Below are 278,204 nucleotides of genomic sequence, written 5' to 3'. Positions count from 1 at the left end.
GACATTGGAGAGGTCTTTGAGGGATAAAGGATCTGTAACCTTGAATTTGCCCCGACCATAATTACTGTCACCTTTGCTCTTTTAACCTTTCTTTCAGGCATTTAACTCCTTATACTCAGAATAACCTACAACGTGGATGTATGCACACAACAAATACTTAGAAGTTTTCTTTTTTTTTTTTAAATATTAAAAAAAAAATTTTTTAACGTTTATTTATTTTTGAGACAGAGAGAGACAGAGCATGAACAGGGGAGGGGCAGAGAGAGAGGGAGAAACAGAATCCGAAACAGGCTCCAGGCTCTGAGCTGTCAGCACAGAGCCCGACGCGGGGCTCGAACTCACGGACTGCGAGATCATGACCTGAGCTGAAGTCGGACGCTTAACCGACCGAGCCACCCAGGCGCCCCAGAAGTTTTCTTAATTAATATAAAGGGAATAAATCACCTTTCTCTCCTCCTTCTCCATAAGATATTTATACCACCCTGTCCTTTGACATTTTCCCATGAAAGCCTCTCGCTTCCTTGTTCATGTGTCTCATAACACAAATGAGAAAAAAAATCTCATCCTCTTGTGTGTGTGTTTCTCTCTCTTTCTCCCTTTGTGTCTTCTCATTACATTTTCTTCATATTTCTTCGTGTCTTCCTTTCAGCAAGGGTAATGAATTACAACTTCTGTGGTGTGAAATATTTATGAGGACCGAAGAAGGTATTTCCTTCATAGATCCTTAAAATTCTGGCTTCTTCGACTACATGCAAATAGTTTGCACATGCAGGTCAAATTAATTCTCAAACTTCCAGCAGTGGTAAATGGCACTTGTTATTCAATAAGTCCATTAACAACTGTTTACTATCAACCTACTGTGTGGAAGGTATAGTGTGAGCACTGGAAGTTATCAAACAATGCGATCTTCTGGGCATCTTTGGTTCATCCCAATCCAGGCCAGTCTCACTGTCCTGAGAAGCCCATGGGGAGGTCAGTGAAGACACACAAAGACACACTCACTCGTGGGACACTTCATGTGAAATGTATGACAAAAGCTTCTCATAGGAAAACACCCCTGTAATCCTGGACCTTTTCTGCTTAGACCACAAGGCATTTGGCTTTGCTAAATCATGCCCTATGGTGATCCCTGCAGTTTCTTTGACCTCTTAAACGAATCCACCAAATAGTCAAATGAACAGTTATTTCTCAAGAGATAATTTCCAGTCCTTAAGAATTAACATGCTAAGGGCTTTGATACATAATCTAATTTAATCTTCACATTGAAGTCAGTAATTTTATTATCCCCATTTTATAAATATATATTTTTAATTTTTTAAATGTTTATTCATTTTTGAGAGAGAGAGAGAGAGACAGACAAAGCACAAGTGGGGGAGGGGAAAAGAGAGAGGGAGACCCAGAATCCAAAGAAGGCTCCAGGCTCTGAGCTGCGAGCACAGAGCCCAATGTGGGGCTCAAACTCAGGAACCACGAGATCATGACTTGAACCAAAGTTGGATGCTTACCCGACTGAACCACTCAGGCGCCCGTATTATCCCCACTTTATAGGTGAAGACACTCTAGCATAGAGAGTGTGGAAACAAATGAAGGTGACCCAAATGAGGACAAGCACAGGCTATTCATTCAGAACTTGCTGTAGCAAAGGAGTCAGCCTGCATCACTTGCGTGTGGCAGAGACTCAAAGGCAAGTAGAAGGGTGGGAAAACTTTTCAGTGGAGAAAAGGGATGGTTTCAGGTCTGCCTTGCTTCAAGGCTGTTGGCATAGGGAAGCTGTGGACAAGCTAACTAGAAGCAATCATCCTATGTGATTGATTATGGGAGCGTATTTGGCTTTCTCTGGTTTTTCTTTCTAAGTTGGAAGTGGGGGCAATAATTATGGAAGTTGTCAGATATCAACCAAGTCCTGGCCATTTGAAGTCAATTGCTACAGAGGTATTATTTGGTTTTGTGAGCTGCTTGCTAGAGATAATGGTCTGACTTCCTGGACCGGTTACTATAGGCAATAGGTTGGCTTTCTGAGCTGTTTGCTGCGGACTGTTGGTCAGACTTCTATTTTTATATATGGTCTGGTCATTGTTCATCTATATAATGATGAGCCTTTCAAGAGTTTAAGCAGCTTCTCCATCAACATATAGCAAGATTAAGGTTCAAACTCATGATGCAATGAGAGCATGAATTTTACCACCTCAATATAGTCTGTGGAAGGATCCCCAGGGAAAGGGGGCAGAGATAGTCAAGTTGGCAAATATGGTTGCACTTCAGCTGACACCTGCTAATGGATACTGTTGGTTGTTTACCCCTCCAACCCCAATCCTCCTTCCTAAACAAACCCTAATTTGATTTAGATATTAAGTACTTTTGCCATGAAGCCAGATTGCCTCAGGAGAATTGACTGCTTCTCTCACTCCAAGAACCCTAATTTTTCTAAACCGAACAGTGGGTGGCATTGCCCTGGTCACTTTTCACCTCTACCCCCATGTGGAGCTAATTTGGCCCAGAAAGAATGAAGAGGGTGGGTGGATTTGTTTCTATCTGGGTGGCAACAAAGGGGCACATACGCACCTTTTGCTACTGGTTGCCATCCCTGACTATAACAGCAACTAATCTGATGTGAAGTCAACCCTGTGGGGAACAGAATCAGAAGGCAAGAGACATCAATGAACTAGTGGGTTGACCAATTCTGCAGCTGCCCCTCCTCTTGATTTCTATTACATGAAGTAATAAATTTCTTCTTTGTTTAAGCCAGTTCGAGTTGGGCATTCTGATACAGAGAGCCAAAAGTACCCTAGTGAACACAGCAGCCTAGCAACGAATCTTTGCCTTCATACTCTGTCTCAAGTCCAGTGGCAAAGCCTTTGGACATGCTGCAAGATGGCTAAGAGTCATTGCACTGGGCACAGAACATCTGCATTGCAATTCAGCTTCACCTCTTGCTAATAGCTGACTTCAGGCAAGCTACTTAATTTCCCTGTACTTCACCATTTTGTCAGTAAACTAAAGATAATGATAACATCCAACTTACAGGATTGTGCTAATTATAAGAGCTGAAATGTGTCAGGTGCTCAGAACAGTGCCTGGATCATTGTAAGAGCTAGAATGGTGTTCAATGTTGGTATTATGAGAGACTCAGCAAATATTCCCTTACCTTTGTTTCTTCGAGAATTAAAAAAAAAGAAACTTTCTTTTTATCATTCAAAACCTTAAAATCATTTTCATCACTGAAGCCAATGAGTCCAGTTCAATGTTTTCACCTCTGCTTCAAATGTATAGCCAGGCTCCAGCATCCCAGGAGCCAGCACATCAAAAGGGGCCACTCTGCCTCTTTCTTTACGTGCCTCAGGTTCTGACAGCTCATGACTCACCTTTGCTTTCACTCTGCCTCTTCTAATAACTTCTAATAACATCTTAATAACTACCATGTCAATGTCTTTCCTTTAAAAATTGTTGAAAAGCCACCACTTTTAGGCAGTGTGTTCTGAGGGAGCTGACATGTAGTCCATTTGTGATTACATCAATGTTCTGTCTCCTTTTTCAGTGGGGAATGTTCAATAAAGAAATGAGAACCTACTACTCAAGTGCTCACACTGTGCCAGGTACTTTGCTTAGACAATACATTTCTATTAATGACATACACACAAATTGAGTGGTTTTCTCTTTTGAGGGTTTTGTGTCAGTCAGAATAACCTGGGTTATATATGAGTAACAAATAAGCCCCCAATTCTTGTTATTTTAAAATTACAGAGGCCTGTCTCTCCCTTCAACCTACATGTCCTCCTCGAATAAATGTGGGTGGAGGTTCAGTGTTCTGTATCAAGAGTTGGCATAGTTTTGCTTAGAGGGCCATTTGGTAAGCATTCTAGGCTTTCAGGCTATATAGTCTCTGTCCCAACAACTCAATTCTGCCATTGTCACTGGAAAGCATACATAGACAAATGGGTATGGCTGTATTCCAATAAAACTTTATTTATGAAAGCAGGCAGCCAACCTGGGGGCTATAGTTTGCTGATCTGTACTCTACATAACCTCATTCTGGCACCCAGGCTGGTGGAGACTCTGTCACTTGGAGTGCCACCCAGCAAGCTGGTGCAAGGAGAGAAGACCATGGAGAATCATGCACCAGCTCTTACATGCCTTACCCAGGAGTGACCTGTATCCCTTGCATGCACATTTTGTTGATTATAGAAGATCACATGGCCACATGTAAGTTCAGCACAGGGAGATGGTAAGGCAGTCCTCTGTGGGTCTAGAAGAGGAGGACCACGGACACTGACCAGCGGCAGTGATGTCTATTGCATATTACATCATTCTTCCATTCATCTCTTTCTGTGGCTCCATTTTTGCTGCGCTGTTATAAATGAGTTATAAGCAGTGGTTTTGTCTATGTTCTTACAGGTGTATTAGTCAATTTCTAGATAAACTGGTCCTCTTCCTCTTTTTCTTGCTTTTCTTGCTCAGCTTCTAGGCTTGTTATTACTCAGCAACCAGAGCACTAAAGAGCCAGATGGAAAATGATGAATAAAATGCAAATTCATCCACCTCAAAGGTGGTTGGCTTTGTGCTACCACCTAGGAAAGTTTCTTCTGGGGCTCACTGTCAGGTTCAGGATGGGACATGCAGAAATTTGCATATTATTGATAATATGCAAATAAATTAGGTAATTCTAATTTATATAATCTATTCAAAGTAACCATTCTTTGTGGCAATATCTGCCTTGTGTTGGACAGCTGTGTGTATTAGAAGTGTGTGTGTGGGTGTAGGATAAATATTAAAGAACCAATTTGGTCAACTTTTTCCATAGTTTAATTTACATCTCGTTATCATGGTATTTTCCTCTATTTCCTCTTTACATTTTCTCTCTCTTTTCTCTTAATGAGCCCATAATTTTTTGTAGAGTCAAAGTTAGGTTGGAGGGAGTGGGAGTTAAGGATAACTTTTTAGTTAAATTCCCTTTGCCTGTGTGCCTGATCATACCGTTCTCCAAATTTCTTTCTCTCATCCATTCATCTACCCATCCAACATCTGAATGAGTACCTACTATTTGCCAGGCCCTGTGCTAGGCATGTAATGGGGCTATAACTGCGACTAAGAGACACAGTCCTTGCCCTCGTGCAGCTGAAAACTTGAGTGAAAAAAAGATTGTGATAATTGATGAAAGAACCAAGGAATCCTGGAAGTTGGGGATGGTAACAGAGCATGTGGTGGGGACGTCAATCTCCTGGAAGATGAGGCATCGGAGGGGAGAGTTCTGATTACTTTGCATGAGTGGAGGCACTATTAAGGGATTTTATTCGAATATTTTTGTTCTTTAACTTTTTGCTTCCATTGTTTATACCACTGCTGTCTTTTGCTCTGTTTGGAGAACGGCATATAGCCAGCAAGTTCTCAGAAGATTTCCCGTTTGTAATAGGTTTCTCATTTATCTAAGTCTGGCTTAAAGATCAAATTGCCTGTAGGCTTGCTCCTGCTCCTTGCCAGAAGGAGCTGGCTCTTTTCCCACCCATCTGCGTACAGCACTGCTCAGGTAAGAATTCACACAATTTGAATAGGAGCCCTAAAACTTTCCAGGAAATAAAGGGAGCAAGAAAGGTGAGGCTTCTTTATTTTGTTACCTCCAAGGCTCCAGATTGAGATTTTATGTTCTCTATCATTTTATAGCTTTCTTTGGTTTTAATTTTTTTATTTTGTGGGGGAAAATGTATAACTAGTTGGAATGCTGACCAAATAAAATGAATACAACACATAAATGTAAGGGAATTTTAAGAAAATAATTCTTTTTTTTTAGTTTATTTTTATTTTTGATTGAGAGAGAGAGAGAGAGACAGAGTGTGAGGAGGGGAGGGGCAGAGAGAGAGGGAGACAGAGAATCTGAAATAGGCTCCAGGCTTGAGCTGTCCGCACAGAGCCTGACGCAGGGTTTGACCCCGAGATCATGACCTGAGCCAAAGTCAGACACTTGACTGACCAAGCCACCCACGTGCCCCAAGAAAATAATTCTTAATAAAATCAGCACAATGTTCAAACTGACGGAACCCTACACAGTGACAACTCATTTATTTTGCAACCTGGAAAAATCTGCTATTCCATATTGCAGAATTTTCAGAAAACTTACTACCTTTCCTTCCTCTTTTGTGAACAAAATTAAAAAAAAAACACTAAACTATTTAGAATTAAAATATTTCTATGGCATTTCATATTTCTTTTTTTCTTTTTTCTTTTTTTTAGTGTTTATTTGTTTATTTTGAGAGACAGAGAGAGAGAGAGTGCAAGCAGAGGAGAGGCAGAGAGAGAGAGAGAGAGAGAGAGAGAGAGATAGATAGATGCGGGGCTCAAACGCACAAACCATGAGACCAGGACCTGAGTGGAAATCAAGAATTGGAAGCTTAAACAACTGAGCCAGGTGGCCCAAGGTATTTCCTATTTCTTATACCAAATATATTTTATTCTTTTCTTGATGACTCCAGGTATTATTAATTCAGATGATTCTAATTTCCTATAGCATATTGATACCCTTGGAGCCTACCTAAGAGGTCTAGGACAATTTATTTCAATAGGTATGGCTAGAATGCTATTTTTTAAAACTATTTACATGAAAACCCATTATAGAGTTTATTGATTTTTTGTTTGTTTTCTGGTTTGTTTTGTTTTGTTTTTTGGTGTCTCCTTCACTTTTAGGAGACACCAAATGTTCAGATGTTCCTTCTCCCAGGTAAAATGTGTCTGTCTTTAGCAACCACAAAACTAAAAATTTATTATTTTTTATTTATTCTGAGCATAGTTATTAGGATAAACTTGGATGCGTTTAACATTTAGAACAAAACTAACAGTGGCTAAAACAAGATAGGTTCTCACGCATAAGAATTCCAGAGATGGGCCATCCAAGATGAGCATAGCACATCTTGAATTTCTTAGGGATTCAGGCTCCTTCTAGCTCTCCACTGCAACATCCTCAGGGCATAGCTCTCACTGTCACAGCTCCAGATGGCCCCTACAGCCATCATATCAGGGTTCCAGCCAGCAGACTGCAGGCAGGAAGTCAGAGAGCTGGGTCTCACCTTTATGGGATACTTCCTGGATGTCTTACAAAACATTTCCACTTGTATTTCATTGGTCAAAGACTTGGCACACTTATAGTTGTAAGAAGACTGGGAAATATCGTCTTTATCTGGGTGCATGACTTCCCCGAACAAACTTGAGGTTCAACTAAGTTGAAATGGAAGAAAGGATGTTGGGGCCAACCACTGGCAATCTTTGCCATGTTCCAATACGAAATATCCACACCTATTAGAAAATTGTGTAGAGACTTGGAGTAATGTGGGTTTCTCCTAGGAAGTAAAATGAATGGCATTTAATACATGGACCTATCTTAACCATTACAGGCCTTTGATCATTTTCCAGATTCTCAGCTGGGTTCTGAATACTGCATGTGCTACATAAATGGCATTTGCACAACTGAGGAGCCATTGTGGCTGAAGTGATACTTACATATAATTGCAATTCAATTGTAGAATTCAAAAAGTTCTAGTTTGCCCTACCGTCTAGATGCATTCTAAATATAGGAGTTTCTTCTCAAAGTATGTGCTTCAAGTACATGAGAGAATTGTATGCTGCCTGAACAATTTGGATTGGAACCTTTTACATTCTGTTACATCTACTTCCCTTATCACTGTTTCTCAACTTATACAATTTATGCCAGGACTTACTAGAAATAATTTTTTCACATTACATAATTTCTAAAGTATAAACAAAGTCTTATATTTGGCTTATTCCCTGCATTTTATCTCTCTAAATATGTTCCTTGTGATATTTGAAACGTTGGGTGAAGTACATGTGCAAATAGGATGCCAGTTTGTTTGTATAATATATTCGTGTTTGGCACAATACCTGTGGATATTATGTCTTTGGTTTCCTAACATTTGGTTTAAAGCAAAAACAACACTTGGGGCACCTGGATGGCTCAGTCAGTTAAGCGTCTGACTTCAGCTCAGGTCATGATCTCATGGTTCGTGGGTTCAAGCCCTGCATCGGGCCCTGTGCTGACAGCTCAGATCCTGGATTCTGCTTTGGATTCCCTCTCTCTCTGCCCCTCCTCCACCTCTCTCAAAAAGAAATAAAAACATTAAAAAACTAAAGAATAAAATAAAAGCAACACTTGCATGAACTGGACACGTATCTGATTCAGACCTGGCTTCGCGTCCCCAAGTCCCTGAGTGACTAAGTTCTCTGAGTAGCTCTTACGGCAGCACACATACTCTTCTGATGAATTGTGCAGGCTGCTGTGATTTAGCTGTGACCACAAATGTGACTTTTGCCTGTGAAGCAAGTGTGGACAGTGGAATCAGCAGTTAGCTCACTCCAGGGCTGATGAGTAACAGCTCTGCTCTAATACAGTGGCTCTGGTTGTCTACAACTGATCTACCTGGTGTTAGATATTTTGAGTATCTCCCCTATTAAGGGTTAGATAGATCTTCCCAGTCCTATACCAAGGACTCACCAATGCAAGATTTCTAGCCGACCTAGGAGGAAGTTTACCCCCCACACCATCTTCTGTATCTCAGGCTGTCCACCGGGCAGGAGTCTGGCAAGTGCCAGCCAAGCCTGAGGAGACAGGTGCCTGAGCTGGGGCAATGATGCAGAATTCTTGTCTTCCACATTTGACATGGCCATCGTTCACTGTGTTTTCACTCCGGCAGCTCAGCCATTCCTGGCCTCAACACGTTCACATGAAGTTTTAGCAGTGGGAATAAATGCTTTCTTGATCTACCATTAAAAGTAAAAGGTAAAATAACAAGATGGCATAGGCATTTGCCTTCTGCACCCTCTGCAGGCATCTGCCTCCACTGTGTGTTCTGCCTGGCCCTTCACACATTACTGCAGGAGAAGAATCTGCTAAATGCTAAACGCAGACAGCTGCCTTCTTGCTTCTCTTCACATGGCATTTGCTCGGTCTGTGCACCGGGGGGAACAGCCTGGCAAGCTGTCTGGTGTCTCTTACAGGAATACGAATCCTATCAGACCCTAATGAATTGATTTAACCTTCATTACGTTCTTACTCCAAATACAATCACACTTGGGGTTAGGGCTTCAACATAGAAATTTGGGGGAAGACACATTCAGTCTATAACACCCGGAGTTCATCTCAAACACCTGGGAGGGCAATGGTTCTGTCTCCCCAATTTCATTCTTGTTGTCTGGAAGATTTACTTGAAAACCAATGACTTCTTCCCTTGAATTGTTCCCATTTGCATGACCCCCTACCTCCTAGTTTAGACCCTTAGCCTTAGAAGCTACTTTCATTTGGGTGGATGATGGTAGAAGTCCCAGAAGAGACCCAACTAAATGCCTGAGTGGAGTGGAAGTGGTGACATCTTGATGATCTTCTGGGTGGAAGTTAAGAATGACCACATTTCTAGCACTAAAAGCAGGGCAGAGGTCCAGATTCATACAAAAATATTTAAAGTTGGAATTTCTCCAGATAATACAGAGTTTATGGTTGCTCTTGGGTGGGTGCAGGAGACAGCGGAGGAAATACAAGACTATGTAAAGGTAAAGAAGTGAAAGAGAAAGAAACTTAGCTGAGGAGCAAGGTCCAGCTTTTATCCATAGCTCTAAAAAGGACCTGAGGTTTACATGTACATTCTTAGTCCCCGTATGTTCAAGATCTATATCTCACCCAGGATACTTCTTTCTGTGCCTTCCTGGCTTTTAAGACTGCTCTCAGGGTTCCCTCAACTAGATTTCCCATGTCTCAGTCTATGTATGTGAACAAATACTGTGGGAATTTTTTGTTCTTCTCCTCATCTTTTCCCTAGTTTGTTACTAGAAAGCAGGTGTGGTCAGGGAAAACCAGTGGACTGAACTTGGATCTCTGGGATGTGCACTGCAAAGCTTTCTAGGTCCCCGTTCCTGGGGATATTGCTCAGGTTTCTGTAACTCTAGAAAAGGTATAGACCTCTTCTAGTTTTGTGGTGTAGCACAACCCCAGAGGGTACAATTTGCACCAAAGTCTACATGAAAGGTGGCCTAGGGTTGTGCCATGCCCAGGCTGCAAGTTCATCTGAAGTGACCCTGCCTCTACGCAGTGATTCCCTAGTCCCGAAGAAATCAGTTTTTGTACCATCATCTCTGACAATAGCAGGAATGCAAACAGGGCCAATAATGACCAGGCCAAAGTTTATTTGTGTGCTTGTGCAAAAAGTTTGATTTTCCCTACCATTTTTTCCCTAGTACATACCTTGCTGTTGGAAGTGACATGTACTTTCCTGGATCTCCACTTATCAGATCTCTTCTAGCTTTGCAAGGGGCAATTTGCCTAAGAAACCTATTTATTTATTCTGGCTAAATGCTGCTTTCATTCCCTCATATATCTAAATCTCCTGTGGGGAAAAATAGGTTAATAGTTGTATTTACAAGCCTGACTTTGTGGTGGACCTAACGTATGCAAAATTATTTAAATTAGGACAGGAAAGTGCAAGATGTTTCTGAAGCTTTCAAAGCAGCGAAAAAGAGTTTTCCTTAATTATTTAAAATCTAGCAGTGATGCATGCTAATATCCAAGAAACTCTAAACCAGTGGTTCTCAAAACGTGGTCCCTGGAACAGCATCACGAGGGAACTTGTTAGACATGCAAAGTATCAGGTCTTACTCCAAACCTACTTAATCAGAAAAACTCAGTGTGTGGGGGGAGGAGCAGGCAGTAATCCGTGTTTTAACAAGCCCTCCATGTGAGTGTGATGCATGCTCATGTTTGAGACGCCGTGCTCCAGGTCTAGGAACATGGTCCTCAGTCTTGGGTAGATATCAGAATTCCCTGGGGAGCTCTTAAAAAATCTGATGGCCAGGCCCCACCCCAGATGAATCAGACTCTCCAGAGGGGGAACGGAGGCTTAAGTTTTCCAGGCGATTACAATGTCTCTTTGAGGTTAAGAACCACCGCTCTAGGAGCAGCCCTTCTCAAACCTCAGCATGTATAAAAAACGACCTGGGGGACTCATTAAATACGCAGATTCACCCCCAGCGATTTTGAATTAGTGGACCAATGGTGAGGCCCAGGAAGTTATCATTTTAGCCAATAGCCCAGGTGACGTGGTTGCAGAAGGTCCATCAACCACTCCTTAAGGAACGCTACCTTAGGGCGGGATTGCTTACAGAATCGTGAGGAAGGGCTGCGCTTGTGGGCGGGAGTGAAGAAGCCAGAGCTCTGAACACTTAAAGTGCAGGCTAAAAGAATTCCACAGATGACTGCATGGAGGAGATGGGAAATGAAACTGCAGAAAGGTGGTGAGGCTGCTTCATTACGATGTCCCGGTCAACCACTGCTTTTGCTGACCTGGGGCGCTAATGAGCTCTCATTGTGAGCAAAATAATGATACTGGGAGACTGACCCAAATAACCCATTAAGCCGCACAGACCTGTGCCTGGGTGGCTGCTGCATCCTAACAGAGTGAACACCCAAACCAGGAGCTGGGGAGCAGCATGGAAACAACAGGCTTCAGACCTGGATTTGAACGTGGAGGTCACCACTTGCTAGCTCTGTGACCTTGGCAAGTTCCTCATCTCTCTGACTCTGTGTTCTGACCTGTCGAATGAGGATGTGGCTATCTCCTTCACAGGGTCATTATGAAGATTAATACGAAAAGCACTTGGCACCCACCAGCCTCACAACAAAGGGTAGCTATTGTTACTCCGCTGACCGTTTATCTACCAGAGTCTGTTTTCTAATGTATTTGTACCAGATGCCGTCCAGTGGCTTTGACATCTCGAGAAGTTCCTCCAGGACCTCTGCGTAGACTCGTAGAATCCACTACGAGCAGAGACACGAAAAACTGCCATGGTCTTTAAAACCAAATAAAAGCAAGCAAGACTAGATAGTCTGGGGAATATTTTTTTTCCAAGAGTTGCACTTGCTCAAGTCCTCCAGACGATTCGCCTCCAGTCTGTTGAGCAAAGTATACCTTTAGCAATTTAACCGGTAAAAAAACAAACTTGGGGAAAGAATCTTAAATACTTTCCCAGCTGTGTCCTAATTGTACGTTTAGGAAGAGTATATACAGTACACGCGTTTTTTTTTTTTAACTGTGGTAACATCAAGGCTAGCTGCTGCTACAGAGAATCTTACAGTGATTCATTCAGACTGTGTTTCCTTATTCAAGAAAGCTCTTTCGAACTTTCTTCTCATAAGCCCAAAGGAAATGAAAGAGAATATGGTAGAGAAAAGCAAGAAGAATTAAAGTTGGGATAGAATTCAAGGAGTCACCCAGCTTATTTCTTTGTTTCACACAGAAAAGTGTAGCCTGGCCCGCAGCAGACAGAGGCTTCTGTCAGCCTGAAGTAAAAAGTCAAAAGCTCCCTGTTGCTGGGCCGCATTCTTGCTGCCAGTGTAAACGAGGCGGGTGGGGAGGGTAGGGTGCGGTGGCTTTGGGAGGGAGAGCAGCTGGGTATGGTTCCCATCGTAATTACCGCTCAGATCCTTGAAGATGACAATTGAGTCATCCCCTTGTCCTTTCTTTTTCCAGGGAAAAAATCCAGTTCCTTAAAATTTGCCTCATAGGCTCTGTCTTCCAACCCTTTAATCACGCTGGCCTCTGTGAGCCCTGGCCACGCTCCCCGCTTGTCTTCTCCGCCTTGGCTGTCCCAACTGGCCCTGGTCCACGGACCAGCCGCGCTGGCAGGAACAGGAAAGCCCCTCTGTTTCCACAGGCGCTTGGAAGCCAAAAAAGATGCTACCAGGGGTCGCCCGGCACCTCCCAGGCGTTGCTCTGGGTGTAGAAAACTGTCGTCCACGCGGCCGGGCAGGGACGTAATGGGACGGGAGACAACGGTGCCAGGTGCGAGCGGGCGCATTCTGCCAGCCCACGGCGGGCAGCCCAGATGGCTCCGTAGCCTCTGGCCTTGAGGCCCGTTGTTGCCAGGTCTCCCTCTTATTAAAGATGTACCGCATCGTCACTCTTTTCCATTTGAGCTGTAATCGACGTAGAACATCATAGGAGCTTCAGGTGTAGAACATAAATGATTCATTATTTGGTTTTTTTTAAACATTTATTTATTTTTGAGACAGAGAGGGACAGAGCATGAGCAGGGGAGGGGCAGAGAGAGAGAGGGAGACACAGAATGTGAAACAGGTTCCAGGCTCTCAGCTGTCAGCACAGAGCCCAACGTGGGGCTTGAACTCACGGACCGCAAGATCATGACCTGAACCAAAGTCAGACGCCCAACCGACTGAGCCACCCAGGTGCCCCTAAATGATTCATTATTTGTATACCCCGCAAAATGATCGCGATAAGCCTACCGAACATCCCTCACCGTGGGGTTCCTTTTTTTTTTCTTGTAATGAGAACTTTTATGATTTACTTTCTTAGCGACTTTCGAATATACACCACAGTAGTATTAAGTATAGTCATCAAGCTGAACAGTACATCCCTGTGACTTATTTCTTTTATAAGTGGAAGTTTGTACCTTTTGACCCCTTCACCCACTGCCACCCCCTGCCTCTGGCAACCACCAGTCTGTTCTCTGCATCTATGAGCTTGGTTTTGTTTTTGTTTTTCATTCCACACAGGAGTGAAATCGAATGGTGTTTGTCTTTCTCTGTCTGACTTATTTCACTTAGCATAATGCCCTCAAGGTCCATCCACGCTGTTGCAAATGGCAAGATTTCATTCTTTTTATGGCTGAATAATATTCCGTGATATATTTTATGTATTTGTGTTTGTATGTGCGTGGGTTCTCCCCACTACTATCTTTTTCCATGAATGGTAGTATTTTATATTGCTGTTTATTCCTTGTTTTTCTTTTTAACTTAGGAATATAATTTGTTCTTTTATAAATTTTTTAAATGTCTTTTAAGTTTATTTTTGAGAGACAGAGAGATAGAGCACGAGTAGGGGAGGGGCAGAGAGAGAGGGAGTCCCAGAATCCACAGCAGGCTCCAGGCTCTGAGCTGTCAGCACAGAGCCCAATGTGGGGCTCAAACTCGGGAACAGCGAGATCATGATCTAGGCCGAAGTCGGACGCATAACCGACTGAGCCACCCAGGAGCCCCTTAAGAATGTATTTTGAATAACTGTAACATTCTTTTTAACCAGATCCCTACTGATGAATACATAGGTTGTTTCCAGTCTTTTATAAGTAACACTTCAGTGAAAACCCCGTGCATCATTTCACACATGCAGAAGGAAATCTATTGAATAAATATAAGTGGAATTGCTAAATCCAAGGGTGCGCACATTTTTAATTTTTAAAGCTTGCCCAATTGCCCCCTGATAACACCCAATTTATACCCTCACAAACAATGTACAGAATGCTGTCATCCTATTTTGTAAAAATCTACTTTCTAGTTTATTCACCTACCTGCATGGTCACACTCCAGACAATCCAAAACCATTTCATTTCTGAAAGGCAACATTCGAACATGCATCACATCTCCGTTACCCCATAATGGCCGTGTTTTAGAGTACAAAAAGTAACAATAGATTTCAGAGTACAAAAAAGTGCCTCAGAAATTCCATTACGAAACATTTATCATTATTAAAATCAGAGATGTACACAAAGATGTATTTTTATATATATATATATATATATATATATGTCCAACAATCTGTTGTTCTTAATGGCAAAGCATTGAAAATAACCTACAACAGCAGGGTGGATCAGTTAAATAAATTATAGTATAGTAATATACTACAATACTATGCAGCCAATAAAATTTATGTTTTTGAAAATATTTAACAATTTGGAAAAATATCTACACTAGACCATTAAGTGAAGAAGCATGTGACAAAAGTTACACGTAAGCATGCTCCCTGTTTTAAAAATATGTATGCACAAAAAGGGGCGCCTGGGTGGCTCAGTTGGTTAAGTGGCCGACTTCGGCTCAGGTCATGATCTCGAGGTCCGTGAGTTCAAGCCCCACATCGGGCTCTGTGCTGACAGCTCAGGGAGCCTGTTTCAAATTCTGTGTCTCCCTCTCTCTCTGACCCTCCCCTGTTCATGCTGTCTCTCCCTGTCTCAAAAATAAATAAACGTTAAAAAAAATTGTTTAAAAATATGTATGTACAAAGAAAAAGACTAAAAAGCACCCACTAATATTTTAATAGTTGTTATCTGGTTAGATCGTGTGTGATTTTCTTTTTTTTATGTTTTAATAAATTCTCAACAACAAATATGTACTTTAACAAGCTGTTAAAATGAATACTTAGAAAAAAGAAAAGAGAGTGGAAGGGAAGCAGGAAGAAACAGGAGAGAGAAGAGAGGAGAAAGAGAGTAAGAACAGGGCTTCGGGGTCAGGACAGCTCAGTTTGGATTCCAGCTCTATTAAGAGGCCGACCGTTTTAGGCCAACTCATTTCATCTTTGTGTCTCAGCTTCTCTCTCATCAAATGGGAATAACAGGACTTACCTTGCATCATAGAATTGTAAATATAAAGCAGTAGCGAAGGCACTTGGGGAAGGTACCTATATTTTGTAACAGAAGGTGGCATTATTGTTATCCATATGGAATATTGTTTAATCACAACTACCTTTTCTGTAACTTGCGTTTTTGGACAGATTTTTTTTTCATCTAAAGTGGTTAAATCGAATGTACTATTTCCTGTGGGGCTTTCCAGGCATTTGAGAGAGAGACTAAAAGGTTCAGTTGGTCGATAAAGGTATCTGTTTTATTGAAACAAAACATAAAAATTTGTCCCACTTTCCAAACTATCTGAAATCCCCATCTTCTTCATACCTTTGGGATGACGTACTAAAAGCTGCATGCCAAAGTCAAAAGTTATTTGAAAAGGAGAATAGTCTGCGGGAAAAAACATGTGGTCAGTGGCTTGTGAAGAGAACAGGGAAGATGCGTCAAAGAGCTGAATCACAGATCACTGCTCTGGGGAAAGGTATTCCTCACTCCATCGAGAGGGTCTGAGTAGCCAGCAGATCCCCTACAGCCTCAGATACCTGCAATTAAACTACTTAGACTAGCATTTAATACTCTCCATGGGTTAGTTTCTAAGTGCCTTTGTAAGATTATTTGTAGTCCACACTCTACCCTTCAGCCAAACTAGGATATATTGGAGTCTTATTGTTTGAAATTTTAACCTTTTTTTTTTTATATTTTTGCCAATCAAATAAGTATGGTATGTGATTGAGGTCTTTATCTGTACTTCTCTAATCACTAATAATATTGAACATTTCTTCCTATGTTTATTGGATTTCTGTGTTTCTGCTGTACTAATTTCTTTTGTTCTTTTTTCTAATTTTAGGTATTTTTCTTTTTTCTTTTTTTTTTTTTTTCTCAACATTTTTTATTTATTTTTGGGACAGAGAGAGACAGAGCATGAACGGGGGAGGGGCAGAGAGAGAGGGAGACACAGAATCGGAAACAGGCTCCAGGCTCCGAGCCATCAGCCCAGAGCCTGACGCGGGGCTCGAACTCACGGACCGCGAGATCGTGACCTGGCTGAAGTCGGACGCTTAACCGACTGCGCCACCCAGGCGCCCTTTTCTTTTTTTTTTTTTAACGTTTATTTATTTTTGAGACAGAGAGAGAGACAGAGCATGAACGGGGGAGGAGCAGAGAGAGAGGGAGACACAGAATCGGAAGCAGGCTCCAGGCTCTGAGCCGTCAGCCCAGAGCCTGACGCGGGGCTCGAACTCACGGACCGCGAGATCGCGAGATCGCTACCTGAGCTGAAGTCGGACACTTAACCGACTGAGCCACCCAGGCGCCCCATTTTAGGTATTTTTCTTACCTGATGCAAGGGCTCAAACTTGCAAACTGTGAGATCATGACCTGAGCCAAAATCAAGTCAGATGCTTAACTGACTGAGCCACCCAGGTGCCCCAAAATCTTAAGATTCTTAAGAAATCTCATGAAATTGCAAGGTCTTATTTTCTTTTTTAGTGAGGTATTATTAACATGTAGTGTTGTATTTATTAGTTTCTGGTGTTCAATATAGTGATTCAATAATTCTATATGTCACTCAGTGCTCATCAAGTCCTTATTACTTCATAATGGCCATGCCCTTCGTTTTACAAAGATATTTTTGCTAGGTATAGAATTCCATGTTGGGGCTCTTTGTGGGGAGGAGAGGATGGTCTCTCAGATCTGAGAATTCTATATTGGCAGCATTTTTGTTTTCAGCATGCTAAAGCATATTCTGCTTTACAGTGTGCTAGAAATGTTACTACCTGCTAGCTCATGTTAATTTTGACAAGAAATTGACTATTATTTTGTTCCCAATTACTTATTTTTCTCCTGGTTAAAAGTCACATTTCCCTGCCTCTTCTGTTTTTAGTATTGTATTATCTGTTATTATCTATATTATCCAAAATATTATCTGACTTTTTAATATTTTTTATTAGATGCTGGACATTACCCTTTTAACATTGTTGGGTGTCTAGATTTTGTCATTCTTCTGATTTCTGTCTCCCCGCCTCAGTGAGTCCTCTGAACTCTGCTTGGGTTCCCCTGCTTGCTGCACAGTCTATAAAGTGCCTCCATGAAGAAAGCCAAAGTGGTCATAGATCAACTTTATTTGAGCCAATTTCCTCAGGGATCACTTCCCTGCACAACTCGTTTTCCAATATCTGAAATCTTGGTCTTTTCCTACACTTCATCCACTTTTCTAGTTGTTTACAGAGAAAGCATAAGTCCAGTACCAGTTACCCTGTCATTTTTTTCCAAAAGCAGAAATTTTGTTACATTGTAAAAACAACTATCCAACTAATAAGCAAATAAAGGTATCTATGCATTAACCAAGAAAGAGTGTTATCATGAACCATGAACTATGACTAGTTCAGTCCCACAACCTTGAGGCCCTTTGCAAAATAAACTGAAAACACCAACTCCACATCTGTATTGTGTTAATTGCCTTCAATCTGGAAAACCCACTTCTTTTTGCAATATACAACTCTTGCTACAATGCATTACTGTGGTGCTGGCATAGGACTTTTATTTTTCTCTGTTGTAAGCCTAACTCTCCTAAGTATCATAAAGAAGTATGAGATGCTATAGGAGTATTTATTATTTGGGATAGACTCATAGGTTTCTGGATGAATTCTTCCAGAATAAAAAGCATGTACTATGCCCTAGATTTTCTGAATTCACTCCATGCTCACGTTATTCCTTCTCTCTTGCATATCTCATTGCATATGTCTGTAGCTATTAAATTCCGCACCTTCCTCAATACTCAGATGATATATTACCCCCTTTACTTATTCTTTCCTTGTCAATATATTTAAAAGATTTTTTTTACGTTTATTTATTTTTGATAGAGAGACAGAGCACAAGTGGGGGAGGGGTGGAGAGAGAAGGAGACACAGAATCTGAAGCAGGCTCCAGGCTCTGAGCTGTCAGCACAGAACCCGATGTGGGGCTTGAACTCACAGACCGTGAGATCATGACCTGAGCCGAAGTCGGACTCTTAACCGATTGAGCCACCCAGGCGCCCCCCCCCCTTTTTTTTTTTTTAAGATTTTTTATCCTTGTGATATATTTAAATTGAGACTTTGTTTTCTCTCCTCTATGTTTCCACTTCTTTTGATTTATACTTCACGAAGGATAATTATCAATTCTAACCTGTGTCATCTTCGTACAGCTGTCACATTTGCCCACCCACGCCAGTTCATTAAAGGAAGGACCCTGGTGTAATAACCTTTGTGATTTCCTAGCACCTTGGCCCAGGCCTGTCAAATAGTAGTGCCCAGTAAATCATTGTTGAATGCATGATGTGAGTAAATGGAAGGGCCTCTAAGAGAAGCTGCCCTTGATCCACTTTTTTTTTTTTTTTACCAGAATCCAGCTCTGTTCATTGCAGTCTCTGAATGCAGGCACCACTGATCTCTGTGTTGTGGTTATAGCTCATGCCAACTTCTCCTTACCCTGGGTTGCCATGGAGATAGCATGTTCAATGGAACTGGTGGTAAGACTTCATGTTTCTTCTCCTTTTCATCTGTTGTATTCCTCTGCCAATCCCCTGCCCCATTGTCAGTCTCCCTCAATCACTGAAGCTCTGGAAGCTTCTGTGAGCTAAGGATAACAGTGGTTTCTGTATGCGTACTTCCTCACGGAGAGGAGGTATAGATGTGCTTAAATGATAGTTTCTCAGTCCCTCTCTGATGCAGTTTCCAACACTAAGGACACTCTTTGCTCAGGGGCCTTTTGCCTCTGTAACTTCTCCTCTCTTTAGTGTGTTGGCTTATTTGTCCCTGCCCACCGTGTGATTGCAGAATTAGTCTTCAAATTGCTGTATTCTTTGGGAGTCTAAGTGAGCTGGAGGTCACAGTGCTACTCAAACAGAGGAAGGTTTATTCATGTACTTTTGGATATTTGTTGTGAGCAGTCCGTCAGAGATTTCTTCATGCCATGCAATGCCCTCGGTACTGGAGGTGCAAAATTGAGTAAGTTTTGGTTTCAAGAAATTTATCACTCAGATAGAAACGTTGACAAACAAAAAGTAACCATGCAATGCATGACTGCACTGGCAGAGGATGGGTAACAGGGTGTTCTGGAAACGTAAAGAGGAAATAACTCTGCCTAAGGAAAGTAGCATGGTATCTCAGTGTCCTTGGGAAGGGAACATCGAAGCTGGGTTTTCCAGAATGAATAAGAGTTCATTAAGTGGAGACAGTAGGGGACATATTTCAACAGGAGGAAATGACATGTGCAAGGGCACAGAAACATAAAAGATTATGATGTATAGTATGTTTGGGAGGGAGGCAGTGAGAGGAAATTGGTGGGAAAGTAAACACGACTAAGACTGTACTTCATGTTTCCTATATATTAGCCATTTTTTTTACCACCTTCACATTATCACCATGTATACTGTAAAAAACCTGTACCAATGTTTACTTTTTTTTTTTTACAGGAAAATTACTTTATTGATGACTATGGCTTACTATACCTGCTGAGATACAAGCAAAAAGTTCTAACTTTAATTTGGGTTGTAATCAATAATTCTCCTAATGTTTACTTAATACTTTCCTTTGAAACAAACTTCACCCACCTTATTTAAAATCGTGTGTTCTGTAGTATTTGATTACCTTAAGAAGAATATCTATCACATACATAAATTCTGAATCAGAATAGTAGAATGGATACTGGTGAACTCATTACTCAGTATAAGAAGTAAATATTGCTATCCAACTTAAGAACTAAAACATTTCCGGTTCCACTGCTCTAATTATATGCCTCTTCCCTGTGTCATCTCCTTGCCTCCCCTAAGAGATTACCACTCTTCTGTATTTTGTGTTCACTTTCTCTTGCTTTTTGAGGAATCTTATCTCCCATGAATAGATTCATAAACAGTATATTGTGGATGGAGCCGGAGAGTAGTATGCTAAGTGAAATAGAGAACGACAAATACCATATGATTTCACTCATACGTGGAATTTAAGAAACAAAACAGATGAACATATGGGAAGTGGGGGGGAAGGAGAAGAGAGGGAAGAGACTTTTAACAATAGAGAACAAACTATGTGGGTTGTCAGAGGGAGGTAGGTGGGAGATGGGCTAGATGGTTGATGGATACTCAGGAGGGCACTTGTTGTGATGAGCACTGGGTATTGCATGTAAGTGACGAATCACTGAATTTTACTCCTGAAACTAATATTTCACTGTATGTTAACTAAAATTTAAATTAAAACAATTAAAAAGAGGGGTGCCTGGGTGACTCGGTCGGTTGGGCGTCCGACTTCGGCTCAGGTCATGATCTCACGGTCTGTGAGTTCGAGCCCCGCGTCGGGCTCTGTGCTGACAGCTCAGAGCCTGGAGCCTGTTTCGGATTCTGTGTCTCCCTCTCTCTCTGACCTTCCCCCATTCATGCTCTGTCTCTCTCTATCTCAAAAATGAATAAATGTTAAAAAAAATTTAAAAAAAATTAAAAAGAAAATAAACCTAAAGACTTAGTATGGAAAAAAGAATGTAAAATATCTCACCAATATCTATTTTTTATTTATAAAAAAAACCCAACCAGGATGTTGTTTCTCTTTGTTTGGTTTTGAGCTTTAAGTTTTTGCCCTGTGACACCTTGTGGAAGAAAGATCAGCACAGGAGTAAGCTTGGAGGCGGGTAGCCCATTTAGAAGTGATTGTCGTCATCTGGAAAAGAGGGGGAAAGGAGGGGAAAGGGTCAATATGAACCATGTCAAAGACAAGATTGCTGAAACCAAGGAATCATATAAAAAATATCTAGTATTGGCTTCTTTTTTAAAAGTTTATTTATTTATTTTTTGAGAGAGGGAGAGAGAGAATCCCAGGCAGGCTCCACACTGTCAGCACAGAGCCTGATGTGGGGCTCAAACTCACGAACCACGATATCATGACCTGGGCAGAAATCAAGAGTTGGACACTTAACCGACTGAGCCACCCTGGTGCTCCCTACAGTATTAGCTTTGTTAGATATCTGCCCTTTGTAATATTTCTGTTACTAAAAATACAAAATTCTTTGTTTAACTTATTGATAAAAAGAATTTGTATTTAGACCCTTGATGTGCTAGTGGAACAGGCAAAAGCAAACCCATATGCCTCCTTCCTAGAAGGTCTGCTGTGTGACCTTTAAAGACAATTAAAGAAAAGCCATGTCCCTTTGAGTGGTGTTTAAGGTGTGGTACCTTACGATACTATAAGGTAGCTGAACCCCTACTCAGATTATTTTTTAACTCCACAACAAGTCCTTCTCTCTAGGTTATAATTTCTTCAATTTGCTTCGTAATTCACCACACCCAGACTTTCCCATATCTGTTTCTAAACAAAAATCTCACCATCTTTTTGTAATTTGTCGATACAGCATTGCTATTGTTTTCAGAGTAACTTTGGAAAGACCCAACAGTTTGGGCAATAATTGCAAACTGTGGTTAATTTAAGGCTGTCTACACCATGGGAGATTTTTAACTTTAAAATAATAAGTTGAATTAGCCAGTCTTATTGAGACTAGAGCAATTAACTTGTAATTTGTGGTTGGCTCGAAACGACCACACACTGGAAGGGGAGTCTAGGTACTCCCCTAAGTCCTCACCGTGACCTGAATTGGGCGATTTGAGCAAAGCAGAGTGGCCTGGAAGAAGCTCTCTCTGGCCAGGAGGACATTCATGCTATACCAATTAGACTTGGAAACTGGTTCAACTCACTGGAACAACCACACAGCAGGAGCGTAAAAAATACAAAGTGATTACTTGTGAAAATACAGGCAGAATACAGTAATTGTCAGGTTAATTTAAGTCATCTTTGCAGAGTCAGTATCCCCTTCCATATCCACCATCATTTGATCAAGCAGTTTTCTTGGTTTGTGCCAGAATGGTTTTCAGCAAACTATTTGACGGACTAGGAAAGCCAGTTAATGGGAGAAAAACATCTTGGATAAATTAGCCATGTTCATCAGTGGTGGAATTCGGACAGTCTCTAGTGGTTGGGTTCCTCATGCCTCCACATGGCTATGCCCTCTTAGACAACTCAATTCAATTACTCTAACATTTATTTAATGCCTATTATGTAGAAGTTCTGTTCCTGGTGCCCTGCTAATGCCATATTACTTTCCTAACGAACTGGGCAACTTGGAAAGATCTCCAACAGGTTATATAATAGGATCCTCTTCCTCATTCTGAGGAAGTGATATTATTTGTCTCAAAAAACAAAATAATTGGGCAGATTAGGGAAAGGAGGGAGGGTGTGGGCCACTGCGAATGGAGAAGTTGAGGAGAGCAGGTCTGTTGTTTCATCCTGCCCAGTGGAAATTCTGGCAACTTGAAGCATGAAGCCTAGTGCAGAAAGGAATTTGGTGGTTTGGGGCCTTAGGAGGTATGATCTACTGATGCTAGATAAAAAACCTGGGACTTAATTCTACCAGAATATGATACATTCAAGATTTTGTGGCCACCTTGATGGGTTGGCACACATCCCTTTTGAATCCCTGTTCACTCAGCCATTAATTTTATTTAATTATATACCTCTATTCTGGACTTTTCCTCTCTGAATGAGAGTTTAGCTTTGTTTTTATTTTTTATATCCTGGTGATTGATGGTGGGGAGGGGAAAGATGAGACAGGAAGCAGATAGATACGCTGACAAAAAATGACAAAATATGATTTTAATGTTTAAGTCAGAAGAACAAAAAGCTCTTTATGTGTTGTGATATTATTTGGTACTAAAGAGGAACACAAATATAATTAAGTCTTTCAACTCAATGTTTTATCCAGAGAGATCTTTTCAGAGAGTCAGGTAGCATTTATGTCATAAAAGCAGGCCTGTTTTATGGAGCTCATTTATGTGACAGCTGTTATAACCAGCATGTCTGGGCCTAGGAGCCAGAAATATGGTCCCAAATTGAACCTCTCAATATCCATGGCATAAGGGAGTAAGTTATACAGACACAGGGGGAACAATATCTCACATCTGCACAGTGCTTTGTGCTTCTTTCAAAGCGCTTTCACATCCATTAGAACATGAAATTATGTAGTTTGCTAAAATTCATTGTTAATTTTTTTTTCTGATGGTCATTTGGCCACCATTTTCTAGACTGTGTGGCTTAACTGAGTTTAAGTAAGAATCATAAGGTTGGAAAAGACGTTTGGTGACATTTTGGTCTGGGTCTTGGACTGTGAGTAAATCTTCTATAGTTCTTCCCTGAGAAGCGTCTGGGTGGCTCAGGTTGAGCATCTGACTTTGGCTCAGGTCATGATCTCGCGGGCTTGGGAGTTTGAGCCCCACATTGGGCTCTCTGCTGTCAGTGCAGAGCCCGCTTCGGATTCTCTTTCCCCCTCTCTTTGCCCCTCCCCTGCTTGCACTCTCCCCAAAATAAATAAATATAAAAAATTTTTTTCAAGTTCTTCCTTGGAATGCAAATGCCCCTTGGAAGGCTATGTGACTAGGCAACAGCTGAAGATGTGATTGTTCACATCTTAGCTTGGATTACTTGACAATGACCTGAAAAAGAAGAGAGAGAGAGGGAGTCGCAAGGTGGTAAAGAAAGTTGGCTAGAGGAAGAGGATACCTCCGGGAGGGGACAGAACACTCAGCAGGACTACCAGAGACAAAGTCTGTCTCTCCAGGGGCAAACTGCGGCAGGTGCTTCTCTGAACAGAGCGACGTCACACTCGAGTAGGTCGGCCTACTCATTCTGTCCCAAGACTCTAAGTTCTTTGCAGGCAGGGACGCTTGTCCCTCATCATTGCTTTTCTTCTCTCCTCAGCATATGGCGGAAACTCAGGAAATATCTACAGCATGAATGAAAACTTTAGCCCATAACTGCATGCCTAGTTGTAATAGTTAAGCTTCTCTCTTATGCCATCCTTGTTTTCAAAAGGAATGACTCCCAGGGTGCCCGGGTGGCTCTTGAGCATCTGGATCTTGATTTTGGCTCAGGTCATGATCTGGGGGTCGTGAGATCTAGCCCTACGTCAGACTGTGCACTGAGCGTGGAGCCTGCTTGGGATTCTCTCTCTCTGTCCCTTTGCCCCCCCTCCCCGCTCATGTGCTCTCTCTAAATTGGAAAAAAAAAAAAAAGACTCTGGAGCATGCCAGACTTTGAAATGTTTCTTTGTCGTAATCCTCTAGAAAAAAAGTATCCAATTTCCCTGTGGGATGATACAAGTAATGGACAGACGACATTTACTGAGTGTTGATCAAGAGTCTGGCAAGACCCTCTCACTTCATACAGATTAATTTATTTCATTCTCGCCACAGCCCTGGGAGGTAAGTGCTACTATGATCACCATTAAAAAAAAAAAAAAAAAAAAAGACACAAAATTTAAATCTAATTGCAAACAAATGTTGCCTTTCTTATGAAAAAAGAAAAAAGTGCTGAATGACAATGACAAAGGACTTTCTTCTGTTTGTTTTGTCAAACTTTAGTGGAGACTCAACAAAAATTAAATGTGATTAAAAAAAAAAGACAAAAAGAGGTATTCATCCCTGAAGAGCCTAGCATAATGCCCAAGTATATCATTGCATAACAATCTATTAACAAGTTCCTAAAATCCACCTGAATGTGGAATTGCATTAGAGATAACAGTTAAGAAGTGGAGGAGCCTGGGGCAGCTGGGTGGCACAGTGGGTTGAGCATCTGACTCTTGATTTTCATTCAGGTCATGACTTTGTGGTTCGTGAGTTCGAGCCCCACGTCCGGCTCTGTGCTGACCACGTGGAGCCTGTTTGGGATTCTCTCTCTCTCTCTCTCTCTCTCTCTCTCTCTCTCTCTCTCTCTTTCTCTCCCCCCCCCGCCCTCCCCTCCCTCAAAATAAATAAATAAACAAACTTCAACAAACAAAAAAAGTGGAGGATCCAAGCAAGATAGCACAACAACTATATCCACCAGGTGGCGCTAATGTCTCTATATGTGGGGCTTGTGAGAGCACACTTCTGTTGTTCTGTCAACGCCCTGGGCAAAAAGATTCAGGTTTCCCAGACCCTTGGCTTTGTATCCAGGGCTAATCTAGGAGATGCCAGACATCAGCGCACTCTGCCTATTGTGCTGTCAGAGGAGGAAAGTTCTCAGGTGCATAATCACCGTGGTGTAGTGGATAAAGGCAGGTCTGTTTCAAATGCAAATTCAAATGCAGGCTTTTTTTCAAATGCAAGCCCTGCTAGTTGCTATCGTATGACCTTGGGCAAGTTACTTAACCTTTCTGTGACCCAAGATCCTCATCTGTGAAATCGTGGTACGACCCTCATCCCGAATCACCTGTTATAGGAGTGCTCTGCTCACAGAAGACCCAGATGCATGTTCTATGAAATGGAATTGATAATATGACTTTTAGTAGCTGGACACTTAAATGTAATCAACATTCACTGGGCTCAGAATATACCATCAAGAAGAGGAGTTTTAGTCTGAAGTGCTAATGTAAAGCTGTGGCTATTTACCGGATGTAAGATGGTCACTAGAAGCAGAAATAGGGATTTAGCATTTGCAATGAGCTGGTCATTTCTCTGTGTCCTGCTGCAAAGATAAGCAAGGCAGGTATTACCCTCCCCCTCATGAAGCTTCTAACCTAGTACGGAAGATGCGTGTTAAACAAATACCGACACAAAAGTAAACAATTACAAATGTGCAAAGTACCAGGTCTTACAGGAACGTAAGACAGATGAACCTAACCTGGTCTTCAGCTCAGGAAAAGTGTCCAAGAGGAAGTGATAGTACAAGGCGCTCAGGATAATTAGCCAAAAGGAGGGATGTGCACTCCAGGCGAAAGAAATGATATTTGCTTAGGCCCGTAAGCAGGAAGTAGCCTGCTCAAGGCAAACAACTGAGAAGGTTCCAGGATATATAGCTCAAGGGGAGAAAAAGTGGGACAGAGAGGCCAGAAGTTGAAGAGGTTGCCTGCTGGGCAGTAAGTATTAAAGCATTTTAAATAGAAAAAAGACACGATCGTGCGCATTGTTTTTAAAGGATGTTATGACTGAAATGGGGAGGCTGGGTCGAATAGGTAAGACGGGTTGGGAAGGAACCAGTGCAAAAGCTTTTGTTTTACTTTAGCCAAATGATGATGGCAGCCTGAACCAGCATGGCAGGGTGAGAAGAAGGGAGGTGATTCATTCTCAGAAATCCCAAATAAAAGCTGTGCTAACTAACAATAGGTTTACAACCTATTGTTATGTACAAAATATGTACAAGCCCATCCCCCCCAGTGGAGTCCCAAACCCTTAGACACTTCACTTCCTGATTCTTCTTTCCCTCTCCGTTTCACGGGCTTCGTTTCACAGGCCTTGCAATGAGTATGAACCTCAGAACAAAGGGAGGAGAGACTGAAAATCTCCGTGTCACCTCAGGGAATGTACATTTGTTCCAGTTAGACTACTCTTTACCTTGTATGGGCATGGGCGACCTCCCAGTAAGGCTGTAGCTTTTGTAGTACTCAGCCAATGAGAAACCAGGGGCGGGGGGGCGGGGGGGCGGTGGGGGGGATTTGCATGCTAGGAGATAAATTGTCTGCTGTGACTGTCCAGGGTGTGCCTGTCTTTTGGACACCTGCTCTTGCAAGAACATTGATTAAAGCCTCACTTCACTGTGCTCTGGGTCGCCACGTCTCTCCTTTGATCGGGTTGATGGGCTTATTTCTTTTTTTTTTTTTTTTTTTTAAATTTTTTTTTCAACGTTTTTTATTTATTTTGGGGACAGAGAGAGACAGAGCATGAACAGGGGAGGGTCAGAGAGAGAGGGAGTCACAGAATCTGAAACAGGCTCCAGGCTCTGAGCTGTCAGCACAGAGCCCGACGCGGGGCTCGAACTCACAGACGCGAGATCGTGACCTGGCTGAAGTCGGCCGCTCAACCGACTGCGCCACCCAGGCGCCCCATGATGGGCTTATTTCTAACAGCAGGAAGCGAGGGGCTCTGAGAGACACTGACAGCGTGGATTCATTGATGGGATGTGTAAGAGGGAGGAGTCAAGGTTTCTGGCTTGAACAAGAAGATTGATGACATTACCATTGCCAAGGTAGAAAATATTGGAGAGGTAGCAATTTTGGAGGAAAATTCTTGTGTTTATTTCAGGATATTTTGAGTCTGAGGCACTTAACACTCAAGAGGAGTTGTTAAGAAAGCACATATATATGTGTCGAGCTCAAAAGAAAGATTGTAACTGTTCATCCAGATTTAAGTGTTATCAATATACAGATATAATGGAAACTCTGAGGAGACCTTCTAAGGAGCAAGTCAAGTGGGACAAGGGAAGTTGTCCTGGGACAGTTCTTGAGGGAACGTCACCATTTTCCAAATTGGTAGCGATTAGGAATCAATAATCAGTAATGAAAACAGAGGCTGAGCTCAGAGGTATAGAAGGAAAACTGGGAGGTCCAGTTCCCCTCCCACCGAAAAATGATTATCAAAGAGGAAAAAGTCAATGGTATTGACAGCTATGGAGAAGTCAGGGGAGCTAAGAACTAAAATGTGTTCTTCGGATTTGGGGACAAGGAGGTCACCGGTGAGCTCGGTGGGATCAGTTTCTATGACACATTGAAGGCTGGGGCCAGAGTGCAATGAGCTGAGAAGTTAAACGTGAGGTAAAGAAATGGTGATAATACATGCTAAAAACATTTTCTAGAACTTTGGCTAGGAAGGTGACGTAGAGGAGGGAGTATTTTTTCCCCATGGGAGAAACACGAGCAATTTTAATGCTGATACAGCAAAGCTAGTAGTTTGAGAGAGAAAGAGAGAGAGAGAGAGAGAGAGAGAGAGAGACCTTGAAAATGCAGGCAAGAGAAAGATTCATCAGATGGCAGCAGGGGATTGGACCCAGGACCCAGGAAGAAGGACAACTTCCTCCTGAGAAGCACGAGAATGAGGTAAGCTCAAGAACGCCTAGAGCATCGGTAGCCGGAAGTTGGTGTGGTTGTCTATGTGGTGCTGGCGACTGGCTCTTAAACACAAAGGGTGTCATCAGCTGACAGTCAGCAAGGGTGGGGTGGGAGCAGAGGGAAGATCTGAAGCAGTCGACGTGCTAACTAAGCAAGATGAGCACCCAGGTGAAATTGCAGACCCCTGACGTGCAGCCACACGGATAGAAGGTGAGCGACGTCTGTGGCCCAGAGGTTACCCAGAGATGGTGAACTGTTGGGCGTGTTCACTCCCACGTGTGCATCTGCTCCGCGCCAGCCCCTCTGCCGTGTGCCAGGTGCTGCCGGGCAGATGTCACAGGACAGACGACGGCAAGGTAATGCTGGGTGTTAACAAAAGAGTGACTTCAGTCGGGAACCACAGAATCTGAGCCTTGTGGGGGAAGAAAGACTTTTCCTTTGGCCTCGAAGGTTCTGAGCCTGGGCCTGGGAATTAAAGTGACAAAAGACGAGCATTCGGGTCTTACTTGGTGTGCCTGCTTTCCTGTGGCACAGGAGCCTTCAGAGAAAAGACAGCCAGACCCGAAGGAGCTGAGAGTTCAGAGAGCTCACAAACCACTTCAACAATGAACCATATGTTGCAGAGATGTGACAAGACCAAGAAAAAAGGGTTTGGGGCAAGGGGCAGTACATTGTAAGACAGTGACAAATACATATATGGGGGAAACTAATGAAAGATAAGGGTTTTTTTTAGTGGTCTATTTATACAGATTCATCTCGTTTCCAGTGATAAGAATGTTCTCCTTTTCCTAGTACAGAGGGCATCTCTCTCATGGGATATTTATGTCCTGCTTTTAGGTAGAAAGGGGGAGGGCAGAGAGCCCTTTCGGCACATGCTGTTTCTTCTGCTCAAAATAATCAGTATGCCAAAGTGGCGTATTTGGGGGTGGCAGGTTCTGATCCCCTTCTGCTAAACGGGGGGAAAGTGAAGGAAAGAGAGAACCAATGAAAATGTAGACAGCAGAGTGAGAAGGCCACTGGAGGTCTCCATGAAATGAAAGAGAGGGTATCCTGGGGTATTTGTTATCACCACAGAAGAACAGCATTTTGTGGCCAGTGACTGAGGTTTCTGAGTGACTGACGTGAACTGTTAATATGGCTGTAGGAACTGGTGGCTGAGGTGAAGGAGGGATGACGTCCCAGCAAACAGAGTGATCATTAAAAAAAAATTTTTTTTAACATTTATTCATTTTTTGAGAGATAGAGAGAGAGCACAAGCAGGGGAGGGGCAGAGAGAGAGGGAGACACAGAACCGGAAGAAGCAGGCTCCAGGCTCCGAGCCGTCAGCCCAGAGCCCGACTTGGGGCCCGAACTCACAAAACGCGAGATCGTGACCTGAACCGAAGTCGGACGCTTAACCGACGGCGCCACCCAGGCGCCCCAGAGTGATCATTTTAACATACAAATGTGAACATGTCACACATAAAACTCTGGGTTGTTCTTAGGAAAACCAAACGGCAAACAAACAAAATTCTTAACACTTTCTGTAAAGTTATGCTTTCTGCTTCCAGCTTCACCTCGTGACACCTCTTCCCAACCATTCTGGTCTCTAACCTTTGAAAAATGCTGTTTCTTTGACGTGGGCTCCCACTCTCTCCTACCCCTCAAGTCCTGTCAAGTTAACCCCTACTCAACCTTCAATATTTAGGTAACCGCGTAATGTCCCAAAAAGAGCCTCCTTTGCCTTCAGGCTAGTTCCACGAACTTTTCCCTCATAGCAATGATGTATGTTATCACGTATTTGTGGGATCCTTAAAAAGTTATTTTTGAGGGGCGCCTGGGTGGCTCGGTAGGTTAAGCGTCAGATTCTTGATATCGGCTCAGGTCATGATCTCATAGTCATGAGACTGAGCCCCGTATCGAGCCCCACATTGGGCTCCATGTGCACTGTGGAGCCTGCTTGGGATTCTCTCTCCCTCTCTCTCTCCCTTTTTTTAAAAAGATTATTTTTGTGTCTCCCCCACCAAATCACAAGCCCCGTGAGAATAGCAAATATACATGCTTTACTTCTAATTGTATCCCAGTCATGAGTCCTGTGCCTAGTACATACTATGACCTCAATAACTATTTGTTATTCAGTAAGATTTAATTGGATAAAAGGTGAACTTACCCAAAGCCATTGATTGGACTTGCTAAGAATAACAACATTAATGTTTATAAAATGTGCTCATTAAATTTTATACCCTTGTGACGTTTGCATGTATGTCACAACGGATGAATGACACCAACAGGCATGACCGATGGCAAAGAATATGAAAACTAAAGCAAACAAAAAGAATACAAAAACTCAGAGATAGTGATGTAACACGAGAGGTAACACAGCATGGAGGTTTGACACCCAGGAATCTTCCCCAGGATTTTGCCTGTAGAATGAGGGTTGCAACAGAGCAAAATGACCCCTTTTCCATAATCACAGGAGGCTGTATTCTATTCTGATCTTTCTTCCTGCCTGACCGTTGTGGAAATTCTAGCCACCAAATGCCTACCCACCAGGAGCAAGTAGCATGTGTGAGACAGCCAGTGCACATCCTTGAGACTCGACTGCCAGGCTGAGTGAGGAGGTCAGGTTCTCAGGGGTATCCCCCAGCAGGCTCCAGGCCTGTCTGAGGTCTAAACCTGCCCCCCTCCTCCCTTATTGTCTTAAGCATTCATTTAAACAATTGATAGCACGATAACTTTGACCCATTACTCAAGAATTGTGTTCATGTGTTTTCTTGCAACCCTATGGCACTTCTCCCATTTTGCAGCTAGAGCACAGGCCATCCATTGACTCAGAGAAAAAAAGAAATATTTTCCTGACTTGAGTTCAAATGTATAAACCCTACAGAGAACAAGGTGTTCTCAGGTGACATTAATGGATTTGAGAGCATACACAATGATGCAGGAACAAGATTTTGTGCCCCAAAGGATTGTTTAATGAGTTAAGAGTGAGAAGTTTCCCTGAATATCGGAGGGGAAACAAAGAACATGAGCTACCAGCTTATTCCTAGAAAAAAGGCATCTCCCCCACCCTCGGTGTTGGATGAGAGATAACAGAAATCCCAAGTAAATACAGGTAACTGCTGCTAGCTACAGACAGGGTTTGAAGAAGCTTCGAGATGTCAGAATAGAAATGGCTATGCAGTTTGTCAATGAAATGTGTCTCAATTCATCGGCCTGACACTGTCTCACAGAGCGCCTCCCAGCCCAAACTTGATGTGGCTTTGGGGAATGATTCCAGTTTGCTCATAAAGAGCACAGAACTTCTGGAGGACCTTGGACAGTCTTTCAGGCCACACCACCTGACATTCAGGCTTCAGGAAGGGCTCTGATAGCAAGGACAGTCCCCAACCACGAGGGGCCCTTTGGATAGGAGCGAGGTCCAGCCAAGCAGCCATCTGGCTGGCCAATCCCCAATGACCAGATGAGACAACAGACCTCAGTGGATGCCAGCTTGGGCACCTACCTATGCCCCCATTCTTCCCCCATCGTGTCAGCTTCCTCCAACTTACAGGGGTACCATGGACAAGGAGAAAGAAGGTCTTTGAATTGTCTAGGATTATATTTCTGCTCTTGGAAGAATCTGAACCTGATATCAACTGAAGAAATGTACCTTTTTACTATTATTAAGGAATAATAATAGTATTATTCTTCTGTTTCTTGCACAAGTGAGTATGTGAAAAGAGATGGATTTTCTACACACATATTGCCGGTTATCTTTTCTTGCATTGAGGTCTAGTCTCTACAGCTGGACTGCAAGATATCCAAGGCTGGAAAGTAGCCCTTTCCTGCCTTCTTTTTTTTCCTATTCAGCACCCTGTACATGACAGGCCCTGTTTTTGAGAGAACCCCTACGGAATAGGATGTGCATAGCTGTTTCATTTACGCATTATTGGCCAGACCATCAGTTTAAGAGTCTCTTGGCTCTGACTTCATTTGTAAGTTACCGCAGATATTCATTTGTCACATTAAGAGATAGCAAATATTTGTCAAGCCCTTACAACATACATACAAGGCCTTACTTCTACCTCTTCCTGGGGTGCAGTCCTTGTTGCTAAGTAGCTCATTATTGGAGGTGCAGACAAGATGTAGTTGCATAAATTGAACAAGCATTGACTTTAGGAAAACACCTAGGAGGTTTGTTGCTCATTATTTTAAATCCATGTATAATTTGATTACAAAACTAACAAATGTTTATCTGAGAAAATTTGCAAAATTGAGAAGTAAACAAATTGCACCCAATGGCGCAGAACCTATAAAATTAGGAGTAGTCAGTGTTAACATTTTGGTGTATATCACTAGGTATACATTGTAAAAATGTATCATTATCTATTGGAGTGTGTTTAAGAAATCCCCGATACACTAGGGTGTGTGTGTGTGTGCATATGTGTGTGCGTGCGTGTGTGTGCGTGCGTGTGTGTGTGAGTGATTTTTGCTTCCTCCTTTCTAAGAGAATGGTATTTAGGGGATGATGGTATTTGAGAGTTTCAGTGACTAAATGTATTCAGTGACCAAATACAGTAAATCAATAAAAGAAATTTGAAAATGTATTGCTGATTAGAAAAGGTTAAGGGGCACCTGGGTGGCTCAGTCGGTTAAGCATTTGACTCTTGATTTCAGCTCAGGTCATGATCTCATGGTTTGTGAGATCAAGCCCCACTTTGGGTTCCTCACTGACAGTGAGGAGTCTGCTTGGGATTCTCTCACTCCCCCTCTCTCTGTCCCTCCCCTGATCGCTCTCTCTCTCCCTCTCTCTCTCTCTCTCTCAAAATAGATAAATAAACTTTAAAAAATCTTTACAAAAAAAAAAAGAAAAAGTTAAAAATTAGATTTCTGGTGACTGGGTGGTGGAAAACCAGATAAGGCATATATTTGAGTCTAATCTGTGATGTATCCATAAAAATAGCTCTGTGGGTTAACTGAAATGTCACCCCCTCCCTGAGGTTCTCCCATTTTTCCTCTAGCTGGGTTAGCCAACTGACCCCTCTATGCTCCCAAACATTTTCACTCTCTATGTTTTACCATATATTCATTATTTTAACACAAATAATAGATACTGCTATTTCTGTATTATATTTTAGGGAGGACGCATAGTGTTGTGATTAAGAACATAGATTTTGGATTTAAACAGCCCAAGTTCAAAGTCTAGCCCTATCATTTGCTAGCTATTTGGCCTTGAACAAGCTACTTAGCCTCTCTGAACCTGTGTCCCCATCTGTAAAATGGGAATAATAGCACTTACTTCATAGAAGTGTTGTGAGAGACAACTAGGACAATATTTGCAACATTGCTGACCCGCCCCCAAACACAGCCAATAAATAATAGGTATAATTATTTTTATTACAGAACTTGCCATGTTGCATTGCAATAACTGGCTTAGGAATGCTTTTGTCCCTTGACTGTGAGCATCCAGAGAGCAGGCCCTGCGTCCTGACCTCTCTCCTTCCCTGCAGAGTAGCTCATAAACAGCAAGCAAAAAGTAAGTAAATCTATATGTGTTTGCTGGAAGATAAGATAGTCATGGGAAGTGCCAGACCAAATGCTTTATCCTCCAGGGTACTGTACCCATACTGAGATTTTTAGAACAAGTTCTAACTACAAACCCTTGACTCTTAAAATCAATATTATACAGGGCCATTTCCACACTTAACATAAGCTAACACTTAATGAGTGCTTACTGTGTGGCAGTTTTTATCCCAATGGTTTACACTGTATTTAAGCCATTCTGTGAGGTAGATATTGTTTCTTCTTTAACAAATGAGGAAACTGAGGCCCAGAAAGGGTGATGTGAGCTCTGCGATTTCTGAAATTTTGTTAGGGTCCTCAGGAAATGCCTGGCTCTCTATCTTTCCACTTGAGCTCCTAGGAAGGCAGTGAGGAAAAGAAGTGCCCAGATGTTTTTCTTTCTCTTTAGTAAAACATTTTATTTATTTTGCATTCCCTTGTCTCTTCTGGAAAAACAAACAAAAGAAATTCTTGCTTCATTCATGATTTTACCCCTGCTGAGGTCCAGGGCAGAATTTCTTCCCTGCAGAGCCCCATTAGGGCACTAATGAAGGTGACAATACTCCGCTGAGTACCCCAAGCAGTAATTATTTTTTTAAGACCGGTTTGAAATAGACTTTCAATACATTAAAATAATAATAACAATAATTCGTATCCCACCTATGTGTATAAAAACAAATCACCTGTGAAATCGTAAAACTACCAATAAGCTAAATGAAATTGAGGGTGGAGGGTATTAAGAATTTTTCAGAAAGCAACTTACTCTCACAGAGAATTTTTTTCCCCGCGTGGTGGTGCAGTTCCATTAATGAAATTTATCAGTCACTTGTTCGTGTTGCCTACACGAGTGAAAGATGTTTTAGAAATAAGAAAAACCTTGAATTTATTTTACTTCAAGGAAGCTGATTGGAACCTGTCCAGATTCCACATTTGTTCCTATTGACCAGAAGTCTTCTGACTTGGGAAAATATTTTTACTCCTCTCCCCCTTTTCCAAATGTCCGACAAAGACCTGCGTTAGGATGGGAAACATTTTCTGAGTCCCTAAGGAGTCTTCCATTGCCTGAAAGAGACAGTGGAGCTGCGTGCTGTGAGGGGGCCCCTCAAGGACGAAGATGTCTCAGAATAACCTTTTCAAACATTCTATGCATATTTTCTTCATTCATACTAACATCTGCCGTACGACAGACAAAACGTGATTCTGGACAGCATTTACGATTTCCTTCCACATACATATTAAAAGATGGCCCCCCCCCCCCCACCGTTGTCACTTTTAAGACAACTATTGCATGGGGCCTGGCATATTTATTACTTAAAAAGTTGGTTTCAAGTTTACTTCTGGAATCAGAGAAATAGCAGAGGCCACTACATTAGAGAGAGCTCAACTTTTGTTCCTCTCTCAGGAAATAAATTAAGAGGAATGAGGGAAAAGACCGACCAGTTCCCTGAAGTGGGAATTTTGCCTTAGTTTTACTAACATTCCCATAATAGTAATAAGCTAGAACACATTAAGTAGGAAACTGAATTCCATGTACTGAAACCATCTTTTGATGTACTAACAAGAATTCACACGTGAAATATGTAGTGAATTTTTAAGTCAGTTGAATCATAACGGTAGCTGGTGTCATAAAGGTAGCAGTGTTTTCTGTAGTGAAACAGGTAGCCCTTCTTTGGAAAAATACTTCGAGAAATACTATCACTGTAGAATTTTGTCCTGAATTTGAGGATGGGGTTGCTTCTGGCTTTAACTCTTGGAGGGAGATGATGTTCTGAATGAATGAAATAAGAAGCGTTGTGTACTGAGTGGCAGATAATGTCTTCACTGAAGGTACTCATTAAATGTTTGGTAAATGAATGATGGAGAACGCTATTGGTTGTTTGGAGCATAAGGGTTGCCATTTGGGATACTCCAGAAGCAATGTGTCTCATTTACTTCCTTTAGGAATGGGTTCATTCTTCCTTTTTTCCTTCATTCATCTGTTGATGCCTGCTGTATGTCAGGATCTGTCCTTGGAACTGAAAATACAACTATCACTCTTAGAGACATTGCTCTTAGAAAGCTGACATCCTAAAAGGTGGAGAGCAAAACAAACAAACAAAACTTTAGTCAATAACCTCAGGTCGAACAAGCGTTCACGGCTCTGATCCTGTCTGTGTCAAAGTTAGGACGTGCCTGGTATGAGAAGCAGCAAAGATGGCCGGCCTCTCTTGGGAGCTCCTGTCTCTGGACCTTTCCTAGGGGGCTGATTGGCTCAAGCTTTATCATCTGAAGCTTGCAATTAAAACAATGGAATCAGAAGAGGGCACTGCACTGAGAAAAACCCAAAATTGTCAGGATAATAAATGAATCTCTTATGCCTCCTTTTTTGAAAAATGCTCATTTAGGAGTGTTAGGCTTTAGTTTACTTGGTTGTATCCACATCAGAAAAATCGGTCATTTTAAAGTGAATGTATTTCCTTGAGGAGAATGGATATTTGATTGGGTCTATAGAACAGTGGTTATCATACAAGTTTCTTGTCTTCCCTGACTGCCCCTTCTCCCTACCCTTATCATCATCATCCTTCCTTGTTTTGCTTTATATACTATCATCAAGTAAAAAGGAGGGTTTGGAGTCTGCATTCACAATGAGGCTAGCCCACATCATCTTCTGAGACCAGACCATTTTCACTTCATTTGTGGCTCTGTAAAAAGGGTGCTATGTCCCTCTAGCTTTCCATGTTAAAGTAGTCATAATTTGCCTTTTTTAAAAAATAAATGTTTTATTTATTTTTGAGAGAGAGGAGAGAGAGTGGGTGTAAGCCAGGGAGGGGCAGAGAGAGAGGGGGACAGAAGATCCAAAGTGGGCTTTATGCTGACAGCAGCAAGCCTGATGTGGGGCTGGAACTCAGGAACCATAAGATCATGACCTGAGCCAAAGTCAGACACTTAACCAACTGAGCTACCCAGGTGCCCCATAATTTGCCTTTTATGACCAATATTTTTCTACCATGCAGAGAAGGAGGGAGTCAAAGTCTGGTTTCATTTGTTGCCAGTGGTTCTAGTTCAGGCAAGCCTTCAAGTAGCTAGCTACAGATGGGGGAGGTCCCTAACCAAGAGATTGACTCTCAGTCTCAGATTTTAAATGTCTGGGCTGTCGAATTAGAATTCCTATGTATGACTCTAGTGCTTGGATGTTATTGCACAGCGAGTGTTTATTTTCCAAGTGGGTCCACGGTTGTCATGTGTGAGCCATTGTTACCTTTCCTATGAACCGGCGTGACTGGATCCTGAAGAACAAGGGCACGGAATGGAGCCAGTCCAGCAGCACCTGGGGACTGCTTATCCTCTTCTTAGTGCTCTGGGCAGGACCATACAGAGTCAGGGTGGCAGCAGGAAATCCAGGCTGCTGTAGGGGAGCAAGCGCTGGTGGCCCAATTTCAGGCCAAGCAGATGGAAGAAATGCCATCAGTCACCTGACATACAATTCCGGGCCGTGTGGCATAGGTGTGGGAGGACTGGCAACACCAAGATCAGGACACTTCTTAATCAGAAGGGAGGTGGCCTTGGGGCAGTGGGGTGGCTTAGTCGGTTAAGTGTCCAACTTGGGCTCAGGTCATGATCTCGCAGTTTGTGGGTTCGAGCCCACGTCGGGCTGGGCTCTGTGCTGACAGCTCAGAGCCTGGAGCCTGCTTCAGATTCTGTGTCTCCCTCTCTCTCTTCCCCTCCCCCACCTCGTGCTCTATCTCTCTCTGTCCCTCAGAAATAAATAAATGTTAAAAAAAATTTTTTTAAAGAAAAAAATAAATAAAATCAAGAGTTTGAATCCCAGCCCCCCTACTTAATAATTGTGTAACTCTTGGGAAAATTACTTAATATCTGTGAACTTGAACCTCCATTTTTTTAAAAATGGGCATGATTAATTTACCTTCCACTTAGGGTTTCTGTGAGGACCGGATGACGTAATTACAGTGCCTGGCTTGTAGGAGGTACTTGAAAACTTGTGGATATAATGACTACCTTTGTAAGGAGCTCTCCGGGGTGCAGAAGAGAAAAGAACCACTGAACTGATAACTCAGGTTGGTCATTTAGCTGATCCTCATAAACTCGGAATAGTATCTCATGCTCTCTGCTCTATCAACATCTCTTATCCCTAGCACGGACCCATACGTTCATGAGTTTGAAAACTGTGTCCCGCAAATTACAACAGGAATGGCCAAGGTGATGTGTTTCAGAAATGGCATGTCTTCAACATTCGAAATGGTAGAACCAAAGCTACTATTTTAAGAAAGCCCGTGGAAGAAGATCATTGGCCGTTTTAATGCTAGGAACTTATTAGTACCTTAGAAATGGTTGCCATGAACCACTTTCTATTAATAACTCAGTTGATTAGGCTGAATATTGAATGGGAACTTTCCCATAGCAATAGTCTCTTTGAGCGGCTCAAAACACAAAAAGCAAAAACTAAAACTATTCCTGGATGAGGTCTCGATCCTGGCAAAATTATTTTATAAGACACTTTAGAGCTGCAGGCAGGCTTTCTGCTTCCTTTCTCATGCAGTTGAGCGTAGCCGGGTGAAGCGAACAAGGAGACGATGGAGTTTGTACAAACTCCACGCCCACAGTTCCGTTGTGCCCTGCCTGACGCTCCTCCTACCCTGCTTTACAGGTTCTATTTCACACCAGCCAACTGGCCTCCTTCAAAAAACCTGTCACATGTTTCCACATGGCCATCTACTAGGCTCTTAACCAAAGTACATGGTTGGGCCCAGACGTCTTTGCGCATCTGACGGAACTCACATACATCATCCCACATAGTAGGGTCCGTGGAGCCCAGGAATCCAGTACTGGACTTTGAAGTCCTACTCAATGGTGCCCAAAGGAACAGACACAGGTTCCAGGGATGCCTTTCTTGCTTCTCCTAAAAAGATAGTCTCATCAAAGGCCCGAGTAAGGAAAGATAAAGATAGCAGTTATTTATCTGCATGAGCAGATTAACAGGAGACGTTGAGAAAAATAATGCGGGCAGAATTCTTTGCACAGACACATTAGCATCACAAAATAAACAGGCCAGGTGTAAGTGTGAATAGACCTTTTTTCCCCACTTAAGCACAGGCAGTACTCTGCTCTTAGCAAGAGTCTTCTCTTTCTCAAGGAACTTCTTTATTTATTCTCCATTCCAAAATTAGTTCCCTAATTTGAAACAGCAATAAACAAACATTACTGAAGAAATCCCTTGGGCTGCCTTCTCCCACACCCTCTCCCCCCACACACATTTTTTTTCTGCCGCTTTGTTTGTTCTCAGTTCTCTTTGCCTTTGTGCCCAACACAAGGGCCTACAGTGGTTTGACTTTCTGAAATCTCTTTAGAAGAATCTCAAAAGATACTTAAATTCCATTTTGACAGGAGGGAATTAAATTCACATTAATTTCAATCAATTACGTATTAAATCCAAACAAATCTCGGTTCCATCAAAGTAAGGATTTTAGTACTCTACTGGTTTTTAAGGCTCTGTAATTCTTCTGTTGGCCCGTTCTAGATACCGCTGTACAGGGATACAAATGAAGCCTCTGATCTAAGCAGTTACTGGAGCAGACTTGGAGAGAGATCCTTCCCCTCCCTCCTATCTCTTCTTGACTTGTAATCTTTGCTCCCTCCTCTTTCTTTCCTACCTTTCTTCCTTTGACCTCCCCTCCTTCTCTTCTCCCGACCAGCAAAGAATTCCATAGCCGTGTGGCTTTTCTCTTCAGGCTCATCTGAGCACCGTCGTCATTAAAAGAACGCGCTGGTCACTTGCCTGGTTGCTCTGGCATTTCCCCTGCTCTGCTGTGTCACAGGGGACTACATTTTCTGGTTTCTTTGCCTTCTGTCTCCCACATAGGCTGAGCTAAAGGGAGGGATAGGTAGAAGATCAGGGGGTGGAAGGAGGGGAGAGCCAGGGAGTTTCTCCTCTTCTCTTTCTGTTTGGAGCCATTTCTCTGGCAGTGGCTCCTTCTCCTCCATGCTTCCAACTGCTGTAGGACAGCCCCTCCCTTCGTGGTCTCAGCATCTGCCAGGAATCCTCCTCTGCGCTTCCGACTTCTCTCTGATGGTTCCATCTTCCAGTCTCTGATAGCACCACCTTCTCCCTCGGCTCCTCCAGCCGTAGGGGGTTAGCGCTTTCTGATTTTTGTTGAACTTTGGGTTACCCTCACCATCTCTGCTTAACTCTTTGGTTCTGGTTCTTCCATCACGTGTTTAACAAGTTCCTGTAATAAAATCCCTTTGCTTGAAACACCCACAGTAGTTTCCATCTTCTCACCTTGCTCCTGACTGAACAGAGGGCTAACGATGGTAACAGCAGCTAACGGCAGAACCTTCTAGATTGGTGCACACGTGGAAGTGCTGGGAGAGGGGTGTGTTTGAAGAGAGTGTGAAGTTCTGCGCCCTTTTCCACATACTTGATCCTTTGTGTCTCTTCCACCTGGCTGTTCCTGAGTTATATCCTTTTATAATAAGGCAGTAATTGGGGGGCACCTGGGTGGCTCAATCGGTTAAGCATCTGACTCTCGACTTCGGCTCAGGTCATGATCTCACAGTTCGTGGGGTCCAGCCCCGCATCAGGCTCTGTACTGGCAGTGTGGAGCCTGCTTGAGATCCTCTCTCTCCCTCTCTCTCTGCCTGTCCCCTCACCTCTCTAAATAAGTAAATAAATAAAGGTAAAAAAAAAATACAAACCAGTAATCTAAAATCAATTTAAGAGATTATGACCTTCTCTGAACCTCTCAGTTCTCAAGTCTTACACAGTCTTCATGAACTGAATCCAGATGACAAGAAGTCCGAGAACGGCAGAGCCTGTAGATGGAATGAACCCTAAATGACCACATGGAGGAGGGCAGCCTACCGAACTCACTCACCACCTCAAACTGGCCCGTGCACAAGAAAGAAGCTATTACTGCCTTTGTGCAGTTGTGTATTTGGATGGTTATTTGTTATAACTGCTTATCCAGCTCCACTAGAGGAGAAAGTGAGCTGTCTGTGGAGAAAAGATCATTCTGATAATTCTCAGACAACAGCTGAAATCTTGAAAGTATAATTTATAGGCGTGCCTGGGTGGCTCAGTGGGTTAAGCGTCTGACTTTGGCTCAGGTCATGATGTCGTGGTTGGTGAGTTCGAGCCCCATGTCAGGCTCTGTGCTGACAGCTCGGAGCCTGGACCCTACTTGGGATTCTGTGTCTCCCTCTCTCTGCCCCTCCCCTGCTCATGCTCTGTTTTTCTCTTTCTCTCTCAAAGATAAATAACATTTAAAAAGAGTAGTTTATATAAATAATCATAAAATACATATTCAACTGTTTACTGACTTTTGGACTAATGAGCTCATCAAATTTACATGTAGTAATGAAATTTTCCTTGTGTATAACTCAATCAGCTCGGCAAATGTGTTTGGACTAATGTGTTAGTAGGTCTGTCAATGTTGAAAAAGGAATACAAAATTCCCAGACACAAGGGGTTAATCATAATTTTGATGTAGTAAAACAACAAATGTGAAAAGAACAAATAGGGGTGCCTGGGTGGCTCAGTCGGTTGAGCATCCGACTTTGACTCAGGTCATGATCTCATGGTTCATGGGTTCAAGTCCTGCATCGAGCTCTGTGCTGACAGCTGAGAGCCTGGAGCCTGCTTTGGATTCTGTGCCTCCCTCTCTCTCTGCCCCTCTCCTGCTCACACTCTGTCTCTCTCTCTAAAAAACAAATGAACATCAAAAATAAAAATAAAAATAAAAATGAATTAAAAAAAAAAAAGAACGGAACAACAGCAACAACAACAAAATAGCGTCATCTCAGATCAATGGTTCTCCAGGATGGAAAGCTGCTATGGAGGACCTTATTCCATGTCCCTTTGGGGGTTTTATACATGCAACAAACCTTATAAATTTTTTTTGATGTTTATCTATTTTTGAGAGAGAGAGGGAGAGAGAGCACGAGTGGTGGCGGGGCAGACAGCGAGGGATTCACAGAATCTGAAGCAGGCTCCAGGCTCTGAGCTGTCAGCACAGAGCCTGATGCATGGCTTGAACCCACAGACCCTGAGATCCTGACCTGAGCTGAAGTCAGACACTTAGGTGACTGAGCCACCCAGACGCCCCAGGCAGGAAACCTTATAAAACTAACAGCTGTCAAAGGTAGGTTGGGGTGCCTCTGAGGGGTGCCCTAGGGAAACAGGTGAAGCGTCTTTTCCTCTGTGTGCCTGGGGCACCCTGTTGCTTGCACTCTTCTAAACATGGAGAGGAAGATTTTCTGGCCTTACCTCGCTAACATTTGAGTTTCCAGCAAAATGTTATGTGGAGTTCGTGAGTGATTTTCTTTCTCATTCCCATCTGTGAGTGGGCAATCCCAGCTGCTCGGCACCACTGTCTCAAGACCCCAGTGATGTGGTTTTGTTCACCACTGTGTTCCATAATCTTGAATCTCAGCTGACAGTAGCATATCTTTGTTTATGAACCTGGGAAATATTTGCCAAAGAACAGTGGTTGGTAACTCTTTGTGAGTCGAAAGTGTTTTGGGAGAATCTGAAGACTGGTCAGAATCCTCCCCCAGAGAAATATGCATATGTGCCATAATTATAAGCAAGCATGTGCACACACAGGGGCATGCACATGTGCACACACACACACACACACACACACACACACTTTGACATAAATCCCAGTAGGCTTATTGATCCCAGATTAAGAATCTCTCACTCCCCTACCCTGCCACATAGTCTTTGGTCATATATTGTTCTTCTATCTATAATCAAGATCAAGATGCCCTGGTTATGGCCTATGTATGTAGGTGCAGTTTTATAAATAATTTATTTTCTTCCCATTCATCCCCCTTTTTTAAAAAAAATATAAAACCTGTTAGACACTATTTGGAGAGAGTCTTCCTCATTTTGGACTTGTCCTAAGGCAGATAGTTCCATGTCTTACTTATGTTAAAAGATTTCTCTACAGCGATATTAAATGTTTCTGCACACGAAACAGTAATTTCTTCCTGCTGTTTTAAGATATCTGTCTTTCTTATTGGCACCACATGAGATAAAGTTCTGTAACTGGGACAGAGATTTATGGAGTGTTATTGTTGAATGTATGTTTATGTTGCTTTCCTGTGGTGAAAGACCCATAACACAAGACTTCCGTTTGGGGATTGATTTGGGGCCTAGTGTAACATGTAGGCTGTAATAAGTCACAGCAGATGCTGCTTATTCAGTCCCTGCTATCCCATGTGGTTTCCAGGGTGGATAATTTTGCTCATTCTTTTGGCCTTTGCTATGGCTTGTCAGGGACCGGACTCACGTTCATAACTCTGAGAAGTGCTCGGCTGTGAAATAAGTACTGAAAAGATGAAATGCAATTGATCCCGAGCCATTGTGATCTTTCAATCCCATGTAAGCAAGAAATAAGTATTTAAAGCGACCCAATGCATCTTTTTGAGTTTAAAAGTTCATAGATTAAAAATATTTATGAATTGACTTGGGCAAGAAGGCTGGGAAGACATACGTATTGGTCCGGCAAATAGATGGGAAGAAAGCAGTATGGAACATCGGTGATAAGCTGAATGAGGTCAGCCTACTGTATCTGTTTCTATCAAAATAAGACTGCTTTAGCATTAAAGTATTCTTTAATGTACATCAGAAGTATAGGAGATGGCAGTTCCAAGATGGATTAAAAATGAAAAATTGGCTTTACAAAAACATTTAGAGCTATTTGTTGTATTTGAGCTTATTAGAAGAGGATATGACACCAAACATCTTACTATAAGAGGAAAGTGGCAATCTTTCAAATTGAACAATCAAAGCTGTGCAGGAGCCACAAAAGAAGATCCTGGAAAAACTTTGTATTCATTCGCTCATGTCACATCATCCTTTCTCAGAGGAGGTGATGTTTTCCAGAATGAGAAGGCGTTGGCCAGGAGAAGAGGGAGGGGGAGGCATCTTAGGCAGCAGAGACAGCATGTGCAAAAGGTAAGTGGTACTGAGAGGTCCGGAGCTGGGAGGACTTGGTGGGAGAAGCCTGGGCTGGGGGACTGGTGTAGCAGTCACAGGTATGCCAGTGGAATATCCTGAAGTCAAAGGCTTTAGGAGGAGAAGGCAGAGCAATGAGTATGGAGAAAAGAGCATGGATACTTGAGTCAACTAGGAGGTAGAAAAACAACAGAACTCCCAGAGAGGCAGAGTCAGACGATAACTGAGAAAGCAATTTAGGATGATGTTTACTTCTGGCTTGGGTTACTGGATTGATGGAGGTGCCATTCACCATGACTGGGGATAAAGGATGAGGACTGGGGTTGGGATGGGTGGAGATGATGATTTCTCTTTTCATGTAGTTTCTCTTCTGAATATATTGAGCTTGAGGTAGGTGCTCAGTAGATACGCGAATATTTGGAACTTGAGCTGAAGAGATAACAGATTCGGGAGTCATCAGTAGTTGAAGCCTTGGGTGTGGGTGAAATTAGGGAGAAGGAGGGTTGACAATAGAATCTAAGATAACATCATATTCAAAGGAAAAAGGCAGGGAGAAAGGAAAGATAAACAATATTGAGAAAAAGCAGTGAGACCATTAAGAGGACAAGAAAGGGAGGTAGCAAACAGAAGCCGATAAAAAGAGGGTCCAAGAAGGCGGTAGGGAGTCATGTGATACAAGGACCTAAAACTGCCTTTAAGATGTGACAACTGAAAGATTGCTGAGGACGTTGGTGAGATCAGTTTTACTGCAGTCAAAGGAGCAAAGGATTGAGGAATGAAAGGGAGGTGAGTAAGCAGATGAAAACCTACTACACTTTTGTAAAACTTGACTGGTGGGAGAGAGAGCTTTTAAAACCCAGGCTCCTTTTTCAACAAACATAAGAATGCAACCTTATTACCTCAAAATTCTGATCAGGTAGAACTCCCTTCTTGCAGGGGACCATGGCTCAATCTTCTGGATATTTCAGTCAACTAAGCAGATTGTTTCTAACTTTACTTATAATAATTTATACTATAAAATAATATTTTTCCAAAAAGATACTTACAGTATAGAACAAAATATCATCTGCTCCCCAAGACTTTGATATGCCCTGCTACCCATTGAGGTTGCTAATGGAGACCTCACTTGGACAGCTCAGCACCGTGATAGGGGCTTGGGGGGTTGCTTACACTCTTTAAGTTTCAAGGTCAGTTACAAAAGCAAAGAGTCATGGATAAACTATTATTAAATGGAAACCACGTAGAACTACGGTGTCTTCAATAGCAACTAGCCTAGGAAACAGCTAATTGGGAATTTGAAGATTCCATATGTAAGTTCTCCCATGTCTGTAGTGAGCCAGCCACTTTTGAGGTTTCTAAGAGACACATGCCCTGATGCCCCATCTCTATCAGCTCTAGCTAAGATCTTGATTCCATTTTTTTTCCTTTGCATTAAGGCAAGGCCATCACACTGGCCCAGGGATTTTGGATGCATTGCCCTTGGCAGATGTGTCTCCACAGCCGTCATTCTCCTTTGAGGTGACCATCATAGCCAAGCACCAAGACCGTGATGGAGAGACTTCCCCCAGCGCTCCTTCTCACCTCTTATCCCTCCCACACACTGCCCACGATCTGTGGGCACAAGACAGAGAGTGAAGCAGAAAGGACCTCTTCCACTGAAGAGTGTCCAATAAAGAAATCCAAGGACCTTGCATTTAGAGCAAATGCTGTGTGTCCTTAACACAAACCCTCACTCGGCAGGGGTTGGTTATCAGATTTGCCAGTTTCTGACATATCCTGATGGAAGAGATCACCAAGTACGGAAATACTGATGGGAAGGTATTTTTAGAAAGTGTGTGTGCAATATTTATTTGTTTGTTTACCTACTAGGGTCAATTCAGAAAACACCACCACCCCCCCAAATTTATAGGCTACATATTTTGCCCAAGATAAAAATAGCTTTATTATATTTTTCTGATTATAAATTAATACATGCTTAATTACTACAAAAACTTGGACATCATTTGTATGAAGAAGTAAATGTAGTTTGAAATTCCAAAGCCCATAGAAAGCCATAGTTTAAAAGACAATTCAAGTGATTTCTTAAATATTTTACTTTATGACTAGAAAAATGTCAATGAGTGCCTTTTAGCCCCTAAATTTTTGAATATTTGAAAATTTATATTTAAATGTATGAAATGGAGGAACGTAAAGGCAGCTTTCTAATCTTCCATTAAGAATGGAAATCCTGGACTGCACTGTAGCCATCGATCAGTTGCCTATCACTGATCAAAAAAATGCTTGGGGCAGCATATGAAGGGCTAGGTGGATGGTGAGGCCTGAGGGTATGCAGGGGCAGTATCAGGACTCCCATTGCCTATAGGACTTGGAGGGCATTACAAAGGAAAAGGGAGTTATATCCATGGGATGAAGGTGCCAAAAACCTGGAAAGCTAGACCGTCCATTCCTGGAAGTTTCCAGACCCTGACCATCATGTTCACCATCCCATCCTAGTTATGGGCCAGCACAGGACTGAGCAGGCACTCAAATACTTCTTGATGTCGGTCAAGTTCCATCTTCTTCACTATTTGGTCCTGGGGTAATGATGGGAGTCCCCAATGATGGGGCAAGAATGGGAGTCCCCAAGGTTGAGCTTCTTCCATGGCTGATAATCTAGAGCAATTATGTAGCAATCAAAATCACTCAGTGGGACCAGACCATTTAGGCATGGAGAGCCCATGTGCCAAGAAGTAATGAGATTCTTTTTCCTATGCCCAAGCTAAATCTGGATGGTGACAACTGCTTTAGGCTGATAAAGATTCACAAAAAAAATTAAAAAGTTTTAAGCATGCTTTCGGATTCAGTGGAACTGTGGAAGCATGCTGGACCCTGCAGGACCCCTCCCGGAGTAGATGCTAGGGTTTTTATTTTTATTTTTAGCTTTTTTAAAAAAAAGTTTATTTGTCTATTTTGAGAGACAGAGAGAGCATGCGTGCAGGGGAGGGACAGAGAGAGAGAAAACTTCAAGCAGGCTCTGTACTGTCAGCACGAGTCATGGCCGGAACCCACAAACCACGAGATCACGACCTGAGCTGAATTCAAGAGTACTACGCTTGACCAACTGAGCCACCCAGGGGCCCCGATGCTAGTTTTGATACGAGTTGTAAGACGACTTCAGGAGGTTAGGAACTCTTGAAGCAATTTATAGGCCTAATGCACCAGAGAGGAAAAGGCATTTGAGACCCCTGAGCTGTGTCAGGGTCATTTTAGGTGCAGACTCAAGATTTGGGGAGAACTTGTCAAGCACCCACTTGCTGAAATGGGGGCTGGTGCAGGTGAGGCTGAGGCATGGCAAAAAGGCCCCAAGGGGGTGAAAGACATAGGCCTGTGCTCCCTTCCTTTAATCATATTGACACGTATGGATTTGGGGAGAAACATCCGCATTTTGCAATGTCTGATGGGAGAGGAGGGTATGCATCTTTTCAATAGAAGTTACACTTGTTTTAGAAGTTGAGTTACTTTCTAGTGTCCTGGCCCATGTGGTCTCCTTCTTCCTCTGTATAGGGTGGACTATGCCTTGGTGGTATTCTCTTTAAACTTTTTCCAGCTTTATTCAGAATTGAGGTAGATCATCACTGTGAAGCCATCATAGGACTTGTTTTGTTCTACCTTGCTGTGAAAGTCCTTGAAATTGCTCTGAGATCCATCTGGAAATAGTTACTGAGATTATAGACCAGTTCAATTTACTTAAATAAGAGTACACAAAATTCGTTTATCAGTTCAACAATATTTATTGAATATCTTGTATGTTCCCAGGCTCTGGGGCATACAACAGTGAACCAAAGAGACAAAAATTCTGCCTTCATGGAGCCTCTCACACAGATGTCAAGATTGAGAACACTGCGGAAGCAATGAGTGAACGTGCTATGAAGCCTTGGTTTATATTTCCAAGTTACATTTCAGTTGATTAGTCAATAGTACTTCTGCCTGGATTATATCACCTTGGTTGTTAATAAATTAAGTTTTTTTTTGTTAAGCATTTTCATATGCTAACACTAGTGAGGAGTGTCTACACTGGACTCAAATAAATGGGCATCTAGTTTTGGGGACCTACAGCAGAAACAGAATATTTTTTCACGTTTGCTAAATTACTCTTCATTTGGGATAGACAGCTAGTACTCTTTCCCTCTGCCCTAATATTTGCTTTTCCTTACGGTGCTCCTTGAGTCTCCTCAGCAACGAGATGACAGCTCCCCAGTTATCATCGGAAAAATGAAAGTACTTTTTCAAAAAGATTGGACAAAAGTCTGGCTGTTTTTCAGACAGATTTATTGTTTAACAGCAAGGTTTTGCCATAATGCTACAGCTTGAGAGGAATTTAAAAAGACAATTATTTTAGTAGTTAAAATGACAGAATGCCAAATTATAAAAATGTCAGGGGAAAAATGCAGGCAATTTAAATTTCCTGGCAATGGGTCTATAATTTATTTGTAGGATCAGAGTATTCTGAGCTACGGACAAATGCAGTTTGTGGAGAGAAAAATTACACCCAGAGTTTCACTGCCTGATTTTAGTGCTCAATTATACTGTTATATTTTTATAAAGAATAGTTGCTTTTAATCTTCACATAGGCTAATACCTATAAGGAACCCTATCTGTGAGACTTTTGAATTCTTCTTCTTTTTTTTTTTTCATCTTCAAAAAGCTTTAGGGGCGCCTGGGTGTCTCAGTCGGTTAAGTGTCCGACTTCCGCTCAGGTCATGATCTTGCGTTTCATGAGTTCAAGTGCTGCATCGGGCTCTGTGCTGACAGCTCAGAGCCTGGAGCCTGCTTCGGATTCTGTGTCTCCTCCTCTCTCTGCCCTTCCCCTGCTTGTGCTCTCTCTCTCTGTCTCTCAAAAAATGAATAAATGCTAAGAAAAAAAAAAAAATTAAAAAAAAAAAAAAGCTTTAGTGCATGTTCCTGCCCAGGAGAAATTCTATCAGTCATTTTACCCTCTAACATTCTTGTTGTCATTTATCTACAGTTTTTAATTTTTTAAATTAATCTTAGTTTTTATTGATGTATAATTGAAATTGGTATAACATTAAAGTAGTTTGAGGTGTACAATGTAATAGTTTGATATTTGTATATATTGCAAAATGATCACCAGTTGACAGTCCAGTTACTGTTGTATGTTTTTCTTCTGATGAGAATTTTCAAGATCCACTCTCCTAGCCGCTTTCTATATACAGCTTCTTAAATACTTAAAGTAAGAGCAGTGTTTTTTGTCCCGGAGGCTGAAAATGCCAACAGAAATATTTTTTACAATACCTAATGTGAATTTCAAATAATACTTTCAGTATTAAGCATTTATTTTCAAAGCACTCTTTAAATACATAGGAAAGATTTTCTTTTGCAGGAAACTACATAAGAAATACTAATTCAGTGTTTACTGTATTTAGAGCACTATTCTAAACTAAGAGATAAATACTAAAGAAATAAGACAGTACTTGTTTTTTGACATAAAAGAAACAAAGAGCTCACAGATTAAATGCTCACAAATGTGAGAGGAGGTATAGGGTCCTGAGGTGAGAGACTGTGCCCTGAAGCAAGGCTGGCTAGATTGAAATCCTGGCTCTGATGTTACCATTGTGTAACCTCACGCGAGTAACTTAATTTTCCTCTGCCTCAGTTTCATCATCTGTAAAATGGGATTAATAAAAATTAAAGTAATGATCGTATTTGCTGTAATTATTGTGTATAACAGCAATTTATAATTAATAACCCACCTCCTTGGGCTGTCATGAGGGTAAATAATGAATTAACATACATTCAGAGCACTGAGAACACTTTTGAAAACAGAGCAAGCTCTCTGAGATCATGCTTATTGTAATGGGCCTGGTGCTTTCAGACTGCATTGTTCTATTCATTCGTTCATTCGTTCATTCATTCATTTTCATTTTACAAGAGGGAGAGAGTGCCTGAGGGAGGGACAGAGAGAGAGAGAATTCCAAGCAGGCTCTGTGCTGTTGGCCCAGACCCCGATGCAGGGCCTCGAACTCATGGACTGTGAGAGATTCTGACCTGAGCCGAAATCACGAGTCAGATGTTTAACTGACTAAGCCACCCAGGAGCCCCTGAATTATTTCTTTAATCTCGATATCCATCATCTCTAGTTGGAGAGGCCAAACATTTATAAGAGAAGAACTAGAAAGATGTTATAACCTGGAATAAAAGAATAGGTACCGAGAGTCTGTGGCATTAAGATGTTACCCTGGAAGAGAATGCAGGATGCATCTCAAGAAGATGGTGAGGATAGAGGAGAACGGAGTTTGGTCCCAAAGGATAAGAAAAGCGGGTGAAAACGAAGTCTTTGGGTGGGTAGATGAAGAGAGAAAATATGGCAAAAACAAAGATGCTTAGGTTTTTTAGAACTGGAAATCCCTTAACACATTCAGGATGATGTAAAATAACTAAGGACAGAAAGCATGAAGTTTCTGGTTAAAATTCTAAAGCTGGCTGCAGAGAGGGCCAGTGAGAACATGTAAAATCATGACTTCCGGCCCAGTATTTCTTTTGCTACACCAAAATGAGGTAGAAGCAGGTCATATGGTCGTTTTGTTGTTCATTTCCCCACAATTGAATTAAAATAATTTTTTTTAGAGGGCTCCAGTTAAAAACAACTAGGATAAAAGAAGAACAAGAAATCCTGCACATTTCGTGGTAATTCTCTTCCTGGGACACACAAATGTGCTTTGTATATACATTTTCCCACAAGGATGGCAGGATTTCCCTTGTTTTAATTTAAATCACTGCATGTTTTCATTGAGGTGAAGTGCACCTCTTATAGTCACTTTACTCCTATAATTTGACAATTTATGTCTCTCACCCTAAAATCATAGTGAGTCCTTCTGCTTCTTCATACATTCTACTTCCTTTAAATAGACTGATGGGAAAGTAAAAAAAAAATGCTTTTGTAGTTGGTGGATTTATTATCCATGCTTGACAGTTATTATACCTGTAGTCTGCTTCTTTTAAATTCGGAAGTTGTTGATTGATTGACTTTTGAGAAGAATGGCCAGGAAGGTGAAAGTATTTAAAAACCTCATGGTATGTCTTCAGGAGTTGGATTTTGAGATTTATGAAAACTATAGGTTAATGGTGTTTTTAAATTTTTTTTTTTTTTCAACTTTTTTAAATTTTATTTTTGGGACAGAGAGAGACAGAGCATGAACGGGGGAGGGGCAGAGAGAGAGGGAGACACAGAATCGGAAACAGGCTCCAGGCTCCGAGCCATCAGCCCAGAGCCTGACGCGGGGCTCGAACTCACGGACCGCGAGATCGTGACCTGGCTGAAGTCGGACGCTTAACCGACTGCGCCACCCAGGCGCCCCATGGTTAATGGTGTTTTTAAAAGACAGGCAGAACTTTGCTCTAGAAACCCTTTTGGCTTTCTAATAGCTTCTTGGTTGATTTTCTCAATGTTTATTGGGATGAGTTCAACAGTTTCTCATAATTTCTTGTCTCAGGTTGCTGAAAAAGAGGGAGAGAGCCTCAAGTGTCCCCACTATGATAGGTCCTTCCAGAGGCAGAATTGTCCCAACGTAACCAAATTCCCAATCTTTACCTTGGGGCAGGAGCTCCGAAGTCTTCCTAAGAGCCCCTCTCTCAGTAGTCCTATTCAGCACATACTTGTCTCAAACCTACTTTTGAAGAAAACTTGGCCTTTTTCAAAGGTGAAAAGGTTATAGAGTTCCCCTACTCTTTCAAGCCATTTGTTCACGTTTTGTGTTGGCAAACCTGCCACTTGAATTTCTGTTAATGTTTGAAAAGCTGGACTGGATAGAGAGGTCAGGGGCCTCCTCATTGCCAAACTGCTCTAAGCCGTCTGTTTGGAACCTGATATCAAACGCGCAAAATGGAAAAGTGAGTCTCAACGTGTCATCAGATGGCAGGCCCATACACTGTTGTGAACGCTGGTGTTCATCAGGCTGGGTTATCAAGGTCCGAGGCGGTAGGATTGTGGCAGAGACTGTGGAATCAGACTGCCTGGGTTCAAATCCCAGCTCCGCCACTATTTTCAGTTTCAGTTGCTAGGTAACGACCACTCCAAAGACAATCTCTTTTTATCGTCCTCTCTCCTGATTCTGAGCACGGACTAGATTTAGTTAGGTTTTCTAAGTCTCTCATGCAGTGTGGTCAATCAGTGAGTGAGGCTGGAGTCATCTCAAAGGCTCAGTAACTCACATACCTGACTGCAGGCTGGGTTCTCAGCTGGCACCATCAGCTGGAGCACCTGCACATGACCTTCCATGTACACCAGGCTTCCTCTTAGCATGGCAGCTGGGTTCCCAGGGTGAGTGTTCCAATAAAGGTCCAGGTGAAAACTGTAGCTCCCTTTATGATCTAAAATCAGATCACATAGCATCACTTCTGCTGTGTTCTTTTCATTAGAATCAAGTCACTAAGTACAGCCCACATTCAAGAGGAAGGCAATTAGACTCTTCAATGGGAAGGATGCCCAAGAATCTGAGAACGTGTCTTCAGACCATCCTTGCCACTTATTAGTTGGAAGACCTCTCTGGTTTTGGCTTTCCCGGTCAGTGAAAGAACAATGAGAGTAACTTATCTCAGGATTTTGTGAAGATTAAACAAGAACAGAACAGTCCCCGGTATTCAATACGCCTTAACTTAGACCACTGTCATGCAGATCTGAATTGATGCGGATAGGGTCCTCAATGATGATATGGCTCCAAGCAGACAGAGTCTGGGCAATTGCCACCTTTCCAAAATCTACTGGTGACATTTGACAAATCCCAGTGCCTGTGTTCTTATGGCTCTGGGAACAGAGTTACTATATATGGTCTGAATTCTTTGGTTCACCTCATTTTAGTGACAGTTTCCAGATATAGGTCAGTCCATTTAAACCTGGCCCCATTTATGGCAATTTATTTCGTTATAGGATAAAGTAGTTAGAATCATGAGTAATAATTACTGTGCCTATATTGCTTTTCACACCTTAGCCAAGTAATCCTCACCTCACCCAGTGAGTAAGGTTGGAGGAGCACCCTTCCTTCCTCCGGGATGAGGAAACCAGGACCTCGGTTAAGTGGCTTGTTCTACATTCCACAAAGAGGCAAGAGGCGGGCTGGAGTGGGAAGCTGGAGGTCCTGACTCTCTGGCCCCTCCAACATGCCTAAATAATATGTAGACTAATACCCCATCTCTGATCATTACCCAATGGCAGTTAATATGCTATTTTCAGATATACGGGTATTTGAAATTCCTTTTAAACTATCTTTCATTTTTTTGTAGCAGAGAACTGGCCAGTGTCTACTTAGCATAATGTGAGATATTACAAATCCTGTAAGTAAAAGCAGACTTCGCTACTCAATACACCTTTTTTTCCGTTTCGGTCAAATTAATCCTTTCTGATATTCTTGGGTATCCGAACTTTTTTATCTGGGGCAGAAGGAACTGTTGAGAACACTCCCAGTGTTTGCTGGTATGTGCCCCCAGGCTGGCTCCTAGTCGTCATCCCTCCTGCCCCAGTTATTACATTTCTAGTTTGATGTTAGTGAATTCAGGAGTAAAAAAAGGTACAAGGGCCGTGCTCTCCGTGGGCGCTGGGCGGGGACGCCTCCCTTTCCCTCTCCTCTCCTCCCCTCCCCTCCCGGCCCTATCTAGGCTTGCCCTCGGGTGCGGAGGCTGCCGCTTGCGCTCACCGGGGGGCGCTGTGCAGCCGGCACCGGGAGGCCGGAGGTGAGTCGGCTCGGAGGCGGCGGCTCCCGGTCCTGCAGGCGCGCGGAGGGGCGAATCCCAGGCGGCGAGGTCGCCGCCCCCGCCCCTCGGCCAGCCCCTCCGTCTGCCGGGGAGAGGGGAGTGGCCGCACGCCTCCCGCCGCAGCCCTGCTCTCCGCAGCCGCCGAGCTCTCTGCAGTCGGGCGCGCACCGGAGCCCAGCCTCGGCGCGTGGAGGCGGTGCGGGAGCGCGGGGCGCGCCAAGGGTCGGCAGCCGCGGGACAGCGTCCGCCCAGCAGCCTCCGCCGAGCAGCCGCCGCGGGAGCCCCGCAGCCTCGCAGTGGGCCCGCGCTCCGGAGCGCGAAGAGGACCAGGAGGCGGAGTGGCGCCCGGCGAGGTAGCGCGAGGGCTTTCCTCTCTCCCTTGCCCTGCCCGCTCGCTCCAGCCGCGGCCCGCCAGGGGCGGTAGAGGGGGCGCCCCGCGCCTTTGTGCCCGAGGTCCCGGTGGCCCCGCCGCAGCCCGCGGTGCACGGGTCAGAGGGGGCTGCGGCGCTCTCGTCCCGGCGTGGCCGCGCTGCGGCGAGAACTCGCGCGTGCTGGAGGTCGCGCCCGGTGGTCGTGACTCCGCAGTCGTTTCGGGGGCGGGTGGGAGAGCAGGCTTGTGAACTAAGTTGCTCTTACTTTGCCCTATTCTCCTAGCACTGTGGGCAAAGTGGAATCCAGATCTTCCCCGTTCTCACCCACACCCCTCCATTTCCCTGGCCCACAGCTGTTTCCTGGCCCCCTGGTTCTTTGGAAGTGGCCTCCTCCGGGAAGGAAAACGGAGGGAGAACAATGGGGCGTCCTGGGGAGTGGGGTTCAGGTGCGGCGTGCCCCGGCGGCGGCGGCAGGGGAGAAGGGGGTCCAGGACCCGATGGGGCGTCCCGCGCGTGCAGCTGCGCCTCGCTCCTTTGTTCCGCCGCAGCGGAGGGGGCTGCCCTGGGTCTCGTTTCCTGCCCGGGATGGGATTGATTCACGGTCGTTGAGAGGGAAGGGGAGGGAGCGGGGCCGGAATGAAAACCAGATTAGGTACGGGAGCCCTGGAGGGTGCTAGCGGGGGCCGGGAGGAGGGTTGGGGAGGCGTTGATGAGAGTGCCCTGGAGAATGGATTGCAAACACACAACATTTTGTCTAGGGGCCGTGTGGGTTTCTGAAGCTTCTTTGTAATGCTTTGTTCAGGCTGTGGCCCGAGCGTTTATTGCCTCAACAAGTTGTGCACTTCCTTGAGTTCTAGGCGCTCCCGGTGTTAGTTTGCTGAAATCAAATCTTAGTTACGGTGGAGGAAGACTTTTTTTTGTTATGGATCAGGGTGTTTGTGTGTATGTGTGTGCCTCTGGATCTGTGTGTGTGTGTAGCCAGTGGATATTGGCTTGAATGGGTATGAGGCAAACTTTATAGAATTGATTTTGACATAAAATAATTTTCTCTATTGTATATAACAATTTTCCAGGAATGTTTGAGGGGAAACCACTATAAAATTAGACATTGCTAAATAAATGAATCAGATTATGTAACACTTGAGTTGAAAAACCCTTTTGCAGGCTTTCCCAGAAAACACACCCCACACACCAGTGTTTGGATTTTGAGTTGAAAAGCCACTGCTTCTGTGCTTTCACTCTCCCCATGTGGGCCACCTGGAATAAGAAAAAGAACTCTTACCATTATGGTGAATGGGAATTTTTTTTTTTTTTAAAGGGGAGGTAGAATTAAATGTAATATGTTGGCTATTTGTTGAATGACCCTTTTCTAGATTGGAACCAAGAAACCCAGGAGGAAACAAGGTCGACCTGCTGAGGGAGCCAGGGGGCATTGAATGATGAGTGTTGTTTGAATGGGGTATTCCAAGCAAACCTGTTTTGGGAGGAGGCTGACATTTCCAGGCGTTCATGGGTTTGTGTCTATGGGACAGTAGTGGAAGGATCCCAAAGTGGGACTGAAGGTTAGAGTTACCGTGGTGATAATTTAGGAGACATTCAGGTATAGTAGTCTGGCTGTAGGCAGGGCCAGGAATGTAGTCTGGCTGCAGGCAGGGGCGGCAGATGACCCAGTGCTGTGTCTTTGACAGCTCTGAGGACCCACTGTGAAACCACCCCATTGGGCATTCATGTTAGGACAACCAAGTTTGAAAGCCTCTTAACCTTAGCATGGGAATTAGGAGCTTACTCCAGGGGGAAAATATGTTTCCTGCCCACTAAGTGGTAATGGAAAAGAGCTGTGCAAGCTGCTGCTGAGGGTTTGTCTTTTTCGTGGGGGGATGTGGTCACATTTTCAGGCCAGGCTGAGAAGCAGTGGGACTTGTCCTCAGGAGCCATTATGATGTGAAGCTGAAGTGGGATGTAGTCCAACCATCAAGCTGTTTGTTGTTATAACTAACACATTGCCTGGCAAAACATTGTGCCACAGGCAGCAAACAGAGGGAACAGAGGGAGACTCCTTCCTTATTGTTGTGTTGCCATTTTGGACTCTTCATGCGTGCTGTGAATAACTCTGTAAAATGTAGCGCAGTTGGATTCCTCCCAAGTACTCCTTGGGATATACATTAACAACAAGCAAAGCATGAGACTGTGTTAACTGTTGCTGGGACACGGGGTGCGGGTAGGGGGTTTCTCTTCCATAGCTTGTCTCTGGCCAAGGGCTTTCCCCGTGGAGCTCCTGTTGTGCGTTGAGGCTGACTACTGGCTGCACCCCCTTCATGGGATGGGATGAATCATCACTTTGTCAAGCCTGGCGTTAAAGACTGACTCTCCGTGGTGGTTGCCGCACAGTTATGCAAAGCAAGGAGGAGCTGTGGATGTCAGTGGGGAAGGAGTGGGGGTGGGAGTGGTTTGGCTAACAAGGGATCTTCAGAGTGTAAGATCCATGTTTTTCACATTTGTCCTTCTTTTTGGTGAGACTCTCCTCTCCTCCCCTTCCCTTCTGTTTTCAGTAGCTGGATATTTGGATTTTAATTAAATAGCCTAAGAGTAATTGTCACTATCCTTTAGTAAGTGTTTACCATGTGTGACGGGTTTTGCATACGTAACTACGAATCCTTAGAGCTTGATGAAGTGGGTGTTATATCCATTTTACAGTTGAAATGAGGCCTAGGGAATTGAGTAGCTTGGCCTCTTACACCCTACTTGTGTAGGTAACTAGTAAGTGGTGGACGGGGAATTTGAACCCTGATCTCTGATTCCAAGGTCGCTAGTCTTTTGTGTAGACACTGTATGGTATGATATCTGTTAATAATAGGAATAACAACAGTTTGATCATTTGATTCGCCTCTTGCAAAGTTCGTATCACTTTCCCGTATATTATCGTAACTGATCCTTTGAGGAACCTCTGTGAGATAGGTTTGGAAGGCACACAGTTAGTGACATCACAACCCTTAAAACTGTGTTGTTAAAAAGCTTTATGCTGTGTGATGGCCTGTGTGACTAAGCTTTAAGTGAAGGAAACTTTATTTTTAAAAAGTTAGGCTGCCAACACTTAAAAAAACTATTCTTTTTTGGAGACCTTTAAAAGTGGTGGAATAGAATAGATCTTACATAGTGTTTAAGCATTTTATATTTATTGAAATGCATTTTAGCTCCTTTTATCTTACAGCCTTTTCATAGAACAGCACACTTTGGAGACCCAGTGCCAGAGTGTCTTTTTAGGAGAGAAATAAGGAGGGAAGGAATGTGATTATGAAGAGGAAGTGGGGCATCAGAATTGGAAACATACGCAGCAGCAGGCCGTACATTTTCCCAGCACATGCTTTGGGTCCTGGCAGGCGCCTTTTACAGAAGACATCCTTCCTTAGGGAGGTGTCGAGGGCCCTTTTTTTACAATACCTCTGAGATCATCACATCTCTGTGCTCATGGGAACACATATTTCACGGGACTTCTGTGCTCATCCTTCCCCACAGGGGAAGCAAACGAGCTTAGTTGTCCGTGTGAGAAGGGAATGGGAGCTGTCTCCAGTCCTTGGGGTGGAATGGAGAGCGGTCGTGGGCAGGAGGCACCTGTCCTTGACCTGGCAGTGACCACCCAGTGTAGGAGCTGAATGGATTTTAACACTTGGCATCATCGTTTGTTTATGGCTTTCTCAGAATGCTCCTGGGCAAATGGGAAAGTCAATATTGGTTTTGTTTCTAAGACAAGACTGTGAAGACTGTAAGTTCTACTTACGTGTGTAATTGTTTCAAGCTAGGACCTCATTTGGGGTCTTCAGGGAGTATGGTGCAGGTGCGGTAACTTTTGTCTTCTCCTCTTCGCCAGCTATTTGGAGGGAGCCAGACACGAGGTCTGCTGAGCTCTATTGGGGAGCACCTTCCAACTTAGCAGCTGAGCAGGGTGAGGGATGCGTAGCAGCGTCTCGCCCCTGTCACCTTTCCTGGGTTTCTCTTCAGTTGTCAGTGTCCTTCTTCATCCATTCGTATTTTATTAAGCATACGGGTGATGGGAGGCTATGCATTAAAAAGCAATAAAGGAAATCCATTGTGCCTCAAAGGACGCACAGCAGGGCGGGTCACTGTGCCCAGAGTGGATGTTGGTGACACGAAGAAAGTGACTGTGACAGCTGTGGTGACCAGGGCCATGCCAACACTTGCTGCCAAGACAAAAGCTGAAAACAAAAGCAAGAGAGTGAGGGGGACCCCGAGCACAGTGCCCGCTCCTTCTTTGTCGGAGGTTTCATTTCCTCCAGCCTTTGATGGTGCGCAAGGGCCCGGGGTCTCTGAACACCTGCCTCTGAAGGTTGGATTGGCTGCGATGTTAGGAAGCAGCATCCTGGAGGAGAGCGCAGGGGATCCTTTTGTGGATCCTGAGGATGTCTAAAGTGCCCTTCCATGGGGGAAGGTGCCGACCTGCGTGGTTGGCCCTGGCGTATGGTAGGACCTTGGTGCCTCCTGCTTTCTTTCCTTCACACCTGCCAGTGTCCTGTCCTCCTCCTGTGTTCAGCCTGGCTGGCGATTCAGTCCCGTTGAGGCTGTTCACAGACTTCGGCTGTATTTACCTTATGGACAAGAAATGCCAGGTCCCCAAAGAATGAAGCATTCATATTTTATATGACGGTCATTGCTGTTGTCAGTGAAGTGTTGGGTGCTTTCTTTGTGTCAGGCCTCATGCTGGGTGCTCTCTACAGCTGGTTTTGTTGAATCCTCCTTGCTCTCCTCCAGTAGGAGATATTTGTGGATGAGGGAACTGAGTAAGCCCAGGAACTGTGCTTTCCAGAACAACATGCTGCCTCCTGGTGCAGTGTTCTTTGAAGCTTTGGGCCACTTTTTTTTTTCTTTTAAGTTTATTTATTTACTTTGAGAGAGTGTGAGAGAGTGGGGGAGGGGAGAGAGAGAGAGAGAGAGAGAGGGAGAGAGAGAGAGAGAGAGAATCTCAAGCAGGCTCTACACCACCAGTGTGGAGCCGGATGCGGCCCTCAAACTCACGAACCAAGAGACTGTGACCTGAGCTGAAATGTCATCTGACGCTTAACCTCCTGAGCCACCCAGGCGTCCTGCGTTGGGCCACTTGTAAGGAGTATATTTTAAGGAGTTGGAGGGAGGGCCTGCCCTTGGCAGTCCCTCCCCGCTGCCTTCCTTGCTTCCTTTGTCAGCTGGAGTCAGGGTTCCCGTGGGTGTCCTTGGCCAGTCCAGAGCTGGGCCGTTTGGTTGAAATGCTTCTCAGTTTCTCCTTCTTTTCTGGGCCTCATGCTTGCTCTCCCATCGTGCCTCAGTCTCCCCCAGATGAGGGCGACTTGGGGAACAGGATTTAGCCTGCTGGTGAAGACCCGTTCCTTGCCTGTGCTCTTTCTTACTCTCTCCTGGCACTTCTTTATCTGCAGGAATGAGACGGCCATCTGGGGCTTTGCAGGGGCCTTGTCTGGTCTCTGGTCTCTAGTCTGTCCGAAGGCAGACGGTGTGCTGCTGGTCATCCAGTTGGAGGTCAGGGCCCGACGTGGGTGAGTGGAATGGTGTGAGCACCGCTGTGGAGCTGGGGCTGAGGGACCAAGACGTCAGACAAGGCGGGGAAAAAGAGGGTTGGTGTAGAATTTATATTCTTCCAAGATAGGCAGTTTTAGAAGTTGAAGTCTGGAGAAAAGTGAAAATTGACATTCTTTCTTTTCTTATCAGATAAACAACACTGAGCTTCTAAAAATACCAGGTGCCTGGCTTTCCCTGATAGTTTGAGAGGCCAAGAGGAAACCAGGTCTGTGCCTTCCAGGGACTTTCCCACTGATTCTGGGTGGATCCAGGAAGCTTGGAAGTGCACAGGTGTCTTCATTTTGCTGTGTTAAAAATGAAAATACAATTCAAAATTGTACCTTATGTATTTTTAAACTTGTTAAAGAGAAAAGAGAGGAATTCGACATCCTTAAAGAGGTTTTCAAAAATTGCATGGAAAAGACGATGGAACAGGTTGTTAACTACTGAGTTTTGTGAATGGGGTGTTCATGTCATTTCCCTGCTGATTTTCACGGGTTGCACGAAAGTAGTTTTTGTACACTTCAGTCAAAACAAACAGCAACAACAACTCTTGGTTTTTTCAAAAACTTTTCAGCCTTGATGGAAAAATCCCTGCTAGCCTGCTTGCATTTTCCATCGCACCTTACTTCTTTCTTCTCCCTGAATGCTGCTTCCTTTTAAGTTCTTTGTTATTAGACCCTACAGGGCTACTTGCGGTTCTTAGCTGATCTTTTTTTGCCCCTTGAAAGTACTTCAGAAGGATCATCATGATTTTATTCATTTTAGAATCCCAGGCTAAATGCTTTTAGGAAAAGCTTAATTTTTAAAAAAATTTTTAAAGTCTATTTATTTTTGAGAGAGAGAGTGAGTGTGTGGCACCCAAGCAGAGGAGGGGCAGAGAGAGAGGGAGACAGAGAATCCAAAGGAGGCTCCATCCAGACTCTGAGCTGTCAGCACAGATCCCGATGTGAGGCTCGAACCCATGAACCGTGAGATCATGAACTGAGCCGAAGTTGCACGCTTAACAAACTGAGACACCCAGGCACCCCAGGAAAAGCTTAATTTTTATGAACCCTGGGCTTAGGTCTCAGTGTGCATGGCTAGTGTTTTGTAGGCACTCTGCTTAACAGTTGTAATAGGCTGACCACAGTTTTGATCTACCCCTGATGTGGTGAGCCATCTAGGAAGAAGTTCTCATTTGCCTGAAATCTTCAGGGTGTTGAGAGGTATTCATAAAAACATATGAATTGTCACACTGGGTGAGATTCAGGCTTCTGCTTTGTGCAGCAGCAGAATATAAGTTAACAGTATTCTGTGACATCGGGGCAGGGGGCTGGAGTTAGATTTCATAGCTTCGTAGGTTTCATGGATAACTTTAAATATCTCTAATTGCATGATCTCTTAAAAACTTCTCATTCATACATTTAAATTCATATATTCAGATTCTTGAATTATTTTTGTTCTATCTTCTATACATTTCACATCTTCAAAGGAACTTGATAGGAACTTGGTATTTTGACTCTCAAGTGCCCAATTTTTGGAATAGTAGAGTATTAAAGTTGAAAGAGCCTAAAGGTCACTGCTGTAACCCCTTCATTGTATCTGAGACCTGCTTAGGTTCATGAAGTTGACCTGGGACAGATCTGGGAACTTGACCGTAGTCTTCTTTTCTTTTCTCACTGCCCCCCCGCCCCAAGAGTGAGCATGTGGGAGAGGGGCAGAGAGAGAGAGGGAGAATCGCAAGCAGGCTCTGCATTGTCAGTGCAGAGCCCTAGGTAGGGCTCGAACTCATGAACCGTGAGGTCATGACGTGAGCCGAAGTCAGATGCTTAATGACTGAGCCACCCAGGTGCTCCTTGACTGTAGTCTTTTAACTTCTTGCTCAGTTTTCCTTCTAGGGGAATATTTCACTGTCTCCCCAAGTCCATCTAAATTCAAGCTCAGTACCCAGTACCTAATAGTTGATCCTCTTTTGACTGGGCTGTTTGTGCTGATAGGATTCCCATCATCATCTGGACTTGGGATTCCAGAAGCATTCCCTCCTTCTCCACTTTCTGTGACCTATCCATTCAGTTGTTTTATTTGGTTGATTATTGCCTTTAATTTCCAAGTCCTTAAGCCTCTGCTCTGGCTCAGGCCTCTAAAATGCTGGGTTAGTAGAATGTAGCAATTACCAAAGTGGGTTTTCCATAAAAAGTTAGGTTGAAAAAAAAAATCCCATAAAGTGAGTAGATGTGTACTTCAAAAAGGGTTCCTTGGAGAAGTAGGTGTTGGTTCAATAACATTTTAAATAGGTTTCTTTGCAGAAAGACTTGTTATGGCCTTTCATTTGTGGTTGCGGACTATGACTATCCAAGAGAGAGATACAGTATGCACATGTCCCCGTTGTGTGACCACTGAACCCCTTCTGGCAGGGGTCATTATTTGACAACACTGCTATAGTTACTTCATAGTACCATTTCTAGAGCCATTACCAGCTGACTTTGTAGGAGAATGTGTATTCGTTTGATGTGAGCCACCCACACTTGGTTCACTCTCAGATGTGTCTTAAGCTTTTTGACCTCATTATTCTCCTGGAGCTTTCCTTCACCCTGGAAGGCCCTCTCCACCCTGTTACACGTCTTTCACAACCGGGTTTGTTCTCATCTCAACCAGTTTCCCCCAGACTCTTGCTCTTCTGAACTTAGAGCATTTACTGTTTCACCGCTTAAAACAAAGAGAAAATATTTAAAACAGTCAAAATATTAGAAGGAATGTTGCACACCCCTAATAGTTAAATTACTGGAATTCACAAAAATGACACTTTCCCTATTTGTGTCTGTTGATGTGTCACACACACATTACACTCTTGCCTCTTTCTCCATACTGGGGAGCTTGTTCCCATTAGCTAGGCATGTGGCTTTTTAAAAAAAATATTGTGTTATTGTTATTACATTGCATGTATATAGTATGCAGGGGGAATTGAGATCTTTAGGGCTTCATGGCTTACCATCTGTGACCTGATATACCTCTCTATTTATTTATGTCTTTTATGTCCTCTGATGAAATTTTATCATTTTGTGTCTGAAACGCTTACATCTTCTGTTAGATTTGTGCCAACGTGCCTCATGGTTTTTGTGGTCATTGTGAATGGATTTGTGTCTCATATCTCTGATTGGTGTTGCTGGTGTACAACAGTGGCATTGACTTTGTGTTTGTTTGTAGATTGGTCTTGACTGATCAAGTTTCCGCTTAAACTTGGGTTTGTGCTTGGAGCCTGAGGTTGGGTGGCTTACCTAATAGAGCACAAAATACACCCTGCGGTGGAAATGTCACCTTTCCCACTGGTAAGATTACTGCAGTACTTTTCGAAGTAAGGGGAGGTGACTTTTTTCAATTCTTCAGTGTATGCATTTATTCATTCATCAGATGTTTGGGTGCTTACTATGTGCCGGACCGTGGACTGGGCCCTGTACTAGTCTTCAGTGGTGGTAGCACAGGCATGATTTCCGCTCTCATGGCATATGAGGGGAGAGAGATGTTGCAGAAATGAACGCAGATATTTATGATTTAAGAATTGTGATTGGTGCTGTGAAGGAAAAGGACAGGGGACTGTGAGAATAAGAAAGGCTAAGAGAGGTGATGTTAGATTGAGGCTCCAGGGAGGGCCTGAGGACGTGGACATTGGTGCAGTGGTCTTGAGAATGAGTCGGTGCTGGAGGAAGAGAAGCCCGAAGAGCTTTCCAGACCCTCAAAAACAAGCTCAGAAGCCCCAAGATGGGGCTCTGCTGTTAATGGTAGATTGCTGGAAATTTTAGTAATCAGTGACTGAAATCAAGTTACTGCCTCTTAGTAAATTATCATGATAGTGGTATTCAATAGTGTGTAAATTATGATGACATGGGAATATTTATTTTTGGTCAGTAATTTCCTCTTCCGCCCCTTCCTCCTCAAATGAAAATGCTCGAGGGGTGCCTGGGTGGCTCAGTCGGTTGAATGTCCGACTTCGGCTCAGGTCATGATCTCTCAGCTCATGAGTTCGAGCCCCATGTCGGGCTCTGGGATGACAGCTTGGAGCCTGGAGCCTGCTTCGGATTCTGTGTCTCCCTCTCTCTCTGCCCCTCCCCTGCTCATGCTCTGTTTCTTTCTGTCTCAAAAATAAATAAACATTAAAAACGTTTTTTTTTTAAGAAGAAGAGAAAACGCTCGAGTTAAGAGAGTGCCTCCGTGGTGCGGCTTGAACTGGGCTGCTTGCTGCCCATCCTCCACCCCCAGTTCCCCATCTGAGTGCTGCCATTACCCCGTGTACTGGCACCTGCTGGGCACATCAGAATCCTGCTCAGACTGGGTCCTGCTCTGAGTCTGGACAAGCCCTCTTCCCTTCCCGGGAGGGGTTTGGAGCAGGGCCACCCCCCCATTCTCCAAAGATACACTGAAGGCTTTGGGGTAGGTGGAGGGGTCCTGTGTGAGTTACACTTAAGCCCACCTAGACTAACTGCTCTTTGGTCATTGAAGCTGTGCACCGGGGTAAGTGTGACTGAGTCTGGTTCTTTCTTACATGCCTCAGTGGGAGGCAGTGTGGTGCAGTGGTGACAGGCTAGTTCTAGAGAAAGTATTGGTTTGGAGACTTGACTCTTCTGCTTAATAGTCCATGGCGTTGGGCAGGTAGCTTAATTTGTCTATGCCTCTGCTTTCTCATCTGCAAAATGCAGGTCACAATAGAGCCTTCTTTTGGGGCTTGTAGTAAGGATTCAACATGTTAACACGTGTATGTGTCTAAAACAGCATCAGGCACAGGCATCACTCTGTGTAAAGGTTAGTTACTACTCCTTGGTCTTTCCTGAAAATGGATTCCTGGGGTTCTCCCTCCTCCCTGCCAGACACCCAGACCTGTTTGAATCCGAGCAGTGCACATAATTTGTGATTTGATACGGGACTCAAGTTACTCCTAAAAAATAATTAGGAATAAAGATGGCAAAGAAATAAACCAAAATGTTCATGGCGATTGTGTTGGTGTAATTGTGGTGACTTACTTTTACCCCTCTTATTTAAACGTTTCCCATAATCTGGTTATGTTACTTTTGTACAGATGATAATGTAATAACATCTTATGGAAAAAGGCCAGGCTGGCACTTAACCCTAGTGGTTCTTTAAAGTGGGGCAGAAGAGGAGGGACGCCTGGGTCCTGCCTGCTCAGATTGCTTTGACACGTGGTGGAGTACCTTCCGGTTTATGTCTCTCCGGGCAGAAGTACAACGGTATTTAAAAGTCTTTAGTAGAGATGGCCCCAAAAGTTAGAAGGTGGGGGATGTGGTTCCTAGTGAAAGGAAACTCTTCATTCTTTGTTTCTTCTTCTGTTTTTCCCTTTGTGTTCCTTCTTGCGCTCCCTGAGCAGGCCTCCAGCCATCTGTCACTCAGTCTCTTTTGGGCTCCTCATACTCCCCTCCCCCTCGAATATGTTCTTTTTCATCCCCCATCTTTCTCCTTTACTTGTTGTCGTGCAGTAAAGGAGATGCATACGTTCTACAATTTAAAGAGTATTTTTTTCTTTATTTTTAATCATAAACTAAATGTAACTTTTTGCCTTCAAAAATCTAAATTGAGTTGCCTTTTATTTACTCACACCTGTAATTAATTGATTGATTGACTTAGTTTCTAACTAAATCACTAAACTCTGGGGGCGGGGGGACGTGGGTCTGTGCCTCCTGATAGCTCCAGGAATCATGGGGGATTGGGAGCCTGGAAGAAGGGAAGATTGAGGGGATGAGGAAGTTAAATTTCTCCTCTTTCCCTGCTTTTCTTAGGATGATCTGTATTGTTACCATTTCATTATGTGTCAGAATTTTTAAACGTTTCCAAACTGGAAGAACAGAATTCTGGACAATTACCAAGGTGCATTTTTACAAAGAAAACCTTGCCAAATCTGACACATTTCCTCAAAAGTCCGTTGCTTTTAATTACTTTTTAAAAAGTTCGGCAAGCTTTCCAGCTCTCTTTTCATGCTCTCTTGTATAATTGTGAGTGGAGAAATGGTCTTTCCTGCTAAGTTTGTTTTAGCTGCAGGAATTTATGCGTAAGCAGGGGTATTCTATGAGTATCTCAAAATAATACCGACACAGGTTTCAAGGAGGATATGACAGCCGTGGAGAGGAAGAGCTACTTCCTTGAGAAATATTGCTAATTTCAGTGAGATTTCACAGTTGAATGTAAAATCTAGTTGAGGGGATTTGAATGAGGTGATGCCTTCCCATCCCATATTTCACAATTTATAATGTTTTTCATCTCTCACCACAAATGCCCAATTTGAATGTGACATAAATATGAGCATTCTTTCTGTGCTGTGAGGAAGTCTAGTTCAATTACAGTAAAATCTAGACTTATAGAATGGGTATCACCAGGAGTTAGTATTTCTTTTTCAGAAGGATTCATGATTAGGAATCCTTTAAATTAGGAACAATACACATACGACTTTTGAGTAAGGCAGCGGTCGGAGAAGGTATGTATGTACATGTACCCGTGCGGCATGTACCCATTTTTGCACGGACTCACCTAGGTATATGCAGGACTTTGTACATGTTTGTGGCTGTTGCCTGTTTCATTTCATTTGCACCAAAACGTGGAGAAGGAGAAATTTGTTGGGTTTGTTGGTATGAAGTGTACCAGGAATAGGGCATGAGCATTGAAGAAATAATGGTAAAACTGTCAGCCCAGTCTTAATCCTTGCCTTTTGTTGCTTATTTGGAAAACAAAACGGTATGCGTAAAATGTTAAAGGAAACTTGTACCCGGTTATATCCTTGGAAGGGGCCAGTTTTCCGTCTCATGGATTCCAGGATGGAATAGTTGACAACTTGCGGGAGAAATGCCCCTCTTTACCTGGCACACAGGCTGGCGACATTGGCTAGAGAGGTGGCTTCACCTGTGATTTAGCTTCCAGCCCTACGCGTGCTCTCCTGGCCGCAGCTGTGCGTGATGATCTTTTCTTACTGGAACATTTAATTACCGTGGCAGATGTGGGGAGCTCAGTTCCGTAGCTGTACAGCTGTTTGTATGTTCAGTTGGATTTCTTGAGAGAATTAATCACTTTCTCGAGGATCTTATGCTGAGGTCTACAAGTATAATAGGATTTAAGGGGAAAGTTTATTGCATGGGAGTTTGCACTGGATGTTGTAACAGATGCAGCATGGAGGTGGAGTGACAGACAGCTGAGGGGGCTTCTGTAGTAAACTTCCCATTTACCCTGAGGCCAAGCAATTCACAAAGTCCAAGATTGCTAGAACTCTCATATGGACATTCTGTCCTAGAGAGTCATCTTAAGAACCTTACACAAAGTTTGGAAAATGGAGCTAAAAAAGACACTCTTGAGCCAGCTACTCTAAAATGTCAACTGTAGTCACTTTTGAATATTCCTTTCCAAGCTTTTGATGTCTGTGTTTAAGATCTATACTGTTGCCTAGTTTTTCAAATAGACTTTATAATTGTATATTATTCCATTGAGTACCATAATGTCCCCAAGCATTTTTTTTTAAGTTTATATTTTGAGAGAGAGCTTGCAGGGGAGGGTCAGAGAGCGAGGGAGAGAGAGAATCCCAAGCAGGCTCTGCACTGTCAGCGCAGAGCCCGAGGTAGGGCTCAAACTCATGAACCGTGAGATCACGACCTGAGCCAAAGTTGGATGCTTAACTGACTGAGCCACCCAGGCCCCCCACACCAAACATTTCTTACTGTTGGGCATTTGGGTTGCTTCCACATTTTGCCGTGGTAAATAATACTGTGATAAACACTTTTGGACCTCTACCCTTTTCCATAGTTTGGATGCTTTTCTGACAGTAGACGCTGAGAACAAGCTGATTGGATCAAACACTGTTGTGACCATTTCGATAGCTGGAGTGTGGGATGGCTCCCCGGATTCTGGCCTGTGAGAGGTCGGGAATGGCTGGCACACACAGGCCCGAAGGGGGATGGGTTTGTTTGGGCTGCAGGGCCTCAGGGCGGTGTGTGAGGCTGAGCAGACCACTGAAGTCCAGGGCCTGGCGCTCAGGGACAAGCCAGGGCCTGAGGTCCAGATGGAGGCATCACGGGTATCTGGTTGAAGATGTTAAGATTGCTGGAGGGTGGAATGAGAAGAGAAGAAGGCGGATGATAGAACTCCGGTGAACCTTATTTTGTGACAGGCAGAGGAAGGAGAGGCCATTAAGGAGAATAAGGAGTGAGGGGGGTGGGAAGTGGGCCGCCAGGGAGAAATGGCCAGTGGAAGCCAGGGCAGGAGTGAGTTTTGAGGAGAGAGTGAGGTGGGCAACAAACAGGTGGTGACATTTTTTCTGAGGCTGTTTTGGCGGCGTGTGCCAGGTAACGGGTAGCAAGTGTCAAAGGCAGGCCTCGTCAGAAACCTGAGGGGTGGAAGGAGAGACTGGAAGTAGGCAGTTGCCAGAAAGGATTGTAGGACGGCTTATTAGTCCGCTGGGGCTGCTGTAATAAAATACCACAGACTGGGCGGTATAAACAACAGAAATGTATTCTCTCACAGTTCTGGAGGCTGGAAGTCCAAGAACAGGGGGTCGGCGGGTCTGGTTTCTTCTGAGGCCTCTCCTGGGCTTGCCCCCTTCTCTGTGTCCTCATGTGGTTGCCCCTCCATCCGTGTCTTCTGTGTCTGAGTCTTCTCTTCTTATAAGGACACCTGTCATATTGGGTAAGGGCCCACACTAATGGCCTCATTAAAAAAAAATTTTTTTAATGTTTATTTCTGAGAGAGAGAGAGAGAGACTGTGTTTGTGTGTGTGTGTGTGTGTGTGTGTGTGTGTGTGTGAGCGGGGGAGGGGCAGAGAGAGCGAGGGAGACTCAGAATCTGAAGCGGGCTCCAGGCCCCAAGCTGTCAGCACAGATACCGACACGGGGCTTGAACTCGTGAACTGCGAGATTGTGACCTGAGCCGAAGTTGGACGCCCAACCAACTGAGCCACCCAGGTGCCCCCAGTGGCCTCATTTTAACTTAATCGCTTCTTCAGAGACCCTGTTTCTAAATCTAGTCACATTCTGAGGTCCTGGGGGGTTAGGGCTTCAATAGACGAATTTGGGAGACAGACACAATTCGGCCCCTAACACATGGATTCAGGCCTGGTGATCCACATGTCTCCCTCCGTGCTCCCCATCTTCCACACGGTTGATCATCTCCTTCTTGTCACACTCATCTCTTGGCTTTGGTGACCTGTGCTCCTCTGGTCTCACCCCTTAGCTCCTTCTGACCCTTTGCTGTCCAGGTCCCGCAGGGTTTGGGCCTTGGCCCTCTTCTCTTTTCATCCTGTAGCAAAGTATTCATTCTTCCAGGTATCAGATTAACCCTTCTATTATTTTGATGATGTTTTATTTGATGAGAGACTAAATCATTTTTTGATCCTGTCCTTATGGTTGCTTATCTCACAGTTAAAAAAAAAAAATAGCAGGGGATGCCTGGGTGGTTCAGTCGGTCAAGTCAGACTCTTGATTTCGGCTCAGGTCATGATCTCCCAGTGATGAGGTTGAGCCCCATGTTGGCCTCTGCACTAGGTGAGGAACCTGCTTAGGATTCTCTCTGTCCCTCTCTCTCTCTGCCCCTCTCTCCTTCTGAGGCAGAATTATTTTGGCAGCTATGGTATGACTGCCTTTTTTCTCCAGGTGTAGTATTTTTTTTTTTAAATTAAAGCTGTAGAGGTTAAGATTATCATAGCTGATGCTGAGGAGGGAGACTTCACATGCATATTGGTTAAGGGGCCGAGGTTGATTTGTGAGTAGGGTATTTAAACTATGTTTGGTTGTTTTGGGGTTTCTGGTATATGTGTGTTTACACAGTGTTTCTCTCAATAGCCTATTGAAATATATCAATAGGATTTCTACACAAAAGTTCATATTTTTATTGAAGAAGCCGAGTATCAGATTTCTAAAAGTATGTGAATTATGGAGAGATTTACTATTTGGCTACCTAAAATAGAAACACCCAGATTTTGCTGGGCAACCTTGAGAGGAACATTTATCTCTGTGGACAGTTTTAAAGAAGTATATAATTTTAAAGTATGAAACTCAAATTTAGTTTTTAATAGTAACTTACATGTTTATTCTGTCTTTAAGAGCAAGGTTATGGAATGACATGTGACCTTGTACTCTTGACTCTATGTCTGGTTGTGGGTTTCAAGTGTTATTTTTGTGCTTTCTTACATGACTTAAGCACTTCTGACTACATTTGGGACAGAAGAAAATATGGCAGTTGGATATAGTTTTGAAACACCAGCCAAACTTTTAACCTGGTAATATGATAGTACCACTCATTCTTTTAATTTTCTAGGCTCACAGCTCTAGAAAACAGTATAAGGTCTTAGTGACCTCCTGACTTGCTGGATCAGTTGGTGTTCTTTTTCTCTGTAAAATATATCAACTGGTGGCCCATAGCACGCTAAATGCTCAGAGTTAGAGGGCTACCCTGTAGTATGTTCTTGAGTTTCTGTTCCTTGCAGTGGGGGTGTGTGCACATCCAGACTCAGCTGTGTTTTCTTTCCCCCAAACCTTATGCCAGTTGTACTTACTACTCTATAATATAATGGTTTGAAATTGATGTGCAAAAAGAATTGCTGTTTTTGTGAACGTTTATTTGAATTCATTTCAATGTTTTGGAGGCCACCCAATAAAAGTACGTTTCTGAAAAATGATTGCAGCTGATTTGAGAGTGGCTGAGGTAACTATAAAGGATTTGGGGAGACCTGAAAGAACAGTATTCCCGCTGGTATTGTCAGCCATTCAGGATAGGTGGGTTGAGTTGTGATCATGTAAACCCCGAGAATTTCGAGGTGCCTAGGTGGCTCTGTTGGTTAAGTGTCTGATTCTTGATCTCTGCTCAGGTCGTGATCTCACGGTTGGTGAGATCGAGCCCCCCGTTAGGATTCTCTCTTTCTGCCCTTTCTTGCTTGTGCTCTCCTTCTCTCTCTCTCTCAGGATAAATAAATAAACTTTAAAAAAAAATAGGTAAAAAATAAAACCGAAATCTTAGCGGCTCGGAGGAGTAATCCACACTCACAGGGTGCGTCCACTGTAAGTGAGGTTGTGGCTGTGCTCCGTGTCACCCTCACTCGTCCTCTGTCCCCCAGGACAGAGTCTGACGGAGCAGCGCCCTCTGGAGCGTTGCTGATCCCTGGGCTGGAGGGAAAGACAGCTGTGAGGTACGTATGACGGACGTACGCTTACGTTCAGCGAGGTGGGGGTGTAAAATCTTCCCACAGGGAGGAGTGTCGAGCATTTGTCAAGAATAATGTGGTCTGCTCCCTGTTGTTTCTCTCCTGTCTTTACAGCCTCACCATTTCTTTACAGAGATTAGACCTGGAAGGTGGTGCCATGAGATGGCTTATCAAAGAAAGTACTGCTGTGTTACTATAGTCAGTGGACACAGACTCAAAGAAAAGGCCTCCGCTTTACAGCAGAAAGATGGGCAGATAAATGTATGATTATAGGGTTTGATTTAAAATAATATGTTTTGGTTTATCTTTTTTTTTTTTTTTAATGTTTATTTATTTTTGAGACAGAGAGAGACAGAGCCTGAACGGGGGAGGAGCAGAGAGAGAGAGGGAGACACAGAATCCGAAGCAGGCTCCAGGCTCTGAGCTGTCAGCACAGAGCCCGACGCGGGGCTCGAACTCACGGACCGTGAGATTGTGACCTGAGCCGAAGTCGGACGCTTAACCGACTCAGCCACCCGGGCGCCCCAGGTTTATCTTTTTAAATGACTTCCAACTTTGACTGAGTTTTTAAAATTTAAGCCCAGCAGCCAAACTGTCAATCGTTATGCATTTGGATGAGAGAGCCTACTTTAGTCTCAAACCCTCCTGTCCCCCTTGCCCCCTCCATCAGAATTCCACCTTTTGTGATAGATTCATCTGTTATTTCTCTTGCACTTATTCTCTTATTTCATTTCCATTAGTTCTACCCTAGTTCTTATTCCTGAACTGCTAGATTTGTGCCCCCCGCTGGTTTCCCTGCTGCTAGCTCGTAAAGTGCCTTTACACAGTTAGACAAAGGTACCCTTCAGGAGTGCTTGGGTGGCTCATTTGGTTAAGCATCTGACTCTTGATTTCGGCTCAGCAGGTCATGATGTCATGGTTGGAGAGTTTGAGCCCCGGGTCAGGCTCTGTGCTGACAATGTGGAGCCTGCATGGGATTCTCTCTCCCCCTCTCTCTTCCCTTCCTCAACTCATGCTCTCCCTCTCCCTCTTTCTCTCTAAATAAATAAATAAATAAACATTTAGAAAAAAAGAAAAGAAAAAGGTACCCTTCAAAGCAGACACTATCCCACAGGAGCTTGACTTGATGTCAGTGTCCATTTCCCCCCTTGGCCCGGCCCACTTGTATGCAGTGCACAAACTGAACAACTGCACAGAGCAATCTTGCTTCCTGCTTCTAGATCTCTCCCAACTAATTTCGACTATCCACTGATAAAACCTCCTTTAGATTTTTTGTTGTCTGTCGCTGCTCAAGGCATTTTTGATGGCTCTCTATCATCTATAATGGCTGTCTTTGATTTTATTTTCTATTGTACTATCACCAGTGACCCTCAGTCACACTTATTGCCCTCTGGATGTGCTGACTGCCACATGGACACCGTAGATACTCTTCCCTCTCCTCTCTCACCCCTTCCCACATTTCCAACTATAAGCTCCTTAGCTTGGACTCTCAGTCTTGTCTCAGTGTACCTTTCCTCGCAGCGTCATGGCCCGCCAGGGCCTCGCACCTGCTGTCTTCTGCCGTTCCGCCTAGTCACTATCTTCTGAATGTTTTGTACTTCGTGCTTCAAAGTTCTTTTCTGCTTGATCACATACTGCTCATCCTCAGAAAGCCAAGGTCAAGTTTCATGCCTTCAGCCATCCTCCTCTGATTCTCCTACACCATAATAGCCCCACCTCTAAACATAAATCCTCGTCTCTGTATTGCTCCTTTGGAGGCGAATCATCTGCCCTAGGTGAGCGCTTACTTTATTAGTTATATTGCTCTGAAGTATTTTGTTTTCTCAGATTTCCAGTGACTGGGAAGTAGTAGATGCACGTCTCATTCTTTTTTCCCAGAGTCTGTGTATACCAGCTACACAGGTCAGAGCAGTAGCCTGGAGAGAAGAGAGCCCAGTCTGGTTAATCATATAATATAGTCCTGGATGGAAGCTCAGGCTGCTTCTTCCTGGCCACAGGATATTGACCTACTTTTCCCTTCTTATCTCTGTGCAAAATATTTGTTGTACTCAGTGTGTTCTCCCTGTCACAACGAATGTTTGTCTCTTCCTTTCATACGAACCGAATGCTAAAGTGCTAGTTAAATCAGGGGAAAAAACAATGGAGAACAAGAGTTGGTAAGCAGTTTTAATTCCTAAACGAGGGGATCTTATAATTATGTCATTTAAAAAGAACTCTGTAGTTTTCCTTTAATCTGTCTGCCTGCCTATTGAGAGACATGATTAAGGGTGGATTGTGAATTTTAAGTTTTTATGCCTTTTGATTTGATGACTTACAATATAATAATGTGTTATTTTGAAAACCTTTTATTTTGATAAATTACTTGTAGAAGGAAATCAACTTTTCTTAATCAGGCATATACAGTGCAGTTCACTATTGAATATTTTATTTCTTACTAAAATTTCTTTTGCAAAAATTTATTGAAAAATTATTTTGTACATGGCCAAGCCGATTAACTTTAAAAACTGTATTTTGTGTAGCTTTACAGGTTAAGTGTGCCCTTCTGTTCAAGGGGAAAAAAAGTATGTGTATGGCAGCAAGGGGGGAGATTTGCATGTTTGTGTCTGTATATAAATATTTGAAATAATTGCTATATTGTACAGAACTTTTGGAAATTAGAACTATTCAAACTTTGTTAAAATTTATAAATTTAAACAAATTTTAGTAAACAACATTTTAATTTGTGACTTAAAAAGAGTTACGAGTTATGGCATGCCTTATAGGTTGATTTGTTGTATGTTTGTTTTTCATAAATACTTTAGAATGTACTTGAGGCAATCTAACATATTATGTTATGATACATTTGATTTTAAATTTAGTAATGCTTCCAACATGAGAAAAATTAGAAAAACACTGGCCCAGAAAATACTTCCAAATTCTGATTGTTGATTTTAATCTAAACTTAGGTGAAGTAACCCACTGCAATTTAGCTATTTTCTTTAAAAATTCTTTTTTAATGACAAAGTAGTTTTGCCTTCTGAATTTACATCATCAGTGTCTTTTTTGGAAGCATCTTAGCTATTTTTGTTTGATCAATTCTCAACTAATAAACACTCATGAAATCCTAATGTAAATGTATAAACATCTCTTCCTTTGATGACATAGTTTATTTATTAGACTTTGTTTTAGCGGGTAACTGCTTGAGGAAGTTTCTGAGTTTTTATTATTCCAAAAACTTTTTTCTGTTTTTTTTTTAAATCTTTTATTCTTTTTTAATTTTAGAGAGAGAAAGAGCAGCAGCAAGGGAGGGGTAGAGGGAGAGAAAGAGAGAGAGAGAATCTTAAGCAGGCTCCGTGCTCAGCATGGAGCCCCATGTGGGGCTTGATCCCACGACCCTGGGATCTTGACCTGAGCCAAAATCAAGAGTCAAACGCTTAACCGACTGAGCCACTCAGGCGCCCCTACAATTTTTTTCTTAAGCACAAGTACAAAGATACTACCGAAGACATACTATTGAGTAATACATATTTTTTTCTCTCTTTTTTACTAGTATATAGGTTCCTTAGTTTGTAATCTTTAGACCCCTTTTTGCTTTCATGACTGGATTAACTTTTTAAAATAGTCTGTGCCATTCTGTAGCTTGCCATATAGGTGTAAACAGAGAATGCATTCACACCTGCCTTGATGCCTGCAGTTATGAAGATCCTGTTGACTCCATCCATTTCTTTCTGTGCTATGTATGATTAGACCCTTAATACATTTTTTTTTTCGTTTTTTTTTTTTTTTTTTTTTTTTGCTGATGAGGTCAGAATAAAGAGCTAATTTCCTTAACCTCTGAGTCAATGTCATTGAGAAAGATTCTTGTGGACTGGCATTCTTGGTTTTCAACATTCTTTATAACCAGACACAGGATGCATGTTCACCCCAAAATTAAGAAACTCAGTCTTTCCAGATTTGAGCATTTTTTGCTGACTCAGTAATGACGGACTAGGACCGGGCTGGGAGATGATGTGTTCCCCCTTTGTGGGTAAACTGAGGCTCAGCGTTGGCAGTGTGCCCAAGGTCTCGCTCTCAGCTAGCTGCAGAGCTGAGTCTGCGACTTGGATATTCTGGGTGTTTTTTTCCTGGAGCGGCTTTGGTAGTCATGTTAACCTCTGTGGTCTGTTGCAGAATGCAACAGCTGCTGTTTCCCTGCGAGATAACTTGCTTCCTTCCCCCAAAGAACAAGTGCACTAAATTCAGTACATTTCCCTCCATTGTCACTTAAAAGAGCCTGAATGATAGGAAGGTACCTTTTAAAATAAGGTAGGTCTGCTCTGACATACCCTGGGCTGTTTTATTGTGAGTGGCTTTGTTCAGCCAGATGTCTTCAAAATCTGATCCATGTACGGGATCCGACAGGGACGGGAAACCCTGTGTGAGTGCGTACCAGGTGCAACAAACACACTGTACTTCTAATTGTAAGGGAGTAACTTGATGGGATGATGGGATCAGGTATTAAGAGAAGAGAAAGAAAGAATCTACAAGCATCGTAAGCACATGAAGGGGGCAAGGGACAGGATGACTTGGTCAGGATATGAACCTGTGGGATGAGATCTGGACCCTCAGATTAACAAGCCAATTAATTCATTTGGAAGGAAAGTTGGTTTTCCCCTGGGGGCTGTATTCAGTTTAATAACCACTGGTCACACTTGGTGTCTGTGCACCAGCCAGGAACGAATCAGAGCTGTCTAGTGTGCCAATTAAATTTGAGCCGTTTTACGTTTACCTAGGGGTCCTAGGGTCTCAGGTTTGCCAATCTAAACATAGTCAGCTTCTTGGAATTTTTTTTTTTTTTTATCTACCTTGAGGGAACACATCGAGAAGTCTGTGGCTTATAATTAGCACATCCCATGTGCAGCTGAGTTTGTGTTTCTGGCCGTAACAGAGGTTTATGGGTCTTGGCTACCTTGTTCTATAGGAACTCATAGGACTTTTCAGACGTTAGCTCATTAATTCTCCTAATACCCGGTGGGAGTAAGAGAGTGTGACCATCACTTCCCCCTAAAGCCACACGGTTTACTGTCCATTCTAGATCTTCTAGGGTTTTGGCTGGTGAGGGGTGCCAGGGTGGGTGCTGGCTGGAGAGGGAGGGTTTGGGAGGGGCTTTCAGACCCAGTTTTGTGGGGTGGTGGATGGCATTCTCCGATGTTGCCTGCCCTTTGGCAGTTGTCCCTGCCATGACTGTGTAGAGTTTCCTCTGGGAAATGATGGTGGGACAGTGATGTTGGCTGCATTTCATCCTCAGGGCACCGAACCCCATGGAATGCCTAATGCAAATGAGGCAGCTCTCTAGGTTTTTTTTTTTTTTTTCACCTTGGACACACCTGCCAGAAGGCAGCACAAGAAGAGTACGTGAGCTCCTCAGGGCCAGAGGAAGTGGGCATTGGGAAGGGAGGGGTCTAGCATCCAATGAGACCCTGCCCTCTTCGGGGCTTTGCTTCCTCAGCAGCCTGCGTAATCACCCTGTGGAATGGATGTTGTCATCCCTGAGGTTTTAGATCAGAAGTTCAAATTCCAGAGATGAATTCCCTTGGATTTGAGCCCGGGTCTGTGATCCAAAGCCTGTGTTGTTCCGTGTTGGGGCACATCAAAAGGGAATTCTCAGTCATGGCAAACTCTTGCCCCAAAACTTCTGTAGAAAATGACGCTTCCCAGTGTGGAGGTGAAGCTTCTCTGTAAAAAACTGGGTGTGTTGTGAAGAGTTTGCTGATTCGGGAATCAGATTGATGAGTGTATGTAATATAAGATGGGTGAAAGACCACTCAGACCAGTCAGAAAAGCTTCCTCCTTGCCTTGCCTCTTCCAGAAACCAGCTGTGCAACAGCTTCTGGGTCCATTTCTCTCTTCACAGAAGGGTTTGCCTGAGATCTAAAGACGTTTTGCTCAGACATCAGAAGAGATAGTTGGTAGCTTGTAATCCAAAACCTTCAATGTTGTCATAGCAGCCACTGTTATTTTTGACTCAAAAATCCTTCTAATTAGTCTAGGTAATATACTCACCATTTTCACAGTTGGAAAAAACCCTTTCTTTTAACCTGTCACGTTATGAATTGTAAAGTTCTGTGCTGTCGTTTAAATCCTTTAAATCCTTAATAAGCAGCCTGTTCCTGGGATGGAGGGTAGCTGAGCTCCTGGTTGAAGGTGTTTGTTTGTAGGCCAGCCTTTTTATACCCAGACTGAAACAAACCTTAGCATTAAGGCTGGGTGGTTCCTGGCCCCCATCTGCCTGTGGGGAGATACCCCATGGAGTGTTAACTCCTAGACCACCAGAATGTTGACTTAATTGCCCCTCCATTAGAGCTTTTTAGGATTGGAGTCTGGCTTCCTGGCTTATAGGCTTCCGAATGCTTTTAGCTATTTGTTTTAAGTCCCTGTCCAAATCTATTCTACCTTATCATTGATAATTTAATGTTCTCTGTATTATCCAGTGTTTGAACACATGAGAACAACTTACTGTATAGAAGTTGCCCAGTAGCTGGGCCTATTTCTTCCCTAATCCAAGATTCTAACAAAAGCCAACCTATAAGAATCCATTAAATATTAGTAACAAAAAGCTATAGAGAAGGGAGGACCTTCAATACGTAGTGGCTTTAATGATGGAATAAAGAATTGGGAAGTCACATAATGGTATTTTGTGAAGTAAATGCCGTGAATTGACATGCCTTATGTCAGTTTCCCTAAGGAAGTATGTTGATGGGAGTGAGAATCAGTCACCGAGCCCTTTCACAGATGCATGCCGGTGCCCACTTTCTCATGTGCTCTGGGGAGCCCTCCAGAGCACCCTGTGTGGTTCTGTGTGGCCCCCCAACTCTCTTCTCCTTTGAAAACCATGCTGCTGGGGTCAACTGTCCTACCGCTTTGCCTGCCCTTTTGGCTGGTAAATACTGCGAAGCCGTCTTGCCCATTGGTTTCTGTCCCAAGTCTTTCCATTCTTGGGGGTTCTCTGATTGTCCTGTGCCTGTTGTGGCCTGTATGGGAGGGGTAGAGGTGATGGATACAGTCTTGGAAGGAAAAATGGCTTGTGTCTCTCTTACATGCGTTCACTCATTTGCTCTCCACCCTGGAGCTGTGGGCGTCAGCCACTGGGCCGGGCAGTGGGGCGTCAGCACCCGGAGAACTCAAGCCTTCTCCAGGGAGGATGGGATCAGTGGCTGCACCGTTGTGCAGGAGGTCTACTGGCTTGCTTGGAACTTGCTGCCTGTGAGGAGTGGCTACTCACTGTAGCCCAGGTCAGGGGGTTTATGAAGCTTAGCTGAACCTCTTGAGAGCCTTCTACTAGAACTACTACTAGAAGTAGCTACTACAGGAGCTAAAGCATTGCACGAGGTTCCGTGCTGCTTCTCTCTGCAATGAAGCACTCATTCCTCTCCTCAGATGAGCTTCCTCTGCAGGAGTCCGGCAGATGCTCCCCTGAACAACACATCCCATCCCCTGGATCTATGCTGCTTGCCTCATAACCTCCTGACTGTAGTCTCTGTCCTATGTGCCGATCCTTGGAAGCCGGCATTGTTTGGGCTGCTGTCTACCCATCAGCAATGGCCTGGGCCAAGGAACTGTTGAAGGCCTTGGCATCTTTGCGTGTTGTGCGTGTTGCCATGGGTGGTGGGTTCAACAGGGAGAGAAGAGCCTGAGGAGGAGGGCTGGGGTCAGGTTGTGAAGTCTCGATCCCTGAGGAGGAATTTTTTTTTTTTTATTAAAAAAAATTTTTTTTTAACGTTTATTTATTTTTGAGATAGAGAGAGACAGAGCATGAACGGGGGAGGAGCAGAGAGAGAGGGAGACACAGAATCGGAAGCAGGCTCCAGGCTCTGAGCCATCAGCCCAGAGCCCGACGCAGGGCTCGAACTCACGGACCGCGAGATCGCGAGATCGTGACCTGAGCTGAAGTCGGACGCTCAACCGACTGAGCCACTCAGGCGCCCCCCTGAGGAGAAATTTTTATGTGGGCGGTTTTTATGTGGGCGGTGAAAGAGATACAGCAAAAAACTTGCCACGTTCACCTTTTTAAGTGTACAGTTCAGTGGCATTAAGTGCACTCACGTTGTTTTGCAACCCTCACTGCCGTCCGTCTCCAGAACTTTTTCTGAAACGCTGTGCTCATGAGACAACTTCCCATCCTGGCCAGTAACCGAAATTCCACTTTGTTTCTAGGAATTTGACTACTCTAGTTCTTCACGTAAGTGGAATCATGCAGTGTTTGCCCTTTTGGGACTGGCTTATTTCGCTTAGCGCAACGTCCTCAGGTTTGCTCCATTTTGTGGCATGTGTCAGAATTTCCTCAGGTTTTAAGACTGAATACTCTTCCATTGTAGGCACATACCACATTTTGTTTATCCATTCATCCATTGGTGGGCCCTTGGGCTGCTTCCACCTTTTGACCATTGTGAATAGTATTGCTTCGAACGTGGGTGTGCACGTTTCTTTTTTGAGTCCCTGTTTTTATACCCCAAAGAGGAATTGCTGGGTCATATCGAGGTGATTCTGTGTTTCTTTCTTTCTTTTTTTCTTTCTTTCTTTCTTTTCTTTTTTGAGGGTCTGCTAAGGAATTTAAATACTGGCTTAAAGGGACTGGAGAGTTATTGAAGGCTTTAAAGCACGGCTTACCTGATCAGGCTGTTTTCGAAAGGCAACTTGGGAAATGTGACCCATGCATGGGGGAAGCTGAGGGATGGCAGAGGCTGTGGCAGCAAAACAAGGCAGAGAGAGAGAGACCAGTGAGAAGGCTGTTGTCTTCCAGGTGAAAAAGGATGAAGGCTGAGCTAGGGCAGTCACAGTGAGGAAGAACACGGAAGGGATGAGAAGGGAGGGGGAGAGACAGGTTGGGTGGGGGGGGGCGGGGGAGAAGTAAGAGACAGGGAGTGGCCAAGGATGAGAAACTGGGTCTGTTGAGACTTTACGGGATTTGGGGGTGGGAATAGGAAGGTTCTGTTTTTGTTTGGGGGGTATTTTGGTATGGGATGGTAGGAGATAGAAGTTGTGGACATGTGTTGAGATGTTAGACTCAGCCAAGTGAGCTAGATGGTTGATGGGCCGGCTATTGACAATATGGGTTGCTAATTTGCAGGGAGGGGAAAAGGTGAAGAATAAAGGGGCAGATGGCCAGGCAATGTGGCTGAATTGGAAAGCGGCGGGGTCGTTATTGGCGGAGCTTAAGAGTTTCACAGCTCCTATAGATCTGCTTCACATTCCTACCTCGAGGCAAAAATATATCAAAATTTATACATTTATCAAAATTTATGTAAAAATGTATAAAACCAGAAATGATGGCCAATTCATTGGTAATAAAAATCGGGTTTCATAAGGGTTCTAATGAATTCAAAAGGATTCAGACTAAAATGTGAGAGTGTTGACTTTGGCTTGTGTTTTGCTCATCTGTATTTTCTGATTTTTTTTTCCTATAGTGAATATGTTTTGTGTTTAATCATTAAAAAGGTTATCTGCAATTTCAAAAGTGGTTTATTTTCTTTTCTTGCCTCATACTGGACCGTGAGCTTCTGGAGGGGATACCATGGGGAGGAGGAAGTGCCAGATTATTCTCAGTGTGCCCTTCGCACTGAACACAGTGCCGGAGACCAAAGGGGCTCAATCCTGTAAATGGTGGTTGAGCTCAATTGCGTGGAAATTTAATGTAACCGCTCTCAGAGAGGAGATTCGTGCTGTTTTAAAAGATCTAGGAAGGAAATTCCAGTTTTTCTCAGTCACTTAGCTCATCGTATTAGGTACTGAACAACGTCCTATAGACTTGGCCCCTCTTTTGCCTTTGTTTTGCCATCAGGATTTGTTGAGATTTATTTTGTTCATGAAATCTTGCCACACTGGCCCAGTTTTGTTGCTTAAATATATTTCTCATGTTATTCTTAAAAGCTTTAGTAATCTCTTTGGGAGTGAAGTGGCTCAATTCTGTTTCCTGTCCTTTGTTGATGATATTATGTTTTCAGAGGAATGGATCAAAGTGGCTTGAAGCAACAGTCATTTTTTGCCTCTGGTCAGACCAACCATGGCAGCTGCGAGAGACCGTGCATTACTAGACGATGCAGTTGTCAATCGTAAATTTGCATACTTGTTTTCCCTTTGTATTTGTCTGAATGCCTACCATGTGCAAAGGCAGTGCACTATGCCTTTGAGGAAATAAAGATGAATAAGCTGTGACTCCTGACACCAAAGAGTTGATTCTCCAGCAGAGGGGCTATCATGCGTACTTGACCACCCTGCAGGGAGGTCAAGAGTGGCACCAGAGTCAGATGGGAACAATTGTGTTCTTATGCTAAGAAGACTCCCCGAAGGTGTTCCCTCTGACTATACTGCTAATGACATTATAATAGATGTGTTTCAAATGTCCTCATTTACAGTTGCCAGTGCAATAGATGTCTGCTTTCATTAAATTTTCCAGCAAGTGGTTTTTATGGCTTGGTATTAAAAGTTCCCTCAAATTTAGGGGCACCTGGATGGGTCATTCGGTGAAGCATCCCACTCTTGATTTTGGCTCAGAACATGCTCTCAGGAGCCCTGTTTCAGGCTCCACATTGAGCATGGAACCTACTTGGGATTCATTCTCTCTCTGTCTCCTCTCCCTTTGCCCTGCCCCCATGCACACATATTCTCTTTCTCTCTCAAAATAAATAAACATAAAAAATAAAAATTCCCCTCATATTTAAAATTATGCTAATGACTCAATCTTAATCTTTGTTAATTATGGCAACCTCAGCTCAGTTTTGTGAATGTCCTTTCAAATTTTACGATAAAACCAGTTCAACTTAAAAATATATGTTTGTTCTCATCTGTGTTAACTCTGAGAACTCTGGATAACATGGGAGACCACCAGATGTTGTATTTTAGTTTATCCTTCATCTTTTCTTAGTTGTTGTTAAATTGTTAGCAAATTAATTATTAATTTGGAATAACTTTTCGCTGTTGCTGTTTTGCTATCGAATGGAATGACCATGCATTTCACGGGGGAAGTGCCCCCTGGTCTGGCTGTCTCTGTGGGGCTTTTGGCTTGGAGAATGCTGGTCTTGACTCCCAGGCACGGATGACATTAACGTGGTAGGTGGCTTGTAATTTAAGGATGGTGACAAGGGTAGACTACTTATATTTAAATATTAGGCTACAAGTGGCCATTTTAAGATGCTATAGGATGTTTATGCTGTATTCTTTTGGATTTTGAGGAATTTTTGAAATGCTTTCAGTATTTTAAATGGCATTTTTACACTGAGAAAGATGCCAGTAAATGAATTGGTATACATCGAAATATAGGTAGTAATTTTGGAAGTTTATGAGATTATAGTAGGTTGGGAAAATAATGGTTGCAATCATGTATTCTGCTCTTCTTGGATGAATAAACAGGTGGAAAGCTGGGGCAACCATGGAATCATCTGGCATCAGTAGATGGGCTGGTGCCTGGGCTAAATCAACACTTTTAGATAAAGAGACCCTGCCTCCAAGCTCCTCTGTGGTTCCTCCAAAGGCCACCCCAGTGATTGTATTTTGTAGATTGCTTTCACCAATGTAGGGAGAAAAAGGTTAGGTTTTACATAATAATGAAGCTGTAACAGTGGTATCGTACTGTATTTGGGTACTGTACGTAGTGTTCCTGTCAGTTAGGGATCTTGGTTGCTTGCAATGCAGGAAGGATGTAGACACTCACAGAATTGCAGAGAGGTTGGAAGCCCAGGAAGGATACAGGCTTGAAAGATAGGCAGGAACCAAAGAAAGGCTAGAGGGCTGGGCAACAAGATCCATAGCAGAAGCCATGCTGCAGGAACCTTCTGGTCTTCATGCTGCTACTGTTGCTGCTGAGTGAGGAGTATTACCTCCAGCTGTCACCCCCAGCTTTCATCATCACCTAGGACTCAAAGTCCCAGGAGGATGAGATCGACCTGTGCATAAGTCATTTTCCTTGGGGTGGAGAGCAGATCTATCTCCTTTGAATTCTGAGGTGGTGATTGGGCCCTGCTTCTCACTAGGTTACTTGTCAGCACAAGGTAACTGGGGACTTCCTGCAAGGGAGATTAGGAGCAAATAGGAACAGGACTGTGTACTGGATAGTGACCCTTTAAAAAGAAAGACAAAAGTCTACAATGGCTCTCCCCTTTAGCTGCCCAACAATCACATACACCTTTCTTACCATGCTTATGCAAGTAACATGCCCCAGCCAACATGATGCGACTCTCCCCTGTATGGCCGAAAGCTTAGCCACTTCCTCTTCAGAGGTGCTCCTCTTCAAGATCTTCTTTGTCCATGGCCTTCCATGGCCACATTTAAGATGAGCATTGAGGAAGATTGCTTTGGCAGGGACTGCAGTGCTTTAGCGTTTTATTGTTGTTGTTCCTGAGTTGGAGGTCTTGGGGTTGATTGTTTTAAGGATCAAGTAATTGTTAAGCCCTGTCAGCCAGACTTCTTTGGCAGCATGGAACCTTGAACCTGTTTTAGCAGGGACGGCTGGGTGGCTCGGTCAGTTGAGTACCCGACTCTTGATTTTGATTCTGGTCGTGATCCCAAGGTTGTGGGTTTGAGCCCTGTGTTGGGCTCCACACTGAATGTGGAGGCTGCTTGGCATTCTCTCTCTCTCCCTCTGCCCTTCTCCCCCACTTGTGCTCTCTCTTTCTCTCTCTCTCTCTTAAACTTGAAAAAAAGAGTGTTTTGGTTTTTAAGATTTATTGCCTTCCATGGATTAGTAACCAGAATCAGAGATCTGCCAATTGCCAGTGTTTTGAACCTAGGACGTGGTCTGAGAACTTGTCTCCTGGCAGTGGGACCTAGCCATGGATGCTGTGCAGAGTGTCTTAGCTCTTGGTTAATAGAAACCACTTGGGAACAGTTAAGAAGCATAAGAAGCAACAGAACAGGTGACGCCTCTCCTGTGCAACATCTTCAAGGTGGGAGTACTATTCCCTTCCTCAGGCCATAGAGGCAAAACAGTGGGCAGGTCACATCCCCTCATCATCTCCCACCTCCAGCCAAAGTGACTCCTTTAGCAGCACCATATATTCTCCGCTCTGGCTTTCCAACAGGCCACTTTCACAGCAAGCTTGTCTTTTTCTTGAAGATCCTTAAGAAGTAGCCAACACATACTCCAGCATCTGAATTTTCCTTGAATTCGCTAAAGTTGGAGGCACAAGGTCCAAGTCATAAGGTGTGATAAGCCACGGTTTAATCAGTTGTTTGCTATCACATATCAAAGACGATCATCTTTCCGGTCCAAGATGGTAGTTCCTCAGGCCCCGGCCCCCAACCTCGTAGTCTTGGCTCAGCCAGTCCATGCTCTTTGGCGTGTTACTTAGAACACTCCACTTCCTTGTACCAGCTTCTTCTATTAGGTAAGATGCTTACTGTTGCAAATAATAGGAAAATCCAACTCAGACAGCTTAAACAATAAGGAGAATTAATTGGCCTCCGTGTGTGTAAACTTAAGAGCTGTGGAGCAGGTTTCTATTGTAATTCGATCCAGAGGTCTGTGATGTTATCAGGGCTCCTGCATTAATTCTCAGCTATTTATTTAGTTATTTTTGCCTTGCTTCCCTCCACGTGATGCCATTCTCCTCGGACTACACACACTCCCAATGTGAAAGCAGGCGTGACATGGCCATGGCAGTTTCAAGTATCACATCTGTAAATTGTGCCATCCAGAGGTAGATAGAACCCTTGTCCTAATATACCAAGCCAAAGCTTGAGGCTCAGTTAAATGACGAGCCCCGAATCAATGACAGTCGCTGGGAGATGGGAATGTGTTGGTTGCCTTAGTCTAGATCATGTGCTACATTCCTGGCACAAGGGATAAAATTGGCTTCCTTAGAACAACATGGGTTTCTGTGGGGGGTCTTGGGAAGGGTGGGGGTGGGTATGTATGTGTCAAATAAGAAGTATCCTCGGTGCTCTATATATGTGCCCGTTGAATTCTCCCATGTGTCTTTGATAGTTTATTGAAATCTCGAGTTTTAGCAGGTGATTCTGAAGCAAACCAAGGCTGGATATAGTAGTCACAGCAAGGGGACTCAGTCCATGTGTAGGAAACTAGGGAAGTGCCTCTATGCCGTTTCCCCAGTGTCCATTTTTACCATGAGAATGAGGGAGAGGGTGTCACTGTTTCTTCCCCCAAAGTACTTAGATGCTAAAAAAGACAAAACAAAACAAAACGGGAATGGAACAAAACTGTGCTTAAATAACTAAATGAATGTTGGTATCTCCTTATCAGCTGGTTTATTGTTGTATTTTGGTTTGCAAAGGTTGTGTTTTCAGAATTTTTTTTGTCTGCAACTCAGCGTTTGATGTGTCTTCTCCCCCACTTTGGATTTTGAAGTTGAGGTAGAAATGTAAAAATCGGAACCCCTACAAACGTGCTTGAAACTTGTATTTGAAAAGATGGTAAAGCAGGCTTAATTACAGAGAAAGATTACTTAATTATTGTTACCTGCAGTGAAGTCCTTGTCTTTCTGCCTCTGTTTCCATAAATAGACTTTATATACAGCCTGGAGCAAAGAGTTCCCATTCAGCCTCTTTGCTTAATTTAAATTGCTGGTTTGAGGTGGTTATTTTTGAAACCATTCTCAGGTTGACTTCCCCCTTAATCCCTAAACCTTCTTCCCTCATCTGCCAAATTATATGTAATGCATCGCAGCTAGAGTACTTTTGGCATTTCATGAGTCTGAGAACTGGAGATTTGATTTAAATGTTAATTTATTGCGACAAAGGTTGAGCACTCATGTTCCTGTTCCTGTGCAAGTCTTTCTGTGGGCTTGGCATGAGACCAGCTGCTCTCCCTGGCTTCTGCTACATCTCCAGAGACTGGCAGGTGCCCCTCCCCCGCCTCCCACCCATATTGTTTTAAAACAGAATCTGGCCTAGTTCTAAGCACATGAAACCATTCTATTGTTGGGCTTTAGTGATACCTAGGGCCATTTATTCTAGCTGTAGTTGGCATGAAATTAAAAAATACATATATATGTAAACAAAAAAGTTTGATTTTTCTTCTTTTGATTATTAAATACTTCCTTGGTGGGTTGTTTTTGTTTATGAGAGACCTTTCCTCTCTGCTTCTTTTAGTCTCTATATCTTTGGCTTTTCAGTGCACACATAAAAGATTTTTTTTTTCTTAAAAGGGTCAGAAATAAAGGGTTTGTTTGTGGATTCATATAAAGCATTGGTAATTAATAATAAAGAATTATATAATTCTCACCCCTTCCCAGTTCTCTTGAAAATAGCCCAACTAAATATAGTTTCTGTTACCTCTAGGAGATCTGCTAGATGTTCTAGACTAGAGTGGGAAGACATTTGTTTAAATTGTTATCTCAAGGAAGCAGACCAACCTTTGTATAAGATGTAATGTGCCTGAGTGACACCTTAATGAGAAGAATTAAACGTACTTCCCCTCAGTGTTAGGGACATGAAGATATATGAATATTTGTTAGTATCTTGAGGTATTGTTTAGGATTCGTATACTGAAGGTATACAAAATTGACTTCTGCATTGGAAGCATTTAGAGGGAATGTCTCAGATGAATGCACTTGTATATCCTGGTAATATTAGAAAGAGTAACACAAAACACATGTACTCTACTTTCCCGTGTTCATATATTTGAAAGAATTTTAGTACTTTTGACAGCGATCAGATCTGAAGGCATGGGGATTTACCATTCTACTTTTGGGTGCATTCATTCATATTAGTGGTGAGGGTAGAATGCTACCCTTGTATTGTGCCTGTTTCTACTTGGTAGGGTTTCTTACTGAGCTAGATAGAAACTGTAATATTTCTGGTCTGTTCATTGCATGTTCATTTGATTTTGCTTTTGTAGTGGTGTGTCTGTTGGGATGAGAATTAAGAACATTGAGGTCACTCTTGGCAAGTTATCTAAGCAACCTTTGATTTACAACAGGGTTGTGTTCCTTTCTTTATGATGCAGTGTTGATGCCTGGAATGAAATTTCCCCCCATAAGTGCAGTATTATAAGTGGTGATTGAGTTCTTTAACATGAAATGTAATACTCTCTTAAGTAATCATAAGCGAAATTTCTTACCTCTCTGTACTTCCTTATCTTAAAATGGGGATAATGCTAACAGTATCTACCTCATAGAGTTTTTGTGAGGATTAAATGAATTAATGCATGTTAAGTTCTTGGTATAGTGTCTGATAGGTAGCTCAATGGTGGTATCATCTTAAAAACATTATTTCCTACTCTTGAAATCATTGTTGCACTATATGATAACTAACTTGGATGTAAATTTAAAAAATAAATAAAAACAAAAACAAAAACAAAAAAACATTATTTCCTGGTGCCTGGGTGACTCAGTTGGTTGAGCATCCAACTCTTGGTTTCAGCTTGGATCATGATCTCACGGTTCATGGAATAGAGCCCTGCATCAGTCCTGTGCTGTCGGCAGGGAGCCTGCTTGGGATTCTCTCTCCCTCTCTCCCTCTCTTCTTCTTTCCCTCTGTCTCTCCCTCCCTCTCTCTCCCTTTCTCTCCACCCCTCCCCAACTTGCTCTCTCTCTCTCTCTCTCAAAATAAATAAATTAAAAAAACATTTCCTGGGGAAATGCATTCTGAATTTCATCATGGAGTACTGAGGGATGCCATCTTGGGGGAAGCAGGTTCATATGGGTTCAAATCTGACATTGGTATGCAAGGGCTGGTGGAATGGTGTGGGTTGGGTTCTCTTTTAGAGTTTTGCAGCCTCTGGCCAGGGAGAGAGGATGGTCTAAAGAGGTATAAACTTCTGCTTCTAAAAAGTCACAGAGATGAAAAATACAGCATAGGAAATAAAATCAATAATACTATAATAACTTTATAATAATACTGTAATAACACTGTGGTGAGCATTTTGTAATATATATAACTGTTGAATCACTGTGTTGTACACCTGAAACTAATATAACATTGTATGTCAGCTATACTTCAATGAAAATAAAAAAGAAAATGGAGATTCCAGTTTCTTAGTAGCTCCTTCTGTAGATGGAGTGAGCTTGGAATGGTGGACTGGTAGGGAGGTTCAAGCAAATGGGGCTTCTGGCGGCTTGGCAGGGATTGCGGCTAGCTCAGAGGCTCCTGATTGTAGGTTGTAGGGAGGGGACGTTACGGCATTTGAGAGGCAGACGAGGGCCATTTGAAACTACTGATGTTTCATTTCTCCAGTGGTGCTAAGAACCCATCTGAAATAATTTTGCCCATTTAAATTTTCCTTTTCCCCCCTCTTTCCTACAGCAAGAGACAATGGCCAAAATGGAGGTGAAAACGTCACTTCTGGACAATATGATTGGGGTTGGAGATATGGTTCTTTTAGAGCCTCTCAATGAGGAGACCTTCATCAACAACCTCAAGAAGCGCTTTGATCATAATGAAATATATGTGAGTATACACACCAAAGGTCATCTGTGGGGTTTGGACTTTGTATTTTGTGGCACAGAGCTGGCTTCTTTTCTCCAGACTCTTCTTTTTTCTGTTTGTTTATTAGAGTCCAGAGGTATGTGTTTAATCTCTCAGAAAGAGTTTTATGTTTGCTCATTTGGCACATGAGTAATATCGATTAGAGTCAAGTGAGTGTGTTTTCCATGTGGTATTTATAGAGTGCCAACCCTGTGCAGAGGATTGTACCGGCTGTTGGAGGCATCCTAAAGCAAGTAGAATGTTGAGTTCCTATCCTCTGAGGAACATATATTCAGGAGGAGTTTTAAAATCTATAGGTATCTTCTTGGGTGCCTTCATAAAATTAGCATTCTAACCTTTGAGAAGCCACTGATTAATATGCAAGGCAGTGAACTGTCAAAAAAGACATGAACCTTGTTGATATTTGTAGTTAATAGAGACAGGGACAGATTATCAGTTAAGAATATATGTTTGGTTCCTGGAGATTTGGGAATAGTCCTGTCCTGCTACAGAGAAGCGTATCGTCATATAAAAAAATGAAAACATATGAAGATACACGATAAAAGGAGAAAGTTTATGTTGTAAGAATTCTTTATAAAGGATTTTACAATGTTACTTTACCTATCTGTTCCTTAAATGTATTTAAAACATGAGTAAGTGGTGCCTGGGTGGCTCAGTTGGTTAAGTGTTCAACTCTTGATTCTATCTTGGGTCCTGATCTCATGGTTCGTTGGTTCGAGCCCTGCGTCGGGCTTTGTGCTGACAGTGCAGTGCCTGCTTGGGATTCTCTCTCTCCCTCTCTCTCTCTGCCCTTCCCTTGCTTTCACTCTTCTTCTCTCTCAAAAATAAATAAATAAAAATAGTAACAAAAAAATAAAACATGAGTAAAAAATACATTCATATACAGCTTTTCAGGAATTTGCATAAAGCACAAAAGTTTGTATCTCTTCAGGTACGGGTGCGTTGTTAACTAATCCAAGAAAATGGGGCACCGGTTCCTTGTCCCAGCAGTTGAGAAAGAAACAGCACGCTTTGGATGGAAGTGGGTTTTTTTTTTTTTCCAATTTTTAATGTTTATTTTTGAGAGAGAGACAGAGTGTGAGTGGGGGAGGGGTAGAAAGAGAGGGAAACACAGAATTTGAAGCAGGCTCCAGGTTCTGAGCTGTCAGCCCAGAGCCCGATGTGGGGCTCGAACTCATAAACTGTGAGATCATGACCTGAGCTGAAGTAGGGCGCTCAACCGACTGAGCCACCCAGGTGCCCCGAGGTGGAAGTAATTTTGTTAGATTCTGCCTTGCTCCTGAGTTCTTTCCCCCTCTTTTTATATCATAACTGTGTTTGCAGATGAATTGGATTATTGGGTTATGCTGCATATTTTCCTATCACTGTGGGAACAGTAGGAAGAAATATAAATAAATAAGTGGAGAGATCATATAAGTATGATCACTTATTACTTTTGTGGAATGAATATATGAAAAAAATTATCTGCAAAGCTATATAATTTTATGCCACATGTAGCTTTCCTTTCTAGTTAGCCAGTCATGTTTCAAGGATAACTTTGTATAATTAATTTCCTAAGGAAGTGGTGGTTATCTTCTGGGAACTGAACTTTCTTATCTTCCTTGATTGGCGTTGCTGCAAGTAGGGAGGTTGACAGTCACTTGAGATATGTGGATACTTCATTTGGAATATTAATTTGACTGCTATGTATGAAGTTCAGAGAGAGATGCAGTTATGTAAAATGTTGATTCAAATGGAAAAGGTTTAAAACAGCGCTGCAGAGGAGGGAGGGAGGAGGTGTCTTTTGGTTTGGCTGTGAGGCCCAGGGTGTCACCTTCCCTCAGAGCGTAGTGGCTCAGCTTTCAGGTGGGAAAACCTTACGATTCTGCAGCTTTAACTGAAAGTATGGGTTGATATCGAATGAAAGACCGACTTTAAACATCGGTCTTTGAGATGGAGATAGGAGGAATCCATTCTATCGTTAAGTAACGTTGCTGATCATTTTTCTTTTTGGCTCTAAGAAACACAGTTCACTTTTCGAGGACTTGAAAATAGGAGGGAGACTGGAACATTGCATGCATTCAAATACCTGATTGTTTTTGTGCCCACTAAAATAAAGCAGTCCCCTTTTTAACAAAATGCCAAATGTTAATGTTCATGAGTCTTCAGCAGACGAAATGTCTGGGTTTCAGCCCTACGTAATTTTATTTTCTAACCATTTGAGGAATGCCCTTTCTGGTATAACAAAAACAAAAGCAGAAAATTGCTTTCTGCTTCTAGATGGTCATATCAATTAATGTTTTCCATGGTACGTTAGGACTATCGTTTCTGTGAGATGTGTGCCTTCATTTTTTGTAACTAAACATGCATCATATTGGAGGGTTGGGCATTCTCTATTTTAAGCCAAAAAAAAAAAAAAAAAAGGGTGGAGGGGGGTTATAGAGCAATATGTAGAGTATGATCCTGTTTTTTTTAATGGGGGGTTTATGGATGTGCACATAGGTCTGTATACTTGTTTGCACATAGAGAAAGGCAGGCTAACTTTGGGCATCACAGTGGAGTGAGCTGAGATACGGGGACAGGGAAGGGTTACTGTTTTAGACCTCTGTATTATAGAACTCATTAAGTCAAGCATGTATTGTTTTTGTAATTAAAAAAAAAATACTCTACACTAAATTTGATGACCACACCTTTGGAACCCCAAATGTCAGGTATACCACCCTTGAGAACTCTGTTTCTGGCTCTTATTCTAATAATATTCCTCCTCTGCTTTTGTTCATGGGTTGTTGCAGAATTGATTAGCCTGATGCCAAAGGCCGAGTTATTATGACATGTAGAATTTTACTATCTTGTACTTTGCTTGTTTTTAAATTCTTTCCCAGAAAATGAAGGTGCAGTGTTTTTTGTTTTGTTTTGTTTTGTTTTTAGTCTGTTTTGTGGTCTCATAGTTTAATACTATAAAAGTGGGTGGAGGTCTATGATGATCCATCACGTGAGCAAATTGAGCAGTCATTTGTATGTTCAGAAGCCATGGTTGATAAAGGAGCCAATGAGTAGAAAGGCCTTGTCTCAGACTTTTGAACTCTGGCTGTACCCACAGACTTAGTAGCCTCTTTTGTGAACCAGCTCAAGGTCAGAGGACCCTCTTTTTCCATTCTGCCCATCTATCCACTCGCCCTTACACCCCCAATATCTATTTCTTAAAATAGTCTCTGCCTTCACACAGCTCTCACAAGGGACTGGCTTGTCTCTAGATATGAGTTATCAACTCTCAAGAGCATTTATAATACTTAGTGATTTTCAGGATGCCCAGCCAGCTGACTCTGGAAGTAGAGTTCCTTGTGATCCTGTCATAATAAACCAGAATCTCTGGGTAGACCACTTGATTCACACACCTACTGCTTGGACCACTGATTGTGGCCTGCTGACCAGAATGAACTGAGTGGCTTAAGAAAATGATGTCCTCTCCTAAGATTGGGTAGGGCCAACTTTTTCCAAAGGAGGTGGGATGTGTGTAAGTATGTGAATACCCAACCAAATATATTGATTAACATGTTAAGAAGAGGAAAGGGGGAATGAATGCTCATGAGGTCACTGCTGTAAACCCATCACATGTTGGGTTGGGAGTTTGTAATGAAGTAGCTTTGTGGGTGTTGATATGAAAAGGATATGCCCCTTGAGAAGGATTTGTCATTTGCGTTCCAGGCTTCAGGTATACCCAAAGGCATGCTTCTCAGACTTTCTATTGGAGAACTCCTAATGGCAAAGAACAGTAAATAGTTGCCTCCAGGGACCCCGGGGCCATAGTTGAAGTCCATCCACTTCAGAGAAGTTTTGTCGAAATACTTGCTTCCAAACTAATTCAGTTGTATTCTATTCTGTAACGCATATGGGTTTGTTTTTATCTAATATGCTCCTTGCAACCCTTTGAGTAATAAGGTTTTTTTTGGTGCTGATAAGTACATTCAGTTTGTTTTCTGTCTGAATTGTCAGATCGGGGATCATGTAGATACAGAGGTGTGAATTCGTCCATTTTAGGATTTTAAGTTAAACTAATTGTAATTGCGAGTAACTGCTTTGACAATCTAGTAAAAATTGTCTTAATTTTTAGAAGTTAGGACTACAGTTGGGATCCCTGTAGAGATGGAATCAGATACTTTTCCGAAGGATACTTAACATGCACGCTCTAGGAACATCCATCATTTGCTTTGAGGTGGGTTCATGCACTGAAGCACTGGGTTGGTTCATCATCCGGTGTGTGGCCAGGCAGCGTCTCTAAATCTGGGACGGTTCTGGACGTTGATGTGAGCTTTGCAGTAAGAGCTGTTCAGCTGGACATAGTGGAGGATCAGGTGAGAAAAGAGAGAGGCGATGTTGGCCTGATGGGGTAACATGCAGGGTCAGAGACTCTGTTTGCTTTTATTCCTCCCTCTTGGCTGAGTGCAGTTCCGGCTGGGACAAGCTGCAGGATGTGATGTGCCTTTTGGTCTCCCAGTCTGTGTGGGGCCAGTGTTGGGAAATGTCGGTCGTGACATAACTGAGCATTGCTCTTCTGTATTCTTTCTGCTGCCTTGGTCAGACCTTCTTCCGGCCTCCCCACCCCCACCCCCCACCAGACGGAATGGTGGCAGGATTTCATGTGGACTTGTAATGTAGGAGACCCACCCAGACATGATTCTGTTTTTAGGGTGACTGGTCAGGACTGTGGTTCTGTTCAGGAACAGGAAGGCTGCAATTTAGGCAAGAACAAGGCCCAGGGCAAATTTGGAAACTAAAGAACCGAGGTGTCTGTTCTCCGACAAGAAGTATTTTTGGTGCTGACAAGTCGATGTAGTGTGTTTTCTATCTGAATTGTTAGTTTGGGGATCATCCAGATATAGAGGGCTGAATTAGTATAGTTTTAGGATCTTAAGTTAAACTAATTGTGGATGTAAAAATGACTGCTTTGCAAGTCTAGTAAGAATTGTCTTAATTTTTAGAAGTTGGTGCTAGAATTAGGATCCCCATACGGATGGAATCAGATGCTTTTATCAAAGATACACAACTATAAGTGCACAATCTGGTTTAAAAGAGTGCAAAGTAAATGGGGTTAACATTTATATACTTATTTGAAGTTCCAAAAACACTTCTCATTTACACACATGAAAATTCCTACCTACTGGCTGTAGATCTATTCCTGGGAATTTGGCATAATGATGTATTAGTTTTCTATTGCTGCATAACAGATTTCCCCCAAACTTTGCAACTTGTAATAACATACATTCCTTATCTCAGTATTTCTGGGGCCAGGAGTTTGGGCGTGGCTTACCTGGGTTCTCTGCTCTGGGTTTTACCAGGCTGTCATTGAGGTTTTGGCCAGGACTATAGTCTGATGGGAGGCTTGGTCCTTTTCTAAGCTCATGGGATGTTGGTGGAGAGCTAGAGTTTAGACATCCATTTTAGTGTTATTCTTCCTTTACTCGGACATTCTCCAATCTTTTTTTCCTCTTAAAATTTCCTTTAAAAATTCTTTTTTTTGGGGGGGTGGGTAGTGGGGGTGTCTGGGTGGCTCAGTTGGTTAAGCATCCGACTTTGGCTCAGGTCATGATCTTGCAGTTTGTGGGTTCGAGACCCGCACAGGCCTCTGTGCTGACAGCTCAGAAACTGGAGCCTGCTTTGGATTCTGTGTCTCCCTTTCTCTCTTCCTCTACCCCGCTCGTACTCTGTCTGTCTGTCTCTCTCTCAAATAAAAACATTAAAAAATTTTTTCTAATTCTGTTTTTTTCATTATAGAATTAACAACTACTTTTAGAAAAAAAAATCAGATGGTAAAGGGATGCATAACATAAAAATGTCATTTTCTCACCTCAGTGTCCCAGTCTCATTTCTAGAAGTAGAAATTTTCCAGATTATGTTATCAGCTTGATTAAAAATTAAAATTTTTTTGTTCTAGAATTGGAAGTAGGAAGAGGTTCTTTTTCACTGAGATGAATGGCTCTTTACCCAGAGAATCCAGACCCAAAAATATTTGAGTGAAAAAAGAACCATTTTTACTGCCCCCTCCCCTCCCATCTAGACCAAGCAGGGAAAGGAGGAGGGATTCCCTGACCTGGTGAAAGGAAGTGCCTTGATTTGATCATGTATGAACGGTTCACCATGACTAGACTCTGCCTGCGTGGCTCATTGAAAAGGTAGATCTTTCAAGAGACATGAAGAGCAAATTGTGTGTGTTTTCAAGGGTATAGCTTTGGTGTTTGGAATGGAGACAGCGTTAGAAGGCTGGATAAAGCTGGTGAAAAATAGCAAATCACAAGGCTGAAGAGAAATGTTGTGTCTAATTTCTGAGCATAGTCTATCTCTTGGACAGTTTTATGTTTTTCCAGAAAATCATTTTTGGTGATAACTTGCCAGTTTCAACCTGTGTAAGCTCTCTTAGCCTTTGGTGATTGGAAAATTTCTTCCTTCTTAGAACTTGCAAAATGGACACATCTTTATCTGTTACTTACCAAGCTTAAGAGAGTTGTTTCATCATACAGGCCCTATACAGTACTTGAAATGTTTGTGTGATATTTATAGTATATAATTTAAATGTTCTGCTCAAGGCCATATTTGAAGTTTATTTGGAGGAAATTAAGGCCCAACCTCGGGCCTGCAGAAGTGTCGTCTTTTGATGGCAATATGGTGGGTACTAGAAGCAAAGACCTGAGCCCCGGTCCTGGCACGACCACTTATTTGTTCATTTAATTTTCACTGGAGTCCTATGCATTGTAGGTTGTTTTTTTTTTTTTATGTTTTTATTTATTTTTGAGACAGAGAGAGACAGGGCATGAGTAGGGGAGGGGCAGAGAGAGGGAGACACAGAATCCGAAGCAGGCTCCAGGCTCTGAGCTGGCAGCACAGAGCCCGACACGGGGCTCGAACTCACGGACTGTGAGATCATGACCTGAGCTGAAGTTGAATGCTTAACCAGCTGAGCCACCCAGGCACCCCCGTAGGTTTTTAAATTATCTTCATTTTACCATGAGGAAGCCGAGGCTCAGAAAGACTAAATAACTTGTACAAGGTCACATAGCAAGTGACCTTCGCACCCAGGAAATCTGGCTCTAGAGTTCATGCTTTTAATAGTCCTGTTGACCGTATATGGTTGCTATGAGCATTCAGTGATACCATTAATATGCAGGTATTCGCATCCTATAATGTGCTATTCAAAATAATTATGATATGTATAGATTACGTATATGAACATGTATATGTATATGAATGTATAGATTTGAAACAAGGCAGTCTCACCAATCCAGATGAAGAATTCAAATGATAATCAACATTCCTGCCACATGTTGAGTTAGCATTTAACAATGCAGTAACATGAACTGGTGTGACATGGAACGAGTGTGTTCAGTTCTAAAGTTGCAGGTGCCCACTAGTCAAGGAAAAGCGATAGCAACCGTTAGGATGATGTTTTTCCTTCTGGAGGGTGGGACAAGATCTTGAAAGGAAATTGATTTTCATCACGTTCACCGGATGGCAGGAGATTGACAGCTGCACGTGGCCCGTCACTTTTATGAGCAGGAAGTAGAGGAGGAGGAGCAAATCACGGGGGACATGTGGCTCATTCATGTGACCAAGTCAGCTCCCCCCGTGCATCTGTTTCTGCTGTTAGATCTGTAGCACAGGTATATATTAATGGGAATCGTAATTTCTTTTTTTTTTTTAATTTTTTTTAACGTTTATTTATTTTTGAGACAGAGAGAGACAGAGTGTGAACAGGGGAGGGGCAGAGAGAGGGAGAGACACAGAATCTGAAACAGGCTCCAGGCTCTGAGCTGTCAGTACAGAGCCTGACGTGGGGCTCGAACTCACGGACCGTGAGATCATGACCTGGGCCGAAGTCGGACGCTTAACCGACTGAGCCACCCAGGCGCAGTAATTTCTAAAAAGACGCTGTTTTGTTTCTCATACTCTGTTTTGGAGGGTTGGAGGCTGAGATACGAGGTGGCATGTTGGAAAAGGCATATAGAGCTAAGGTTGAATCTCGGCCACTTGCAACCACCGTGAGCGCTGTGAGTAATTGAGAGTCAGTTTTCTCCTCCACACGTTAGGTATCATGATGCTTATGTTGTTGAGATGTGATGGAGATTAGGGAGCATCTTAGCATGGTGCTTGGCACATAGTAGGTGTGGAGTACCTGGTAGGTGCCATGACTATCTGAAAAACTTGGAAACCAGAATGACATTTCTTTAAGGGCTCAGACGCTGCGATTTCCTTGTAATTACAGTCTTTCTCTTTCTCCCCTCCCTCGACTCTCTCTTTCCCTCCCTGTCTCCCACTCTCTTCCTCCCTCTTTTCCCTGCCCCCCCCCCCTTTGGTATTCATTGAACAGATTTCATTTTTGTTGTATTACTATTTCAATTGTCCACAAATATTATTTTCAGATAGTAATAGACTTCTAACACAGGACTGCTCTGTACCTTAGTTAAGAGTTTTATTAGGTCTGGAGAATGGTACATTTTTGGAAAATACTTTTCTCATTACAGAGTTTATCTCAACAAAGATATTATAGTATTGTGTTACTTTGCTCTAAAATAAAGGCTGCCCGCGGTGATATTTTTAGCCAGTATTTCAGCGTGGCATAGAACTCATATATAGTTCTGTAATTCATAGTCTGAAATGACTGGCAGCCCAGGAAGAAAGGGTTGTAATATGATGGTAGTTAAGTCAAGCCTCGGACTGCTCTAACAGTGGCCATGGCTGACAAGCCTGCTTGCCTTCCTTGGCAGCCATGATTTGTACGACCCCCGGACTATGTGTGGGCTCCCGCTCTAAGACCGGTCGTTTGTGGGACAGCAGAGACAAGAAGATGAACAGCGCTTGATTCTTTCCTCCAACTGTGAATTGAGAAATCCTGGAAAAATAAAACTATCAATGAAAGCAGATGCTGGCGGTCATGAGGTTGTAGGGCCATGGTGGGCCATGCTTCAAGCAGGCACTGTGAGTAAGCCTCTTTGAAGTAGACCGGCTATAGAGTAGAAAGTGAGAAAACCAGTTAGGAACAGGCCCAGAGAAAAGCAGAAACAGGAGCAGGGGATGAGCACACCGAGAGTGGAATTGGACGGGAAGTTACCACCAACTTGTGTTGCCTTAGTATGATGCCCTGCACTCATACTCATTCTTGGGTCACAGGTTGCTCAGGGGTTCCTGGGTGTGTTCCTTCGTTCAAGAACTTGGTACTTGAGGTACAGGAACTCAGGGCTTGATGTAACATGACAGCATCACTGTGCTGAGCGGCTGAAACAGTCTGACCGAATCCCACTTCTCTGTTCTAATGTCACAGACTTTGGCGTAGAGCTTTGGCATAAAACTGTCTCTTCCACTCATGGGGAGACCTTGGGCAATTTTTTTTAAAACCTTCGAATGCCTCAGTTTCTTCTTCAGTAAAAATAGGCCGTTATTCATGAGTTCTCTCTATATATTTTGCATACGTATCACAAATATGTTCTTAGACCGGGTATGTGTGACGTACACACTGGATGACATTGTGTTGGATATAAGACCCAGAGAGAAGGCTCCATCAGTATTGACCTTGCGTTTGTAAGTTTTTCACTCAGGCAGCTTTTCACAGTTTTGGACTGTGTCTAAAAAAACCCAAAGTGTTGGCTAGACCAAACTGTGTTTTTCAAAAACCAAATAAGACAAAAGTCCTCTTTGGGGGAATCTGGGAAATCTTAACGGATGTCTAATGAAAAACACTGTGGCACGTAATGTCTTCATGTCTTGTGATCAGATTCCCAGGATCTGGGACTCAAGGAGAGGATAAATTCCTCCTCATGAAGTGAGTCGCGTGTTGTCATTTCTGAAGATCCCATCAGCTTATCCTGTATCATCATTTTCTCAGGATTCTAGGCATTTAACATTAGCTTCATTAAGACATACCTCACGTGCTCATCTGATAACTCTTCAATGCTCTGTATACAAAGACCATTTTGTAAGACTTTGGCATCATAGGATGCCTCGAATTTAGCTGAGTTACTAACGTATGTTATAGGCTTTCAAGTCCTGGCTCTCTACAGTGGCCAGCAGATTCCAATAGAGTGAAACTGTGAGGTTCTGTAATCACAGCAGGTAATATTTATGGGACACTTGATGTATCTCAGGTGCTGTGTTTCATGCTTTAACACAGAATCTCATTTAATCCTCAGATGAGGGAGGAACCAATATTCTCCTCCTTGTTCAGATGAGGAAACTGGGGCTTGGAGAAGTTAAGGAGATTACCCAGGAAACCAGAAAACTGCCAGATAACTTGGAACCATAGTTAAACAATATTTCAAAGGCATTTGAAGCAAATTAAATTCTGTATGACATAGAATCTGAGCAAAGAGCTCAAAAACACTTAAGTCACTCTGATTCAGCATCTGACTCCCCCCCACCCCCAAACACACACACACACACACACACACACACACACACACACTGACTGCTCTCAGACTGGATGGAGCTCAGTCCCCTCACTTTGATGTTTGAGGCTCTCTGCAATTTGATCCCAGTCTTATTGTCTAGGCGATTACTCACAGGAGGTCTTTGCTCTAGGCAAGCTGTCTCATTCCTATCTTTGAAATATGGGTGGGTGGGCCTTTGTACCTCTGTCCATGTTTAATCCATGTTGGAGCATGCGTCAGAATTAACTTCATTTTTAAGGCTGGATATCTTCCACTGTATCTGTATACTTCATGTTATTTATCCATTCCTCCACCAGCAGATGCTTGGGTTGCTTCACCTTTTGGCTGTGGGGAACAGTGCCACAGTGAACCTGGATGTACAGATAACTGTTTTGAGTCTCTGGCAATTCACACTTAAAAAAATTTTTTTTTGAAGGATGCAACTATCTTAGTAAAATTTTAGAAAAAGAGATTGGGGTTCAATCATTACCTAAAACCTGAATTCTCCTATGCCACTCTTTGGGGGAACATTACTTTATGTGAATCACGCCCATCCTTTTAGACCTGCTCAAATCTTCTGACTTCCTGGATCATTCTTGGACCTCTGCAGTTCACAGTGACCATTCCCTCAAGTAGACCCGACCCAAAGCACTCACCTAGGCAGTAAGAAGACTAATGACTCGGGGCGGCTGTTGGGTGGCTCAGTTGGTTAAGCATCTGACTCTTGGTTTCAGCTCAGGTCATGATCTCGTGGGATTCTCTCTTCCCTTCTCGCTTTGCCCCTCCCTTGCTCACTCTCTATCCCTCTCTCTCTCTCAATATAAATAAATGAACATCAAAAAAAAAAAAAAGATGACTAATGACTCATTTAGCCAAGAATCACTTAGATCTTATCTTTTTTTGTGGCCAGACTAGTTAACTCTTAAATTTTATGTTTTATGATGTAAAAGTCTCACCTCCTGAGCTCTATTATAAGCTCCTTGAGAGCACAGACCATAGGAGCGTCTTTTATTTCCCACTCTGCCAAACACGATGTTGTGTGTAAAGAAGGCTCTTAGTAAATGTGTTGCTTGCTTGTTCAGTGGCTGTACCTAAATTCTGTCCAGGCAGTGCAGCCATGTGAAGGTTTATTTTTCCTTGGGTCCAACCCATCCTGGATTTGAACTGTTATCACTGTACAGGTGAAAGTGGCTTGGAGGAACATGGCTTGGAGATGGATTTGGAGGAATCCTACACATGCTTTTAATACTTCCTTGGTGCCATTTTAGGCCAAATCATTAGCATCAAGTAAGATACTTCATTAAATATTACCTGTGGCATTGCCACTCTCCTGGTTTATTTCTCTAAAGTTAAGGAATGATTATTATACATTGTTTTGCATTTCTTCACGATGGAGGCACAACTTTGTGTGCTGGGATAAACATTAAAAAAAAGTTTTTATTGGGGTGCCTGGGTGGCTTCGTCAGTTAAGCATCCAACTTCGGCTCAGGTCATGATCTCACGGCTTGTGGGTTTGAGCCTCACATCTGGCTCTGTGCTGGCAACTCAGAGCCCACCGCCTGCTTGGGAGTCTGTGTGTGTCTCTCTCTCTGCCCCTCCCCTTCTTGCTCTCTCTTTCTCTCTCAAAAGTAAATAAACACTAAAAAAAAAAAAATCTTTTTTTTTTTTTTTTAAGATGAAAAATTTTCTCTGTAACTAGGTCTTTTCCTCCCCCTCCTCTTTTTTTGTTTATCCCTGGTGGCATAAGGATTTCAGCATTCCTCAGGTGATCAAATAAGAAGCTTCTGCCCAACAGATGGTTCTCTGTTACACAAAGGTGAAGATGTTGCCGAAAGGCATTGCACGGCGCAAGTTTTTCTGATTAGGCATTGTTCTTGGCCACTTTCCTCGAAGCTTCGGAGGCCTAACTGATAGCATGGATCGAGTGCTCTGATGAGACGAAAGTGGGCTCCTCGTCCTGACTGCACTTTTGTTAGATAGTGTGCTGATACCGCTTAACTTCTTTGTGCTCCATCGTTATGGACCTTAAGGTGGAGACTTCATATCCATCTCATGGGGCCTGAAGAAGAGTTTAGAAAAAAGGTGTTTAGGGGCGCCTGGGTGGCTCAGTAGGTTGAACGTCCGACTTTGGCTCAGGTCATGATCTCACAGTCTGTGAGTTCGAGCCCTGCATCGGGCTCTGTGCTGATGGCTCAGAGCCTGGAGCCTGCTTCACATTCTGTGTCTCCCTCTCTCTCTGCCCCTTCCCTGCTCATGCTCTGTCTCTCTCTGTCTTAAAAATAAATAAAAACATTAAGAAAAAAAAAATTAAAAAAAAAAAAGAAAAAAGGTGTTTAAGTGCGTATTTTATACCAGCACTTTAAGGTTTGGGGATGAGTTTTTAAGGAGCTGCAGAGATGGTAAACAACTAACTGAAAATCATCCTGAAGAAAATAAGGACACTGGTAGATAGGCAGATGGGATGCCTAGTTAGAGCCTCAGCAAAGCAGGGGCTTTAAAAATATATTTTGGAAAAAACTGGTATTGAAAAGAGGTGCCAAAGTAGTCATCATGGTGAAAACAAGTCATCGTGGGGTTTCCATTACACGTGTTTTATGGTTTAGTTACAATTTTATTTTCAATTTCATGTGGGGAATTGAAATGTAAACTAGGGGCGCCTCGGTGGCTCAGTTGGTTAAGCGTCTGACTTTGGCGCAGGTCATGATCTTGTGGTTCGTGAGTTCAAGCCTTGCGTTGGGCTCTGTGCTGACAGCTTAGAGCCTGGAGCCTGCTTCGGAGTCTGTGTCTCCCTCTCTTCTCTCTCTGTGCCCCTCCCGTCCCCTCCACTCTCTCTCTCAAAAATAAATATTAAAAAATTAAAAAAGAAATGTAAACTTTTAGAATTTTAGGTGTCTAAAGATCTTCATGTTGCCCCAGGAAGAGCTGTGGTACGAAGGACGTGAAACTGTTCTGACTTTCCTGTGTCTGTCTACTAATGTTTCGTTCACCAAGCATTGCGGGCTTCCACGCGATGGAGACTTGGAAAATATTCAAACTATGCTTCAATGTTTAACTTGAAAAAAGTTTTTTTTTGGTCGGATATGTTTCCAAAATGTGTATATCCTTGTCCTCAAAATCATAATACTCTGTCTCATTTCAGCCTTTCGTCATCCTTCTTTGTTCTGACAAGATGCACTCAGGGCCAGCGGATCTGAGATGCAGGCTCTTACTCTAAACAGCTCTTCATTTTTATGCTCTTAAAATTATTTTGATCCCTTCTTACTCCTTTCCTTTTCTTTCTTTCTTTCTTTCTTTCTTTCTTTCTTTCTTTCTTTCTTTCTTTCTTTCTTTCTTTCTTTCCTTCCTTCCTTCCTTCCTTCCTTCCTTCCTTCCTTCCTTCCTTCTCTTTCTCTGTCTCTTTTTCTTTTTTCCATTAGTGGCCATTGTGTCTTCCCTTAGGGTAGGAGTTCTTAACCTGGCATATCAACTGTATGCAAACTTTTTTTTTTAATTGTTAAAGTTTATTTTATTTATTTATTTTGAGAGAGAGAGGAGAGAGGCAGCGTGCATTAGCTGGGGAAGGGCAGAGAGAAGGAGAGGGAGAAACCCAAGCAGGATTCACGCTGTCAGCATAGAGCACCAACACAGGGCTCGAACTCAGGAACCATGAGATCACGACTTGAGCCGAGATCAAGATCCAGCACTTAACCACCTGCACCCTGCAGGCACCCAGCTGTATGCACATTTTTGTTTTTTTTCTGGGGAGAAGTGTCATAGCTTTCATTGACGTTTCAAAGGGACCTACAACTAAAAAAAGGTTAAGAAGTGCTCTGTAGCAGTATTTTTCCAGCTGTAAGTTTCAACCTATTAATGGGTGATAAAAACCATTTAATGGGTTAGGGCCCGCAGTTTTTTAAAAAAAAATTGTAATGAATAGAGTTGAACAAATAATATCAGTGCATGACATGGTAAGAGTATTTAGGGTTTTGTGAGAGTTTGGTTTCATATATGTGTGTACGTGTGTGTAAATATCTACTCAAATACACACACTTTGTCGTGATGAAAATTTATTTCTCACAATGAGTCGTAGTCAATCATTTGAAACACGCTGTGACAGAATGGCCCCAATTTAGAGATGTTGTTGCTGTTTCTCTGTAGTGTGCTGAGAGACCGTATGCCAAGTTCATTAGAAATGTGGCTAAAATATGGGGCGCCTGGGTGGCGCAGTCGGTTGAGCGTCCGACTTCAGCCAGGTCACGATCTCGCGGTCCGTGAGTTCGAGCCCCGCGTCAGGCTCTGGGCCGATGGCTCGGAGCCTGGAGCCTGTTTCCGATTCTGTGTCTCCCTCTCTCTCTGCCCCTCCCCCGTTCATGCTCTGTCTCTCTCTGTCCCAAAAATAAAAAAATAAAAAATGTTGAAAAGAAATTTAAAAAAGAAATGTGGCTAAAATAAAAGGACATGAAGCTAGAAGGACTTTCCTTCCTTTTTGAAATATTTACAGAATTAATTACATAGGAATAAGAGAGGAAAGTAAGATAGAAGATAGGTCAACAGTGTCACTATCCCAGTGCTGCCACTGGGAGTAAAACAGTCGTGTGGGTCCTGAGGGTAAACACCACAAGCAGTGGTTTTCACCTCTGGTTTTCACCTCTGGCCTTCTCTGGGGACACGTTAAAAGATGTGAGAGCCTGTCTGCTCCCAGACCATTGAAATTGAATCTCTGAGGATGGGGTTCTGGAAGAACTCTCTTCTAGAATAAAATGCATGGTCTTTGGGGTGTATATGTATCAGGGGTCTTTCTTCTGGGTTCTGAATTGCTGGATGCACGTCCTCCAGAAAAGACCTCAGTTTTCACTGTGATCACAATAGGAATACACGAGTATTATTTGGTTATTCACAAGGCATCTGTTCTCGAATGCTACAGATATCTGAAGTATGAAGACGGAGATTGTTTTGACCTGGGAATGTTTGAACATTCTTGATTTAATGTCTGCCCTTGAGAAGTGAAAGATAAAAGTTGCTAATTGTGCCCTTTGTAAGAAGGTAGAGCCTTTCCTCTTTCTCTTCCCTTTTCTTTCCAACTTACTCCTTCCCCTCCCCTCCCCTCCCCTCCCTTCCTCTCCTTCTCTTCCCTTTTTCCTCCTGGATGTCAGAGACTGGTCCCATAGGGCGGTGGGAATAAAGGGAACTTTCCAGTGTTGTGGTGGTGGAGTGCACATGCTTGAGTTCTTGGAGGTGCCAAGGGGTGGGAACATGGAGGTGGTGAGCTGGGTAGTGGCTGAGATGGTTAGGTTGGTTATACTGAATAAACAAGTACATACATACGTATATATGAGGCTAATGAGAGCCAGGCTTGTCTCTGTTGGAGGAGGTCGATAGGACGTAATTGGTAGGTGATCTTGGCCATTATGTGAAAGGAATCCCTTTCAGTGTAATTAGCCTAATGGAAGAACATCCTTTGGATTCCAGTAGGAGTTTCTCTGTGCGAGTCCTTTGGGGCACAGGGACAAGGCTGAAGTGTGAGCCCAGCCATAGAAGTGGCCTGCTGGGAAATGAAGTAGGCTGTGAGACACCTTTCTGTGGGCTCCCTTGGTGCTGGCACCATCTGAGCTCTGTAGTAGTAGTTTGTTGATGGACACAGGATCTGTGCACCTCTTATTTCCAGTCAAGTAAGTAAGTGGAGCTCTAGGGGGCAAGGGATGGACCCTTGTTGCTGCTCCCTTTTGTAAAGATTTGTAAGTATTTCTGTGTTTCCTTTTTTTTCCTCCTTGGCATATTCAGAATAAAAAGGACACACCCAGCCCTTTTATGTACTTGTCTTTTTTAAAAATTTTAAGATTAAAATTTTTTTTTTAAATTTATTTTTGAGAGAGCATGAACTGGAGAGGGGCAGAGAGAGAGGGAGACAGAATTGAAGGCAGGCTCATGCTGTCAGCTCAGAGCCCGACATGGGGCTCAAACCCACGAACCCTAAGATCGTGACCTGGGCTGAAGTTGGACGCTCAACCCAGGTGCCCCTTTATGTACTTGACTTTAAGAAACTCTGTGTCTTATCTGCAACCTCTTGATGCCGGTGGTTACTTAATGAGTTCGTTTGTAGTTCTTTCTAGACCATGGTGCAATAAGAAGATACTAACTTTAAATAGTATACAGTTGCTTGTTAAAAAAAAAAAAAAAATGTCTGTCAATTGTAAGTCCAGGTGTTAATTGATGTAAACATGAACTATCTGGTCCCTGTTGTTCTGATCCCCAAAAGGGAGTTTTAATCTGGTATTGCAGTTACCTGAATGGAGAATGGATAGCTGCCTAAAACCAGAGTAGATCTGTAAACTCCACCCAGCCAATCAGCTGCTGCTGGGGATTCTTTCCTGTCTCAGACAAAGGAGGACTGTGACTGAACATTTGAGTTATTCTCTTGGTACGTGTGGGAATATTTAAATCTTCGATTAATGCACAAAGACCCTTCAAGGAAAAAACCCTTATAAACAGTAAGGGCAGGTGTCATGGTAGAGGACAAACCTAGTAGGAATTCACTATTAGAGGATACATATCTGAAACATATACATAAAGTAGAATGGAGAGATAGCAGTTACTTTTACTGTTTCCTTATTGAGATTGATAAAACTTGCCCTTCACTGATTTGTTGAGCTCTGTTGGTCTATCAGTAATTGTTGCTGGGTTAACAAACCAGCTCCCCAAATGAGTGGCCTAAAACAACAACCATTTATTTGTGCACAGTTCTCTGGGATCGCAGTTTGGGCTGATGTCAGCTTGGTGTATTTTCTCCTGGTCTCACCTGGAATCACACATCTGACCTTAGGCATCTGGTGGCCTAACTGGGACTGGATGGCTTAGAATGGCCTCAATCATATGTCTGATGGTTGGTTGTCAGACTGTGCAATTCAGGGCACCTTGGCCATCTACGTGGCTCAAGTTCATTCACATCCTGGCTTCCAGCCATAGCCATAAAAAGGGGGTTCATCCTATACAGGTACTATTCAAGCCTCTGCTTGTGTCTCATCTTATTTTTAAAAATTTTTTTTTAACATTTATTCATTTTTTGATAGAGACACAGTGTGAGTGAGGGAGGGGCAGATAGAGGGAGACACAGAATCTGAAGCAGGCTCCAGGCTCTGAGCTGTCAGCACAGAGCCTGACGCGGGGCTCAAACTCACGAACCGTGAGATCATGACCTGAGCCGGAGTCGGACGCTTAACTGATTGAGCCACCCAGGTGCCCCTTGTGTCTCATCTTATAATGTCCCATTGGACATTTGACAGTCAAGTCACATAGACAAGTCCAAACTGAAAAGCTGGAGGAGTAAACTGTATCTCTTGATAGAAAGAGTGGCAAAGTCACATTTCAAGGGGGTCTGCCTGCAGGGGTGGAAGGAATTGTTCTCGCCATCTTTGCAAACAACATCCCACAGTAGGAGCCTGAGGGAAAAGGGTATACTTTAAAGATTTGTTCAGTGGCAACACGTGGCATATAGGTTTAATAAAATATTAGGCACTGTATACGTACTTGCTATTATATTTCAACAAAAGAACAGTTACACGTGAGTCACTTTCTTAGATGAACTGGCCCTGTCTGCATTGGTCATTCAGTTAACCAGTATTTATGGGACATCATTAAAAGGTCAGGCCCTTTCTAGGTGGTAGGGAAAGAGCTGGGGAAAAAAAGCACACGATTCAGTTACGTATAAAAGTCACAAGTAACAAAGAGAAACATATTAACTCAATAGTGTGGTTTTTGATTTTGAGGTTGAGGTAGCAGAGTTTGCTCTTTCTGTAAGAATGCCATAGAGGCAGATTTTTATCAAGAGGTTAGCCACCGTGAAGTGTGGTTTTAGGGAGCACCTTGATCATTGGTTTCTCTGCCAACAGCAAATACGTATTTCAATTGTTGTGTTCAAGAAATTACCTAAAAAAGGAGAGTCATGTACTTTTCTACTGAAGAAGGCCGATCTTTTAATCAACAGATACTAAAAGAAGAACCAGTCATTATATTTTCATATCTACCAGTGTAGCTAGTGTTAGTTCGAAGCTAGTGAGACAGTATTTCCATCTCTAGCATCCGCTGGCCTAGGTAGGTTGGAGTGTGAAGAAACCTTCTTGAAAAAGTCCTGTCCAAATGGGGTAAGTGAGGAAACTTGGAGTCATCTCTTGTCAGGCCAGATTAATTGGTCCTTGTGATAGAATGTCAGAAATGAATGCCAGAAATAAATGGAGAAGCTTGCGTGGGAACAGAGTTTTCTTTCATAACTGTGGTCTTGTCTGTGCTTGATAGGATGAAAAAGTATGTGTAGAAATGACCTGTTCAGTTTTCCAGGTTGGGGGAGAAGTCTTTTGTAATTAAAATAATTGTGACCCATGTTAGAAAGAAATCATAATGTTAAAGAATGTTAAAATGTTCGTACTGCTTTCTATTCTGTTCAATTTTCTGGAAAGATCTTGACAGTCTTGAATCCAGTAATGGAAATACTGGACAAATTTGTTGCTCTAAAAATGCCACCTTTTGTTGCATGCGCTGGAAAGGTGGGGAAGTTAGAGCTGACTTTTTTTCCCCTTCTTTTTTTTCTTTCACCTTTTTCTTAAAGCAGTTTTTATCACTTAACGTATTTTTGTTAGTGTCCCCTGTAATGTTGAAACTGAAAGGAAAAATGAAGCCACTAAAATGAGTTCCAGTTACGTGACTTTGGCTTGTGGCATTGTGCTAGTCTTTGTACAAAATGAACTGAACCAGACTACTCTTGCTTGCCAGGAATTCCAGATCAAAATGGAAGGGAAGATTAATAGTGTTCCAGTTTGTAGTGTGAGAGGGTTAATGTGTGCTAAAATAAAGTATTGGTCCCTCCAGAAGTACATTTAAATTCTACCTTAAATTTAAATTCGACATTAAATGTACCCTCCTTTACAAAGTACATTTAAATTCTGATATTACAGTACATATAATATGAAATTATGTTGTTTGAAGGCCCAAGGGATAACTGTGGCTCTCAAATGGAGTTGGGCGCTGTCTCAGCCCTTTGGAGAGATTGACAGGCTGGGGTAAGAGCAGTGCCAAAGTAGAGGCCTGTTTGATAGGTGTGGATGTGGTTCAGGAGGAGGGAGGCCCTGGGTTCCAGTGGGCTCAAACAGGAGGCTAAAGATGAGAGAAGGAAACACCAGTTCTAATGAGTAAGAGAGAGCCTAGCTGTTGCTCAAAATTAGCTGTGGCTGGTGATGAAATTTTTGGCAAGCGTCACAGGATTTTGGAGAACTCTTATCCAAGATCATAAATTAATCTGGAGATTTATTTTGAAAGGTATTTTCAATGTCCAAATCTATGCCTTCCACTTATCAACAAAATGAATGAACACTATTGGCCATCTGCCTTCAGAGATATTAAATGTTCTTGAAAAGTGTGAATGGTCAAGGAGTAGAGATAGTTTTGTGTTTCAAGAGGGTGAAACCATGAGATACTGACCTAAGTTGTTAAAATACATCCTGTGTAATCATGGGGGATATTTTCTTCTTGCTTTTGCAGACGTATATTGGAAGTGTGGTTATATCCGTTAACCCATACCGGTCCTTGCCCATTTATTCACCAGAGAAAGTGGAAGATTACAGGAATAGAAATTTTTATGAGCTGAGCCCTCACATGTAAGTACGGTATTAAAGCATTAAGTTTCTCTTTCACTCCAGAGATGTGTAGTTGACAGATGTGTCCAGCTGTTTCCTTTGAGTCTCAGGAAAATGTTTTCGTCATTTTTTAAAATTAGATAAAGGAATGTGGAAGTTAATTGTTATTGCCTTATTTTAAAGAAAAAAAGACAGAATACTTCATTGGGCGTCAGGCCCTTTAAGTTCTGAAATATTTGGGTTCAGTATGTAAAATATGTTCTGTTAAAAATTTTGTGTAAGTAGCAGCTGCTGCTAATTATTTCTGCAAATAAAACAAGAATGTGCATTGTTTATTCTTTTAAAGAGCCCAAGCAGCATTTTCATAAAGTTGGATCCAGAAAGATCCCAAGTGTTGAGTTGTGTAATGGTTTTTGAGCAAGAGGAAGAAATAGTACCTTCAGTTTATAATCTTCACAGACATTTTTCACCAGATGTGTGTATCAGACCAATGATTTCACCTTCCCTGAAGCTAGACACTTGTTTGATTTTTCTGAAGGTCGCTTGTTAGTGTAAAGAATTTTTGTAAATAATAATCTACAATAATCACATAGTGCCAAGGTTGAAAAACCCTGCACTAAAGTGAAAGAGCCTGCAGAGTTTCAGTTGTGTTCTAGCAGAAAAGAATTTTCTCTCTGTGATTGAAGATGAGCTATGGGCTCTGTTGACTTTGATAGAAAGTAAAAGCTAATAATTAAAAGATATACATACCCCTGTCTTAGATGTTTCCCTTGTTGATAGAGCGCATAGTGACGTTTTTGGACTGTTTGGAACTAAAGATTTAAATAATTCCTTAAAATGGTTGTTCAAAGCTAAATGTTATCTATTTTACCAGTCAAGTGGATTCTGATTATTCTGTTTTCTTCCAGAAGTAGATTTTGCAAGTACATCTTGTTTCATTTTGCTTTGAAATTTGTTTTATAAAGTTATCCCTGAGGTTAAGTCCGTGTCGTGAAATATTTTATTTGATGCCTGAATATTTATTTTAAATCCTCGGCCTTGAAGCCATGCTTCCCAAAATAAGATGCTTGGATAAGCTGTGTGAGAATCCCCTAGAAGCTTATGAAATATCTAGCTTCCTAGGTCTTACCTCTAACAAACCAGGAATGTACATTTTTCACAAGCTTTCCAGGTGATTCTTAAGTACATGCACATTTGAGAACATGTTGTCCTAGATGTGTATTTACACATGTTTTCCTTTCCTTAACTGCTTATTGCAAATCGTGATCTTTTTTTTTTTTTTTTAAATTTTTTTTTTTCAACGTTTTTTTATTTATTTTTGGGACAGAGAGAGACAGAGCGTGAACGGGGGAGGGGCAGAGAGAGAGGGAGACACAGAACCGGAAACAGGCTCCAGGCTCCGAGCCATCAGCCCAGAGCCTGACGCGGGGCTCGAACTCACGGACCGCGAGATCGTGACCTGGCTGAAGTCGGACGCTTAACCGACTGCGCCACCCAGGCGCCCCGCAAATCGTGATCTTTACTGCAAATAGTCTTAATGATATAACAATGGCTTGTATTCATTGAGCACTTACCATGTGCAAGTACTGCTCTAAATACTTTACGTGTATGATAACTCATTTTATTCTCAAAATAATTCTGTAAGGCACATACTGTTACAAACGGGGAAGTTTTACCAAAGCCACACAGCTCATGGATGGGGAGCCAGGCTGTGAAAACAGTCATCTGCTGTGCCTCTCAGCCAGAAATGGATTCTGCCCTTTTCATGGTAGGGACTCTTGCTGTGCACTTCTGTCCACACACGAGGCCCTCCAGGGTAACCTTAGCTATGCCTCCGTTTATCTCCAGAGACCATCCTTCTTCCATTTGCAGCTTTAATTTCCAGTTTGGGGATATTTAGATATATAATAGATGTCTATTCTAGAACGAAGAGGTTCACGCCCTGTTATATCCATGTTTATCCCTGCCCTTGAAAGATTTCTAAGAGTCTGCGTGGCACTGCTATCCCTGGTTTACCCCTTTTACTCCCCAAGGAAAACAACTACAATCAGCTATAAAATAAATATCCAATGTGCTTAGAATAAAAACAAAATCATTTTTTTTTTTTTTAACTCAAGAAATGTTTATTAGATTGAGTTAGGTGACAAAAACTTTTTTCCATGGTCTATAAAACACTGCATGGGGTGACTGTGCAAGGTCCAAGTTTACCTAATGAATCTGAAGTTGCCGAGATATCGATCACACCCCTTTCCTATCTCCCTTTGTTCCTTCACTCCTTCCTACCTGTGTCATCTTTGCATATTCTGTGCCTTGGCCTGGAATGCTTTTCCCTCCCTTTTCCCCCAGGCAACTCCTGTTCTTCCTTTAGATCTCAGATTGCATTAGACCTCCTCGGGGAAGAACCTGCCCTCACCCTCTCTGGCCAAGGTCAGATCTATTATTGCCCTTGTCACAGTTACAATTTAACTGTGCTTTATGAGATTATTTGATTCCTGTCAGCCTCACCTGCCATGCCAGCTCAGCATAATATTCTCAGCATCCGAAAGTAAGTTCGGTGCTGAGAACACGCTGAACACTTCCTTCCTCCACTTACTTGCGAACTATGTAATCTTGAGCAAATGGAAAAAAAACTTCAACTCAGAAATTAAGCAGTTTGATCTGTTGAATGGGAAAATAATTATTAACTCCTAGGCTTTTTGTGAGGGATAACTGTTTGGTAGATATTTAGGTAATTATCTGGCATACGGAGAGTGCTTAGTATGGAATGGGTCACTGTAGTGAATTGTATGGAATGGGCCCTGTAGTGAATTGATAGTGGCTGCTATTCACAGTGATTACAATTGTGTGTGGGACCCATTTCAAACCTCTAACACGCTCTTTCTTCCCAGTTTCTTCTCCATGGTGGGACATTTTCCTCTCCTTTAAGGCATTTTCCTGCATTATTCTTTGTGAATGTCCATCTCTGACAGTGTCTGAAATAGGGTCAGTGATACCTAGATTACCTACTAAAACCTAATCTGACATTCTCAGGTAGTAGTTGTTACAGTAATACGAGACAAAACGAGAGGCCTCTGGGTGGCTCAGTGGGTTAAGTGTCTGACTTCAGCTCAGGTCAATGACCTCATGGTTTGTGGGTTCGAGCCCTGCATTGGGCTGACAGTGCAGAGCCTGCCTGGGAGTCTCTCTCTCCCTCTCTCTGTCCCCCCTCCCCCACTTGTGGGCATGCTTTCTCTCTCACTCTTTCAAAAGTAAATAGAAATACACTTTAAAAAAAAAAGATAAGATTAGTTTAGGCTTTTGATGCATTCTAGCCATAACTATTTCAAGAATTTGGTCCCAGTTTGAAGAAAAATCTTAAATAGCTGCTCAGACCACATATACTTTGAGAATTTTGCCAATTAATTTACCTCAGATTACATTTGGAAATTAACTTGACCTGTTGTTTGCTGTGAGCCATCAGAAACTCCAGATATTTCCTTTACAACTCACGTTTTTAAAGGTGTCCAGAAATTATCTTTCTTTATTTTTTTTAACAAAATTTTTTAATGTTTATTTATTTTTGAGAGAAGAATGTGTGTGTGGGCAGGAGAGGGGCAGAGAGAGAGGGGGTGGAGAGATAGAATCCTAAGCAGGCTCCACACTGTCAGCACAGAGCCCAAGCGAGGCTCGAACCCATGAACCAAGAGATCGTGACCTGAACCAAAACCAAGTGTTGGATGCTTAACTGACTGAGCCACCCAGGCGCCTCTTATCTTTCTTTAAATGCCAGACAACTGAACAATATTTACATTTCATGTAAGTATGGGACTTTGAGATAGCGGACATGTATAAATGAGTAAAATGAAACTAAATAGTGGCTTCTTACCTACACTCCTTTTCAAAGGTAGTTTTATGTTGTCATACCCCTTCTCCTCTCTTCTCTGAACTCCTATCCCCTTTATGTTTGGAGTCACCCCTTGAGCAGGCTATCCTTGGGGGGCATGCCCAGAGAAATGAGGGCTCCACGGGGCAGCATAGATGACACCGTGCCTTTCTCTTTGTGTAAGGAGTGTCTTTCCCACGTGATTTTCAAATTCTTTGCACATAAGGAATTTTTTTACCACGTCCCAGTGAGGACTTAGTACGTTCCAGGTAACTCACGAACTGCATTCATGGAGAACTGCCTCAGACCACAGAACCTCATAAATGGGAAAGAATGGCAGGAGCGATGAGGAGACTAATCGACCTACTTAATCTCTTCCCATTCAGAACAGCACCAGGACAATACACCTTCTGAGATTTTATTTACCAAATCCACTTCCTTTTGGTGGATGATTGCTTTGTGATCTTGCAGCCCTAGATACCACTTTATTACCATTCTGTGGATCCTCCTAAAATCAGCACATGCTACTTCCCTTCCCAGAAGCCTTCCTGGGCTCCCTATTACTAGTTGAGTGAACTCCCAAGTTCCGTGGCTTAGTATTCAAGCTCCGCACCGTCTGGCCTCAGTTAGCGCTCTTCTCCAGGCCCCCACACACCAGCAACCTCCTTCATGCAACCTCCTTCTGAGTCCCAGCCTTTTATGTCTCCTCCTTTCCTCTCCTCCTGCTGCATACCCATCTCTGTTGTTAAAACCTCGCCAGTCTCCTCGGGTCTGTCTGAAAGCCCAAACCACAAGTGACTTCTCCTGCCTCTGAGTTACCGGAACCACCTGTGATCCCACACCCCACTTTTCTTACTGCGGTTTGTTGTGTCTCTGTGTCATCCTCTTTAATGAGATGGAAGTTACTGTAGATCAGGAACCTTGTCCTGCATATCTCTGTGGCTCTCTCAGTGCTTTTTCTCTTAAGAGTTCAGTGACAATAGAGCAAAAGAGCTTTTATAATTTTTCATTACATTTTACTTGTGTTATCTCATCTCTGGCAATTCAATGAAATAAAACTATTCTTAGTAGGATATTTACAGTGTTCAAAATTTCATGGAGTATAATGGGAACTTCTTCACATTCTTATAAAAGAAGTAAGCTAAAATAGTATTTTTATGGTGCCCTTCAACCCTGGGTGTTCAGATCCAATTTATTCATGATACAGAGCACTTTCCTGACGTGTCTAGCCAAGGGACATGGTGACATAGAAGGAAGAGTGTGTTGTAGCCCCAGCCAGCAACCCCTTCAGGTGGTCACAACCCAAGAGAAAGCTGAAATGTGTCCGTAGCTTAGGATATAATGTGGTAGCCATATTACTCGGGGCATTACAAGCACTGTTTGAAGCAAGCAGTCTTTCCCTTTTAGTAAATGAAAAAAACCCCTGCAACAAGTTTTAAAAATGGAGAAAACTGGCTTAAGGCTTTGAAAAATTTTGTTATTCTCACCTAAAAATGAGAAAGTAATGGAGGATTTGGACAGTGCTCATGTCAGTGGTCCAGACATGAGCCCTCTGTCACTAGGGAGCTTTTGACCCCTAATTCAGTGCCAGATTGATTTTATAGGAGCACATGCCATCACCCGTAGAATGACATTGCTGGAAGGCTTGTGTGTTTTGAGTCTTTGTTTCTTCTGTTATCCTTTTACTCAAGGTAAACCAGATAAATGTTATAAAGAACATTTCTGGCTGTATTTCAAAATATACTAGTGCTGTGAGTGTCCAAAGCTTAGGATAAAGGTCCAGGACAGAAGATCCAGATGTTGTCCCTTTTAGGATATCAGTATTTTTTCTCTGCAGCCGACTTGACATTCTGTGAATAAAATTGTATTTATTTTGAGAACTCTTATGACAGTTCGATCCTGAATTCTCATAGAGGTTGCTTGTGTATCAGAGTGTGAAAGTGCTTTCTTAAGGAGAGACAGAGAGAGAAAGTTAGTTGATGCGATACCATGTTGCTGAGGCTTTTGTATTATTTCTCTCATCTTACTTTTGGAGTAACTGAGCCTCTGATTGGTTCTGTACCTCTCCAAAAACCACTTGCAGAAACAGATGTGGGGCTTTCCCATTTAGCATTCTTTCCACTTACTGCTTTAGGAAAGTTACTCATTTACTGAGCAAATATTTATCGAGCACTCCCCCTGTGCCAGGCTCTCTGTCCGGCCCTGGATGCAGTTGTGAGCAAAGCAGATAAAATTCCTGTCTCCTTGATGGGGAGACAGTCTTCTGACTTAAGTATATAGAAACCCAGATTGTTGCAGCCATCAGTTAGGAGGGAAACCGACAGAGCAAAGGCAAGGAAGCTTTTGTGGAAGACAAAGTGAATGTAGATAGTTTTCTTAGAAAGCACGGTTGGTTCCCGTTCTCTCGGGTAGTTTGCGTCAGGAGCCGATAGGTTGTCATCTGGAAGATTTTGCATCTGTGCGGACCTGTGACCAGCGTGAGTGGCTTGACAGAGTCCGCACTCCATCTGGAGTTCTGGTGTAGGCTCCTTAAGCTGACATTTCTGTGGAAGGACAACGCCATGAAAAGAGTTGGAATTGCCTTGTACCTTTCTGCACGACTCTCATGGCTCACGATGAGCAGAAGGCAGTCACCGTGCTTGCTTTTAGTCTTGCCAGACATTTGTTTGATTCTGGACAACCATGGATTTGAAAACTTCTTGATTTGGAGAGACTGTGGAGTTTCATATTAGCCGTACAGCTGTGCCGTGGAGGTGGGTGAAGGACAGCTGTTCAGCTGAAGGCTTCCTGAGTTCGTGGTGAGAAGGACCATTTCTGGGCCTAGCCCAAACTCAGTTTTTACAAAGCTCCGTGTACTGACTTCCAACCTTTGATGCCCAAGCCTTTATTCTCAGTTTATCTTATTTTTAAGTTTATTTATTTGAGAGAGAGAACACGCCTACAAGTGAGAGGGAGAGGGGCAGAGAGAGAGGAGAGAGAGAATCCCCAACAGGCTCCATGCTGTCAGTGCAGAGCCCGACGCAGGGTTCAAACTCACAGACTGTGAGATCTTGGCCCGAGCGGAAATCAGGAGTCCAGTCAGACACGTAACCGACTGAGCCACCCAGGTGCCCCTCAGTTTATTGTTTTATTGGGTATATATTCCTGGCAGAAAGACACCTCAACTAATTTCTCTTTCAGATTAAGAACCTTTCTAAACTAAAGTTGGAAGGTTGGATCTATGCCACCAGAATGAGTTTATCATGAAAATCATTGTTTCTGTATGTCTGAGAAGTCTCAGAGTCCTAATTTCTAGATCCCTAATGAAAATTTATATCACTTCTCACAAAGTGCACATCTGAGACTTGGAAGTTTATTTTGAGAAGTCTGTTGGCAATGCCTAGCACACATGCTACCCAGCATGCATGGTTATGTCACTGATACCCTCTTAAAGGGAAAAGTTTGGTTCTTTTTTTTTTTTTTTAATTAAAAAAATTTTTTTTAATGTTTTTTTTTTTTTTAATGTTTTTTTTTTTAACGTTTATTTATTTTTGAGACAGAGAGAGACAGAGCATGAATGGGGGAGGGGCAGAGAGAGAGGGAGACACAGAATCTGAAACAGGCTCCAGGCTCTGAGCCATCAGCCCAGAGCCCGACGCGGGGCTCGAACTCACGGACCGTGAGATCATGACCTGAGCTGAAGTCGGACGCTTAACCGACTGAGCCACCCAGGCACCCCTTAATGTTTATTTTTGAGACAGAGGGAGACAGAGCATGAATGGGGGAGGGTCAGAGAGAGGGAGACACAGAATCTGAAACAGGCTCCAGGCTCTGAGCTGGCAGCACAGACCCCGACGCAGGGCTCGAACTCATGGAATGCAAGATCATGACCTGAGCCGAAGTCGGACACTTAACCGACTGAGCCACCCAGGCACCCCGGAAAAGCTTGGTTCTTAGCAAAATAGGTTTCTTCCTGCTGGAGTGTTACAGGTCTTTGACAGGCCCTGAGAAATTCTCCAACATTATAGAAAAGATCTATTTCATCCAAAGGAGTGGCACTGAGGCCTCAGCCCTGAAAATGATTAATCTAACATTTTACTCCCAAAAGAGAACTATAGTTGGAGCCCGTGTGGGGAGCCCTGTCTAGAGAGAGTGTGTTTAGGGTAGGTGGCTGGGGGCACCCCCTTTGTTGTCGAAATGAGAAGCATGGCCATGTCTGTTGCTGGGGCTTGTGTGGCAGCAGGACAGGGTAGGTAGGGCAAAGGGAGCTGTGTCGAGTTTGTCTAAACAGGGGTCAGCCAATACTAGTCCTGATCCAGTCTGGGGCAGTTAGCAAAGCCAGAGATAATGGAAACAGAGTTTAGTGAAGCGTGTCGGGTCCCACACTTTGGAGACTGGAGAGGCAGGGGTGCGTCCTGGGGCTGTCCTGGGATAGACAGCCCTAGTGTACCAGCCCCAGCAGGGGTCTTCTTGCCGCTACACTGTCCAAAATGTGCTTCCTTCCCAGCCCCAGCCCGTCTCAGGGATCCCACGTCCCCACGTGGAAGTGGGGACACCAACCGGGTGTCTAACCATCCACTTCAATTCTGACACGACTCAGATTTGGGGCGGGTTTCCCAGGCCAGGGCCTCACATCCCTGCTTTGGATGCCTGCTGCGAGTGGAGTGCCCCGGCCACCCACACTTCTGCTCAGCTGATCACAAATTTGGGGGTTTCCACAACCTTCCTTAGGTTCAGTAATTTGCTAGGGTGACGCCTAGAACTCGGAAAACACTTTACATCTGTTGGTTTATTACAAAGGAGAGAACTCAGGGACAACCAAAAGGAAGAGATGCATAGGACCAAGTGTGGTGGAGGAGGGGTGCACCGTTTCCATGCCCTCTCTGGACATGCCAGCTTGCCAACACATCACTGCTTCCACCAGCCCGGAAGCTCCCTGAATCTCCTTGTTCGGAAGTCTTTATAACCCAGCCTGCTGCTCCTTCTTCCCTTCCCCGAGGTGGGGAGATGGGACTGTAAGTTCCCACTGTTTCATCATGCATTTGGTCTTTCTGGTTAGCAGCCTTCATCCCGGAGCCACGGGGGGTCCACCTTGAGTCACCTCAGTAGCATAAACTCAGGTGTGGGTGAAAGGCACTTGTTGTGAATAACAAAGAACATTCCTATCGCTCAGGAAATTCCAAGGGTTTTAAGAGCTCTGTGCTAGGAGACCAAATACGTTTCTTACACCACAGATGTGGACATGTGCATGCATCATTCTTGAGGGTTAGCTTCCTGAAACCAAGTTGCTGCTGGAGTTTCTGTATGATGCCCTGGAAACCGGAATCAGTGCGCCTCCTTTTTCCAAGAAATATCTTAAGGGTAGTTCACCAGTTCAACTCAATAAACACTGAATGTCATAAAGACCCAACTGTCAGCTCCCCGCTTAGGCGCCCCCCTCCACATGGGCCCTGGATCCCATCCAGCCCTTCTTGTAGTCCTGAAGGACATCACTCGAGGATTTTCTCTCCACTGTATCCTCAACTCTTCCTTCTCCCTGTTCCCTTCCTACTGACCCACATGCTCTAATGGTTCTTGTGATTCTACGACTCTTAGCTATAGCAGTTTCCTTCTGTCATAAAACTCTTTGAAGAAGTTGCACATACTTGTTGGGTTGGACTTTTATCTCCCCACTCAGCTATGGCTATTCTTTTCAAGATCACTTGGGACCTCCGTGTTGCCAAATCCAGCTGTCAATTTTGAACCCTTATCTCCCTTTAAATATCAGTAACATTTGACAATATGACCAATTCCTTCCTGAAATCCTCTTTTAAAAATTTGGCTTTCTGGCCTCCACACTTTCCTGTTTTCCCCGAGCCCACTGGCTGCTCCATGTCTGGCCTCCCCTGGATGTGCCTCTTCCTCGTGCTCTGAAAGTGAGCACGTCTGAGGGCCTGATTTTGGATCTTTACTTTTCTCTTCTGTAGGCATTGGTTACATAAGCCTCTGTGGGCTTTAAATACCCTCTGTGTGCTGATGCACCCAGAATTAGGTGTCTAGTTTGGACTTCTCCCCTGAGCTCCTGGCGATTCAACATATTCAACTCTTCAGTATCTCCTTGGGTGTCCAAGAGGCATCTCCTTAGAGTATTTTACTTTTCTTCATTAATCATTATCTGACATTTCACTAGGTGTTCATTCATTGATGTCTGTATTGTTTGGTGGGTTTTTTTAGTGCTTATTTATTTTTGAGAGCGAGAGACCTAGCATGAGTGGGGGAGGGGCAGAGAGAGAGGGAGACACAGAATCCGAAGCAGGCTCCAGGCTCTGAGCTGGCAGCACAGAGCCTGACGTGGGGCTCAAACTCATGGACTGTGAGATCATGACCTGAGCTGAAGTCGGACGCTTAACCGACTGAGCCACCCAGGTGCCATGATGTCTTTATTGTTTGTCTCCTGGGCTGGAATGCCCTCTCCACGAGAGCAGGGGCTTTGTTTACTTCTCACATCCACGTATCCACAGCAGTTGGAATAACACCTGACAAAGAGCGGGCACTCCATAAAATATTCGTTGGGTGAGCGGATGAATGAATGAATCTGGGGGTCTACTATTTGTTAGAAACTGTGTGTAAAAGGCACACGTGGTCGTTGTCTTCAAGAAATTTCCAGTCTAGTTGGAGGGAGTGGGGAATGGCTACGTAAATGGGTCATTTTATTATAATAGCATACTTGCAATGACAAGGAACAAGTGGGAAGTACAGAAAAATTAGTGGCTTCAGGGATTCTGAAGACACCATCTGTGTTGAGTCTTGCAGAAGGAATTCTAGAAATAGGTGGCCACTATAGTGTAGTAACTAGCTATGTAGAAGATAAAGCAATAGGCCAGTTTGGGCTACAGCACAGTGAACCAGGAATCTTAGGAAGGCAAAAGGTGTTTGAGTTGAGATGATAGCTACATATAGAACTTTTTTTTTTTAAATAAAACATTCAGATACCAGTCTACTTGAATCCTTGGGAGTATTGAAGGGTTACGAAGGTCACTCCTAAGTAATAGGAGGAGAATTTGAGATGAGGGCAGTACTTAAAATTACAGGCTTATATGTCTGGAAAAATTGTCATCTTGCATTTTCAGTCACCAACTGGAAAAAATGTTCAGACTTGTTAAATATGCCTAAATATGTATTTGTACAAATGCAGTGTTTTAATGAATGAGTGGTGAGTGGCTGAATGTTGAAATGACTTATAAGTGGAAACAAATGTTAATTCATTATGTTTTATGTCAGAACCTCTAGTTGCTATTGGTGATCAATCATATTATTCAGGAGGAGGAACATGTGATACAGACCATCAAAATCAATATACTGAATTTCAGCCATTATTGACTTCCATAAAGGGTGCACACTCCTTTGGCTATGAAGCCATTCCCTTGAGGTAGTGTTTGCTGTCTAGCTGTGTGGGTGTTCAGCTGGTGGTCTGAAAATCATATTCTCAGTTACATTAGGAACATTCTAAGCCTTATAGATGGCTCGGCCTAATGTAAAAAGATTAGCAATAGAGGAGTAAATTAGAACGCATACACTTTCTATTAATCTTGTTCCTTCAGTCCACCTCAACAGCAAAAAATTAGAAAACACCTGGAGGGAGGGAGGATTTGGCTGGTTTGCACCATGGATCTCTCTACCTTTGGGAAATGCATGCAGGCATATGCTTAGGTTGCCTCCTTTTTAAGACTTTAGATTGCCATTAGAGGGATTCATTCCCACTTTCGTATTCTATAGTTTCATAAAGTATGGATCTCTAAGAGCTCTTGGATATTTCTTTAGAATTGCTAATTTTTAAGCTATTGCTTTGATTGCTTTCAAAAGATGTACTCTCCTGTTCATAGGCCCTACCTCACATTCAGTCCTTTAGTGTTGCTGTTGCTTCTGTGTTTATAACTGTCTTGTCCATTATTAAGAATGGAGGCTTATATAAAACTTGCCCATGTGAATAACATTATGGATAAAAACAAGGACATTGAAAATGGCAGAATCCCATTGAGGTCACAGAAAAACTCATTAAAAATGTTACTGAAGTATAAAGATGTTAAGTCATAGATTTATCAAATGAACACATGTGGCTGTTTAAGATAACATGATATGGATGAGTCATTGCCATCTGATTACTCATTACCTGGAATGTGGGTATAAGAAAGGAGGAAGTGTCGACATGTGTATGGGTGTTTGTTGGGCGTTGTTCCTAAAACAAATAGAAATGGTATATAATGCTTTGCATATTTGCTTCCTTTTCATAATGTAACATAATTTTCACTATAATAATATTGTGTCTATGATTGGGAATCAGTCTTTGTCTTGCAGGCACAGTTAAGGTAGCATAACTGTTATCTTAAAACTTGAGAATCTGTCATTTTTTTATATTTAGGGACTTCAACTCTTCTTTGGTGTTCATATCTGGCATTGATTGTGACCAGAACTTTGACGATGAAAATCAGTCTTAAGTGAAGATTTTGTCTGTGGAACTAGAGAAGTTGAGTTTGCATGAAGTTGTGGCTGGTGATCAGTTGGTTGTGAGCCCTCCTTTACTTGGCCTCTTCCCGCCTGCCCCACTGTTGCTTTCGTTTCTCCTCCTTTCCCGTCCTGTCCCACTGGCCTTGTATTTTGTTACTCTCGCTCCACACTTCTCTATATCCTCACATGCTCCTCCTCTTTCAACATGTATCAGGAACACACCTGCATTTTCTTAGGGGTACACCTGCATTTTGCAGCTTCTTTCTAAAAGGCCACTTCATGGCCCTAACACCTATTTTCCACAGCATGCGTCATATCACGATTATATGGCACATTATTGTGTGCTGTCTTATATATTTCATTAATTGTTTCCTATTTGTGTATTGGACTTGAGCAAGAGGAAGCATCTTTTGAGCAGGGACTATGCACTATGCTTATTTTGTTGCCTTAAGATCGTGTCTTAAGATCCATTTAGTGTGGATATTTATATACGGTTGAGCACATAATTAACTATTCAAGTAAATACCATGGAAATGTGCTGTGTGCATTATAAAATATACACATGTATAGGGGGAAAAAGATGAATAAAGACATTAAAATAGAAGTTCTAATATTTTATATCCATACTCCAGTGGCTCATCTTGGTCAGGTCCTGGACCCAAACCTCACTTTGGAGGCCTAGTGTTACGTACACGTTAGGGTCTCAGCACCTATTTATTTTTAACCTTTAGCGATTCTGTGCGGTTGCTAACAAAATTTTTGACTGTCCTAGTGAAAATCAGGGTTATAGGCTAAATAAGGCAGGTTATGCTTCGGTAACAAACCTTCACATCTCAAGATGGAACACGTGAAAGTTTGTGTCTCACTAATAGCCCCCGTCTGATGAGGGGATTTCCTCAGAGGCTCTCCTGCAAGTGGTCACACATATCCAAGCTGCTTTTAGCTTAGAGTTGTTAACAGCCACAACACATGACTCTTAACTTTGCTGTGGAAGATGAAGAGAGAGCACAGTCAGGCCTCGTTCTCTGGCCCGGGGCACTCGGTGTGAGGTCACATGGCTCAGCCTAACTGCAAAGGTAGCTGGGAGGTACTTTCTCCCACGTACCCAGGAAGGGGAATAAGTGATGGGATTTGGTAAATGTGTTGCAGGACCCCCTGTTTGCTAGGATCATCTGTTCATTTCAGTAGGGTTATTACTATTTCATAACTGAACTCACAGGTATTGTGTAAAGCAAACTTCTGTGTGAATTTAAATAGGAGTTTGGTAATAGAATTTAGAAAGAAAACAGATCCTCTTTCATGTAATTTTTCCTTGTAAGGACTGTAATTAGGGTGCATTTTCACGTTTCCACTTTAATCTTATTTGGATGCAGTTTATCTTATTTTTAGGATTTTATCTTTTTTTTACAGTTGTTAGTTTTTATTTATTTTGTAAGTAATCTCTATACCCAACCTGGGGTGAATGCATTTAAACTACAGAAGTAAAACCATTCACTCATTTTTCATGTTTCTGTTGTTATTCCTTTTCTTTCACATTGCTGTTCAGCATAGAGGCTAGTGGCATATTGGTTTATTATGAACAAGGGTTTTTAATAGTGTCACATTTCATTGTTCTTGTTTACAGGAGTAGTTAATATGCGAATATTTGAAGATGTGTTTACATGCTTTGATAGTTTATGGCAATATATCTGTCTTTGGTGCAACTCCCATATTTTTTATTTTCTTAGAACCAACATGTTTACCGGGAGTCTTAGAAAATTTGATGCTGACCTTGTCTGTATTAATTACATATTCATCTATTGGGAATTGTGGCAGAATAGTTCTAACAAGCTTTGAAATTTAAGCCAGTGCAGTGTTAATTTTTTTGGATTCAAGTCTTTTTCAGATGGGTGGTGAATAAATAAAACTCAGTTTCCCCTGTACTGGGGAGTTTAAGCTGTGCTTACAGGATAACTTTAGTTAAATTCTCTTTTGCAAATACGGATGTAGCCAAAGATGGAAGGTGAAGAAGTATTAACATTTTAGAAATGATTACAGAACTATAATTCTTATTTTTAAGGCAATTATCTTGATTTTCATGGTAGGCAAACCAAAACCCATCTCTTCAACCCCCAATATAATGTCCCTTTGTATTTTCATATTATACAATGTAGATAATATGTTACTTCTGAATTTTACTTACAAATTTGTATGATTCTCTTGTTAATTTTGGTCATGATCCAAGTACTTGCAAAAATACTTGAAGTATATCCTTTATATACTTTTCTTGTATCCTCTTAATCTGGACAAGTATACTTTTTTTTTTTTTTTTTACAGTTTTATTGAATATAAAAAGCAAGTTCCAGTTTATGTATCTCTAAGCATTTATTAAAAAGCAAATCAATGTTCTTATGTCTATATATCTTGTTTTACCTACAACACAGGATCGCCTTTTGGGAACAGGGTAAACTTTCTGTTTTCTTTGAATGATTCAAGGGTACCAAATTCAGTATCTTGCTCATTGTCAATATTTGTAAGTCAGTGTATCCAAAGATATGGTTAAAATTCAATGTCAACCAACTCTTTGAAGGCATTAAATAGGGTATTAAAGCAGGATGGATAATTAGAATAAGATTCCAATTAACTGTTAACACACTTGGGTGTTGGGAGCTTTGTACTTGCTGTTCTTCCTGCTTAGAATGCCCTAGCCCCTCAACCTGTGTGTGTGTCTGTGTATGTGTCTGCCTATCTGTCTATCATCTACCTACCTACATACCTATGTATGCCTGTGTATCTCTGTATGCCTCTGTCTATCTATCCATCCATCATCCATCCATCCATCCGTCTTCTTCACATGTCCTTCTCCCTCATCTCTTTCAAGTCTTTGCTCAACTGCCACCTTAGTGGGTCCTTCCATTGTATCCTCTCTAACAGTCGCAGCCTGCTCCCCTTTTCTGCTCTGTCAACACTCAGTATTCCTCTTGCCTGCTTTATTTCTCTTCTCACCACCTTCCAGCAAACTGTACTTTGCTTCCTTTATTATTGCCTACCTTCCGTCTCCATCTCATCCCATAGAATGTGTAGTGTATCCCCAGTGCCCAGAACAGTGGCTGGTACAGGTTAGACAGTCTGTAATATCATTTCAGTAGATTCAATAAGCCTTAATCACATCATTCAAAAATGTCCCATGTTCCAGGAATTCCAGGATACATTGTAAAGACTTTATCTTAGCTTGATATTTAGCAACTGCCACAAAAGGAAAGAAAGAAAGAAAGGAAGAAAGAAAGAAAGAAAGAAAGGAATTTCAAATGATATAATTTTCAGTTATATAGGAAACAACTCTAAATATTCATAATAGAGAACAGAAAATAATAAAGTTACTCAAGTATGAGTTTTGAATGAATCTTGAGGTTACAGCTAAATATTTACAGATTAACTTGCACCATTCGTACAATCATTTGTGGTGTTTAAGAATTAATGATTTTTGAATGGGAAATATTCAACAAAGAATCTATGAATGGGAAATACTTAATTCTAAGGTTCCTTTCTAATGTAAAATTCTGTGGGTATATGATTTTCCTTTTTGAGAAATGTATGGCATATTTTAGGAAAAATCATTAGAAATTTTTTTTATGTTAATGAGGAAAAGATTTGCATCAGTTCTCTAGAGTAGTTAATGGGGCATATGTGGGGCAGTTTCATTCTGTGGAGTTTCTAAACTAGAGGTCATGATCTAAAGTGGAGTAATCCAGATGAGTTAACAAATCTAGATTTGAAGCTTGGTTTTGCCCTTTTTCAGCTTCATTGTCAACTGGACGTTGTGACAGAACCTCTTCTGTCAACTTGGAGATGTGACTGAGGGGTGTTATTTATATTAAAATGTAGGCAAATATTTTCCAATTCTCTTTTTAGAGATGCCTCTCAAGAAATACATGTTAATTGTTTTTGAGTTATTGGTGGCCAAGGGTTGGTTTATTTACATTGGGGATTTCAGTGAATGGAACAATACATTCTCATAAGCATATTTTTCCTTTGTAGTGTTTCCACAAAAGCATGTAAGGAAAGAATCCTCTAGGAATTAGCAAGAAAGAATAATAATGTTGGATATTTGCAGAAGAATTGAGGAGGTTTGCGGTGGTTGGGTGATGGATTAGGGGATAAAGCATAGAATTAGGAATGCACAATTTGAATAGATACAGAATCCATGTGAACAGTCATGCATTTAGAATTCCTGTTTCCATAACATGTGGCAGGGAAATAGCCCTATGAAGTTTCTCTTGACTCAGTGTTGGTATCACTTATTCTGCTTGATACTGATGACTGGAGAACAGTTTTTGAATGTTATAGTTGTAAGTGAATAAAAGAAAAATTTCTGATCAATTGCCTTTCTTAGCCGTGCTTATAAAGGAGCTCCCATATTTTGAAGCAGATTTATCTGTCTACTTACCTACCTGCCTACCTACCTAACCTGTCTGTATATCCATCAATGTATCATCTCCCCCACCAAACAAACAAACGAAACCCAAAGAAGAGTTGTTACTGTTTACATGGATTTTAGTCACATTAGTCGCATTATTGGCTTTTTATAGTTCAAAAGTATGTGGGGAATGTGAATGAGAGCTAATTATTATATCTCCCCACATCGAAAATTGACTGGAGGCAGCTTACTATTTTACAGTCAATATTATAAAGTGACAACTTTTTAAAAGTCAGAGCAAAGGAAACAGAATGAATGAGGCCCAAACAAAAGTTAATGCCATGATGTCCTGCATGTTTATTGAACTGGGATTTTCGTTTGCTGGTGGTCAAAACAAAAAGGGAAATATGATCCGTTACAAAATAATTTTTGCACATAAGATCAAAGTACTTGAGTTGCTCAAGAGAGGTAGAGTTTTCCTTACCAGTTAGATTTAAAGAAATTTCTCTTATGGGACTTAGGATGTGAAGAATGTCATCTTGAACAACACCTCAAAATTTCCCTGCAGAAAATAGAGTCGTGAATTTTATATAGCTACTTCTTCTTTTTTTTTTTTTTTTAAGAAAGGCATTTTTTTGTTTTTAATGTTTATTCATTTTTGGGAGAGAGAAATAGAGCATGAGTTGGGGAGGGACAAAGAGAGAGAGAGAGACAGAATTTGAAGCAAGGCTCCAGGCTCCACACTGTCAGCACAGAGCCCAACACAGGACTTGAACTCACAAACCGTGAGATCACGACCTGAGCCGAAGTCAGACTCTTAACCGACTGAGGCACCCAGGAGCCCCTATATAGCTACTTCTTAGGCCACTTCACTATGTGGAAGCTAACCGAAGCTATGCCACTAGAGAGGATGTAACACCCAAAGCACAGGTTAGGAAGAGGAAGTCCATAAGACACATAAGTCAGTGGTTGTCATCCTGGGCTGCTTAGAACCGTTGCAGAATTTGATCAGGATCTGTGGAATGTGGAGGAACCGAGGAGCAAGGCATCAGCACCTACAGTGATTCCAATGTGCATCCAAAGTTACGAACCACCAGTACAAATACCTAGCTTATTGATGGTTTGAGTTGATTCAGGAATGCAAGGAACAGAGAGATTGCGTTTCCTCCTTCCAGCGATACGTCTGTGACAGTTTCGTATGTTCCCGTATTTGTTTTCTGTTTCCTCATAACTGGGTTTTGGATTAAAGGTCTTCTGCAGACATTTAGAGATTGTATTTTCTGGAAAAGTCCCAGAGTACACAGTCTCTGTTGTCCGTAAAAGAGCCTCAATTTTAAACCCACCAAGTAATAGGTTGGGCTGTCACCATTTTATGAAAATTGATGGCGCAAACTGAGACTTGTTTGAATAGGTGGCCCCCTCCTCTCTGTAGAGAGGTGGACCGTAACACATGATAAATAGAAAATTCCCTAGACTAGAACTAGTTTATGATGGTTATGAGGCAACTGTGTAAGATATAGACATGGTTCCAGTCTTCAGGCCTGGAGAGTGATTGCAGACATTGGTATTTTCTCAGTCAGTAGGTTTTTGAAGTACATATACGAGGGGAGAGCAGTTACATATGCATATGCATGTGGGTGTGCATGTGTGTGTTTTCTTTTTTTTAAACCTTAGCCGTAAGGTCAGGTACATTAAATATCTTTAGGAATCGGGATTCCCTATTTGAATGACTGTTTATACAAATTGTAGAGAAGTCATCCTCCACTATGTTCGCAGTTCTGAAACCTGAGGGGTGTGCCTTTGTTCCACATATTGTAGATTTTCTTTTCTGTCCTAAGCCTGCTATAGGCATATAGAAAGCTCCAGCAAGGGTTATTTGCCATCATTCTAGGACCTGTCACTAAATTGGTCGGATTCAGGGTGCTTGGGTGGCTCAGTGGGTTAAGTGTTGGACTCTTGATTTTGGCTCAGATCATGACCTCAGGGTCATTTAGAGCTCTGCACTGACCGGGTGGAGCCTGCTTTAGATTCTCTCTCTCTCATTCTCTCTCTCTCTCTCTCTCTCTCTCTCTCTCTCTCTCTCTCTCTCTCCCCCCCTCCCCCACTCCCTTCCCCCTTCCCCCTTCCCCCTTCCCTCACTTGTGTGGGCATGCTCATGCTCCCTCTCAAATGAATGAATGGATGAATGAATGAATGAATGAGTTGGATTCACTATTATGCCAGATCTCAGTGGCGAGAAAGATACATGGAGAGGAGCAGAAGGATATTATCACAGGTTTTCCAGGCATTGTTTCTACTCATTCGAGTTATGAAGATTTAATGTGAGGAGTTTTGAAGATTTGTTGGTTTATTAATCTAACAGAAATGTTGAGTGCCTCACCTCTGCAAGTCCCAGTGATTTTTTTCTTGGTGCAGAAAATCTGTCCTGAAGAACATAAATTTCAGGACGTTAACTGTGTGCCTTCTTCCAGGGAGGAGATGAACTTGTTTGGGGGCCAGAAGGGGTCTGTGATGCGTGCGACTCTCAAGAGGCCATGGTGGAGGGAGAGGCTTGAACTTGAAAGTCTGGAGAGCAGAGACAGCTCCATTTTCATTTTTATACCCTGTGATGCTGGGTCAGTTCCTGGCTGGTTGTAGGCACTAGGTAGCTAGTGGCTATCTAACTCGGGAAGGAAGTTAGGATAAACATGATAATTTGCTCAGCAGGGACCTAGAGAAGCGACTGTACATACTTTAGAGAAGAGAGGTCATATCAGGTGGGTCTCTAGGAAGGGTAGGAGCAAGGTATTCTCACAGCTAGCCCTAGAGATGACTGATTTTGCCTGTTAGTTTAGGAACTGGCAAGATTCTGGAGTGCAAATATAATCACACTTTGCCTTTCTAAAGCAGAAGATTTTAGGTGATCATTTTGCCTGTGCCTTCAAACAGAACCTGCACAAACCAGCATCAGAGAGAAGTGCCGAATACTAAAACATAACCTAAACGAAGAATTTCAGCTGGCAAGCATGAAGTTTCCCTTTAACTTTCTTTTTCTTCTTTGAGTATTTTAAATCCATAGAGTTCTTTCTTGTAAAGATATGAATGTGCACTTACATATGCGTACTCGAGTAACAGGTCTCTTGATTTCTCCCTTATTAGGTTTTGTTTTTTTTTTTTTATAAATAGTTGGTAAGCAAACACAGACTCTGAAAATGCCATAAATTAATTTTTGTCCTTTTTTTTTTTTTTTTTTTTTGCGTGACTAGGAGAAAGGACTGTTAGGATTCATTATGCAAATTTATTCTGAGCATATATGTCAGGCACTGAGATGGTGAGTCATAATTCCTGCTCTCAAGGGAGAGAAACTGTAATAAAAAAAAAGTCCAAAAATTAAAACACGCTGGGGGTATAATACATGTATAAATGGGATCTTGCAGGTATAGAGTCAGGGAGCTCCTGGAACAAGGGGAATCATCCAGGGTTTCCAGGGAAGAGGGTATTTGGTGGGGGCAGTTGGGCAGATGAGGAGCCAAGAAGGAAATGAACCATTTGGAAAGAGAGCTAGACTAGCTCCTGGGAAGGATCTTGCTTGCTTTTTCATGCATCACACACCCATGAAAACCAAAGCTCCTAGAGACTAGATCCTGTGTGAGAAACTGCCTTATTTTTACCGATCTGGGTAACCAGAAACCAGTCGAGACACCCATGAAGGAAGTTTTTAAGTTCAAGATTTTGTGTTGAAGATAGAAGCTTGTCTTGAGCTTATATTCTGTAACAAAAACATCCAGCAGCACTATGCATAGCTCTCAAGGACCCAGTATTTGTATCCAGAATGCCTTAGGCACAGTCTGTTCTCATCTAGGGTCTCTCGCCCCTCCCTAGCTGATAGGGGATGGTGGCTGCTGGCTTTCAGGACTTTATTCTTAGTTTTTCCAAGGTTGGTCTCTAATGACAACACCTTTATCAGATAGCTTCCCCCCCCCCCCCCAGACACGTGGCAATAAATGCTGCCTGCTTGCAGATTGCAGTGTTTCTCAAATAAATATGTGATCTGTGTATGTGACACGTCATTTTCTTGCGGCCACTCTGCAGACAGTGTGACATGGCTTAAAGTACTTGAAAGCAGATGTTTGAGGGCTCTGTATTTGAGTTCACTTTGGAGCTGTGCTTTTGTGGGATGGAATAATACAGGAGTTGTATTTGATCCTTTTGGGAGTGTTAGGGCACTTCTTCTGGATCAACATTAAATCTTCCTCCAGCAGAAGCTCAAAGCATTGCTGTTGCATCATTTCCTGCGAGAGTTCTGGACCCCTCTCTGCCAGAGTGGTGGAGAGCCAGGGGAGTGCGTCCAGGAGGGAGTGACCCGTTAGCATTTTAGAAGGAGGAGGGTTGCAGGGAAGCCAGCCTGCAGGCGGAGTGGCGTGTGGTATTTTTGATTTACCCATTCTTATGTGGCCACTTTGAAGCCATTTTAAAGTGACAAACGTTTCAGCGTTAAAAGAAAAATGCAACATGTAAGAAACAGTAACTGCTGTGTAGAACAGATCTTCTGGCATCTTGAGCCTTTCTTTCTTACCTTATCATGGAAGTCCCTTCCTCCTGGGTGAGGACCATAACTGGGGTAAGGGAGGGAGAGTGGGAGTGAGAACCGTCTGGAAGACATACCCAATGAGCAGTAGTCATCCCTTGGTTCCCCACCCTGGGACCTTTTGGAGAGGGCCATCAGTCATCCCAGGGGTAAAGCCTGCGTGGGGCTGTGGGGGTGGGGGGGTCATGGAGTGGGGGAGTTCTTTCTTCATGGTCTGATTTGTGGTCCTCTGATTTCTCTCCTTCAATCACTGAGTTTCTTTTTTTTTTTTTTTTAATTTGAGACATGGATTTGACTGTGTAATAATGGACTCATTTGTTTTCCATATGGAAGCCCGGAGGAAAGGTTCCTGCATTTTGTTTATGTGCTGAATTTGCAAAGATTAGAGTAGATTTTAAACCCCATATTAAAACATTGGGGGTGTGGGAGGGAAGGGAATCTCTGGGCCACTAGGATCACTTGAGTCCAGATTCCTAGGAAATCCTCCAACATGTATCTAACACTTCTCTCTGATGCCTAAACAATGTAAGTGGGTGATACTTAAAATGGAGAATACTCCATAGAATCATAGTTTTGGAAGACAGCAATGATACAATTTTGCTTTACAGAAGCAAGCTTTAACAAACCTGGTTACAGAAACACCTAAAAGCAAGTAGTCAAACCTGGCTGCAGTGAGGACAGGATTAGGAATAAAGAAAGTCATGGTAATAAAAATGACATTATATTTTAACAGTATCGTATCAGGATGGCTTGTGAAAATATCTTGCCTGGTTATAGAAGGCCCCTTTAGGAGTTACTGATGCTCAGGCCAGAAGTGAGGAACTTGTCTAAGGCAATAAAAACTGGTGACGGGGAGGAAAGGAAGGGGTGGATTTGAAAGGTGTTGGATATCTGGATGAGTCAAGCAAAATTTTAATTCAAAAAATGTTTTTCCTGGTACCAGTGTCCCTCATGCTTTAGAGAAAGGTTTTGTTGCTGTTTTTAGGTAAGCCACAGACCAAATGACCTGTCCTCAAATGATTAGATTATTATCTAGTTAGATAGTAGATGATTTCTCTACCTGGAGTGTGCAAGGGTAGGGTTGATGTCACATGTATTCCTCTGCCTGCACACAGAATGCTTATTGAATAAATGAATACTGAATTCTCTTAAAATTATTTCCAAAATGTTTTCTCCTTTATGGTATCATGATGTGAATTTAGCTAATAACCGAAGTATAGTAATATAATAATAATTATTATTATCATTATTATTATTTTATGTATTTACTTCCTTTTCTCTGTAATAACATGTGCAAACCCAGATGTTTCATTGCATATGCACAGTGGTCTCTGTGTGTGTGTGTGTGTGTGTGTGTGTGTGTGTGTGTGTATACATGTGTCTATTTATTATCAGGAATCTTGGTAATATTTGTTGATTTCATTGAATTTTGCATTCACTCTATGAAATGGTGGCAGATCTCGCTTTCCAAAATGTGAATTGATTTGTGACCTCGATTCTTTAAACATGCAAACTTGGCCTCAGCTGGCCCTCCAGTCCTTTCCTGAGTGCCTGCTCCATTTCAGACACTGTTCAGGGTGCTTTATAAATATCATCTGCGCAGCTCCGTGGGCTGGAAGCACAGACCAGCGCTTGAAGAAATTGGTAACCTCCCACTACTGCTCACTCCCTCTCCTCTGTGCATTTTTAAAGAAATAAAGCAGTGTGTACTTGGGGTTCCCATTCAGATGCCGTCTCCATCCAGTCCTTCTGTGATGGCCACAGCCAGATTTCGCTACGCTTCTTCATTCAGTGCATGGCGCCACGAAAGGCCCCCAGCATAGTGTCTTCTACTGTAGACAAGTATCCCTATGTTTCCCGCTTCTCTTGGAGGAAAGCTGAGACTCTGCCTCATTGCATCCTGTGTCCATAGCAGGCACTGAGGGGCCATCCAAGTTAAATGATACAGGTTTATATTTGAATGTTGTAAACCTGAAAGGTTCACTTCACTGAATTGACTTAACTATTTGGGATGGTGACGTGAGGTACCTTAGATCACAGTATCTGTTCCAAGTTAGACAAAGACACACAGAAGGTGCACATTTTTAGGCCTTAAATCAGTAAGGAACATCTATCTGGAAAATCAGTTAACATCTTAAGAATGTGAAGTCATTCTGTTTACTTTAATGAGTAAAACATTGAGTCCTATGGGTGATTAGGAAGGTCTTTGGAGTAACTTCTCTTGGGATAACTTTTTCCAGGATTTAGTTGCCTGTAATAAAGTCATAAAACCTGACTATGAGATTAGTTGAAATAATCCATTTTTCCAAAAGGCTTGGGAACAGTTGTGTTGGGAATTTGTTTAAATTGTGTTTACCTTGAGCAGGAAAGGCTGTTTTTATAGATTATAACTGTATAATTATTTTTATGAGAATTGGGTGATTGTTAGTATTCTTTTGTTAAAACGGATACTAAAAACACTTGCAGGGCTTACTGAATTTGAATTAAGAGTCTAATTGTCTCTTTGTTCTTTCCTCTAAATCAGGTGTGTTTTGTTAATTTCTGGACAGGGGAAATAACATAATTTCCTCCTTGGTGTCTGTGTTCTCCCAGCCTCTGTCCTTGCATATTGCCTTGGGGTTCAGATATTGCAGCTTTCCGTGATATACCTTTCTCAGTAAAAGTCATTTCTCCCCTTTCTGAATATCTTTAGGAGATTGCTGATGTGCTTATTACCTTCTCCCACCTCCATTTTGGGGGACTTTAGTGTCTTTCTTGTTAGATTTTAAGCCTCTAGAGGACAGATTTTCTTCACCATTGTCCTCAGAATTTGCCTGGTGAGTACAATGCCTCCTTTCTCATGGGTGCCCATGAACTCCCTGGGAACCCCTTCCTCCACACACTCTTCCATTTTACTTATTAGGGCATTGATCCATTCTTGAATAGTAGGAACCATTCGCCCTTTGCTAATTTGAGGGATAAGGCCCTGCAGCAGTGAACACTGATGAAGGGGAATCAGCCTCTTTGCTTCCGGATGCTTGCCAAACCCAAAGCAGGATGCTACCCCAGTGAGGGCTTTCCCCCTGTGGCATCTCATGCTCAGGGCATCATTTTCAGAAGGAAGTCCTGAGCAGCACAAGGGATTAGTACTAAATTCCAAACAGCAGCTTCCAGACCCTGAAAGCAGATGTTTCCTCCTCACTGCTTGCATATCTTAAGTCCAGTCCTTTTCCTTCCTGGCATAATTTAGTCTCTCTAAACCCCTTGTCTCTTCCTAATGCATGTCTCCAGTACCTGGGTTTTGCAATCCACCTTTGAAAAAGTATTAGCCCTTGGCCCAGTCCACCTTTGTATCAGTCTCCAGAAGAAGTGACTTATGGCTGGCTGACCCCAGATGGGGGAACACATGAGGATCTCCATGGTGATTTTGATAATGGTTAGGCACATAGGGTCAGAAGACTGTGTGTATACCTCAAAGCTTCTTCATCACAGGAGGATTATAAATAAAATTTCTAAAATCTTGAAAGCAATCTTTGCTGTTTGTTTTAGATTATATTCCATAATTGGCATGTTGAACCTTTGAAATAAAGAGCTGTGCTTGTAAATTCTAAGAAGAGTTTCTTCTCCAATTACGCAGGGATTTCTGCTGTTACTTAAAACATTATAACACAAGTGACTCATTTTATATATACAAGACATTCAGATACCGTGATTTTTGTCACCTTGGTGATTACCTCTGATTGTTAAAGATTAAAAAATATTTTTGACCCATTAAGAAATGGTGAGAGACCAGGTGTACATTGAGGTTGACTCAGCAATCTATGGAATTTCACAAAAATCCTGTGGGAGTCTATTTTTCAAGAACCAATGTAATTCTAAAGGAAGAAGAAACTTTCTTGTGCCTATTTGTCATATCCTATTTTAAAGCCTGACTTTTGAGCTTTATTTGATGCTTTACTTTTGTCACTTTAGAACAGATGTCATCTTAAAATGATTCATCCCTGATGAGATTATTTCTGTTTGGTAGCTAATAGAAACAGGCCCTTTCCAATTGTGTAGCGAAAGAAAGCTGTGTGGCTACTTAAGTTGAGGATATACAAATGTCTATGAATTTGGAAAATTAAGTATTGATTAAAAAAAAAAGTGTTCTTACAAAAATGATTGTAGCTCATATTTTTAAGATAATTAAGTCTCACCTGCTGTCTGCCATATGCTGTGCCATTGCATAGCATCCCTCTTAGGTGACAAGTAGGGACTTCTTTGAGTTTAAATATATGAAAAAAATTACAATATTGTATTTTTAAGCAATTGCTTATTTTAAATCTTATTTCCTTTCAGCCTATCTATGTCTTCCTATTTTAAATGTGGCTCCTATGGGCAACATATAGGTGGATTTTGCTTTTGTATCTGTTCTAACATTCTCTGCCCTTTAATTGGAGTATTTTTGTCCATTAACATTTAATGTAGTTACTAATATGGTTGAATTTAGGTCTACCTTTTAATAATTTATTTTCTGTTTGTCTCCTCTGTGTTTATTCCTCTTTTCCTGCCTTTTTTTGGATTATTTTAATTTTTTTTAGAATTCCATTTTAATTTTTTAGTTACTTTGCAGCTCTTGTGTTATTACTTTAGTTGTTGTTCTAGGCATTATAATACACCTTTCAGGACTGTTATTGAATTAATACTGTATCACTTTATGTAAAATAAAGGAACTTTGCAGCCATTTGAGTCCATTTACCATCCATCTCCCCTGAACCTATTCTTTATGTTTGTTTTCATCTTCTGTCCTTTTTTACTTATAGTGTACATTTTGCCCATTGGTATTTATTTTGAAGAGAGACTCATTTTTGTTCTCTATCTTCTGTTGTTCTGAGGCTTGGGTTATGAGGAATGCTCACTGATGACATGGCTATGGAGGATAACTGTGCTGTGAAAAATATGTTAAGTTACCATGTCTGGCATAGGACAAGAATGCAATAAAGCTTTCCAGGATAAAAAATTATAGTAACTTGTAATAAATAACTACAAACACTTATTTTCCCTGAAATTCTTCCTTCAGATGTGATATGATGAATGTGTGGTGGTAGAGCATTACACTAACTTGACAAGGTGATATTTTTCAAGTGGGTGAACATTTTCTGAATTACAAATAGGAGCGTGGCGCCCGGGGGGGTTCAGTTGGTTGGGCGTCTGACGTCGGCTCAGGTCATGATCTCACGGCTTGTAAGTTCGAGCCCTGCATCAGGCTCTGTACTGAGAGCTCAGAGCCTGAAGCCTGATTTAGATTCTGTGTCTCCCTCTCTCTCTGCCTCTCCCCTGCTTGCTCTCTGTCTATCTCTCCTTCAAAAATAAATAAACATAAAAAAAAAGAATAAGAGGCAATGATTGATGTCTGCAATAATGTTTTTCATGGAAGGCCAACACTGAGGAGGGCACTTGGTTGGGATGAGCACTGGGTGTTGTATGTAAGCCAATTTGACAATAAATTATATTAAAAAAATAATAAGCCAACAAATCAACAAGCCTCAACGTTTCCGTGTAATACACTCTACACATAATTCCCTTTCTCCTTTTCCTTTTCTCCCCTGTTCTTCTCGTGGACTGTCTCAGCCCTTGAATGGAGTTCAGTATGAAGTTAGAAATTGGTGGAACACTTGAAGGTTAGGAATTTTTTAAAAAAACACTTATTAATTTTTTTTGTTATGTAATTTTAGAAGAACGTACGGCTGAGCCAGAGCTAGAAAGAGAAGAAATAGTTGAGATTTGTAGATCTAAATTGTAGATGAGAATTTTGAGACAGGTGATTTTAAGAGGGTTAAAATCAGAAGCAGAATTTCCCTAGTATGATTCTAAAATATTCTAGAATTCAGGATTAGGTGAAAGGGAATACCATCTTGAGAGCTTTTGAAGAAAATGACATGAAACAAATAGATAGTAACAGTTTCGTACATTCAGTAGAGTTTTCTTAGACAAATTTTGTTCTGCTGAACTTTGGCTAATGGAGATAACAAACTAACGAAATGGATCAGACTGTTTTGGGGAAAAGATCTCAAGCGACTCATTATGAGGGAGCCAGAGACAGTGAAAAATAGAGATCTGCTTGGAAGAACATTGGCTTTAGGTAGTGGTGGTGATGTATTTCGTGTGACATCTTTCCTGCTTTGCATTGTAGATGAAATAAACTTAGAAAGCAGGTGGCAGGGTGGAGAGCCTAGAGTTTTGGGGAAAAAAGCCCTGCTGTCACCTTTGATGACCATAAAAGCAGAACCGCTGTGGAGATGGACATTCTGAGCAGAAATAAGATGGAGGAGAAGCATACGTACCGGCTACTTAATTTTTCAACGTGCAACCCAACATTGCGCCCCGACAGAAAATAACAGATGACCCAAACCAAACATCTAAAACCGAAAAGCAAGAGATACATACAGCTCAGCTGTTTGGAAATGTGCCGTGAGCATGCGTAGTGGTGTTCGGGAAAGTTTGGCTCTCAGCCAACAGCTGTGCAGCTGACCTGGAAATGAAGGGGGGACTTGCTTTCAAGCGTCAGGCTGTCTCTATTCTTAGAGCTCAACTAGAAGACAGAAGAAGTGGGTGAAACCCATGCTCTTGATGTGGTGGCATCAAACCCATGCTTGCCCCTGACGTTATCGTCACTGCGTTATAATAAACCATTCATTTCTGCGTGTGGTAAATAACAATGCTGACATGCTCACAAAATAATGTGAAGCATATGGGTCACAAGTGTTTTGAAGGAAAAACTTTTCTAAAGATTTATTTAGGTTCCTTAATTACAGAGTGGTTTGGAAGACTGGCATGTGGTTTCAGTTTATAGTTATAAATGTTGGCCGTGGTGATGGGTACCTGCTAATGTTGCCGGAGAGGAAGAGAACAAGGCCGGGGGCAGGGCTTATGTCCTTCATGGCCTGCTCTTTGGTCATTTTTTTAAATAAGTGAAGTCAAGGTCTGAGTTCATACGAAGTACATATACGATCACATTTATAGTGTGCCTGGGCTGGGTGTGCCGACAGTCCCAGCCCATTGTTCCAGTGCTTGAGTACTTCAGTTGATAAATTTTCATGGCCGTCTAGAGTCTTGAAAGAATAACTCTCCCTTTTAGCCTTTATATTAAAATATACTCCATTGTAAATCAAACCCAGTTTTGGGGGACAGCAGTTAACTATTTCTGTCTGGACAGACAAGAAAAAAACTAAGCATTCAGCATAAGTGTTTTGATGTGACATAAACCCATGGCAGGGTCATTTGGTGATCTTCTAAAGCCTTGTGTATGTGTGTTTATGTGTGTTGTGTGCACACACACAGTCATATATTGTTATTCATGTTAGAAATAATTTTGAATCATTGATGGTGTAATATTTAAACCTAACTTGCAGTCTTAGGAGCATAGGAAAGGCTTGTGTTGAACAACCCATGAGGAAGTCAGTGAATATGTACAGTGAATATATATGTGTGTGTGTGTGTGTGTGTGTGTGTGTGTGTGTGTATGTATATGTATGTGTATGTATATATGTATATGTATATGTATATGTATATGTTATGTGTGTATATATATATATATACACACACCATATATGTATATATAGTAGGAAAAGTTCATTTGTATTTGCCATAATGTGTTTTCCTGCATTTCTTGCCAGTGATGATAATGATAGTGGCATCTCTGAACTGTTGTCGGGGGTGAGAAGAATGGCAGGGAGAGTGAAGCTAGTAAGAAATCTAAGCTCTGCTTTTCTTTCCTGCATGAAGGTCATAAGAAGAAATGACTTTCCTGTTTACCATTCTGCGGGGCTCACTCCAATAGTGACTTACTTTGTTGATATTTGGAGAGAATTCACTCATCTATTCTTTCCTATTTGCGTATTTTTGGCGTCTTATGCTTGTAACTCTGCCGGATGGCACAAAGATTAACTAGAAAAAAGGCGGTGCCCTAGAGGAGCTTACATCCTGGTAGGGGTTGGGAAGATGTGTACATAAATGATTGTAGCACAGAAAGAATTCACACATTTATTTAGGGCTTTATAACACTTCCAGAGCTTTTATACACCTTTCTTTAACCTTCTAAGCTGAAGTATGTGGTATGTGGCTCTGTTCTCCAATTGGTACGTGAAGAGACTGCCATGCAGCCAGGGTGAGGGACTGGCCTCACGGTCATGTAGGTGGGGAATTGTGGATCCCAGGCCTAGAGAATCCTACCCAGGGTGTCTTCTGTTCCCACAGTCATTGTATTTTTCACTGTCCTTACTGTGCATTGGTGTGTGCAGGGACATGCTTGTTTTTACCTGAGGGCATCAGAGAACACAAGAGAAGGAGGAGCCCCGCTGAGTGGTCTAAGGGGGTGAGCAAGGTGCTGGTTAGATAGGGAATAGCTGAGAGGGATTTGAGGAGAGGGTAAGACCTGCTGGGCAGAAGATCACCCCGTGCACTGGTCATATAAATGAGTTAAAGCCACCTGCTACTCAAAAAAGTCCCTTGTGCCCGATAGTTCCATTATTTTTTCCTTTCTCTTTTCATATTCATGCATTCATTCAACAAATGCTTTCAAGAATATACTTATTATGGGCAAGGGATTGGATTCATTGAAATGATGGTGACAGAATAAGGCTCATGGTGGCTCTTTGAGGTCCCACAGTAGCTCTGCCAGAAGATGAGATCACAGATAGCCCTAAGAGGATGTGACAAGAAGGGAAGAATGTGGTACACAGTATTTCCAGGTTCAAGTTATGACTGTTCTGGGAAAGGGGTCACGGACACGTTGTGTCATTTCTCGGTCTGAGTTGGATCATTTATCTTCAAGGAGGCCAGCGTTTACTTCATAGAGCTGTTTTAAGGATCATATCTGATTATGAATATGAGAGCACTTCATCCTGCTCAGTAAATTGTCAGTATTAATGATGCTCCTACTCACCGTTTCAAGAAAAGCCGGTCGTTGACTGAAAGGCTTTCTGTGGTCTGGTCAGTGAAATGTAAACTCTCCCCGTATCGCCAGCCCTTCACTGGTGTTCCTTACTCCAGATTGGTCTCCGATGCACTCTTGTGGCCCTGCCGACCATGAAGCGCCAGGCTGTCCCAGTGGTCAGGAGCAGGGATCAGTTCTGGCTCTACTGTGTCCCATCGGCAGTGTAACCTTGGCAAATTAGGTCTTTATTTTGTGCCACAGTTTTATCATCAGGAAGTGGGATTAATAATAACTTGCCCTTAGTAGTTTGAGTTAAAATGATTAAATATGAAGGGCTTGGAGACAGTGCTGGTAAGGTTGCCATTTTTAGCTCTAATTACTATCTGAATCCTACCTGATCCTGCCACTCTCCCGCTTACAGTCCCGGAGTGTGGCAACCTTATCATCTCTGCTCCAATTTGGAGTCTGCCCATCTATCTCCCTGGCTCATTGCTCACCCCTTCTTTATGTTCTGCCTTCCAGCAAGAAGGAACATCCACACTCTCGATTATTTTGTTTTTTGCTTTTTTGCCTAAAAGCCCTTAGCCTTGTTAATGTATTCCTTAGGACTGGTTTTCCTACTTCTGAAGAATCTGCGGCTCCCTTCCCCATCCCCTTGGGCCCCTGTCTTGTTCTGCAATGTTGTGCACATATCTTTCTCATTGCTCTTAACTTGTTGGGTTGCTGTTTTCTATTTGTATCTCTCTCTCCTGCTTTTGACCGAGAATTCCTGGAAAAGGGCTGAGTCCAGCTTACCTTTATATTTCCAGCATGTTCTTTATACAAGGTAGACTCTTGATAAATACTTGTTGATAAATGAATAGGGCTTTACCTTTTTTTTTTTTTTTTTTTTCAGTTTGAGAGAGAGAGACAGAGACAGAGAGAAAGGATCTTAAGCAGGCTACACACACAGTGAGGAGTCCCTGCTCAGGGCTCGATCACACAACCCTGGGATCAGGAGCTGAGCTGAAATCAAGAGTCAGAAGCTCAACCAACTGAGCCACCCAGGAGCCCCTGTTTTAAACACAGTATCATATTGTCAAAATTATTTCTCAGTTAAGGGCGCCTGGGTGGCTCAGTCAGATGAGCGTCTGACTCTTGGTATGAGCTCAGGTCATGGTCTCACTTGATCGTGAGATCAAGCCCCGCATCGGGCTCTGCACTGACAGTGTGGAGCCTGCTTGGGCTTCTCTCTGCCCCTCCCCTGCTCATGCTCTCTCTCAGAATAAAAAAGTAAACATTAAAAAAAAAAGAAACCCAAACAATTATTTTTCATTTAGCTGGAGGGGGCAAATTTTACCTTATTTATAAATTTTGAGGCAAGGAAGATCAACCTGGGGACTGGCCTGGTCTTGATAGGGGGCCCTGTTGTCAGCACAGGGCCCTGTGAGGAGCTTGAGGGCCTAGGACTGGAGCAGACCCCTGGCCGACCCATGGTCCTTCTTGCCTCTGGTGGGCATTATAGTTTGTTATCTGTTTGTGAAGGCAGTAGTTCTGTATTTAGCTCAATGATGGTAATATCAGCCATTTGGCATTTGATAGAACTTTTTCTAACATTCGAAAAAATTTTTTTGAAATTCCAGTGTATTGTCCTGAAAACCGCTGCATCATCCAGTGTTGGGCATGTGATGCGACATTTTCTTCTTGGTTCTCTGAATTGCCAAGATTTTAATAAAATGAACCATAAGTATCACATGTGGGTTAAATAAAGCATATCTTTAGAGGACGGTAAGTCAGTACCACTTTGTTTACTAGAGGATGTGAAGGAAAAGGGACCATGGGCCACAAGGATGGATGGGTTTATTTATTTCCTTCAAGAATTTGAAGGAAATAAAATCTGACGTCTCGGCTTTCTATCTGCAGCATATCAGTGTCCTTTAAAGAGCCTCTAGTTACATCTCATAAACACATGAATAATGAGCTGAATTTTAAGGACTTCTCTCCCATTCTCCCCTACAGCTTTGCCCTGTCAGATGAAGCATACAGGTCCCTAAGAGATCAAGATAAAGACCAATGTATTCTCATTACCGGGGAAAGCGGAGCAGGAAAAACAGGTAAGGCCAGCCCCAGCCTACCTTCCTTTCTCCTCTGTAGAAGGTCAGTGCTGCACAGATGATGGTATAGCAAAGAGGGCGGGGGCCTCATTAGCATGAAGCTGCACCGGGCCACTGTGACCGCTCCTTTGTGGGAGGCTGCTGATTCGGATCATGGAATGTTCTCTGGGAAGGACTTACCCCATCTCTCACATGACGAAACAGGTACCTGTCAAAGGGATTTCAACCAATATGGGAGTCTGTTTCTGGATTCTGGATCTTCTGGTGCAGTCTGAGCGCTTCAGGGTCTCTTACCTTTCCCGTAAGACACCAGACCTGTGAAGTCTTACCACTTCTGAGGAATGACAAATTGTTTGGGCTTTGGGAGACCACAGGCATATCTTATCTCTGCTAAAGAGTGAGGAGGGAAGGCACCAGAAAGATGCTTAATTTCACTCTAGAATAAAGTCTTTGAAGCCTAACGAATTGAGTATTTCTATATATTTTTACATTTATTTCTTTATTTAAGTGTTTGTTTACTTTTGAGAGAGAGAGAGAGAGCATCAGCTGGGGAGGGGCAGAGAGAGGGAGACAGAGAATCCAAAGCAGGCTCTGCATTATCAGTGCAAAGCCCAGTGTGGGGCTTGAACTCATGAACTGTGATATCATGCCCTGTGCCGAAGTCAGATGCTCAACCCTACTGAGCCCCAAGATTTTTCTATATACTGTTAGATGGATTGGCACCTTTCCATAAAACAAACCCTCGAGTGGAGAGATTGTGCTGTTTTTCATGTGCTTTTAATAAAATTTGTATGATTGGGCGCCTGGGTGGCGCAGTCGGTTAAGCGTCCGACTTCAGCCAGGTCACGATCTCGCGGTCCGTGAGTTCGAGCCCCGCGTCAGGCTCTGGGCTGATGGCTCGGAGCCTGGAGCCTGTTTCCGATTCTGTGTCTCCCTCTCTCTCTGCCCCTCCCCCGTTCATGCTCTGTCTCTCTCTGTCCCAAAAATAAATAAAAAACATTAAAAAAAAAAAAATTAAAAAAAAAATAAAATTTGTATGATTGATGTTCTCGAGTGAAAAGTGATTTCACACATGATGCCCAGCCACCTGGAAAAGGTCCGAAAGAGCTGTGCTCTCTGAGTCCAGACTGGGACAGGTTGAAACTGCTGTTGTCAGTGAGCTTCTCTGATGGAAGTGCTAAGCCCTGAAGAAGGAGAATGGTGAGGGAGATGGTATTTTCACGATTTTATCTGTAAAATGTTCTTGTTTTATACACAAGATTCTGATGATTCTACTAGTTTGCCAGAGTGGGATTTAAATGTTTGTACTTTGCTTGGCTATGAAGTGATTAGATTAGCATACTTTGAGTCTCTGATTATTAAGAAAGTTGCCCATGGATATTTCAGTCAACTGACTGAAATGAGCCCCTCCTAAGATGTGAGCCTTTAAAGTCTCACTATCGGCTCTGAGAGGGCTTTCCTTTCTGCACCTGTTCCTTCCTCCGCTCTCTTTAGGAGTATTCCCTCCCTGCCCCCAGTGTAGATAAGTGTATCCAACTACCTAGAGTACTTTAGAGAGATAGCAAGTACACACTTCCTTTGCAAGGTTCTAGGCCCTGGATGGGCAGAAATAGGAAAAGACTGGCATGTAAGAAGGTAAAGTAACAGAAGACCCAGTCTCGTATGGTTAGAAAGGATTATAGGTGTAGACTACCTACTGTAGGGTCCTTCCCATAGAACTGCCAAGCTCCTTGTTTTATTTTCTTTTTTTGTTTTTTAAGTTTTTTAAATGTTTATTTAATTTTGAAGGGGAGGGAGAGAGAGAGCGCATGCGCACAAGCAAAGGAGGGGCAGAGAGAGAGAGAGAGAGAAACAGAGGATCTGAAGCAGGCTCTGCATTGGCAGCAGAAAGCCCCATGCAGGGCTTGAACTCATGAACCGTGAGATTATGACCTGAGCCCAAGACAGATGCTTAACCAACTGAGCCACCCAGGCTCCCCCAAACTCCCTTGTTTTGTGGTGATGGAGGGATCACTGCTTTGTTTGGTTTTTAATTTTTTTTATTGTTTGTTTATTTTAGAGAGAGAGACAGAGCATGAGCAGGGGATGGGCAGATAGAGAGGGAGACAGAGAATCCGAAGCAGGCTCCAGGCTGAGCTGTCTGCACAGAGCCCGATGCGGAGCTCGAACCCACTAACCATGAGATCATGACCTGAGCCGAAGTTGGATGCTTAACTGACTGAGCCACCTCGAGGACTCACTGCTTCGTAAAGCAACCTGCTAAATTTGTCATACAGATTCAGCTATCACAAGTTCTTTCTCACCTAGATTTGAATTCTGCCTCTACCTAGTGGCCTTAACTCTGCAGTCTGGAACCTTCCCAAATTAGTGTACTTTCTTTTCTACAGGACAGTCATTCGGTTATTTGAAGTCATCCATCATAGCTTGCTAGGTCTAAACATCCTTGGCCTTCAAAAATTTCCTGTGTGATGCACATTCATTTACTCATTCATCCAGGAAGTAATTTTTGAGTACCTTAAAGGAATACTAATAAGGTGAAAGTACTGTACTAAGTACTAGTGACACGTTGGTGAGCCAGACACCATCCTTGTCCTTATTGAATTTGTAATCTAGTGCAGGAGATAGACAATAGCACTCTGTTACATGTGCATGTACACAAGTATGGGTACTGTATATACTGTATATGTTGCATGTGTACATGTAGTATAGAAAAGGAAAAGTACGGGGTACTTATAAGAGCATATAATACGATCAGATCTCATTCTCAAAACCCTCACTATCATGGTCATATTATTCTGGAATGTTCCCTGTTTGTCAGTATGCCTCATAAAATTACATCCCAAGGAGAGAAATAAACCGAATAAATACTTCAAGCTTGGTCTTGGTTATGGGGGAAACTGTTACCTCTCTTAATATGGACACCAGGCTTCTGTTAATATAATATAGTGTATGTATTGAGTCTTACCAGTCTTCCCATCAGGCAAGATACTGTAGGTTTCTTGTATGTCAGCTTCTGGTAGGTCAGATGTGCTCAATCTAGTGTTGTCCAACAGAGTTATTTTAAGCTTACTGATAGAATCTTTATTTTTATAAATTTAGACCATTGTTAATAGCCTCTTGTGAAACTGACAAATTCTGATTCTGTTCCCTCCCGTAGAACCACTGCCATGCCACTGGGTAATAAGGGTGGCTGTCCCACATAAGTATTTCCATTGTGCTGGGCATTGTGCTTTAGTGTGTTACACATAGAAGTATTCTTCTTACCCCCATTTTTATCATGGGGAAATTGAGCCACACAAAGGTTAACCAAGTTGCCCAAACTTCCCAGTGAGTAAATGGCAGAGATGAGATTTTGAGCACAAGTAGTATATATAGCTCTAGAGTCCCCACTTTTCTTAGCCAGTTCAGCCTGCTTTAACAGCATACCATAGACAGGGTGGCCTAAACAACAGATATTTCATTTTCTTTCTTTCTTTCTTTTTTAATGTTTATTTAGTTTTGAGAGAGTGAGAGAGCAGGGAAGGGGCAGAGAGAGAGGGAGCTATAGAATCTGAAGCAGCTCCACGCGCCAAGTTGTCAGCAGAGTCTGATGCAGGGCTCGTACCCACGAACTGCCAGATCATGACCTGAGCCGAAGTCAAGACACTTAACCTACTGAGCCACCCAGGAGCCCCCAGACATTTATTTTTAAGTCGTGGAGGCTGGGATGTCCAAGATCAAGGTTCCTGCTGATTTGGTTCCTGGTGAGAACCTTCTATCTGTTTCCTCACATGGGAGATGGAGATGGTGGGAGAGGGGGAGGGAGAAAGGGAGGGAAGGAGGGGGGGGAGGGAGGAAGGGAGGGAGGGTGAGAGAGAGAGAGAGAGAGAGAGAGGAACACTAATCCCAGAGCACCTGGGTGACTCAGTTGGTTGAGCGTCTAACTCTTGGTTTCGGCTCAGGTCATGGTCTTGCAGTTTGTGGGATGGAGCCCTGCGTTGGGCTGTACTCTGGCAGCAAGGAGTCTGCTTGGGATTCTCTCTCTCTCTCTCTCTCTCTCTCTCTCTCTCTCTCCCTGTCTCTCTCTCCATCCCTCCCTTCCTTCCTCCCTCTCTCCCTCTCCTTCTCCCTCCCCTCTCTCTCTGACCCCTCTCCTGCTCTCCCACACACGTGTGCTGTCTCTCAAAATAAATAAATAAACTTACAAAAAAAAAAAAAAAAAAAAGAACACTAATCCCATCATTGGGAGTTTTTGAGCTTTTGAGGAACCTCTGTACTGTTCTCCATAGTGGTTGTACCAATTTACATCCCCTCCAAGGGTGCAAGGGTTTCCTTTTCATCACATTTTCTCCCAACGCTTGTTGTCTCTTGCTTTTCTTCATTTTGGCCGTTCTAACAAGTGCGAGGTGATAATTTTGTAACTCTGAATTGGAATTTTGAATTACATTCTTGAATTGGAATTTTGAATTACATTGCCCTGATAATTAGTGATGTTGACTACATCCTCAGGTCCTTGGTAGCCATTTGAATATCTTATGTGGGAAAATATCTATTCAAGTCCTTTGCCTATTTTTAATCAGATCATAATTATTATTTATTGCTATTGAGTTGTAGGAGTTAGTTACATATTTTAGATACATGATCAGATACATGATTTGCCAAGTATTTCATGCATTTTGTAGATTGCGTTTTCTCATCGATTGTTTCTTTGGCTCTGCAGAAGCTTTTTTGTTTGACGTAGTCCCACTTGTGTGGTTTTGTTTTTGCTGTCTGTGCTTTGCATGTCATAGCCAAGACAATATCAAAGGGCTAAGACCAATATCAAAGGGCTTTTTCCGTATGTTTTCTTGTAGCATTTTTATGGCTTAAGATCTTATATTTAAGTCTTTAGTCCATTTTGAGTTACTTTTTGTGAGTGGGATAAGATAAGGGTTCAGTTTTATTCTTTTGCATGTGAATATCCAATTTTGCTGGCACCATTTATTGAAAAGACTGTCTTTTCCCCATTGAGTATTCTTGGCTCCCTTGTTAAATATTAGTTGACTGAACATACATGGCTTTGTTTCTGGGCTCTCTATTCTGTTTCTTTGGTTTATGTGTCTTCAAAAAAAATTTTTTTTAATGTTTATTCATTTTTGAGAGAGAGAGAGAGAGAGAGACAGAGTGTGAGGGAGGGAGGGGCAGAGAGAGGGACACAGAATCTGAAGCAGGCTCCAGGCTCTGAGCTGTCAGCACAGGGCCTGACGCGGGGCTCAAACTCACAAACCATGAGATCATGACCTGAGTTGAAGTCAGACGTTCAACCAACTGAGCCACCCTGACGACTCTTTGTGTCTGTTTTTATGCAAGTACCATACTATTTTGATCACTATAGCTTTGTAGTGTGGTTTGAAATCAGGAATTGTAATGCCTCCAGGTTTGTTCTTCTTTCTGAAGATTGCTTTTGCTATTTGTGGTCTCTTGTGTAGTTCCATATGAATTTCAGGGTTGCTTTTCCTTTTTCTGTGAAAAATGCTATTGGAATTTTGATAGGGATTATGTTGAATCTATAGATTACTTTGGGTAGTATGGGCATTTTAATACTATTAATTCTTCCAGTGCACGAACACAGGATATTTTTCCATTTATTGTGTCTTCTTTAATTTTCTTTCATCAATGTCTTATGTTTTCAGTGAAGAGATCATTCACCTCTTTGGTTAAATTTTTCCTAAGTATTCTGTTGTTTTTGATGCTCTTGGGAATGGGGTTGTTTTATTTCTTTTTCAGATACTTTGTTGTTAGCATAAAGAAACACAACTGATTTTTGTATGTTTATCTTATATCCTACAACTTCACTGACTTAGTTTATTATAACCTTTTTTTTTATGGCATCTTTAGAGTTTTCCGTATATAAGATCATGTCATCTACAAAGAGACAATTCTACCTCTTTCTTTCTGATTCTGGTGTCTTTGATTTCTTTTCCTTGCCTAATTCCCCTGGCTAGGACTTCTACTACTATGTTGAATAGGAGTGGTGAGGGTGGGCAGCCTTGTCTTGGGCCTCATCTCAGAGGAAAAGCTTTCAACCTGTCACCATTGAGTAGGATATTAGCTGTGTGCATGTCATTTACGGCCTTTATTATGTTGAGGTACATTCCTTCTATACCCAGTTAGTTGAGAGTTTTTATCATGAAACGATATTGAATTTCGTCAAATGCTTTTATGCGTCTCTTGAGATGATCGGATGATTTTTATCTTCTTATTCTATTAATGTGATGTATCACATTTATTGATTTGCATATGTTTGAACCAATCTTGCATCTCAGTGATGAATACCACTTGATGATGGTGTGTGATCCTTTTCACAAGCTGTTTAATTCAGTTTGGTAGTATTTTGCTGAGAATTTTGGCATCTGTATTCATCAGGGATATTGATCTGCAGTTTCCTTGTGGTATCTGGCTTTGGTATCAGGGTAATGCTGGCCTTGTAAAATGAGTTTGGAAGTTATCTCTTGAGTGTGTTGGAAGAGTGAGAGGGATTGGTGTTAATTCTCCCCTAAACGTTTAGTAGAATTCATTAGTGAAACCATCTGATTTGGGGTTTTTCTTTTGGGGGGAGGTTTTTGATTATTGATTCAATCTTATTTGATAGTAATCTGTTTACATTTTCTATTTTTTATGATTCAGTCTTGGTAGTTTGCATGTTTCTAGGACTTATCCTTTTCTTCTAGGTTGTCCAGTTTGTTGGCATGTAACTGTTCAGAGTACTGTCTCTTCAGGTTCTTTGTATTTACATGATATTTGTTGAATGTCTCCTCTTTCATTTATAATTGTACTTATTTGAGTCCTCTTTTTTCTTGGTTAATTTAGCTAAAGGTTTGTCAATTTGCTTTATCTTTTCAAAGAACCAGCTCTTAGTTTTATTAATCTTTTGTGATGTTCCAATTCTGTGTTTCATTTATTTCTGTTCTAGTATGTATTATTTCCTTCCTTCTGCTAACTTTGAGCTTAGTTTGTTCTTTTTCTGCTTCCTTGAGGTATAATATTAGGTTTATTTGAGGTCTTTATTCTTGTATGCACTTGTGACTATAAACTTTCCTCTTAAAAGTTGCTTCTCAAAAGTTTTGGTATATTGTTTTTCTGTTTTCATTTGTCTCAAGGTATTTTTTATATAAAAATTTTTAATGGTTTCTGTTGCACTAAAATAAATGTCAAATCCAGTGTGCTTGTTAAGGTTCTGTGTGATCTTGTCCCTACCTACTTCTGCACCTTTCTCTCATGCTTTTCTCCTTTTTGGTAATTGCACCTTGTGCTACTTTTTGTTAAAAATTTTGCTCTGTATTATATATAGATAGTATTATGGGGCACCTGGGTGGCTCAGTCTGTTAAGCGTCTGACTTCAGCTCAGGTCATGATCTTGCGGTTCGTGGGTTTGAGCCCCGCTTTGGGCTCTGTGCTGGCAGCTCAGAGCCTGGGGCCTGCTTTAGATTCTGTGTCTCCCTCTCTCTCTGCCCCTCCCCTACTCATGCTCTGTCTCTCAAAAATGAATAAATGTTAAAAAAAAGTTTTTTATATATAGACAGTATTTCATTATTTAGTGTCCCATCCATTTTTGGATCATTCATCTGAATCTCTGGGTATGGGCTCTTAAACCTCTATTTGCTCAGAAGTTTGTGAGGTCTTTGTTCAGAACTCTTTCTTTACAGTAGGTACTTTAAGAGGACACTGGTGTCTTGGGAGAAAGTGTTTGCCTCTTTTCTATCACTAAGCAGTTCTTTCTTATGAAACAATTTAATTCTTAGAAGCAGTACAGCTTCTTGTTTGTTTCCAAGTTGACCAATGAAAATGGTAGCAAGGCAAGTTAAAAACTATGCCTCTTGACAGAAAGCATTTGTATCGGTGGTGTATCTCATGCCGCCTGCCCCTTCCCCCAGTCCTTTTGACTGTATCTACAAGCCTACTCACTTCACACCTTTCTTTATATTTAAGTGTGAAGGAGGAAGAGATGAAAATATTCCTAAGCCTATTAATTTTTTTTAAGTTTTTACTCATTCTTCATCGTGACTAAAGATACATTTTTTGAGGGTCTGATTGTATCACTTTGTTCCTAAGTGAGTCATCAGAAGTGGGTTGTGGTCATTGGTTTGATTGGTGTTGGCCACGTCTTCATCTTCGCTGGAACACACATTCCATGAAGACAGCGCATCTGCTAATTAGCCATGTCAGCGTATGACCTTCTCCTCAGAGTGTCGTAAACTGCACTGCTCCCTCCTGGAGAAAGATTCTATCGCCTGGTGGGCTCGTGTGTCTTCCTTATTGAAAAACAAAGTGGAGGTTGCTGGTACTATTTGAGAGGATTGGTGTTCATCCTTTTCTGAGAAAAACAAAAATGCCTCATTCCTCCAGGGGAAATCTAGTGGCGTGGAGTTCATTCTTCTTTTCTGTAGTTTTCTCTTCTCTTGATATTTTTTTAAATTAATAACTTGTCCTTTTGGTTTCAATATCGCATTCGCCACTTGGAATCCTTTTCTCCCAATTGTCTTCCCTAGATTTAGTCCTTCCTTGGATCCCTTTGTTCTCTGTCATAAGAATAGACAGCTGCTTGTCAGGGCCTTTGCTTTTCCCCTCCAGTGGGGCCATTCTGTTTATAATAGAATAAAGCATTCTGGGTACTGCTTTGAGTGGGAATCTGGAGGAGGGTACCATACACATGCTAGGACAGCGCTTCTCAAACCCTCTACCGTGGAACACCAGTCTCTCTCCTTCCCAAATCTCTTCCTGACTGATGCCAGAAAAAGGAAATAAAGGTATGGAAGAACCAATCTCTAATTTTTTTTTTTTTTTTAGCTTAAACAGGCAAAATGAATCACCAAATTGCTGTAAAAACTTATGAGAGCCTACTCTCATGTGCAGACTGGTAACAGTCCATGGAACAACCAACTTTCAGTAGCATGGGGTTTTGGATCATACTTTGGGTAGTACTGCCTAGAGGTCGTTTGATACGTTTGTCTCCATTTTGATCCGCTGTGATTCCTGGACCCTGTGATGCTTTGGTTTTCCATTATCACTAAACCTCCTAGTGCCAGGAGGTAGACCCTACTCCTGAGAGTTGCTGTTTTTCTTTTCTTTTATTTTCTTAAAGTTTGTTTATTTTGAGAAAGACGGAAACAGCATGAGTGGGGGAGGGGCAGAGAGAGAGGGACAGCGAGAGAACCCCAAGCAGGCTTCACACTGTCAGCATAGAGCCTGATGCCGGCTTGAACCCACAAAGCTGTGAGATTGTGACGGAGCTGAAACCAAGAGTTGGACGCCTAACCAACTGAGCCACCCAGGCATCCCAAGAGTTGCTGTTTTTAAATATCCACTCAACTATGCTCTTTGGTAGCTGCTAACAAGTTCTTCCTTTTCATTTCTAGATCCCAGCAGCATCTCCTACCTCTGTCCCCAGGGACATATTGTGCTTTGCTTACTTATTCCATTTTTTCCTACTTTTCTTTCATTTTGAAAGCAGTGATACAAAAATTGCTTCAAATTTTATCTAGGTTTTAGTTGTCATTAGACTATACGTTCCAGTAAAGTATAGAATTTATGTATTAATTAATGTCTGTTTCATGGAGATTACTTTCGGGAAAATGAAATGATGGAAAATAATACAGAGATTGCAGCATGGTAGTGTGAGGAATTTGGGGAGGGGGTTTAGTTATGTGGGGAAGAGGGATGCCAGGCTGTTTTTGAAATGTCACATCATCTTATCCACTAAAATTGTTTCTGAGTACACAGTCACTAAAAATTTTGTTACTAATTAAATGAAAGAAGAAGAGAACTAATATTTATTGAGGGCCCAGAGTGTGCTATGTGCTTTATACGTAGTGTCTGTTTTCAGTAAGAATCTTTACTTGACAGCTTATACAGAAGTACCCTGCAGTATCAGAGGGCTTAGTTTATAAGAAGTAATTAATTTAACGAGGTTATAAACCCCCTTGGCAGATGATGATGTTATTGGGCTTAAGCATCGGGCACACTCTTATGCTGCATGATTATATAATGTGGGCACTCAGGGAGAGGCGTGAACTCTGAGTCCTTTGGGGCCCTATTTAATTCATTACTGCTGTGCTAAATAAAAAATTCATCATGCCTCATAAAAGTGCCCAAGTATTTCTAGGCAGTGAACTCAGAATTCACTACCGTGAATACAGATAGTTTATGGAGAATCATTCAAGCCCTGATAGGGGGCAGGGGGACAGAACATGAAGGAATCATCGTAACTACATTTTTCAAAGACATCAAAATGAATCTGTGGGCCTAAGAAGATGATCCTGATGTGAGAAAACATTATGAATTATTTGGTTTCTAATTTTACAGTTACATTGGTTTCTAGGAACTCTCTAGCTGTCTGCTAAAAGAGTTATGGAGCCTGCCTTGCTCATTAAGACCTTTGGTTCTGAACCCCAAATGACCTTGTACTACTTTGCATCTCTTTACAGAGATATCACATCGAAGCAGAATAGCTGAGCAAACAGAAACCCCAAATACAGTGAGCTTTTGTTTTTGTTTCTTCCCCATGTGAGAAAGGCCTCTCTCGATCCATGTTTTATATGAATTATCAGAGATCTTGTGGCCAACTCTCAGAAGCAAAGCCACTTGTATACATAGTTGTATTTCAATAAAACATGGCCTGTCATGACTCCTCTTAGAGTAAAGGCTGCGTTTCTCATTGCAAGACCCATGCGTTGTGTCCCATGCTTGGAACAGTTTGCGGTTGCCCGTCTGGTTAGTTTGGATATGCTGCAGCTGGGTCATTTGACAGCATTGCAGACAGATGACTGCCAAGAAGGGTGTTCCTCCGTGTTGCAGCATCCTTGTTTCATTGTGCACAAGGGTGGCCTCGTTGACTTGGGGAGTCTTACTGTTGAAGTCCCTGGGCCAGCAGACCTATGTAAGCTCAGTCCCTAGAAAAACTTGGGTATCCTAGCCAAGGAGATAGAGAGGTATAGGAGCAGATAAATCTGTCAGTTTTTTTGTGTGTGTGAATGTGTGGCTCTCTCTGTTTGCTGTATGTGTACGTGTTATATGATCTATATGTGACACCGATGGTGTTGCGTGTGCAATGAACGGATACACGGATACCTGTTAATTCCTGGATGAATTTAGGAGAAATTCTGGGAAGAAAACCCAGAATAAGCCTTGCTTATATTCATACCTTAAAAAAAATAGTTTTTAATGTTTATTTATTTTTGAGAGAGAGAGACAGAGCGTGAATGGGGGAGGGTAGAGAGAGAGGGAGACACAGAGTCTGAAACAGGCTCCAGGCTCTGAGCTTTCGGCACAGAGCCTGACACGGGGGTCGAACTCACAAGCCGTGAGATCATGACCTGAGCCGAAGTCAGATGCTTAGCCAACTGAGCCACCCAGGTGCCCCATAATCTTTATTTATTTTTGAGAGAGAGAGAGAGAGAGAGAGAGAGAGAGAGAGAGAGAGAGACACGGAGTGCAAGTGGGGGAGGAACAGAGAGAGAGACACACACACAGAATCCAAAGCAGACTTCAGACTCTGAGCTGTCAGCACAGAGCGCAACGTGGGGCTTGAACTCACAAGCCGTGAGATCATGACCTGAGCTGAAGTCAGAGGCTTAACCGACTGAGCCAACCAGGTGCCCCCATACTTTTTTTTTCATGATACAGTGACTGAGTCCACGGGAGCTTGCTGTGAACATGCCCCGGTTTTGATGTTCTGGTGCAAATGTCTTTCATTGAAATGTTTGTGTTTCCCTTCTCATTCACCTACTGCTACTTCACGATGCTTTTGTTCATAAAAATATTACTATATAATTATTATGTAATAATTGCCTAATAACATATAATATATATGGTTCATAACCTTTTGCAAGGTACCAGAGAATACCGAGGTAAATTAGTTATCATGTGTTTCTTATCAGGAATTTAAAATGCCCAGAATCATAAACTGTCTTCTGTAACCCCTTTACATTGTTTGTCGAAATGAATTTTGATCTGGATCAAAATGTTGTAGGCCATTTTCCCATTAGTGCAGAGTGTCTATTAAGCCCTAGATGTTCTACCATTTTCTGGTGAGAAGAAATTTTTACTTTGAAGACTCAGTATTTTGTTTGTCTGACTGTTGATGAATTTTAGGGTTCAAGTTACATTCAAACATATATATGTACATAAATTTATATATGAGTGAAAGAAAATGATGAGCTGAGAATTGATTCTAAGCAAATGCTGTTATGTTTTGCCAGTTTTAAATGCCAGTGTACTCAGGGCTAAAATAGCAGTGCTTTTAGAATTTTGAGTACACGTGAAGAATATACCTTTTTGTCTCAAATAGAATCATTTTATATTTTTACAGTATACATGAAAGGCATTGTTGTTAGTATGATTACTGGATTAAAGTATCCACAGTCTGTGTTTCTTTGGAAAATGCTTATAATTTTATGCTGTGATTGCCAAGGTCATGGTTAGTTGGTTTCCGTTAACAGTCAACGTAACTCAAAAACTAGACTTTGAAATGCAGAAGATGATAATTCTTGATTCTTAGAAATCTATTTCATTCATAGAGGTTATTGCAGCAAGTTTTGATTTGGGTAAATATCTAAATACGTGAATGAAGATATAAATTTATTTGAACTTTAGCACAGAGGGGCCAAAGGGAAATGAAGCAGAAAGCTTCATGAGATGACTCTTATTTCCTGTTTCCAGCATGGTGAAATATTATGAGAACAGTCTTCTAAATGATGTTGGAGCTTGCAACTTCTCCTTACTGTTCTACTTAATTCTCTAAAGTAGTGAGTAGCTCATGAACTACTTAAGTTAAAGAGCAAGTATTATGTCAGGAAAAGAAATTATAAGTGTTGTCTCTGTGAGATCATGAGACTGTTTAAAGAAAACTACTCTTAATCCTGGCTTCCAGAAATGAATTATTAAAATAAGCCCAGTATTAGATTTCCTGAAGATAGTGAAGAACTGAATGTACAAACTTTTTTTTAACAATTTAGGAATAAGTATCCTTGAACAGTATTTAAAAATTGTATTTGAATTACTTACATAGAGTCAGTAAAGGTAATTCCTAATTTCAGTGAAGTTAACTCATCTTTGTATCTCAGTAGATATTGTGAGTTTATATGCAGTTCAACAGCTAGCTAATGTAAGTCCAATTCAGATTCCGAAAGATCTACATCTTGTACCGTTTTTTAACAGATTTGACTCTGAGAAAACTTGATTCTGTTTCATACTAGCCGTTAAAAATTCTCTGAGAGGCCAAGTCAATTACAACAGCCACCAGACAGATTTGATTCTTGGTTGATTCCCACCCTCCCCTCCCCATCCAGCATTTTGTTCCTTAGAGTCCATCCTGGACCAGAACAGGATTTCTAGAGAATTTGGTGTGGTCATGTATCTGAAGTTTGAGGTTTGGCTGCAGTGAGGTCCATAATCATTGGAATAAGCAAAACAGCTTAGCCTGGACTTCTGATATTTATTGTCAGTTTACCTAAAAGGAAACTTACCTTTTCACCTAAAATATGTTTATGTATGTGTGTGTGTCTAAGTGTAGTTGCCACTATCTGAGAGGTTTTGTGCCTGTGAATGTTTTTAGTCTTCTAATAGTATACTAAGTCGAAAGGCCGGAAATTCTTGCCAAGAAAGAATATAGTAACCTATGTGAGGGTGTAGGTGAGTATGGGGAATGAAGGTAACACTGAGAAAGCAGAATGATGAGAAAGCAAGCCTGGAGGTGAGTTGCTTCCGAGGCCGGTACAGAGCTGGGACACGTGGGCAATTCAGGAGAGGTGGCCCCGAGTTGGAGACCTGTCGGCACCGGATGTCAGGAATTTATTGGGAGGGCAGCGTCACTTGAACTTGAAAGCCGGAGAGTCTAGAAAGAAAATCCCCTGATGGGACCAGAAAAAGAGTTCTAGTTTGGACTGATGGGCGGAGGGAATTGTGGCACCAGAAGTCAGAGGACATGTGATAACATATAAACCCATTGTCCATGTATAATTCCCCAGCTTTTAGAGACTTAAACCCCGAGAACAGTGGGAAATGCGGTTCGGGAACTTCACACAGTGGACAGTGTGTGAAGGAAGGGACCCTGCCCTTTGGAGGAAGGTAATCGCAAAGATGAAGAGACTGGCATTTCTTGGTTACAGTCCCTAAAAGGAGACAACAGAAATCAGTCATCACAGACCACTGGAGAATCTATTTGGACCCATTTTCTTTACCCAGAAAGCAAATTCTGGGAATTTGGGAGTTAAGGAAGACTTAACTCCGACCATCGCAGAAGTCCCCAGCCTCCCATGTCATTTCTCAGGGCTCCACGAGATCCTTTAACTTTCCTACAACCCTACTTGCTCGTACTCCGTGAGCAGTCACCTTAGGCCTTGAGAGCTTTGTATGATCTGCATAGATTCTTCGTGCTCAGTGGCTCTGTTAGTCACTGCTTTTGGGTTGCTCTAAAACCCTAAAGCAAGTGTTGGCAATGTGCCCAAGGTGGCATTCCACTTGTTCATTTATTACCTCGTGGTGGGGAGTGGGACTGGAAGCCACCTGCCTGTCATAGTGTGAGAAATGACAGTGTTGACATTTGCCCCCTTACACACCTGAGGGCACAGGTATCGTCACTCACACCTGAGGAAGGCTTCTTGCTCTTGGACAGTGGCACCAGTGCACAGACTTCAGAGAAAGCAAGATTTGGGCGACTGGTCTTCTAACCTCAACTGCCCAAATGAGGGTGTGTGTTGAATTCTGCTGACAATTAATAGTTGAGCTGTTCCCAGACCTTGGTATGGAAAATCAGAATGAGGACAGCTCAGTGAGAAACAGATTCCATGGTAAACCAGTTTGGAAAACGTAGCATTCAAGATCCTTCTCCAGAATTCCACAATGCACATGATCCTCTGATAAACCCTTTAAAAAGAAACCCATTTCACTTCCTCTAATTCACTGTGACTCTAAATTCAGTTGACTTTGGACCTCATTTCCCCTGAATATCTATTAATGTTCCTTGGCACACAGCATTAAAAGATCAGGTTCTGGGAGGCAGATGCTGGGAGGGCCCACAGGCTGATAGGTAGACACCAAAGAATAAAACCACCGAAAACAAATCTTGTCCTCCTTTGAGCTAAGAAACCTTCGTGTGCCTCAGGTAGCCAGCTTCTTTTGGCAGTTTACCTTTCAGAGTTACGAGTGAAATCTATGAATACAACTGTGCCCTGAAAAAGCTATCTTTCTTGTTACCAAATCCTTACATTAGCTGCTTAGGGTTTTTGTTTTTTAATGCTTATTTATTTATTTTTAAGGGAGAGAGGGAGCATGAATGGGAGAGGGGCAGAGAGAGAATCCTAAGTAGTGTCCACACTGTCAGTGCAGAGCCTGACACGGGGCTTGATCCCATGAACTGCGAGATCCTGACCTGAGCTGAAACCAAGAGTCGGACTCTTAATGAACTGAGCCATCCAGGCGCCCCTAGCTGGTTAGTGTTTTAACCGAGTTGAAGAGTCATTAATTTAGTCTAGTTGTGAGCAGACCAGTCGGATTTGGAAATATTTTGGGGGAGAACAGTTCTTTTAAACTTTGAAAATACTTTTGTGGGGCGCCTGGGTGGCTCAGTTGGTTGAGCGTCCGACTTCATGATCTCACAGCTCATGAATTTGAGCCCCACGTCGGGCTCTGTGCTGACACCTCAGAGCCTGGAGCCTGCTTCTGATTCTGTGTCTCCCTCTCTCTCTGTCCCTCTCCCCTTCATGTTCTCTTTCTCTCAAAAATAAATAAACGTTAAAAAAAAAAGTACTTTTGTAAAGCTACCAAGTTATTTTTGAGTTGAATTACTGTGTATGATAAGTCATCGTGTATAAATGATTGCTTTGAGAAGATAGTTCTGACATGTTGTTGGCTGTATTACTCAGCAAAATTTTCTTCTTCCTGGTGATAACCTTTAAGCACAGTTCCTATTATATCTGAATTAATGACATGTCATTGAATAGAAAGCACAGATGTTTTATTATTTTTTAGTTTTTACATTTTTTGTTTTTATTTAAAATCAGTGTTAACATACAGTGTAATGTTAGTTTCAGGAGTACAGTACAAGGATTCAGCATTTCCATATAACACCCCGTGCTCATCACAGCATGTGCCCTCCTTAATCCCCATCACCCATTTTACCCATCCCCCAGCCTCCCCTCTGGTAACCAACAGTTTTTTATCTATAGTTAGAAGTCTGTTTCTTGGTTTTCCTCTTTCTTATTTCCCCCTATGATCATTTGCTTTGTTTCTTAAATTCCACATATGAGTGAAATCATGTGGTGTTTGTCATTCTCTGACTTATTTCACTTAGCATTATACTCTCTAGCTCCATCCATGTTGTTGCAGATGGCAAGATCTCATTCTTTTTTATAGCTGAATGTATATTCATTCATCAGTTAATGGACATTTGGGCTCTTTCCATAATTTGGCTCTTGTTGATATTTGCTATAAACGTCAGGGTTCCTGTATCCCTCCGAATCAATATTTTTATATCCTTTGCGTAAATTCCTAGTAGTGCAGTTGGATCATAGGATAGTTCTATTTTTATCTTTTTGAGGAACCTCCATACTGTTTTCCAGAGTGGCTGCACCAGTTTGCATTCCCACCGACAGTGTAAGAGGGTTCCTTTCTCCGCATCCTTGCCAGCACCTGTTGTTTCCTGTGTTATTAATTTTAGTCCTTCTGACCGGTGAAAAGCACCCATATTTTAAAATATTTCCAAAACATTATTTACTTCCAGGTATAAAGACATTCTGACACATTATTAGTGGGTCTTCTACCCCCAATTTCCTTCCTCCAAAAATTTTTTTTACAGATTTCTGCTTAATTTACAAATATGGTTTGTTTCTTTCGCAGAGGCCAGCAAGCTTGTTATGTCCTACGTAGCAGCAGTTTGTGGAAAAGGAGCAGAAGTGAACCAAGTCAAAGAACAGCTTTTACAGTCCAATCCAGTCCTGGAAGGTAGGATTTCCTGTGTACACTGGGTCAGTGTGACTTGAACAGTAGATCCAGCCTGCAGGGCCCTTCAGGTACCTGGTGGGCTGGGAGGTGGGCTGCAGGGGAAGAGGAAGGAAGAGATTCAGGCCCTGACCTGCCAAGCAAGTGAGCTGTGTCCTAAGAACTCTTGCCTTCAGGTGCTTCCAGGAGAAAACCGTTCACTCATCCCAAAGGAGCTTTTCCACTTACAGTCACTTTTTTCCATTTCAATTTTTATTTGACTCACTTTGACTTTGCCTAAAAATAATCAACTGATGTTTGCATTTGATTTGATGGCTAGGAAAAACTTGGTGAAAAAGAGCAGCGTGAGCACAGTGCTATTTTATCATTCAGGATAGCATACATGAATGCTTGTTTCTTTTGTTAGAAAGACTGTGCCAGAGAAACAGCTAAAGAATAGTTTTTTTTGAGGGTCACAGAAAGTCTAAACCTGACTTTAGAGTTCAGATTCTATGGTTGGCCATCTGTGTTAGTCAGGTTGGGCTGCCATAACAAAATACCAAAGGCTGGGTGGCTTAAATGACAGGAATTTATTTCTGGACTTCAGGAAGCTCAGAAGTCCAAGATCAAGGTGCTGGCAAAGTAGGCCACTTGGCTTACAGGTGGCCACCATCTTGTTCTGTGCTCATATAACCTTTTCCTTGTGTGTGGCTGTTGGGGGCAGGGACCCTGGCTGGCTCTTGACCTCATCTAACCCTAAATACTTTCCAAAGGCCCCAGCTCCAAATACATTCACATTGAGGGTTAGGGCTTCAACATAAAAATATACATACATTTAGCTCATGCAACCATCAGAAAAAGCCAGAGGTGAGCCCCTAATGCCATGGAAGTTGGCATAAAACATAGGTATAAACCATTCTTTGCTTTGGAAACAATAAATCAGTCTTTCCCTATTGATGGCAAGCCCTTAATGTTGCTTTATATTGTAAGCATGTCTTTGTTGTCACTTAATACAGTTGTTGGGATAGAATAGGGTTTCTCAACCTCATTTGGGACTGGATCAGTCTCTACTATGGAATGCTGTCCTGTGCATTCACTGGAAGACGTTTAGCTGCATCCCTGGCCTCTACCCACTAGGTGCCAGGATCACCTCTGCCCCCATTCATTGCCATTGAAAATGTCTCCAGACATTACCAAATGTCACCTGGCAGGGAAGGGTCAGAACCATGCCTGGTTAAAATCTTTGGTCTAGAAGAGTAGGTTGGCTCGACTCTTTGTTCAAAGTCATGGAGGGTCAAGGCTTAACAGGGATTAAAGCAGAGCTGCTTTGGGGTGAGTCGGATACCCCCTCCCCAGAGTGGAGGGACAGAACCTTGCCTGTTGTCTTTATTTCCTAGACCCAGCCCCTCCTTCCTGCTTTATTCCAAGGAGATACCAGGCATCTTTATCCCTGCAGAAAGTGAAATAAGACTACTGAAAATACTTTAGCCTGTGAAAAGCAAAGGCTGAAACATCTATTCCATTGTCACCGACCTTTCTTCCTCGTCAGTACCTTAATGAATAAAGAAGCTATTATAGAAAGTGCTGTTATCTTCATTTTATTTGGCTTTCTGTTTACTTTGTCTTTTGCTTTTAAGTGAGAGTGATATACATGTATTTCTGTATTTGTTTACTTTAAGAATGCTGTGATATAAAGGAGAAGCACTGTGGAATGCTCTAGCTTGCATCTGTGATTAGAATCTGACCCTTTATTTGATGGTATTTGGAACTAGGCCCCAGCGCAGGAAATGGAAGAAATGTCTGCTGTGGGCATGTATTATCTTTTATGGGAATGCTTTACTTTTTAACTGGAACTGCTACTGTAAATGAACATTTCAAACAATGAACTTAAAAAAACAATTGAGGAATGTGTCTCAAGTGTTCTATAATGAAACACTTGTTTTTGATCCTGTGGCTCACAATAAAAGACCTTAGTGTTTAGCGCTGTGTGTGCAACTCAGATTTGTTTGATGAAAAGATGGTTTTATGGTGTGCAAATGGCGCCCTGAATAAAGTTTTTTTGAAGCAATTCCTTCACTTGCCCTTGACCTTCAGACCACAATAAACTGTCCTTTATACATCAGCATCTCAAGTTGGACTTTGGGCTATGCAAGTTAGTTAACTTGGCAGGCCTACATGTTCACACCCACCAGGAAGACCAGCCTGTGCAAACATGAACGATGTCATGGTCTTCATGACAACTAGAGCAGAGCTCTGCATTTTCAAGGTTGCATTTATGAATGCCTCTCAGCTGGTGGTAGACATGGATAATGATGCGATTCTCTTCAGTTAGCATCCTCTTTGGAGTATTTCCTGTGTGCAGGTTTCCCCGCTCAGTAGAGCATCTCAGCTTATTTTCTACTGAAGAGAGAACTTGGCATCTGGGACCTGCCAGGCGGTTCCCGCCCCAAGCAGAATCTCTGATACAAAGAACTTTCCCTGTGTTGACTTTGTACATTTTGTCTTAAGTGAGCAGGAACCAACTATTTTTAAAAAATCAAAAACCTGAAAAAGCCAGCTAACATGAAATAGAACTCATCAGGTTTGGTTATTGAATATCCCAAGTGAACTTCGACTTTATTATTTTTTTAAATGTTTATTTTTGAGGGAGAGAGAGAGAGAGAGAGAGAGCGAGCCAGAATGAGTGGGGGAGGGGCAGAGAGAGAGAGAGAGAGAGAGAGAGAGAGGGAGACAAAGAATCCGAAGCAGACTCCGGGCTGTCAATATAGAGCTGATGCAGAGCTCGAACTTGTGAATCGTGAGATCATGATCCAAGCTGAAGTCGGACGCTTAACTGACTGAGCCACCCAGGCGCCCCCAAATGAACTTCAACCTTAAACACAGGTCTGCACCTAGATCGTGTGACTGCTTTCAAAACTTGGATCAGCTTTTAACTCTTAATAATCATTTGAGCTCTTGTTACTCTTTTCTTCCCTCCCTTTAATTTAATGCACTTATGGGGGCGTTTCCAGGGATTTGATGCCTGGCCTCTTAATCCAAAGATGTGTTTCGGGTTGCCATCTCACTGTGTGCTCTTCAGTCCTTGCTAGCTGCAGTGGGCCCATGGATCCTCGTAATAGCCTGGGGGTGGGAGTGGGGGTAGTAATGGTAGAAATGCAGAATTTCATGCCTACCTCCAGGCCCATTTAACAGGATCCGCAGGTGCCTGTTTGCACGTTGAGGTTTGAGGTACACTGCTGGGCTTCCAGAGCGTCAAAGTGGGATCCCTCTGCTCTTACACCTTATATTTATCCCATGTCATCCTCAGATTAATTTGCCCCTCCCTTGTGCGCAAGCTTGGTGAAACACCCCTTTCTCCTTATGACACTATGAGCCAGAGGTATTGAACAGGATCATTCTGTGCCTGAGCGGCATCAGCCTGTGGTTCTTACACTTATGTGCCTTCATTTTCTTAAAAGGGACCCCTATGGGAGGTTGGGCTCCACACAGCAGCTAATGTTGGAACAGACTTGGATTCTGCGTTATGGGCCAGTTTGGTGTTTTTTCTTTTCTGGAAAGTTTTACTTAGGTCTGATGGATGTGGACTAATGAAACTATGTAGCATTTTTAGCCTATTGGAAATGATGTTAGTTTCCAAATCTCTTACTCTTTCTGTGTTTCACAGTTATATATGTAATCACATTGAAATAGATTTGTTTTAAAATTAATGAAAATTCAAGTTTATTGTGCTTTTTTTCCATCTGGGAACCTCATCAAGTTCCCCAGAACCTTTGATAATATTACGTAGATGTCTCTGAAATAACCTTATTCACCGATGAAAATAGTGGAAGAGAATACAAGCCATTTTTGCCAGCCACTCAATTGACTGCTCTCAAAGCGGTAAAGGTATTGAATTATACAGGATTACGGTTATAGTAATATTTGAAAAAATTCCATGAATCAGAGAAATGACTCTCTTTTTTCTGTGAACTTATGATAAGAGATGGTAGATATAACAACTTCTTTTTTTTGAATCTTTTTTTTTTTTTTTTTTTTTTGACGCGTTAGCAACTTCTTAAGACTTCTGTTAAGTATGTTTCTATGGGAAGTTTGGACGGAAATGTCATGGCTACAAGTTGTATTTTCTAGGATTTATAGCTGTCAAATATTCCATTCGCTTTAAACTGCTGCTTGAAATTATTTTTCTGTCAATTTTACCCACGCATCTGTTTCTTTCTTACTAGCTTTTGGAAATGCCAAGACTGTAAGGAATGACAACTCCTCTAGATTTGTAAGTATTTGTATAAGCATAAGTGTTAACACTAATATTTAGGTCATGTATGTTTAAACAACCAGTAGATGTTTAGTGTTTCTTCTTATACACATTTGAAAAATGAGAACACCATTGCTATTGAGACACAGAAAGCTCTATAAGGCCTATTTTTGCCTTCTGGGGTTTTTCTTTTTAATTCTTTTTGGATGACAGCTATTTCTTTCATATTTTCTTTGTCTTCTATCATACAATCCCGTGGGCAATTTAAATGAGGCTATTTATTTATTTTAAGGAGGCTCTGTGCCAATGTGGGGCTCGAACTCACGACCCTAAGATCAAGAGTCGCACAGTCTACTGACTGAGCCAGCCAGGTGCCCCTAAATGAGGCTATTTAGAATAACTCTTTACTTAACTGAATTTTGATATTTAGAAATCACCATTAAGAATCAGATTAAATGAAGTAGAATGAAGGATAAACTGGGTGTCAAGCTTGTATACTCTACAGCTTTTGTCCTTTATTCAGTGGGACTGGAGAGGATGGAAGGGCGTACTAGAACTTTATAGAAGGAAGGTCATTAGGTTTGACGACCAACGGCAGGGGATGGGGAGGGGGATTGGATGGTCAAAACTGCCGCTAATGGATGTTTTGGCTTTGGCTGAGTCGGGAAATGCTAATTCCAGGAATACAAGCCTTCCTGGCCTCACGCCCCAGCACTCTGCAGCACGTACTATGCACCGCGGCCCACTGGGGTCTCTCCAGCTGTACACGTGCTGTCCTGTGTTTGATCATTATGGGGACACAGGCACTGCCTGGTGGCAGCTGGAGATACATGTTGAGTGTGATGGTGACATTTTTAAATTGGCCCCCTTTTTCTATAGTTTAGCCAACCGTATCCATTTTATAATAAAAGGTCATCTACTTTATAAGCTCTCTTCTCATATACATGGGACCATTTGGGGTGGTTTTTGTGCCTCTTTGTCGGAGACTCTTCCTGCCCTTTCTCCCCCACTACTTTTAGCCTCCTTTTTGCTTTTTTCTGGTTCCCCAGTGCTTAAGGCAAGACAGTGACCTCAGGCAGAGGTAGTTTTGATAGTGCGGAAAGTGGAAGGCTGTGGTTCCCAATTCTAGTGCCGTGAATTTTTTCCGTTGGATTAGCCCCCTTACGTTGCTAAAACTGATTGGAGCTGGGCCTTCTCCTGTTGTGGTAACATGGCTAATCTCTTTATATAAATAGAGTTAGAAGCAAAGTGTGGGCAGATAGAAGTAATTCCAATAAATCAAGCTCCCTTATGGAGGCTTTATTTTTGCTGTTTGCAAATTACACATATACATTTTTAAAAGATTTCTAAACATATTTAGTTTCAGACCATAAAAATGCAGAAAACTATATTGCTTAAAGTGTCATTACTACTTTGTGATGTTTGAAATCGAACGAAAGGCTTGGCAGGTGATTTGGCTTAATAAGTAACTTCAGAAAAATCCTATTATAATATGGGTATTAGGATATGAGATTAATACTTGATTATAGGCTAAATCATTTCATGCCCAGTTTTTAGTAATTTCTCTGCTTTGTAGCCTGTGACTTGACTAGTAATATACTGAACTCCATGTTATGATTGGATAGTAGGACTCTGCTATATTTCAAGTCCCTACTCTATATAACTGTGGCTTATGTATTATATATTTGTACTCCAAGGGAATTGCGTTTCCTTTGACCGTGTTTAATGGGTCAACCTAGAATGAACTTCTTGCTCTCTTCCCTGAGCAGTGTGATAGAAGCCGAGGTCGTGTACTTATGCATGCTTGTCGTAGCTGCCATAGTGGAGTGCTTCTCAGTGCGCCCCACCCAAGTGCCTCTAGTTGGATAGATTGAACTTCTACTAAGAAAGTGACCCAGCGTTTTTGAAAAGAGAATCACTCTTCCCAACCAAGGATTTCAGAGGAGGGAAGAGGAGTAATAGTTGAGTGTCTACTATCTGTAGAGAGCCAAGCTGGGCACTAAGAGGAGAGAATCCACAGGGTCAGGAAAATTCCATTACCAAACCTCTCATTCCGTAAGGATAGAAAAACCCATGCAACATATCCATTTGTTTGAAACCTCTGTTGTTTTTTTAAACACAGTTAAGCATAGGTCTCCCTGTATCTCCTCTTGGAGCCTTCAGACCTTTCCCTGTTGGCATCCAGAGTGACCTTTATAAACTTAAGCCTCATCACTTCCCTGCTGAAAGACCTCAGTGGCTTCCTGTTGGACCCGGAATGCAGTACAGGCTCCTCCTGGAGCTTCCCATGGCTGCCTACATCAGCCGGGGCTTGCTCCACCCTGCCCTTGCATGCCCAGCCTCGGTGGCACAGGCCCTTGTGACTGCCTGGAGTGCTAAGCGCCTTCTTGCTTAGATCTTTGCACTTGCTGGTCCTTCTGCATGATGTGCTTGTACCCAGATCATTACACAGCTGCCATCTTGTATCATTTCGATCTCACCTCAAGTGTCACTTCCATGATGCTTTTTATAGACTCTGACTTCATCCTGTTTTTGTTTTTTTCGGGCATTCATTAGTCTCTGGAATTATTTTTTTTTTAACGCTTATTTATTATTGAGAGACAGAGAGAGACAGAGCATGAGCAGGGGAGGGGCAGAGAGAGAGGGAGACACAGAATCTGAAGCAGGCTCCAGGCTCCGAGCTGTCAGCACAGAGCCCGATGCGGGGCTCGAACTCACAAACCGCGAGATCATGACCTGAGCCAAAGTCAGATGCTTAACCGACTGAGCCACCCAGGCGCCCCGTCTCTGGAATTACTGTATTCACTTTCTCTGTTTCTCTCTGATCATGGACCTTAGAGAGTAGGGGCCATGGGAGCAAGTACTCCAGCCTTCGTATTCACGGTGGTGGCCCCACAGTGCCTGGCGCCATAGTAGACACTCAGAAATCATTGATGAATAAATACCTATTTTTAAGAAGCTTATAGACTTAGTCTGAAAGAATGAACATGTCTAAACGTGTTGTGTTTACAACACAACACATAAAATAGTAAGTTTCCCATGAAAGGTACAGGTTGCATTTTATGGAAGTTCAGAATAGAGAAGCTGGAGGAGTCTGGGGCAGGGGACAGTTCTGAGTGGGCCCGTAAGATTGAAATGTGCCAAAATTGAGTAGAAAGCAGGAAGACCTGGCGGCACAGTATGGGGAAGCTGAGGGGAGAGACCAGAGAGGATCTGCACTTGTCCAAGTTAGTGGCTGGATGAGAGGGTCAGTGAAGGGAGCTGGGGGCCAAAGGCCTGGAAGGATGGGTCGGGGCCTCAATTGGAGGGCTTGGAGTTTCAGGTTCAGGTCTTGGAGGTAATTGGTTTTCTCTGAGTAGACTCATGACATGCTCATGGGAAGAATGCCATTCCAAGATCATCTGAATTCTCTGTGCTGCCCATTAGTTTATTCCTGGTCAACTTTCTTTTCCATGCTCTGCAGTGTTTAGTCTACTGTCTTCAAACCTCCTATCCTTTACTCTGATGGTGTTATGCTTACTTCATGGAAATCATTATCATCATCGTCTTCCTCTTCCTCCTCATCCAAGTCCTCAGCTTTGGTGCCTCACCTGGCCCTGTATCTACATAGATACCCTCCTGTCACACTGGGAGATTCTCAACTCCTGTCTTGCACTAATCCCTCCACCTGTGCTCTAGATCTGGTCACTTCCTGTGTCTAGGAACCACCCTCCATCAAAATCACCCCCTCTCATATGGTCAGCCTCTGACTCTCCTATGAAGTTATGGTTTCTCCCTTCCTTTGTGTCTGCTGCCATCATGGAGGGCATGACTGATCACTAAGTTGCCTGGGCCACATTCCTGGACTTTTTAATCATTGCCCCTGCCTTGTGTTAACCTCGTATGTCCAAACGGGATCCGTCATTGTGACTCTCAACTCTGTTTAATCTTCCCTTTATCGCTACTGCTGCTGAAAGTCACCAACATTTCTCCCATGACTACTGTAACTTCCTATCAGCTCTGTCTGGTTTTGTTCCTTTCAGTCCATTCCACATTATCTAGGGTGATCTTGCAAATAGGCAGGTCTGATCATGACTTCCCTGTTTAGGAATGTTTATTGACAGGACTTTGCTGTCAGGTGAATGTTCTGATGCCATGATATGCTCCAGCGTCCCTCACCATCATCATGGATGCCAATTCTTTTTTTTTTTTTTTTAATGTTTATTTATTTTTGAGAGAGAGAGATAGAGCACGAGTGAGATAGGGTCAGAGAGAAGGGGAGACATAGAATCCAAAGCAGACTCCAGGCTCAGAGCTGTCAGCACAGAGCCCGATGCAGGACTCAAACTCACTAGCTGTGAGATCATGACCTGAGCCGAAGTCAGATGCTTAACCAACTGAGCCACCCAGGTGTCCATGGTTACTGATTCTTGTGCCTGCTCCTTCCTGCTCTCTCGCCTCCTTGCTGCCTTACTTAACCCTGATACTTAGCATTTAAGCTAGGGTCGACTTCACCATTCATCCCCCTTTCTTTGTGTCCCTGACCCACCGTAGGATCTATCTCCAGACACAGAAATCTCGTTACCTACCTCAATTCCCCTCAGGCTGTAAGTTCCTTGAGGGTGGGAACTGTGCTCACTTTTTTCCTTGTGTCTATGTTAGTATCTAGGAAATGCTTAATAGGCATTTGCTTAATGAATAAGAGAAGACTTAGGACAGGTGACCCTTGACAATGAAGAAAGAAAAGGGCGAGGGAGCATATATAAGCTAATAAAAAGTCACAGATTGCATTGTTGACTGAGTGCCATGTGATCATGTTTCTTCCCCCTTACTATGATTTTGAAAACAGAAGGAGTTAAAGTGGTAATTCTTTGGGAGAATTATTTACAAGCCATCTATGTGACTATTACTAAAGTAGAACATGAAACAAAAGGACCACTTATTAGATCAACAATCCCTTTTCCAAACAAAAAACAGCTGTCAGGGTTACTCTGTTATACTTGTTACTCTTTAACTAGATAGTTATAGACCAGTTCTTTAAAAATCATAGTATGAAACTCCATGTGTGTTTCTGTGTGTTTAAAATACCATCTATAAAATGTAATAGGAACCTGGGATATATATATTGCTGTATAATCTAGATCAAAAACCAAAGAGAGTAATAATGATCAGTCTTTGATTCTGGATTGGCCACACCATATAATCATGCATTTCATTTGAGTAGATATAAAAACAGTATTTTATGTGTTCCATTTTATCCACTATCCAGTATGCTTGGGAGTTTCTTAGCCATGGCTTAAAACCATTTTGCTTATAAAAGTGAAATAATTTATATTCCCGACTAGTGCATATACAAGGAGTACTGCCTTTTCCCAGTTTTTATTCTTGAATTGAATATACACACACACTTCAGAGATTTGAAACACGTATCTGAAATGGAAAAGTCACATGTTGCCTAAGAAGATCTATTCTTAAATTAGCAACATGATATGTTAGCTTTGAGCTAATGGGGTATTTAGTATGAATTATTTATGGAGGCATATTGTTAGCCTCATGGTTACATAAATTGTCTGTTAATTACATTTAAACAAATGTATAAAGGGCTTATTAGTATGCTATTTTCTGAGAAGATGTGCTGACTGAATATTTTGAGGTCAACTTGAAACTCACAGAGTCTTTCTTTGGCAGGGCAAATATATGGACATTGAATTTGATTTTAAAGGCGATCCACTGGGAGGAGTGATAAGTAACTGTGAGTATTTTACTTGAATCCTTTCAAAGAAGTTCAGAATAGCAAAACATATATTAGAATATTTTAGATACTTGAGTCTTTAAGAGATAGATATAAGAATACAATTTCTTTTTCTTAGACAATGTGTTTCAGACTATGTGTTATGTTAGACTGTGATTTCAGATTGTTTTAGCATGTCTAAATCTTTTTTAAAGACCACTTAAAGTCTTTGTCTTTGAAAATCTTTAAAAGTTTGCTAAAGAAATAAGAATTAGTCCAACCGTATTTTAGATTCTTTAGGTCTTTAAGTTAATTATTTAACAAAAAGGATCCTGCGATGGTTCATTTCTTTAACAAAATTATTTCATGATTAAAAATAGAATATAAATATGCGGCACCTGGGTGGCTCAGTCAGTTAAGCATCTGATTCTTGATTTCAGCTCAGGTCATGATCTCACAGTTAGTGAGTTCAAGCCTCTTGTCAGGCTCTGTGCTGTGTGCCTGGAGCCTGCTTGGGATTCTCTTCCCCACCCCCACCCCCCGCCCCTCTCCCACTAGCATTCTCTCTCTTTCTCTGCTCTCAAAATAAATAAATAAACAGTTAAAAAAAAATAAAATACAGTTTTTTTAATTTAATAACTTTTTAGTAACTTTTTGGGTAACATTTATTCAATAAAATGAGTGGACCTGTACTTCAGATTTTATTGTGGGAAATTTTGTTTGTCTTGGTGTAATTAGATAATTAACATGTGATAAACCTAGTAGGAAAAACTACAAATTTATTAGCCTCCCTTAGTCATGATTAGTGATTATGGAAGTGAAATGTCCTTGTCAAAGGTGAAAAAATGAACAGCCCCAGGTCCAGAGTTTTCTAAAGTGGGCGTGATTGTTGTAAATATGGCCCCTTCTCCAGTGACTTTGAACCTGCAGTACGTACAGCACTGCCCTCATATTTCTGCTTGTATTGATTTAGTAGTTGCTTCATTTGGAAAATAGGAAATGACAACTTAGGGTTTGTGCACTTCCTCCCGGAACCACAGCCTGGTTATCCTCTTGAATCCTTCTATGTTTTTGAGGCCGCACCACTGAACCTCCCATCACCGCTGGCCTCCTCACCACCTATTGGGATTGAAAAAAATCTAAGTTTGCACTAGAAAAAAAGGTAATAAATTGACTCAGGTGTCCAAAACAATGCCCTTTAGATTTGTTATAGCAGTGGCATTCTTCCTTCAAATGAGATTGTATGCCGAACCCCAAATAGGAAATAGAGGAAACAAGATCTGATCTGGTAAAGAAGATGAGTAGCCAGAACCCCAGAACGCCTCTGGGGGCCCCTGAGATCTTTGCTGGTGAACTCGAACCAGAGGAATGCCATTTGAAAATTAACATTTTAAGTGATTTGAGGAAAATGTGTAGCTGATTTTTTAAGTTTTTAAATCACATTTCAGAGAGAAACCTAGGGGTAGGGTTTCCTTATCTGTGTGTGTGTGTGTGTGTGTGTGTGTGTGTGTGTGTGTGTGTGTTTTTGAATGTGGCAGAGGGATATGTTTTTTAAATGTTTATTTTTGAGAGACAGAGCACAAGCTGTGAAGGGGCAGAGAGAGGGAGGAGACACAGAATCCAAAGCAGGCTCCAGGCTCTGAGCTGTCAGCACAGAGCCCGATGTGGGGCTCGAACTCACGAATGGTGAGATCATGACCTGAGCTGAAGTCGGACGCTTAACTGACTGAGCCACCCAGCCTCCTCTAGAGCTTCCTCTCTTTGAAACAGTGGGATTGAAGTGGAAGAATTCTATGGTTCTTCCCGTTCCCACTGTTCTGTAGTTTTTACATAGTTTGATTTTCTATTTTAGTTTCCCCTTTGTGTGCCATACATTGGGATTAAGCCATATTTTTAAAAATACATACTTGTCAGAGAAACGTTTGAAGAGAATCTTTAATGTGAAATGAAACTGGCTGCTTAGGTTAAATGGCTTTATGTCAAATATGGAAACAAAAAGTATTCATGCAAACCATATATGATGTAACCAGAAGCACTGATGACCACCCTTGTAAGCTTTCCGCACAACGTCTGGTGGCTCATGATAGCTGTGAAGGAAAAAGGATTTGACCCGGTTTGAAGACCACCATTTCAAGGAATGCTTAATTTTTATTCTGAAAGATATTTATATATCTTTAGCACTTTTTACAAGACAGATGAACTCTAGTTATTAATTTAACAATACCCTATTTTTAAAATGAGGGTAATAATCTAAACATTGTGGAATGACTGAATCAAAATTGCTTTTGAGGATTCTAGGAAAATATTTAAGGATTATTTTGTTGTAAGTATTAGAAAGTAACTTAGGTTTTACATTTTGAAGAGTATGTTCCAAACAGAAATGTCTTCCTGCCCCTGATTCTTGCAGTATCCATGGAGAATAAATATTAAACACTCATTTCGTTTCCAGTTAAGATTAATATATCCTCATGAATGGATTTTTTATGGTGTTCGTTACCATTTGTTCCCACAATGAAATTAGATGGAAATTTGTGGTAGTGGGAACACCCTGTATTTTAGAGTACCCTTTGCTTCAGAAAGGAAAGGACTACATGCGTGTTAAGAGCAGGAAATTTCACCCTATGTACATAGAGCACTGACTCATAGGTGGTCAGTGGGAGTTGCTGTCTCCTGGCTTCAGGGGTGTAAAGCAATGGGCAAACTCATTCTTGCTCTCTCTAAACTGCCAAAAGTTAGCTTCTTGTAGTCCAGAAAAGAGGAAAAGATTTGCCGTTTTGTGGGAAGTCTATTTTGCCTCACCTTCCAGCAGCCGTGTAGTAACGGTGTAGATCATCGTTGGTTGTACTTAATACCTGGAAGAAGACACGTGATCAGCCAAGCTAGTTGGGCTCCCTGTGAGTGGAAGAGAAAGCCCCATGACTTACTCTCTCTTTCTAGAAGAGGGATGCTTGAAAACCTAAGTCTTGAACTCGCCTGACAACTGTATCTCTAAGGTTACTGTTGTTAGGCAAGGGGCATAATGGAAATAGAAAATGGCACCCATGCTTCAGTAGGGAAGATAAAATGTGGAAGCAGAGTTAGCACATCTTATTTTATGAGGTAGTATTTCTGCTACTTTGTTAATGCTTGTAGGTGTCATACGATTTATACATTTGTGTTTGAAGATTTTGGACCTAGTGTTATGAACTAGAAACTTTTGGCAACCTGTTGCTTTAATTAATAGTCTAGGTACTTTCTTATAGCTGTGGCACTTGATGGCAGTTTTCACTGTGAAGAAAATGTGAGAAAAGTCTGGAGGGATTTTATTTCCTAAAAGAAGAATAGCACCGATAGATATGCTCTAAAAAAGCCTTATGTTTCAGGTGTGCATATATACTTGTCCTTAATAGTTTAAGGACAGGAGGTATGGCTTTCCTGTTCACAGGAGTGTATGAAGAGCTCATGTAATATCTGACACACAGCAGGTGCTCAGTAAATCCAGAACTGAAGATGGAATTGGTTAAATATAGGCAGGCCCTACCTTTCCCTGCTTCATTATTTGGGGCATATCTATGAGGCTACTTGAGCAACTCTTATCATGTGGTTTCTCATGTCTAAACAACGAGACAGTAAGTTACTTATTTCTCTGTGTCTCCCAGTTTTTCATCTTTGAAATGAGGTAGTAAGAGTACCGATCTCATAGTGTTGTGAAAAGGTGTAAATTTTTTAACATCTGAACTCTTTTAACAATGCCTGGCACCTAGTAAACATTCAGTAAATGTTTACTTTTTCTCGTTATTACATACTTACTTTCTTGTTCTTGTTGTCTTTAGCCCCTAGCCAAATATATGTCCTATACGGACAGAGACTTAGTTTGTGTGGTTCATTGCTGAATGACACCAACCAAAATAGCGTCTGACACCTAACATATATTTCTTGAATTAATTAATAAACGCAAGCACACAGGAAATAACAGGTGATATCGCTGTGACATAGACAGATTTATCAAGAAATAAAGCTCCTGCTTTATTGGGTAATTTTATCTGGAATATTTAAGACAATTTTTTATTGAGATATAATTGACGTACAGCATTATGTGAGTTTCAGTGTACAACATAGTGATTTCAAATAAGTATTGCTAAATGATCACCACAATAAGTCTAGTTAGCATCTGGCCACCGTACATCGTTACAGACACTTTTCTTTCCTGGTGATGAGAATTCTTAAGGTCTGCTCTCCTAGCAACTTGCAAATATGTGGTACGGGATAATTAACTATAATTGATATGCTGTGCAGTACATCCCTATGGCTGACTTATTTTATATATCTGAATATTCTATGCTATTTGTTTTTAAAGGCTTTTTCTAAATCCCAGAAAGGCAACAAAATTATTGGTATTCAAACTTCATCTGTCACTGCCTTCTCTTTTTGGCTTGAAAGAAATACTATCCTGTGAATTATGAAGGAAGGCAAATATTGAAATTAGCTTGTTGCCCACTTATTAATCCACCCCAAACTTAGTAGGGTGTAAAACAATGGCCCTATCATAGGCCGTTGGACTCTGGGGATCGAGAATTCAGGTAGGGCACAGTAGGGTTGGCCTGTCTCCCTGATATGTGGGACTTCAGCTGGGAAGACAACTGGTTGGGTGTGACTTGCATGAGTGGATGTGGAGTGGATGTTGGAGTCTTCTAGAAGCTTGATCATATGTCACATGTCAGGCTCCTGGGCTAGGATGATTCAAAGCATGTGCTGAACTGGGACTGTTGACTGGAGCCACCTACATGTGGCCTTGTGTGGTGTGGGCTCTCACAGGTGGCTAGGTTCTGAGAGAGAGTGTCCCAAGAGGAAACATCCTGCAGTAGTCTGAGAGATCATACAGTGTTACTTCCACTGTACTTTATTAGGTCAAAGTAGGCACAAGCTTGCCCAGAGTCAGAGGTGAGGCACGTAGGTCCCACTTCTCAATTGGAAGAATGTCAAATGATTTGTCACCGTTTTGTTTTAATAAGCTCCAATCTGATAGATTTTTCTCAGGAATGGTTACAGTAATTTCTCACCTTGTGTCTACACCCTTGAGCAGTCCCCTCTCTCGGTGACTCAGGGTTTGGCCATGAGTGTTGTTTTGGTCAATGGAACAATAGTAGACGTGGCACAGCCAGAGACTTGAAAGTTGGTTCCGTACTGGAGTGTGTCCTCCCATGCTCCTCTTGGGAACCCTCTCATTACCACCATGTGGGTGAACCTGGGCTAGTTTGCTGGATGGTGAGAGACCACGTGGAATGTACCATCAGACATATGAGTGAGGGCACCTTAGATCAACCAGCTGCCTGCAGACCACCAGCCTATGAACAAGCCCAGGAGGGATCAGCCAAGCTGGCTCAGACCAGAACTGCGAAGGTGATGCTCAGACTCATGAACTGATAAATGGTATTATTAGTTCAAGCTGCTAAGTTTGGGCAAAATTTGTTATGTAGCAAAAACTAACTGATGTAGTGGTCTAATAGACAATCTACTTTCCCCCACCCAGTTTGGAATCCTGAGACATAGGCACAGGAATCAATCACTTTGGAGAGGATGCAGCTTTCTTACTGTTAGAGGCAAGGTTGAAGAAAGTGGCTTTTGGTTTCTCACCCAAGCAGGTGTGCTAGTAGTCCTCTGGCAGCCTGGCAAGACTTAGGCATCACAGCGTTAAGCAACCCCTGGCCTCTCCTTGTGTGCATTGCCCCATTTATCTTCGAGCGCTGGTAAGTAGAGCTTACTTAGTTACCAGAGTAAGCTGAATGGGAACACAGTGGGGGGAACCAGAAGGCTGAAGTGTGTGTGCATGCTCACATCCCTCTCCACACCTCACTGCTCAGAGAAGTCCCTCCTCCTGCCTGGGTGAAGAGTGAGGAAGAGGCTGAGAGAGGCTAGGGAGTTAGTCTAAGGAGATCCTTCCACAAGGCATCCTTAGAGCAGGAAGGAACAAGGACCCCACTCACAGGGGAGAGGGGGGACGGAGCCAGTCTCTGAACTCCTGTTCTTTATAATTTTTTGAATTTATGATACAATTGGCTTACACTTTTATGTGCTGTCTACGTGTTTATATATATCCACATCCATGCCATTTGTAGGAAATGGAATATAGTTTTACTCTTTTAGATGGTTTGGGATTTATAACTTTCTTTTTCCTTTTGGATCATACCTTTGCTATTATTGATGACAAGGTGCTGACTAGGAGCAAAGCTGCCTGTTGGAATACTTCCTAAAGGAAGCTCTGCTCTGCCTTGTTTTCTGAGAATATGTAAATATTGAGGCGGAGGTGGAGATTACCTGTACATGAGTCTGTTCTCAACAGCGAGTGAATATTCATCAATAAACAGTGTCTTTTTAACCTGTCTTCTTTAGGATCGAAATTCGCCAGAAACTAAGACACACCTTGTCTGGTTTATAATACAAAGCTGGGCATTTTTTAGTGCTTCAATATTCAGAGCTTCCAAAGAAGACAGAAATAATCAATCATTGGTTGTGAAGTATCCGTAGCAATAAGACAAATTTCCAAGAGCAATTCTTTTACCCTGTAATGGATGGCTTTGTATAAAAATCCATGCTTTTCTTTTTCTCGGTTTTACTGTGGCGGTTTTTCTTTTACAAAAATATTTTTACCGGAGCATTTCGGTGGCTCAGTCGGTTGAGCGCCCGACTCTTGATTTCAGCTCAGGTCATTCTCTCACGGTTCATGAGATTGAGCCCTGCGTTGGGCTCTGTGCTGACAGTGTAGAGCCTACCTGGGATTCTCTCTCTTTCTCTCTTTCTCTGCCCCTCCCCTATTCTCTCTCAAAATAAATAAATGAAACCTTAAAAAAATTAAAAAAAATATGTTTACTCTGAAGAAAGACTGTATGTTTGCCATGAAACAAGATTATATACAAATATAGAAGAAGTCAGGTGTTTGTTCAAATATATCTAAATTAATTAGGATAGTATATCTAATAATAAGATATCATGGGCTGTATCTCATTAATTTTATTTCAGAGTTGGGTATGGAGTTTTAGATTCAGGTATATACCTATGTGAGTAAATTTTTAATCAATAGATAAACATTAAATTTATATTAGAAAAAATCAGTTGTGAAAATACACATGTGCTATATGTATGTAAACAGATGCTATAATAAAAAACAGTAGTTGATTAGAGAGATAATAAGCCAAGTTTGCCTGGTGTTTTAAAGCCCAGTTTGCACATGCAGACACAGAAACCCTTGCATAGCTTCTCATACACTGGGTCCAGCTACCTATAGTGTTGACTTAATAATTCCAGGACACTGATTTTTGAGAAAACTTTAAGCTGATTTCTTAAAAATTACAATGCCGCAGTGAAGGTGGGGGTCAGGGTAAAATTGTCATGCTGTGGCGTGCCACGTGGTTCATGTGTGTCAAGACCTGTGGCCTGCGGGTGGATGGAGATTCCTGTGATCCCCAGGCTGAGAGAGAGCCCCATGGTGAGCGTTCTCATTTGCTCTCCCTGTAACACGCATTCACGGTGCAATTTGTAAGAAGACCTTTGTCCCGTCTTTTTGACTTTAAAATTTGTTACTAGTGAAACTTCCTGATTGTCATCCTTGAAGGCTTTGTTGTCTATTTCCAGGAAAAGTACAAGGTTGACTTTAGAATGTACACCCTAATCCATGAGCACACTTAAGCTCATAGAGTTTTCTGCTGAAACTACCATCAGTCATGCTCTGTAACTCACTGGTTACTTAGAGTGCAGGCCCATCGGTATTGCTAAATGCATCAGTGAAGGGGCATAAATGGATTCGAAAAACCTGAATGCCACTCAGACACTGGATCCATAATATTTATCTCTGAGCAATTGGAGAGGAGCACAGGATCTCTGGGGGTGGGTCGGTGTTGTGCATCATGGACTTTCATTGTCATTCTAGCCTTCCTAGCAAAAAAGCTGATGATTCCTTAAGCCTTGGACTTGGACCATTTCTTCTTTTTCAGGAAGGTAGACTATACATAAAATACATTTAATCTTGCCATCTCATCCTTCATCTGTTATGTTCTAAAGTAATGTGATGTTCTTTTTTCTTCCAAACCACTACTTATCCTGCTATTCCTTTGCCAATTAAAAGACTTCCTTCTCCAGCAGGTGCAAAAAACACGGCCATTTTACTTCTTTCATGTCTTGTACTGAGGGGAGGCTGGCCTGTGCTGTGCACAGGCACATGTCCCTGCCGTAGACTAGCTGGTAATTAGTCAGGACTCGGAAAGCCCCTGAATGACAGGCTCATTCTGGTAATAGTCAGGTGGCAATACCATGCTGGGGTAGGTGGGGAAGTTCTGCTTCCAGAGCCTGTGTCCCTGTCTGTTGGTTTTCTCCTTTAGAATGGCTTGATAGATTTATTTCTTCCCTTAAAGTGTAAGTTTGTATCAGATTTAATGGGAACTTAAGTTTGTATTTGGAGAAAGAAATGCATCTGCATTGGAATGCATGGAGACTCCTACTGTCTTCTCCACTAGGTATCTCCACTAGATATTGGCATATCCTGTACTGTTCTTTACTAAATCTTCTGAGCAGAGGCTCAATCAGTGGTGGCAGGAGCATGTGAGGCCAAAAGGAAGGCTGAGCCGGTGTTTGCTTTGACTTAATTCAGGGGAACATTCAGTAAATTAATTTGGTCGGGTAGCAAGTCTTGATAGTAAATTTAATTTATGTTCTGTGCTTTGAGTAATTATTTGATATGGCTTCATACTCTTAGATTATGTTGGTGCATGCGCCTTTAAAAAGGTAGAATAGGGGGGTGCCTGGGTGGCTCAGTCGGTTAAGCATCCGACTTCGGCTCAGGTCATGATCTCGCGGTCCGTGAGTTCGAGCCCCGCGTCGGGCTCTGTGCTGACAGCTCAGAGCCTGGAGCCTGTTTTGGATTCTGTGTCTCCCTCTCTCTCTGACTCTCCCCCATTCATGCTCTGTCTCTCTTCTGTCTCAAAAATAAATAAACATTAAAAAAAATTTTTTTTAAAAGTAGAATAGGGAATGGTTTTACGCATCAGCAAATTATTTGGGGCAAACCTTTTCCCTGATTACTTTTCTACCGAGAAGCTTGTAACTTAGGAGAAAAGTCATAAAGAAATAGGAAGTTCTGGAGTAATAGACTAAGCATTTTAGGTGATAAAACCTTCAACTGCTTTGTAATAAGAGGTTTTTTATTTTGTGACTGAGTTGCTTAGGTGAAGTCATGTATTTTATGTAAAGTATGGCCTTTCCTAGTGTTTATGGATTTTGCATTCTTTTTGCTGGAAAATTACAAACAGCAGAAATGTGATATCTTAGTCACCTGAAGCTTTCAATTCTGGCTGTGTCACTTAGTAACAGTGTGATGTGAGCCTCATTTTCTTCTATATAAAATAAGGATTATAAAGCCAACTCAGGGGAGGTGTTTGGGGTTGAATAGGATTACGAATGAGAAGCACGAATGCAGAGCAGGTCAATGAAAGTTCCCTTCCTATTCCCCTTTGTACCTTTCCTTTTAAACACACATTGTAGTATGTTTCATATTTGAAAATGATAGTAATCACTGATCGTATCAGCACGTGTGGTTCAAGAAGTACATCAACCAACATTCCTTTCCACGCTGTGCACATTGTTCTTGAACTTAGTGGCTGTTCTCTGCTAAATCTTCTAGCTGTCGCCGTTTTATACTCTTCATTTCCTGTCAGCATTTGTGCAAAAAGTGCCAAGCATTAGGCTGGCAATGCATTGCCGTTGTACAGTGTGGCCCTGTCTTGCTTTGAGGGTATTATTTCATGTCTTGAAGTACCACAATTTGCTTGTTAGAATGTGACCAGATAAGTGACATCAAACAGCTGTCATCCTTAGTAAGGTGCGCCTATGAAATGAGAGGGAAGCAGGCTGCCAGTACTCTCAAGGTATATGGCAGTATTCTTAAAATTTTTTTTTTTTCAATGTTTTTTATTTATTTTTGGGACAGAGAGACACAGAGCATGAACGGGGGAGGGGCAGAGAGAGAGGGAGACACAGAATTGGAAACAGGCTCCAGGCTCCGAGCTGTCAGCACAGAGCCCGACGCGGGGCTCGAACTCACGGACGCGAGATCGTGACCTGGCTGAAGTCGGCCGCTTAACCGACTGCGCCACCCAGGCGCCCCATATGGCAGTATTCTTAACGCTATGGGAAGAGCCTGGGTGTTGTGGGCTTTGACCCACATGGTCATTCTGCCTTCCCCACCCCCACCTCCTGCTCTTTCTTAAGGGCCTTGCCATCCCACCTTGGAAAGAGTTGCTGCTGTTGGCTTGGGTGCTGGGAGAAATTGGGAGCAGGTGTGGCTCTCGAACGTCTTCATATTTGCAGTCGGTGCTGGGTGCATTCCCAGTCCTGGCACGTAGTGGGTGAGCAGTAAGTGAGCTGATTTGAAGGAAATGTGTGTGAACAGATGAAGTGAACCATAGCATTTGTTTATATTTTTCATGCAGTTGAGTTACTTTCTTCGAGGCTCGAGGAGTTTCCTATGAGGATTAGCTTCTCCATGAAGAATCTGCTCATGCTCTGTAGATTCTTTCTTCTGAAACTGTACCTGTATTCTTAGAACCCCATAGGAGCTTGGTCACATGATCAGTACAAGCAAACTGCATTTTTATCTTATCTGCTTGTTCTGTCTTCTGCTTTGTGCGTCAGTATTTACTTCTTAACTGAAACAGTCAGTCCTTAGAGATGATGAGTAGTACACAACCCCTTCTTTTCTAAATTTTGTCTCACTGGTGCTTTTCAATTTTCAATTTTCTTTCGTTTTGCTTAATATAAAGTCTTCATTATCCTCCATGTATGATTTGAGGGAGGGTGTTGGCAGTCATCCAAGTCAAATGGGCGCTGGAGATGAAAACTCGGGAGCATCCCGTTACTATAATTTTTGAATTTACATATTTTTGTTCTTGTTTTAGTCAATTTAATTTTATGTGTCCTTGTAACCCATCTCTTCATTCTTATAAATGACCCTGTGTCTGGGGAACACCCTAGGTCTTCTCATTTACCAGATCCACATTCTTTCATTCTACCTAGGCTCCTCTTTCCATGCTCATATGGATTCCAGAAATACAAATTGAGAAGTTCAATGACCCTGCCCAGAGAACTTGCGCGTTTTTTCTCTCTCACTCATTTGTTGATAATGTTTAGATTTCAGCCTGACTGGAAATCAAATGTGTGTGTTCTCTAAATTAATAATGGGATCACTGATTCAGAATTTTGTAACTCAATTTGGCTTGTGCCTACAGAATCCAGAGCCCCTGTTATATCACTGGTCGGTGGTACGCAAGACTTCAGACAGGAATCCCCTCTGCCATTGTACTTACTTTGCCACCTCTTGTGTACTGCCACAATGTCTCTTTTTTGTGGTTGGTTGGCTTTTTTTCCGTCTCTCCCTCCTTCCTCCTTCCTTCCTTCCTTCCTTCCTTCCTTCCTTCCTTCCTTCCTTCCTTCCTTCCTTCATTTTTGCATGAAAGTTTGAAAACTTGGTAAGACATCTCATCACTGGATAAAAGTATCTGGAATCAAAGAAAGTATCACATATAACACCAAAAGCATATTAATATGGAAAATGTTTTGTCTTTAATCAGCTTGTTGAATGTATTGTTGAACTTATTTTGCATATTTACTATTGTTTGAAAAGAACCTGGTTTGTTTAATTTGGTAATTTTAGTTATAGTGAGGCTTCTTCCTGAAAGAACTGAAAATGTAGTTTCTGTTATTATTTCATTAAACACAGAAAATGAAAAAGAAAGTGAGGGGGGGGGTGGGGAAGAAGAACCATGGTAGATTTGAAAGCAAATTAATAATATACTATGATTTGACTCTTTTCTCTTTAGATCTTTTAGAGAAGTCTCGAGTTGTTAAGCAACCGAGAGGTGAAAGAAACTTCCACGTGTTCTATCAGCTGCTCTCTGGTGCCTCTGAAGAGCTCCTCAGTAAGTCCCTTTTTCTGTGTTTTAATTTAATTTTTAGTGTCAAAGCATTTTCCAAAGCATTCTTTTTAATTTTCTTCAAAATTTTCTATGACTGTGGTTGAAGTGAAGAACGTGGTATGTTTGCTTCTGTCATCCTACCCCAGGATTTGCTTGCTGTATGTCCCTATGTCTCACCAGATGCTGTGCATAGGTCTCAGATGGTTTACTCAAAGAGCTAACTGAATATTGGAGGAGGTGGATCATAATTTTGTTTTGATGTTTTATTTATTTTGGAGAGAGAGAGAGACAGCGCAAACAGGGGAGGGGCAGAGAGAGGGTGAGACACAGAATCTGAAGCAGGCTCCAGGCTCCGAGCTGTTAGCACAGAGCCTGATGCCAGGCTCGAACTCCTAAATCACAAGATCATGACCTGAGCAGAAGTTGGACGGTTCACTGACTGAGCCACACAGGCACCCCAATCATAAATTTAAACAATAAAATGGAAGAATATAATTGTTTCACTGAGGAAGAAGAAATTAGCAGGAGCCAGGAGAGGAGAACAATTATTTAAAAAAAAAAAAAATTGCTCAGTGAAAACTTAAAAATAGTGGGAAAACATTTGTAATTGATAAAAGAGTTAAAAATCTGACCTCTGGCTATTTTAGAGAACTAATATAAGTCCATCAGAATAGTATCCAATAATGAATAGCTAAGTGATAAAAGTTTTGAGCAAATAGTTCAAATTGTAAGTATGGAAAGTAAATGACATTTGGGGAAGAATCATTCTCACTAATAATCAACAAGTGTAAGCTAAAACAGCACTGAAGTGTTCACTATTTACATGTATTAGCAAAAGTGATTAAAAAGGACAAAGCTGGCAGAATTGTCAGGCCCTGGTCGTCTTAGAGCTTGTGGGTGTCACTTCAAAGTGAGGACTTCTTCCTGGGGACTAATTAGCAATCCAAAATAAGTCGTAAAATGATCAGAGCCAGGCGCACCATTTTTTAGAATATATCCCAATGAAGTAATTCAAAAGAATCCAAAGAACATTTTATATGAAGACCTTTATTGCTGCCCTAATGTTCAATGGCACGGGAATCACTAGGCAGACATCATGTTACAATGAAATAGTATATTGAAGATGTTTTGTATTATAAAAATACGGAAGGGGGCTCACTACAAATAAATGTAAAAAAGTAGTTTGAAATATGTACAACAGTGGTAAAGGTAGATTTTAGAAAAATGCTGTTGGTATTTGGGTATCAATTTTTGTTCTGTTGATTCAGTATCTAATATATGAAAGTCACTTTCATCTGGAGGTTTTAAGGAATGAGATATTAAAGACGGTTGGACTTACTGAGTAACTTACCAACACGTATGTGTGATTCAATAGATAAGCTTACACTCGAGCGAGATTTCAGCAGATATAACTACCTGAGTTTGGACTCTGCCAAAGTTAATGGAGTGGATGATGCAGCAAATTTCAGAACTGTTAGGGTAAGTAAGATACAGTCCTTTCATTACTGTTTAACAAGGTGCTGCCTTCACCTTATTCTGTGACTGAACATAATTAAGGTAAGCAGCATTCCTTTTCTTTTTTCTTTTTCTTTTTTTTTTTTTTTAACATGTATTTATTTCTGAGAGACAGAGAGAGACAGAGTATGAGCAGGGGAGGGGCAGAGAGAGAGGGAGACACAGAATTCGAAGCAGGCTGCAGGCTCCGAGCTGTCAGCACAGAGCCCGACGTGAGGCTCAAACTCACAAACCATGAGATCATGACCTGAGCTGAAGTCGGAAGCTTAACCTACTGAGCCACCCAGGCGCCCTCCTTTCATTACTCTTTAAAATGGGTGACACTCTTTTGCTCATTTGGAACTGGTAACGATTCTGAGTTTTCTTAAAACCATAACTCATGCCCCCTAAGGTTTTAGAATTATACAACAATTTATTGTATTCTTACTAAAATCCTACAATATTGTAAAGGCCCATGCTTTACTGGAGCATGCGATTTTGCTATTTGTCAAAAGGAGCTTTCTCATTATATTATCCTGACTCTTTTAATGCCGTCTTTAAATTCCAAATATTTTTGTAGCCATAGCTTAGTAGTTAATTTCCAACTGTAAGAACTGTCCCAGGAAAGCATTAAATCAATACTGTTTTTGAGAGAAAACTTCCAAAATCACATGTAAGCCAGAATGAGTAGCATTTCACGTTCATTAGAAACTAAATTATTTAATTTTTATTTTTTTAACGTTTATTCATCTGTTTTGAGAGAGAGTGCGAGTGGGGGAGGGGCAGAGAGAGAGGGTGAGAGAATGCCATGGAACCCAACATGGGGCTCGATCCTACGAACACTGCGCTCAAGATCTGAGCTAAAATCAAGAGTCAGATGCTCAACCAAATGAGCCACCCAGGCGCTCCTGAAAATAAATTATTTTAAACAATATCCTATCTCCTATGTTTATGTGCGCTTCAAAAATTACTCCTTTATGACATGATATGGTAACTGTACTTTAGCTGTGGTGGTGGGGAGGCAGGAAGTAGGTCAGATTAGCAGAAATAAGACTGGCATCAGTTGATCTTCAAGGCTGAGTGAAAATAACTTGGAGTTCTTTTCCTGCTCTCTCTACTGTTGTGTATGTTTGAAATTTTCCATGACAAAAAAATTATATTACTCCCATTGCTAGGCTGGGTAGTCTCATCACAAACAAACAAATAAAACAAAAAAGCTGTTGGCATTTATTCTCAAAAAGAGTATTTCTCTGAGTACGTCATTTGTTAAAAACTCTGTAAGCATCATCATACAGCAAGCTTCTCGCTTCCTGGACATGAATTAAGAGTTGAGTTCAAGTCCAGTTCTATAACTGCCTTGCCTGGCAAATCATTGGCACTTAATAAAAGCTTATGACTGAAGGAATGTTCCCTGTTACCTGTAATGCCTTGGGTCGGGCACTTCACCTTTGCAGACCAGTTTTTCTCTTGTAAAATAAACGAGGAGGTTTTTATACAGGAGTCATAAAAGCTTTTTGTTCGGTTTTATTTCTAGCAGCAGAACCCGGTATGAAAAAACAACACGTACTCACACGCATACACGCATTGTGCACACGTGCACACAGACACACACAGACACAGAGATATACACACCGAGCTGCTGCGGATGAAGCGGGGGTTGGAACCCAAGGCATGGCTCTTAGCCTCCTCTTCTTCCAAATTCCTCTTTGCTTCCCTCCACCTCTTTGCCCCAGCATGCAGAGTGCCCCAGGGACCCTTGAATCACAGCTTGAAACCATTAAACAAGCTACAGCCCCAACTGGTGCTGTCAGGTCTGTTCTTAGGTTTCCTCTTGGAGGGCTTATTCTGGGGCGCTTTGTCTTTTTTGTTGTTGTGTGTTTAGAAACAAATCTGTGGCATGATTCATTAAAAAAATAATATAAAGAGTGACAGAAAGAAAACAGCTGCTTTTCTCCCCCCACTCCCAGAATGCCATGCAGATTGTGGGTTTTATGGATCACGAAGCTGAGTCTGTCCTGGAGGTGGTGGCAGCCGTGTTGAAACTGGGGAACATCGAGTTCAAGCCCGAATCTCGAGTGAACGGTTTAGATGAAAGCAAAATCAAAGATAAAAATGGTAAGTCAGCGGAGAGTCAACCTTATATAGCAAACTTGCTTTTGAGCATCTGCCCACTTCTTAATCTAGAAAGAAAACTTCTGTTCACTGGAAAACCTCACTGGAAAATGCTTTCCAGCGAAACTGAACAGAAGCATAATTAGAGCTGAGTTTTAAGTCTTCTGAGTTCTACATTTTATACTATTTGATTTGAATGTGCTTTAGGAAGAACATCCTAAGCCCTGACAAGGATTTTTAGCAGCACATGTGTAGTCACTTTTTGTGTCCGTCCCCCAACAGAGTTAAAAGAAATTTGTGAGTTGACCGGCATTGATCAATCAGTTCTAGAACGAGCTTTCAGTTTCCGAACGGTTGAGGCCAAGCAGGAGAAGGTTTCAACTACACTGAACGTGGCTCAGGTGGGTGAAACATCGTGGCCAGAAAGTGAGTTTTTAAAAAGTCTGTGATAGTTTTTACATAAGTGGACACAAAAATTTCATTTTGCAGGTTGTTATCTTAACTGTCCATACTGTATTGCAGACATCATTCTAAGCACTGGGAGCACAGCAGTAAACTAAACAGATAAGGATCCCTGCCCTCGCAGAGGTTAAAATTTTGGTAGGAGGAGTGGCCATAGCCAGTAGGCCTCGTAAATAAATGAATTTATACGGCAAGCTAGCAGCAGACAAGGAGAAAAACGAGAGCAGAGTAAGGGAGACCCACTGTGCTGGGGCCGGGAAGTTGCGTCTGAGTGAGCTGGGAAATGATACCACTGGCATGATCTGCCTTGTATTTCAAAGGGTCATTCTGGCTGCGAGAGCAGAGTGCAGGGGGAGAATGGGTAAAAGCAAGGTGTCTTAGTTGGGCTACTATAACAGACTACCATAGTCTAGGTGGCTTAAACAAACAAAAAGAACCATTTATTCCTCAAAGTTCTGGAGGCTGGGAGTCTGAGATCAGGGGACCAGCATGGTTGCATTCTTGGTGAGGGCCATCTTCCTGGTTGACAGATGGCCACTTTCTTGCTGTATCCTCTTCATAGGGCAAGGGGTGGGGCAGGGGACGGTGTGCTCTGGTGTCCTCGTCCCCCTATAAGGACCCCAGTTCCATCATGGGAGCTCTGCCCTCATGACCTCATCTAAATCTGTCTCCTAAGGCTCCCACCTTCACATACCATCACATTGGGGATTAGGGCTTCAACATATGGATTTGGGGCTGGGAGGTGATACAGACGTTCCGTTCATGGCACCAGGAAGCTGCAAGGAATTGTGTGCTAACCTAGAATTGATGGTGTTTGAACCAGGTGGTAGCAGTAGAGTGAGAAGCGGTTACACCTGGGTACATTTTGATGCTGTTGGCTTAAGATGTGGCATGAGACAAAGGGAAGAGTCAAGGATGGCTCCCAACATGTTTCACTCAAGCAACTGGAAAAGTAGGATTGCCATTCACTAATTTGGAGAACACAGTGGGAGAAGCTAGTTTGGAGAGGCCAGATTGGCTTTCCTGCCTTCCTTTTCGTATACCGTCCATCTGAAGACAATGAAATCTTTCTAAGACTCCAGTCTGATTTGCTTACTTCTTCTGTCCTTTGGTTCAAGTTCAGTGGATGGATGAATGGACGGATGCACGTGTGGATGTTACACCAAGGAAGCTTCTGAAGCCCCTTTCAATGTAAAGCCTTTGTTCTACAGCTTAGACATTTTCCCACCCGTCTGTGCTGATCTGCACTGGAATTCAGTGACTGATTCGGCACTTTTGGCACAGAGGCCTGCTTTATTCTCACCCTATAGTCCAACTGTATTCTCCTCCTCTTTGTAAGTGGCCTGAAGCATCTGTAAGACAGTAGGTGGATTTAGTCTTTCTCTTTGCCTCTCTGAACTGGTCTTTGCTACTAACCCAAGGATGCCTATGTGTCTGTAGCTTTCAGTGTTGATTTCGTATTTCAGGTGAGGTGCTTTGACTATGAAAAATACTATAACTTCGGTTATATGTAAATTTGATTTGTAACGATCCTCTTCTGGTTAGAACTGTTGTGTGTCCTTCTTCCTAAATTACTGCTTCTGCTGTCATGTCTGTCCAGGTCAGTCTCACTCATGCAAAGTCAGATGGTGAGTCACTGACTTAATCAAGAAAAATTCATTGAGAGCCTGCTCAGCACAGGCCCCCATGTAGACCATTAGCAGGGACATAAGGGATGAAGGAAGACGCCATGGAGAAGATAATTTCTGAGCCAGCCTTGAAGGATTTAGATGAATAAAGAATGGGCAGTAGGGGGTTTCAAAAAGAAAACTGAGAAAAGCCAAGTTTGGAGTCCACATCAGGGGGAGGGGTGGTCTAGCTTGACCGTAGCTTTAGACACGCGAAGGGGATTCAGAGCAACGTGGCTGGGAAGGTTCAGTGTGGAGGTGGTTCTCAAACTTTAAAACTTGAGTGTACCTCAGTGCCACCTGAAGGGTTTGTCCAACACAGTTTGCAGGCTGTGCCCCTACGCTGCTGTATTCAGTAGGCCTGAGGTAGGACTGAAGAATTTGCATGTCTAACAAGTTCAGCGCTGCTGCTGCCGGTGGTCCAGGGACCACATTTTGAGAACCACTGTACTAAGGTCACGCTGAGTTTAGACGTTTTCAATAGGCAGAGTGGGGATCGTTAAGTAAAAAGTATTGCGATGAGAAAATGCCTCCTGTTTAAGAAGGTCCTTTAAGAATATCCACATGTACGTGGATATATATGGAATATATATGTGGGTAAATGTTGGTCTGTTTTTACTGTGTGTTTTACTCTCACTTTTTAATCATCCTCTCCGGAAACCGGGCCCAGGTGCGTCTTACTTTATAAGCTTGAGTCACCTTACATCACTGGGTTAAACTTTTCCACATTGTTTTAACCTTTAGCATAAAAGAATTTGGCTTGAGGTCCTCGATTTTTCAGTTCCTTATTCAAGTTCTTTTTTTTTAATGTAGGGTTTAGGTTTCTACCAGTCTTACTGCCTAAAAGGTTTTGATTCCAGCAAGAACTAATTTGTTTTATTAATGTTTCCTCATAGCTTCAGTTCTTGGACCCCATCATCATCCGTATTGCCCCATTCCTCATTTTGCCCAAGGCATTTAGATCTTTCCTCAGATACAGTGACTCATGGTGAAATGATAGGAACTCAAGACAGAGTTGTAGTTCAGCTTTTGCCACATCCTCTCTCCTTGGCTTCCAAGCCCTCAGTAATCTGACCCTGCACCCTTTCTTTATCTCAGTTTATTCCCTGCTACTTCTATAAATGCCATGCTTATTTTTACCCGGTGCCTTCGCTCTTCCTTATCCCTTCCCCACATGGCGTGGCTAATTCTTCCTGCCTGTCTGAATGGTCCATCTAATTACCCCTCATCCAGGAAGATCACATAGTCCCCCTCTTCTCCCTTCTGGGAATTCCTTTTTCCCCTGCTGTTGGACACTCGTTCTCTGATTGTTTCACTCATGGATTAGGTCTCCACCACTCCACTGTAAGCTGCTACAGGGTAGGCCCCCCCATGGCCATGCATCTCTTGTGTTTCCACCTGGGCCACACCTAATACCAGTCATCGCTGAAGCACATTTCACTTGGGATTTTTTCAGTGCGCTTCGATGCCGCTGTAGAAGTGCAGTCTCTTCATATTGTGCTTAGAATCTGAGATGGTGAATCCACGCTCTCAGTGTCTTCCTTGATTTCTGTACACCTTGTTAGTGATCCTTAAATGAGAATAAACATTCCTTCCCGTACTGTGGAGGATGTTATTATGGAGATTCGGAGGCATGAATCAGACTCTAGAAATCAGGGCTGGCAGATTGGCAGCCCCTGGTACCAGATATAGCTCAATAGGCATATTTTATTTGATGAAAGGGTAGTTTTGTTGTCTTGTTGTTCTGTTTTGTTTTGTGTGCTTGCTTTTTAAATTTTGAATTTGAGTGCCTTTAATGTGGAATGCGTCTACAGATCATACTATTTCCCATTCATTTCTGTCATGTAGTCCCTGGAAACATTTGAGTTTGAGACTTCTGGAATAAGTATTTGTTCGAAAGAAATAAAGAAGATGAACATGGGCTGTGAATACATTTTAAAAAATATAAAGGAGTTTGCCAGAATGAGTTGTCACTATTAGTTCGGTTGCATATTGAAATGGTGGTTTGTTGGAATCAGCACATAGCTAAAAAAAACTGGATGCCATTATGATGACATTTCTGTTTATAAATAGGTAATGTTTTGAGGTTATGCGGTGTTTTGAGATAACTAGAATTTACGAAAAGAAAGGGGAAAGGATTAAGAAAGAATTCTATAGGCTCACAGGTGGGATAGGAAAAGGATACTTCAGAAATCGTAATATAAATACATGTATAGGCTTACTCTGTGCCAGGTGCTGTTCTAGGCACTTATATGGCCTATGTGAAGAAAGTAAAAGCTAGAAGGGGGGTAGAGAAAAGGCATTCATCTAAATCCAGGCTTCTTTCCGCATTTCAGCATATATATGCATTTTCTGCAGTGGAATCATTAACCACTGTTACCCTCCAAGATGACATTGTGTGCTTGGGTTTTATTTTTTTTGTGCCAATTTATTGATGGATTTTCTAGGGAGAGGTTCAGGATTAGCATGGAAGTGTCAGATGAACTGGAAAGGTACTCTAAAGCTACGATTTGTTGCCAATGAAGGGCCTATGTTATTAAAGCTGTTACACTTCATTTAGAAAGAAATGTGGGAAAAGAATTTCTGTATAATCTAATAAGTTGTGTTCTTTATAACATAAAAATGTAAAGCTTTAATAGTAATGCTCAAATTTCTGCTTATAAGCAGTGAAATGCATGCATGTGGCCAGAGTGTTAAACACAGCAGCAAACTGGAGCGACTAGGTGGCTCACTCAGTTGAGCATTCAACTTTTTTTTTTTTTATGTTTATTTATTTTTGAAAGAGGGAGAGAGAGCACAGGAGAAGGGCAGAGAGAGAGGGAGAGAGAGAATCCCAAGCAGGCTCTGCACTGTGAGTGCAGAGCCCAACTCAGGGCTTGATCTCACGAACTGTGAGATCGTGACCTGAGCCAGAATCAAGAGAAGCGTCTGACTCTTGATTTCAGCTCAGGTCATGATATCAGGGTTGTGGGATCAAGCCCCAGTCGGGCTCCGTGCTGAGTGTGGAGCCTACTTAAGGTTCTCTCCCTCTGTCCCTTTCCTCCACTCATGCGCTTGCTTGCTCTCTCGCTCTCTTTGTAAAACAAAACAAAACAAAACCCAAAATTCCAGCAGCAGACCGTCTTGCTTTCCTCCCCGGAAGCTGCTGGTGCTCGGGCCTCCCCAAGAGCACTGCATCACATTGTTGGTGTGCACTAGCTAAATGCTCGTGGCACCCGATATGTGCAGGGACTCTTAGGTGCTTCCTGGCAAGGCTGACCTTCTCCAGGGTGTGCCTTCTAAGTCAGGGGTGGAGAGACTATGTCCTCTGCCTCTTCTTTGGCAAGTAGCTCTGAAGAGCTTCAAATAAATGAATAAGCAAATAAAACCATTTATTTGTATTATACAGTATTATTGCCCACAGTGTATCGTGACTCTAGCCTCTAGATGTTATGGAATATCTTTTTTAAAATGTTCGGAAGGGGTGCACCTGGGTGGGTCAGTAGGTTAAGCATCCGACTTTGGCTCAGGACATGATCTTGCGGTTCGTGGGTTTGAGCCCCGCAGTAGGCTCTATGCTGACAGTGCGGAGTCTGCTTGGGATTTTCTTTCTCTCTTTCTGTCTCTGCCCTTCCCCTGTTCGTGTTCTATGTCTCTCTCTCTCTCTCTCTCTCTCTCTCTCTCTCTCTTTCTCAAAAATAAATAAACATTAAAATTTTTTTTTTAATGTTGAGAAGGTTGAATGAAGGAAAACATTTCTGAATCACATCAGTCAAAACCATTTTAATGTTTTTCCGTTGAGTTTCCTTTCCTACGTGTAGGGGTTAAAAAGATATAGTCACTGTATTAAATAGACAGATTTTTATTTTCACAAAACCTAAGCATTTTCCATTTTATTACCTAATGTTCCTAATGATCATTCTGTGATAACTGTGTAACTTCCCTTTCAGTAGGCTTTCATTTATTTTTCTTACTATTCCCCCTGTTGTTGGACTTCTAAAGTGCCTCTGATTTTTCTCTGTTCTGTAATACAGAGATGAGTATCTTTATGGAGAAAGTGTTTGCAATATTTAGAATTAGTTTCCTGGGATGCAAAAAAGTATAATGATTGAGGATAAATAATTTGCTCAATTCTCTTAACGGTTTAATTGTTCATCCAGAGTATAGTAAAAACTGGCTCTGAAAATAACTTGAAATACAAGAACTTTAAATATTTAAAAAATACCTTTATTATTTTATTGAAATTAAGCATTGTGACAATCGTGGGTATTGAGTTTTTCTTGTCTTTTCTTTTCTTTTTCAATAGGCATATTATGCCCGTGATGCTCTGGCTAAAAACCTCTATAGCAGGTTATTTTCATGGTTGGTAAATCGAATCAATGAAAGCATTAAGGTACTGAATCTCTGCAACCAGATAAATCAGCTGTAATAGATGTGTTCAGATTATAAACGTTAAGTTAAAGATATTTTAATTTTATAATCAGATAAGACTGTTCCTTGAAAATAATTTGCCTTGCATAGAATTGAAATTTGTCAGGACTCTGTTTTGTTTTGCGTAGATGTTTTTGTGAGAAATCTCACCTGTCAGTGGCCTCATGGGTTTTGCAGAGTTAACTCTGAGAGTCTGCATCCCAGGTCCTGGTCACGGCTCATCTAACTAGTTGTACACACTTGGCTGAAAAGGTCACTTGACCTCTCAACCTACTGATATGTTTGTCAATAAAATGAGGGTATTGGAGTATTGGGAGTTTGAAAGGCCCGACCTATTGTAAGATTCAGTGATTGTTTATTATAATTAGGCATCACTAATGCCTTCTTTAAATAAGTCATCTATCATTAAAATTTCTGGAAAATTCTATACCAATATCCTATGTCATAGATTAAAAAACAACAACTAAATTATAGTTATTCTAGTTGTGAAACACAGTTAACTTGTAACATAGTGTTATATTTCAGGCCTAAATTCAACTCATTATTTTAAAACTTTTTTTAAGGCACAGACAAAAGTGAGAAAGAAGGTCATGGGTGTTTTGGACATTTATGGTTTTGAAATTTTTGAGGTAAGCTTTTTTCTATTCTTTGTATTGTTTCTATTCATGCATAATAGTTGGAAATTAAATCATATATTCTATAGACAGCATTTAATATATAGTTAATATAACTTTGAATCTACAAAAAACCTCTGTGCTGATGTAACAAAACGTGTGTGTGTGTGTGTGTGTGTGTGTGTGTGTGTGTGTTTAAGTGCTGAGAGCCAGCATTTTGGAGACAATGCTGTTTAGGAAGAACTTCTTGTATCAGTATTTGACTTTTGTAATTGCAGATTCAAAATTCTTACTGGGCAGTTTCCAACAAGGTTTATGGACATTGTGCCTGTAGTCATTCAGTCATTTGTAGGAAAGTGAGACAGGATGATGCCATGAAAAAGCCAGGGATGGGAGAGCCAGATGCCAGTCTGGCCTGGCCAGTGCTGGCATTTCATCCTGATGGGCTCAGGCTCAGGGTCTGGATTGGGTGATTTGTTGGGTCTCATCCAACGTCAATCTTACAGTGTGAGTTCTGTTGCAAAGATTGAAAGAATTTCTGGTAAACTTCATAATGAATTTTTTAAAAAGACTGCATGCTTATTACAAATTAAATATTTAAAAATTATATACTTATATTGGAATTTCCTATTTATCCTTTTGCTTTGACATTTAGAAGGTGTTTTAAGAATTTTTGTTTCACTTTGCTTTATTTTTTTGTTTTTTTTGTTTTTTTGTTTTTTGCTCCTTTCCCCATTGTAAGGATCTTTTAAAACTCTTACTCTTATTTCTCGGGAGTGGTATTTTAGTTTGGTTCAGGAAAATAACAAGTAGATCAGGCTCCTCCTCTCTTCATTCTCCCCATAAGTAATGATTTGTGAATTCCTTTAAATAACCAGGCCCTGCCCAGAATGACCACCAAAAGTGTTTATGTGTTCCAAATTATCAGGTTCACAGAACAGAAAAAAAAAACATCAGCCCCCTCCCTGCAGCTAAGCCAGGACTTTCCAACAAATATCTTTTTCTTACATTTATTTTTGTAATAAATTTTTGTAAATCAAGATCCCTGCTTGATTTTGTAAATCAAGATCCCTGCTTGATCATGTTCTGTATTTAGTAGCCATTTAAATCATTCTTGAGGGCTGACTGTATGCAAGCATTGCGGGAAGTGTTACATATATTGTCTGATTTAATTTTCACAAACACTTCATGAAATAGTTACTACTATTCCTATTTTACAGGTGAGTAGGTGAGGCTCTGAAGGTCAAGTCACTATGCTGGAGTTACATGGCTACAAAATGGCAGACTCAGGACCTAAATCCTAGGCCCCCTTCATAAATAATAAAAAACCTCTGATAGGGCCTTTTTGTTACTTTTCTCCCCAAACTCACAGGGTCCCCAGTACCTGGAAATAAAGGAGAAAACCCAAACATGATAAGTTTCTCAATCCCTATTTCTGTACCATTGTCCTCATTCCAAACTGACCAGCATGGGGAACACCCCTGGAGTTCTTCTGCGTGCTGGTGGCCAAGCGTGGGACACCTGTGCTGTGTCCTGCCTGCTGCCCCCTGTCCTGCCGACCATTGAAAACTGTTCTTCAGCACAATGTCCACTTGTATTGATGCCTCTTTAGCAGACTACGCAAAAGAAAGTTTCTGGTCTCGTGGCAATAGGGAAGAATTTGAGGTTTGTGTGTGAGGAGAACTGCTTGAGTATACTCAGAACTCGTGGTGATGAAATTAGTTTCTTTCTAGCAAGTCCTCAGGTTACTGTTACCAAAGGGCAGCCTGTCAAAATCATTGTTTATAGTTGGCAGGGAAAATGATTTCTTACCTAGCACACTGCTGATCTATATTTAGATGGTTTCATGAACAGGACAAAAGTAGAGATCTTACTAGAAAGTTAGAAGGAAACACACACACACACACACACACACACACACACACACACACACACACATTTAATGATGTATCTAAAAGCAAAGAAACTGGTTTTATTTTATTTTTATGTTGCCATAAGAAGATTTATTGATCTATTAGGCCAGGTGCCTAATGTCATGTCACAATACATGAAAACTTTTTTTAATAGGATAATGGGGTCATGAGGGAACATCAGCTTGTCTTCACATTCTGGTCTGTCCTAAGATCTAATCAGCCATGTGGTAAGTGACCACACAGCACTCAGGGAGCTGAGTTATACCCCATGAGCAGTTTAACCATGCCTAAGTGAGGAAGTCATTTGTCATTATTTATTTACTGCCTAATAGGAATCATATTCCTGCGGTAAACAAGACAGCTGTTCCTTCCCTGCATGGAGCCTACAGTGATATTAGCCAACCCTAAGATGGAGGGTCTGTTCCTGGCTGAGGGCACATCCTATCTGGTAGGAAGGTCTAATCAAGAAACTAGGTTACTTTTTAAAAATGCGTTTGCTACAGATCTAATCCAAACAAGTTAGAGGGGCGCCTGGGTGGTTCATTCAGTTCAGCTTCGGACACTTGGTTTCGGCTCAGCTCATGATCTTGTGGTTTGTGAGTTTGAGCCCCGTGTTGGGTTCCATTCTGTCAGTGCAGAGCCTGCTTGATACTCTCTCTCTTCTTCTCTTTCTGCCCTTCCCCTTCCCTCCTTCCCTTCCCACCACCAAATAAATAGACTTAAAAACAACAACAACAACAACAACAACAACAACAACAACAACAACGAAGTTAGGTGTTCTGAGTGGACACAACCTATAACTTGGGATGGGGTAAAACATCCTGTAGCAAGGTGGGAATATTTTTTACTTAATGGCCAATTCAGGTTTCTCTCCAAGCCCATCTTTATGCCTGTGCTTCACTTCTGCAAGTTATATCCTGATTTTTCTCAACACTGTTACAACTATGGACTTCAGTTATGAAAATGCCTGCATTATATTTGAAAATGCCCTTCTTTCTTCTTCAGAAGAATGTTCCAGCTCAGTAGTTCCTAAACTTAGCAGCATGTTGGAATCACTTGGGCAGCTTTACCCAAAAGCAAACAGGTTATATTTTTATTCTTTTTAAACAGAACTTTCGGGAGAGCCTGGGTGGTTCAGTTGGTTAAGCGTCCTGCTCTTGGTTTTGGCTCAGGTCATAGTCTCAGGGTTTGAGAGTGCAAGCTTGGGATTCTCTGTCTCCTTCTCTCTCTGCCCCTCCCCCACTCATGTTCTCTGTCTCTCTCTAAATAAATAAACTTAAAAAATAATAAATAGAACTTTTGGCACGGCATAAGGAATATAGTCGCCAATATGGTAATGGCATCCTATGGTATATGTGCTGCCGAAGCGAACACTAATGGCATCCTATGGTATATGTGCTGCCGAAGCGAGCACTAATGGCATCCTATGGTATATGTGCTGCCGAAGCGAACACTAATGGCATCCTATGGTATATGTGCTGCCGAAGCGAGCACTAATGGCATCCTATGGTGACAGACGGTAGCTACCCTGGTGGTGAAAATAGCACAAAGTATAGACTTTTCGAGTCACTATGTTGCACACCTGAAACTAATGTAATGTATGTCAACTGTACTCAAAAAAACAAACCAGAAATTTCAGTCAAGGCCAAATTAACCAGTCATGTCTACAGCAGATCTTATGATGGCCCTAAAATCATGAGAAGTTATTTTTCCTTCTCCATGCAATAGATGCTTTGATTTTTTTTCCGTTTCCTTGAGAGAATTAAGACTTGTCTTTCATCATAACTAATTGTTCTCTGCATTTTCCCGTGTAAACTTTCTCAGGTTAATCTTCCAAACATCTTGATTCTTAGTAATCTGCTTCATTATTTATTTTACAATTAAATTTATTTGGGGGAGCACAGAATAGAGATTTGGGTGTGTGCTTTTAGATACTTTTACCTGCTCTTTGATACAGAATTAGAAATGGTTTTTTTGCTTGTGATTTATTCACATGCGCACCCCAGATGCCATCCCATAGTTTTCCTGGATTCTCAGCAAAATTAGAAAACACGGAAACATCAGGAAGTTCATACTGTTGAACATAAGGAAGCCAGATAATTAAGGACTTAAAAGTACCACAAGCTGAAATATAAGGGCTCAAGGTCTAACTTAGGGAGAAGTATTCAGAATCCTCATCAGTGCATAAATGAAGATTTCTGTGATACTGTCTACCCCAGCGAAAATAAACTGATAGAATATAATGAAAATTCTGCCTTTACTTTCCTTGAAATTGACTGCAAGAATTAAGGGTTCTGCCTTGTAGAACACCCTGGGCATCACTTTAAAAATTGGACAGTACGGGGCGCCTGGGTGGCGCAGTCAGTTAAGCGTCCGACTTCAGCCAGGTCACGATCTCGCGGTCCGTGAGTTCGAGCCCCGCGTCAGGCTCTGGGCTGATGGCTCGGAGCCTGGAGCCTGTTTCCGATTCTGTGTCTCCCTCTCTCTCTGCCCCTCCCCCGTTCATGCTCTGTCTCTCTCTGTCCCAAAAATAAATAAAAAATGTTGAAAAAAAAATTAAAAAAAAAAAAAAAATTGGACAGTAAAGGTCCAGAGAAGAAAAAAATTTTAATGTCTCTAATTCTGCCTCATGACCCCATTGACAGTTCCCATGAAAACACTTTTCAGCTGAGCTGGTGGAAACCTTTCATCCATTTTGGTCCGTCTCTAAACGGAAGAGGGAAACTGATGCATTAAACCATGGGATGATGACACATGGATTTGACTGCAAAGCATTCCAGGGCCAGCTGTGTGAATAGCTCTGCCTTGCTGGCCGCATGTGATCTGATGTCAGTTTGGAAAACAGATTAGTGGAACACTGATACCAAAAAGAAGGGGAAGTGAGTTAAAATCCACAGAGAAGAAAAATCTAGCCAGGAATCCTTATTTAACGTCAGTCCGACTTTGTAAGGGAAGAGAGTTATATAATCCAGACACTCTAATTCCACACAATCAAGTTTGGATGTTCTTATAGCTGATCTCTGAGAGACGTTCGTAGCATCACCATAAAAGAACAACAGCTATTCTTTTTAAAAAATTAAATTCAAGACTAAGTTGAGCCATCTGAATCGATTTAGCTTCTTGCTAAGTGCTTATCTGGGAAGTACTACAATTGGCAGGTAGTTTACTGGGAAAATTAATAAATTATTAGTGTGCCATAGGCCAAAACAGAACAGCAGGCTGGATATTTCACTTTTCATACAATGGAGCTAGTTTCGTGCAGGCAAAGGGCTAGTTGTTTTGAAGGGCTAGCTCTTTATTCATCTTGCCCTTTTGAGCCTCATATACATATATGAACCTCATATACATATATTGTATATGAACCATATACAGTAAAGATATGATAGGCTAGATGCAATGATTGTTCCAAATCAAATGACCTAATAGTTGGGTAAGAGTCAGTATAGCTTGGTAAGTGTGCCTCGTGGTTATGAGATTTGTTTTCTAAATTGTTTTTAGAAGAAAATTGATCCTGGTTATAGGCAATCCCTTCTGTTCCAGCTTTTTTCCTCTGATTTCATTCTCCATGTGAATGAGAGAATCAATGAAATCCAAGAGAACTTGAAGAGGAAGGAGAAGATTTAAAGTACCCCTTAGAGTGAAAATGGAGGGAAATAATATGGTTCATAATAGTATGGACGTCATTACTCTTGCTTTAACCTTTTAAATCAAAGCTTAAAGTATTTAAGAAGAGCACTATCATGCTGTTTTTCTTAAAACTTACCATGTTTGTGTACTGGGAAGAAAAATGTTACGTATTTAAAGAATACAAGACTGAAATGTCTCCCTGTCTTATAGTGTATAAGGTATCATTAGCCTCCTCTGTTGCCAAGAAAATACAAAGAAATTAATAACAGGCCAGTATTTTTGATCCATCTTTCAGAATCCTTCCAAGCAGAAAGTTCATAGTTGATACTTAAGAGCATAAACTAGTTGTGAACTTCATTGAGGGGTATGGTTTGCTGTTTCTTTGATGTTGAAAAGGTGGACTCAAACTCAGGAATTCTTGACAGAAACCCTAGACTTTAAAGTTTTGGTATATTACATACTTCTAAACCTACCAAGTTCTTCCTATCCCGGTATACTCTTGGTGACTACAGTGTAAACCAGTATCAGACGTAGACACCTTGCTGTTTACCTGTTTTTCCTAGAGCGGTCCAATGGGGGTGGGATGGTTCTGGGCTCCATTCAGGGAGATGGTATAATGGAAAATTCTGGATGTGCGTATTTGAAGATGTTCCCCGGGGCGCCTGGGTGGCTCAGTCGGTTAAGGGTCCGACTTCAGCTCAGGTCACGATCTCGCAGTCCGTGAGTTCGTGCCCCGCGTCGGGCTCTGGGCTGATGGCTCAGAGCCTGGAGCCTGCTTCTAATTCTGTGTCTCCCTCTCTCTCTGCCCCTCCCCCGTTCATGCTCTGTCTCTCTCTCTGTCTCAAAAATAAATAAACATTAAAAAAAAAAAAAAATTAAAAAAAAAAAAAAAGATGTTCCCCAAAGTTTTAGTTTTCTCCCTTAGCCTTTGGGGATAAATGTGACTTAGACAGTGGAGACACATTCCATGCATGGGGCATGGGTAGAAAACTGGAGACGGGAGGGGAGATGAGTCATTCAAGTTCCTGCCCACTTCCTCCTTAGGAGACTTTGATTCATGAGACTGACATGTGGGAGACAGCGCCCAGCTCAGGGATCTCTGGCCACCCACGGTTCTGGACACACAAAAAGCATCCAAATATCAAATTGCTTCGGGGCCTTTGTATTCATGTGATGGTTCCTAGATCCAGTTTAGCTGTTTTCTAAAGGGAAGAAGGACCCGGGTGGAAAACCCAACGGTGTTTAGTGCCTGTGTACATGAAGTCACGTTCAGAGCCTGTGCAAGGTGCAGCTTATAGGAACTGCTACCAGGCTGCTCCTTAATTTTTTTTTTTTTTTTTTTTTTTTGCAAATTATAAACTTTTGCATGTTATTTTTGATGATTCGTGAAGTCCCATTTCCCAAAACATTTGGACAATGTCAACAACTCAAACACAGATCATAAGAAATGCGATGGCCTTCCTTTTTGGCAATAATGATTGCTCTGGTGATTTGTAACACGTTTTGCAGGCTGTGAGGTATGTTTGCAATAAATGCTCAGATATTTCTGTGGGGAAGTAAGCTGGTTTCTGCCTTGGTGATTGTGCTGTTCTATTTTGTTTTTGTTCTTTAAGCAACAGGATAAGGTAGGAGAGACCAGTTTTTTTCTTAGGCTGCCTCCAGAACGCTCTCTCCTTACCACATTGTTTATGTTTGAAGGAGAGACATAGCAGGGACAGCACGGGGGGGTGAAGGGGAGTGTGGTGGTGAGAAAGAGGAGCTGCTTCTGGATCTTGCTGGATCTCTTCACTCTTGTGGTGACCTGCTAATTGCCTTTGTCTCTGACTCCCTGGGGCGATGGGTTATACATACACGTTTTTCCTGATAATTCAGAATTAGACGCATTAAATCCTGAAGCCTTGGGACTTCAAGCAAGTCACATGAGGTATTGTCTGAGTCAGACTTTTTATCCTGCGTAGCTCACGCCTCGCAGAACCACAGTTCAGACACCACCTGTAGGTATTGTAGACCTGTCGTTTGAACTGGTTGGACGTGCGCCTTGATTTCGGAGTTTTATGCCAATCAGAAACATAGCCCGAATGGTAAAATCTGTCATTTGCACCAATGAATAACTGTCGATAAGTGTTTACTGTTAGAAGTTTATGGCAAATTAAGAACTGATTGCATTTTGTATAATCTGTCCCTTTTTGCACCAGAATGCAGTAAGTATGAACTGTTTGCAGTGACAGTCTGTTGCATGCTCCTGTGTTAATGGCTTCTCCAGCTGTGTGGATTTTGCAGTAAATGGCCATTGATTAACTGTGTGCAGATATGAAATAGAGAATTCATACAGGAATCTTTAAATGTTGAAGGGAAATCTAGTTGAGTTCTAACTTACTCCTTGAGTGGCGTTGTAATTGTGAAGCTTTGCCTCTGATTTCTAACCTGCTTGTGTGTATTTCATAGTCCTGTTACAGAGCGTACTTCAAGCTGTTCATGGTCATGTGATGTGTCCAAGGACACTACTTATTCTCCACTTCCTTTTCCTCATTAGTTACCATATGAAGTTCAGCATCATTTTGCTTAAATGGCTCCATGAGCATAGACTTATTAAATTAACAGGAAGGATTTACTCCATGAATTTCATGGAAACCCATTAAAACTTTAATTTTATTTGTAAGTTTAATTTGGGGTAGTGGTATTATATAAGGATATATTTTACCAAACTAAGAAACCTAGACTTCCTCATTGAGAAATGACCTTATCCTGACCATAATCATAATAAGGCGTCTATCCCAGATGGGCTTGTGCTTCTGACAAAAATTGTTAAGTTCCAAAGATTAGAACACATAGCTTTTAAAATTTTATGTGAAAATGAGTATTGGGGAAGGCCCTTTGTACCTAAGACTGTGTTCGTCTTGAAAATCAGCGTGTGCCCTTTAGCAAGAACCTGCAACATTAAAATCAAAAAACAAAATAGCTTTTATCCTTGACCAGATTTAGCATTAAAAGATTAGTCAGTGATAGTGTGTATGTGTCATTTAAGGTTTAGAGTTAGAAGTTTTCCCTGATTAATTAGTTCATCACTGGTAATAGGAAACCCTTAGCTGACTTCCGGCAAAGAATGTGGTCAGATACTGCGTGACTTTTTTGCTTTCGTCACTCACGGAGAGATTCGAAGGCCAGTTGCTCTGTGTTTTCACAGGAAGCGACGAGCTTCAGTTTCACGCCTGGACACTCCTAGCTCATTAGGCCAGGAATAGCCACCTCAGTGGGACAGGAGTCAGGTTTATCAGTGGTGAGGTCATACCATCCCTTGCTCCCATGGCTGCCATCTCCTGTCTGCAAAGACATATGATAGAGGTGAAGAGAACATGTTTTCTTACCAGATCTACCTCTTCCGGAATGGTGTGGTTCTTGGCGAATTGTATTCATTCCACAGGCATGCATTTTGTGCCCTCAGTATATATGTCAGTACATTAAACCCTGCGGATTGTTCAGAGATGATTTAGGTATGGATCTTGCATCGGAGTTCATAGGAGGTAACTCTAACATGAAGAGAAACTGCTGAGGGGCCGAAGGGTGATAAATATGTGAGCCTTCTGAGAGAAGAGAGATTGTTTCTCGCTGGGGAGATGATTTTGATGTGCTGATTCCCTTGGGTCTCTTATTTTTTAGGCACTTCACTCATTCATTCACTCATCAAGTACGTGTGGAGAACTTGCTAGGTGCAAAGTCCTGTGCAAGGCATGGGCTTACATTGGTCAGCAAGAGAGACACGTGGTCAGCCCTTGCCCTTAAGGAACATATAGTCTGATGAGACAGATGAGGCTGAAACTGATCAATACATGTGTACACATATGCACACGCACACACGTATATACACACAGCATGATTTTTTAAAAAGTGCTGGTATCTAAGAGTTTGAATGAGGGAGCTGACCTCAGAAGGGGGCAATAAGTGGTCAGGTCAGGAAGACTTTCTCGGGCTCTAGAGTTTCACCTGAGAATGGAAGATTGAGAACTTGGGTGACAGAGATTCTAAAGCTCACTGTTCCTTTTCTGATCCTTTAGGAGAAACTTTTTTTTTTTTTAACCACATGTAGAGTGCTTCTCTGTCAACTAAAAGTCTTCATCTTTCAAATACTGCATAACGTGTGTATACCTCATTCATTCACTTGACTCGTGAGCCATTTCTTGAGTGCCTGCGGTGTGCAAACCCTCTGTGTGCTGGGCCTCGGTGTCCCAGGAGCTGTGTGCTGGGCTGCAATTAAATCTGCGAGATGGCGTGTGATGTCTCTTATGGATTGAGCTGTTGGAGCATCGCTGCTGTGGGACAGCTAGTGCATGGTTCATAAGGCCGTTTTCATTTTTCTCCATATAGGACAACAGCTTTGAGCAGTTCATTATTAATTATTGTAATGAAAAGCTACAACAGATCTTCATTGAACTTACTCTTAAAGAGGAGCAAGAAGAGTATATACGGGAGGTAATGTTGAAATATATGTTTTTTAAATGTTCCTTTTATACTCATAATACAAATTGTGGATTTCGAAGCCTATCTAAACATGATCCTAAAATCAGATTTATCTGAGTTTAGCCATGTTGTGTCTCTTAAAAACCCATTTGTTATGACATCTAAGCTACCTGGGATTATCTTTGCTGCTCTGCTGCTAGTGCCTCGAACAATGCCTGGCACATAGTAGTTGCTCAGTAAACATCAGTTGACTGACTTGAGTCCTGGTGGATTCTAGTGCAATGATGTAAAATAATAGTGTGTTTAAAAAAAAAGAGTCTGAGATGAATGGACCAACAACTGTGACATCCATACAAGGAAACACTACTCAGCAATTAAAAAGGAACAAACATGGGACGCCTGGGTGGCTCAGTCGGTTGAGCGTCCAATCATGATCTTGCGTTCATGGGTTCGAGCCCCGTGTCGGGCTCTGTGCTGACAGCTCAGAGCCTGAAGCCTGCTTCGGATTCTGTGTCTCCCTCTCTCTCTGCCCCTCCCCCACTCGTGCTCTGTGTCTCTCTTAAAAATAAATAAACATTAAAAAAAGGAAGAAACGCCATTTGAAACACCAGGGATGGACCTGGTGGGTATTATGCTGAGTGAAATAAGTGAGACTGAGAAACACAGACACCGTATGATTTCCCTCCTGTGGAATCTAAAAAACAAAACAAATGAATAAACAAAAAGCAGACTGATAAACACAAAGAGCAAACTGATGCTTGCCAGAGGGAAGGCGGTGGGGGATGAGCAAAGTGGGTGAAAGGGAGTGGGAGATACAGGTTTCCAGTTATGGAATGGATAAGTCACAGAAATAAAAGGCCCAGCGTGGGGAATATAGTCCATGGTCTTGAAGTAGTGTTGCATGGTGACAGATGGCAGCCACACTTGTGTTGGGCATAGACTAAGGTATAGACAAATTGGGGCACTAGGTTGTACACCTGAAACTAATGTAACAATGTGTCACCTCTACTGAAAAAAAAATTTTTTTTTAATTTTTTTTTTTTTTTTAACGTTTATTTATTTTTGAGACAGAGAGAGACAGAGCATGAACGGGGGAGGGGCAGAGAGAGAGGGAGACACAGAATCGGAAACAGGCTCCAGGCTCTGAGCCATCAGCCCAGAGCCTGACGCGGGGCTCGAACTCACGGACCGCGAGATCGTGACCTGAGCTGAAGTCGGATGCTTAACCGACTGAGCCACCCAGGCGCCCCTGAAAAAAAATTTTTTTAAACCAACAAATACTTGATCATGTGCTCATCTGAAGAATTTTAATCATGGCTTTTCCAGAGTAAAACATATTAAACATGAAAGGAAAAAAATAATAAAATAAAAATGGCGGTCCGTTGTCCAAAAAAAAAAAAGGAAAGAAAAAGGAACAAGCAATTGATAAACACCATAAAATGAAGGATTCTCAAATGCACTAATGCCAAATGAAGGAAGCCAGACTCAAAAGTCTGCATACTGTATGATTCCATGATATGTTGTTCCAGAAAAGGCAAAGTGACAGAGACAGAAAAGTTGGTCATTGCCAGAGGACGGGAGTCGTGAGAGTGTGACTACCAAGGGGAAAAACAAGGGAATTTTGGTGGTGGTTACATTACACCATGCATTTGCCAAAACTTATGAGAACTATATACCCAAAAAGTCAGTATCACTCTGTATAAATTTGAAAATATTTTGAGGCTTTGTTCAATCTTGAAAAGCACTGATTTCCTAAAATTTTATAATAAAAACAGGTAATATTTATTGAGCTCTTACTGTATTGCCAGGTGTTGTACAGGTGCTGTGTATTGATTATCTCAATGTAATTTGAAAGTAATCAGAAGTAGTGTTTACAAAATCCTTGTATCCTTAATTGTAAAACCATACTTGGTTTTCATCCTTTCATTTTTTAAATAGTTAATGTTTTTGGAAGTATAAAATTATTTCAGACAAAAGGAGAAATCATTATATTCTGCATATGTTGTATTATATTTTTGTTTCCTTTTCATTTATTTGCTTTAATATTTGAATAATGATACTACCTATTTGTCTTCATTTTCTATAGCATAGTTGTAAATCATTAAAGACACTGAGTCCTTTTTTTTTTTTTTGCCTCAATATAGATTTTTCTAATGTGATTGTTGTCCCCAGTGACTTAGTAAAATAACCCATCTACTTGAAAGCTACATCATAAATATTTCATCTTTCTTTCAGAATGATCATCATGCTTTAGAAACGTTTTATACTTTTCTGGCACTTTTTTAACGTAAACTTCCTAAAAGCCAGATTCATTCCCTTCCTGTCTTCTCACCATAAAGAGATTGCCCCAACTTTGATGTGTAACTTAAAAGTTTGTACAGATTGTCTGAGACGCGTCTAAGAATATATAGGAAGATCCCTAGCTTGCTGTATGAATTAAATTTCTTCCCCTTAGAGGAAAAATAAATGTTTACACTTATGGGCAGAGTATAAACAGATCCAGAACGATTACATTTAGCCTCACAGATTTGGCTTTGTAGCTAGCATTAGAACCAGTGGGTTGGTTTTTGTGTCTTTCCTTATGTTGAAAATATTTTGTCTTAGCACTGGGATATTTTTACATTTGAAATAGTCAACTGCCCTACAACATGGGATTGACTCTAAAATTAATTTTTTCCTTGTGATTACAAATCAAGAACAGAAAAATGTAGGCCCTAGATTCCTGGGATCAAGTTCTGACTTATTTCCTTATAAACATTGTAAATATACACAGAGTAATATTGACCCAAGGGCCTGTTGAGTCCGTGTTTGGCACAGAGCCAGGGGAGTGCATGGGAAATTGTCACAGATGGCAGAGTGGAATGAGGGGCAGTCTCAGAACAGGTCAAGGGTGTTCCTTCAGTCACATCGTGTCAATGGCGGACTGCTGCAATTAGGGAAGTTTTGGGAACCGGAAGATGACATTTGCTGCATTATTGTGTAAAGGAAATAATCAGAGAGGAAGTGAAATATATTAAGATGGCAGAGTCTGTTTTATAGATGGTAGTGTTGTAGTATCATCATCGTATGGAATCTGATTTTGTTCTGCTTTCTTTCTCAGGGCATAGAATGGACACACATTGACTACTTCAATAATGCTATCATTTGTGACCTGATAGAAAATGTGAGTATTAGGTATAATTTTCTAAAAAATTCTCAGTAATAATTTACTGCTTACAGAAGACCTCACTGCCTTGGTGTCTTCATGATTTTGACACTTCTGAGAGCTGTGGAGTTCTAGAGACTTTATTGTAGCCATGAGGAATCATACACAGTTCTTGAACACACATATAGACAGCTGGACATTTTGATCCTTGGCTAGGATTTCCTGTGCTCATCTTGTGGCTGCATCACAGAGCCCTTTAGGGCATTAATATGCCTTACATGCATCATTCTTTTCTGTATACTGGTAACCCAGGTCCGGTCCGCGGCTCCTGGGAATATGAGCACTGGTCAGAGGAGGCTCTGAAAAAAAGGTTTTTGCCAAATCAAATATCCATTTCATTTCTAAAACTCTAGTAGCTTCTTCATATCCCGTTCAATGGTTATTACCAAAAAGATAATTATTGGTGAGGATGTGAAGTAAAAGGAACCTCTGTGCACTCCTGGTGGGAATGTAAATTAGTGCAGCCATAACAGAAGATAGTATGAAGGTTTGTCAAAAAATTAAAAATAGAACTACCATATGATGGTAGCAATTCCACTTTGGGAATATATCCAAGGGAAACGGAATCAGGATCTTGGAGAGAGATATTTACTCCCATGTTAATTACAGGGTTGTTCACAATAGCCAAGATATGGAAACAGCCTAAGTGTCCGTCTATAGATGAATGGATAAAGAAGATGTGTGCATATACAATGGCATGTTATTCAGCCACGAGAAAGAAGGAAATCCTGTCATTTGTGACAATGCAGATGGACCTTGAGGGCATTACACTAAGTGAAATAAGTTAGTCGGAGAAAGACAAATGCATGACATCATTTATATGTAGAATCTAAAAAAGCCAAAGAAACAGAAGAGAATGGCCGTTGCTAGGGGCTGGGAGTAGGGGAAATGGGGAGATGTCAGTCAAAGGGTACAGACTTTCTAGTTGCAAGATGAATAAGTTCTAGAGATGTAATGTGTAGCATGGTGATTACAGTTAACAGTGCTATATTATGTATTTGAAAATAGTTAAGAGGGTAAGTTTTAAATGTTCTCATCACGAAAAAGAAATGGTAATTATGTGATGTGATAGAGCTGTTAACTAAGGTTATAGTGGTAATCATTTTGCAATATTGAAAGGGTACCAAATTATCACCTCGTATACTTCAAACTTACACAGTGTTATATGTCAATTATATCTCAGTACAGCTGGGAAAAAATTTTAAGTAAATAAAGAACAGGGGCGCCTGGGTGCCTTACTCAGTTGAGCGTCCGAGTTCGGCTCAGGTCATGATCTCACGGTCTGTGAGTTCAAGCCCCACGTTGGGCTCTGTGCTGACAGCTCAGAGCCTGGAGCCTGCTTTGGATTCTGTGTCTCCCTCTCTCTCTGCCCCTCCCCCATTCATGCTCTGTCTCTGTCTCTGTCTCTGTCTCTATCTGTCAAAAATAAATAAACATTTAAAAAAAATTTAAAGTAAATAAAGAACAACAAAAAAACATGCCCTTCAAGTTAAGATAAAGGAAGATGAAGGGACAGTCATGGGAGCTGAGTTAAGTAGGACCCCAGGAGTGGCTCAAGTATTGACCTAGCCTTGGTTCAGAGAACCTATGCGGGGGATGTCTTGTGTGTGACTTTGCAGGTGGCCAAGAGCCATAGGATTTTTCAGGTGACCACATTTGTCTGTATATATGTGAAAAGGCTTTTGAAGTCTAAAAAATTACTAGATATGTCTTAGATTCCAAAAGGTTACTAAATATTTTATTTTTATATCATCGTCTGTAGTTTATTATAAATGAATTGACTGCAGGAAGATTGATTTGTATGTGAAAACCTGGAAAAACTTATTTTATGCTTAGGATTACTCTCACTCCTGGCTTTGATAACAAAGTTATTTGAAACAATGCATAACCTTTATTGTCCTACAGTGGTTTTAGTTGTCAGTGATAGGTGAGTGCTGTGTTTTAGGAATAGAATTACAGGCTCTACATGTCCCAACAAGTGCCTTTCACAAGACCTTTTGGAAATTATATAATTAGCCAGTTATCTCTTCTCTCAGTTTTCAAGATATTCCTGAAAGCTGCACCTTTAATTAAATTGAATATGCTGAAGCGTTAGTTTTTCTATTAATAAGTAAACTTCGTTTTGAAAAATCTGAACAGTGTTGGAGTGTGAACACTAATGTTCCATGTAAGCAGTTCAGAACTCTAATATCTAGGAAATCAGTAGACGGACTGGAAAGTTTTCCTGGTAAATTTTGTGGAACCCAAATTGTGGGAACTTGACTTCCAGAAGTCATGACTAGCACATTTTCCTTCATAAATAATAACCTTGAACTTAATTATTTCCCTTCAAGAAGGAAAAAAAGAGAAAACAGTGTTCATACACTTAGTTTAATTAGATTATCTCAGCCCTAAGCACCCTTGCACATATGTTTGAAGAAACTCGTGTTCACATAGGAGCCTGGGCACATAAAGGAAATGTTTCCTTCCAGCGTTACCTAAAAGTAATGTTTACTCTGGGGTTGTTATGAACATACTTGATTCCTGAGAGTCCACACTTCCCTTGGGTTTTGTGTGGAATCAACAAATCCTGGTCAGAGGATGTCCCGGCCTTGTGAGGAGAAGGAGAGAGGAACCCGGGACTCTTGCCTGGTGGCTGTGGGTGGGGCTGATGGTCAGTAGAGTGGATTATTCTCTTGGGAATGGAGACATATGAGCCTGTAGGGGCAATCCAAGGAACAACGGCCTTTATTTAGCAAAGTAGAAGATTCCTGATTTTTTACTCCTTTTAACTGGGCTGGCTGCTCTTGGGATAAATACAATCATAGGGTCTGAATACATAACAAATTCTCACTCATGTTCAACACCCGTTTTGAAATTTTATGTGGAATACAAATTTTATTCTAAACAGATACTCTTGAAATACAGCTTGATTGCATTGATCCCAAATCACATCTTTTTTTTTTTTTTACTACAAAATAAACCGTATTTTGAACACATGAACAATTTGAAAACATCTGAAACCAATTTCCTTCTCAAGCTATGAATCAAATAATGGCCTTAGAAAAGACTGTGCTTTGTGATTTATGACCACATGTTGTAGAGACAGCATTGTCACATTAGTTTCTGATGTTTAGATTTGTGTTTGAATGTGTTTTGAATATGAGGTCTGACTTGCCTTTTTCGAACAATGTGAGTTGCAGTCATCAGCCCGCTGAGGTGGCTGAGGTGACTCCGTAGGTCCTGTTCTGAGGGCGGAAGGGAATGGGGGAGGGCAACTGATACAGACCCCTCCTCCCCAACATCACACACACACCTGGGACACTGTGGAAGGGGACCGACTTCTGTGGCTTTTTGTTACTTGTTTTGATTGTCTGCTTTTCGTTGTAACTGAATGGAATTTTCTCGTGACTAAGTTTTTTAATTGTGTTTGACGGTGTAATTAGGAATTATTATGAAAACAATACAGTGAGGAAGGAAGGAAACCTTTTTACTTCCTTTCTCGCAGAACACAAACGGAATCCTGGCCATGCTGGATGAGGAGTGCCTGAGGCCTGGCACGGTCACCGACGAGACCTTCTTGGAGAAGCTCAACCAAGTGTGTGCCACCCACCAGCACTTCGAGAGCCGGATGAGCAAGAGCTCTCGGTTTCTCAATGACACGTCCCTGCCTCATAGCTGTTTCAGAATTCAGCACTATGCCGGCAAGGTATGGGGGAGCCATGAGTGCTCAGCGGGCCTGCGGCTGTTCCCCGAGGAGGCCGTGCCTCAGAGGTAGCTTTCTGACCAGTGCCAACTCGTGAGGAGAAGCTGAGTTGCTAGAAGAGTAGAATCAGTAAATGTTCAGTAGAAGTAGAATCTGGGTCATGTTGAGCAAAATCTTACTAATACTCAGAGCTGAGAGGAAAGCCAGTGGACTTCATGAGAGAGTTGGAATGTATTTTAAAAGTCGATTTTGTTGTTTCTCAGCTCTGAGATATCCTATAAAAATAGATCTGTCAACATTAATAAAAGGAGACGTGGTGGTAAAAATTAGGAGACACTAAAGACTTACAGTAAGGTTTTACAAGCACACAAATATTATGAGTTCTTAGATTGAGATTTTGAAACAACAGTGAGGAAATACTGACTTTTTTTAAAAAAAGCATTATTCATTTGCTTTTGTGAGGGAATTTTATACCATCTAAGATACATAAAAATGTTAAAAACAGATTTGACCATAGCTTAATTTTTAGAGTCCTGAAAAAGTATTGATTGACATTAATACCCCCTTTCTTCTAAATAAGATTACAAACTTCAAAGAGGAAAACATTCTCAATTATGTAGCTAGTAAAAATTAAGTATATAGTATCTGAATTACTGTTAATTTCAAAAAGTTGGAACTTGGTACTTATTCCCCCCCCCCCCCCCCCAGTTTATGTTACTAAAAGATACTTTTCTGTTCAATTTCTCTGCTCACCTAGGATGTCTGAAAATATCAGTGCTATCTCTATTTTCTCCTATCTACTTAAGACTAGAATTGGCATATGTGAACTTAAAAAAAAAAAAAAAAAAAAAAAGTAAAACCTCAAAAATGTGCTCAAACACCAAAAAAGCCTAAAATCCTTTGAAAACGTTATGAGAGCATTTTTGGAGTTTATTCTTGCAAATCCTGAAGGGTAATAGAATTTATTTTGAACTCTTCTGTGATTTAGACAGATGGAATTTAAACTTGGAGGCTAATTCGGTATTAGGAGTGTGACTAATGTGTCGGGGGTTTTTTGATGGAGAAAGAGGAGGCGGCAATAGAGATAGTCCTGGAATATTTTTAACGGTTATATGACGTTCTGGAGTACAGTTTATCAGCTGCGGAGTCTCTTGTGCTACTCGTAGGTGCTGTACCAGGTGGAAGGATTTGTTGACAAAAACAATGACCTTCTGTATCGAGACCTGTCCCAAGCCATGTGGAAGGCCAGCCACACCCTCATCAAGTCTTTGTTCCCGGAAGGGAACCCAGCCAAGATCAACCTGAAAAGGCCTCCTACAGCAGGCTCTCAGTTCAAGGCATCCGTGGCCACGCTGATGAAAAACCTGCAGACCAAGAATCCAAACTACATTAGGTATTTTTGGCACATAAAATTCTCTGACAAGTTCATCATGAAGGCACTTTCAAGGAAGATCATTTTCCTGTTTGCCTTAATCTGAATTAGCCCCAGCAGAGGATAACTGAAGCTCTTACACTTCGAATAATGTGGTATCTTGGGTTTACTTAAAAAATACTCCAGTGCCCTTTACCTGCCTTCAAGTAAGGAATTTCAGAATGGGGGAAAAAAGTGTGGTGTGGGATGGGAATAGATATTTAATGAAATCGCATTGTTGGCTCCTAGGGTTCTTAACTTTCTGTATCTCTTTTTTGTTTAATGACAAATTCAGAAATGTATACTTTCTTTCTGGTAAGGGTTTTGCATAATACTCTTTATTGGATTCGTTTTGGATTCTTGTTACATTAACTTAGAATGCAGCATTAAAGCAAGTGGGGCTTTAGTTAGAACTTTGGTGTTAGAAAATATGTGCCTCTTTCTTTCCTAGGAGACTTGTAGATTTGAAGAAAGGAATGACTCCCCAGACAATCTTACATTTTTCTTTTTTTTTTTTTTTTTTTTTTTAAATTTTTTTTTTCAACGTTTTTTATTTATTTTTGGGACAGAGAGAGACAGAGCATGAACGGGGGAGGGGCAGAGAGAGAGGGAGACACAGAATTGGAAACAGGCTCCAGGCTCCGAGCCATCGGCCCAGAGCCTGACGCGGGGCTCGAACTCACGGACCATGAGATCGTGACCTGGCTGAAGTCGGACGCTTAACCGACTGCGCCACCCAGGCGCCCCAATCTTACATTTTTCAAAGCAACAGAAAGAATTCCTTAAGAAGCATCTGGTCTCTTTTTTCTTTTTCTGGGCATCTTAGATCTCAAGATTCAGTAAAGACCAATTAGGATTAGAGTTTTACATGTGTGCATTTGGTGAACTAGATAATAGGAGATGTGTGTCTAACAGGTCAGATTTCATATAATGCATACACACCCACACATACCTTCCATAATTGCCTTTGCAAATACAGTTGCGAGGAAACTAGCGTGAAGAACATTTTTGTGTCTGGCTTGTTTACCAAATATTGATATTAGTAACAAATATAAAGAGTCAGAATCCCCTGGTTTGATTGCAATCAGTCAGGTTGGAGCATATATTGGGTAAAGATCCTAGTTTCAAAAAAGAAAGAAAAAAAAAGGAAATTTTCTGTGGTCAGTTGCTTTTGTTATTCTCAATTAAGTGGACTTTAAAAAAATCATTACTTAATAATAATTTACATGACATGGTATGCGCAGATCCTAGGTGAACAGCTCAGTTATTTTTTTCACCAGTGTATATATACACTTTGGCAACCACCACCCTGGTCCAGATATGGAACACTCTGTTACCCCAGAATTGTTCCTTCATTCCCCTTCCCTTTTAGTGGTTTTAATGTATTTCTAAGAAGTCTTAATGAACTACAAGTTTGTGAATATTATCATATTTTTTCCTAGAGTCTTTATAGTTTCAAATTTCATATTAAGGTCCATATTTTTCCATATAGATAACCTGTTGCTCTGGCATCATATATTGAAAAGAAAAAAAACTTTTATTTTTTATTCAGTTATCTTGATGTCTTTATTGAAATTCAGTTGAAAGCACATGTAAGAGTCTAAGTCTAAACACACTAGTCTGTTCCACTGATCTGGTTGTCTATTTTTTTTTTTTTTTTATGTTTATTTACTTTTGAGAGGAAGACACAGAATCTGAAGTAGGCTCCAGGCTCTGGGCTGTCAGCACAGAGCCAGACATGGGCTTGAACCCACGAACCATGAGATCATGACCTGAGCTGAAGTCAGACGTTTAACAGACTGAGCCACTTAGGCACCCCCTGGTTGTCTATTTTTAAGCCAAAGAGTGGACATTATTTTTATAAATGTTAAAGGAGAAGCATAAAAACACTGAGGTCATAAGATTTAATTGTTCACCTATTACATATGTGTGTAGAATTTATTTAGCAGTTGTAGGTAGGCAAATGTAACCATAAATGTTTAGCAGCAGTGTTAATGAAGATACAGAGGTTGCTTCCATAAGATCCAAACATAACAATGGCTTAAACAAGATTGTCATTTATTTCTTATGTAACTTCTGAGTATAAGGACTCCAGGGCTAATACAACATCTTTGTTTTGTGGCTCTGTGATTCCCAGGGTGTTTCTCTCATCCATATTGTCAAAGATGGCTCTCCACCATGGCTACATTCCCAACGAGCAGTTAGCAGAAGAACAAAGGGAATGCAAGCCCCTTCCTTTTAAAGACACTTTCGGAAGTGCCATATATTAATTCTGCTATGATCCTAGTGGCCACAGTTTTAATCACATGGCCACACCTGCTTGCAAAGGAGGCTGGGAAATGTTGTCTGTTGTCTTTCTTTGAGCAGCAAAATGCCCTGTTAAAAAGGAGGGAGAGGGGCACCTGGGTGGCTCAGTCAGTTAGGCATCTGACCTCAGCTCGGGTCATGATCTCACAGTTCGTGGTTTTGAGCCCCCATCAGGCTCTGTGCTGACAGCTAAGAGCCTGGAACCCACTTCGGATTCTGTGTCTCCCTTTCTCTCTGCCCCTCCCCTGCTCACGCTCTGTCTCTCTCTCTCTCTTTCTCAAAAATAAATAAACATTAAAAAAATTTTTTTTTGAAAAGGAGGGAGATATGGGGTTATAGGGAGACAACAGTGTTTTTAATAATGTCACTGAAGTATCTAATACACATACAATACAGTAAAGTGTATGACTCTTCATTGTACAGCTTGTTTAAGTTTTAACCCCATCTGGACCAAGATATAAAACATTTCCATCATCCCATAAGATTCCTTTATGCCCCTTCCCTGTTGATCTGTACCCCTAATTCTCCCCAGAGGTAACAGCAAACTGGTTTCTAGCCATAGATTTATTTTTCTCGAACTTCACATAAAAAGTGTACTCTTTTATGTCAAACTTATTTCAGTCAACAAAATGTCAGTGATATCATCCATTTTATTGTATGGGTTGGCATTTTATTCTTTTTTTAACTCACATGTATGTCACGTATTTTCTGTAAAATGATTTGAAATATTTTCAAAAGAAATGACTAGGTTACCCAAGAATAATAAATAATTATCCCAAGCAGTAAATAACTATATACTATATTTTATAAAACACAGACAGATATATCCATAAGAGACAGAGTTTAAAACCTAAAATCTTTGTGATCTTTTAGGTGCATCAAACCAAATGATAAAAAAGCGGCACACATCTTCAACGAGGCTCTTGTGTGTCATCAGATCAGGTACCTGGGACTTTTGGAGAATGTCCGAGTCAGGAGGGCAGGCTATGCCTTCAGGCAGGCCTATGAACCTTGCCTAGAAAGATACAAAATGCTTTGTAAACAAACATGGCCTCATTGGAAAGGACCAGCAAGGTAAGAAATTCATTGGTTACATTTAATAATGAAGTTATAAAGGATACAAATAACATGCTGTTTTCTTCACGTGCTGTTAGTATACAGAATTTGATGGAAAGTTGGATGTAACCTCTGTATTGGACCATCTTCCATCAGGATACCATTTTGTATTAATTATTGATTGATTATAGAGGTCTCGATTGTAAAGTTTGGATGGGGCTTATCCAATCCACGAATTTTAAAAATACGCTGTGGCAAGTTAGTAGGAAGGGATCTGTAATTGCTAAGTATATTTGTGTAGAATCATAAAAGGGTGGAGTTAGAGGTATCTTGGATCAGTGCTCTCACCCTTTTGGTTTTTTTCTGTAAGGAATTAACCCCAGAGACAGACAGTGGGTGGGGGTGAGGGTCTTTCTCTTTGCACGAGCTCCGCACCCATGGAGAAATAGATATAGGAGCAGATTGGACTCAAAGAGTCAGTGTTATTGCTGATAAAGCGGGATTGAAGAATATGGCAGAATCTGGGCCATGCAGCTTTCAGTCTATCTTCCCTGAATTGTACTTAGCCCTCCAGTCCCAGACAGAGCGCTGGACCACTACAGGCCCATCCCATGGAGCAGCCCCTGTGAGCTCTCCACATGCAGAGAGAATGTGTGTGATGGTTGGGGGGTAGGGGGGGGGGTGAGGGGGTGCTGCTGCAGAAGAGAAAGTGGGCTTTGCCTGTCTGGTGGTCTTTCTTCTGCTCTCACCAGTCAGAGGAGTTGCCGCTTCTCTGTAGGTTGTAGAAGCTCTCCCAACTGCCACAAGAAGGCCAACATGCTTCTTTTACGGGCCCGTGCAGAGACTAGGGATTTGATTTCACTGTACTGGTATTGCGTCCACATTCTCGCTGGACTGGCCTTTAATAGGGACATCACTAGTATTAGACACTCACCCTTTACTACAAGGAGATGAACTCCAGACATATGATGGGGTCTCTGCTACAAAATTCAATACACAGATGATATACAATGTGGGTACTGTTTGTTCCCACTGCTAATTTCCAGGTCAGAACATGTATTCACTCCCTGCCTGGCACCTAGGCCATAGGTTGATGGGATAAAGTTTAGTTAGAAATTGCTGTTGAAACTGGGGTCCAGGATGGAGAAGTGAGAGCCAAGTTCAGGCAGGCCTCGCTCCTACCACATAAGGCCTATGCTTCATGACACCCATTGGTCTGGCACTTAGCACTCTCTTCTTGGGTCCTGCCCACACTGTGAGGCACAGAGGCGCAATATTCAAAATATTTTGGAGAATTAACCATGTGCATTCAAAATAGATGTGAATTTCTTACACACCCTCCGGGTTCTGGTTGGTGCTTTGTGATGGGTATATCTGATTCAAAGATTACCTCTGCTAATGAAATCAAGATACGGTTTTAATACCCTATTGTCTTAGACTGCATAGTTCTGAACCCAAATTTACTTTTTTAGTGTTAACTGGATTTGGTTTAATTCGTGGAATTCAGTCTGAAGATTCTTTGATAGAAGGCTGTTTACTAAAAGACCAATTATACTTGGAAATAAAGCTATTATTTTATACCACTGAGAACCTGATACTGTGATTTCAGAGAAGATAACCTCTTTTTGTAACTCAGAAAACTATTTTTATTTATTTTTATAGGGCTGGCGTGGAGGTTCTCTTTAATGAGTTAGAGATTCCTGTGGAAGAGTACTCCTTTGGTAGATCAAAGATATTCATCCGGAACCCAAGAACAGTATGTAACCCAAACTTTTACAGACTGAACTTATGTTATAATCATATAGGCAAGTTCTTAAAGGATATTTAACTTCATAACATTACCCAAGATGCTGCCGATAGTGCCTCATTCAGTTTTTTCTGCAAATGTCCGAGAGGATGGGCAAGTAGGGGGCATTAAAAGAACATGTGTATTTGTTTATGAAACATCAAAATCTTAGATTGCACAACACTTCATAAATCATAAAGGAACTGTTGTTACAACAATAAAACCTTCTTAACTCATAGGAATTGGAGGTAAATTCAGTCTGTATTTATAATACCTGAATTATGCAATAATTTTAGGAAAGCCAGCCCTATTATTTTGAGGTACATGAAAGCACTCATATTTAAAAAAATTTTAAGCTGAAAATTTTAAGCTGAAAATTCTACTTAGGAACGTCCAAGGGAGCATTTTTTTATAAATGAATTAGTATGAAGTATAACTAATACAACAGTGTTTTTGGTAATTTGGAAATTTGGAGAATCTGGAAGAATGTTTGAATTGTTAAACAGAGACCTTATCAGCACTTCCCTGCCGTAACAGTTGCATTCTCCTGGGTAGAGTAAAGGTAAATCTAAGTGCCCAGTTCGGCCTTTCTCTGATTTGTCATAAATTCTATATCACCTAAGATAAATAGTGATCTTGTATGAATTCATGAAAAGAGTTTTCTCATGGGTTATTATCCATATCATCTATAATCAAGACAGTTATTCATTTTTTTCCTCAAATGGGGTTGACTTTAACATCATGACATTTTTCCGCCTGGGGATGTCTTTCATGTATGTCATAAGGTTTTGGTAGAGTTTTGATAAATCCAGCTATCTTTTCTTATTAGTTATTCAAGCTAGAAGACCTGAGGAAGCAGCGTCTTGAGGACTTGGCCACTCTCATTCAGAAGATTTATCGGGGGTGGAAATGTCGTACCCACTTCCTACTAATGAGAAAAAGCCAAATCGTGATAGCTGCCTGGTACAGGAGATACGCGGTAAGAGCCTCCACCCTTTTACTCTGTAAGAATGATGCTCATTGGCTAGTATTTGTTATGTACTTTGCGTGTAAGTTTTACGTATTCAGTCCTCCCAGCAACCTCATAAATTGAGTGCTTTTGTGGTACCTTTGTTAAAGGTGGGAAAACTAAGGCATGAGCCGTTGAGTAACTTGCCCGTGGTCACGCAGCTGCTAAGTGGCAAAGATGAGGTTTGAATCCAGGACTATTTCATAGCTCAAGTTGAGTATATCACACTGCCTTCCAGTGATATAGGTCCACATAGAGGGAAATCTAAATCTTGAATTTGCTCATCGGATTGGAAGAGATGGTGTCATTTAACCCTTTTCATGGGGTAGGCTCAGTTTTCCAAAATAATTGGCTGTTTTCCATGTATTGTAGCAGCCCTGAAAGTGGCTTAATTCCAGAAAACTGATGCTACATTTTAGTAGAATTCTGGATTTGGTGAAAGGATTGGATTTCCTTTAGTCCTCAGATTGCTGGCCCTATTATCTATGGGAAAAGACTTACAAATAAAGTATGTTTAGTTAATTGACATGGAATTTCTTTTGGGAATTTTGTTCCTTACTTGATTATAGATATTTCATTGGAGGCATAACAAGTTTGAGGGAAATCTGAAGGTTTGCCTTTAGGCTGGCTTAAACTTAGGCTGTGTTCTCACAAGTGAATTTTGTGATAAGAACACTACTTCTGAATGCTTTTTCATTCTGTGCTTTTTCTCTAAAGAATCGGAAGATGAATTGAATTTGCAATCACATCTCCTTTAGGATACTCTCTTTTTCTGCTCTGGAAGAGTTTTGCTATGAAGCAGTGTATAATCAGGACACAGTTTTGCTGACCTATTCCCATGTAATACATTTTAGTGTAATATGTCCACGTTTGAGAAATTAATGAAATATTTAAATGATGAAGCCAAAGGAAAAAAACTGCTTCAGCTTTAAAAGAGTATCCTTAAAATGGTTTGAAAGGGTACAGCCAATGGTACTACAGCTGTTCACGTATGAACCTATCCAGCCACGATGGGAGATTCATTCATATGTATTCTGCAGAGGCACAGAGGACTGTTGTCACTAACCTGTCTGTGATGGATGCTCTTCTGTGTACACAGTAATGGCACTTGGCTCTTCTGCAGATTCATAATGCTCTGTTTTATATTTGCCTGAGAAAGGAAGGACCAACACATAGCCAGTGGTCAGGGAACCCTTTTCGTCATTTTTTGTTTGCAGATCATTAAGAAAATCCAAGTTGGAAAGTGTAGTGAATTCATCTGTCTTGAATTCAACAAATGCTTTTGGAATACCTACTCTGCCAGGCTCTGGGGATAGCAACATGAACCAAACTGATGCCTGACCTCATAGAGTTCATACCTAGTGAGGGGCAATATGCATGCAAGCAAGTAAATAATCAGAACAATTATAGACTATAGTCAGCTGGGAAGGAAACAGATTACTGAGATAAAGAATAGTGAGGAGATAGGATATAAATTTGGATAGTATGGTTAAGGAATACCCTCTGGAAGGGGGCATTTCATTAGAGGGATGAGAATAAACAAAGCAATGAACGAAGAGAGCAGGTGCTATTTTACCTTCCCTCCCTATATAGAACTTTTATATCTCCAAGTGAAAAAAGGAGCCACCATATAATGTATCATTAGCTCATGATGGTGAGTTATAACTAGTATTAATTGGGAGAATAGAAACAAATAATAAGCCCAACTTTTAGAGAAGGTATTAATTTCGCTCTAGTGTTAGTTACATCTGTTTTAGAATTTGAACTAAATATCTCAACCAGTTAACTACATGTTATCCAAGCTAGTGATTAAACTCAACCTTTTTTCTCAATCGAATAACTCAAAGATTTTCTGAATGTCCATTTTCAGTTGCTGATTATTTTAAAATCCATATTCTGTTATATTTTATAGCTCTATGAGATGAATTTTTTTAAGGTTTGTTTTTGAGAGAGAGCACGAGCGAGCATGAGTGGGGGAAGGACGGGGAGATAGGGGGTAGAAGATCCAAAGCAGGCTCTGTGCTGACAGCCACAAGCCTGACGTGAGCCTTGATCTCACAAACCGTGAGACCATGACCTGAACCAAAGCTGGTCGCTCAGCTGACTGAGCCACCCGGGTGAGATGAATTTTAAAGTAAGATAGAGTTGTTTTCAAGCCATTTAGGAACTTCAGAAGAAAACATCAAGGTATCAGATGCATGTCAGAAGTGATGGTCAGATATCATAGATATAGTTTGTTCTATAGCCACGGAATATTACTCTGTGAGGAATCTTGCCGAGTTTCTAGCTCCTCATTTGACCGATGAGGAAACCGAAGTCCAGAGGAGGTAGTGATTTGTCCAAAGTCCTAGGGTTCTCTTTGTCTTTCTGTCTGGCATTCTCTTTTTGTTCTGCTGCTCATGTGTTGATAACATCACTCTGTGTCCTCTGAGCTTCCCAAATCTAGCCTAGAGGGCTGGAAGGCATGTGTCCCACCTCAGAAAAGGGAGCTGAGCAATCCAGCATTTCCAAAGTGAGAGAGGCACAGCATGACTTCATGGCTTGGTTAGAAAAGCTGTGAAATTTCATCACAGATGACGACATGCCGGTGAATATTCCACATTAAATACAATACGAGCTCACTTTTCTAGGGATGGTATTCCAGTGGCCTCCACTCTTCCGAGTAGAAGTAAAAAGGGCCTTTGGGCATTGATCTTGCCGTGCCCACATGCATGGCCTGCCGCACTGGGTTTTCTTTAACCTTCCCCGCCTGGAAGTAACTTTGGCTGTATCTCAACCTACTTGGTGCTCGCTTGACCCTCCCAGGATGTGGTTTCTATTTTACATTGCTGATTGATACCCCGTGCAAGTCCTTGAGTGCAGGAATGGAGTTGGAGTCACTTGTATAACCTCATAGTTCAATTAAAGTGATACTCATTTAATTATATTTAGCACCCTTGAAACATACTCCGGATTAACTGTAATAATTTTGGATTGTTTGATATTTTGGTTTCTTTACATATTGGTTCCCAGGAGGAATATGGGAGATTAAGGGTTAATTGCACTAAGTGAGCAAGTACTCTGTCTCAATCCTTGCAGTAGTAGGTATTATAGATGTGTAAACAGAACTGGTAACAATCTCCCCCTTTTGTCCCACAGCAACAAAAGAGGTATCAACAGATAAAGAGTTCTGCCTTGGTAATTCAGTCTTATATCCGGGGTTGGAAGGTGAGTTTAAAAGAAGTGAGCCTTATTTATTGGGGGTTTTTAGGTTCTTCACAAAGGAGGATGATGTCTTTAAGGTCACCCTGCAGGAGGGAGCTCCTCATCTCCTGCCTACCCTGTAAACAGTCAGATGGAAAGAATAAATATTATGAGCTACACTGGGGCCCTTGTGACCATGTGTTGGCCGCATCCTTCTAACTGGCTCTCTTCTCAAGAGCTTTGTTCTCGAAGCAGGAAGTCTTGAAATAATACCGTACATGATTTCAATATCCTCTTGCCCCCCGTTTGCAAGGGAAGTGGTAGTCCAGAAGGCTGTCTGTCAACACTGTTGCCTCCGCACCTGTGCGTCCTGCCCGGCCCAACTCCTTCCATAACTTCCTGGTGACCATCTTGTGGGCTGCCTTGTCATGATCAAAACATCCTGAGCTCTGGCCATTCTAGTCGGGATCACAGTGTACCCATCACCTAGTTCCAGATCCTGGCTGCAAGGCTTGGTTCAGGGGTCAGCAGTCCACAGCCTATGCCTGTTTTTGTACAACCCCAGAAGGAAGAATGGCTTTTATGTTCTTAAAGCATTGTTTAAAATAACAGCGAGAACTTTTCATGACATGTAAAAATTATATGGAATACAACTTTCATATGAATATATATACAAATATAAAATGTATATAAATATGTATACAAATAGAAGTACAAAGTTTATATAAATAAAGTTTTATTGGTACAGACCCTTGCTTATTTATTTACATCTTGTGTGTAAATACATCTTGTGCTTTAGCGCTCTGACAGCAGAGTTGAGTAACTGTGATAGAGACCTATAAACGGGAAAGCCCAAAATACCATCTGGCCTTCTGCAGAAAGTTTACTGTCCCTGCTCTAAGTCAAAGAACCTTCAGAGCCTATTCTGACCACTTTCCTACTGGGAGATTTCTGCGGAGTGGGCTAATCCAGAGGAGCTACTTCAAGACAATTCCCAGGCCCAGAACCCCTTCAGAGGGTACAACATTGGGCCGGGAGTCCAGTAGCATCGATCGACCTTTGTCTAGGCCATGGGTCAATTTGGCGGCTGTGCGATAGTAAATGCCAGAATATAAATGCAAGCACATAGAGTAAGTGAAATCACTGCCTGCAAGTCCTTCTTTGACCTTATCACTGGATCATGGGTCCGTGTCTCCAGTCTAGAGCCTTCAGACATTCCGAGCCCACCTCCCAACCAACATGTCCTCCGGGCCCCCATAAAATCAGTTTCTGGTAACTGCCTGGGAGAAGCCACTGGTTTTGGACTAATGAGATTTTCTTTAGCAAGTTTTTAAACCTCTCTTTTGCATAAAAAGTACAGCTGAGGTGACGTCGTGTACAACAATGATGAAGGTGGTAAATGGGTTTTGGAGCACTGGAGATCCTCCAACCGCATCCCGAGAGCTATTCCTTCCATCTGACGTGCACCAGCTTCTATGGCTCGTGCTCACATTTCTCCATGTCCCACGTTAGGGCCCAGGAGGCCGCTGTCTCGGTCTGAATGGGGGCCACACTGTTGTGCTTAGTGACCTCTTTATTTGCTGCCTTCTCATAGTCCCTTTAGGCCGAATAAGCAATGTCCCCTTTTCCTTTCAACGATAGATCTTTCGCTTGAGAGTGGATGTTATGACTGTCTCTTGCAAGTATGTTTTTCAACCAGTATGGCATCTCACTTTTTGTTAACTTCCTACTTTCTCTGGGTGATTCTTCACCTTAGGCCCGAAAAATCCTGCGGGAACTGAAGCACCAAAAGCGCTGTGAGGAGGCAGCCACCACCATCGCGGCCTATTGGCATGGTACCCAGGTAGGCCAGACACTGCCCCCTGGAAGGCAGCGGGGGCGGGTGTCAGAAATTGTTTCACTGGCTTAAGCTACTGAGCACGCATTTACCTGTCTCTCTCTCTCTGACGTTTTGGTGTGGGGTGGTGGCACACGCTTTCGCGTTTGCTGTGTGATGGTGACCGGTGTCTTTCTTCTCTCTCCTTTGGGAACCAGCAGTAACCTTTCCTGCCTTAAACTTTTCTGTAACTCCTTTTCAAATGCATCACAGGCGCGAAGGGAACTGAGCCGGCTGAAGGAGGAGGCTAGGAATAAACATGCTATTGCAGTTATTTGGGCTTACTGGCTCGGATCTAAGGTACTTGATTCGCACATCCCGTTACTCCGTCCCGGAATCGGCAATAACCAGTTTGTATCTTTAGCCTGTCAGGGGGTGAATGCCTACAGTTAACAGGGCCTCACCCCGGTGCATGTCCTAGCCGCCGGATCGAATAAACCTGGATGTGGTAGTGTAGTAGTGCACGTTAGTAGGGGCCCTAAGCATGTGTAGGCCAAAAAGACTAATTGCTTATTAATGAGGCACTGGTCCAGTTGCTCTTTAACAAAACAAAACAAAAACAAAAACAAAAAACCCTCAAGTAACATGCATGTTTCGTTGTTTTTTTTTTTCCTTCCCTTTTCTCTCCCCCCGCCCCCCAGCATATACCAGCAGTTTTCTAGAGATATTTTTGTTGGGTGGGGGGTTGGAGGGGCATGTTGGGAATGTTAAGATTTGGGCTTCAGTTGGTCTTCTGCAACATGGTGACAGGAAGAACACCTTTAACGCATGCCTTAAAAAATATTAATCCACGAATGAAATTGTTTTTTAGGCTCACTGTGGCCGCCATTGATTATTATAAGCAAAATATTGTATGCGAAAAGAATGATCATTTGTGATTGAACAGAAAGCTGTGTTCATGCAAAGCTAGCTATCATTGCCGCTGAAGAATCCCAAGAATTTCAGCTTCAGCTGTTTGTGTTCAGAAACAAAGGCCTCCTGAAATACTCTCACTAATCCCCAGGCAGAGTCGTGGGCTCTGTGAACATTTCACATACCCCAAGGGACGAGACTTTTAGATGTTTTTGTTACTTAGAAAATCAAAGGTCATCTCTGCTAAAAATGTGTATTCCAGTTAGAAACATAAATATCAATATAATCCTATGTTTTTAAGTTTACCTTGTCAGCATTATAAGTCCATCTTGTGAGAAAAATGAGAAAAGTCAACATTTGCCTGTATAAGGATCTTAATTTGCCAAAAAAACTTACCAGAGCTGTTCATTTGTGTCCCCCCCTTGAAAAATCTGTGACGAACAGGCTAGTTCCTTTAGTAATCAGAGGGAAATGTCCTAGCTGAGGCAGAAGGACTCTTAGACAGTTATCCCTGGGGTTTCCCCACTGAAGTAGCCCATTTCCTAGTCTGAGTACCAAAAGTGGTGAAAGATCACTGCATGTTTCATCTTTCAAAGTAGCATGCTTCAGATTGACTGTTCCCTAAGATTAATTTTTAAACCATAAGTCGTTTCACTTTTTATCTTGCTTCAGTGTATTTCACTGTCCAGGGCCTTAGCTCACACTGAATTTTGATATGTGCTACTTCTAATTTGCTAATGGGAAAGAAACAACTTTATTCTTTCCATGTTCTAAATGGTTGTTCGCAAGAGTTGTCTTTTTGTACGTGCAAATGAATGAACACAGGAATTCCTAGACTCTCTAGTCCTGGGTACTGGCAGCAAAGGAAAGTCTGCTGAAGTCACTAGGTGCCACTCACAGCTCTAAGGCTTGGATAACGGAGAGAGTATGGAGAATAGAAGAAGGAGAGAGAATGAGGAGGGAGGAAAAAGGGAAAACTGGAAGTAGGGGGGCAGAGGCGTGGCTTACCTCCAGTACCACATAGATTGCCTTCCTCTGGAACAGGCTCAGTGCACTAAACATGCAAAGGGCTGCACCAGACTTATGCGGATTCTTTGGGTTTAAGTGATTATGCCCTATTCTTCTATCATTCTGAAATCCTTATTCATAAGTTGGCTCTTCTGTTTGGTGGGGTATCTTCTTCTGGTCATTTGTGCTGTCTGCATTGGGCCGTCTCTTTTATTTACTATCTAAAACGTTCTAGGCTCGAAGGGAATTGAAACGCTTGAAGGAGGAGGCTAGGCGTAAGCATGCAGTCGCTGTCATTTGGGCTTACTGGCTTGGACTGAAGGTACTTCCCCACCCCTTCTTTCTGTCCACGGTGAACTCAATGAAGCCTAGCACTTACTAACCCGGAGAAAATGATTGATGATGCTTGCTTATGGTCTGCACAGTCTTTTACAGTGTCACCTTGCCTAATTCCATTTCTTTTTGAGAACAAACCTGTACACTAATATTTTCTGATGTTGTTGTGTATTTCTTTAAATAATAGGTTTAAAGTATCTAAAGCATCTAATAAGACATTTTGTTATCCAAGTCCTATTTTGTATTATCTTTATGAAGATGAAGTTTGTGTTTTGTTTTTTGTTTTTAATTCATGAGACAGAGTTACAGTAGTTGAGCTAAAAGCTGACCCATGGTCTACAGTGGCCAGCCAGGGGATATCTGGCTTTTGTTCCCCTTTGTCTGCCTATTCTGCTCCAACGATGGCTCCTGGAGCAGAGTGTTCTACAAAGTGACTGCCATTCTAATTGTTCAGCTTAGAAACCAAAGGGTTTTGCATTAAAAGTACAGATTTTGGCAATTAAGACCAGCAGTGGCTCATTCGGGTTAAAGAGAACTTTAGATTCAAATGCCTTTTAATGTAGGGCAGGGTTTATTTCAAAGTGGTGCTTACTGCTTCAGGCAAGATACGCGTAAGTAAACATGACTGAGCCCCAGAAACAACTTTTTGCCATTGAGAACAACTTTCGGGCAGTGTAAAGATTGTGTCTTCCTGTTATTCAATAACTCATCACCTTAGGGTACCATCCATATTGTCTTTTAGGAATAATTAGGCCCCTATTTGACACTATTCCTCTTTATTATTTTTGTTATAACCATTCATCTTCTTCTAAATATTTACCATCCAGGAAGCCACTGACTCTGAATCTAAACAGCATCAGCAGTATCTGTATGTTCTGCTTTTGAGTAATCTGCATTTTCCCCTGAAAATTTAGCCTGTAAACTTTTAGTGAATTAACCTTTTTGATTATACTGAATATTCATCAAGTAATGTTTGAAGTACTTAAGAAGTAACTTAAGTATGAATTTAAGATGTTCTATTTCAAGAATTCTAAACAAGTTCTAGAACTACTTTTTTTAAAGGATTTTATTTCCCATTTTACTCACTTGTTCTGATTTGCACCCTGATTTTCATAAAAGGAAGGAACCAAACATTGAGTCAGGATTTTTACCCTGTATAATATCTACCAGCAGAATCACATTTGTCTTCAGTTTCTGGGTTTAACTAACTGCATATGATTTCAGAAAATCTTTCCATCTTAGGGGTGTATGCTAGTAACCTATAAATCAAATTCAGTTTGTAGGTGAATGGTGTTGTAGCTGAAGTTAACTGGCCCTACTCTAGACGTAACTGCCCCCCCCCCCCAGTTTCCAATAAAACAGAAGTATTTTAATATGTCACCATTATCATTGTTCTGAAATAAGATTAAACTTCTCTGAAGTCCAAGAATGTAATAATTTTGTGCTTGTTTTTTTAAAGAATGATGTTGATAAGAGCAGTAGTTTTGCCCTTTTATGTGATTAGGTTCTTGTGGAATTGATTACAAAGTTCAGTGGATCATTTTTGGACTGCCAGGGCCCGTGAGGGGAGCCCATTTTATATGTCAATGTGTCACCAGCCTTTTCTATTTATAGCTGTATTTCTGGAGAATATTTCAGGGGAAATATTCCTGTGAATATCAAAAAGCATGTTGCAGTGAACTCACTTACAATGACATTCAACTACATATGGTAGGACTTCCAGTATATTTCTATGGATATGTTCACATGAAACCTTACTCTAACTTCTCTGCTTCCCTATGCTATTAAAATTCCAGGAGCCAATTAAAAGGTACCATTTTTCTTCCCTTTGTCCCTTCTAACTTTATTAGTTTGAGATTTGAATCTAGCAACTCATTGGCTAAAGGAGAAAGGATAATCAGTACCATAGAATATGAACAAAAGGAGGAACTTCCTGTGTGGTATCTGGGGGAAAAATTTTTTTTTTTAATTTTTTTTTTTTAATGTTTATTTTTGAGACAGAGAGAGACAGAGCATGAATGGGGGAGGGGCAGAGAGAGAGGGAGACACAGAATTGGAAGCAGTCTCCAGGCTCCGAGCCATCAGCCCAGAGCCTGACACGGGGCTCGAACTCACGAACTGTGAGATCGTGACCTGAGCTGAAGTCGGACGCTCAACCGACTGAGCCACCCAGGCACCCCGGAAAAATTTTTTTTTAAATCTATTTTTGAGAGAGGGAGGGGCAGAGACAGAGAGAGGGAGAGAGAGAGAAAGAGAGAGACAGAGAGACAGAGAGACAGAGAGACAGAGAAGCCAAACAGGCTCCACACTGTCAGCGCAGAGCCTGATGGCAGGACTCGAACTCATGAACTGTGAGACCATAACTGAGCCGAAACCAAGAATCGGATGCTTAATTAATGACTGAGCCACCCAGGTGCCCCTGGAAAAAATTTTAAACCTTAATAATCCGTAAGCGTAGAGAATGGGTCTGGCACTTACATGCCCCATGGGACCAGGGAGGTCACAAGGATGAGGGAAGTAGCAGATGGAAGGTGGATCAGGAAGGATGGGGCCCTGAGCAGTGTGGAGCATCCTGTCCCATAAAGGCAGCCACAGCTCCTGTGGTCTCGTCTTTGCCATGTGGGAATGGGGCTCACCGTTGCTAGATCTTAGAAAACTTGAAGAGAAACGTGTAGCCTGAATTTTCCGTGCGAAGTGCTTCATTTAAAAATAGGCGTATAAAACATTTTTCTACAAACTGAATTTGGCTAGCAGGTTGTGAGCTTGGATTTTGAACATGTGCAGTTAAACCCAGAAAAGTAAAGACAAAAGAAAAAGGCAAAGCATGTCTGAATTATTCAAATAGGCTGGTGTTTTGCTAAAATCTAACGTTCTCATTGACAGCCGAGTGACAATCGGTATTTTAAGTAGTGTTTAGTTTTCTTTTCTCAGTTTCAAAACTTAACTGTATCATTCATTCATTCGTTTGGTAAATACCTCACCTAGTGAATTGATTTGTTGAACACTAGTGTGCAAAGTGCATAGGACAGTGTAGCAAGGAAGAAATAGGGAAACTAAAACTGTAACATGTCCTGAGTGTTGTGATAGTGTTAGTAGAAACTCGGACAGGAGTAGAGATGAGAGAAAAATTAATGCAGTTAAATGGGAGATTTCTAATGGGAGACCACAAGCTTCTTTTTAAGTTCTTATTTTTAGGCACAATGAGCTCCCAGCACACGGCACTGAAGTCCTGTCTTCGTATGCAGGGCTTTGGAAGCTGTGCTGGAGTTCGTCAGGCATTTTCTTTTTACCTTTTAAGAACAATTTGCAGTGAAAATTACCTATGTAATTTTTTTTCTGATATGTATTTTGATTTGTGATGAGTTTATAGCCATGCCTGTAGAGTGTTTCTTGTCAAATCTTCAGGCACTTTAAAAACGAATTGAGAGGATTTAAAACATTAGAACATTCTGGTATTACCACTTTGCAGCTCTCGTTTCTTTTTCTCTGATTTAAAATCCACTGTCTCAGTGTGCTTCAATCATTTTACTATATCCAGAAAGTCACTGATAAATTTGACTTGTTCCACCTTTTTTTCCATTTTTGATAGAAGTGTATCATATGGGCACCTGCTGGTCACATGTTAACCTCTGTGTTCTGCTGCTTCTATTTAAAGGTCCGTCGGGAGTACAGGAAATTCTTCAGAGCCAATGCTGGAAAGAAAATTTATGAATTTACGCTTCAGAGAATTGTAAGTCTATACTTTCTATGCGGCTAATTAGCATTATAGGACTAACTAGTGAATAGCACCACCTCAATCATAAATGGCTTGTTTGGTAACTATTAAACCCTAGCCGTGACACTGAGAGATTGTGACCTTCTATCATTTCCCCTCAAATTCAGGTAGAATTGTGTCAGGTTAGCGGCCCACATATGATCAATGAAATGTTCTTTGACAGAGAGAACGTCCTCTGGGGAAGGGGAACCCAAGAAAGCCTGGTGTGTTGGTTCAGGCTACTATAATGAAAATACCATAGACTGTGTGGCTTAATAAACATTTATTTCTCATAGTCCTGGAGACTGGGCAGCCCAAGATCAGAGTGCCAGCATGGTCTGGTTCTGGTGAGGGCTTTTTCCTAGTTTCCTCACAGGAGAAGAGAAAGAGAAGCAAGCTCTTTCCCGTGTCTTCTTATAAGAGCAGTAATCCTGGGAGCACCACCCCTTGTGACCTTACTCACCTAATTGCCTCCCCAAGGCCCCATTTCCTAACACTATCCCATTGGGGGTTAGGATTTCAACATAGGAATCTGAGGGGAACACCAAGATCTTGCCCTGCTGAACTGCCACAAGCTGCTGCAGGGCCAGGTTGGTCAACGAGGAGAGCAGGGTTGTGCCACGATTCCAGGATGGATTCTAAGATTTCCCTCTGGCTTCCAGAGAAGTATATGTAGTGGTAACGTGCAAGCTCTGGAGCCAGCTCACTCTGCCATGTACAGATTTACGGCTTGAGCAAATCACTTAACTTCTGTGAGCCTCATTCTTGTCGCCTGTAAAATGGAGTGATAATTGAAAGCTCTTACAGTTCCTGGCTCATATTCAGTACTCTAGAGCAGTGCTGTCCGATAGGACTTTCTGCAGCAGTGAAAATGTTCTAGATCTTTGTGGCACAGTAAAGTCTAGCCACATGTGGCTGTTGAGCACTTGAAATGTAACTAATGTGATTGATGAACTGGATTTTTAACTTTTTTTTTAATTACTAAAGATTTAAATAGAAATAGTCACAGGTGGCAAGTGGCTGCCTATTAAACAATGCAGCTTTCTAGTGTTAGCTGGTGTAAGTATTAATTTTAATTTTAAAATTAGTATTCTTCTTTTCTCTTAACCACTTAGTGGAGCTTAGATTTTCCCAACCAATACAGAGAGTTAAAAAGAGATTTTCCAGAGGAGTTGCAACATTTTATAAACTAAAACTTGCTAAATTCTACCAAGTAGTTTGCTTGATCCTGGTTTATGTAAAACAATGACTTTTCTGGTATATTTTACTTATCTAGCATTTTTTGTCAAACTCAACACAGGTGCAAAAATACTTCTTGGAAATGAAAAATAAGATGCCTTCCTTATCTCCAATAGACAAGAACTGGCCATCAAGACCTTACCTATTTTTGGATTCTACTCACAAAGAACTAAAAAGGATTTTCCACTTGTGGAGGGTAAAAAAATGCCTTGTTAGGTTTTTTTTTCAGAGACTTCTTAACATATATTTTGAGCATTTGAAAAATGTTATGTAAAAGCAGATTTTTAACCATGCTCTTCCTCTAACCTCTAAGAGACGTATCTGAGGACCTTGGTATTTTTGAACCATGCACTGTACTTGGCTTTGTGTGAGAATTTCTAGAGCAGCCAGGTGTTCCCATGACTGTCACCTGTCATCCTTGTCTGGAAAGGAGAGTGTGCATGGCTCCAGTGTCTTTCCCTTCCAGATTCCAGTTGCTTTAAAGTAGTTCAGGTTTTTGTTTTATTTTGATGTGTTTCTGTTATTCATCTTTACCTGAAGGAATACTGCCAGAGATAGAAATAATAAAATTTGAACAGGATATAGTTAAATCTGGAAGATTGTAGGAGTTTACTTTCTAAGATGTATTGAGTACGTGCATAAACGTATGCGAGAACACTACATGTTTTGATGGACGGACTGGGGAAAAAAACGGCTTTAGAGTGCCTCACAAGACATCAAAGAGATTAAGTTTCCCTCAACCTGAATTAAATGGAAGCTAAAAATCTATTTGACATTGCCTTATATTTTTAGCTTCCTTAATTTTATGAGAGCATAACGTGTTATTTAGGTGTTGCCCAGAATTACGTGGGTTACTTATATAGATGTTGACTTTATTTTAGTAGTTCAGTTGATATATGGAATGCTAAATATGCACAAGTGTCAGATACGATATAATCATTAATATGATAACCATATAATCCTACAATATAATCATTGAAAGGCTTATTATATTTGGTAAGTGAATGACTGATGGGTATCACTTCCAGGAAACTCTTTCCTGCTGGGCACTGTAGGCTTGTCCCTTTCCAGAATTACATATGTAGAGTGACATTATCACTGAATAGTGTAATATTGGTGACACAGCATGTGGAACGGGATTCTCCCTTCTGTTCCCTAACTTAGTGAGTCAGTTTGGTGAAATTCACCAGTGTCTCAGTGCTCATCTCCCTCTTTGAGTCTGACAGTGAGACTATTTTCAGAAATAACGATGGGGAGCTTCTAATACCAGGAGTCTGCTCTGCCTCTGCTCTCCCCTGGCCCCTGGCCCTTACCTCCCTTGCATTTGGGGATAGAGAATGAGAGGGATGTGTTTATTCCTGAAAGGGTGGGCAGCAATGCTAACATTCCTTTATACAATTATATCAGTGGGTCTCAACTACATTTGTAACTGAATGTCTTAGAGTTCATCTGAAACACCTGGCCTAGGGGCACCTGGATGGTCGGTCGGTTGAGCGTCCGACTTTGACTCAGGTCATGATCTTGCAGTTTGTGAGTTTGAGCCCGATGTCGGGCTCCGTGCTGACAGCTGAGCCTGGAACCTGCTTTGGATTCTGTGTCTTCCCTTCTCTGCCCCTTCCTTGCTCACGCTGTGTCTCTCTCTCTCAAAAATAAATAAACATAATAAAAAATAAAAATAAAACAACCTGTCCCTGCCCCTCCAGCCACCCCCTGTGTCCCTTCAGTACCATCTCAGAATCCAGCCAAAGGAGAGATTTCTCAGGTTAGGTGTCCATACCGTAAAATGGCAATAGGGGATTCAGAGTAGTATTTTTCAAACCAAGGGTTGTAGCATATTTGCGAGTTGTGAAATCAATTTAATAGATTACTGACCAGCGTTTTAAAATGAAGTACAGTAGAATAGAAGATGTCCACATGGCCAACCGACACATGAAAAAATGCTCAATATCACTCATCATCAGGGAAATACAAATCAAAACCACAATGAGATACCACCTTACACCTGTCAGAATGGCTAAGATTAACAACTCAGGCAACAACAGATGTTGGCGAGGATGCAGAGAAAGAGGATCTCTTTTGCATTGTTGGTGGGAATGCAAGCTGGTGCAGCCACTCTGGAAAACAGTATGGAGGTTCCTCAAAAAATTAAACATAGAACTACCCTATGACCCAGCAATTGCACTACTAGGTATTTATCCAAGGGATATAGGTATGCTGTTTCGAAGGGATACATGCACCCCCATGTTTCTAGCAGCACTATCAACAATAGCCAAAGTATGGAAAGAGCCCAAATGTCCATCGATGGATGAATGGATAAAGAAAATGTGGTGTGTGTGTGTGTATATATCTATACATACACACACACACACACACACACACACACACACACACACACACACACAATGGAGTATTACTCAGCAATCAAAAAGAATGAAATCTTGCCATTTGCGACTACGTGGATGGAACTGGAGGATGTTATGCTAAGTGAAATTAGTCAAAGACAAAAATCATATGACTTCACTCATATGAGGACTTTAAGAGACAAAACAGATGAACCTAAGGGAAGGGAAACAAAAATAATATAAAAACAGGGAGGGGGACAAAACAGAAGAGACTCATAAATATGGAGAACAAACTGAGGGTTGCTGGAGGGGTTGTGGGAGGGGCGATGGGCTAAATGGGTAAGGGGCATTAAGGAATCTACTCCTGAAACCATTGCTTCACTATATGCTAACTAATTTGGATGTAAATTTAAAAAAATAAAAAATAAAGTTTAAAAAAAATAATAGAGTACAGGGCATGTTGAAGGAATTGTTTTGCGAAGCTTTTGTGTCAGTTGTCTATGTGTGTGCATGTAAATCAATGTGTGCAATGAGTTGTGATGTACAATGTCATTCTTAGGCTAGGTCTTTGTGAGAAGGGTGTGACAGCCTGAGGCCTAAAGGATGTCAGGGGTGGGGGCGGGGGCTGATGTCATAGTGGGAGGGTCAGTACTCCCAGTAGGGCCCTTGCTAGCAAGGCCCTCGTGTGTTCTGAAGAAGCATCCCAGGTTCCACAATACAGACCGTAGTTTTTATGGCATTTTCTAAGACCAACCTTTTAAAACCCAAAAAGGAAAAATGCTCTTGGTTTTTTTAAATGGATATTTTGTACACATTTACTCTTACTCTTCATGTTACTAAATTGGCTTAGCATATTTAAGAATGAGTAATGACTTGGGGCGCCTGGGTGGCTCAGTCGGTTAAGCGTCCGACTTCGGCTCAGGTCACGATCTCGCGGTCCGTGAGTTCGAGCCCCGCGTCGGGCTCTGTGCTGACAGCTCAGAGCCTGGAGCCTGTTTCAGATTCTGTGTCTCCCTCTCTCTGCCCCTCCCCCGTTCATGCTCTGTCTCTTCTGTCTCAAAAATAAATAAACGTTAAAAAAAAAAATTAAAAAAAAAAAGAATGAGTAATGACTTATGTAAGTGATATCTTTTTTTTTCTCCTTTTCATTTTTCACAGTGTAAAAAATACAGAGACCAATTCACAGACCAGCAAAAGCTGATTTACGAAGAAAAATTAGAAGCCAGTGAACTCTTCAAAGACAAGAAGGCTTTATACCCATCTAGGTATTATGGCTTTGCTTTACCCATAAAAGTCAGTATTTTAAAAGCTCCTCAAATATATTTGTAGGTCGCTTCTAGTGGAGTTTGATTTCAGTGATACATGAGAGATTTTTAATTCTATGAATTATTTTATGATCAGCCTAACTCTTCCAGACAAAAGCAAATGGCATGTATGGGTTTGCTTAGGTCACTAGATTTCCAGTTGACATCAGTTAATCACCCTCAATTCATACTATGATGAAATATTTGTATTTTAAATAGAAGATAGGAGTTCTGTGTTAAGACTATTTGTATTCTGTACTTAAAGTCAAGTGGTTTTAATCCCTTATTTCCTTTCTTAAAATTAATTGTTAGTGAAAAATATTTTATAATGAAATTCATCTTGGAAAACTAGAAAGAGAAAAATGGCAAGGTAATTGTTGTTCTGTTTTCCATAATTTAGAATTGAACACCTAAAATGAGTATTTTGTAGTTATATATTCCTTTTTAACCCATTCAGTGGAGAACATCCAGCTTTTCTCCCAAGTTGTATGCTGATTCTAATATGTATTCGACATCAAAGATAAACATGTAATAAACATGGAAATAAAGCTCAGCTCTGTTGAAAAAAGTACACTTAAACACTTTTGAGCAATGGTTTTCATGGCATACTGTAACGAAATGAGATTACATTTGTTGGTTTTATTTCATTGGCATTAGCCTAAACACTTCACTAAATAATTAGAAGTCATCATTTAAAATACAAATTGCATAGGCTATTAAGATAAATCTTCATTGTAAATTCTTGTTCATTTTCCATAGTTTTCAGAGGCCGGCCCAATTTCTGCTGGTAATATACTGTAATCCCCATGCCAGTCTTCTTCCTTGAACCAGCTGGGTCAAGCTCATTTGCATTGTAAAGAAGAGCGAGCTGGTCTGTCACTCTAAGAGTGTTGCGGGAGCACTGCTCTGTGATGGCCTTTGGTCTGCTAACTCCTTGGGCATGACGTTAGTGGCCTGTGCAGTCAGATCGGTCCCTTTATTGTAGGCACCAAGCACTCAGTAAAAGAAGCAATATCAGTTGTAAGTTTACCAAGTGAAACCCTTGGTAAAGACCGCTTATCTGAATATTCTTCTATCTCCCAAGTTCATCATTTCTCCCCAGAATCCCTATCCCTTTCTCGTCTGTTTTTAAATAAAAAAGTAGGTTGTACAATTTCAAGCGAAATCTTTAACAACTTTTAGCTTCTTCCAAAGGATGGCCCGGAAATAAAAAGTATTATCTGCTGAGTATATTCACATGTATTCCATGTGCTGTGCTAGTATTCTCTGTGTCTTTAGGGACACAGCCTCCTGGGTCAGCTGACCTGGTGACTTGAGATGGTACACACTCCCCGTGAATCCCACGTAGCATCTTCATCCGAAGTTGTCCAAAGTGCCTGCTAAAGAAAGCACATTCGAACACGAAAATGGTCCCTGTGCTCTCTCCAGCAACTAACTGCTTTAACTTTTTCTTTGTATCTTTTTCACTTGTAATCATCTTAATTAACATTCCCTGTGGGTGACGCTTCAGAAACTGAAAGGAGAAAAATGCATTTTGAAGAAACAAATTCAGAGACTCTTAGCACTTTTTATTAATTATTAAAAACACATTTGTTGATTCTTCCTTTAAAAACATTAGATGAATAAAGACGCATTTGACTATGAACAGCAAGAAAAAAATATTAACATCAAGCCAGGTCCTCTTTGGGTAGTGTTCTCTGTGCATGCTCCCCCCGCAGCAGTCAGAGGGGTGGGATAATTTAGCCTCCCACCACTGTGGGAAGCAGCGGCCCTTCTGGGTGCCAGCCTGTTATGTGCTGGGAGCTGTGAAACACTGACCACCTACGTGGATTTTTCTTCCCTATTCCTCCACCCACAACACAAGCATTTAAAGTTGTATTTGCAAATTGCCAGAACTTTACAGCTCAGAGTGAAGCCACAGGTTGTTGTTGTTGTTGTTGTTGTTGTTGTTGTTGTTGTTGTGGGGTTTTTTTTTGGTGTCTTTGAAGAAGCTGTCCTGCAGGTGTCACCCCACAAACCTTTAAGGGAAATCGACATCCTAGCACATGATTGTGCGACTTGTAAGATACAGTTTGTTTGAAAGAAAACTTCTCTGCTTCTGAATGGTGACCTTGGCCCCTTCTGTCCGAGTAGGGACATATCCTAGGAGGAAAGGCCTGTTTCTTCTTTCATACATTGCCTATTTAGAGCCAGAGTTATATGGTAATATTAAGTGCTCTGTAGCTTTCTTCTAAAGCGGTTGCTCTGGATCTGTTCTTCCCAGGCGGCCTATTGATTTTCTGATTCTCTGCAAGAAAATGAAGTTTTTCTTTGAAGCAGCTGATGGTAATGATCTGTGCTCTTTTTTCCCGTTGCCACATGTTGTTTAAAGGCATTAGAAGCCCTTTGTGGGTAGCTGTTAACTTTATATTAACAGATTAGAAGGATTTGCCTTTTCCTTGAGACCATGCACTTGGGCCTTGGCTGTCTTTCTTGTGACAGGTTTCTATCTTGATTGTTCCATGTGATAAAATTTTTATCAAAGTCCTACCTACAAAATGCCATGATGACATCAAAAATGTATTTGAAGTAGGTTTCAGGTTTCATTTCCAACTATTTAGGACGTGTAAAATGCATAAAATTAACTCTGATGAAGCTATCGCTCTTCAGAATCGGCTAACGTGTTACCTTTCTCCCATAATACTTCCATCTGGAACTGTTTCTAATGGGAGGGGAATTTTTTTTTCCCTCCAGTGTTGGGCAACCATTCCAAGGAGCTTACCTGGAAATCAACAAGAATCCCAAGTATAAGAAACTCAAAGATGCTATTGAAGAAAAGATTATCATTGCTGAAGTGGTGAACAAAATTAACCGTGCCAATGGGAAGGTAAAATGCTATCCCTGAAGACTTGTAAGAAGTGTTTATCAATTGGGACAGTCATCTTTAGTTTTCTGAATATTCAAATTTGCATTTCATTTTCTCAGCAGAATTCTTATAAAGGAAGATGTTCCCCCTTACCTTTAAGCTTAGGTGGAATTTTGCTTGTTCTCCAAACTTTCATGATTTAAGATACGTTATTTGTGTTTTTAGTGTGTTCTCAGTTTACATAGGTATGCATGCTGAAAGATACAGAATAAATGGGCATTTCTGCAAATAACTAATACTTTAAACTCAAGGACCACTTGGGGTGTTTTTCATCATTGGTTTTACATCCTTACTTGTTTTGTTTTGTTTTGTTTTGTTTTGTTTTGTTTTGTTTTAGAGCACATCCCGTATTTTCCTCTTAACAAATAATAATCTCCTTCTTGCCGATCAAAAGTCCGGGCAGATCAAGTCAGAGGTTCCTTTGGTGGATGTGACCAAAGTATCGATGAGCTCACAGAATGATGGCTTCTTTGCCATCCATCTCAAAGAGGTAAAGGTCCAACTATTGATTTGTTTGAAAGATTTCTGCATTTATCCAATTTCCGAGGCACTGGTTTAAAATTTTCTACATCTGGGGCGCCTGGGTGGCTCAGTCAGTTAGGCATCAAACTTCGGCTAAGGTCATGATCTCATGGCTTGTGAGTTCAAGCCCCACGTCAGGCTGTGTGCTGACAACTCAGAGCCTGGAGCCTGCTTCAGATACTGTGTCTCCTTCTCTCTCTGCCCCTCCCGCTGCTCGCACTCTGTCTCTGTCTCTCTCTCAAAAATAAAAAAAAATAAAAAACAAAAACATTAAAATTTTCTACATGTTATTGATTTGCAGATTTGGGCTATATTCACTCCTATGTAAAATCTCAGGCTTGGGTTTTCAGTGATTGAAATTGACTAGTTGAAATTGAACTAATTAATCACATTTATTGTTCATTGAATTCTGATTTCCCTGAGCAGCTTTTGTTTGCACTCACAGTGATGTGCTTTATTTTGAGAATAATACATGGAAATACCAGGATGTTCATTGCTTCCTCCTGTGGTTTTTTCTATATACCGCTTGATAAATGTTCGTCCCCTTATTCATCTTTAATTTGTGGTTTTTTAATTAAAGAAGGCAACCACAATGAAACAACTGCCTCATAACTTTGACCTAAAGACTTTTTAACATTCAGTGCTTTTTTAGCTTAACTAGGACTTCCTGATTTTTTTTTTTTAATTTTATTTATTTTTGAGAGAGAGAGCACAAGTGGGGGAGAGGGAGAGAAAATCCCAAGCAGGCTTCATGCTTAGCGTGAGCCCAGTGTGGGGCTTGATCTCACAACTGTGAGATCAGGACCTGAGCTGAAATGAAGAGTCAGATACTTAACTGACTGAGCCACCTAGGTGCCTTGAGGACTTCCTGATTTGAACGAAGTAGTTAAGAATGTAGGCTCTGGAGTTGGTCTCACCAATTTTACAGTGACCTTGGCCGAGTCATTTAACTTCTGTGTGCCTACCTAATTTTTCTCCTCTTTATGTTTTATTGTATTTATTTTTTTAATGTTTATTTTGAGAGAGAGCACATGTGCACACATGTGTGTGCACACGCGTGAGTGGGGAAGGGACAGAGAGAGAGGGAGAGAGAGAATTCCAAGCAGGCTCCTCTCTGTCAGCGCAAAGCCAAATGCAGGGCTCGATCTCACAAGTCGTGAGATCATGACCTGAGTCGAAATCAAGAGTCCAACTGGGGCACCTGGGTGGCTCAGAGCCCAGAGCCTGCTTCAGATTCTGTGTCTCCTTCTCTCTCTGCCCCTCCCCGGCTCGTGCTGTCTCTCTCTCAAAAATAAACATTAAAAAGACTTTTTTTAGAGAGTCGGACACTTAACCAACAGAACCACCCAGGCACCCTTTTCTCTTCTTTAAAATGGAGAAAATAATGGCACTAGTTCATAACGTTGTTATAAGGATTCAGTGAGACACTGTGTAAAGTGCTCAGCATAGTGCCTTTCATATAACAAATAGTCACTGAATAAGCAGATGTCGGCAAATATTAATCATATTTAGGGACCTGCATCTAGCTGGTAGTGCATGTAGCTTGCTGTTTCTACACTTAGGAAAGTCCCGTATGCTTCATTCTGCCTCTTTTCCCCCCTGTGGATCCTAACTTAAAGGGAGCATGTCCAGTCCTAACACAGGGATTCTGAACCTTGATTACGCATAATGCTGGTGCCCAGGCCATGCCCCCAGTCCCCTTAAACCAGAGTTTCTTGGAATGGGGCACAACCATCCTATTTTGTGTAGCTTAGCTGGAGAGCCACTGCCTTAGCATATTTGTTGGGAGTGTTGTTGTTCTGCCTATGTTTTTAACCAAACCACTGAAGAATTTTTTAAACAGCCCTTTCAGATTGAGTTGTAGGTTAGGTCTGTGCTTCTCAAGCCTGAATGTGCAAACAGATCACTCAGGGATCCTGGTCAGTGGGCCTGCGCTAGGGCCTGAGGTTCTCCTCGTCTAACAAGCTCCCAGGTGATGTGCAAGGTGCCTGTGGTCTACCTACCAACTTTGGGTAGCGTCAGGTTAGGTAACCTTACTAAAAGTGCCCCGAGCAAGTTGGAAGAAATACGGCTTTCATCGTTATTGTTTATTTGGAAGAATGGACTCCAGTAACTAATGTTTTTTTAAAGAGCCAGTAAATACGTTTTCAGCCAAGCCTGTAAACATTTACCTCCTAAGCTGTCTTTAATTATGATGGTCTGACTCTTGCTTTGTCCTTTTAGGGCTCTGAAGCAGCTAGTAAAGGAGACTTTCTCTTCAGCAGCGATCACCTTATTGAAATGGCCACAAAGCTGTATCGGACGACTCTCAGCCAAACCAAACAGAAGCTCAGCATCGAAATTTCTGATGAGTATGTTCATAACTGTTTGAATGTGGTGTTTCACTTTCTGCTTTCTTGCTTTAGCCGAGCACTCTAGTCTTACTCATTAATGCAACCACTACCTTTAAGTGGCGAGTGTGCGTCTGGTATTTATTCTAGATGGTGGACGGGCAGTGAATGGTACTGATCAAGTTCTTACCTTCATGTCCCTGACATCCCGGTGGAAGAGACAAATATGCATACATAATAAATAAGTGATATGACTTTGGTTAATGACAAATGCTTGTGGAGAGGGAAAAAAGGCAGGATAAGGCCCAGAGTGTGCTATTTTTGATAGGGAGGTCAGGGAGGCTTGTTTGATACAGTGACATTTGAGTCGAGGCTGAAATCAGTGGAGCAAGCCAGGCAACCATCTTGGGAGGTGCCTTCCAGGGCAGGGAGGCAGCAGGTGCAAAGGCCCTGAGATGGGAATGAACTTAATGGCAGAGTGAAATGGTAGGAAAAGACCCTGAAGAGATAGACAGAGACCCGGCCATGTGCAGCTTGGTAGCTAAGGTAAGAAGTTGAGATTTTACTGAGGTCGATGGAATGCTATTATAAGTTTCAAGCAAGGATGTGGCATGATCTGATTTGTGATTTTCAAAGATTCCTCTGGCTGCAGTGTGGAAAACAGCTCTAGGGAGGCAAAAATGGAAGTGGAGAAAAATTGGGAGCTTCTCTGAGCTGTCTAGGATGATGTGGCTTAGGCTAGGGTGGGAGTGGGAGGTAGTGAGAAGTAGATTCCAAATGTAATTTGAGGGAAAACAAGAGGACTTATTAACAGATTGGATGGTAGGTCTGGGGCCTGAGCCCAAATGGTGGTACCATTTACTGCCACAGATGACGCTTAAGAAAGAAGGGTTTGGGGGTGGCTGGGTGGCTGGGCTAAAATCAAGAGTGCTGTTTTGGATGTATTATATTTGCTATGCCTTTTTCTGACATAGAGAATAAGCATTCCATGTTGACAAGGTTGACTGGTGTGCTAAGACTGCTATATATAAATTTGAAATTTTGCTCTTTTTACTTCACAGTAGGGCTCTAAGGATAGAGACTGATTATTTATATGCAGGTTGGAGCATTCCCCCCACTTATGAAATCTATCGATATGAGCTCATTTGAATGAATTTGAGTTACTGTGCTGATTGATACCTGATTGGTTACTTTACTTTTCAATAGAGTGTTTACTACCTGTTTATATACTTCTTTGCATGTACAGTAAGAAGTCACGGAACCAGATTGCTCAAGAAATGATTTTATTTCCTAATTAAGATTTTTGCCAGCCTATTCTATTTCAACTCTTTCTAAAAGTCTTTCTAAAATAAACTCATAACTATTCTTGGGGTGCCTGGGTGGCTCAGTCGGTTAAGTGTCTGACTTTTGATTTCAGCTCAAGACATGATCTCACGGTTCGTGAGTTTGAGCCCCGTGTCGGGGCAGAGCCCCGATAGTACAGAGCTTGCTTGGGATTCTCTCTCTATCTGCCCTTCCCCCGCTCCTGTTCTTTCTCTCTCTCTCTCTCTCTCTCTCTCTCTCAACATAAATAAACTTAAAAAAATAAAATAAAATAAAAAGCAAAATAAATTCATACCCATTCTTATCCCTCTGTAGGCCAAGCTAACTCTCCTTTATGTTTGAGGATGTACAGAACCTTGGGTTCATCATCTGTCCTCATTGTACACCAACAGTGGTATTTAGATTTGGTGGGAGATTGACCTTTATGTATACTCTACATAGGAAATTGCAGTTTGTAGTAAATAGCTTTTCTTGTCATTAGGTCCTTTCTCATTAAACAAAGAATACGTATTAGGAAAAAATATAATGGCTACTTGGGTTCTAGTCAATTAAGATTTTAACCTGTTAGGACCTATTATAACTTTAAACTCCCTTAGGTTGAAATGTTTTATAACTTGGGATGCAGGGCTTCTGTTTCGGTGGAACTGGTAATTCCCACTCATCCCGGGAAGATTCTGTGTATTCCAGATGCAGGAGCTCCTTGGAATACGGATGAAGCAGCCTTACGGTTGACTCACTACATTAATGAGGTTGTCTTTACAGAGAAAGTCACATCAGCACCCAGGCCACAAAGGATCGCTACTCTTAAGCATTTCCCAAGCTGGTATTGTAGGAACACAGCCTCTGCTGTGAAGAAAGTAGTGGCTCGTGGAAATGTACAATCTTTCTTTACTACAGGTCTCCCCAGATGTGCTATGTTGTCACACATCATGAGTCTCCAGAGGGGCTGGGCAGGATAGCGTGTGCTGTTTCTCATACGTCATCAACCACAGAACCCTCCCGTGGTTCTCACATTGTGTGTGAGGCACACAGTTGTGCAACACTGATGGGGATGGTTTGCTTGTGGGTGGCAGGGACCCTGCCTTGTCAGAGAGAGGGGTATGATGTTCTGGATGCATAAGCTTTCAGTAAACCGTGCTTGTGGGAGTGAAGGTTTACAGGGTGGCCATGTGAAGAAAACAAAACATTTAGTCACATCGTAAACCAGTCCAAAACACCTTTCCTTTTCCAATCGCTAATCGTTGTTTGGTTTCATAAAAACAAAACAGCTGATGGCATCCCGCAGAGCACCCGTGGTCCCCTATCCAGGCTTCAGGGAGCCACATGGCAGAGCAACGGTCAATGTAGCCTGTTTCACAACCTCTAGAGCTCTTAAGCAAGGATCATACACCTCCTTGGAGCACATTTTAAATTTTAAAAAAATTTTACAAAGTCATGGGCAGGGGTGCCCATGATGTATTTTTTTTGCAGTCCTGAGTGGCTTTAATCCATTTCACTGCCAGCTCTACAGATTAGTAATTTTTTTTTTTAAGTTTATTTATTTTGAGAGAGAAAGAAAGCACACACACAAGTGCAAGAGAGGGAGAGAGAGAGAGAGTCCCAAACAGGCTCCGCACCGTCATTACAGAGCCTGATTCGGGGCTTGAACTCATGAACCGTGAAATCATGACCTGAGCCACAATCAAGAGTTGGACGCTCAACCGACTGAGCCACCCAGGCGCCCCTCGGCAGATTAGTATTATATCCAGTGTGCAGTTCAATGACCGAAACCTTCCTCAGTGTGTCCTTTTCAGAAGCAGAAGTAATATTTTAATACACCCAGTCTCCCTAGGCATTATGGATAAACTGGCTGTCAGTTTACAAGAGGAGAGTCAGAGTCCTATTTACTCCTTAGAGCAGTTTTAACCTGCTTTGTAATTCCCAGTTCTTATTCCCAAACGGTTCAGTCCATAAATAGATTGCATTTTAAGGAGAACCTTAAATAAAATGTGTAATATTTCTAAACAGTTTCTAAAAACAAAGTCCTAAAAGTATTGAAAAAACCAAAGTGAATTTGTTCTATTAAACATTTTAAATATGTGTGTGTGTATGTACATGGGTACACACACATAATATACAAACATGTAAATCATTCAACATATGCAGTTGTTTGTCTGAATATTTTAAATCAGAACAAATCATGTAAATTCTTTTTGCTGTGATATTCGAACTGGTATTGATGCTGTGAAAGAATGCATTCAACATTATTGTTTGCTGGAGGGTGATTCTCTGATTACCATGCCCTCACTGTGGGCCATGCTCCAGTTTTCTCTTTTATGAGGTGGAGAGGAATAACATTACTTGCCTGTGGGGCACTTGGGTGGCTCAGTCGGTTAAGCGTCTGACTTCAGCTCAAGTCATGATCTCACAGTTCATGAGTTCAAGCCCCACATCGGGCTCTGTGCTGACAGCTCAGAGCCTGGAGCCTGCTTCAGACTCTGTGTCTCCCTCTCTCTCTGCCCCTCCCCCAGTCGTGCGTGTCTATCTCTCTCCAAAGTAAATAAGCATTAAAAAAAATTAATAATATTACTTGCCTCATAGGATTATTTTAAAGTTGAGTTAATATATGTAACTTACTAAGAAAAGTATGGTGCATGGTGAACATTCAATAAATCTTGCAATCATGCATTGTGAACATGAAGACAGCCAATGCTAAAGTTATTGGGGAAGAGAACTCCCTATACTTTCATTACACTATAAGTGGTCTTTGAAAATTAAAATGTCAAAATATTTGATTTTTTTAAATGTGTGTATTGGCATTAAATTCGAAAGGTGCTTTCTTTCTTTGAGGCACATAGATACAAGTATATATGCTAGAGAGATGCGATTTTGGAGCCATAATTCTTTTTGTCAGTACTTTCAAGGTAAAAAGAAATAGACCATTCCAAAGCAGGGAAGTACTATCCTGTTAAAACAATTGATAAATCAGGAGCGTATGTGTCACATTTCACTCCTGTAGGCAATGTTTGCAAAACACGGACGGGGTCTGTAGACCTTGACGCTGAGACTAATGTGCATGGAACAGAGCTGTTTTGATGTTTGCCGTTGTCGTGGATCCAGTGAGCATACGATCTGTCACACGGTTGTTAGAGTGACTCAGCTATATGCCAGCAACTCAGAAAACTGTTCCCTGAGAAACATATTGCAAATATGGCCACGTTGTACTGACTCTTAAGCTGGAGTGACGAGCACTGGCTTTGAGATGGGAAAGCCCGGGTTCTGGTCCAGTCATGCCGCTCTCCTTCCTCCACAGGGATGCCATCCTTGAGGGCAGGGACCTCATTTTGTATGGCCAGGTGTCCCTTGCAGCCCTGAGCCCAGCAGGAATGCAGTACGTTTGTGGTAGGAAGGTGTGACGAATCATCCTGTGGACGAACACTTGACCCCTGACAGTCTATGAAAGGACAGATTGGAACTAGAATACGGTTTCACATGTTGTACCACATGTGCTACTACTGTAGGATAAGAAGTGGCTTTGGGTGTGCACTGACAGAGTGTGTGTTATGATTATATGTATATGCTATATATGTATATAGTATATATGTAGTTTGTATTAGTAATATATAGTGTATATATATATATACTATTATATACATACTACATATACTATACTATATGTAGTATATAGTATATATATTTTAATGGACATTAAAAAATACAAAGGGAATATCAAACTTGCAATTTTATTATTATTCCATAGGTCACAGCTATTTTGAAATCTACTTATTTAGGGTTAGAAACAACTATTAGCATAGTCTGTGGATATGACAAAAATTGTTGAGGAAATAATGTCAGTAACCAGTGTTTGGAAATCATAGTCTGGAGTGTCTCTAGACCTCTTTAATGATATTTTTTCATTTAATTTTCTCAATCTGTTGGTAATTCAATAGGAACCTCGCCCACCCCCTGCCAGTTTATGGTCTTACTATGCAAAAATGGAGAAAAATGGGAAAAGAGCAGGTTGGTCTTCATTTGAAACATGGAAATAATTCTTCTTAGCCCTTCTTACCTTACTGGAGTGTGATGAGTTAATGAACTTCACTTTCCTTAGGGGCTAAGTGATGGCTGTTGCAAGTGCTGATGGAAAGAGGCAATACTTGTCAAGGTCAATATCCATTAGGAAACAAAAGCTAGTTGGGGGCACCTGCGTGACTCAGCCGGTTAAGCATCTGAGTTGATTTTGGCTCAGGTCATGAGCTCAAGGTTCGTGGGATCGAGCCCCACATCAAACTCTGCACTGACAGCTTGTATTCTGTCTCTGCCCCTCCCTACCCCTCTCTTTCTCTCTTTCAAAATACATAAATAAACTTAAAAAAAAAAGAAACAAACAAAAGCTAGTGTTAGTGTCATCATCAGCTGTTGTGTGTGTACTTTTCTTTAATCTGCCCTATTCTTTTCTTCCAGGTTCCTGGTTCAGTTCAGACAGGATAAAGTATGTGTGAAGTTTATTCAGGGCAACCAGAAAAATGGGAGCGTCCCAACGTGCAAACGAAAAAACAACCGTCTCCTTGAAGTTGCTGTTCCTTAACTGGCTCCTCCTGTCTGCTTTCACGGACTTGTTTCCCTGTAATAGTGCAATTTTGTTTTGTTTCGTTTCGTTTTGTTTGGGGTTCATTGTATGTTTGGGAATTGCCAAAGGCTAATACTGTTAAGAGTCCCTTGGCAAAATAAAAATATTCGACTAATCAATTTTTAGTATGGGAATAGTTTTAACCCTTAAAATACACAGCGTGTCCTGGCCTGTAACATGTCACACGTGTTTTCTGTTTAGTCATTGTGTTAGATCTGTGTACCTTAAATCAGCATATTACTCATGAATCAGTAATTACGTATAGGAAATGGTCCCAGAAGATAGTGCATTCATTCATCAGATATTTATTGCGTGCCTGCTCTTTGCAAGGCACTGTGCTGGATGCAATGAAAACTTATTGGGAACCCTTTTTTGGTTTTCAGGCCATGGCAGGCTGGCTGCTTTGTGCTAACTTTACTAGGGCTGAGAGAGGTTGAGATGTTGAAACCAAAACAGTAACTGTTGCTGATGAACAGCATTGTTCTGAATCCTGTAGTGTGATCTTTAACAAATATACTTCAAGAAGGGCTGGTCCTAGAAAGTAGAAATATATGACTGGGTAAAAAAATGCCTCTCCATGTAGTTTCTATTTGAAAAGAGAAAACTGACATTTGAACAGGACTTTTAACGTGTCCGGATCTTGTCATTGCTTTTAACACTAAAACACAGAGTCATTCTTATTTCAGAAAAAGTGCAGAAGCAGTCCAAATAAGTCTACAAATAAGATTGTATTTTCCTGTTTCTGGTAAACAGCATATATGATCCTATATAGGCTCATATTTGCAGAGTGTTTTCACCCAAGTTTGAGGAAATCCTTTAAACAGATTATACAGTAAAGAGCTGAAAAGCCTTTCAGATAGTGGCAAGCATTCTGTACAACGTGCAATAAACATCCAAGATCTTTTTTGAAAGTTTTATTTATAATATACCTTTTGTATGCGAGGTGATTGGTACAGGGTGCATATTTTAGTCAAGAGTCAAAATTGTGTTAATTTGCAGGACTTTTTTTTTTTTCAAATTTACAATAAGGATTCATTTTGGAAACTACATTTTAAACTTTGGAATCAAATTGTTTCTTATTTGGGAGGATAATGTATATACATTGGTATGTTAAATAATAAAACTGTTCTAATTTGGTGCCATTTCCTGAATCACAACTGTATTTTTGTATCTCGGGCTCTTTTTTCATGTTGTGTGTCAATGTAATATCACATAGAAAGGCTTTACAATTCAAACAGTGTATGTTTTCTGTGTAATTGAATTTCACTTAGCCTTTTATAAACCAGAAACATTCATTGAAAGTATTTGGGTGGGGGAGGACTTTCTTTTTAATTTTTGTACTTAAAATGATTGCTCCCATAAAGAAATTCTCAGAAGCCTTTGTGTTTATTGGTGCAGGTAGAGGATATCATTATTTTCTCTTAGTCTTCTCCAGCATGTACCTAAAAGTGGTAGATTCTGAAATAGTTCCTGAAGTAAGTGAGTAGAAATTTGGAACCAGAGGGGTGCTTGGGTGGCTCAGTTGGTTAGGCGTCTGACTTCAGCTCAAGTCATGATCTTTCAGTTCATGGGTTCAAGCCCCACTTTAGGCTCTGTGCTGACAGCTCAGAGCCTGGAGCCTGCTTCAGATTCTGTGTCTCCCTCCCTCTCTGCCCCTCCCCAACTTGCGCTCTGTCTCTGTCTCTCTCAAAAATAAATAAACATTTAAAAAAAAATTTTTTTAATAAAAAAAATTGGAACTAGAGAGGGTTTTTTTTTTTTTTTTTTTTTTAATTTTTTTTTTTTTTCAACGTTTTTTCATTTATTTTTGGGACAGAGAGAGACAAAGCATGAACGGGGGAGGGGCAGAGAGAGAGGGAGACACAGAATCGGAAACAGGCTCCAGGCTCCGAGCCATCAGCCCAGAGCCTGACGCGGGGCTCGAACTCACGGACCGCGAGATCGTGACCTGGCTGAAGTCGGACGCTTAACCGACTGCGCCACCCAGGCGCCCCAAGAGAGGGTTTTTTAAAAAATGTTTAAAAAATATGTAATACATTCATACCGTTCAACATACAAATAAATGTAAGCAGATATGCAATGCAAATTCTCCATCCTGTCATTCAGCCATGTGCTCAGTTACCATCCCCCCCCCCTCCGCCGCCAAGTTAACCATTGTTTTTACTTGCTTTTGCCCTGCTTTATGCATATGCTTCCAAAACAAAATAAAAATACAGATTTTTACCTCTTGCTTTAGTAGACAAAAGCTAATATGCTAGATAGACTTTGTTCTTTACTCTGCCTTTTTTGCTCAGTATTCTTTTTTACTGTGGTACCATTTTCCATTGTACGGATGCATTTCTCCAGTCCCCTCCAGATCACTGTTGGGTTGTTTTCCTGAATGGAAATTTAAGTCTGGGATGGAGAGGGCGAATATTCCATGGGTCTTGCTTGTTAACTTTTCCCAAATACCTTATCTGCAGATTGTTCATTATGAAGATTAGCAATAATAGCAGTTAGCAATAATATATTTTCCAAAGTTCATTTCCAAAAGAGAAGCCATTTGATCTCAAACTTTGTTGTAGGTGTTCTGCAAGGATTTAAAAATATCTCTACAAGGTAGTTTTAAATGAGAGTGTTTTTGCATACACATCCATCAGTTCTAGTCTTGTCATCGCAATAATAAGTTTTGGTCATGAAATTCATTCTAGGTGGGTTGTGACTTGACTTGGAGAAGTTTTTCTGAACTTTAGCAAGAAAGCCTCCTGATGTACCAGGGTGAACTACGCATCCTTGGAATTTCCTAAACTAAGCTCGCCAGCTGGGGAGAGCATCCTTGAAAGGTACAAATTGGAAGCAAGAGTTCTTAATGTTTTCAGTGTATGTAGTGGTGCCTCCTTTTTTTTTTTTTTTTTTTTTTTTTTTTCCCCATAGGGAGCAAGCGCTAGTGATTATTTCCATAGGGAGATAATTGGTGAGAGCAATTATTTAGAGCTTTTCAGCTCAGCAATAGAGTCTTAAACCCTGGTTTTCAAACGTGAGGTTAGAGTTGGGTCAAAATCACGAGGAAAGCTTGTTTTTAAAACACAACCAAAACAACCATGCAGATTCCTGGGCCATACCCCTTCCCAACTGAATTGGGAATCTCCAGAACAGAGTTTGAAAATAGGCACTTAAAATCTCCAGGCGATTAAGCACATTCAAGTTTGAGAACCACCAAGAAAAACCCTTGAGTTTCTCTGTAGCCGCCCAGCCATCTGTCTTAAGTCCTCCGGGAGGTGGTTCCGACATGTGCCCACGTGTATCAGAACATTACTGACAAACTGTGGCATTGTTCTAATGGGTGAGCAACCACTATTTCTTTATCTTTGAATTTCTGTCGCTGTCCTGCAATGGCGGATTAAAGTATTACTGGCACTCCGGATTTCCTCAGTGCTCTGGCCTGGCCACACAGCCCTAACTTGTTTCCAGCCACCACTTACTTGCCCAGCCCCTGGAGTGACTTGTAGGTCTAGACTAAAAGAGGTGCTTGCAAAAGGTAACCAGGTAGTGAGCACCAAAAATCAGACCATGGCAGTTGCCGAGTATTCTTGACCTTGACTTCCACGCACCACGGGGCAAGAAAGGAACATAGGTAGGAAAGTCACTCTCTAACCGATTGGTTACAGTTTTGTATTTCCCACTCTTGGAATAATAACTTGGACCCAGCACTCAGACGTAAAGCCTTCAGCTCAAGTTTGAATAGCTTTTCTCCTACCCCAGGGGTTCCGAGGTGTGTCTGTGATCCTAAGGCACCATGGTCGAGAGTTCTGAGAATCATAGGTGCCCCCTCAGGTTTGAGGCTTTGGCAGAAATCTAAGAGGGTAAATGGTTTTATTAGGCCATTTCAATTAGTATGCAGAGTGAGAACTCTCAAATTCACGTAATTAAGTATAATTACGGTAATTAGGATATGGTTCAAAATTCTTAGTCTAGTAGACAACAGCGTCTTTTTTGTGTGCTATTTTTCATGTAATAAGTGAGGTGTTTAGGTTCTAACTTATTCAGATAACGAGCACCCTTTAAAATGGTGTATGTTGCTGGAGAAGGATTTTGAAAACTCCTAATGTGTTTATTAAGTCTTATACAAGGCTTTGTTTTTAAGCTGGGCGTTCTCTGCTAACGACCGCAGCATTCAAATTCACTCAGTTAGGTGCAGGGGATAAAAAGGAAGAGAAGGTAGGACAGTAGTTTTGCACTTCTTTTCCTCCTGGTGGGAAAACACAGCTGTAAGTTTTCATTGTCCATTTGAAGATTTAATGTTGAGGATTAATGTTTAATCACTGGAGGGGCTCTTTCTTTGCATCTCCTTATAACGAACACTCCATTCCATGCCCTTCACTCTCAGCTTCTGGTCAGCTAACCCTCAGAAAGCCACCGCCTGGACGAGCTGGCACTTGCTTTCTGCTCTCACCGGCTTCTATTCCAATAGGCACTCAGTAGAAAATTAATTGTTTTTGAGTTGGTTTCCTGCAAATCTTGGAATTGTTTGCCTCATTCTCTTTGGTTTGAAGATCATTTTCAAAATCTGGAGTTAATCACAGCACAGCGTAAACCACAGCCTCTTTCTCATTAGCTTTTTTTGCCGCCATGGTGGCCAGATCTCCTCTGCTCCGTTCCGTAAAATTCAACAAAAATCTGACTTTGTAACCAAGGAAAATAGTGTCGGCTTCTCAGCATTTAAGGAGGAAACTGGGAACAGGATTTAATTCCGTATTCACCCAATGGCCTGGCGATACTGAGAGAAAGAAACAGATCAGCCAGCCACCTTATTTCACGTACCTAAAAACATTTTTGCGGGTCTAGTTTTGATATCTAATGGATATACTATATGTATTAATTTTAGACGGATAACAATGATTTTATATGTGTGTATATTGTGAAATGATTACTACAATATTCCGTGAACGTCTGTCTCCTCATGTAGTTATTTTTTTCTTTTTCTGGTGATGAGAACTTTTAAGGTTATTCTCTTTATTTTTTTAAAATTTTTTTAATGTTTTTATTTATTTTTGAAACAGAGAGCATGAGCAGGGGAGGGGCAGAGAGAGAGGGAGACACAGAATCCGAAGCAGGCTCCAGGCTCTGAGCTGTCAGCACAGAGCCCGATGTGGGGCTCAAATTCACAAACCGTGAGATCATGACCTGAGCCGAAGTCAGACACTTGACCGACTGAGCCACCCAGGATTCCCAAGGTTATTCTGTTTAGATTATTTCACTTAGTTTATACTCCCTCCAACATTCCTTTTCTCATTTTCCCTTTCCTTTCATCCCTTCTCTCACTAATGAGTGGATCTCGCATATTCTCTGCAAATACATATATATACATTTAATGACCTACACATCAGAAATGTTCACATACCAGAAAAACTGAACACATACATGTAGTAGCACCCAAAACAAGAAGCCCCTTTGTCCGCCCTAGTCACAGTCCCCCACAGAAGTAACTTTCTCTTGTATTCTAGTATCATATATTAGTTTTGCCCTTTTTGTTTGTTTGGTTTGGGTTTGGTGTTTTTTTTTTTTCTCCATATAGATGGAATCCTACAGTACATACTCTTCCTTCTGACCTCTTTCATTCAGTATTATAACTGGAATTCATTCACATTGTTGCTTGTAGCTAAAATTTGCTTGGCCTGTGTAATACCTCAGTGTGGGTAGGCTGCAATTTTGTAATCGATCTTACTGTTGATGGGCATTTGGCTATGACGGGTAGTGCTCCTGCAGACGTTCTTGTACACATCTTGGTGAGTATCCGCCCTCCTGTCTGCGGGGTGGATACCTAGGAATAGAGCTGTGGGGTCACGGGGTAAGCTTACGTTCACCTTGAGTAGATTGCATCAAACTGACTTTCAAAGGAACTGTAGCAGTTAAGGCTCCCACCAGCAGTGAGGGGACAGGGGGGCGTGCATTTTCTCTATATCCTTGCCCCACCTAATGTCGTCAGTCTTCTTAATTTTGGTCCCACTGGTGGATCTTAACTTTAATTCACATTTTCCTGACGACTCATGAACTCAAATACCTTTTCAATATAGGCAATTTGCACGTCATCTTTTGTGAAATACCTATTCAAGTAGTTTGCCTTTTTTTTTTTTTTTTTTTTTCCTGTTGGGCTTGTCTTTTTGATTTGTAGCTATATTTTGGATAGGAGACCTCAGGTGTGGGGGTGGCAGGCATCTTTCACAGTCTGTGGTTACCTTTTTACCCTCCTACTAGTATCTTTGGATGAACAGACATTGCATTTTAGTGAAGGCTGGTTTACCAGTTCTTTCCTTTAGGGTCCATACTCTTTCCTGTTGAAGAGATACTTGTTTGCTCAAGGTTATGAGGATACTTGTGGTTTCTTTCAGAAGCTTTATTGTTCTGCCTTTCACATTTAGCTCTTTAGTCTACTGGAATTGATTTTTTTTTTTTTTATGATGTAAAGTAGGGAGTGAGGATTCATTTTTTTTCCCCCCATATGGATAGCCTTAAAAAGACTGCACTGTTTCTAGATTCTCTCTTCCGTTAAGTTGATTATCTGTCTCTGTTAATCCCAAACCGTGTCAATCGTTACAGCTTTGGAACAAGTTGGCATGGTCATTTGGAAGTAAAATTCATAACTCGGAGGTCCTACACTCTTGTGAAAGCAGGGAGTAAAGCATTAAAATAAATAAATACACATTCATGTATTTGGAGTAATGATCGTTCATCAGAGTCCTGGAAATGTGAACATAAAATCAGCCCTTTTCTTTAGCCACAGGGATTTGGGCATGGGAGTCCCTTAATGGGATCATATGGCGAGAATATTAAGTGTTTCCTTGAGGTCAGTTAATGTCTAATTTTACATGATATTTTGGTTTTCCATTGACGTAGCAGTTTCTATCCATATTACTAATTATCCCCACTTTAAGTTTTCCCTAAAATCTTCATAAAATTACTATCTTATATAAATGAACGTATTTCTTTTTGTTTTCAGGTAAAATTGTCTGTTTTCCTCAAATGTGCTTCCTTTGGTGGTGAGAGAACTCCGATGGTTTTTCTAATTCTTTAACTATCTTTTACAACTATTTTTACAGTCTTTACAATGGATTATCTCGTCCAGTGATGACAGTTTATAGATGAAGCCAGTTGGAACTAGAAGTCCCCTAGGACCCTCAAACTTTTATTTTTAATTTAAAAAATGTTTCTAAATAATTTCCTAGCAGTCACCTAAGCTCTTCTCTCGTGTGCTGTTTGGAGCTAAATTCAGAATGGCCTTTTCTAAAATGATTGCTACAAATTCAGTTTCCTGAAGTGAACGTTCTAATTGACAGAGAGGAACACCACTGAAAAGGCATGTAGTAGCATTTTTTTTTTCAGTAGCATTTAAGGTACATGCATCTTCTTAAAAAATATATATATTTACTAATCTATTTAGGAGCATGCATGCATGTAAGTTGGCGAGGGGCATAGAGCCAGGGAGAGAGGGAATCCCAAGAAGGCTCCACACTGTCAGCGCTGAGCTCGATGCAGGGCTCGAACCCACAAACAGTTTGATCGTGACCTGAGCTGAAACCAAAAGTTGGGTGCTTAACCAACAGCCACCCAGGTGCCCCCCGTGTGTGTGTGTGTGTGTGTGTTTCCACGAGGGCCAACTGTAGACAAAGGAAAACGTGTACTTTTCATGTTATATGCAACAATAATAATTGCCTCGAGAAGGTACAAGTGTGTATAAGTCAAATAGGAAATAATATATACTGAAGGGACACCACAGAGTTGTTGAGGCATTGTATAGTAGAAAATAAAAATGTTTCTTCATTTAAAAACCTGAAAGTAGTCCTTCAGCTATAAATTCAACCTTCCTTGTGTATCCAGTAATGTAACATGTGGTGAGACTGCCATTCTAGTGTCTTCTTTTTGTTTTTTTTACTTTAAGAAACTATTTCCAGCATGACTTTATTAAAACTACATATACAGCATATTTATTTGTGATTGAATATGAATGTTATATTTTAAAGATAATGGTCTTTCCCAAGTATACGTTCTTTTTTTTTTTTTTTAGTGTTTATTTAAACTCCAGTTAGTTAGGGGCGCCTGGGTGGCTCAGTCGGTTGGGCGTCCGACTTCGGCTCAGGTCACGATCTCGCGGTCCATGAGTTCGAGCCCCGCGTCGGGCTCTGTGCTGACAGCTCGGAGCCTGGAGCCTGTTTCAGATTCTATGTCTCCCTCTTCCTATGACCCTCCCCTGTTCATGCTCTGTCTCTCTGTCTGTCTCAAAAATAAATAAATGTTAAAAAAAAAAAATTTAAAAAAAAATAAATAAATAAATAAACTCCAGTTAGTTAACATATAGTGTATTATTAGTTTTAGGTGAGCAATATAGTGAGATTCCACACTTCCATACAATGCCTGGTGTTCATCACATCAGGTGCCCTCCTTAAATCCTAACTTCTAATAAGGGGCAATGTCATCTTTAAGCAGAGTAATCAAAACTTACTCTCCTTGTTTTAGCCCCTAAAAATGACCTGAAGGTTGAAAACAGCTTTTAGAATAGAAGTTCATAGAATATAACTGTATCTGTTAGATTTGACTCAACACGGTTTTATTCAAATGAAGCTACCTAATACTTTCTGATGGAGGAAAATCAGTACGTTTCTATTGAGATGACCAACCTGACCATTTTTTTAAATGTTTGTTCATTTTTGAGAGTGTGCAAGTGGGGGAGGGGCGGAGAGAGGGAGCAGAGGATCTGAAGTGGGCACTGTGCTGACAGCGGTGAGCCCAATGCAGGGCTCGAACTCACGGACTGCAAGAATGTAACCTGAGCCAAAGTCTGATACTCAACCGACTGAGCCACCCAGGTGACCCCCAACCTGACCATTTTTAAGAATCAAATTCAAAAAGGATTTGGGGCGCCTGGGTGGCGCAGTCGGTTAAGCGTCCGACTTCAGCCAGGTCACCATCTCGCGGTCCGTGAGTTCGAGCCCCGCGTCAGGCTCTGGGCTGATGGCTCAGAGCCTGGAGCCTGTTTCCGATTCTGTGTCTCCCTCTCTCTCTGCCCCTCCCCCGTTCATGCTCTGTCTCTCTCTGTCCCAAAAATAAATAAAAATGTGTTGAAAAAAAAAAAAAAATTCAAAAAGGATTTTACAAGTTAATGTTGCCCAACATACCATGAGCACAGGAGAGGAGAGAAGTTATTCGTATTTTGAGCATTATTTTGTAGAATTTGAGTGACTGTAAACAAAAATGTAGGGGCGCCTGGGTGGCTCAGTTATGTGTCCGACTTTAGCTCAGGTCGTGATCTCACTGTTCATGGGTTGGAGCCCCGCCTCGGGCTCTGTGCTGACAGCTCGGAGCCTGGAGCCTGCTTCGGAGTCTGTGTCTCCCTCTCTCCCCCTATCCCGCTCGTGCTCTGTCTCTGTCTCAAAAATAAATAAATGTTCAAAAAAAATTTTTTTTAATGTAAAGGAAGATATTCTTAGCTATTTTGGCATTTGTTTCTGTTGGAAAACACCCTCACTTTACTGTAGTTTTGAAAAGGAACGGGCAAAAAGTTCTTATGTCTGGGTATTGTTATGGACAGACTTGGCACGAATTAAGGTAGAGATCCAGAAAACAGCAATAGTTGGAATTTAGTCTTTCTGATGATCATGGGTTGTTTGGTAACAGCTGTCTTTACTTCCTCGCACAATTTGGACTTGGATCTGAAAAAGAAATAGGATCTAGTAACGTTAAATGAAAAGCACTTGGGAGCTGTAGCTGAAACATTATAAAATGGGAAGGAAATCCACCCACCAATTTGTTCTTTCCACTAGAAAAGAAACCCACAGATGAAGATGCCCTGGGTGGTGTCTTGAACTGCCCCCAACCCATACCAGACACACGGTTTATTCGAGTTTATTTCATGAGTGTGGTTTGATACATACAGATGTAGACACTCCATTCGTAAAAACAGAACAACAGCCATTTGTGATGAGTCCACGAGACTAATTAGGAAAATTGGTACAGATCTGCTCAGAAGTCATCTTTAGTAAAAAAAAAAAAAAAAAAAAAAAAAAAAAAAAAAAAATTCATCATCAGTCACATAGTTGCCACTTACCTCCCAAAAAAACCTATCTTTGAATACTTCATCTTTGAGGCTCCCTCTGCATCATTTTTTAAAAAGTTTATTTGTTTATTTAGAGAGATCTCTTGGGGCACGTGGATGGCTCAGTCAGTTAAGCGTCTGACTTCAGCTCAGGTCATGATCTCATGGTTCGTGAGTTTGAGCCCCACATCGGGCTCTATGCTGACAGGAGCTGCTTCGGATTCTGTGTCTCCCTCTCTCTGTGCCCCTCCCTTGATATTACTCTGCCTCTCTCTCTCTCTCTCTCTCTCTCTCTCAAAATTAAATAAAACATGAAAACAAGGGAAGGCTCGAGTGGGGGTGGGGCAGAGAGAGAAAGGGAGCGGGAATCCCAAGCAGGCTCTGCACTGTCAGCACAGAGCCCAACTCGAGGCTCAAACTCAGGCACTGAGTTTGGCACAGGTTGAGTCGGGACACAACCAACTGAGCCACCCAGGCACCCCTGCAGCATTTTTTAAAATATGTTCTGCTGAGACATGGTACATTTTAGTAATAGGAACTGCTTTATGTTGAGGGTGGGGATTTTAATTCTTCCAGTTTTGCGATCAAGTCCAATTTTGATGTGGTCAAGTCACTTATTTTTCAATAACTGCATCACCATTTGTTCTTTTCAATATATTTGATATTCAATTATTAGGACACCTGGGTGGCTCAGTCGGTTCAGCGTGACTTCGGCTCAGGTCATGACCTCACAGCTTGTGAGTTCGAGCCCCACATCAGGCTCTGTGCTGACGGCTCAGAGCCTGGAGCCTGCTTTGGATTCTGTGTCTCCCTCTCTCTCTGCCCCTGACCCACTCACGTTCTGTCTCTGTCTCTCTAAAAAATAAATAAACATTACAATAATTTTTTTTTAAATATTCAAGTATAAAACACTTTTTAAACCAAGATCAGATCCCCTAATGGGCCGTTTTGCTCTATCTCAGGCTTCACCTCAAGTTTTGCCAAATGTGTATCATCGGACAAAACTGCCAGTTGGCACAGTAGAAACTATACGCTGACCTTCAAATGAAGGTACATATAAAGTGTCTGAAAGGCTGCCATCTTGATTTAGAACATGGATGCTGAGATTAAATGTGTCAGTGAAGGAAAAACACTTCCAACTCTTACCTAAAAAGAATTTTCCCTTTACACATGGAATTTCAAGAATATCAGTGAAATAATATTAAGAAATTATCTCTGTCATCTAGGGTGGTTCCCAACTTTTTCTAGTAAGAAGATCCTTCTTAATTTACTCATGAACACTTGCATGTGATGATCATGCTTTGGGCATCTTCCGATTCAATAAATAACATGATTTTTATAAATGCATTACTGAAGTAAATTCACATTTTCTTAATCATAGCACCTCTCACCACATTTGCAAAATGGGATTACATGTGTCTGCAAGTCTTATTAATACAGTCTACAGCCTTGGTTCATGTGGATTCATAAATCCCTTGCAAAACCTCCAAAGTTTGTGAATTGCCCGTCCATATCCTCTAATCCCTTTGCTTTACAAATAAGAAATATCAGGGCGCAGAGAGATTCAATGATTGGTCTAACTTTTTTTTTTAAGGTTATTTATTTTTGAGAGAGAGAGAAAGACCACACATGCGAGGGGGGAAGGGGCAGAGAGAGAGGGAGAGAGAATCCCAAGCCAACTCCATGCTGTCAGCACAGAGCCCCACACGGGGCTCAATCTCACAAACGGTGAGATCATGACCTGAGCTGAAATCAAGAGTCAGATGCTTAACCCACGGAGCCACTCAGACGCCGCTGGTCTAACATTTTATGATCACTGGCAGCACTAGACTGTAATCCATGTCTTCTGGTTTTTCCACTCTCCACCACAGGCTCCCTTAGGAGGATAAGGAAAAGATACCCAAACTCCTGTGTTTTCTTTTATGAATTTACAGTGGTGGATATTAATGGAAGATGCCACAATACAAAAAATATGCAGGAAAGGTGAGATCCCAATGTAGAAGCCAAAACTGGCAGTGTCTGGCACCTAGTAGTTGTTCAATAAATGGAGCAGATGGAAACCCGACTTCTTTTCCATAACTAGCACTCTGCCCTCCCTGAGTGTTCTGGTTCCCTCAGGCTTGAAGCTCTCATTGTCCTTGTTCATGCTAGTTATACAGTTGAACGTTAAACTTGCTTTTTCCCAAAGATACTTATCAACAATAACTCAGTTCCCACCCCCGTCCACTCTCCCCACCACCCATAATAACTGTTTAAGGGACTCACCTTCCATGCCTGTGGACCATCCCTCCGGCGGGATCAGGACGTAGACACAAGCAAATGGATTGTTCTCATTTCCCAGGCAAATGTTTCGTGAAGAAACTTGATCTCTTGAGGGTCTAAGGAGAGCAACATTGAGATAAACAGTAAGTTTCCTCTTAGTCTTCATTCATTCTTTCCAACATAGGAGTTATCTCTAAGCTAATGAAGATGGTGAATAGTCCAAAATCAAATGACATCTTTCATACTGTAAGTAAAACTACCCTGCAGCAGGAACACCTACTCCGGAAGCACATTTGCATCTTCCTCACGTCCGTGATATTGTTATTTGAATCCCCGTGCACTTGTTTTTTGGTTTTTGGTTTTTGGTTTTTTTTCTTTTGTGCAAGAGCCAGTAGAGATGTCCAAGGAAGAGTGCTTTCTGTTAGGCAGAGCCAGGCATTAATTCAGACGGCCCTGTGCAGGACTCAGCGCTCCTCCAGACAGACTGAGCTCCTACTCCATTGATTCCTCCCAAAGGGAAGAGGAGAGAACAGACATCTCCTGAAAAGACGTGGGGAATTTAGACATTTTGTCTCTTAAAGAAAATCGTTATTTTAAGCTTATTTGGTATTGACTATGTGCGAAGTAATAGTATTTAAGTCTGTATGAGACTTGGCACTTTGTTTTTTTGGTTTTTTGTTTTTTTAAGAACAATTGTCGGGGCGCCTGGGTGGTTCAGTCGGTTAAGCGTCCGACTTCGGTTCAGGTCATGATCTCACAGTCCGTGAGTTCAAGCCCCACGTTGGGCTCTGTGCTGACCGCTCAGAGCCTGGAGCCTGTTTCAGATTCTGTGTCTCCTCTCTCTCTGACCCTCCCCCATTCATGCTCTGTCTCTCTCTGTCTCAAAAATAAATTAACACGTTAAAAAAAAAAAAAAGAACAATTGTGGCTGCTAGCAACGTGCCATTTATTTCACAAGAAGGATCAGGGAAACTGACAGCATTTCAAGAGCCTGAAATAAACCAGTGCCTGCTACCTCTGATAAGCAAAGTAGTGATGGGTATTTGTACAGATTTGCCCTGCTTAGACTCGGAGGCTCTAACATTGTTTTATCTTTTAGGAAGAGCATCTTAGAACTGTTTAGAAGCTCCTGCTACCGTCGGTCGGCTCCATTAGGTCTTCACCTTGGTTTAAAAACACACACACAGCCCAGGGCTTCGGTAGCACACACTGACCCACGTTTGTTTTTTAAGGACAAACCTTCGCTAATGCTCACCGTGCTCTGTTAGTCCCCTCGCTTGTGTCAACCTCTCTAATCCCTCCATCTCGCAGCTTCCTCAGGACGGGTGCAAAGCAGGAGCCCAAATTATCCCCACTGGAGTTTGCCCCTGAAGCAGTCCTGAGATACGTAAGGAGGATTGCTCACAATTTTCTCACAAGAAATTAGAAATTCAAAATTCATAATTTGGGGAAATTGAGAATAAATTGATGAAGATTCAAAGGGCACACAGTAACACGTGCTTCAGATGCAAGTTTGGCTGGAGAGCTACTGTGAAAACTGCCACCGTAAATTCCACCTGGGCTCTCGTCTAAAGCAACTCTGGGGAAGCCTGTCTTCAAACTGCAACAGCATCATGTTCTCGTTTTAGAAGTAGAGGTTTCATAGTCCCTCTTCCTTCACCCAAATATGGTATGAATCCTGGCCCTAGGGTCCCCTCATGCAAGGCAGTCAGCCGCCTTCTGAAAACGCAGCCCCAGACCTACCCACAGTGCTCTTGAATGTGACAACCCAGGGTTCTGCAGCCCCGGAAGAGCTGACGTGTTTGAAGCCACTTCCAGTTAGAGAAAAATCACAAACAAAAGCCATCAAAAAGAAATTTAAAAAGTACAATGATGAGAGGTGATTGGCTGGCTCAGTGAGTGGAGTTTGAGCCCCATGTTGGGCGTAGAGATTACTTAAAAATAAAATCTTAGGGGCACCTGGGTGGCTCAGTTGGTTAAGTGTCTGACTCTTGATTCCGGCTCAGGTCATGATCTCACAGTCATGGGGTCGAGCCCCATGTCAGGCTCTGCGTTGTCAGTGTGGAGCCTGCTTGGGATTCTCTCTCTCTCTCTCTCTCTCTCTCTCTCTCTCTCTCTCTCTCTCTCCCCCTCTGCCTGCCCTCTCTTCTGTCTCTCTCAAAAATAAATAAACATTTAAAAATAAATAAATAAACAAACTCTCAAAGAATAATAATAAAATGAGAAATAAAATCGGCAAAAATGCTGAACTTTCCAGAACATGCCTAAGAAGGACATGTTTGTATTATCCTCCTGGGGATAGATTTTGTCATTGATGATTATATTCTGCATAGCACACGGGTTTTGTGTGTTTTTTTTAACAAAAAAGAAGTAAGGCATGATTCTCTTTGTCAGATCCCTTTCATTTTCGAGACCCCCATAATAAAATGACTCTGCAGCAGCAGAAAATTGGAATAGTATGATCAGATTTGTGTTCTATAAGCTAAAATAGCTACAGCTTTGAAAATATTTTTTTCAACTCCTCAAGCATGAAGTAGGACAACAGTGGTTGTAGCATCTTGAGCATGTCCTTCGGCACTTGGTGTGAACGACAGCTCACAGAGGACACAGAATGGCAAACTGTTGCCTGAGCACCAAATGGCCCTTGAACCCACCCAGCTGGTGCTTTGGACCATAAAGAGAAATAACTGCATCTGCAGAGCTTAATTTATGCTTCACTTAAGATTTGTAGGGAATAGCTTGCTACCACTGTTCCCCTTTAAAGCCTTGGGGCTCAGACGTTAAAGAAGCTAACTGCATAGACTCTTACTGCTTCTATTTCTGGCCCTTATTCAACAGGGAAGCCTTATTTGCATTTAAATTTTAAATATGGGGCCTTTCTTGACTTAGCAGCATTGTTCATAAGATTTCCATGTGCTTGTGACTGACAGACGGATATTTAAAACAATCAAATGTAGATTATTCCTTGAAACCATACGACTCTGTCTCTCTTGTGGATAACTTGCTTTCCAAAATAGTATCTAGAATCCTCAGTTCTGAATGGGTGTGTGTGTGTACACCCTCGTGCATATGCACATGGGTTTACATTAAAACACACACATGCGTGCGCGCACACACACACACACACACACACACACACAAAACCTTTGCTTCATGCTTGCTTCTTTGAACTTTAACCTCATCTTGCAAACAGGCAGATCTCATCTGTGATGCATCTAATCAGGAAGTACTGGAGATATTTTTGTAACTGTTTTGCAACATAAAGCTGCATCTTTCTGCTTCCCTTGAAAACAACACGTCCTGTTCCTCAAAGATCATAACACTTGGGTTAAAATTTTAAAAAGCAAAAGAACAAAATAGAATTCCATGATTCTGGCTTGGACTATATCCACCACCTTCGACCAAAGTCCCAGATGCCAGGCCCCTAGAGGTCACTGTTAATTCCTTCCCTGCTACTGGAAAAAATGCAGTTTCCTTTCATGCCATCAGAAAGATGTCCCATCATGGGGCACCTGGGTGGCTTAGACGATTAAACATCCGACTCTTGGTTTGACTCTTGGTTTCAGCTCAAGTCATGATCTTATGGTTCGTGGGTTTGAACCCCGTATCAAACTTGGGATTCTCTCTCTCTCTCTCTCTCTCTCTCTCCCATTCTGCCCCTCCCCTTCTCACACTGTCTGTCTCTCTCAAAATAAATGCATAAACTTAAAAAAAAGAGAGAGAAAGGGGCGCCTGGGTGGCTCAGTCGGTTGAGTGTCTGACTTCGGCTCAGGTCATGATCTCACGGTCTGTAAGTTCAAGCCCCGCGTCGGGCTCTGTGCCGACAGCTCAGAGCCTGGAGCCTGTTTCGGATTCTGTGTCTCCCTCTCTGTCTGACCCTCCCCTGTTCATGCTCTGTCTCTGTCTCAAAAAAATAAATAAACGTTAAAAAAGAAAAAAGAAAACAGTGATGCTCCATCCACTCTCCACAGAGTGGACCGGTGTGTTGGCCTGTGTGGCTCTAGGGCATTCTGACAAAGCAATGGAGGAAAGGGTAAGATAGATGGGAGAAGCAACGATGACATCATAGAGATAGCGACAGGACGTGGCACAAGCTGTGTGAAGAGAGCGGCAGGCAAGGTAGGGCTACCTGGGATAAGACTGCCGGTTTGGACTGGTGACAAGCGGGAGGAAACCTTGCTGTGACGACAGAGGCGATTCGAGTTGGATGCCATGCTCTCTAATTAATATAGTGTCAACTATGTCCTTATATTTCTCCTTCCAATTAGCCTTCCAGAATTCAATTATAGAAATAATTTTATTAAATCAGAAATAATTTGTCTGAATCATTAAATTAACTTTTCAGAAAGACAACGTGGGAACCTTTAAAAAAATTTTTTTAATGTTTTATTTTATTTTTGAGAGACAGAGAGAGACGGAGCATGAGTGGGGGAGGAGCAGAGAGAGAGGGAGATACAGAATCCGAAGCAGGCTCCAGGCTCTGAGCTGTCAGCACAGAGCCTGACACGGGGCTCGAACCCACAAACCGTGAGATCATGACCTGATCCGAAGTCAGATGCCTAGCCGACTGAGCCACCCAGGCGCCCCAACGTGGGAACCTTCTAAGGGACAAAACATCCTGTATAATGGAATAAAGTTGCATTCTGTCTCCGTCATCCCCCACCAGTGTGCTCCCACTGACCCATGCTGGGCAAGGCTGCTTGGCACTGCGGAGGACATACCCTCCTCTCACCTGCTTTTCTCACCTACTGCCCCCTAGTGGTGTCATTCCGCTGCGTGGGCCATTTCTCTTGCCTTTCCATTGCTCAGCTTCCATTGCTCAGTTCACTGCAACCCGGAGAAGTTTATTCTCTTCCGCTTGCACACACTCTTATACTTTCCTTCCTTCTTGCCCCTTAGCGTCTCAGTTTTTCTTGGAAGAATTTTGTTGCTCCTTCATCTTTATGACATTTTTTAAAAAAATTTTTTTAATGTTTATTTATTTTTGAGACAGAGACAGTGCATGAGCAGGGGAGGGGCAGAGAGAGAGGGAGACACAGAATCCGAAGCAGGCTCCAGGCTCTGAGCTGTCAGCACAGAGCCCAGCATGGGGCTCGAACCCACGAACAGTGAGATCATGGCCTGAGCCAAAGTCACTCAACTGACTGAGCCCCCCAGGCGCCCCTAGTAACCTGGCTTTTTAAAAAATAGATGCAAGTATTTTATCTACTCATTGCCCCAATAATATTACTATTAAGAGGAAGAACTTGGCAGTGACTCTGCAACACAGGTGTTTGTTAGTCCTATGTCTCCTTCCCCGATTCCTGGCTATCCGTGACCCAGACTTGTACTCTTCCAAAGGCAAAAACCAACACAAACACCACTTCTGTCACCTCTGTTGATGTGGAATACCATTCATCAACTAGAAGAGGTGGTGAACCTTTCCAACAAATCACATGAATTCTTGTCAGGTATTAAAATTTAAAGGCATATTGTGAACAGTGTCTCCCAATGAAAATGCTGTATTGATTTTGCAGAATTTCTTGTTTCCTTATTTTCCTGCATTATTGCTTCCTTTTAGTTGATTTATTCATTTGTTTTTTCAAAAACTCAGGAATAGTATGAAGACTACGTAACAGCATAAAAGGTGGTATAATACTCCCCATAAAAGTCAGAAAATAAAAATTGTGCTCTGTGCACAAACTATATACATATGCTGTGTGTTCCATTGTCATTAAAGTTACAAGACTGAATTTAAAAGTTACGGTAGCAATGATCTTAAATTGAGCCTAACTCAGGTTGAAGCTTTCGCTATCTTCTGATTTATTACATACAATTCTGAGTGTGGCAAAAGGCAACACGTATGTCTATATTTAAGTTAATGAAGGAATGGCATATATTCATTCAAATGTATTTAATTCTATAGTAAGTTTCTTATGCATAGCAATTCTGCTTAAGTATTTTCTCAAATTCTTTGATAAAGACCCTCTTGAAAACAAAATCTGTTTTCCTGCTCCGGCAAATGCTTTTTGAGTCTTGCTAACATTGCTGAAAACACCTAAGTGTATATATGCTCATGTGAATTATGGTGTAATGAGTGGCATAGTGTGAATACGGGTAAGCCTATGTGTCAAAACATTTACTTGTAAGTATGTGCTATTCTGAACACTCTTCTCTTCTATGAACTGGAATCTTCTATATGCACACCTCACTTAAAGAAAAACTGGTATGGGGGCGCCTGGGTGGCTCAGTCGGTTGAGTGACCGACTTCGGCTCAGGTCATGATCTCACGGTTTGTGAGTTCAAGCCCTGCGTCGGGCTCTGTGCTGACAGCTCAGAGCCTGGAGCCTGCTTCCGATTCTGTGTCTCCTCCTCTCTCTCTGCCCCTCCCCCACTCATGCTCTGTCTCTCTCTGTCTCAGAAATAATTAAACATTAAAAAAAAAATTAAAAAAAAAAAGAGAGAAAAACTGGTATGGATACCTGTACTTGGAAAATATAATTTAGGGATAGTTTTGCTTCCTTAAGGATTCCTTCCTATGGGACTTTTTTTAGATGGCCAACAACATCAGTGAATTTTTAATAGTGAGTTTCCAACTTTCAGAAAGACTGATACTGCTTAAAAGGAGATAAGACTCCTACGTTCCCTTTCCATAATTCTTCCATCCACCTAGAACACCCTGTTTTGGTGTCTTTCATTGCTTTAGCGCCCCTGACTCAGTGAGCACATTTTCTTTCTTCCTTTTTCCTGTCATGAGCCTTTTCGTCATTCCTTGGAAGTATAGTCAACACAGCAGCCCTGTACCTCTTAAGAATTTTTACCTCCTGCCTCAAGCATTCTGCTCAGCGCAGGTATTATAATCCAGCTAGGAGGTGCTGGCTAAAGTTCTTCTAAAAAAAAAGCTTTCTCTCAGCCCGTTAGGGAAAAGGCCACATAGATTACTGCTTCGTGATATCGCTGTAACGCAGTGCGTGCCTCCCTCAGAAAGGGCCTGCGGTCATCAGTGAGGGGAAACACAAGCCTGGCACTCAGACTTGCTTCGGGCTGGCCCCTTGAAGATGGTTTCACCCTACCTCATTCCCAGTGTGGGAAGTGGGACAAAGGGTTTCAGGAGCCTAAGAATCAAAGTCAGACCGGCACTCGCCTGATACAGATGGGGACTTGAGCAGGCCAGATGTTCCAAGTCACATGTGGAGAAGTGTTTGTGGTTGGATTCTGTTTGAAACTGATTGTTGATACTCTCATGAGACAGCCTGTGACAAATTGTATAATAAAAATGTTAAAAATAGCATATTTATTCCCTGGAAAAGCCGAGTTCCCACAATTCAGTTAGCTGGGAAAATTGTTAAACTTTTTGGACAGAAAGTGCTGATTTTCTGTTATAAACCTTTCATTACACATAGGATTTTTCATTATAATTTTTATTCTTCTGAACTTTGAACAATGCTACAGCTACCCATTAAAAAAAAATAAAACAATAAGTCAATTTATATTTTTAAATAAAATTTTAAATCCAAATAAAATGTACATACAATATTGATAAGTTAATAAGTGAATTTTCCCGAAAATCCTTTTATGTATATATGCCAGCCCTGGGGCACCTGGCTGGCTCAGTTGTTTAGGCGTCCAAGTTCAGCTCAGGTTATGATCTTGTGGTCTGTGAGTTCGAGCCCTGTTTCGGGCTCTATGTTGACAGCTCGGAGCCTGGAGCCTGCTTCAGATTCTTTGTTTCCCTCTGTCTCTGCCCCTCCCCTGCTCACGCTCTGTCTCTGTCTCTCTCAAAAAGAAATAAATATTAAAAAAAAAAAAAGAATTTATATATACCAGCCCTGCCCAATGGAAATATGATGTGAGCCACAAATGCAATTTGCATATGTAGTTTAAAATTTTTTAGTAGCCACATTAAATAGGTAAAAAGAATCAAGTGAAATTAATTTTAACAATGTATTTAATACATTTTATTTGACCCCCATATCCAAAATCTTACAATTCCAATATGAAATCAGTGTAAAAAATTAGATATATTTCATTTTTTCTTGAATTAAAGTTTCAAAATTCAATATGTATTTTACACTTATAGCATATCTCAATTCAAACTACCTATATTTAATTTTTTTTAATCTTCATTTCTTTTGAGAGAGAGAGACAGAGTGTGAGCAGGGGAGGAACAGAGAGAGAGGGAGACACAGAATTTGAAGCAGGCTCCAGGCTCTGAGCTGTCAGCACAGAGCCTGACATAGGGCTTGAACTCATGAACTATGAGATCATGACCTGAGCCGAAGTCAGACACTTAGCTGACTGAGCCACCCAGGCGCCCCTAAACTACCCATATTTTAAATGCTCACTTCCTATAAATAGCTAGTGGTTACTGTATCAGAGGCCTATGCATTACCACAGTCTTAATATTTGAACAAAAGTGAGAAAAAAATTAATCCTCTGTCTAAAAATATGGAGATACTTACCAGTGTTTCTTAAGGCCTTTGATACACAGTGGAGTGGTAGGATTCTCAGAGGCACAGATCTTGGTCGAGACTGTAGGAGGTTGAAGAATAAGTAAAGACAGAGCAGGGAAATAATTTGTGTGGTTGGGACTGGGGTTAACTAGGATGAGAAATGTTTGAATACCTAAGTCATTTTAGAGATTTCAAATAGCACTATTATCAAGAATGCTACAAATAACACAAATTTGAATTATAGTGATTGTGTTGGTTAAATCATTTTATGTGTCAACTTGACCAGGTCATGCTATCCAGATATTTGGTCCAATATTATTTTGTATGTTCCTGTGGGGGTGTTTTTGGATGAGATCAACATTTAAATTGGTAGACTTTGAGTGAAGCAGATTGCCCTCCATAATGGAGTGGGCTTTATCCAATCAATCGAAGGACTTGACAGAGCAAAGATTGACCTCGTCCTCCGAGCAAGAGGGAATTCTACCAGCAGATGGCCTTGGGACTTGAACCACAACATCAACATTGCCCTGGGTCTGGCCATCCTGCAGATTTTGGACTTGCCAGCCTCTATAATCATGTGAACCAGTTTCTTCAAAATAAGCCTCTTTCTATATACATACACATCCTATTGGTTCTGTTTCTCTGTTTAGTAAATTAGATCAAGAAAGGTATATTTTCAAAAACAAAAACCAAAAACACACAAGGGTTTATTTTTTCACAGATGTCTGGAGACAGGTAGGTGCTGATTTGGGTTCACTGGTGATGTCACAGCAGTGTGTCTGGGATTTTCTGGGCCTTTTCCTCATGCTTACTGCCATGTGGTTGCAAAGTAGATGCTGTGTCTCCAGATATCATGCATGTATTCAAGACAGAAAGGAAAAAAAAATTGGGACGATATTAAGAAAACAAAGACTTCCAAAATCCTTCCTATAATCTTTTTTTTTTTAACATAATTTATTGTCAAGTTGACTAACATACAGTGTATACAGTGTGCTCTTGGTTTGGGGGGTAGATTCCTGTGGTTCATCACATATACAATACCCAGTGCTCATCCCAACAAGTGCCCTTCTCAATGCCTATCACCCATTTCCCACCCCCCTCCCCCATCAACTCTCAGTTTGTTTTCTGTATTTAAGAGTCTCTTATGGTTTGCCTCCTTCTCTCTCTATTTGTAGCTATTTTTTCCCCTTCCCTTCCCCCATGGTCTTCTGTTAAGTTTCTCAACTTCCACATATGAGTGAAAACATACAATATCTGTCTTTCTCTGACTGACTTATTTCACTTAGCATAATACCCTCCAGTTCCATCCACGTTCCTGCAAATGGCAGGATTTCATTCTTTCTCATTGCCAAATTCTTTTAAAAAATTTTTTTAACTTTTATTCATTTTTGAGAGATAGAGACAGCGCATGAGCGGGGAAGGGGCAGAGAGAGGGAGACAGAGAATCCGAAGCAGGCTCCAGGCTCTGAGCTGTCAGCACAGAGCCCAATGCCGGGCTTGAACTCACGAACTGCGAGATCATGACCTGAGCCAAAGTCGGACGCTCAACCAGCTGAGCCACCCAGGTGCCCCGGGAGTATTCCATTCTATGTATAAACCACGTCTTTATTTACATCACAAACTGTATCTCAAAGTCACTACTGCAGCACTAGAAAAATCAAATGCCTTGTTCTTCTAGCCTTTATAACGGAAAGTAGCAAGAGAGGAAGAGGTTGAAAATTACTGTTGGATCAACCAGTTTATGGCATCAAACACTAAGTGCAAGTTGGTATAATCCTTTGGGAAGGGAGTGTGTATATATATATATATATATACTTATACAATATGCCATACGAATTCCAAAAATTCTGTAAGCAATAAGCATTGAGCTATTGCTTTCATTGTTATCTACAATTTCAGTTTATGAACTTGTCATTTTAGCTGCCCAGCCTCCAAACACATTTCTATTTAGAGGGAAATACAAGAAAGTAGTAAGGCAGGACCCACCACCGAAGGTAAAAAGCAGCAGATATTTTTTTCCTCTCTGGAAGCTATATCGTGGTCAGAGGACCTTCACAGTGACCCAGACACTCATGGAATTTGGGGCCTTTGGGGGACCAGTGCAAGGTTCAAGGCCCATTAGAGATTATTTGAATCTCCTGCTGCAGGGAGTCTAAAACCCAGGGTGCCAGGGCAAACATCTGAGGTGGCTGTGCTTGGCGAGGCTGCTGATCATACTGAATTCACAGGTTTCTTGGAAGAACAGGTGAGATGCTGTTTAACAGAGCACCTGGCGCACAGTGAGACCTCCATGTGCATTTCCTCTGGGTGTTATGTGATATCACATAACAAAACAACCCCCTCTCTCTGTGCTCACTCCGCTTGCTAGAGTGTGGTTGCCTTCTCTCAGCGCCATGTTTTCTGGTCTACAGACCAGATCAACTGGCTTTTGACATAAAAAAAAAAAAAAAAAAAAAAAAAAGACTCTCATCACCTTCACCGACTGAACAAAGTCCAAACCTCAGAACCTGGCAGCAGGACAGCTGCAGAATGCCCACATGGAAGAGACTGGAGACAGCAATCAAGGGAGGGGATTGAGAAATCGCCTTTTCTTTTTCTTGGGTTACATTTTAGACATCAATAAACTTAGTTAAGTTTTTAAAAAAGTCAACTTCTGGGGCTCCCAGTGGCCATATTAGGGACAATTTGAGCAACAAAATGCGTCAGGATGGTAACAAATTACCAATAAGAATAAGCATAGATGAAGAAATAAATGGAGGAAAAGGGAAACGCTTTCTTAAAGTGGCAGTATAAGTAGTAACTGTAGAAGGAAATGTTGGCAAAAACTATGGTAGTAATTGTTTCAGGCAAAAATCATCAATGGATGCCAAAATTAGTAGGTGAAAGTATCATGAGAAACACTATATATCTATGATCTTACATGACACATATTATTTTTATAAAGGGTAAAGTATTAAATTTACAGTAGAGAATTCTGACAGAACCACCTTAATGAAGTGATCAAGAGTTAACATCACCAGTAATGGAACAAAGCGTGCCTCCTGATGCGATGTTATGAGAACACCTATCGCTTGTGTGGTATCCTTGCCCCAAATACGTAACTTATATTAGTGGCTCTCAGCTGAAATTGATTCCTTCTCACACTCAGGGGGCTTTTGAAAATGTCTGGGAATATTTTTTTTTTTAATATATGAAATTTATTGTCAAATTGGTTTCCATACAACACCCAGTGCTCATCCCAACAGGTGCCCTCCTCAATACCCATCACCCATCCTCCCCTCCCTCCCACCTGTCTGGAAATATTTTTGATTGTCAAGACTGGAAGAGTGTTCCTGGCATCAAGCGGGTCAAGGTGAAGGGGGCCCTTAAACATACAACAAATACAACGCAGAGAACAGGCTCCTTTGATAAAGAATTTTATGGCCCAAAATGTCAATAGTGCCAAAACTGAGATATCCTGAAGTAAATTTAACTGTGAGGAACCATCAGATAAGCCCAAACTGAGTACAGTCTAGAAAATAAGTGGCCAATATTCTTCAAAAATACTAAAGATAATGAAAGATGGAGGGATTGTTCAAAGGTAAAGGAGACTAAAGAGACAAACATCCAAATGCAATGTGTGATGCTGGACTGAATCTCAAGTAGGAGAAAGGATATTAGCAGAACAACTCATGAAATTTAAGCGAGGTCTGTAGATTAGATAACAGAGTTACATCACTGTTAATTTCCTGATTTTGAGACTTGTACTATTAATATGCAAGACGTTAACATTTAGGGAAACTAGGTGAACAGTAGTCAGACATTCTTTGCATAATTTTTACAACTTTTTCTTGTCAGTCTAAAATTGCTCTAAAGTAAAAAAAAATTGAATGAAAAATACTTTAAAATATTTTAAAGAATGTTTTTAATGTTTATTTATTTTTGAGATACAGTGGGGGAGGGGCCGAGACAGGGGGACAGAGAATCCAAAGCAGACTCCTCCGCACTGTCAGTGCAGAGCCCGGTGAGGGGCTCAGACTCACGAACCATGAGATCATGACCTGAGCCGAAGGCAGACCCTTAATCGAGCAAGCCACCCAGGCATGCCTAAAACATTTTAAATTTTTAAAAATAGGAGATAAAAAGGAAATGAAAGACATAAAAGAATTTGAGGAAATACAATCAATATTGAAGATAGGCAAAGAAGATAGAACATATGGATAGTATGAGAATCTTCCTGAGATTAAAAAAAAAAGACTTGAAACTGAATATTGAAAGCATACACCATCTACCCTGAGAATATTGACCCATATTGATATATTCTAGTAAATATATCTAGTAAAGATATATTCTAGTAAAATCACTCAACTTTAAAGAAAAGGAAGCTATCCCTTGAGTATCTTAAAAAAAAAAAAAAGTAGGTAATTTATAAGAAAGAGAAAAATTAGGGGCATCTGGGTGGCTCAGTTAGTTAACCAGCTGACTCTTGATTTCAGCTCAGGTCATGATCCCACAGTTCCAGATCGAGCCCCATTTTGGGCTCTGCGTTGACAGTGTGGAGCCTGCTTGGGATTCTCTCTCACTCTCTCTCTCTCTTCCCTTCCCCAACTTGCCCTCTTTCTTTCTGTCTCAAAATAAATAAACTTTATGAAAAAAGTGTAAAAAAGAAAATTAGATCATTACACTTTTTGACACAAATGTTCTATGTGAGAAAAGTATGCACTAACAAATGTAAGATCTTCAAGGAAGTGTGAAATCAAAAAGACTTTTTAAATTTATTTGTTTATTTATTTACTTATTTATTTATTTTAGAGAGAGAAAGCATGCTAATGGGAGAGAGGGGCAAGGGAAAGGCGGGGAGAGAGAGAATCTTAAGCGGGCTCCGTGCTGAGAGTGGAGCCCGACACAGGGCTCATTCCCACGACCCTGGAATCCTGACCTGGGCCAAGATCAAGAGCTGGATGAGCAAGACTGAACCACCCAGGCGCCCCCAAAGATTTTTTCTTTTCTTGATCAAGCATAACCTTCAAGTATAATGGGCACAGATAGAACTCAAAATACCGTTTTCATGGGCTCTTCCTGTGAAATCTTCTAGAAAATAAGCCTCAAACAACAAAATAACTAGACAGACGTAGACTGATATAAGAACTGTTGGTGAAAAAAAAAAAAAAAAAAAAAAAGAACTGTTGGTGAGCATTAGGTACAGAGGTTCCTGGAACCAAGATGACTAACTGATCGCTGAGAGAGCACGTGCAGAGCTATATCTTCTGATAGCATAGATGTCCTACAAATGTTTCAAAATAGAGGGCAAGATATTTTTAGTCATCACATTGACTTTAGTCTTATAACTGCTATCCTGAGACTGTTATGTGTATGACATAGGCTAAAACAAAAGAGTACTTATGAGATCTTCAATCCTATCATCTCCTTTGTTCCTGAGAACAGTTCTATCATCTCATTTGTCCCTGGTTCCTTGAGAACCAGGATTCTTGATATGGATGAAAGAAGATGCTAAAGTAGTAGAGAAGAGGTTAAGTAAAAACTCTGTGGTCTCAAAACTGAATTGGAACTATCAAGACAAACCCATGAAGTACTTGATCTTATTTTACTTCCCGATATGTCCACTGAAAAGACCTAGAAACAACAAGCTACACAATAGCCATGAGCATCTCCAGCATGCAGATCGTGGCCTTGCAACACCACTTTTCACTACAAGGGACCAGGTCTCTTTGGAGAAATGATGGATTCCAGGTCTAGGGCAGGAAATTAGCAAGATGACCCTGGGACATCTTGTCACACCAGATGGCACAGAAGCTATCAAAGACTACGAGGGTCATGTCTAAAGGACTCTGGAGTCAACTTTAAGAGGCTCCCACAGGCCAAAGATGGAAAATTTTGAGTTTATAATGATAATTGCAGTGGATTGAAATTCATCAAATATGTTTAAATCCACAATTTCATAAAACTATGGTAAGTAATTATTACTTTTTGGAGGATGATAGGAAGCCAAATTATTATCTTGAAATCTGGCAAACAGAGCTGCAGAACTAAGCATTTATCCTCCCTTCTCTATATGAACTGTGTTACCATGTAACCAAACATTGGAAGAGGGGAAGTGTCTCTTTATGAAAGTATTCTAACTAATAAATGAAAAAAATAGATACCTCGAATATCATCATTTTTGCAGCTTATGGAGAAAGGAGGGGCATGTTGAAGGGCTTCTGGGGTGACTGATGAAATTCTGTTTCATGACCTTAGAAGTGTTGGCCTTCTAATGATTCACAAAGCCGTACATTTGCTGTGTGTGGTTTTCTGTATTAGTGTCTTATTTTACAATAAAATTGAAAAGGAGATGAAAAAGAAAGAAGCCAAAATAACCAAAAGACCGAGCGAATTTTTCCATAACTGTTAGTTTGGCAAGGCGATGCCTTACAGAGGTCAAGGGTTGATCTGACATAGAAAACTTGCTTCTAGGGGACTTTGGGTTAAGTTTCCTCCAATTTATTGTAACCTTTCATGAGCAATAGGTTTATTTTTAAAAACAAGTAAACAAAACAGTGATAAGCTTTGTCCCTTGCTCTCCCAGAAGTGGTGAGAAAATAGAGTTATGTGTTTTCTCTTGCAGATGCATTGCTTAATATTACCTCAAACATCTTTGTAATTTATCAGGGCAATAAATTTCTGTGAACCAATTAGGCCACCTGACAAGATACATGACTCTGGATTGTTTATTTATGTTCAGTGCCTACTAATTCATATTACCTAGGTGGACCCTTTTAAACACGTTGGTACTTGCACTAGAGGTATATGGAGACAGTGCCTTGCATACTGAAGAAGCTCAGCAAATGTTTTATAAAGTTTAAGTGAATAAATTAGACAAAAGAACATATTAAACTGCACCATGAGTATGCACATAGTTAAACACAGACTGTGGACTTATGTGCTGTTTGTAGCTTTAGGGCAGGAAGGTCTTCAGCCAGAGTTTCTCAGAAGTCAGTCTTCTATGTTAATCCCCTGCATCATCTCTTGGCTTTAATTAAACTGATGACTATCACATTTATATCTGCAGCCCAGACCTCTCCCCTGATGTCCACATAGAAATTCGAATAGCCTACTGAATAGCTCTACTTGGAGGACTAATAGGCATCTCAAACTTATTACGTCCCAGACCAAAACCCCGATTTCCAACTCTACAAACTGTCTCCACCCACAGTTTTCCCATCTCAACATACAGCTGCTTCTTCCTTCCAACTGCCTTAATCCCAAATCTTGGGGTCATTCTTGACACCTCTCTGTCTCTCACACCCCATAACCAATCTATCATCAAAATATCATCAAGTACTATTTTCAAAATATACTCAGAAATCTGGGGCACCTGGGTGGCTCCATTGGTGAAGTGTGTGATTCTTGATTTTGGCTCAGGTCATAATCTCATGGTTGTGGCACTGAGACCCGCACAGGTCTCTGTGCTGAGCATGGAGCCTGCTTAAGATTCTCTCTTTCCTTCTTCATCTCCCTCTGCCCCTCTTCTTCTCTCTCTCTCTCTCTCTCTCAAAAAAAAAAAAAATATATATATATATATATATATTCAGAAATCTGATGATTTCTTATGCATGACTACCACTGTGGTTTAAGCTGCCATCATTTCCTTTTATTTCAATATAATTTCAAACATATAAAACAGTTGCCAAAACTGTATAAAGAACTCCCATATACCCATTGCCCAGAGTCATTAATGTTTTACATTTTTCAATGACTTTATCATTCACTTATCTTTCTTTTCTTCCCTCTCTCAAACACACAAACATCACACACACACACACACACACAAATACATATACATAAACTTTATTCTGAACCTTGATTAAAGTGGTATCTACGTGTTTTTTCAGTGTTAAGTTACAATTAAGTTTATAATTAATAGGTAAATTTTCCCTTTATAATTAATAAATCATCTGGAGGGAGATGTTTAAGACAATATATGATGACGCTGTTCTCATCAAACTTTCACCACTCGTTTGGGCTTCCGTTGATGATTTTCAAAATGTGCCATCTCTACATTTATTAGTTGCCAACATTCTGTGCAGAACAAATTCCCTATCTTCCCATTTGTTTTTGTATTATGTGTTTGTTTAAGTCAGTAGGAACTTGTGGACATATCCATTGTGTTCCATTTTGTTACTTTCATGATATATTTTGATGCTTAATTGGATTATCGCCTCGTTTTATATCTACATATGTTATAAATCCTATAATACAATAGTGCAACATACTCTTTGCTTGAAAAAGTGAGCAGTCTTTAAAATAAATTGAGAAAAAAAAGATGGCCTTTTATTTTGAACCCACGTATTTACCATTTCAGTGCTTTTTATTTCTTCCTGCAAATCTGTTTTCATCTGCTGTCCTTTCTCTCCATTTTGGAAAAATAAAAATTTTTCTCTTCTCCTTCTGGAGCGCCAAGTACACAGATATTAGACCACTTGATACTGTCCCGCAGGTCATTTAAACTCTATTTTTTTAAAGCTTTATTCTTTCTGTTTCTTAGATTAGATAATTTCTATTAATTTCTTTCTGCTCTATGGATTGTTGTAATTTCTATCTTGAAAGTCAGAGACTCTTCCTTCTGCTCTCTTGTCTACCGTTAAGCCCATTCAGTGAATTTTTCATTTGAGATATTATACTTTTCAGTTCTAGAACCTCTTCCCTCCTTTAACAAGTTTCCATTTTTCTGTGGAGGTTCACCAATAATTATGACCATATTTTCCTTCCAGGGCTTGAGCACCATGAGAATAGCTGTAATGAGTTTGTTTTTTGTTAATTCCAGTATCTGGTCAGAGCTGGTTTCCACCGATAGCTTTTTGTCTTGGCCACGAGTCACATTTTCATCTTTTTTTTTTTTTTTTTTTTTTTTCACATCTAGTAATTTGGATTTCCAGCTAGACGTTGTGGATGATATATCTCACACTCTTTGGTTCTGTTATCCAGTTATTCTAGTAAACAATTCGCTTGGCTGAACTTAAACTTTAAGCTTGCCTCCCCTTCTGTGAGCGGTAGTTAACATCTCTGGTTGGTTGTTACGGTCTTCTTCCTTTGTTTGCCCCTGGGCTTTTTCACCCCGTATGTTTACAGTTCAGGGGTCACTCGGGGAGTGGAGTGGAATTTATATATAGATTTCTGGGCTCCCCACTCTGTGGATTTTTCTGCGATTTTTCTGCTCAAGTTCCAGCTGTTCTTGCAGTCCCCAAGTTCTGTCCTCTGACTCTTCAAGCCAGTGAGACTGTGCTTTCCGAGGGGGTTCTAGCTGCCCCAATTATACAGACTGGAGCCTGTTGTGCAGTGAAAAGCCACAATCTCACTCATCATGATTCTTTTCGTTCAAGGGTTTTGTTCTCTCCAGTTTCTTCTGTCTGTTTCTGATCACTTGACAGTGTCTTAGATTTTTAAAAAATATTTTGTCCGGAGTTTTACACTTGTGATCTGTGACAGCTTGAGTCTGATACATGTTACCCTGCCACTCCTGGAACCAGAAACTGCCATCGTTTCTTCCCTAGAGTAGAGCAACGGCCACCTAATTGGTCTCCTCACTCGTACTCTTGCCCCTTCAGTCTGTTTTCTACCTGGGAGCCCAATGTTGCCTTTTACTAGTTATGTTATATCGCTTCACTTTTCTGGTTAGAACCCTTTATTTATTTATGACTGCATTTAGAATGAAAGCCAAATTCTTTTTTTTTTTTTCAACATTTTTAATTTATTTTTGGGACAGAGAGAGACAGAGCATGAACGGGGGAGGGGCAGAGAGAGAGGGAGACACAGAATCGGAAACAGGCTCCAGGCTCCGAGCCATCAGCCCAGAGCCTGACGCGGGGCTCGAACTCACGGACCGCGAGATCGTGACCTGGCTGAAGTCGGACGCTTAACCGACTGTGCCACCCAGGCGCCCCGAAAGCCAAATTCTTTATAACGACCTACAAGGTGCTCCACCATCTGGCTCCCTCCTTATCCTGCTAACTGTATCTCATGTTCTGCTCTAGGTACGCTTGCCTTCTTGCTGTGCTAACACACAAGAGATACACTCCTGTCTCAAGGCCTTAGTCCTGGCCATTCTCTCTTCCTTCAGATATCCACCCTGCATAGTCCCTCATTTCCTTCAGGTCTGAATCTGTTCGATTCAGACCTTCTCGGTGAGCCCCTCCCTGACCATTTCGATTTGAAATGCACCCTCCTCTCCTCCCCACTATCTCCACTGGCATTCCTTACTTCCATTTTTTGTTGTAGTTTTCTTCATAATACTCACCACCATCTAAAATATCATTTTACTCTTTTGTTTATTATCTACCTCCATGGGGGAAAAACGAGCTTCATGAGGGCAAGAGTTTTTTCTCTTTTGTTCATTGCTCTTTCCCCAGTGCCAGAACAGTGCCTGGCAGTTAGAAGAAGTTCATTGGACATTTGTTCAAAAAAGACTAAATGTGGATTATTCCTTTGTCAAGCAAGTCTATACCTAAACTATAGATGTAAGTTCAACGATGTGACTTTGACTTCTGAGTAGGGATCAGGCAATAGGATAGGTATACTAAGCTTTTACTATAAGATAAACCCATACTTTTCTGTCCTGATATGGAGAACAGCAATAAATATTCTTCATTCTACCTAAAGACCTGTCCGACACTAAATTTATATGGTAGTTTAAATGCAGTATAATACAAAGCTCACCGACTTTGGAGTTGGACAGAGTACTATGAACTTTATTAGCTAGATGGCATTGAGTTATTTAACACCTCTGAGACTCAATTTCCTAATCTGAAAGGATGATAAATGGCCATATCTAGGTTTTTTAGTTGAAGTTGGGTAAAGAATTGGGAGTGACAGAAAAACCCCAAATAATAAAGCATCAAACAAGATAAAAGTTTATTTATCTTTCATGAATAAGTCTGGAGGTTGGTCCAGAGTGGGTATGGTATTCCATGCTGTTAGGGACCCAGGCTTGGCTCCTTTCATCTTATGACTCTGTCTGTAGAAGGCTTCATTACCAAGTTCATCTAAAGTTCCATCTAAAGTTCCTGCTCTAGCTACTATGTCTACTCTCCGGCCAACAGCAATGACGGAATAAGCAGAGAGAGAGAGAAGCAGTCTCAAAGTCTGACCCAAAATATTTATCCCAATCACTAGAACTCAGATAAATAGCCATCTACACTGTGACCGGAAAATGGAGTGTTAGCTTGGAAGAGCTATGAGCCCTGTTGAAAATTTTATTACCATGGAAGAAGGAAAGAATGAATCTTAGGAGCAAATAGTAGCCTTCCTCACTAGTTTATTGTAAAGATTAAATTACTAAGATTCACAATATCTAGAAAGCATTGAAACTATTAATTATCTTCCTCCTTTTAAATCATCTCTTGGCCTTCTCTTTCAAGAAAATGGACATTCTTTAACCTTTTCCTTCTGGTTTTTATTTGTTACACATTTCTGCTGTACTTCTCTAAACCTTCTCAGTCTTCTACAAGTTTTATAGGTAGAGATGAAATCTACTGACACCAATCTAAACAGGGATGTTCTGGGTGATGCTAAACCATTAATGTCCATCCTTTTCAAAAGGTATTTCTCAGATTATTGGAATTCTTGGGATAAGAGGTAATAAGGCAGATGTATAGCACTTTATTGGTGCTTGCTCTGGTACCTTTAGCTTTTGTCTCAGCCCTGTGTACAAAGTGAGGTTCTAAGATCTCATTCACAGTTTCTAAATGATCGATGCTTTCATTTTAAGTGGAGGAATTATTTCTTCAGATAAAATCTTGTGAGTGTACCTCAAACAGATCAAAGGCCAATTTTACTGATTGAAGCCAGGGTGAGGCTCTAGGCAGGTCTAAATCATCACTTTACTTGCTGAGAATCAGTTAATAGGGGATGAGAACTACAGATTACGAAAAGGGATTTGGCAAGGAAGTCAAGATTCTTATTCTCTTCAGTTAACTTCAGCTATAAACGGAGGCCTGGTTGCCTCGCAACTCAGTCCAATCCAGGACAAACTCTGCCAATACGTCCCCCAGACTCTGCCACTAAAAGTTGCAGAGTTAATGATTAAAAGTCAAGAAACTGATCCACGGAGTTATAAATAAAACATAAATCAACAAACTGCCATCAGGCCTTCAACGTGTTGGGAGCCCGAGGGCAGAGGAGGCAGAATGGGTGAGGAGAATGAGATCAGTGTGCAACCCTCCAGGACAAATAGTGACCAGGTCTCACTTTCCACCTGCTCCCTTTGCCTGCACTCCTTCCCCCTTGCCGCCCCCCCCAAACCACAGCATTGCCTTTTGCACTTCACCTTTCTCACTGTTGTCGTCTGTATTTCACCTTCTGGGTCCCAGTCTTCCCCTAAGCTCTCGGTTTAAAAACTGTCTCTCCTGAATTTTGTCAAAAATGCTCTTCCGACTTTTCGTACACATGGACATATCTCCTTCTAGTTTCTATGTCTAATGTGACAGTTCTCAGATGGGGGCAGTTTCGTCTTCTAGGGACATTTGGGAGTGTCTGGAGATCTTTTCGGTTGTCACACTGGAACTGAAGAGTGGAGAACTCCAGGCATCTAGTGGGTAGAGCCAGGGATGCTCTGAACGTTCTACTCTGTGTGCGTCACCTGCACCGCCCCACACCTGCCTGCACCACCAAAGGATTATCTGGCCTCAGATATCAACAGTGGCAAGGCTGAGGAACTGGTTTAAAGCCTATGTTCTCAACAAGGATAGTAACTTAAATATTACAATGGCTCAACCTAACCCTACCTGACAAAAATCGTACTCCTCACTTCTTTGGTATTTAATTTCCTGGGGAGAAGAGTAGAAAAATAGGGGGGGGGGGAATGTCAAAAAAGGCTCCTTATGGGAGCAATAATGAAAAAAAAGATCGAGGAGCACTGGTCTAACGTTAGGAAACTTTCAGGGTGAAGAATCAGTGTATTAAGCCCTTATACAAAGCACACAGTTGCAATTCAGCAAAAGCTGGCTCCCGGCATTGGCATAGAGCAACTTCTTAGAATTAAATATGAGTTTCAAATAGACTGGTCCTGATTTTCCCAGGAAGAAGGGCAGGCAGGCCAGCTCTCAGTGACCAAGTCCTTCTTTGAGGAAAGCATATATATTCCTTCAGGCCCCAAAGGCACCTTAAGATGTTTTGGGCCAGTGATTTACTTAATGACACCCAGTGACCTAGAAGAATTAATGTGCCTTTAAATGATGAGTTTTTATGGCTTCCCCAAAGGCCCTAATTTATTTGGTAGTTGGGCACTGTAATGTAGGAAACAGAGGCGAGAATTTTAGGAACATCACATTCTGCTCTCAACTTAGTGTGTTTCTTTTTGCTTAAGGGTATTTCTCCTATTGAAAAGGTTTGAAATCCCATTTCTTCTCTGAAGGTCAAAAGCAAACGTATCGTGCTGGGACATTTTATCCTGCCCAGGGTATTAGAGAGGTCAAACAATAAAATGACTAATATAGGTAACTTCAGACTCTGGGTCAATAACTTTTGTTTCTTCCAACTAGTGAACATTAAAAGAAGTTATTAATACAAGTTTTTATCAACACTGGTTGGAATTTCCTGAGATATCACATTTTTACTGAGAGAAAACAGAAGATAGTAAGAATGTGTAACATTGGGCAGACTCTCAGTTTGATGCTCTTTATTTGTTATTTATTTTTAATTAATTAATTTATTTTTAATGTTTATTAATTTTTGAGAGAGAGAGAGAGAGAGAGCGCGGGCGCAGGAAGGGGGGAGGGGCAGAGAGAGAGGGAGACACAGAATCCAAGGCAGGCTTCAGGCTCTGAGCTGTCAGCACTGAGCCGAGGCAGTGCCTGAACTCAGAAACTTTGAGATCATGACCTGAGCCAGTCATGGTCTGAGCGAGATCATGACCCGAGCCAAGGCGGACGCTTAACCCGCTGAGCCACCCAGGCACCCGGATAGACTTTCTTTAAAGCCTGGTTGGTCTTACCAAGCTCTTCCACCCAGTGCCTGGGAACAGTCCCAGGAGATAGTTTACTCAGGGAGAAGAGGCTCCAAGGCGCTTCTGGGGGTGGAGCCCACAGCAGTGGCTGGCCTGGAAGAGGTGAGGAGTCAAAACATTTTTTTTTTAATCGGAAAATACTCTTACAACTTTGAGGACAGACTTTGGGGCTTTGTTGGTCAGAGTAATTAAGTGGAGGTCGGTCCAGGAATGTGGCCTCCTCGAGCCACACAGCTGCAGAAGACTCTGGGAAGAAAGGCTCCTCACTTCCTGTGACTGTGGGTTGTTCCACTGGGACTTCCTGTCACGGGCTGTCCTGAGGGCTCCAACCATCCCCCCAACCCCCCTCCCGGCTATTAGTCTTTCCTCCTACCAGTTTCCATCGTCTTTAAACAAAAGGAAAAGGGGAGAGTGAGCTCATTGAAAATGATGCCAAAAAGATATTTTACAGCAGAACTGCTTTCTAAATGAATTCACATGTCTCAAAACATTTTTTCTAAGTCATTTTAGTTATAGTTTAAAAAACAAAATGAGGCAGGAACAGGAAAGAAGGAAAGGCCTTTACGAGGCCAAAATAGAAGTTTTATTGGATTCCATTTCAAAAATAGAGTCCCCAGGTTCAGATCTTGCTGTGACAATATAGGGCAAAACCATGTAGCTTTATATGCATGCCGTATTTTCATTTTAAACGTGGTCTGGTGTTCCAACAGAGGAAATTATTTTGGCCTTGTGGAAGTTTGCTTTTCAGAGTCCTTTAAGAACAATTGCACTGCGATTCATGGTGCTTTACATTTTTAATTTTAGTGTTACCATCATCAATTTTATTTAATAGTGCATAGAACATAACATTGTCTCTGCTAAACAAATAAATGATCTAAGGACGTAGAATGACCATTCCACAAGCCAAATGCAATGGTATGAAGTACACATGCAGTTTTCTAGGCTTAGCCCTTCCTTCACACTTCCAAATAACACACAACCAAGAGAAATGAGATATTTTATACTGATCACGTGAATCATACACAAAAAGAAATGTTTTGGCCCGAAAGCTCAAAGCTGTTGATAATAATGCGCTAAGCTGGTGCGCATTTCATCAGTTTTCAAACACTTTCTCCATATGTATTTCCTCATTTGATATTCTCGGTGATCTATCAGGCAGGCCTGGCAAACATTATATAGTGGCTATGGATCTCATGTAGAGTTTAGGTATGGAAGACTAGAGCTTGTCTAAGAGTCACATTAATTTTTGACTCTGGGTTGGTGGGAGTAAACTTTCAGGGCTCCGCTAACAACTAATTTCCCAAAGCACCTCTTCTGGGTAGCTTAAGGGTAGAAAAATCACAAAAACCCTCTTTCTCTAGGTGCAGGGCTTGGGGTGCAGAGAACACATGGGATTCTCCCGGCCTGCACGTTCGCCCTTTGACCAGGCACTTTTGTTTGAGATGCAACAAATGGATGCAGGTGTGGTAGTCCTGACAACCTTCGTCTTTCTTGGGCTTCTCCCCAGTTCTGTAGGGTAAGTGCCATAGTTTGGATTCTGTGAATTTCCAAGACCTCAGGAGGGGGAGGTGGGAGAGTGGGGAAACACCTT

General features: G+C 41.6%; 1 protein-coding gene across 4 annotated transcripts; it reads left to right on the top strand.

Annotated features, from left to right (window-relative positions):
- The first annotated feature begins 53,477 nt into the window (after positions 1–53,477).
- Positions 53,478–243,017, top strand: MYO1B (myosin IB). Of its 4 annotated transcripts, none has more exons than XM_058710880.1 (31): positions 53,478–53,844; positions 87,797–87,940; positions 107,878–107,993; positions 140,152–140,246; positions 157,098–157,202; positions 161,402–161,448; positions 167,098–167,161; positions 178,984–179,082; positions 180,455–180,558; positions 182,541–182,688; positions 182,968–183,086; positions 189,100–189,186; positions 189,788–189,853; positions 199,741–199,845; positions 202,934–202,996; positions 206,526–206,726; positions 207,890–208,116; positions 211,315–211,515; positions 213,160–213,253; positions 214,113–214,262; positions 217,431–217,499; positions 219,232–219,318; positions 219,565–219,651; positions 221,447–221,533; positions 225,203–225,277; positions 226,602–226,736; positions 230,041–230,147; positions 232,920–233,052; positions 233,429–233,581; positions 235,837–235,964; positions 241,710–243,017. In XM_058710880.1, exons 2-31 carry the CDS (start codon positions 87,806–87,808, stop codon positions 241,831–241,833), a joined length of 3,411 nt encoding a protein of 1,136 aa, XP_058566863.1. In that variant the 5' UTR covers positions 53,478–53,844; positions 87,797–87,805; the 3' UTR covers positions 241,834–243,017. The 4 variants fall into 4 exon arrangements, with proteins under 4 accessions (XP_058566863.1, XP_058566854.1, XP_058566870.1 ...); XM_058710871.1 differs by lacking the exon at positions 53,478–53,844 and adding an exon at positions 72,621–72,738; XM_058710887.1 differs by lacking the exons at positions 53,478–53,844; positions 219,565–219,651 and adding an exon at positions 72,621–72,738.
- Positions 243,018–278,204: the final 35,187 nt, after the last annotated feature.

This window comes from Neofelis nebulosa, chromosome 2, assembly GCF_028018385.1.
Source record: "Neofelis nebulosa isolate mNeoNeb1 chromosome 2, mNeoNeb1.pri, whole genome shotgun sequence".
In the NCBI taxonomy this organism is placed as follows: Eukaryota; Metazoa; Chordata; class Mammalia; order Carnivora; family Felidae; genus Neofelis; species Neofelis nebulosa.
The sequence above is the reverse complement of the archived record's forward strand: the minus strand, read 5'-3'. Positions and strand labels throughout refer to the sequence as shown.

What these genes read in the sequence shown, in the direction of transcription:
- MYO1B (XM_058710880.1), top strand. Translation starts at nt 87,806, where the DNA reads ATGGCCAAAATGGAGGTGAAAACGTCACTTCTGGACAATATGATTGGG. An exon ending in GGGAGGAGTGATAAGTAACT is followed by an intron (nt 167,162 to 178,983) that starts GTGAGTATTTTA and finishes TTTTCTCTTTAG; the next exon opens with ATCTTTTAGAGAAGTCTCGA. An exon ending in AAGGCTTTATACCCATCTAG is followed by an intron (nt 230,148 to 232,919) that starts GTATTATGGCTT and finishes TTTTCCCTCCAG; the next exon opens with TGTTGGGCAACCATTCCAAG.